The sequence below is a fragment of the Miniopterus schreibersii genome, assembly GCF_964146895.1.
Source record: "Miniopterus schreibersii genome assembly, chromosome: 1".
Lineage (NCBI taxonomy): Eukaryota > Metazoa > Chordata > Mammalia > Chiroptera > Miniopteridae > Miniopterus > Miniopterus schreibersii.
Genome location: NC_138101.1, coordinates 142,128,550 through 142,416,243, shown reverse-complemented (window position 1 = coordinate 142,416,243; position 287,694 = coordinate 142,128,550). Strand labels below are relative to the sequence as shown.

The 287,694-nt window shown below is 41.0% G+C and overlaps 3 protein-coding genes and 1 pseudogene across 6 annotated transcripts; 3 read left to right on the top strand and 1 right to left on the bottom strand.

Annotated features, from left to right (window-relative positions):
* Positions 1 to 6,023: 6,023 nt before the first annotated feature.
* Positions 6,024 to 89,855, top strand: GPR176 (G protein-coupled receptor 176). Of its 2 annotated transcripts, XM_081124168.1 has the most exons (4): positions 6,024 to 6,186; positions 6,562 to 7,072; positions 81,409 to 81,661; positions 86,625 to 89,855. In XM_081124168.1, the coding sequence occupies exons 2-4, from the start codon at positions 6,901 to 6,903 to the stop codon at positions 87,745 to 87,747; spliced, it is 1,548 nt and encodes a 515-aa protein (XP_080980294.1). In that variant the 5' UTR covers positions 6,024 to 6,186; positions 6,562 to 6,900; the 3' UTR covers positions 87,748 to 89,855. The 2 variants fall into 2 exon arrangements, with proteins under 2 accessions (XP_080980294.1, XP_080980293.1); XM_081124167.1 differs by having other exon boundaries at positions 6,024 to 7,072.
* Positions 89,856 to 104,104: 14,249 nt separating this feature from the next.
* Positions 104,105 to 251,910, top strand: FSIP1 (fibrous sheath interacting protein 1). Of its 2 annotated transcripts, XM_081144043.1 has the most exons (13): positions 104,105 to 104,348; positions 107,402 to 107,534; positions 111,248 to 111,428; positions 114,644 to 114,798; positions 116,066 to 116,159; positions 126,937 to 127,035; positions 129,127 to 129,251; positions 130,934 to 131,044; positions 136,446 to 136,604; positions 146,493 to 146,633; positions 240,182 to 240,692; positions 249,807 to 249,884; positions 251,429 to 251,505. In XM_081144043.1, exons 2-12 carry the CDS (start codon positions 107,409 to 107,411, stop codon positions 249,851 to 249,853), a joined length of 1,749 nt encoding a protein of 582 aa, XP_081000169.1. In that variant the 5' UTR covers positions 104,105 to 104,348; positions 107,402 to 107,408; the 3' UTR covers positions 249,854 to 249,884; positions 251,429 to 251,505. The 2 variants fall into 2 exon arrangements, with proteins under 2 accessions (XP_081000169.1, XP_081000168.1); XM_081144042.1 differs by having other exon boundaries at positions 249,807 to 251,910.
* LOC308560256 (U1 small nuclear ribonucleoprotein C pseudogene) lies at positions 133,813 to 134,280 on the top strand (annotated as a pseudogene). The gene has a single exon. The product of its transcript is annotated as a U1 small nuclear ribonucleoprotein C pseudogene (transcript).
* Positions 251,910 to 268,165, bottom strand: THBS1 (thrombospondin 1). Its single transcript, XM_081144028.1, has 22 exons — positions 267,992 to 268,165; positions 267,327 to 267,422; positions 266,506 to 267,065; positions 265,525 to 265,600; positions 265,063 to 265,262; positions 264,824 to 264,946; positions 263,699 to 263,792; positions 262,047 to 262,220; positions 261,582 to 261,758; positions 261,099 to 261,272; positions 260,717 to 260,844; positions 260,454 to 260,606; positions 259,792 to 260,010; positions 259,230 to 259,337; positions 258,503 to 258,662; positions 258,229 to 258,347; positions 256,440 to 256,674; positions 256,020 to 256,247; positions 255,583 to 255,854; positions 255,095 to 255,192; positions 254,850 to 254,989; positions 251,910 to 253,947 (listed from the first exon to the last, which is right to left on the bottom strand). The coding sequence occupies exons 2-22, from the start codon at positions 267,391 to 267,393 to the stop codon at positions 253,940 to 253,942; spliced, it is 3,513 nt and encodes a 1,170-aa protein (XP_081000154.1). The 5' UTR covers positions 267,394 to 267,422; positions 267,992 to 268,165; the 3' UTR covers positions 251,910 to 253,939.
* Between the last annotated feature and the right edge of the window lie 19,529 nt (positions 268,166 to 287,694).

The following is a 287,694-nucleotide window of genomic DNA, read 5'->3' as shown; positions in this document are numbered from 1 at the left end:
TGCTCCATTCGAAGCCATTCTTCCTACTGTAGCCAGAGTAATATTTCTAAATCACATATATGACCATATTAAATCTTTTAAATCCTTCCATTTCTCCACTGGTCTTTTTATTAAAAACTGTAATTATGGAAATCTTCAAACACACATAAAAGTAGAGGAAATATAATAAACCCCTGTATTCATCATCCAGCTTCAACAACTAGGTATCTTTCCAGCCTTATTTCATTTCTTTCCCCTACTTCCACTTTCCTGGGAGTCAATCTCAAAAAAAATCTCAAACATTATATCATTTTTTTTCTATAAATACGTAAGTATGTATTTCTATCAGGTAAAGACTTTTTACAAACATGACATAATACCACCCTTACAGCTTAAAAATGTAACAATATCATTTAATACCCAGTATATGTTTAAAATTCTCTATTTGTCTAAAATTAGAATCTATACTGGATGCTGGACATATAAAGGACATAAAACAATTAGCAAAATTTGAGGGACAGACAGATCTGTGGATTAGATGGCAGTATTGTATCAGTTTTAACATCCTAACTTTAATGGTTCTACTGTGGTCATATAGAAAAATGTCCTTCTTATTAGAAAATTTACACTGCAGCCTTAAGGGGGAATACATACCACACATGTAGTTAGCTCCCAAATGATTCAGAAAATAAGAGATGACAAGTCAAATGTAGAATATCAACCATTGGGGAATTTAGGTGAAGGATATATGAGAATTCTTTGAATGATTCTTGTAACTTTTATGTAAGTTTAATACTATTTCAAAGTCAAAACTGCACAATAAAAGAAACTGATAAGCTGTTTTCCAAAGCAGTTGTACCATTTTATATTCCCACCAGTTTATGAGAGTTCTAGTTACTCTACCTCCTTGCCAGTAATTGGTATTGTCAGTCTTTTAAATTTTAAACATTGTAATAACTATGTAGTAGTATCTCATTGTGTCTTAATTTAGATTTCCCTAATAATGATGTTGAGAATCTTTTCATGTGTTTACTTGCCCTTCATATATCTTCTGTCCAAATCTTTTGCCATTTAAAAAATTAAGTTGTTTTCTTATTGAGTTTTGAGAATTATTTATATATTCTGGAAGTCCTTTATAAGATGTGGGACTTGCAAAGGTTTTCTCCCAGTCTGTCACTTGTCTTCATTCTAACAGTGTTTTACAAAGAGAATAGTTCCTACTTTTGAGGAAGTTCAATTTATCATTTTTTTCCTTTTATGAATAATGTTTTTTGTTACCAAGAAATTTTTGCCTAATCCGAGGTCACAAAGATTTTTCCCCATCTTCTTCTAGAAGTTTTCTAGATTTAGGTTTTTCATGTAGGTCTATCATGCAGTTTTAGTTTAAAAGTTAAACATATATCTAACGTATGACACAGCTATTCCACCCTTAAGTATTATCAAGAGAAATGAAAACATATGTTCACTACAAAGACTTGTATATGAATGTTCATAGCACCTTAATCCCCAAACTGGAAACAATCCAAATGCTCACCAACAGGTAATGGACAAATTGAGGTAAAAATAAATTGAGATATATTAAAACAATGGGATACTATTCAGCAATAAAAAGAAATACACTATCTATGTAAGAATAATAACACAGATGAATCTCAGAATAATTTTGCTGAGTGAAATAAGCCAGGCAGAGAGTATATACTTCATTTATATGAAATTCTAAAAACTATGAATTTAGTAACAGAAGATAAATGATTGCCTGTGGTAGAGAAGACAGAGATGAGCTGGAGGGAGGGATTCCAGAGGGACAAGAAGAAACTCTTGGGGCTGATGGATATGTTCATTATCTTGACTTGGTAATGATTTCACAGATATATGCATACATAAAAATTTATCAAACTGTACAGTATGAATATATGCAATTTATTAATGTCAATTATAACTTAAACTATTAAAAGAAAAAAGGTAGTTGTTTTGTTCTGTTTTACAGTGGTTTATTTGAATCAGGATCCAAACAAGGTCCATAATTCCATTTGGTTGCCCTATGTGAAATAAAAGGTTAAGTCAGCAGGCTCGGGATATACAAACTCTATATTTCAAACAAAAGACTGACCCTTAACCAACTGCTGGGAGATAAACTCTAAGCCCTTGGAGCAACGGCCTGATTATAGTGTCATTGTATAAGTGGGGTTCACAATTTGTCAGTATATCCCAAGATTTCCTTATTTTCCAAGTCTACTCTAAACCCTTAGTTCAGTTCTCCAAGTAAGAGTCTCTACCTCTCCATGCCTTCCCTGCTCTTCCAAAGTGTATCTCCTGGTCTTGCTACTTACCCTCACCTTCCCAAGGGAAAACTCTCACATTGTTCGGTTATTGGACACCAAATTTTAAAACCACAATCCCCTTCTCCTTCATTCCTGAAGGATATTTTCATTGGATATAGAATTCTAGTCCTTTCTTTTCCTTTCATTTTTTATTTTAATTTTTAAAAAGATTTTTAATTGGTTTCTAGAGGGGAGGGGAGAGGGAAAGAGGGAAACATCTTTTTTATGATCAAGTAATATTCCATTCTATATATGTCCCATAGTGTTTTTATCTACTCATCTATTGATGGGCACTTTGGTTGCTTCCTTATGTTTGTTGGAGGCCCACCTGTTTTAAGGAGGGCAATCTTCTTTGCTCAGTCTGCAGATTCAAATGTTAATCTCATCCAGAAATACTCTCATAGATAACCCAGAATAACATTTGGCCAAATATGTGTGCAACCCATAGACCAGTCAAGTTGGCACATAAAATTAACCATTATACATATTTTCCTATGGTTATGAGAAGGAAAATTCCTAAGCAAATCCCAGTAGGTATATGATTAAGGATCAGGTGATTGGAGAAAGCTATGAGAATCTGTTCTAGTCTACACTACTGTATTTCTGCCTTCCCAGCACAAGGGTATTAACATTTTTTTGTTAAATGGGTGAATTACTGGTATGAGAGAGGTAGCTCTTTAAAAGAAAATGTTCTGAATGACTTTTTAGAGAAAGGGAGAGGGAGACAGAAACATGGATTGGCTACCTCCTGCACCCCCCTCCCCCCATCCCACTGGGGATCAAGCCTACAACCCAGGCATATGATCTGGCCAGGAATCAAACTAGTGACCTTGTGGTACATGGGACAATGTTCATCCAACTGAGCCACACTGCCTAGGATGAGAGGTAACTCTTTAAAAAAACTGAAGGAGGAAGACCTTCAGAGAGGGAGGTATAGACTGAATAGGACCTCCCTGGAAGTCCTTAATCCCTAGAGCCTCTCACTCCCTCTTTTTCCCCCTACCCTGCCTGGGAACCCTGTCACCATGTTTATTATTTCTATAGGGAAATAGATCCTGAGTGCTAGACAACTAACTTTAAAACTTTGGGAACACAAAGTGTTTTTTTTGTTTTTTAAATTTGTGTTTATTGTTGAAAGTATTACAGATGTCCTCTTTTTTCCTCCATTGACACCTTCTACTTTACACCTCACTGTTGCCCCAGGCCTTCACCACACTATTGCCTGTGTCCTTGGGTCACGCACACATGCATATAAGTTCTGAACACAGTGTTTTTAAATTGGGAGAATGCCTTCTTTTACTGTTCATTATGGAAGAGGACCATTACTTATTACCTAAGAGGCAAAGATTGCTTATTTTTTTACTCCATTTCCTATTTTTAGTGTAGCTCCAGAAAGTTTGTGTAAGAATTAACTAGCATATAACATGTTGGCTGGTAGGCCCGATCACCTGCCTTCAGCCATGGCTGTGTACCAGATTGCTACCAGGTATTACTATTGGCCAGCTCATGTCCATGTAATACCTATACATAAGTAATTGAAGTGGACTGTAATTCATTTTTGTGGTTTTTTATCTCTTCAGGTTTAATTCCAAAAGAAATATACCGGAAACGGGACCTTCTGACAAAAGGAAAATAAGTATTATGGCAGATTATATTTTCCTTAAATGACTGCAACGTACCTCGCATTCCACATGCTCTTCTCACATTATGACTGACAATCCTCCCTTTAGTGTGGTCTATGTCCTCTTTCCGTAAATGTGGTGGGGTTTTCTTTGACCGTTTTGACAAATAGAAGTCATATAGCATCACTTCCACTGCATTCTGAGATTAAGTCATAAAAGTCAATGCAACTTCTGCCTTGTCCTCTTGTCTCTCTTGGAATACTCACTTTTGGATCATAGCTGCAGGCAGTGAGGAAGATAAGCAGCTACTTGGAGAGGCCACATAGAGGTATTCCAGCTGACGGTCCCAGCCCAGGTCCCAGCAGCCAGCATCAACTGCCAGACATGTGAGTGAACAAGCTTTCAGATTTCAGAACCTGGCCTCAACTTTGAGATGCCCCAGCTGATGTCATGTGATACAAAGATAAACTGTCCCATCAGGCCTTGCCCCAAATGCATATTTGTGAGCTAAATAAAGGATTGCTGTTTCTTTTGGCCACTAAGTTTGTGATGACCTGACAAGTATAACATTACTATAGACACTTAACATACATTTAAATCATGTCCAATCTCTTAGATCAACCTTAAGTTTTCCTGTAGCCAGTGAAAAATTCATATACCACACAGCCACAGAAATTATGTCCTAGGAGTTATGCCCTTGGTCCTATATTTTCACATAGCAATTCTTCCACAAGTCTGAGAATCATGGTAAACTTAGCTGATCGGGTTATTTCTTGATTCAACCAATCCTATACCCTAACACCAATTTAGGAATGGTAGAGAATTTACTGGTATCTTTTCAGGATTAAAAAAAAAAAAGAGGTTTCTTGCTTTCCTAAATACTCTTTCCTACACCTTTATCAGTTTTGAATAGGGGGGTGGCAGGTGAAGGTGGGTAAAAGGTAGTTTTACAACTGTTACTAGTCAGCTCACATTCTTCTCCAACCCTTCCTAAAGGAGTGTTATCCTTTTTGTTTTGTAATGATTATGTTAAGAGGTATTTCATCTTGGAAAATGTTTGGACTCCCAGAACAAATTTTAAACTTTTTTTTGAAACTACAATTAGTAATCTCCCCATCTCTTTTTTGGCCTCCAAAATGTTTAAAATAACTGCTTGCATAGAGGATTATTACGTGCAGGTATTGTGAGAATCCAAAGACGTACAAGACACAGACTTTCGCCCTTTCAAGACGAATAATAACGGGGTTACCAGTGAAAGTGAAGTAGCCATGTTGTAGCACGATCAGCCTTGAAGCAACCAAGACATAACTGTATTTTAATCAGTTCTTAAGAATTACTGTCCTGGGACCTAGTCCTATCAGTCAATACGTCAAAGCCCTCAATTACGTCCTTTCACTATTAAAAAAGAAACCAGTTTCCGTAAGTCAAAACAAGAAAATCTTTAGCAGCCTTTTTCCTGTCTCGTTTCTCCATTTCTTCCCCCCAGATCCTTTCTCGAGATGCCACACACATTCCTTTTCCCATTCAGCTTCCACTTTACCGTTTCTTCCTCCTTCCTTGGTTGTCCCAGCTTCCCATCCTTTCGCATCAGCCCGCAGGATGTTGCTCCCTCCCAACTCTTCATTCCTGGAATCCATCAGCCCTGGGTTATACTGTGTGCCTTTTGGAAATGAGACTCAATAAAAAGGCCTAGTAAACTGTGCACTGTGTTCCTAAATTTCATCTTTCTTAAATGCATCGGCTACACCCAAGGCCTGACTGTGGAGCCGGGAGACTGGGCTGCCAGCCCAGGTCGTCGCGGCGACGTGTAATTATAAGCCTCAGGCAGCCCCTGCCGACAAGATAAGGAGCAGTAACAACAATAATAAAGGAAGCGGAGCCTAAAAGAAACCGCCAACTTCGCCATCGTAGCAAGAGGAGGATCCTCCGCACCTCCCACACTCCAGGCCAGAGGCGTCACGCTCAGGAGGACCAAGATGGCGGCGTCCCCGCGGTCGCCCCGCCGTGGGGGGCGGGGCCAGGCGCGTCACGTGACCGCCCCGCGGGCTGCGCGCCCCCAGCCGCCCGGGGCGCTCTCCTGGAGTCCCGCGGCCGCGCAGACAGTGCCCTACCTCTCTAGGGGCGTCCTCCCGTGTACCCGCTGGGCTGCGAGGTTCTCTCCCAGCAGCAAGGGCCGGAGCGGGGTCGGGAAAGGGCGCTCTAGGCCGTGCGGAGGCAAAGGGGCTGTGGGGACGGCGTCCCCGCAGCCGACGCCGAGGCGGGAGGTCGGAGGAGACCCCGGGCATCCTGGGGGACGCCGGGTGCTTAGGGCGAGGCTGTTGGGAGAGATTCAGGGCATTCCGCCCAGGCCATGGACGCCGTCGGGGACTCGGGGCTCCCCTCGGGGCTTTGACCACTTTGGCTTGGGCTTTTCACAGGTTTCCCATCGCCATCCAGCCTCGAAGCCAGCAGGATTGAGCAACGGCTTCAGCCCAGTGCTCTCTTCCCTCTAAGGAGGGGGGCTGAGCCCATCAGCCGAGGGGACTCGAGAGGGATGCCCGGGTCCTCCGGGAGGTGGGGTGGGGGTGGAAGAAGCCGAGGTTGAAGGGGGAGGCGACAGTGGAGAGCTTCCTCGTTTGATCATCAAATGCCTCTTTTAGTGTTTCCATCTCCGCTGAGTGGGCTTGGCTGCACTGACCACCCGGGAGGAGGGACGGACGACGCGCGGCGGGCTCTGACCGCGCCGCCTTCATGTGGGTTCTGACCGGGATCCACGAGGGAACGGGCATGGGGCGCAGTCTCGCCTTTCGCCCTCCCCACCTCACACGCGCCGGGGCTGGCGATGTGGAGTCGTGAGGGAACCCGAGGCTGCCCCGGGTTCTCCAGGACTCCACCAGGCACCCGCGCGTCCCTCTGCGCCCCGGGCAGGCGGGACTGACACGGGGAACGAGGCCGGCGGACAGGCGGGCGACGAGCAGAGCCGGGGCCCCAGCCTCGCCATGGGGCATAACGGCAGCTGGATCTCGCGCAACGCCAGCGAGCCGCGCAACGCGTCGGGCGCCGAGGCGGCGGGCGCCAACCGCAGCGCGCTCGGGGAGCCCGGCGAGGCGCAGCTGTACCGCCACTTCACCACCACCGTGCAGGTCGTCATCTTCATAGGCTCGCTGCTCGGTAAGCCGTCCGCCTGGGCGCCTTCTTCGGGGTTTGCCCCGAGGGCACAGGCGCCCATCTAGTCCCTATATGGCAAAGTGCAGACAGTTGAGGGAGGTTTAAGAATGCCGGGGTGAGTGCGGGGAAGTTAAGCAGGGACGGTCGACTCTAGCCCAATTGTGGAAGCAGAAGAGTTCTTCTCAGGGCTTTCTCCCGGCCGGAGGACCGTGCCCGCCGAGGCGGAGGTCAGCCTCCCCGGGCCGCCCCTGCGGATCGCTTCGGGATGGGCGCAGGGTGGTGCCCATCACTTACCTTTCGGGTGCCAGGGCGGAGCGCTGGCCCGAGCGCTTGTTTACAGATCACTAGGCACGAGGCTTCTGTTTTGTTGCTGATGATGGATGTGTTTTTCTCTCATCTGTTGCCTATATGTAAAATTACTTTGAAAGAACCGTATTTTGCGAGTGTTTTATGGCTTGCTTCTTCGGAACATCGACCCGCTGGTAAACAACCCTGTGGAGTTAAACTTCGTTGCCTGCAGATATTTTTAAACACCAAAACAAAACATCTCAGTCTGTTTCTCTACCTGTGTTTTGTTTGAAGTTACAGAATAAAGGCAGAATAAAAACACAAAACACCACACACAACAGATTTCAGTATACTTGTCTGGAGAAGACAAGATCACTGAATTGAAATGAGCCCCTAGTAAAAAACGTTTGTCCGCTAGTGTGAGAATTACCGGTACTTCTGGTAGCTACTCTGTAAGTGATAAATGATATAATTAGTATTCATTTCTGTTGAGGTTTGTTGTAATCTGTTGTAAACATGCGGCTTCCCTTCAAATGCAGATTCTCTGATGTGCCATTTATACTGATGTAAAAAGATTGTGATTATGTGTGACTTTATGGCCTAGAGCAGTCTTAAAGTTTCAGTGTAGGAATAGATTACTTTTTTGTAGACTCCTATGAATTTCCATGGAAACCAAGATAACTGACATCAAAAATACAGTGGAAGAATTTTAAGTGTTTGGCATTTCCCATCATAATTTCTCTGTCATCATCCTGTTGCATTCTATCGTATTTATTTTCCACTTTTTGTCATGAGGGCATTTTTAGGAGTAGACATCAATGTGGCTGTATCTAGGTGAGTGCGTGTGTGTTTTAGTGTTAAGATGTGTTTTTGTGAATGGACACTAACAAAGCAAAAGCTTGTGTTCGAAATACTTTCAGTATTCATTTAACAAACAACCGAGGGAATACTGAATACCTACTAGGTACCAGGTGCAATGCACTGTATATTTTGGGGAATTAAATGCTAGTATTGTTACATTTACTTAATGTGTAGAATATTGGGAAGGTGGTAGAAGTGGCTGCATTTTTATTTCTGCAGGTTTTTTTCATGTATATAGTTGGCTTTGTTTTGTTCTTCCCGTTGGTAGCTTTAACCCTGAAGATGGTGTTGAGAGAAATTTTCCTGTCATTTGACTCTAAAAATTTGAGTACTATTGAAATAGATGGCAGAGCGTGTATGTAAAGGGCAGGGCAAATAGTGCACATTTAACAAATGTTCTGTTTCCCGTGTACTTCTGTTTTTGTAACTTGCATTGGAATTCCTAGGTAAATCTGCCCTTATTTCAACTCTTTTCTCCACATAGCACTTTAATTGACATGCAAAAACTGCTTTTATGGACGTCTCCAAATAGGAGCCCAATTTTCCCCTTCATCTTGGTTATGCCTGATGTGGCCTAGGGGGACATATTTCCCCCCCTCCACATTACTTAGGCCCTCCTAAGAGAATTCCATTTACTCCTTTTTGTTTTCAGAAGAAGTATAAATATGGGTAGATGTCTAGAAATCAAAAGTCAGAGAACTTGTTCAAGAGTGAAAGGCATTTCTGGTTTCCTGAAAGCTTAGCTAAGTAACATTGCCCTGTGTACTTGTTACTTACTGGTATTCTTTCTTGATTCGTTCTCTGAGGATGTGGCCCATGCAGACGTATCTGTGTAATTGAGTCTGCCTGCTAATGACAGTTGAGGCTCAGAGCTTAATTGCCAAAGTCATGTGCAGTCAGTTGCAAGGCAGGTAAACTTGGGAAGCATAGTTTTATGAAGCCCAAAATATAGGAAAAAAAGCACAGATTAGGAATAAAAAGATTTATCATGGAGGAATGTGTAAGGATGGAAAGTTAAGTGGAGAGAGTAGTATTTAGAATGTCATATGACTCCAATTTAATCTTCTTGTTTCCCATGTCCCAAAACATAGATGAATGAGTCCTTTTTTTCCCCTTTAAAAAAATTCAAATTTACTTCCTTTATTCTCTAGAATTTTTCATTAGGATTTCCAGAGACCCTCTATTATTTGAAAATAATTCTCTGGGGGAGGAGGATAATTTTCTCTCATTTCCCTCATAGTTCTTCTGGCTGGTCTAATCAAATTGACATGAGACAGATTAACAGGAGTAAATAACCAAATTTATTACGTATGTACATACAGTAGTTCCATAAGAACATGGGACCTGTAGACAGGGCAATTGAGGCTTGAAGGAAAACAGTTCACAGGTATGTGAGAAGGAGCAAACCTTTGGTAAACAAATTCTTGCAGGGCCACCCAGAAACAATGGGATTCTGAGGGGATCCTAACAGACTGCTAGGTTCCTCCCTCTCTGCCACACTGAATTCATATATGCTAGGGTGACCTCCCTTCCTGTAACAGGTTTTTAAAATCTGAATTCCATTAGGCAGATAAGTGGAGGAGTCAAACATTCTTCTGAGTCTTTTGTTTCTTAAAAATGACCAGGTTAAAAGAATTAGTATCCCAAAAAGGCATATTTTGGGCTGGCAAACTGTTTCTCTCCCTTTCTACTAATGATGTTTTACAGCTCTTTTTTTTTTTTAAACATATCTTTATTGATTTCAGGGAGAGGAAAGGAGAGGGAGAGAGAGAGATAGAAACATCAATGATGAGAGAGTCATTGATCGAGCCCGCAACCCGGGCATGTACCATGACAGAGAATCGAACCCCGATTGCCTGGATCCTAGGTCAACGCTCAACCACTGAGCCACACCCGGCTGGGCTTACAGCTCTTTTTGAAAACTGTTTTAGTGCCTGTTATTAGGAAAAATCCCCAACAACTTGGAATAACTCTAATATTCCAATCACAGGGAACATTAATGGCTGCGTATTTTAGAACAGAATAATTATATGTAATATTATTCAAATAATATTTCTCCTTAATACCCTGAGCCTAGACAACCACTTACATACTTTGTGTCTCAATGGATTTGCCTGTTTTGGATATTTAATATGTATCTGTTATCGGTCGAAGTGGGGGGTCCTCTTCCCCAATGAGTACTGCTGGGGGTGGAGTCCTTACGATATCTCGAGAAAAAGAACTTTGTGAGATTCTCTTGGGAGAATGCGTGATTTTTATTTGCATTCAGTTATATCCCTGGGTTTCCAAAGTCCCATTTCTCTTAATTCAGTCATAGAAGTATAGCCGCGGTTTCTTTAAAGCTAGAAGCAAAGCCAGTGTCCAGAGTTTCCTTTCCATGTTGGAGCTGGGTCCAGTTCAGCATCAGGCTAATTACAGTCCATAAGTCCATTGTGTGTATGCGAATGCAGGGAAGCCCAGAGTCACACAAGTCCCGAGAGTCCCAAGAGCAGCAAGAGCACAAGAGAGAGAATTCCTTTGTTTAGGGAATTAAGTATTCCACATTTCTGTGCTTATAGTGGCCACACCCATACTGGCCAACCATCTCTGTCTCCAGGTGTGATTGACAGCAAGCACCTTTCCTATGTCACTCCCGCTTTACTGGGCATGTGTCTATCTCCCCTTTGTTGGACCCCTGGGGAGTGTAAAGCTGTAGCTTCCTGGTGAAGCTGTGCAGATGACATGCCTTTAATGTCTGGCCTTCCCTTTGCTCCTTTCCTATTAATAACTAGGTTAATTACAACAGTATCATATAGAATCATACAATATGCGGTTGTTTGTAATTGGCTTCTTTCACTTAACATAATATTTTCAAGGTTCACCCATGTTATAGCATATACTTCATTTGGGTTATTTCCACTTTTTGGCTATTATAAATAATGCTGCTGTGAACATTTGTGTAGTTTTTGTGTGTGGACATAATGTTTTCAGTTCTCTTGGGTATATAGCAAGAGTGAAATTTCTGGGTCATATTGTAAGTCTAAGTTTATCCTTTTTAGGAACTGACAGATTGCTTTCCAAAGTGGCTGCATCATTTTACTTTCTTACCAGCAGTGTGTAAGGGTTCTAATTTCTCAACATGCTCGTCAACATTTATTAATATTATAATTTTTAATCCTCACCTGAGGATATTTTTTTCCATTGCTTTTCAGAGAGAATGGAAGGGAGAGAGAGGGAGAGAAGAGAGAGAGAAACATCGATGTGAGAGAGAGACATCTACCGGTTGTCTCCCGCATGTGCCCGGACCAGGGCTGGGGATTGAGCCTTCAACCCAGGTATGTGTCCTTGGCCAGAATCATGAATCCGGGACCCTTTATTCCTCAGGCCGATGATCTAACTACTGAGCAAAAGCAGCTAGGGCTTTGTCTTTTTTATTATAGCCATTCTCGTGGGTGTTATGTGGTATCTCTTTTTGGTTTTGATTTGCATTTTCCTAATGACTAATGATGTTGAACATCTTTTCATGCCCCTATTGGCCGTTTGCTTATCCTCTTTGGGGAAATATCTGTTTAGATCCTTTAACCATTTTTACAAAAACCATATTTTTATTGATTTCAGAGAGAGGAAGGGAGAGGGAGAGAGAGAGAGAAACATCAATGATGTGAGAGAGTCATTGACTGGCTGCTTCCTGCACACCCCCTGCTGGAGATTGAGTCCACAACCCGGGCGTGTGCCCTGACCTGGAATTGAACCTTGATCTCCTGGATCATAGGTCAGTGCTCAACTGCTGAGCCACGCTGGCTGGGCTCCTTTAATCATTTTTAAATTGGATTATTTCCCCTTTTGTCACGGAGTTTAAAGTTTCTTATATGTTCTGAATACTAAACCCTAATCAAATATATGATTTGCAAATATTTTCTTTCATTCTGTGGGTTGTCTTTATTCTTATTGGTGTCCTTTAAAGCACAAAAGTTTTAAATTTTGACAAAGTCCAGTTTTTCTAAATATTTTTGTTGTTGCTTCTGCTTTTGATGTCATGTCTAAGAAACCATTGCCTAACTCAAGGTCATGAAGACTTACTCTTACATTTTGTTCTAAGAGATGTATAGTTTTAGCTCTAACATTTATGTCTTTGATCCATTTATGTTAGTTTTTGTATATGTTGTTAATTAGAGGTCCAAATGCATTTTCTTTGTTTTTTTTTTTTTACATCTCCAGGTGTCCCAGCATCAATTGTTGAAAAGACTTCTTTCCCCATTGAATTATCTTGGCACTCTTGTTGATTCTGTGAAAACTCTTGATGCCATAGTCCCATTGAAGGATTTTCATAAACCTTTGACAAGGGATAAATAAGGGGAAAATAAATCTTTCTCTCCCCCTGGCAATTTACTTTATTTGAGTAAAAAAATACTCTAGAACCAGACTCTCCCAGAGGCATGGAGGAGATGAATGACCTCTCCAATGTATTAATAAAGACTTGTTTGTAATATAATCAGGTAATTGCTTTTTTCTGTGTTTCTTGGATTCTTCCACATAGACTAGCAATTAGCACTTTTCATGTGTGTTAATATGCCTTGTCTTTGTTAGGGCTCAGTCATTTGTACCTGCTGGGATGTTAATAAATGAACTGGTTGCATCATAAATCTGCTACATTAAGTTGTTTCTAACAGGAACGGCTGTCATCTAAAATAACTAACTGTAGAAATATTTAAAACAATTTCACCTTTCCAAATGTTGCAATAGCAATCAGCCCATTGGAGCAGGAAGACATATTTAAAGTTTGGTTCATTGTTTTGTTTTTCTTTTACCTGTTTCTATTTTGTTCTGAACTTTAGTCTGTGGTCCTGTGCTACTGAAATACAGAAATCATTTGCTTTTAGGATTAGAAATGTAACCTTTGCAAGGATCCACTCCCCAATCAGAGCAGTGTTTACATGGTGTTAAAATATTTTTTTATATATTGACAGTTAAGGTATAGTAGTAGGACATTTTTGATGCAACTAACTAAATTACTGTTTAGAATTTTCATTTTCAGTTACTTATTTTTGGTGGCAAAGTCTCAGCTCCAAATATCTATGGCTTTGCAAGGAATATAATATACATGTACTTTATTGGGTGGGATTTTGTAGAATGGGAGGAAATTTGTCTCAAAACTGGAACAAACAGACATGGCTCTGTTTTTCTCTGGGGCATCCAAGTCTATGAAAGTATCTCTTCTGTAGAGTTTGCCTAATAGTTTCTCTAAATGTCATTTTCTGAATAAGCCATTTAGATTGAGTAGAGACTGGAAGCTGTTGTAAAACTGTTTTATTGTCAAGAAACTTTCACATTGGCTGGGTGGAAAATTGTTATTAGTCATATAACACAAAAATTTACAAAAGCTTTTTACTAGACTGAGATGTAAATGACAGGTACATGCAAAAAAGTGAAACTAGACCACCAGCTTACACCATACACAAAAGTAAGTCGAGAAACCATAAAAATCCTAGAAGAAAACATAGGCAGTAAGGTCTCAGACATCTCAAATAGCTGAATTTTAGCTGATACATCTCTTAGGGCAAGAGAAACAAAGGAAAAAATAAACAAATGGGACTACATCAAACTAAAAAGCTTCTGCACAGCAAAAGAAACCATTCGCAAAACACAAAGGGAACATATTTGCCAATCATTCATCTGATAAGGGGTTAATTTCCAAAATATACGAAGAACTCATACAACTCAATAAGAAGAAGACAATCCAATTAAAAAATAGGCAAAGGACCTGAATAGACATTTCTCTAAGAGGGCATACAGATGGCCAAGAGATGTGAAAAAATGCTCAATGTTGCTAATCATGAGAGAGATGCAAATTAAAAGCACAATGAGGTATCACTTCACACCTGTCAGAATGGCTGCCATCAGCAAATCAACGAACTACAAGTGCTGGCAAAGATGTGGAGAAAGGGGACCCCTAGTACACTGCTGGTGGGAATGCAGACAGGTGCAGCCACTATGGAAAACAGTATGGAGGTTCCTCAAAAAATTCAATATGGAACTGCTATTTGACCCAGGAATCCCAATTCTAGGAATATATCCTAAGAATCACGAAACACCAATCAGAAAGAATATATGCACCCCTGTGTTCATAGCAGCACTATTTACAATAGCTAAGATCTGGAAACAGCCCAAGTGCCCATCAGATGAGTGGATAAAAAAGCTGTGGTACATTTACACAGTGGAACACTATGCAGCTATAAAAAAGAAGGATCTCTTACCCTTTGAGACAGCATGGAGGGACCTGGAGATTATATGCTAAGCAAAATAAGCCAGTCAGAGAAAGACAAGTATCACATGATCTCACTTATATGTGGAATGTAAGGAACAAAATAAATTGATGAACAAGATAGGACCACAGACAATGAAGCATGAAACAGATTGACAGATTTTAGAGGGAAGGTGGGAAAGAGGGCAGGAAGAGATTAACCAAAGAATTTATAAGCATATATGCATAGCCATGGGCACAAACAATAGGTGAAGGCTGGAGTCTGGTGGGAGATGGATGGAGGGGGGCAAAGGGTGAAAATGGACATCTGTAATACTGTCAACAATAAAATAAATTTAAAACAAAACAGTACCTCTTACAAATCTAACATTATATGTACAGCTACTTTAGGTTGAAAATTACACAGCTCTGATTAAAGAACTCAAAATTAGGTAAAAAAAAAAATCTAAATGGAAAGATATACACTGTTCAAAAAAACAACCACCACATTTTCCAATCATAACATTATGAAATAATGTGGGGACATTTTCTGTTTTTATTATTTTTTTAGCACACCCATTACCCCCTAACAGCACTGCTCTCCCCCAACAAGTGCACAGTCACTGGTGAGCCTCCCTTCCAGTATTCATCAGGGTTCTTAATTGTAAACAACAGAGCCTATTGTAGAAAGAAGACACAGCTACAAAATCGTTTAGTAAAGAAAAACATTAACTTGCTGAGATGGATTACAAAGTTCAGGCTTGAGAAGGATTGGCTTGCCAAATGAAATATAAAACAAACACTTAAAAGAAAGTCACTGCAAGAGTACCAAGTTTACAGTTATTATGTTTATTGGGGTGGGGGGGGAGCATTTATCTCACATTAGTGTTACAGCCTCAAAGATTGTGTCATATCTTCAGATATCAGCATTGCAAAAGTCAAAGTTATAAAACAATAAAGTTGTTATTAGGAGCCAGTTATTTACAGTAAAGGCTCAGGATTTTATTGATTGTTAGGACCAGAACTAGATTGAGTAGTCCTGGGCCTTTTTAATGTGTCTATTTTGGGGGAAGAGAGGAGCTCAGGGACCAAGTATTTGTTTTTTCTCCTGACTGTGGGACATAATGTGCATCTTTTCCCATAGTGCAGCAGGGCAGGGTGCTATTTTTCTACACCAAACTAGCCAGTTTATGAGGAAAGAAATTTATTACAGGGTATTAGGTTGCTTTCAGACTTTATAGGAGAGCCTGGGTGTCACAGGGCTAGGGACACAGTCAAATCTATGCAGTCGTGCTACTGATTCTAGCAGAAATCGTGAAGCTGCTGTTATGTACCACCAGTGAAGTGAGGGAGTAGACTCCAGAACCCTTGGACACTGCTGGCCCAGAAGAAGCAAAGGCATCTGTCATCTCCCTGCACTTATAAGAAAACCTGATGATTGCACCCAGCCACTACCCTGCCTTAATCATATCTGCTCTCCTGGGGAACAGCTGCTGGGCAGAACCTAGATCATGAGCCTGTACCCCAACTGCAAGGCTGTCTGATAAGAAGTATTTTTAGCTTTCCAACCTGTGTAGCAGAGGATAGCAGATGGTTGAAAGATTGTGGAAAGAATAGTGAATCAAACTGTAGTCTACCTCATGTGGTTTCCTATATCACTGTCCCTCAGAGTACTCTGTATAGCCCCAATCCCACCCCCGGAGACAGGGGTAGGCACATGATCCAGACCTTGCTGGTCCCAGGATTCTGTTTCCTGTCCTCAGTGATCAGTCCAGGAATGGTCATAGGATCCAGGCTTGGTCAAAGCCCTTGACATAGAGATACTGGTAGAGAAGCCCTCTTTTTCCTAAGGGGATGCTAAGCGGGGACAAAGGAAGCCAGGAGCTGTCTGCTTAGGAGAGAATAAGGGCAGAGAGAAAGCAGAGGCGAGAGTGAGAGGGCAGGAGGTGTAGGAGGGGGAGAGAGTGAGGGACAGAGACCATCCTGATGATATTGTTGGAAAGGTCCTGAGCCTGTATTTTCTGATTAGGTGAACCAAAAAACCCCAAATCTCCCTTTTTACTTAAACTTGTGTGAGTTGGGTTCTTGTTACGCACAACAGAAATAACCTGACTGATATATATATATTTTTGTCACCATATCCTCCATTTTAGATAAATAAGTTACAGGGGTAATGACTTGCTCATTCGCCTGCTCTCACAGCCAGGTAGGGCCTGATGCCATGGAAGTCTGATGCCCAGCAATGAAGAGCAGCTGAAACCCAGAGCCCAGAGAATTGAGCAGAAGCTAGAGGCAGGCTGGTAGCTGGAGAGGTGCTCACGGACACTCAGGAGGACTGGCTGTGCAAAAGGTCAGGAGTGGAAGGTCAAACTCAGGCCCAGGAATGTAAGGGAGGCTGACCACCATAGGGTTGTCAAAGGCCCATGCCTGTGCAGAGACAGAGTCCAGAGGAGAGTGGGCTGCATCAGGAAACACTGGCAACTCTCCTGAATCAGCACATAGCCTCTGATATTTTCTCTCTCTAAGCAAAACATCCTTTAAAAAATATCAAGAGTTATTTACACAAAAATAGTTGTTCAAGAATAATTAATATGAAACTTAGTAGCAACAACAACAAAAATCAAGCTGTGTTAGAAAAGGGAAATATTGCCATTGTTAGATGTAGCTTCCCAGGGAAGGAGGATCTCAACAGTCTTTGGGTCATAAGCTGACTTCCACTTTCCTGAGTGTTTATAAGAGCTTATGGGGAGGCCACTGGGTAAGGCTGTGGGTGAATCCTGGGAAACACAACCCTCACCACAGTGAGTTCTGTGGTGCGGATCAAGTCCAGACATCTGGCAGGTATATGGCTGGGGAATGAGCTGCTCTTTCTTTTCTGCTTCCAATTTCACCATGGCCAGTGTCCATCTCTTAAGATGGTCTAAGCAGAACACTTCTGGGTGTGTGTGGGGTGGGGGTGGGGGGGTAGGTGCATGTCTTCAGCTGATCCAAACCCAGGGCATAGAGGGGAGAGCAGGAGCCTTGTAAGTACAAGGTCCAGGCATCCAAGTACAGGAAGAACTTGGGCTAGACTCATGTGGACATCGTCAAGTTAAATAGACAGTGCAAAGGTAGAAGGCACACAGCAAATGGTGAAAGGTGGAGAGGAGCAAAGCAGAGAGATCCCCCACAACTTCCAAAGCACCTTCCTGTTTCTTTAAAATGTCAAGTTCAGCACCACTAAAGGCCATTCATTGTTCTTACTGTTCTCTCTGCCCAGGAAATGTTCTTCCCTAGATGCTCCCTGTGGCTGGCTTGTGCTCATCCTTTAAATTGTAGTTTAGATGTCACTGTCCCAAGACAGCTTATCTAAAGTAGTCCCCCTTTCACTTCTATCGCACCTTCCTGGTTATTTCCTCTACAGCATTTGTAATCCCAGCTCTTACCCTGTTTGTTTGGTCTTCTATCCTCCATTAGAATGCAGAGCCATGGGGACAGAGACTTTGTCTCTTGCAGTGCTGTGTTCCCAACATCTAAAACAGTGCCGGACATATAGTTAGTTCTCAGTAAGTATTAATTGATGGAATGAGATACTTGGGGGGAATTAATAAAGAGAACAATGAATTAAATAGCCACTGTCTTGATTTGCATAAGGCTTAACAGCTTTCTGGACGTGAGCATGAATTTTGCCTACTGCCAGAATTCAGAGACTCATAGTCAGAGCCAATGTCCGAGAGCATTGTTAACAAAAGCCAGATATCTGGAGGGACAGCTGGTCTCTTGATAGGAAATCCATAAGGACAGAAGTTACAGCCTGATTTAAGTTAGAGTGACCCTATGAAAAAAGACAGGCAACATTTTGAACCCAGTAGCATAATGTGTATGGGGATGTCACGGTTACTTTTAGAGGCCTTTGGATCCTAGGCAGTCAAAATTATTGCTAGAAGCAGCCTGGGGGCATGATCCTGCATATGGGATAGTAGCTGAGAGGCAGTGTTGTCATTCAGGGAGCTCTAGGTGGCATATAGCTGCCTATTCTGAGACAGATGGATCCTAAATGTGTGAGATTAGAGTGGTGCCCTTGAGTTTCTATCAACTGTTAGGGAACCACTCCTACCTGTCTATCCTGGAAGCTCAGAGGTAGAAATGGGGATGCTGAATGAGATCTGAAAACAACCAACAGAAAATTATGATTCTAGCCAAGTGTTATGGGTTGAATCGTGCCCCCCGCCCCCAAAAAGATATGAAAGAGTCCTACCCCAGTACTTCAGAATATGACCTTATTTGGGAGTAGAGTCATTGCAGATAAAATTACTTAAGATGATGTCATACTGGTGTAGGGTGGATCCTTAATTCATCAAGACTGGTATCCTTATCCACATAAAGATAGAGACACTCAGGGAGAACACTGTGATGAGGGCAGAGGTTGGAGTTAGGCAGCTATAAGCCAAGGCGCACGAAAGATGGCTGACAAATCACCAAATGCTTGGAAGAGGCAAGGAAGGATTCCCCTACAGCTTTCAGAGGAAGCATGGCCTTTCAACACCTTGATTTCAGACTTCTAGCTTTCATAACTCTGAGACAATATATTTCTGTTGTTTTAAGCACCGAGTTTGTGGTACTTTGGTATGGCAGCCCTAGTAAACTAATACACCAGTACAGCCAACAAATATTAGGTTGAAAACCCTGATTTTTGCACAACTGAATGCAGTAGGTTTTACAAAAGATTCAAAGCATCTTCAGCTGATAGAATGTGAATCAATGTAATAAAGGCTGGTCATCACTTGTTCCATCCGCTGGTGTACACACAGCTTTCAGCACCTTTTAAAAAAAATTACACTTTTTATTTTGTGATAATTGTAGATTCACACGCAATTGTAAGAAAGAATACAGAGACATACTGTGTACCCTTTACCCAATTTCTCCAAATAGTACACATGTGGTACCTGGTACGTATGGTGGGTGTAGTGCCATAACCAGAATACTGACATTGATAGTCAAAATACAGAACATTTCCGTCACCGCAAGGAGTCCTCTTGCCCTTATATAACTACATCTACTTTCCTCTCACCCCCACTCTCTTCTTAACTCCTGGTAACCACTAATCTCATCTTTATTTCATTTTGTTCATTTCACAGAGCATTATATAAACGGAATAACATAGTGTGTAACCTTTTGGGATTGTTTTTTTTCCATCTAGTATAGATTCATCCAAATTGTTGCATATGTTTGCTCCTTTTTATTTCAATTTCATTTATATGACCTTCTTGAATGAAAGTATGGATAACTCCACAACTTTTCTGGTTATTCTTCAGTCATAAAACACTCAATTTAATATAGTAGTCACCCCTCATCTGTGGTTTCAGTTTCCAGATTTCATTTACCCTCGGTCAACTGCCATCCAAAAATACAAAATGGAAAATTCCAGAAATAATTCATAATTGAAAAAAAATTTTTACAGTTGGTTTTTAGAGGGAGGAAGGGAGAGGGAGAGAGAGAGAGAGAGAAACATTGATGTGAGAGCGAAACATCAACAGGCTGCCTCCTGCACACCCCCTACGGGGAATCGAACTGGTAACCTTCCAGTGCATGGGACGCTGCTGTGCCACCAACCAAGCCACATTGGCCAGGGCAGCAATTCATAATTTTTAAATTGTATGCTGTTCTGAGTAGCATGATGAAATCTCTTGATGTCCTGCTATGTTCCACCTGGGAATCATCCTTCCTTTGTCCAGCATCTCTGTGCTGTATATGCTTCCCACTTGTTGCTCACGGAGTAGCCCTCTCAGTTATGAGATAGACTCTTGATATTATAGTGCTTGTGTTAAAGTAGCCCTTTTTTACTTAATAATGCCACATTTATATAACTTTTACTACAGCATGTTGTTATAATTGCTCTCTTTTATTATTAGTTATTGTTGTTACTCTGCCTAATTTATAAATTAAATTTTATCATAGGTATGTATGTATAGGAAAAAATATATAGGGTCTGGTACTATCCACGGTTTCAGGCATCCACTGGGAATCTTGGAATGTATCCCCTGTGGTTAAAGGGAGATTACTATACATAATATGTACAGTCTAATGAAAGAGTCAAAGCACCAAACTTGATTGAAAATGAAAATTTCTCCCATCCCCACAATCCCCAGTCCAGGCCTGTTGCCTAGGAGGGGCTTGAAGTTGGGCAAAGAAGCCTGGTTGGCTTCCTTCCCCATCTTGAGCTTCTGGCCAAGGTTTCTTGGCCTTCCAGGATGGAGCTGAGGTGCAACTTGGTGGTGTAGGGGTGGGGGAAGGAGATGCAGGAGGGGTAGGAAAGGATGTACAGACTGATCCTATTGTAAGTGGCTTCATGCTCTCTAGATAGTCACCTGTCTATCCCTTGGTTGGGGTGATGCCCTTCTATATTCTTGGTTAGTAACTTACATTGTCCTCAGCCTGTGAATACTGCTGGACCTCCAGCTTATCTCTGCTGAGGGCTGTTTGCCCCTGCAGGTGACCCTCTTGGACAAGCCCTGACATGACCTCCTGCCATTGGCCCACACCCAATACAAGGGAACACACACATATCCTTGACCCTGGTAAATTCTGACTGCCCTCTCTGGCCTTCTGTGAGCAGCTCGTCAGCCCACCTCTTGCCCTTTAGTTTTTTCAGACTGGAAATTCACTGTGAACTCAATTGTATGGGCTACACATCAAGCTGTCTCCATGGGCTTGTTGGAGCCTCCTCCTAAGCTTGAGGGGGAAGATAGGCACCCCTCCCTTCTCGCCTGGGAGGGTAGGACACAGTGTACATCCACAGCTTCTGTATATTCTTTTATGCCCTCCAGGTGGGTGAGGGTTCAAGTGTTATAACCACTTGATCATAACTTTGAAAAGTTTGCATTTTGATCCGACACCTTACTTTGATGTAATCTATCTGTTGTATCTTGACGCCTGGTAGACTTTTTCAATTCTAGTGACAAAATAGTGTGTTAAGTCAGAACCACTTTTTCTCCACAAACCTCTTCAGGAACTGCTTTTGCTAGAAGCATTTTAGAGCTACCTCATAGTATTTTTCGGGGCCCATTATCACTTCCAAGCTGTGTGAACGAGACACTACATTGTTGTTGTTTTTTTAAACTCATGTATGAATGTGGCCACTGAAATTTCAATCTAAGCCACAAGTGATATTCTGATTAAAAAAAATACTTATTGATTTGAGAGAGAGATAAACAGAAACATCGATTTGTTGTTCCACTTATTTATGCATTCATTGGTTGATTCTTGTATGTGCCCTGACCAGGGATTGAACCTGCAACCTTGGTGTATTGGGAGGACACTAACCATTTAAATTACCCAGCCAGGGTACCATTCTGATTTCTTTAGAGAAGTTTCCCCCCCTATTTATCTCACTGTCATTCACAAACACCATGACATAATCATTTATGATTTTTTTAGTAAGATTTTATAACATTTGCAGTTGTGAGTTTACACACTCAGGAATGATGAATGATACAGTTGCCTCGTTTTTTTACTTATTTCATCAGATGACCTTTATAAGAAGCCCAAATTAATGTTGATTGAGGTAATTTTAGATCATTGTGCCTTCCCCAAACAAAATTCCAAATAAAGTAATTTATCACTTGTTTCAAATAAAGTAATTGAGAGAATGCCTTCTATTAAGAGTGACTTTGTATTTTCTGAGCGAGAACGTTTGAGGACACCTCTGCCTTGTGATAGGGGGTGTGTGATATTTACTCCCTGGTTCCCTGGGCATCCCTGTGTGTGCTCATTTGCACCTTTAATTATAGCTACTTTTTGTTGGGGCCACCTGTGCAGTTTCTTAGGACAAGAAACACTTTGAAAGGCTGCTAAATGGAAAGGAAAGAATGACTTTCTGAAGTCAACCTGAGTGTGAATTTAATTTCCAGGAACACAGAGTTCAAGCGAGACTCAAGCAGAGACAAAGTAATCAAATTTCGGTTTCCAGACCCTTTCATTGATTGATGAGAATAGCACCTTTTTGTATTTGTCCTGCTGCTTCTGTGGCCTTCTCCCAAGGCTGCAAATCTTTAGCAACGAAGATTCTACAAATTATCAGAAGCCCTAAAATGAAGCTTTGCGCCTCTGCCACATGAAAGACAGCAATAGGGACTAGAGGGTTAACTGCCTATTTCTCAGCGGGATGCTGTTATTGTTAAGATTGGCCAGGGCTTTTCGCTGAAGAGTACCAAATCATTTTTCTCGTTAGTATCAAGTCAGTGGGCTCTAGCTGGTAAAGATCACAGCAGGCTCTTGGGAAGGGTGGATTCTAGCCTCGGCCTGCAGTTAAGTAGTGGGTCAGTTGACTGTTGGTCAATCACTTTGCCTCACTTTGTGGTTGCAATTACGAGGCAGAGATTCTTAAACTTAGTGTGCATAAAAATCATTTGTTAAAACTGTACATTCCTGAGTTCCACCAACAGAAATTTTGTTTCAGTGGGTTTGACATGGGATCTTGGAACCTATATTTTTAATGAACACACGGTTTGATTTTGATGCAGATGCTTCACACTTTAGCATTGATCTGAGGGATGCCTGGCTGATTTCTTAGTGGCTGGGGATGACAGGTGGGCATCTTCTGGGGAGTCAAGCAATGAGGGTAGATGTCAGGAGGATGGAAGCGGGAAGACTGGTTATACTTATTCTTGCAATGAGAATGGTTGGGATAGAGAAGTAGGAATTTAATTTTGGGGTTATTGATGCCAGTTCTACCCATCTTTTTTTTTTTTTTTTCCTACCCATCTTTTAATAGCTAATATGCTTAAGGTCTGAAGGTTATATGGAAAAAATAGAGACTAAGTATGCTTAGTCGGGGCCTTCCTCTTCTCAAACATGACTTAGAAACTTACCTCTGCCCCTGTCAACCATCTCTATCTTAACCCCTATCCTGTAAGTAATGGCTAAATTATTTATTCGAAAAGGCGGGGGGGGGGGGGGGGGAGGGTTCTGATTGCCTTTTGAGGTATATCCTTTGATAAAAGGAGTGGTGGGGTTATGTTACTACTCCTCTTATCTTTAGGTGCTCCTTCTCTACCTTTCAATCTAATATCTCATTATGGAGCTTCATCTGGAATACTTGACTGTCAGAAACATGATGGAACTGTCCGAAGCTACAGAAATTGGAAAACACTAAGTCATCTTTCTGCTTGATCTAGGCAGAATTTTAAAAAAAATCACAACGTTTTCATTGAAACTGAAATATAAATTTTGGCATTGTTCACCATCTCATGGGGACTTGTCACATACCACTCCTACTGTTTGGGACTCCTCTCACCTTCAGCCATTAGGGTATTCCACCTTCTTCTGGGACTTCTTTTTTTAAAAAGATTTTAAATTGATTTTTAGAGAGAGAGGAAGGGAGAGGAGAGAGAGACCTTGATGTGAGAGCGAAACATTGATCAGCTGCCTCCTGAATGCTTCCTACCCGGGACCAAGCCTGAAACCTGGGCATGTGCCCTAGCAACCTTTCAGCCCAGCCAACTGAGCCACACTGGCCAGGGCTTCTGGGACTTCTTGATACCTCAATAATTATGGCCTCGAAATTCTACCCAGCTGCGACTAGTCTGGACTTCTCAGTGTCCCTGAGGTATTTGAAGCCTAAATGTGTCCTCCAAATATTCAGTATATATGCAGTGACCCTCCTAAACTAGGAAACTAAGTCTTTATCAAAAGAGCCACAAACAGTGTAGATATGGAAGCACACGTAAGGTGGTCAAGGATCATTTTCAGCTTGACACAAAAGAATAGGGGGCAAGTGGGTGATCAGAAGGACCAATTAAGAGCTATTTGGCTTTGGGGACAGTTGTGCCTGATTAGAGTGCAGATCTCATTAGAATACAAACGGGAGCATGTGGGTCTCTTTAGAAGAACACTTCAATTTGGTCTGCTTATTAGGCCTTCTTATTGTTAATATTGGGCATCCTTAATAGGATCTTTGTGTATTATCTCAAGTTATAGAATGCAAAAGCTGGTTTAAATCTCTGATGCCTCCTTTTAATCTTAACATGAGTCTTGTGCTGCTGGGGAGTTTGGCATGTAGGTTGAACTGAACTCACATATTATCCTATTGACTTCATGTAAATGTCAACAGGTTGAGTCATATTGAATTAAGTATCTACTAAAACTCCTAAGGCTTTATTTCATGTACCGCTGTTATGCTTCTTTTTCATCAACCTTGTCTTTATTCAGTTTAGCAGCCCAGATTAGCACTTTAATGTTGTCATTTTAATTCATCTAAATATAACTAAAATGTTTTAGTTCTTTGTACCCATCTATTAATTTTTTTGGGGGGGGGAGCCTGACTATGCCATTATGTCGCATTGTTGCTCTCAGTGATACTAGTTATGTATCTTTTGTATTGGTATTTAAATAATCAATAAAAAAGTTTTGAATGGTCTGGAGAGAGAAGGTTGGAGGTCCTATCACCAGAGATCTGCAAATCTAGGTTAATTTTAATTCACTACACAAAACCCTTTTGGAATAATTGTTAAGCCAATTATGAATGCATTAAATAGAACTATTACTGAGCCCACATTTCTTGTTTACAAAGATATTTTGAGACATATTATCAGATACTTTACTGAAACCCATATACACTATGTCTACTGCATCTCCTAGGCTTACTGATGTAAGAAAATAAGGAGAGCCCTGGCCAGTGTGGCTCAGTGGGTTGGCCGTCATCCCGAGCACCGAAACGTTGCTGGTTCGATTCCCTGGGCACATGCCCAGGTTGTGGCCCGATCCCCAGCAGGGGGCATGCAGGTGGCAGCCAATGGATGTTTTACTCTCAGATCAATGGTTTGTCTTTTTTTCTCTCTCCTCCTCCTCCTTTCTTTTCTTTCTAAAAATAAATTTAAAAAATCTTTAAAAAAAAGAAAATATGGAGATTCTGACATGATTTATTCTTAATGCATCCTTGCTGGCTCTTAGAGATTATGATTATGTCTGGCCTTTTTGTCAGTAATTTATTCTAGCATTAGGTTGCCAATATGAATTTTGCTGTATTTTTCTATTTTCCCTTTTCCCCGTCTCCAGTGTTCTGGTTTCTTTCCTGTTCACCATAATTCCTTAAAGTTCTCCAGGGTTCTGTGGAATAGTGCTTTTTCAAGCTTCACTGTGTAGGGGAATCTGCTAGGGATCTTATTACAGTGCAGGTTCAGATTCAGGAGGTCTGTGGTGGGGCCTGAGATTCTGTATTTTTAACAAACTTCTAGGTACTGTTTGTCCTCAGACTATATATACTTTGAGTAGCTAGGAATTAGAGTTCGTGTTCTAGATGGAAGCTCTAGATTTGAGAGCTGCTGTAGAGCAGAAAGGTGGTCTCTGGTAGGTAAAGCTCTCAAGTTCTTATTCCTACACTTAGAAGCTCATCAGCAGCCCTTTCCTCCAACAGCTATCTCCCTAATTCCTTTATCTTCAGTGTCTTGCTGCCCCTGTCTCCTTTGCCTCATCATAACACCCCCACGCATGCACCTTTCTTCTGTTTTTAGTTGGGCTCCTTGGGAGAACAGCTGTCAATCCCATGCTTCCATTGTATCATCCCTTGATCATTCCTCATCCAACAGCTCTGGCCGTGTCATTCTTCTCTTCTTTGGAGCCCTCCTCTGGCTCCCCATAGCTTCTGTAGTGACATTCTGCAGTCTGGCTTCTGTACTCCTCTCCAGTTCATCTCCTACACCAGGGCTGGGGAACGTCTGGCCCGCGAAATCATTTGGTCTGGCCCTGCTGAAGCAACTGCAGGACTCGAAATTCAATAAATCTAGGAGCTTTTATCACAGCTGATTTTTAATTTTTCATAGATAATTTTATATGGCCCGAAGATGATGTTATAAATATCTAAATAGCTTTGGCAGAAAAAGGTCCCCTCCCCACCCCTGTCTTATACTGTCAAACGAGGAATTCCAAGCTCCCTGTGGTCTCAGAGCACATTATTCTCTTTCCAGTCTCCTTGCCTTAGCTTTTGCTATTTCTTCACCCATAAAAGCTCTTCCCTGCCTTCTCACTTGGCTAACTTCTCTCACTTTTCAGGTATTCCTTTTACTTTCTCTCCCCTTAGAAATCTAAGTTCCTCTCTCTGCTTATATTTATTTGCATAATTCAAGAATGATTGAAAGGAGGGGTGCCAGTGCTTTCTCCCTCTAGACTGCAGCTGTAAATATAGAATTATTGTAAGGAGGTGTTATTCTGACATGATGGTGGCCATTCTTACTGAAGGAATTTAAAGATATCAAGTCACTTCATAAAGTCACTGTAAATCTTATTTTTAAGAAAGGGAAGACAACAATCACACTATAAATGAACAGGAAAAAGAATATATTTAATTAGTTTATCATTGTGTGACTTCATCTAGCCAGCCTACACAATATTCATTATACCTTCATGGGAATGAAGAAATAAAATAGAAATAGTAAGTTTCACCAAATGAGAATATTTTCACTAATGTGGTCCACAGAGACCACATTATGGTAAGGTTTTCAGATGATAACTCAGAACTTTGACAATGCCTTGCATTGGCCACCCTTGGGAGCAGTGACAGACAGGTTCACTTGATGGCTTACAGAGTGGCTGCATGCAAATCACTGAACTAATTGGGGTTTCTTGACAGTAACAGAGAATAGAGATAGAGAACTACTTGAAAAGATGCACACACTGAGGCCTTGGGATGGATTATTAGCTGATTATTTAAGCTATGGAAGCTCAGGACTTGAAATAAATTAAGTCCAAAAGAAACTAGGGTATGGGTTTTATGAAAAATTTAAATAAAATTTAAAAATATTTCCCAGAGCTATAGTCATGATCTCTCAGGCAACAAAGTAATTTGTTATCAGATGTGTTGTTGTTCAGGCACTTGCAGATAGGAGAAGGGATGGCAAATGGTGGAGGCTGAAGGGCGAAGAGACCTAAAACTTTATTTGCAAAATGTTCTTAATGTGTGTGTTTTGGAGATAAGTCTTAATCCATTTTACACAATGGGTATCCTGTAAATGTGTGGAATGATTATAAAAATATGAAATATTTAAAATTAAATGAAGCAAATACCTTTACTTTTATTAAGGAATTGGTCTTTGTTGTGTGGTTTTGTGCCGGATCTCATTGTGTACTAGATTCCTCTGATTGTAGAGAGTGGCATGCAAAAGAGAACAAAATTGTCAGTATCATTAAGGATCTAGTATGTGTTGATATAATTTCCTTTCCCCCAGGGATATGGAACTGTTGATGAATTACTTTTTAGCTGAAACGCCTGGAGTGGGATCTCTAGTCTCCATTTGCTTCACTGATTCCCTGGCCAGCCTATCTCTGGGTAATGACTCTATTGGTTTATGTTGTCTTTCAGCATAATACGTTCAACTCAAACTGAATTCTGACTCTGAAAGGTTGCACCAGAAAACCAAGAAACCACAACCAGAGCTAGAGGCAATATTTTAAATTGTGGAAGCTCATAGCCATAATATCTATTTTGTGAAATAGTACTTGGCCATGCCATACTTGCTCCTCTTTTGAGGATAATGTTCCTGGGATAAAAATAGGACTTTATATAAGATCATTGTTGGGTAGTGGACCACAGGGTTCTCGAAGCAGATAGTTCTGGCTGTAAGTCCTGGTTCTGCCACTTGCTAGCATTTTGTCTTTGGGCCAGCTTTTATCAGTTTTTGAAAAAACTCTTTTCTCATTGTAAAATAGTAAAGAATTAGAAAACATATAAAGTTATGAAGAAGAGAATATTCATATAACATATGAGCATTTTCTCATATTAAACATGCTTTGAAGCACTGTTTCATACATTTGTATGGTATTTGATTATTTAATCATTCTTATATTTTTGGACATGGAAGGTGTTTCTAGGTTAAACCATGATGAACAGTGCTGTGATGAATATCTTTTAATTTAAAAAAAAAATCTTTGTCCAAGTTTCTTTTTCAATGGCATAGTTTTCTAGGAAGGGTGTTGCAGTTTTGTTTGTACATTTTTATATTTGTTTTTGAAGTTCTTGACAATTGAAAATAGAATAAAGGGTAATCATAATGCTGGGAGGATATGGGCTAATATATGCTAAGCACTTAGCACAATGACTGGCAAATATTGTTAATGTTTTTAATCTTTGCTTTAACATATCCATTGTCTGTACCATATAATTAAGTGCTCAACCACCCTTATTATAGTCCCAAAATGGAAAATAAACTTTTACTGAGTTGTATGTGTTGTGGTATAGAATTTGTATGTGTGACTATTTAGCCTAATCCTCTTTTCCTGAAAACTGCCTTAAAAACTGTATAAGGTGAAAGGAAGTGGGGAAAGACGGTGCCGTGTTTATTAAAGTTTATTTCTTTTGGCCCAGCCGGCGTGCCTTAGTGATTAAGCATCAAACCCATGAACCAAGAGGTCCCTGGTTTGATTCCCGATCAGAGTATATGTGCAGGTTGCAGTCTTGATCCCCAGTAGGGGGCGTGCAGGAGGCAGCTGATTGATGTCTCTCTCTCGTTGATGTTTCTATCTCTCTGGCCTTCTCCCTTCCTCTCTCTCTAAAAGTAAATAAAAACATTTTTTAAAAAGTTTATTTCTTTTGAGTTAAAAAACAAACAAATAGGAAATTATTGCAGTCCAGTGAAAGCTTGGCCCAACTGCCCATTGTTTCTATATTGGTTTTTCTGTAGTGTCAAAGCTTGTAATTCACAACTGGGGGAATTTAACCTGTGTTTCAGTTATATGTGTTGGCTGATAGGAGAAGCAAAAGAAGCAGATATTCTTGATACACCAAATTTTCAGTGTAAATTAATATAATTTGAGAACTGTAAACTACCTCAAGAGAAGGCATAGCCCTGGCCGGTGTGGCTCAGTTGGTTGGGCGTCAGCCTAAGCACCGAGGGGTTGGTGGTTTGATTCCAGGTCAGGGCATATGCCCAGGTTGCTGGCTCGATCCCCAGTAGGGGGCATGCAGAAAGCAGCCAATTGATGTGTTCTCACATCGATGTTTCTCTCTTCTTCCTTCTCTCTCTAAAAAAATCAATAATCAGTAAACTATTATTTTTAAAAAGGCATAAGATGATAATTTTAATAAATAAATTAGGAAACAGTGAAACCTTATATCTGATTTTTTTCAATTTTCACACATTTACTCTGCAGAGCATGGCTACATTAGTTTTTGGGGCTTCTGTAACAGATTACCACAAACCAAGTGGTTTAAACAACAGAAATTTATTCTCGCACAGTTCAGGAGGCCAGAAGTCAAAAATTAAGATGTTGGAAGGGTTGGTTCCTTCTGGAGGCCCTGAGGGGGAATCTGTTCCATGACTCTACTTTCTGATGGCTGCCCATGTTCCTTGGTTTGTAGCTGTATCACTCCAATTCCTGCCTCTATTTATAATGGCCTTCTTCCCTGGGCCTACTCTCTGTATGTCTTCTCCTCTTATAGGGACACTAGTTATTGGATCTAGGGGCCACTGTAATTCAGTGTGAGCTCATTTTATCTTGATTACATCTGTGAAGATCCTATTTCTGTATAAGGTCACATTCACAGCTGGAGGGATTGGGGGTCAGGACCTGAACGTACCTCTCTAGGGAACACAGTTCAACCCACTACAATGGCAAATGCATTAAGTTCAAATAGAAACTCATGATCTCTCCTTCCTCCCCATACCCTGCTAGCTTTCCATACCACATCTTTATCAAGTTGTGTTTCTTAACTTACTGGTTTCCCTTTGCCTACTGTATATTGGTGTAAGTTTTCTGACCCAGTATGATTTCTTATTGTAAGAAACTGCTCTCCTTAACCTTGAGTCTTGTTTTCTTTTTGCGCCGTTACCCTCGCATGGAAGGCCTTTTTCTTTCTTCACCTAAGTAAATCTTCGCGTTCCTAAGGGCAGAGATTGTGCTTTATACTTTCTTTTTTCCCCTGTAGCACCTAGCCCAGTGCTAGCACACTTATTGTGCTCAATAAATATTTTGATTAACTTTCTGATAAAGTAAAGGGTATAGACAATAGATTGGAAAGAAAATTAAGTAATGGTTTTTATGTGCTTGAATTCCAGAATTCAAGTTTTTTGCGAATCCATCCATCTTGATAGCTTAAATTATTCAGGTAGACTATTGTTTTCTCTCTGACTTAAAACTTTTACCTGGATTATCAGCATTATATTTTAATCTTGTTCTGGTGCCATAGCCTATTTTGATACAAAAAAATAGCATAAGGAGATGCTCCTGGCATATCAATTACTCTGTAAGAAGTTTTTGTTATTAATTATTAATACTGAGTTCAGGGTCTGGAAGAAAATTTCTTGGTGGTGGTGTAATATCTGAACACGTAAATAAAACCAACTTTGTAGTTTGTTTTATCTTCTTTATTATCATCATTGTTACATAGCTGGAAAAGATAAAAGAGTTCTGGTAATCTAGCCTCTACCTCTTCAAAAGAGACAAGGCCTATGGCAACACTGACTGCTCTCTCCCCCTCGGCTTCTGTTTTATTCCACTAAATTCTGCAATTGTAAATTTGAAGGGACATACTCTAGGGTACCGAATTTAGTCTGTGGACCTTAAGGAGGTCCAGTCAAGCCCAACTCATTCATGGTCTGGTGGATCTCAGTTCCAACTCAGGTTTCTTACTATTAATACGCCCAGAGCCATTAAGTGGGTGGGAGCGGATTTATGTTTCTGGTTTTTCATGAAGAAAAGGGCAAGAGTCAATAGTTTCTTTTGTCTGGATGATAGTAAACATGTAAGTGTAGCATCTGTAGCTAGAATGAGTAAATTGTTGCTAAGGAAATTGGAGCCTGGCACAGAGTAAATACTCTAAATGTGTTTGAAAATATAAAAAAGTATAATTTGTTGTCAGAATCAGAGTATATGATTCCATACTGCTCAGTTCAAAAGAGCTCTTTGCTCAGCATCTCCACACACTTTCAGTGGGCTGAGTCTGAGGCTCATCTCCTTAGTGTCCTATTCACTCTTGTTGTATTATTGTTGTCTTTGCTCAATTAATTCTCATTAACTGTAGATTTATGTAAATGGAAAATGCCCTCCCAAAGGAGCCCCTTCAATTTTCAGTACAGTTTATTTTATAGAGACCTCCTTGTTGGAGTTGCAGAGATCCTGAACCTTGCAAAGCCAGATTGGCACTGTGCTACCAGGGGTGGGGATTAAAAATCAGAGAAGATAAGGGTCTTGTTTGGAGTTCCAGTTTCCTAACTAATCCAGAGGAAGTGACTGTTGATTACAAGTTATTACTTGCCTTATTAAAAGTTAATGAGTCAGACAGAGAAAGGCAAATACCATATGATTTCACTTATATGTGGAATCTAAAAAGCAGAATATATGAACAAACCAAAAAGAAACCAACTCATAGATACAGAACATTTTGATGGTTGCCAAATGGGAGGATAATGGAGGGAAGGGTGAAAAAGGGGAAGGAGTTAAGATGTACAAATTGCCGTTATAAAAACAGTAACGGGGATGTAAAGTACAGCAAAGGGAACACAGTCAATAATACTGTAATAACTATGTATGGTGTCAGGTGGGTACTAGAATTACTGGGGTGATCACTTTATAAGTTATATAAATGTCTAATCACTATGTTGTTTACCTGAAACATATAATATTGTATGCCAACTAATTAAAAAGTTAAAAAAACATTAAAAATAGTTAATGAGTTAGAAGCTTACAGAGTAGGCAAGCTTCTGGCAAGTGAAATCATGTTACAGAATTGTGGTCTGTATCTTCAAGAAGGGTCGAGGCTCCTGCTGGTAGAGCTCAGAGAGGATGACACACGTGCTCCTTTGGAAGAGGAGTTAGGATTCTTGATGAAGAAACTCAGGTTTTCTACCGAAAATCACTGAGCCAGGCTTACTAATAAAGAGCTGGTGTGATTTGTGGGGGAGAGATTTTCCTCTAGAAAGGTAGGTCTTCAGGAAATTTGAAAACTTTAGATAAGCAAAAACAGAAAGAAAGGAGACAGACTTAAAAAAAAAAAATTAACTGTATGATACTGCATAAATTCTGCTTGGGGTTACAGGGCTCTCCAGGACCCCTGCTGATTTTTACCTATTGAATGAATTATTCATTTGCACACAGTATGTAGTGATGCTGCTTCCTTACTCAGCATCATCATGCCAGCAAAGGTGGATTGAGGACCATTCACCTCTCTGTGTTTGCTTGGAGTATGCATTGCTGCATTCATGCCCAGGTCTTCTCCATCTTCCTGGGAAACAAGGACCTACATATTCATCATACTGTTTTGCATTTTAATTCTTGACTGTAATTTTTAGCCAAATAAAGAAAACCCAAGCCCTTTTCTAATATGAGGACCCCTCCCAACTGCTTTGGAATGACCAGATTCTCTGCAAGTATGGATTTTGGATTACCTATATATCACAGTCACCTTCTGGTACTTCTTTTTTTTTTTATATGTATCTTTATTGATCTCAGAGAGAGGAAAGGAGAGGGAGGGAGAGAGAGAGAGAGAAACATCAATGATGAGAGAGTCATTGATCGGCTGCCTCCTGCACGCCCCTGACTGGGGATTGAGCCCACAACCCGGGCATGTGCTCTGACCGGGAATCGAACCTCGATCACCTGGATCCTAGGTTAACGCTCAACTGCTGAGCCACGCCCGCCCGGGCTGTGGTACTTCTTTAAAATACCCATTCCTATACTTACCTGGCAGGGGAGATACCTTGATCACAAGGTGGTTTTCCCAGAGGCTTATTCATTGCACTCTGGATGTGCTGACCCTTGCTTTTCCCTCAAATGTGGGAAACTCGACTGCATAATTTGTGGTAGTGGGGGACTGCATTCAAGCTCTCCCCTAAATAAAAAATAATAATGAAATGAAATATAAAATAATAAAATAAAATAATAAATACCCATTCCTACGATGCACCCCAAACCTGCCGAACCAGATTCTCTGGAATGGGACTTAGGAATCTGCATTTTTAATATGTTTCTCAGGTGATTCATAAGCACAATAAAATTTGGGAACCACTGATTTAGGCTCATAGGCTTTATTTTTTAAAAATATATCTTTATTGATTTCAGAGAGAGGAAAGGAGAGGGAGAGAGAGAGATAGAAACATCAATGATGAGAGAGTCATTGATCGGCTGCAGCCCACAACCCAGGCATGAGCCCTGACCGGGAATCGAACCCCAACCGCCTGGATCCTAGGTCGACTCTCAACCGCCAAGCCACGCCCGGCCGGGCAGGCTCATAGACTTTAAGGAAATAACCTCAGAGTTCTCTTGGAGTCCAACCTGGGTCCCCTTGGAACAAATGCAGCCTACCTGACCCTGGAGGTTAGCCTGGGAAAGGTTTGGAACCTCATTTTCCCCTTAAAATTAAGGTACCCACACAATCTGGTAGGCCATAAGGACAAAGCCCCTTCACAAGGGTCACCATTATGTGACAGATTGCTGCTAATAGGCCCAAGTCAATTAGCTATTACAGCTGAAGATGAACGTAATTAATTATTTTGTCTTCAGTTACTAAAGTTTAGTTCTGCTAACACTGTGTTGTGAAACCTGGACATTTGCATGATAGTTGACAAAAAGGAGATCAGTCTGCGTAAACAGTTTTGTGCCCTTGGCTCGCGCTTTGTCACTCTGGTATCTGTGTGCCAAGTGTGGCTTCTCTCAACTCCATATTTAAAAAAATCATTCAGCCTCCACATTTAGATCTAAGTTTCTGACCATTTGGCCCATTGTTGGGGGAAAAACAACACAGACATTTTTAATTTAGTCCAATGCTATCAGTTTATAGATGTGAAAGTCAAGATTGGGGGTCAGGATATGAAGTGATTCATTTGGGTATGTCCGGGCTATAACAAGGCCCCAGGTCTTGCCATTTCTTTGTGAGTGTTCTTTTCTCCTTGGGCTGCCTCCCAGTAGGAAGGAAGTGTCCCTGTAAAATTCTTTGCTGAGTCTCACAGTTCTTGGCAGACGAAATGTAATATTCCTATTTCTAAAGACACATATTGTTTAGTGTTTCCCTGTGAAGCAATGAAATTGCTTTGAATTGTCTATTCAACCTGAGATTTGGAGAAATTGTGTCTTATTCGATATCACTGAGTGCTTACCTTTTATTTATTATTATTATTATTTTTAATCTTCATCTGAGGATATTTTTTCCATTGCTTTTCAGAGAGAGTGGAATAGAGAGAGAGAAACACTGATGTGAAAGATGCATGTCGATTGGCTGCCTTCCGTACGTGTCCCGACCAGGGCTGGGAATTGAGCCTGCAACCGAGGTACATGCCCTTGGCCGGAATCTAGCCCAGGACCCTTCAATCCCCAGGATGACGCTCTAACCATTGAGCAAACTGGCCAGGGCTTGAGCGCTTACCTTTTAGAGGAGAGGGACACTCCTTGGCTGAAATGACCTAGGCCAGGGGACTGCCCTCAGTGCCTGTGAGGACAGGTGTGGTGTAATTATCAAGCCCTGTGATAATTGTGTCCCAGTTAATTAATTGGAAGGCGTCTCTAATTTACTTTGGAGACTTACAGGTGATTTAGATATGGGCTGGAGCAGCTGCCAAGGAGCAGGGCAGTGGGGGATGGTTTAATTTTATTTTGAATTCTCACTCCTCCTTCTTACCCCCTCTGTACCCGATGTGCTTGGAGACTGTCCTGGCTTATAAAAGAGCACATACACATTTCTTACTGTGGAATCCACAGGAAGACATTCAACAAAGGGAGCAGTGCTAGAGGGTTTGTTGATTCCCTCGGAGGATGCTGATGAGCCAGAGGCTCTCTATGTATTCTTTTCGAATGCTCTTTGTGATTGTTACTAATGTGATGTTTTCTAGAGTGGTCAGTCCTTTGGGGGAGCAGGGTAACATAGGTCAGTTAAGAAGAGTAGGTTTGATAGTAAAGAATCAGGACCTTAGAGCTGTTTCTTAGTGGGAAGAAAAACCCTATAGTTAGGCAATTTGAGGTTTGAGTCAATAGCTTCTCACTTGTGAAGTTTGAGCAAAAACCTAAAATGTCCTTGATCTTGTGGCTGCCACTGCTTGTTCCCTTCTTAGTGTTCATCCTCTTATTCTCCCTTACTTAAAAGACCCTGATTTTGTTTAGGGCAACATTTTGCCCAGATAAAAATACCTTAGAGACTCCCTTGCAGCTAGGGGTACACATGTTACCCAGGCCTTACCAGTGAGTTTTAAGTGGAAGTTTACTGGGTGGAGCTCTGGGAGTGCCATCTTTTCTGGTGAAAAGGGACAGAAAAAGCTGTGACTTGCCTTTGTTTTTGGCCTTGGCCCTTTTCTGCTAGCAAATGAGTGCCATGCCTAGGGATGGAATGTTCATCTTATGAGTACACAAGCCATGTGCTCAGATTGGCAGAGTAGGAAGCTGGAAGTCTGGGTCCTGGCCTTGTTGACTTATTTGAATAGCTGTCGCAGACCTCTTTTGGACCTCAGGTTACAGGAAAAAAACAACCTTTCTAGTTTAAGCTGTTGTGGTTGGATCGCTGTATTTATATAAAGTCAAATACAACTTTGGGAAACTGCTGGTTAGGTGGTCCCTATACATGCTATTTGTAATTAAAGTGTGAGTCAATGGGCAATTCAACTTATATAGAGTTGGAAATTTTAGATATAGAGAGATTTCAATCTCTGTTAGATTTGTTTTGTTGGAAATTATAGGACACCAAGATATAGAACCTTGCCAAACATTCTTCTGCCTAAGGCAGTGCCTAGCAGCACACTCAGGTATTACCCGCACTGCAGCCCTGTACTGAGTAAGGATTACTTCAAAAGTCAGAGCAGTCAGGAGCCAACCCGTTAGTGTGACTCCCTTGTCTTAAGGGATGGGCCCTGAGGGCATGAATGCTTTTTTCTTTCTCCTTATTTTACTAAAATAGAAAATACTTATTTATAATTAGTCTGTTAGGAGTGGCAGCAAACATGTGATGAGTCTTTCAGTTTGGGAAGTTGGAGAATTTAGATCGATTCTATGTCTAGAAATAATGGTGTCATTTCTCACCTGAAGAGCGGGGTCAGTGTTGCATCAGATGCTAAGTCTACAGTTTTACAAGCACATCTCCCTCAAACATGCTGTTTAGTCATCGCAAAGATTCTCTGTAGCTTATCCCCACTATGCAACATAAACATCTTTTGGTCCTGAATGAGAGGATCAAGAAAATCAGGACAGTTACATTGCTGACATTCGCCACTTGAAACCTTGGAGCTGCTCCTTCCTGACATGTTTTCTGTGTGGAACAGGAATGCTTTAGTCTCATCCCTCATTTCAAAAGTTTGCATGAGCACTCTTGGCAGCCGGAGTACTTCTCGGGGGAACAATCCATCTAAGGCTTTTCTGCCCATTTCTTTGAAGAGCATGCTGAGAAAACTAATACTCAGCTGCTGTGATTTGGTTATATTCACATTTTAGACTATTTTCTGCAACATTGGGTTAAGATTAGGAGGCATATTGTCGTCCATTTTGGTGAATAAAGTGCTGTGTATTTTGGCATAAAGGTAAAACTTCTTTTACTCACTGTGAACATAGCCGGTTATTACATCAGTTCTGATCCTAATGCACCTTTTCCAATTTTCTTAATAGCTTACAAGGAGAAAGTTAATTAAATGAAGAACCCTGTCTTTAGATTGGGTTTTTGGTGAAAGAACCAAGAGCTTTTAAGTACTTCTCCTTATAATATGTTCCACTCCTGGGCTAACTGATAATGCTACTCTGTGCATCATTGATTTCACCTACTATAAAAACAAGATACATGCTATTGCACATATGATTGTAATTATTCTTCCACATTGCATGCCATTGGTGTGTGATGCCCAGCATTTTATTTATTAACCTGGTGGCTGGTTTTATGGGTGTTTTGGAAATAGAGTAATCTTTATTTGTTTTGGAAGATGAATGCAACTTGGAGTAATGCTTCTGTAATTTTGGTCTATTTCTTGCCTTTAGTGACAAAATGAGCCAATTTCATACTGGAAAGCATTATTTTGTACTTGTTTTGGAAGAACTTGGGAAATTTAATAGGGAGGCTACTATGTAATTTTTGAAATTCAGTTTTAAAATTATGTGAAAGCTTTGACTGTTTCAAGCTGCTGTTTGATAAGGGTTTATGACAGAAACACACTTAGAAATGGACTAATTGTCCAATAAAATCAAATTCTTAGATATTCCTTGGCAGTTGATTGGACTTCCTTCACTTGTGTGAAGTCATCCCCCTTATATATTCACATTCTTGTACTAGAATGAGGTTCATTGTTTATATTTAAAATATTATTGTGAGTTCTAGTATTTTTGTTGCTATTTTCTTTGTATATTTATGCCTTAATGAGCACTTTTGTACCATCCATTCATTTGTGTAAAGTGGGGATAAAACATAACATATTAATACCAGTGAAAAGTGCAAATTTTATTAACAAACAGTAGCACACAAAGATGTAAAAATATATTAGCAGGGACCAGCTGTGCACCAAATACTGCCTTTAAGAGTATGGCGAGTGTGGAACACAACACTATTAAGTTACTAAGAGCATAACAGGAATGCCGTGAAAAGTTCTAATCAGTTTTGCATTTCAAATTTGTAAGGCATATAGGAATAAGAAACTATTTTCTCCCAGACTGCCAAATTGCTACTAGACCATTTGACTGATTGATTGCCCAAGAACTCTGTTAGACAATTTAATGGACCTAACCAGGTTGGGTTCTTTAATGACATAGTAGGGTATGTCATACCTTTTAATAGGAAGTCTCTAAGTTTGTCCATTCATTCTTCCACATTAACTGAGTACTACTAACTATGCCAACCATTTTTTAGGTGGTGGAGATAAAATGATAAACAAGATATAGTTCCTTCCCTTAGGGAGCCATCTCATAGTCTTTTAGGGAATAAATATAAACAAGTAGTTATTCATTGTGCTAAGTGTAATGCTGGAGATATGCCAGTGAGAGCACACCATGGTATGTGAAAATCACAAGCAGTTCAAAGTGCCTGGTACACAAATTATAAAGCAGAGGTGGTGAAAAGTGAGGCTGGAGGAGTGGGCAGGAACTGGATCCCACAAGGCTGAACATGGCTGGTTAGAAGCTTGGTATTTGTCCTCTGAGCCTCAGGGAGCCACAGAGTGGTTTTAAACAGGGCAGGGACAAGTGCAGGTTTATATTTTAGTAAGATCTTTCTGTTGGCTGTTTGAAGGATGGACTTAATGGGGACAATCTTAAAAGCAGGAAGACCAATTAGGAGGTTGTTGTAGAATTCTAGGTAAGATATAATGAGGGCATGGTGACAAGCTGGTCACAAATTCAAGAAATATAAGCGACATGATTATTAGGACTTGATTGATTGGAATATGGGGTGAAGGTTGGGTTAAGACAGAGTCAAGGATGATGCGTGGGTCTCTAGATTGGGTATCTGTGGTGGCATCATCAATAAAAAGAGCAGTTGAGTTCAGGGGGAGAAGCCGAAGGGATAAAGTAGGCTGTATGGGAGATAGGCATTAAGTTTGGTACAAGTTGAGGTACCTGTGGAATACTCAGTTAGATATAAGAATCTAAAGCTTGAGGGTATAAATGTAGAAGTCCTCAGAGTAGATAACCAAACCATGAGAGTGTGGATAAGTTCACCTAATGAGAGTATGTTGAGATTGCATTTTAAAAAACAAGTTAAAGAGGATTTCTGTGAAGTAGACAGTGAAGGAATGGTCCCAGACATGGGAGGAGAACTGTGGTAGTGAAGTGGCCCAGAAACAAAGGGAGCAGAGCGTTTTCAGGAGGGAGTGATCGATGACATCAAACCCAGCAGAGAGAGACTACACAGTGTCTATTGGATTGGCAAAGAGAAATGGATGATGACTTGAGAGAGAACAGTTTCAAAAGAGTGGTAGAGGTAGATTACTGTGATCCTAGAAATGTATGGAAGGTGAAAAGGTAAAGCGAGAGCAAGTTTCTTCCCTAAGCCATTGTTATCAGAATTTAAGATTTCCTAGGCAGAGAAGTTTTGAGTGATAAGGTTGAGGGCATTCACTGTGTGACTGAGTTCAAGTTCATTGGAGTTGACAGGGATAAGAATTGTGGGTCTAGTCACCCATAGGGGACTTTGAAATTATCCTAGATAATGGTAAGGGACAGAGACTATGAGTCAGATGCTAACATCTTCAGTGAATGGTACCGTCATGGCACCGTTGCTTTACTCAGTAGCCTCTCACTGTAATCTCAACCACGGTGGACCGCCTTTCGGGCACAGCCACATACATGTACATCTAGCAACGCCTGATCTCATTTTGCCCGATTTGTGACAGGAAGGACTGTGTCCTCAGAGCCAGAACGCATAGGGATTTCTTGAGTGTTCTGCTGGCAGGACTTCAAAGGCTAGCCCTTCAGCCAGCCGGCCAGCCAGCCAGCCAGCCTTCCCTAACTCGTTGTGGTCATTTACTTTTTATCTCATTCTCTTCTTTGGTACAATGGTGAGCTTTATTATCCGAAGAGCTTTAAAGTGGCTTCATAACTAAAGGCAAGGAGTATTTGTAGTGAAGGAAAATGTGCCTGTTTCATTTTTTTTTTTTTTTTTTAAATACCTCTATCAAGAAATACTGCACGTGTATTGGAAAAAGCATGGATTTGGGAACCAGGAGGCCCGGGTTCAGTACACCTGTGACCTAGTTCATAGGTGGATGGTAATTTGGTAAAGGGCAATGATATTTAGAAACATATTTGCTCACATTTAATGGGACATCTGTTGTGTTTGCCTACATTGGATCTGGGTGAATCTGGGTGAATCTGGGTGAACATGATTATAAATGAGCATATGTTCAGGGATATTTACTTGAACGTATCTGTGTGGATGGGGAGAGGGGAGAAGATAAACCTATTCTGTGTTAGCTTTTGTTCTCTACCTTGTTTTCACGTTTCCTGGCAACAGTAACTTTGATAAAAGAGAGCTCTCCAGGCCCAATGAGACAACAAACGAAAAAATAAAAGAAAAAAGAATATAAATAGCACTAAGGACCAACATGGATTTCTGTTAGGTATTCTCAGAACTGCTAGACTCAGTCATTGGATTTTTCTTGTGAGACTTTTGTTTTATTAAGAAAAACAGGATAAAATAAAGTCAAACAGATAAAACAGCCAAGCTCTGGAAGTAGAAAATGTGACTCTATTTGTGAATTTAAGAAATAATTGTTTCCCTGGCCAGATGGCTCATTTAGTTGGAGGGTTGTCCCATATACCGAAAGGTTGTGGGTTCAATTCCTGGTCAGGGCACATTCCTAGGTTGCAGGTTCTATCTCCAGTCGGGGTGTGTTTGGGAGCAACCTATAGATGTTTCTCACACTGGTGTTTCTCTCTCTCTCCCTTTCTCTCTCTCTAAAATCAGTGAAATATATCCTCAGATGAGGATAAAAAAATAAGAAATATCTGCCTTGTTTTATAAAAATAAAAGAAGAAATAATTGTTCCCCTAGTCCCCCATTCTCAGAGTACCTGGAGGAGACAAAAAATACTGTTGTTAGAGCATCTACCTGGCCACTGCAAAGATTTCCCACCAGAATGTAAGCTAGTAAAAATGCTAGTTTTCATGAGATCCTGAATAGACCATTCTGTAATAATAGCAATAGAAATTAAAGTATAAACATAATTAACATGAACACAAATATCATCAACGTTATATCTCAAGCACTGAACAGGTGGTAGAATGCCATTTTGAGTACTGCAGTCCCCACTGATCTAATAGGATTCCAGAAGATGAGAGAGAGGTGTGTGAAATCGAGTTTTATTGGGCTTGAATTTCTTTGCAGAAGAGGGTGCTAGTTATGAGATATTCTAAGTTAAAAGGGAAAAGAGATTCCTGCAATTCTCCCTTAATGGAGTGTGGCATCTGTTATTTATTTTACATGTCTAATATAAATTTTAAATGTATGTTAGTAGGACCATAAAGGGATCATAGGTGTATATGAAAACTGAAGCATTTATTTTTATTCCACTGTCCAGTACTGTTCCTTCTTTTTTAAAAAAACTACTTACTCTCTTAAAAAGTTAAACTTTGGAAGGAATATGGAATAGATTTAAATATCTGCAAAAAATACATACCAGGTAAATCAAGTTGACACTTGATGAAGATTGTATGCGTATGTGTGAGAAACTTTTTTGAGTTAAGCAAGATGATAATGAGACTACATTTTTAAAAATCATACTTCAGTTTTCAGAACATTTTTACATGTTATTTCATTTTTTTTCAACATACAAATTAAGTTTAGAAGGTTGGCATTATAATCTCATTTTTTTATGTGAAGAGATTGAGAGTCAGGATTTGACCAAGCTCATAGAGTGGTGGATTGTGTGAGAATCTTGCTCGATTCAGTGGCCTTCCTAATACTCTATATTACCTATAAATATACCATTAGTCTTTGAACAATGTGGGGGTTAGGAGCACCAACTTTCCATTCAGGTGAAAATCCCCATATAACTTTCGACTCCCCTGAAACTTAAATTCTCCCTCAGTATCTGTGGGAGATTGTTTCCACGACCCCCATGGATACCAAAATCCACAGAAGCGCAAGTCCATTGAGTAAAATAGAGTAGGTCATGCATACAGTCGGTGCTCTGCATCAGCAGATTCCCAACTACAGACTGAAAACAACAGTCTAGGTATTTCTTGAAAAAAATTGGGATATAAGTGAACCTGTGCAATTCAAAACCATGTTCATGGGTCAACTGTATAGCGTTGAAAAGCTCAATATTTATGAATGATGCAGCTTTGCTTATGTGTGGGAACATATGCATTTTTCCAGGAATGCTTTTAAAATGTCAACTCTAAGAGAGACGAAAATATTTATCTAGTGTGCATTCTGCAAAGACATTTCGTACCCTACAAATTATGTTACCTTTGTAGTTAAAGAAACAATAGACATTGAAATCCTTATTGTCATGGTAACCTAAGATGTTTTCAGAAATGGTTGCTTTTACTTTTACCAGGTTCAAAAGGGAGGTAGCACCTCCTATATTTAGGAATTTAAAAATTGACTTTGATAGGTAGAAACAAAAGTGAGTAAACTCTGCCTGCCACCAACAGATGGCAGCATTTGTTGTATACTGACTTACCTTTTCTGTTAGTCTGTGGTAGACTCAGGTTTGCTGGGCTTGTACTTAATTTTTACGGGCTTTATGAACGTCATTAATCTCATATAATGTCTATGAACGTGGTAAGAAGTATTCTATTATTCCAATTTTTATTGGCTCTTCAGGAAGTAAAGATGATAAAAGCAGAAGAGACAATGATGAATTCTGCAAGAGATAATTCATTTGACACCAGGATGTTTCTGAAGGACAAGCTAAGTCGTATAACACATGCCAACTACTGTCCCTATGCAGTTAACAATACACTGCAAGAATGAAAGAAAAGTGATTGAGGAAATAGAAAATCTTTGGAATTTGTTACTCAAGATGGGGGTCAATCAGTATGAAAAATTAGCCTAATATTAATGTAGGAGAAGGTGAGAAGACTTGGTCTGGTGAAAATGGATAGTTTCACAGGCTTTCAGACTGTTCTCCTCTGCAGATCACCCATTTAAGGGGTCATTGTTGAGTGCCTGATGTCACTCCTCAGGGGTTGCCAACTCTGGGGAGTCATTAAGGAAGGGGGTGTTATTATCACTATATTTATGTGCTTTAGAAAAAGATGTCCAATTCTAAGGAAAATCAATGAAAAGAGGAGGAAGATGACTTATGTTAAAGCTTTGAAGCATCACCCACCTATTTGGCTGAAAGACATTTAGAGACTGAAAACTTAAATAAGGCACTTGGGACTTATGACTGTCCTCTTGGAACCTAACCTTTATATAGTAAATTTGAGTTCATGTTTTTAGGGTTTTAGGAAAAGCACGGCTCTTTGATTTCACAGATTTCACTTTCCCCAGAAATGCTAACATCTGGCCTGGAAAATCAGAACAATGAACAGGGGACAAATTTTATCAGTTTAAATGTTACCATGTGGCTTTGCACATTTCTGCTTGGTGATAAAGATGTGGTTAACGAATAGATTGGCCAAAAAGAGGACCATGAAGAAAACAAAATGAAAACTAGTGGCAGTCGTGGGGGGTGGCTGGCTGGTGGTGGTGGTGCAGGTGCAGGGTGCTGATAGAAGTCAGTGCATCCCACTTGGTTGGTCTACTTGGAGGTAGGCCTTCCACTGAATATCCATTAGGGAAAAGAAAATTAGTGCATGGCTGGGTAGTTTGTCAAAGTGAAGCGCTAATGTACAAGGCAAGGTCACTCATGAGACTCACAGATTCAATGGCTCTGCATTTGCTGTAGCCAGTATTGGAGTTTTCAGTCCTATTCTGTCATCTTCTTTTAGTGAGTGATAGTCTCACCTGCAGACATCTGGGCCAGAAATCTTTCAGTCATATTTGATTTCTCTCTTTTCTCCATTCCCAAATCTAATCTGGCACAAAGTTCCATTGATTGTATGCCCAAAATATTTTCCATATTACCTCCCACTTCCCTGGTCTGGTCCTTGTCACCTGAGATAGTAAGAACTTGGCCTCAGGAGTTGAACCTGATTTGGGATCCTGATACTGCTACCCACTAGCTTGATGATCTTGGGCAAGTTACTTCTCTAGAAAATGAGGTTAGTAGCATTGTGATAATGGCCTTGTGAGGTTGTCTTGAAGATTAAATGAGATAATACAAGTACAGGGCTTAGTATTGAATACGTGTTAGCTGTCAGAGTGTGCATCATTATAATGGACTCCTAAATGGTTTTCATTTCTCTGATATTTTGTGTCTACAAACCATTTTCTACTGTTGTCATAGTTATTTTTAAAAATTGAAGCACTGTTTGTATTCTATTATTCATGATTAAACATATACTCATACTCTTACACAATAGTAGCAGTAATAACAACACAATAGAAGTCCTTTCCTGGCATTTTATCCCCTGTATGAAGTGTGTCTATTATGACCTCTTACACTTGGGTCCCATCTGGTCTCGCCAACTTCATGTCCTGTTGCACCCAGCTGTGAGACCGCGCTCCCCCTCTCATGGTCCTCGCCCTGTCTGTATGTGTCACGCACTTACAGTTTCCCTTCTGCCTTTGACTGCATCTTCTTTGAATGTGGAAGGTGCATTCCATCTGTCTCATCTACTCTGCAGGAGGAAGGAGAAGGTATAAAGCCTTCAAGGCCCACCAAGTCAGACTTTATACCTTCTCCTGCAGAGTGGCTTGTATCTCTATTATACAACTCATTTTTTCCTGCCTTCAAAGAGTTTATTGAATTGTGTTCATGCCTCTGCCACCATCATATTCTAACTTTGGGAATCTTTGTTTTCTCCATAGAGCCTAATTCAGTGGATTGCATATTTGCAAGTACTCAGGAAATAAATGCTGAATTGGATAAAATAATTATAGCTTCATTATCCCTTGCCCATTTGACAGCAGTTTCATTTGCAGTGCTAATTTCAGTGTTTATTTCTGAGTGTCGTTCCATTTTCGCTTTGGGTCGCTCAGTAGGGATCAATACTGTAGCAAGGCGTTGACGTTGGATGAATGTAGGTGGTTTGAATACAAAGCACGATAGATTCCCAGGTAGGTGGCCTTTTTTTGGTTTCTAGGAACTCATGTAATGAAAAGATGCCATTCTACCAGACATTGGACATCTGAGGAGATAGAAAAGAGTTTGTGCAGATACTCTTGAGATGAAGGGAAAGGACTTTGTGTTCATCGAGGGAAGCTTGGAGAAAGGTTTTGAAGCATTTATTCAGAGAGCAATGAGGAACCACAGTTAGAACAGGGGCCTAAGGTTAAGGTCACCAGGAAAGTAACTTTAGCATGTGGTGGGCCCTGCCCGTTGCATACCGGTCTGTTAAAGGCAGTGAGACCTGCATTGAGGAAGGAAGGCTGTACTGTATTTTTACAGAAATACTTTGCAATGAAATATATTCCTACATCTCCACTCTCCACCTTACCTTGGTGATAAGAGTTGAAAGGATATTAACAAAGAATTATTAGTCTCCACTTTTTCTTTATAGAATGTCCCTACTCTCTGATATCACACTAGATAAGGGCTACAAAAGAAACATCTCGAAAAATTATATTTTGACTGCTGCATTAGACCCTGATTTAGTGTTTTTCATCTTGTATGGACCACTGGGTTATTGAGAATCTGACGCAAGTTATGATCTCTTTATAATGTTAAAAAGTCCTCAGTAAGAGCAAGCGGTGTTCAAGTTTTGGTTCAGTTTTTTCAGGGATCTTTGCAATTTTAAACAAATGATGGTAGCATTTTCAAAGACTAAAATTTTGGCAGTTGAGACTTTATTCGTGTCCTTTTAAGAGTAGACATAAGTATCAGAAATCTTATTCAAATGTGGCAAAACTTATCATTTCTCATTTGATGATCACAAAAGGATATCAGAGCTTTCATTGGTACTGAATAAGCATAAACAGATGTGAATGATTTTACCACATCAGCTGCTGCATCTGCTTGAAGACCAGAGGGGTTATTTATAGAATTGTTGCAAATGTGTGACTTGCAACTAGTTGTAGTGGTCCATTGACTTTTGGAAAAGATTCTTAGAATCTGTTTGATTCTCACCTGTGGTTTTTTTATGCATATGAACCAGATCACATGCCAAGAAACTCACCAATGAACCTGCTTTTCTTTTCTTTTTTAAAAAATTTATCTTTATTTTTGAAAATATTACAGATGTCCCCTTTTTTTCCCATTCACCCCTTCCACCCTGCACCCACTTCCTGCCCCAGGCCTTCACTACACTATTGTCTATGTCCATGGTTTATGCATATATACATATAAATTCTTTGGTTAATCTCTCCCCACCCACCCATCTTTTTTTTTTTTTTTAATTGTTGAGAGTATTACAGATGTCCCCCGTTTCCCCCCCCCTTTTCCCCCTCTAGCCATCTCCCACCCCACCCCAGGTCCCCACCTGTCCATTGTCTGTATCCATGGGCTGTTCATATATGCTTATAAGTTCTTCGGTTAATCATTTCCTGCCCTCCTTCCTGCCTTCCCTCTGAGATCTGTCGGTCTGTTTCATGTTTCCATGTCTGTGGTCCTATCTTGTTTGTCAATCTATTCTGCTCCTTAGATTCCACATATGAGTGAGGTCATGTGATACTTGTCTTTGTCTGACTGGCTTATTTCACTTAGTATAATACTCTCCAGGTCCAACCAAACCTGCTTTTCTTAACACTAATAGCATCAGGTAGGGTATCATGTTTAAAAGTTCTTACCTTATATTCCTATAGAAAAAACTTTTTACATTTTAGCAAAATGACTGGTAAAATATGAACTTTTGACCAATTCTGGAGTTTTGGGTTTTTTTTGGTTTTTTTTGCTTTGGTTTTAGATTGTGCTATGAATATTTATTTTCAAACAATATGGAACACCCCCCCCCCAAACAAACAAACAAAACAATATGGAAATAATATGGAAAGATGCTGGGTCCAGCCCCAGCGGTCCAGGGGTCCCCAAAGGTGTGGACAGCGTCAGCGAAGAATGAAGGACATGGAGACAGTGTTGCAGTCCAGGGGTCCCCAAAGGTGTGGACAGCGTCAGCTAAGAATGAAGGACACGGAGACAGCGTTCAGAGCATCAGGACAATCAGCTTCGCTCTTTATTGCCTTATTACAACTGTATTTATACTATTTGATTTTATTGCTGGTTAAACAACATGACATCATGCTTTGTTCCGGTTTCTGTTTTGGCCTTACACAGTTAATGATTATACCTTCTTATCTGACCTTTGCTAAAGAATTTATATCTGTTTAGTTATGTTAATTTTAGCCTTATCTATTGTTTATATTTCTATAGGCTATTCTACAGGTTAATCTCTAGTTTGTTATTTATATTCTGAAGTTACTATTTTATTGCTCTACCATATAGCTAAAAGGAGAATAACTAAACCAGCTTTTCTTATGTAAAGGTTATGCAAGTCCTAAGTAAGGGTTATGTAGATTGTTTTTAGCTCTGGTGACTGCCCGCCTGTCTGGCACCAGCCTCAGTCTCCCCGCTGACATTCCCTGCATCAGCCCGTCCTCACTGTAATGTCCTGTGTATGATAAGGGCTCAGGTGTAGATTGAAATACTCTCTTTCCTAGACTGCTCTTTCCTTGGGGGGATTCCCAGAGTTTTCCGTTAATATAAACATCTCCCACTAATACATTCCTTAGTGGGAACTCACTGGTGGACTCCCTGTGGATGGCCCTGTGCCCCGAGTCAGCAGGGGCCCGGACCCAGGCCTTTTCCCTGGTGGGAAGGTCCCCGGGGTAGTGGCCTAACAAGTCCTAACTCTTCTGCTGACAGTCTGAGTCTAAGTTCCTTATAGGCGCCACATGATATCTTTGTAATACTTGGGGCTTTTACTGAATCATTGTCTTTTCCAGTTCTATCTGACTTCGCTGCTAGGGAAAAGTGTCCAGCTAGGGCAAAAACCCTTTTCTGGTGAAGTGACTGGTAAGGACACAAAGTGTCAGGAAGGGGAACAAGCATAGAAAGAGGGATCTGCCGTACGCCAAGTCCTATGGAGCATTGGCTGTGCAGATGTCTCCTCCTTGAAGGACTGTGTCAAGCAGCAAGGATGGAATGGCTTCCGGCAGAAAGAAGCTTAGTTTCAGATTGTGTGTGTGTGTGTGTGTGTGTGTGTGTGTTACCCAAAACTAGGAGCAATAAGCGCTGAACACAGGGGACAAGAACAAGCCAAACACAGAGTCAAATTAGGAGAAGTGAATTCTCATTCCAAGAGCAGAGGCAGGGCCAGAAACAGGGACAAAACCAAGAGGGTCAGCAGTTAGTTAGACAGCCTATCTTAATGTATTTGGGCTGCTATAACAGAATACTATGGACTGGGTGACTTATAAACACCATAAATTAATTTCTCACAGTTCTGGAGGCTGGGAAGTCCAAGATCAAGGCCCCAGCAGATTCACTGTCTGGTGAGGGTCCACTTGCTGGTTCATAGACAGGCATCTTCTCTCTGTCCTCACACGGTGGAAGGGGCCAGGGGCCTCTCAGGGTCTCTTTCATAAGGGCACTAATCTCACTCATGAGGGCTCCATCCTCATGACCTAATCACCCCCAAAAGGCTCCACCTCCAAATACCATAATATTAGGCATTAGATTTCAACATGATTGGAGGGGGCACAAACATTCAGTCTATAGCACAGCCCCTGGAATGGTGAGTTCCTAAAGGGTCCTCCAAGGGAGAAAAGTGTCCTAAACAGTTACCTAGAACAAAGGCAGAATGCCCAACATTGAATCTAAAGATTTGGAAGCCATCTTTTAAGGTTTAACATGCAGTTACTGGGGTTTTGTGTGTGTGTGTGTGTGTGTGTGAAACACATCTTTAATATTTATTATGAGAAATTTCTGAATTGAATTACTAGAACTCTCCCACTGACGGCTAACAGATGTCTCTTTGATGTGAACTGATGTCAGATTTCCTGCTGAGTGCACCATTTTATCTCATTTATTAAGGGTTCGGAATATTAAATGCTGATTTTAAACAATCTTTTTTGTTTTTAAAGAGAGATTTCTTTTGCAAAGCCTTGTTAAAGGTACAGTTACTGTCATGTTGACACTAAAATATAATTTTATAATTAAATTATTTAAGCATTTTTCATATTATAGGTAAAGAAACTATACTATCTAATTCCTGAAAATATTTACTTCCATGGCTACATTGTATCATGGTTAATAAACTTGGCTAGCTGTCAAGATTTGTGTGGTTTTTTTTCTTAGATAAGTGTTTGGAGGATTTCCATCTAGAGTTTATTGACTTCATTCAGTCACACTTTGTTGAAACACTGAGTTCCTGGAACATTTCAGGGATTTATTGGGGCCATGTTGAACAGAATGCTTACAATCAGGACTGTCTCAGAATGTCTCTTAGGAGGGTTTCTCTTCTTCAAGGTAATTAATTGGTACTGATTCCTTCAGTTGGTCCACTTGGTTCCTGCTTTCTAAATGGAACCAATTTCTATATATTCCAAAGTGTCCAACACTGTAATAATTAAGAGAAGAATTTGTTTCATTTTCAGATAGAGCTTTGGCACTGAGAATATTGTAAAAAACAGAATGTAAATATAAAAAGCAGAGTCAGCCAGGCTCCTCAGACACAGGAGCATCATCCTGAAATCCCCTTCAGCTTCTTATCCACGTGAAGGCAAGCCTGTGTTCTGAGCCTTCAGGGCTCTTTCTTAACCAACTACAGGAGGTGTAGTCAATAACCAGAAAATGATGGTAAATTAAATCATTTTCTAACAGGCATTCCAAAATTACAGATCACAGAAGGGATGGAATCTGGAGGAGAATCCACTCGATTGGGAATATTTACAGTTGACCGTGTGTGTGAAGCAAACAAGCCATTTAACTCCCCTTTGTCTCAGTTTTCCGCATAGAGACTGGAAGCCCCCTTGCTTCTGTTCTCCTTTACAGAGACTTGGAGAATGCCTAAGGGAGGAGCACTTGAGGTGCCCAGGGCAGGGGAGGAAAATGTGCTTTCCCCAGTCTTGTCAATGCTGGAGAAGCTGGTTCTTGGCTAAGAAGAGCCTGAAGCTCACCATCCTGAATCCAAACTTTACCAGGACTTGATGCTTTTATTTAAAAATCCTGTCATCCACTATGAAAATCATGTGTTCACCCCAGTGTTCATTCATTCATACTTATCATTGGGTGGATTTTCTTTTTTTTAACTCTAGTGTTGTTTTCAGAGGAGTATCAGTCACTTTGAAGTCGAAGAGCCAAGGAATTGAGAGTGGTCTGTGTGACTAGTTTCAACCATTTCTTTAATTAGCAAAAATACTATTGATATTTTTTTGATTTAAGGCTTTTAAAAATTGTGGTTAAAAATCATGTAACATAAAATTTACCACCTTAATCACTTTTAAATATACAGTACAGTAGTGTTAACTATATGCACTTTGTTGAGCAACAGATCTCTAGAACTTTTTCATCTTGCAAAACTGAAACTATATACCCACTGAAAACCTCTTTTCCCACTCCCCTAAACTCCTAGTAACCACTATTCTACTTTCTGTTTCTAAGAATTTAACCACTTTAGATGTCTCATACAAGTGGAATCATGCAGTACAGTGAAACCTCGGTTCTCAAACTTAATTTGTTTTGGAATGCAGTTCGAGGAGCGATTTGTTTGAAAATGGAATCATTTTTCTCCCCCATTAGAAAGAATATAAATTGAATTAATCTTCCAGACCCATGAATGATTCCCTGTTTTAACCTTTCTTATATGCAATACATGTTTAATGTATCGTAGCATGCTTTTTCATATATCACCTGCTAACTGCTTTTCGTTTATCCAAATCTACAACAGTTTTTCTACCTCTTCAATTGCCTATGATTGTTGTTTTGTGAGCACTTTCATACCTTTAGCAACATTAGCACTCTTTTTTTAAACTTCTTTTCTTTTCTTTTTTGTTAAGAAGAGGGTGGGAGGGAAGGAGGGAGAGAGAGAGAAACATGGACGGTTGGTTGCCTCCTGCAAGTGCTTCAGGCAGAGCCGGGGATCAAACCTGCAACCCAGGTTTGTGCCCTTGACTGGGACTCGAACCCGAGACCCTTGTGTGCTCTGGCTGACGCTCAAACCACTGAGGCCAAACCGGCCAGGGCAACATTAGCACTCTTGATGGCCTCTTTAAGTTTTAAAATTGTTCTAATATTCGATTTAGAAGCCATTACCTTCATGATTCTTTCCCCTATCTCTTGTAATATTATAGTTGAGCAGCTTCGTCGTGAGTTTTCCTTTTCTGGGCTGGCAGGAAACCCTAGGCCAGAAGAATAAGAACAGCATGAAATAAAGGAATAAGTAGGTCCTTTCCTTCAGGCTATGGCAGTAGATCATTGTTGGCTGGTGGGCTGAGCCCGATTACATGGTTTTATGCTACCCCTGGGCCACAATACCAAATGGAGACTGTTCAAGGGCAGATAGCAGCCCAGGGAGCATTTAGGGCAAAGCTGGAAATTCTTTTTTGGTCTTGGTCTTCACTCACTGACATTTTAAAAACAAAACATATTTGAGACAGAAGAGATAACTGGAAATCGCACCAAATTCTTCATGTGCTAAAATATATACAAAAAAGAAAAAAAGGTGCTACTCTAAGTCCGTGTTCTGAGAAAACCAATTTGGTGTGTGAAATGGCGGTTGCTGTGGCAACCGGGGCTGCAGCCCGCTGGCTTGTGCTCCTAAGGAAAGTGAGTTGTTTATGGGTGCTTGGAGAAAGAGCGAGCTGGGATGTGTTCCTGTAAATGCCAGGCCCTCATCTTGAGCCTCAGAGGAAATCTGTTCTCTGATTCTCTGTGGTCACCTGCCTGTTGGGTTGGACCCTCTAGTCCCTTTAACTAGGTGAAGCGTCTGTGTCTGATATCAGGAAGCCCAGTTTGAGTGGAAAAAATATTTTAAGTAGATAGTTAATAGGAAAAATTTTGTTTACAACTTCAAACTAAAGAATGCTATCTTGCCCAGGTATTCGAATTCTTGAAGAAATTTTGGAAACGAGCTTTTCTGACTCAGCAGTGCTTCCCTTCTGGTCTTCGCAGGCATATGTTTTCTTCATTGATTTCATTCAAAGCAACACAGCCTGTGTTGGACTGTGGAAGCTCTTCATGTGTAGGGGTAATTATTTACATCCAAACTGTGAATGTTTTCAAGAAGAGGGTAAACTAATTAAGCAGTAGTCTCAAACCTCGAATATTTCTGGGGAACAGATTCTTCTTCTTCATCTCAGTAAATGACACCATTATCTATACAGTTGTTCAAGTAAGAAACCTGAGAGTCACTTTTGATTAGTTTCCTTTGTGAGTACGTGAAACAGAGTTTATTCTTGTATTATTATTTATTAATTATTGTATTTACAACGTTTAAAAAATTAAACTTTTTTTGGGGGGGGAGAATAACCGTTGACTGATATGCGGTTGTAAATAACAATACAGAGATTCCACACACCCAGTTTCCCCAAATGGTAACATCTTGCATGATTATAGTATAATACTGCAACTAGGGTGTTGACATTGATACAACAAGGTACAATTCCATCACCACAGGATCTTTTATAATCACCCCTGCTTCCCTTCCACCATCACCCTCACCTTAGCCCCTAGAAACACTAATCTGTTCTCTATTTCCATAATTTTGTCTGTTCAAGGATATTTTATAATTGGAATAATACAGTATATATGGCCAGAACTTCTAGCATTATTTTGAAAGAGCGGTGATAGTGGTTATCCTTGAATGGCTCCTGATCTTTGGGAGAAAGCATTCAGTATTTTACCATAGATTTTTGGTAAGTGTCCTTTATCAATCTGAGGAAGTTCAACTCTGTTTTCATTTTTCCAAGAACTGAAAATTGATCTTTTTATCGTAAATAGGTGTTGAAATTTGTCACATGCCTTTTCTGCGTTGATATAATTATGATCTTTCTTTTTTAGTATGTTAATATAGTGGATTACATTGATTGATTGTCAAATGAAGTTGCCTTTGAATGATGTATAATTATTTTTATGTATTGCTAAATTCTATTTGCCAATATTTGTTAAGGATTTTTGTGTATGTATTTATGCGTGATACTGCTCTGGTGTTACCCCCCCTCCCCTTTTTTTGTACTTTCTTTGGTTTTGAGGTATACAAACTTCGTTTCCTTTTACCCTTTCCCATTTATAATATAATTCTTGTAAATATTTCCTCTTTATTACATTTAGAACCACATCAGACAATGTTATAATTTTTATTTAAGCCCTCAAACATAATTTAGAAATCTTAAGAGAAGAAAAATGTATTTTCCCGTACTTTACTGTTTCCATTGCTTTTTCTTTCTTCCTGATACTCTAAGAATTTCTTCTTTTATTATTTCCTTTCCGTTTAAGAGGAATTTCTTTAGTTATTGTTTTAGGGTAGGCCTGCTTGATTTTCATTCTTTTTCTCTAGATAAACAATTCTTGTTTAACAGTTCTTTTCTTTCAGTACTTGAAAAATGTTGTGCTTCTTTCTGACCTCCATGATTTCTGGTGAAAATCATTCTAATTTTTTTTTTTTTGCTATAGGTGCGATGTCATTTCTTTCTTGTTTACTCTCTTCAAGATTTTTGACCTTGTCTTTAGTTTTCAGAGATTTGACTATGATGTGTCTTGGTGTGGGCTTCTTTAAGATGATCTTCTTTTGGATTTATTCTGCTTCTTGAATCTATATATTTATGTCTTTTGCAAAATGTGGGAAATTTTCTGCTATTACTTCTTCAAGTACTTTTTTAGCATCACAATATTTCTCCTGTGCTTCATGAATGTCAGACCTAATAGAATAGTTTCATAGATCCCTGAGCCTTGTTCACTTTTCTCAGTGTTTTTCTCTCATGTTCAGATTGGGTAATTAGTATTATTCTGTATTCCAATTCACTGTTTCTCCCTCTGTTCCTTCCATTATGCTGTTGAATCCATTCACTGAGTTTTTTAGTTTGGTTATTATATTTTTTAGTGCTAAAATTTCCATTGGGCTCTTTATAATTAATTACTGGTTTGTTGTTTTTGTGTGTGTTTTTGCTGAGACTTTCTCTATTATTTATTTCAAGAATGCTCACTATTGCTTATTGGAGCATTTTTATGATGGCTGCTTTAAAATACTTGTCAGATAATTCTAATGTCTGTCATCTTGGTGTTAGCATCTTTTGATTATATTTTTTCATTCAGTTTGAAATTTTCATGGTTCTTGGTACAATGAGTGATTTTCAATTGAAACCTGGATATTTTGGGAATTGTATTATGAGACTCTAGATCTTATTTGTCTCTTCTATTTTAGTTGTTACTTTGTGACACCACTGTGACAGGGAAAGTGAGTGTGCCGCTCTGTTACTGTCAGGTGCGGATAGAGGCCAGGTTCCCCACTCAGCTCCTATTGATGCACAACAGGGGAACTGGGTAGGGTGCTAACTGTGGCTCTCCCCTAGGCCCCTACTGACATGTCCCTGGGTGTGAGGGGTAGAAGTGCCACATAACCACTCGCTTTGTGACCTCGAAGGACCCTGTGGGAAATGCTGTCCTTATTACTGCTGGGTAGTGAGGAAAGTCCTGGGTCTCCACTACACCCTCTCTGACACCATTCTGGTGGGGGAGGTGGGGTGTCCCATTAAAACCTGGTAAGGCTGGAAGTCTGGGGTCCCCACTCGGCCTTTCTCAGCATGGATATGGGTGGGGTCACAGTGCTTTCTGTGCCATTTGGCTGTAGTAATTGTCTAAAAGTTTTCTGTCTTGTTAGACTGCCCTTTCCTATTCCTTTGCTAGAAGGAGCAGGGTTTTTTTGTTTGTTCGCTATGTTTTGTTTTATTTTTGTCTGTGCCCATTGGTATTACCAGTTTGCTGACTTTTTCAGCTCTAAGTTTGGGATACATGAGGTAAAATGAAAACGTAGAGAATTCCCCATTATATTGTTCCCTACTCCCAAGGTTTCCACTTCTATCTTCTCTTGTACCCTGGGAGGGGGGAAGGCACTGCTTATCACTATCTGAAATTATCCTCTTTATTTGTTAACTTACTAGTTTTTCTCTAACTTTTAGATCTTATCTAGTGGGAAAAGTAAGTTTGGAGTCCATGAATGGGAAACTCAGTTTCTTACTTGTAATTGGGTTTCTGCTTCAGATTCTGGAGACTGAGACTTTCATGAGAGCAAGGAACCCATGTTACTTGATCTCTCTTAGCTCTCTGGTTAGACTTAAGAGCTTTGAGTTTTCTACTTTTGAACCAAAACTTGTGTGCCTGGGCCTGGTCTAGAAACGGCTTCTCAGTGAGTGGTGTCCTATCCAAGCCTCCCTCTCTGTCTGAGGTCCCCATGGAGTTGCTTCCCTGGTGCTGGTGACACACATGCTTTGAAGGAGTTGACGTGTGGGGTATGGTTAGAATTGAGGGAGGGCAGAGGGACCAACCTCCTCAGTTACTCAGGACTTTCCTAGTTTCAGCCGTGAAAGTCCTGGGAAAACTAGGATGGTTGGTCACCCTAGGAGAGTCTCAGTACCTTTCCCAGTTGGATTGGGAGGGAAGAGATTGAGAGGACATTGAAGTGGTTTGAGATCATGGCTGGGCTGTCCAACTTTGATTCTTCAAAGCCAGCCTTGTATTGTTGAGGCGATGTCTAGCGTATGTTCTCCTTAAAGCAGCACACCAAGGAAAATGATGGCCACTTCCTGGGTCAGGATCTCTGTGTCCTGTAGGTTCTTGCTCCAAACTCTCACCCGATTTATTTTTCCAGCGGGTGAGGAAGGTTGGAGGGAGGCGGGGGGGGGGGGGCTCCCATTGGGTTACCAGGAACAATTTGAAAGAAAACGCCTTGATCTCTATTCATTGGCTTCCTTGTCTTTCCTGTATCTATGGTGAGAACCATGAGCGCTATCTAGTTGTGGTTTGGATACTGGGGTAGGTGAAAAGCGAAACTGACAGCTGTATAATGTAGGTTGAGATTAAATACATATTTTGTAGCAGTGTTTCCCAAAGTATAGTCTGAAATTACCTTTTTCAAGATCAGCTGGGGCTTATTTAATACAGATTTATAGGCCCAACTCTACAGATTATGAATCAGCAGGTTTGGGGAGAGGATCAGGAAACTACATTTTTATAAGCACCTCATGTATTATTTATGAATCCTGACATTAGAGGACCGTTCTTCTTCTTCTTTTTTTAAATTTTTGTTTAAAATATTAAAGATGTTCCTTTTTCTCCCCAATGACCCATTCCACCCCATCCTATCCCCCCTCCCCAGTCCCTTTCCCTACCATTGTCCGTGTCCTTGGGTTGTGCATATATGCATATAAATTCTTTGGTTAATCTCTCCCCCTCCACCCACTCACCCTCCTCCATCCCTCTAACATTCGTCAGTCTCATCTATGCTTTCATGTCATTGAATCTATTCTGTTCATCAGTTTATTAAGTTCTTTAGATTCCACATATAAGCGAGATCATGTGATGTTTGTCTTTCTCTGCCTGGCTTATTTCACTTAGCATAATATTCTCCAGGTCCATCCATACTGTCCCAAAGGGTACGAGATCCTTCTTCTTTATAGCTGTGTAGTATTCCATGGTGTAAATGTCCCACAGCTTTTTTATTCACTCATCTACTGATGGACACTTGGGCTGTTTCCAGATCTTAGCTATTGTAAATTACACTGCTATGAACATAGAAGTGCATATATTCTTTCTGATTAGTGTTTCAGGATTCTTAGGATACATTCCTAGAAGTGAGATCGCTGGGTCAAAAGGTAGCTCCATTTTTAATTTTTTGAGGAACCTCCATACTGTTTTCCATAGTGGCTGCCCCAGTCTGCATTCCCACCAGCAGTGTATTAGGGTGCCCCTTTCTCCACACCCTCGCCAGCACATGCCGTTTGTTGATTTGTTGGTGGAGCCATTCTGACAGGTGTGAAGTGATACCTCATTGTGGTTTTAATTTGCATCTCTCTGATGATTAGTGATGTTGAGCATTTTCTTGGCCATCTATATGGAGGACCATTCTTCTGTTGCTCTGCGCTATTTAGATGCTGTCTTGAGGGTATCGAGGGAAATCAGCATCTGATTTAACTTCTTGTGGGAACAGCCGTGAAAAAAATATTTGGAACTCTGTGGGGCTTTATTACATACAGTTGACCCTTGAACAACTTGGAGGTTAGGGGCATTGATCCCCACACAGTCGTAAATCTGGGTATAACTTTTGACTTCCCAAAAACTTAACTACTAAGAGACTACTATTGACCTTGCCAATAACATAAACAGTCGATGAACACATTTTTTGTATGTTAAATTTATTATATACTATATCCTTAAAATAAAGTAGCTAGAGAAAATAAAATGGTTTTAAGAAAATCATAAGGAAGAGAACATATTTACAGTATTTATTGAAAAACTCCACATATAAGTGTAGTTCAAACCCATGTTGTTCAAGAGTCAACTGTATTATTTTGCTAATTGTGTAGCGTTAAGGTTTGGGTAAAATTTAGAAGAGCAATAATAGCAATGCTCCCAACACCTTACTGATGCCATTCTTTCTACTTTTAGCAATGGAAAGAAAGAGAACTTTAGTGGAAAGTGACAGAATGTCTTCAGAGCAGTTTAACAACTTATGCTTTCAGTTTTACAAGCCTTTGCTAGGATTAAAGGGAAAATTAAATGAGGGAAATTACTCAAAATCACATAGAAAAGAAGATAGCACTTGCTACCCTGTGTTCTGAAACTGGGCTCAATTCCCAGGAGATCTTTAAGCTATTTTTTGTTGAAATCAACACTTTTTCCCCTTTTAATCACACCTACTGCCATCAGATGTCTGCTATTTTAAAAGTAACATCTACTGTAGAGAGATTTGTTGTATTATAAATCCAGATGACATCTTGACCTGGGAATTTGGCTTTCTTTCCTACCTCAGGCAGAGCTGTGCTTGTGTAATAATTTTTTTGTATTAGCAGAGAGTGCTATTGATCTGTCAATTAACTGGTATGTTCAAACTCCAGATGTGGGCTAACTTGTAAATTGTGATTCTGGGAGTAGCTGTCTGATTCACGGTAACAGGGGCTGATCTGGGGCTCTGTTTCAGTTCATGGCAACTTTCACGGTGACAGTGGTGTATAGGGTGGGAGTGGCTGTACTATAGGCCTCCGAATATTCAGGATTAACTTGAGGCTATAGATTAGTCTAACCATAGCCCAAACTAAGGGTAATAAAAATAATGATTTAGAAGTTTAATTTTTTCTTGATTATAAATACCTTATAAATACATAGAAGTGAGGCTATTTTCTTTCTGGCTTTTGTCCCCTACTTGCAGGGCATAGCCCTCTTCAGATTCAAAAGGCACATTTCATATCTGCTCTCAAAAGTCTGGATGCCCCATGACCACCACATTTATTTTCTCTTCAGTTTCAGCCATCAGGCACTGATTTCACCACACCTGTTGGTGCCCTCTTCATCTGAATTAGATCACCTTTATACTTTCCTCCAGGCTTACACTACCTCCTTCTTCCCCCAACTTCCCAGAAACTTGCCTCTTTTCATCTTCCTGTGTTCAAGGCACTGGCTAAAATTTCTCATAAAGTCTCTGCATTTTTCTTTCTTGAACGAAGGGTCTTGGGCAAAAGATGTGGGACTGGGGTCCTCCTGATACGCGGCAGTCCAAGGTCCTATATTATATGGTGAGTCAGGAAAACCATATCTCAGTCAGATGATAAGAGTGGGAACTTACACATAGCAATGAAAGTGACAATATAAAGAGGTAAGAATTTGTTCTGGAGGCATATGATCTGGTGGGGAGCTGATGGTTCTGACAATCCTTCCAGTACAGATTGGCAGACACTTTATGCGTTGTCATAATTAGCATGTGCAATTAGAATGGTTTCATAGATATTTGCTTCAGTTAACTTTGATAAAAAATAAAATGATAATCTCATATAAAATAATTCCACAGTGATTGTCTAGGTATCATAGTATATCATTGTTTAAAGCAATGTGTACTTTCTAAAATGGTAATCCATATTTGTCTCTGGTATCAAGTTTTATCTCTTTATTGTTATTAATTTTCAATAAGCAAAATCTACATAGTAAATAATACAATCATAAAATTATTGTTTATCTTTATTACTTATACATTTTTATTATTTATTATTATTATATAAAGAAAGCACTTTATACATTATTTATGCCCAAGTCTCTCTCTTCTTCCCTCTGTGTCATTTCTAGATTTTTATCTTCAATATCATTAATCCTTTCCTCCATCTGGTCCACTCTATTTTCTGTGCTCACTAGTTCATTCTTGATCTCTTTTATTAACTTCATATTCAGAAATTCTATTGGGTTCTTTTTTAAAGTTTCAGTCTCTTTGGTAAAGTACTCATTTTGTTCATTGTTTTCTCATTAAACTGCTTATCTGTATTTTCTTGCATCTCACTACGTTTTTTCAGAACACCAATCTTGAATTCTTTGTCATATACTTAAGTCATATACTTCCATGTCTTTAAGTTTGTTTTCTGGAGATTTTTCATTTTCATTCTGAGCTGCCTTACTACCTTGGTTTTTCCTGGTATTTGATGGATTCCTTCTCTGTCTAGGCATCTATGTATGAATGGCATTTCTCTAGTAGATTGATACAAAGAAGTCTTTCTATTATTTTCCAGTAGGTGATGCTGAATTACAAGGTTTTTTGTTTTTTGGGTTTTTTTTCCAGCTTTCTTGCACTTCTCTGGCTTTTCATATCTCCTCAGGGTGGTAGAAAATGGGGGGGGGGTGCCTCCCCTGTGACCTGGTCACTCTAGTCCCAGGGGACGAAGTCCCAGTCCCAGGGAACTAACCCCACAGGGCAATGTGATGGGCGATGGAGCTCCAAATCCGTGAAATTCCAGTGCTGTTCCCTGAAGCCAGACACTGCCATCAGTGTAGCTGTGATGCATGGTGGTGGGGTTGGCTGGGGTAACCCAGTTTCCTTCTAAGTTGCTTTACCGTCCCGGTAATGGCAACCTTGGGCCTCCGAGGAGCCCTTCCTGTGCCCTGATCCCTGGACCAGTCACAGAGTAGACCCTTTGCTCAGGGAAAAGTGATTCTGTAGTATCAGTTCTAGAGTTTGCAGATAATATGTTCTGCAACCTGACACCAAAGGTGAAGGGAGGGAGTTCTGGGAGGTTAAGGGGCAGCCAGGCTCTGTGGCTTTGTTTGTCTGGAATGCGGACTGCCATACAACTGTGGCCGCATCTCTGTGCTGTGCCCCTGCCCAGGTCACGGCTCAGTTGCAGCTCCTACTGCCCACTCCTGCAGGAATGCCCACCAAATCTCTTTGCTCCTCCTGGCTGAAGGGAGTGCCAGCCACAACCTGATTTGTCCCCTCTCTGGGCTGTAGGGTGGCATCCATGGCTTGTCTCAGTTTCTCCTTTGTTGTCTCCCTGGTTTGCTCCCACGTGAGGCTGTCTCACGTGTGTTTATGCGTTCAGCAGGAAATCCTTTGTTGAATTATAGCTGTTCAAATTGTTGAAACTTCAAGGGGAGAGACCAAGGGGATCTTACATTATTTCAAACAGGTTAATTTAAACCAAATCAAACTCATCTGAAACCTATCAAGGTCGTGAACAGTCCAGTTTCTCTACTGTACTTGGAGGTTGCTTGATAGTCTGGACCTACTTGGATTATTGCAGGTGGAAATGATGCTGTTGTAATAGCCTGGTTATTATTTAACAGGAAAGGAGGAAAGGAAGGACCAGATAAACACATGCCCAGTAAGGTCTGAGTGATGTGGGAAGGTGCTTGCCTGTCAGTCACACCTGGAAATCGAGTCAGTGGCCAGAATGGGCGAGGCCACTGCAAGCACACAAAATTTGAATATATAAACTTCTAGACAAAGAAGCGTGCTCTCTTCTCTTGGCTCCAGGGCGCTGGGCCCTCTTGGGACTTCTGTTGCAGGGGACTACCTTCCGCTGCACCCACGTGGCTCATGACCATATGGGACCCTCACAATAGACTAATGGACTTTAACCTGGCCCGAATGATGAACCACATCTGGCTGCAACATGGAACAGAAGCTCTGGACACTGGCCCTCCTTTTAGTTCTGCTAAACTCCCAGTTGCCCCTCCTTCAGCTCTGGCTTGGAAGAAATGGGACTTTGGAGCCTGAGGAATGTAACTTCACGCAAATAAAGCCTTTTTCCACATCCCATCCTCCCATGGGGAGTTCTGAAAATGCTTCTTTCAGCTTTACCCCAAGAACCTCATTCCCACTGGTGTCTGGGAAGTTTGGCCCTTTAATTCCTCCTGCAACAGAAACAAACCCTTTACAAGAGCTGGTTCTGCTCTAAGTGCTCAGCTGGGATCTGCCAGATTCAGCACTGTAGCTCATTTAGGTAGTTGTTTGATGTCACATGTGGCCCACCTCCAGTGTGCCTTAAATGTAGGGACTTGTTGACAGTGAGGATTTTTTGTTTATTCATGTTTTTTCTTATTTACTTATTTTATACTTTTACTTATTAACTACTTATCCTGTACTTAATTGATAACATTCTGGCTGTTGTTTGGCTAGAATAATTGCAGCCTTTGTCAAACATAAACTAGAAGAACAAAGGTAAACATTTACCCCAAAATACAGATATCAGGGAGGATCCTAAACGTCTCTGGGTATACAAAGTGTGAACAATCCCTTTCTCTCTTCTAGTCTCTTTATACATTTTAGAAAAAGAAATGCCTTCTGAATGGTTTGTTCAAAGTAAAAGAGATGAGTGTTGAAGACAGTGGCAGAGAGCATGGGGTTTCTTGCTCTTTCCATAACAATAAAAACCCTGATTTTTAGATGGGCACAGCCGGTTGCCCAGAGTAAAGACAGGCTCCATGGCAACCAGTGTGGTCATGCGACCAATGCAAACCATCACAGGATAGCTTCCTGGCATTTTCCTATACGCAGTTGAGGCATGCTGCCCTTTTCCCACCTTTTTCATCTCTTCTTCTGTCCTGCTGCCTGAAATACAGATGTGTTCATGGAGCTTTAGTTGCCACTTTGGACCATGAGGATGTTGGCCCTATATTTGGGTTGGTGGAACAGTGAACTGGAAACATGTTGAGAATTTTGTGGGGGGAAGAGCCCCTGTAACCAGCCCTGGACTGTCTCAGGATTTTTATATGAGACAGAAAAATATCTTTGTCTTGCTTAAGCTATTATTTTGTTTTTAGTCAAATTTAATCATAAGTGATACAATGATACTACTTTTTAGGAAGGGTGATTTCATAGCTTTTCCTGGAAGCTTATTATAGGGCTTAATCATCCTTAAGGAGAAAATATTCCTTTTTATTTTCTCAAAAAGTATCTTTGGTACAATCTGCTCCTGTTTCTCCTTGTCAAGTCTCTAAAAATGGAGACCACTTAGTTGACTGCTTTCTTACAATAAATATTTGTAAATAAGATTTTTTTTGGCCTTAATTTTATGGCTTTTGTTGATCAGTGGATTTAGAACTTTAATTATTTTATTTTGTGAAAAATATTCATAACTAGGCTCTTTTTTTTTTTAGTAAGAGAATTGGCTGTGCTAGACTTGGAGTTCTAATTGTGCCTGTGATTTGTTGTTAGTAGATTATAACAAGGTTGCTCTTAGCAAAATGAATAAACTGCTGAACTGTGAAAGGAGGAGTATAGGAACAGAAAGATTGTACTTATACTATAACATCTGGGGAGAACTGGTAGAAAATGGGGTGTGTTTGTGAGAGAGAGAGAATATCTTCAAAATAAAATGCTTCATGTTTAATTGCTGCCCTGTTTTATAGCCTCCATGTCAGATCCTCTGGTGCATGAAATTGGGGCATGTGTCTGAGATGCCAGACATACTTCTGTGCCAGCTGCCTTGATTCTGCAACCTTTAAGGGGGAATGTAAATATGTTTTACAACTTCCCTCATTTCTGTCCCCCACACCTTCTGACTCACTTAAAAAACAAACAAACAGCTTTATTGAGATATAATTCACTCACCATAGAAGTCACCACTTTAGAATGTACAATTCAGTGGTTTTTAGCATAGCCTCAGAGTTGTGCAACCGTTGCAACCATCAATTTTGGAACATTTTCGTCACTCCTAAAAGAAACCCTATACTCATTGGCATCCCTGTTTCCCCCCAGTCCCCTACTCCCACCAGCCCTAGGCAACCACTAATCTACTTTCCATCTCTAAAAACTTGGCTATTCTGTACATATACAAATGGAATCATACAATATGTGGTCTTTTGTGACTGACCTCTTCACTTAGCATATGTTTTTGAGGTTTATGCATATTGTAGCATATATCAGAACTTCATTCCTTTGTATGGTTATATAATATTGCATTGTATAGACATACCACATTTTATTTGTCTCTTCATTAGTTGGTGAACCTTTGGGTTGTTTCCGCTTTTTGACTGTTATGAATAGTAGTGCAGTGAACATTTGTGTACAGGTTTCTGTGTGGACATGTTTTCATTTTTCTTGGTTATACACCTAGGAGTAAAATTGCTGGGTGTGGTAGGCAGCAGAGCGGTTCTCTGCTCAGAGAGAAGAGACAGGACTGACTGAGGAATGGGTCAACTTTGTCCTTGAGGAGGATATTTAAAATCTTCATGTTGGAGCTGTAAAGCCAGGTTGCTGAGATTATGGCGAGGTGGGGAAAGTGCTAATAAAGTCAAAGCAGTAAGTGAATATGTTTTATAACAGGGAAAGTACTAAAAATGAATTCTATTGTATAGATCTGGTTTAAGTAACTTCTCATTTTAATTTTTACAAACTTTATTTTTCAATTACAGTTTACATTCAATATTATTTTGTATTAATTTCACATCTACAGCATAGTGGTTAGACAATCATATACTTTACAAAGCATTCCCCTCGATATTTCCAGTATCCACCTGGCACCATTCATTTAAATTTTTGACCAGAGTCTGTCAATCAAATTATGCTCTCATGTCCTTCCTGGGTGTGTCCTAAGGTTATTCTTCCTTTCCATCCTAGGATGAGTAACTTTACCCTGCAAACAGGAGCAACCTCACTTTCCAGGGTGTTCCTAGATTCTACCCCAGAGCATTGGTTATGCTTGTAAACTCCTATTTTACTGCACAGACAGCTCACCTGGAACTCTGGCATTCTTTTTGATCTCATAGCTTCCTTACTCATGCCAAGTTTTTTTATAGCTCCATCCCACCAGAGTTGAATGGTTTCCAGTGACACATCCTAGGTACTTGCTCTCAGCCTCAGGGGTTGCATCGTCAAGTGTGCTCTCTTCCTGCAGAGACAGTGTGGTGCAGTGGTTTACACCCTAGGCTCTGGAGTCTGACTGTCTGGGGCTAAGTTCCAGTTCCATCACTTCTTGTTTCTATAAACTAACCTCTCAGTGCCTTAGTTTCCTTATCTGTGAAATGGGGTTAAATAGTACCCATCTCTTGGGGTTCTTGTAAATCTCACATGATATATAAAGACAGGCAGTTAGTAGGTGTTCACTAAATGCTGGTGAGTAGTATCATTCTTTCCAAAATGTTATCACACTATATCTGCTTACATTCCAGTTACTTCAGCCTGGACAAACAGGTCCACATATGATGTGGGGTGGGGGAGGCAGTTTTGCTTATGGCTCTCATGGTGGTGGATGCCAATGCCATCTTAAAATCCTAATTGGTTCTCCTGGTTCTTTATAGCAAGGGCAGGCATTTTCATTTTATTGGAGCAGAGGAAAATCACACTTTCCTGATTACTTGTCCCGCTCCCCAAGTTACTTGCAAGAAACCTTGTCTGGCACCTTCAAACCCTGCTACTCTCTCTGCTGATGCCAAGTGTTTGACCCCCTCTTGGTCCATGTGGGCTGCCCTTCCAGCTGGCAGAGGGCCAAACCTGGGCTTGGTCCCACACCCCTTCCTGCTGGAGAACCTGGAAGGAAACCTGGGAGCAACATTTTAAGAAAGCAGGAAATGCTTGTACCCCACCCACCTCTCCATTCAGTGTCTTTTCTTCTCTTTATGTTCTCCTTCCCGGACAACGTATCCACATCAGGCCAGGAGCCAAGGGCCTTTCTTCCCACCTTCCCCACCCTGGCTCAGGGTCTCTCATAAAGTTATGGTCAGGATGTTTGCAAGAGCTGCAGTCACCTGAAGGCTTGAGAGGGGCCAGAGGATCTCCTTCCAAGTTGTCAAGAGTCCTCAGTTCCTCATCACTCCAGTCTCTCCATGGGCCTTCTTGAGTTTTCTTAAGATGTGTCATCTAGCTTTCCCCAGAACAGGTGATTCAGAAGAGATTAAGATGGAAGTGGGAATGGCTTTTATGACCTAGCCTTGGAAATCTCACTGCCATTTCTGCTATGTCCTATTGTTTATATAAGTTGGCCCTATTCATTGTGGGAGAGGTTTATACAGGGATATGAATACCAGGAGGCTGGGATCATTGGCTATTTTGGAAGCTGCTTAGGATAAGGGGCCTTTAGATACTGCTTTGTCCAGAAGTCTTAACAATTAGCAAAAATTTCTTTTCTCTATATAAAAGTTACATAGGCATGTCTGGAAACAAGGAAGGTATAGATGATTCTTTTGGTTCCTTCCATGCATATGACTTTATAAAGTCTATTTGGTGTTGTAAATTACCATTTTACTCCTTTTAAAGAATTTCACAGTTCTTTATTAGAAAAGCAACAAGTTTATACGTTATAGCATGTCACTGTTCCTTGATCATTGCGTATATGTTCACTTTTGTTTCTTACCTGGGGTAATATTAAAATTTTTTGGCTAATATTTATTAGCGAGTGTTCTGCCTTTAGCCATGGTATTTGGATGCTTCAACCTTTATAAGAATAATGTCAAGGGAAGACTACTAGAAACTGGGGCTTAATGGAAGGGGACAGATTTTATATTTTATCATATTTATTTCATCCACATTGAATCAGTGACATTGATTACATTGTGAAAGCCAGTAATTTACAGACCTACAAAGTTGAAAAGCAATATTTCACAGGATAGATAATTCTCCCCGTTGCCCTTTGTTTTATAATGGGAAAATAAGAGGTCACATCTTCTCACTGATCTTAGTGCTTTAAATAAGCTAATAGCATTTCATGCTGATTTCATTTTGAACCAGCAAGAAAATTACATGGTAAATAACTCAGTGTTACTCAAATAAACTAATATTAGAGGGAAAAGGCAGGAATTGGAAGCTGATTACTCATGAAATGCTAAAATGTTAGGAGAATTCTCCTCTGTTATCTGTGTCACTGTAGTCACCATAATCACAAATCCTGGAGTCTTAGAACATGATACAAAGCAAAGGAACCTTTTGTCCAGTTTTCACCAGTGTGATTAGTCACCATAATCACAAATCCTGGAGTCTTAGAACATGATACAAAGCAAAGGAACCTTTTGTCCAGTTTTCACCAGTGTGATGATGCAGGCACGGAAGGCCTGGGTTTCCTTAAATGTCACTGGAAAATGCACATACAAAATGAGGCTTAGCATGGGAGATAAGTGGAATTTAAATTATTCTCCATGTCATTTTGCTCTTGATATTTGCCCTTTTTCTCTCCATCCTCTGGTACTACTTGAGGGAGACAGAAGAGGAAAAAGAGAAAAAGAGAAGTGTTAGAATTTGCTTTCTGAAAAGTGTTGTTTCTGCCCACCCACATGTACTTCATTACAGGTGCTTCCAAAATCACGGTTACACCTGCAAGGCCCTTAGATACAGCTTGTCCATTTAGTTCTTGCCTCACAAGGAACCATTTTCCAAGTTTAGGATCTAGACTGAGGTTGTCTCAGTTATCAAGCTCCTTCCTTGTTACCCATGTGCCAGTCTCTTATTTTGCTTGCTTTACTCCACTCCCTCCTCCCTACAGAGCTCTTGCCTCCTCGTATTTTGTCTGGGCATTTTTTCCATTATGTTGTCAGTTGGCCCTGAGGGGCTGTGTGCAAACCTCATCTCTTTTAACACCTCTGTGTTCTGTTCTCAACTTTACTGTGACTTTTCAGATCCAACACTTCCTTCCAGAGCCTTCCCTGCCTTGGCCATCTGTCTTTGGCCCTGTCCTGGATCTGGCTGCCTCCAGCTCTTATCCCATCTGCTGCTCTAGTTCTCCTAGTCCCAGCTCCTCACTCTACAAACACCCCCTGTTGCTGGCCTTCTTACTTGCAGAGATGGGAGAAAGTGGTGAAGGAAGCAAGGAAGTCTACTCTAGAGCAAATTTAACCTCACTGCAGTGGGAGAGTGGTCTGAAATCTGGTAGAAGAATTAGAATACTGTTCCTTGCTCCCCACCCTCTGGCCTCTCCCCTTTCTCCTGCCTCTCTGCCCAAACTCAACTAAAGAAGTAGGATTGGAATGTTAAACTGTTAATTATTGTCATAGTCAGATTGTGCCAGATCATAAGGAGTAAGGGACTCGCATTTCCAAAATCTTATTCCTGTACCTCACATCAGCCGTGCTGGGTCTGGGTCCCCACAGACTGAAGCAGGATTGGGCTCACTTTCCTTTCTTAGACCTCCAATTATCTTACCCATGTGTTCTTTGGAAATATTTCCACCATAATTTTCCCTTTCAGACTGCATAATTACAGTTACGGGAACAGGGAGCAGGATAATAGAGTGTGTGAGTGTTGTGTGTCCATTCACTAGACTAATTATAGTATAGCGTGATGGATCATTGCTGAGTACATGTCCAAGCTGCTCTGATACTGTGTGTTGGCAATGGGCAGATAGTAAACATTCAGCTTGTTGATCAAAGGCAGTTGCCCTCAGTAGATGTACCTGCAAAACTGAGTATACAAAAAACCCAATTCTGATAATTCTTATGAAGTAATATTAAACTTCAGGCTCTTATTTATTCATGTATTGAGGTATATGAAGCAACTTCTAGATATAAAACTGTGGTGCTCATGACAGTTAACAGATCTTTTCAGATAAGGTTCTTTTCTGGCTTCATAATTTACAGTATTTTAGGGGCAAAATAATCCCTCTAGGCTAAATGCAATATGAATGATGCAGGAGATATGGACCCTGCCTTCAAAGATTACATGAGTAATTTAATATAGGAAGGACCTCTTCGTGAGATGGCCTGCATAGTAGATATTTACGACAGTGAACTGCTTGACCTCCACTCAATCAAGAATGGCTTGTTTGGATGAAGATCCAAGGGGAGCATGCCTAATGATGAAGAGAGTTAGAGAACTCATTTCCTCCCTTTCTCTGGAAGCTTTCTCCATACGCCTAATGAGGAGGAAATGGAACCTGTGGTTATTAAAGCATTTCAACACTGTCACAGTTAGTTGAGCCTAGTATCCTGAAACTCTTTCCATAGCTTTTCAAAGAATAATATACCTTTCAGGGAGGTTACTAGACTTAATGTGAGAGATCAAAGAAAGAGAGCAAGGTATATTGGTTTTTATGGAAAAAAAATTGAGTAGTCAAAGAAAGGAGAGTCAGCAACTTCAGACCTTATGCATCTGTGTGTATCTGGCTGTGTGTGTTAAGAGATGTTAGGGATTGAGCTAATTTCAGGGGCTTTATGACTTCCATGAGAGAAGCCCAGTGGCTAAGGTTACTGGGTTCTTTTTGTCTTGATTGTGCTATTCAGGTTGCCTTTGGGGATACCACCATTGCTAAAACATACGTGCTTTTGTTGTAGAGTCACCAAAAACCTCTTGTGTGGCCTCCCAGGAGCTGACTGGAAGAGGCTATTGTTGGAGTCTCTTTATATATTCTTATGCATTGCAAAAGTGAATACTGTTAATAATTTATCTAAATTATTCATTGGGAGCAAGTATTCTAAGGAGAAACCATCCAAGGTTAGATTGGGGATATATATTTCATAAGCTGCTTTTCATTCAAGTAATTATGTAAAATTCACCATGAATTTTAATAGTCTTACTACATAGCTTCTTCCTGCTAATTCAATTCCTGCTTAATTTGAATATCCTGTATCATTTCAGAAAAACCTCTGGAATCAAATTAATTGTAACTAAAATAACATAATTTTCTCATGCTAATAGTGATCAGCCTAAACAGAGTTGGGCAGGTATTGGATAGTTTAATCACAAGTTACAGCAAATTGACACTTCATTAGTGAGGAAGAGGCTCGAATTTTTAGACTGAGAGGAAGAGCACATTGTATTGAAAACCACCAGGCACAGCGCTGGCTACAAGCCGGTCCCACCCCCCACCATTCTTGTTGATGGACATAATTATAATTCTTCTGATACCGGTGACAAAAAAGCTCTACTTACCAGCTAACCAGTGCTTGATTCTTTGGGTAGCTGGGAGATTTACCTGCATATATTTAAAAATATTTTTTAAAAAATCAGAATAAGGTAGAATCTTTTTTAGAACTATCTAAACTTTCCTTTGGAAATATGAACTTTGAAACTCAATTTTTAATGTTGGTGTCCCCTACTCCCAGGTTCACAGAGCTTAATTAACAGTGTCTTTTTTTTTTTTTTTTTAAATCCTCACCCAAGGTTATTTTTTCCATTGCTTTTCAGAGAGAGTGGAAGGGGTGGGGGAGAGAGAGAGAGAGAAACATTGATGTGAGAGAGACACATCGATTGGTTGCCTCCCTCACACACCCGACCAGAGCTGATCCTGCAACCAAGGTACATGCCCTTGGCTAGAATCAAAGCCAGGACCCTTCAGTCATGGGCTGGCACTCTAACCACTGAGCCAAACAGGCTAGGGCAACAGTGTCATTTTTTAACCCTCCAGGCTCCACTTGCCTTCTCTACACTGAGTTCTTCATTCCCCTCTTGTCTTTCCTTCCCTCTCTCTTTTCCTTGCTCTCTCTCTCTCATGAAATGGAGTTCTTTTTGAGGGTTTTGCTTAAGTGGCAGATTTAAGGGTTCAGAGGAAGACATGGATTTGACCCTTAGATGTACAGATTCATTCCATTCCATCAGGATGCTGAAACTTTGGGTGTTAAGTGTGAGGGCAGCCAGAGGTCATATCTTAAAGGGTATTGTTTGATGTGGAGAAGTTTGGATTTGCTGTTTTTTATTGGCAGCAGGGAACTATTGAATGCTTTTGCTAAACTGAGTAAGTCACTTTTGTACCTCTGCACTTCTTTAAAGTGGATTTAATTAATCAATCTCATACTTTTTTCTCTGGCAATTTTTTTTAACCAACTATTTTAAAAAATCAGTATCATAATGAACTACATCTGAATCATACCTGAATAAAATGAACCAGTGCCCTCAGATTTCTAGTAATGGTGGGAAGAAATCAAATATTTTTTTTCCTAATTTGGTTAAAACTCTTAATTGCTCATCTTGTGAACCTACATGCAAAGAGGTGTTTAGTGGCTATTTGTTGGGAAGATGGTGGGTAATGGTTAATGTTTTTTAAGTGTTTTTTTTTAAACAAAGCATAGCTATAGTAATTGTTTTATTATTTGTGACAATTATTTCAAGCTGTTTAGATAGTAGAATTTAAAGTATTATCAGGCAATCATCATTACTTTGAGAATTTTCATTTTTTAAAAATGAAACCATGTCAAGATTATTAATTCCTTTTTTCCCAAATTGAATATTTTATTAACATGGTGATTTGTTGTTGTTTTTTTGTATCATTGATTCCTTTTTTATTTTCTTGACCCTTTGTGATTTTTGATTCACTCTGGTGTTCTAGTAAGAGGTATCATGTTTGCATGCTGCTGTAAGATTTCTGTGGAGTGTTTGCAATGTTTTTTCTAATAGGCTTGATGGAATCTCAGAGCAGGAACCCCATTTGGACAAGAAGAGATATCTTGATTTGAGACCTCTCGTGTGATTCAAGTGAAGGCTGAGCATCCTAGAAAGAAGCAGATCTTGCAGTGGCTCCTGCCTCCCTAGGGAGACAAGGCTTTAGTGAAGTCACTGAATACACATGGCAAGGAGGAGGGGGACAAGTAGTATGACCCACAGGCCAGAGGAGAGAGCTCCAAGTTTGCCACAACCACTGAGATGCCATGGTCCCATCCTGACCCCATGAGACAATCTGCTATGATTCTTCCCAGAGCAGCACCACCCAAGACGCCACTATAGGGTAAAGCTGGGTGATTCCACTTGGCAGACCCCACTGTTCCATTTGGAACTTGAAGGCCAGTCAGTCCTCCCTTGTCTCTCATTTGTGATTGCTTCCAAGTCCCTGGGGTGAGCTGCCCTCTTCTGTATACATGGATGCAGGTTTCTTTTCCTCTCGCTCAACCTCTCACTCTATCTCTGTTAGAACTTTCTTTGGTGCCCTCTGGAACCTTTGTGTAAGAAGTTCCTCTCAGCACTGTTCACATATTACTTGTACTGGCTCATTTAATCCTTACTATGCCCCTAGCACATAGGTTATTATATCCACTTTACAGATGATGAAACAGAGGCATAAAGAAGTTAATTCACGTGTGATCACATAGCTAGTAAGTTATAGAGCTGGGACTTGAATCTAGAGTAAGACTTCAAGGTCTGTGTTCTTAGTCATTAAAATATTCTGCCTCTCCATAGGATGAAAATTTCTCTATACATACAATTTTTCTCAGAAAGGTCCTTCAATCATATTGTCTTTTATTTGCACACAAAAGTGCAACAGAATGCTAATGTGTGCTTGACTAGCTACTTGGAAGACTTCCAAAATCAGGGAATATAGTTTACCACAGAAAAACAACCCCCGCAGACTATGAGCTCATAATTGATTAAAAATCATATAAGGAAAACCATAGGGGAGAACCAGCAGACTGACAAAATTAACATCTAGAACTAGATACAACAGAATAATCTGAAAGAAACCATAAGCATTAAAAATATGATTACGGATTAAAGAAGGAATGGAAGCCATAGTAAAATAACTGGACACTAGGAATAAAGAATAGGTATTTTGAAGTAGACCCAGATACAAATCTCAAAATATGATTACAGTACAGCCGGCGTGGCTCAATGGCTGAGCGTCGACCTAGGATCCAGGAGATCAAGGTTGGATTCCCGGTCAGGGCGCATGCCCGGGTTGGGGGCTCGATCCCCAGTCGGGGGCGTGCAGGAGGCAGCCGGTCAGTGACTGTCATCATTGATGTTTCTCTCTCTCTTCCTCTCCCTTCCTCTCTCTGAAATCAATGAAGACTTTTTTTTAAAGTATGATTTCATTATTTCCAGATGAATTGAGAATAAAATGGAAGGTAGACCGGAGAAATGTCACCCAGTTTGCAGAAGAAGCTAAACTGATGGAAAATATGAATGAGAGGTCAAAAGATGTAACCAACAGAATGAGGTCTAATGAGTGCCAAACGAAGATAATAAAGAGAAAAAGGGGAGCTCAAAATTCCAAGAGACAATGAATAAACACTTCCTAGAAATATAAAAAACAATATCCTAGAATTGAGGAAGCATGTAAAATTCAAAACATTTTAGTGAAATTGCAGAACCTTTTAGCAAGCATATGGGGAGACCATCTCTCTCATGCCTTTGGTGGAGGACCATTTAGCAATATATATAAAAAATGTCCAAGCTGTTTGACCCAGAAATTCTGTTTCTAGGAATTTATTCTCAGTGAATAATCAGTTCAGTTCTCAAAGATTTATATATATAAGGATGTTGATCTCAGCATTGTGTAATCGAGCTGTATTGGAAATAGCTTTAAAAACTCATCAAATGCAATAGATGAAATAAATTAGGACAAGACCATAAAAGCACTGTTGCTTTTGTGTAGCTGTTAAAATGATGATATACATCTATTTTTATTTATTGTCATAGAAAGATGTTTGATATGGTGACAAGATGTAGTTAAAAATTAGTGTGCAGAGTTTTGTCTCACTGGCATAAACAGAAGTCTGTATATGTAAAAATAAGTTTCAAAGGGCAAATAAACCCGTAAACATTATAGATGGTTATTACTGGGTGGTTATTTTTACTTTCTTCTTTATACTTTTATGCATTGTCTGAATTTTAAAACCTTAATAATTGTAAGAAACCATGAGGTGTTTCACTTGAAAAACACACAAACATAAACCCAAAACAAAAATGGTGCCCTGAAGTTCCAGACCTTCAAGTAATTAGAGCAGTCCTGATTGCCCAGGGATAAACTCTGATACACAGTAACTAAAGCTGTAGCCTGGAGAGCAAGACTTGGGGGTCGTATTCTCTTTTGTTCCATCCTGCTTTCTCAGCCTTCTCTGTGCAGCTTTCAGCATGCAACCATACTTTTTAGTTATTTCCTCTTTTTTGTGAAACAAAATATATAGTCCCAATGTACTCTATGGCTACTGCATGAATAAGCTTATTTTTAAAATGGATTAAAGTTAAAATCCTTCTGTTCCTTCTTTTTGGCCAGTGAGAGTGAGCAGCTGGAAGAGATGCGATGAGTCAGTGAGCACTGATAATAAAAAATTGGTCAAAGGATGTCATTCTTTCTTGTGTTTTTCCTCTGGTAGGTAAAGCTATTTCTGTAGCTGTAGCCGACCTTGTGTCTTCAGGTCATGTTGAGAAGCTGAACAGCAGCTCAACACTGATCCTTAACCAGAGAAGGATTTCCTTGGGGCTTTATGGAGACTATCATTACAGCGCAGGGCAACTTGTGTGTTTTTGCCTTCAATTTTGGAAGTTCTCTCTTTATATTTGAAAAAAACAGTGAATACATTGAGGTGCTCAATATAGTAAAGACTGACAGTGAGTGGCTCTGGTGGTGTAGACTGGTTGGACATCAGAATTTACTACTGAGCCCATAACAATAAAGGTTCTCAGACCCTGCAGCGTTCTGATTCAATTGGGCTGAGGCAGAGGGATCTCTGTTTTAAATGCCTCCCAGGGGATCCCGGTAATCATGCAGGTTTAGGAACCAAAGGGTCTGTAGCATGGTGTAGACATAGGAGGTATCTACTACCCCCCCACCCCCATTTTTATATTTCTTGGTGCTCTGTCATCCTTTTTTTCCTTTATCTTTCCCCGTTTTCCACTTTAAATTATTAAACATGTTCTCTTTTGTTTCTTGCTTTTGCAAAGTACTGTGAGTATTTATGAGACTACTAAATGAAGTTGCTGATTTGTGGCCTGGGATCTGGAATCTGACCTAAATAGTGCTTCTGTGTAATTTTATGAGTGTTTTTGTGTCTATGTCTGCCCAAATGTCCTGTAAATACTATTTAATAGTATCTACTGTCCCAAAGATGTTGTCTGGCTTTTGACCTAAATTTATGAGACACATTAAAATGCAAGAAAAACAACCCAATGTCAAGAGACAAAGCAATCAAAGATCCCGACTCAGATATGAGTCAGATATAGAAGTGATCAGATAGAGAATTAAAAAAAAACTATGATAATCCAGGATAATCTCCCTACTTTAAAGTCAGCTGACTGGCAGCCTTAATTCCTCTTTGCCATATAACCTAACGTATTCCCAGTTTCCAGGAATTAGGATATGGACATCTTTGGTGGTGGGGCATTATTTTGTTTACCACACATAACTACATTTAATTCGAATAACAGAAGGAGAAGAGAGAGAGAGAATGGGGCAGAGAAATATTTGAAGAGATATTGGCCAGGAATTATCCAAAAATAATAAAAGACCTCAAACCATAGATCCAAGAAGATCAGAGTCTCCCTAGTCAGGTACACACACACACACACACACACACACACACACACACACACACACACACACTCCTAGACACATGTTCAAACTGCTATAAGCCAAAGTGAAAGAGAAAATCTTGAAGGTAGAGAAAAAAGACACATTACACACAAAGGTAAGATTTATAGCAAACATATTATCAGAAACTTTGAAATCCAGGAGACAATAAAGTGACATCAATCAAGTACTGAGGGAAAAAACCCTCTCAACTAAAAAAATTATACCCAGCAAGCATCTCCTTCAAAAATAAAGGGAAAAGGAGACATTTTCAGACACACTCTGAGAGAATTAATTACTAGCAGACCTACACTACAGGAAATGTTAAGGGAAATTCTTCAGGCAGAAGAACTACCAGGCAGAAACTTGGATATACGCAAAGAAATAAAGCTCTCTAGACACGGTTAAAATGAAAGATAAATGTAAAAGACCTTTCCCCCTTATTTTACTTTAAAAGTTAATTGACTGCAAAAAATTAAAATTTCAGCAATGTATTTTGGTTTATAGTTTATATGAAAGTAAAATGTATGATAGTAGAAGTGCAAAGGTTAAGAGGGAGATCATTATACTACATGTGAAGTAGTATAATAGTATTTGAAAGGAGACTGAGTAATTAAAGATGCATGTAGTAATCAGGGAAGCCACTAAAATGAAGTAGAAATAATAAGCCCACAGTGGAAATAGGACAGAATTCTAAAAAATACTCAATCCAAAATCATGAAGCTGAAGGGGAAAAAGGAACAAAAAATATACGGGACAACTAAGAAACAACTAGCAAGGTGGTGGATATTATTCCAACCATAGCACTAATTACGTGAAATATAAATGATCTTAAATATACCAATTAAAAGAGATTATCAGATCAGTGAAAAAACAAAAGCCAACTATATGCTGTTTATAAGAAAGCCACTTTAAATATAAAGGCATAGGCTAAAAGTCACTCCTATTGTTATCTGGCAGATTGATTAAAAGCATTTCCTAATGTTCATTTTACATAATTCTTTTAACCCAAGAGACCCTTTTCTTGGTTACTTTTTTGGTTGTAAACTGAAGCTAAGAAGAAATTTCGAATTCCATTCTACACAAAGTAGTTTTCTGTTTTTTACCTTCTGTTTTGAATTGGTATTGCCTCACTTGCTTAGACTTTCCTCTTGCATCACATGTGTTTGCTGAATGTAGAAATCCTCTGTAGTCTTTTTAATTCTTGTTAATTCACTTTGGCCTCTCTCTTGGCATAGTCTGAGTTCTTAGGGTTTTCCTTATTATGCAATATATTGCCTCCAGTTTGCTTTTTTCAAGTTTCACTTTTCAGAATGTTTTTTGGAGGTATATTATCTTTCTGTAAAAGCATGGTTATGAATATTTTTTAAAACTGCTGTAAGTCTCTGAGGAAGCTGGTAGTTGTGTTTTGTTTTGTTTGGATTCTCATCTCAGGATATTTTTTGAATTGCTTTTCGGGGAGAGTGGAAGGGAGAAAGGGTGGAGTGGGGATCGAGCCCGTAACCGAGGTACGGCCGGAATCGAACCCAAGACGCTTCAGTCTGCAGGCCGACGCCCTAACCACTAAGACAAAACGGCTAGGGCAAAGCTGGTAGTTTTTAAAGGCTAGTGTATCTGTTTTCTCAGGAGGCTTCTCAGAGGCACACTATTTTCCAAGGCACTTTTGGAATATTTCGTTTTGGTTATTAGTCTCTTTTACACACCAAGATTGTTGCAAAGCCTATGAACCAGTTAAAAAAACAAAAACAACCACAGTCAAAATTTCTTAGAGGCAAATTTAGTTGGAAAAAGCTTGCCTGGTTAGTTCCTCAAGGTTTGTCAAACACTATGTGTGATTTGTTGTTAATTGAAATGACTCTTTCTTCAACATTAGTCATCTTTGAATATCAAGCATACTGTGTGAAGAGAAATCTTTGTCTTTTACATTAGAAAGAATGATAGAGGAACAGCAGTCCCAGGGAGAGCAGATCTGTACCGATGCCCTCACCCTCTCCCTCTTACTTCCCTTGTGGTTTTGTGTGCTGTGTGTACTAACTGGGTTGCTGTGCCCACAGCTCTGGCACAGAATATTGGCACAGAGCCCAGCATTAGAAAGTATAATGGAAATATAAAGGGAGGAAGAATGGGAAGAACTTGAATCTTTTTTTTAAAGGGTTAGAGAGTCTTTTGTGTCACCTCAAGAGGTAAATTATCTTTGAGGAAATGAAGAGGTTTTCTTTTCTTTTCCTTTAAATTTATATTTATTGATCTTAGAGAAAGAAAGGAAGTGTGGCAGGGTATAGTGGTAGTGGAGAGAAACATCAGTTTGTCGTTCCATTCACTTACTCATTCATTGGTTGATTCTTCTATGTGCCCTGACCCTGGATTGAACCCCAAACCTTAGTGTATCAGGATGACCCTCTAACCAACTGAGCTACCCAGCGAGGGCTTTGAATCGTTTCTAAGGGGGATTAGGTGATTTAGAACATGATCTAAAAAATAAAAAGTATCTTACATCTCCTAGGGCAAGGAAAAAATAAATGGGACTACATCAAATTAAAAAGCTTCTGCACAGCAAAAGAAACCATCAACAAAATGCAAATGGAACCCTCTGTATGGGAGAACATATTCTCCAATGATACATCTGATAATGGTTTAATTTCCAAAATGTATAAGGAACTTATACAACTCAATACCAGGAAGACAAACAATGCAATTAAAAAATGGGCAAAGGACCTGAATGGACACTTCTCTAAAGAGAACATACAGATGGCCAATAGACATGAAAAAATGTTCAATTAATCATCAGAGAGATGCAAATTAAAACTACAATGAGGTATCACCTCACATCTGCCAGAATGGCTCCATCAACAAATCAACAAACAACAAGTACTGGTGAGGGTGTGGAGAAAGGGGAGCCCTAGTACACTGCTGGTGGGAATGCTGACTGGTGCAGCCACCGTGGAAAAGAGTATGAAGTTTCGTCAAAAAATTTAAAATGGAACTGCTCTTTGACCCAGCGATCCCAATTCTGGAAATATATCCTAAGAATCCTGAAACACCAATCTGAAAGAATATATGCACCCCTATGTTCATAGCAGCATTATTATAATAGCTAAGATCGGGAAACAGTCCAAGTGCCCGTTCCATTTACACAATGGAATACTATGTGGCTGTAAAAAAGGAGGAGCTCCTATCTTTGCAACACCATGAATGGATCTGGAAATTGTTATACTAAGCAAAATAAGCCAGTCAGAGAAAGACAAGTATCACATGATCTCACGCATATGTGGAATCTAATGAACAAAATAAATTGATGAACGAAATAGGTCCAGAAACATGGATGCATAGAACATACTGACAGATCTCGGGGGGGAGTAGATGGGTAGAGATTAACCAAAGAACATATGTGCATATGTGATAGCGCATGGACACAGACAATAGTGTGGTGAAGGCCTGGGGTGGGGCAGGGGCTGGGTGGAGGGTGGCAAAAGGGGGGACATCTGTAATACTGTCAACAATAAAAATAAATTTATAAAATAACCTTAAAAGAAGTATCTTGAGGTTGATTACTGTGTTACTTAAAATATATACTGAGTTATCCTCAGTGCCTTGTAAAACTGAGGAGACTAGAAAGTACTAATGAGATTAAATGATCAAATATATAACCATCTTGTTTTGTTGTTATGAATATATTTGTGTGTATGCATGTGTGTGTATGCTCATCTGCTTATTTATACATGTGTGTGTACAGACATATACCTTTTTTTATGTGTGACCAATCAGATATTGAGTGTGGGTGCTCCTCTCCTGATATTTGGGTCTAATTCAGGTTCTTAGAGTCAAATGAGTCAGTTTTTAAGTGAGGAGAGAGAGTAGTGGTTTAGAGAATGGAAAGAACATAGCCTTCTATAGCTTCAGGTTCTTAATAGCAAGAGGGATTAGGCTCCAGATGCCACCTAGAGTTTTACAAATAAGTGGAGGTAAAATGTGATTATAAGATTCTCAGGTGTTTCAATAATTACCATTGAAAACAAGTTTCCTTATTCACAAAGTGTGGATGTACTAATAAAATGTACGTTTTTTTTTAAGCAGTGAAAAAGTATGCCTGATGTCTAGAGGGGGGAGAGAAAGCTAGGAGAGCAGAGTACGAAGGTAATGATGGAAATCAGTTTAAGCTTCAACGGCTTCTACTATGTGCCTGAGAGACCCTGGTCCACTGCTGTCCCCTCATTTGTAATGAATTTTCCTGTTTGTTTGGATACTCAAAATGTTTTGTTAAGCATAACCTACCAAACCTTAAAGATTGACAGTAATGAAAGATTGCATTGATTCATAGCAAAGAAAGATTGCCTTTATGGGAAGTCCCCCAGTGGACTGGAGGCCCCCCAATTCTGACAGCTAAAGATACTGTGACACGTGCACTCTCTCCATGGCAAATTTCTTTGAGTAAGCTATTTCATTTTTAGATGGTTACCAGAATTTAAGTCTTGTATGTAAAAATGAAGCGAGGAAAGATGCTTCAGCCAGATTCTAATCTGTGCTTCAGTGGAAAAAGGCTAGAAAAAAGAATTCCCCAAGTCAGTGGGGCTTCAAACACATTATTACTGCTCTGTCACCTTGGTGACAGGAAAGCTTGAGGGGCTGGAGGTGGTAATATTAGTAAAACAGCTCTTCCGCTGAGTAAATGTGTGAATGTGTATATTCATACAGCTGGGTTTATCTCAGTGAGGCAGCTACTGATGTGAGGAAAGTTTGGTAGAGAATTTCTTGGAAGCAGCTGGCCTACTTACCTAAACACAGTGGTTATTTTTTCTACTTTGCCAGGAAGATAAGAGGTAGCTACAGAATATTTTGTTTTAAGAGAGACCCTTGACAGTAAGTTATGTCAGCATCTAAGGTGCAAAGGAAGCTCCTTGCAGTGACTGGCTGTAGCCTTGAACCCTGCTGTCCTCCCGGTACCATCACTCTCCTTCCGAGTGAGGCCAAGCTCTTGGCTCAGTTCACTGGAGTATGTGCACAGGAGGTGGCAGTGTCCTTGGGCCAGGACTGATTGGCCGAGTGGACCTGGCTCTCTCGCCAGGTAAAAGCTCCACCTGTAGAGTAGGCTGCTCTGCAGACCTGAAGACTTGGTCCCTGTGAGCTGTGGGAGCGGTGGGTGGTGGTAATATAAACTCTGTGTAGAGGAGGTGTTTCTAAAACTTTAGTCTGGGGGCCAACTGGATCTGGGGCGCTTGTTACAAATGCAGGTTCCCAGTTTCATACATATTAGCTGTGATTCAGAATGTCTGGTAAAGCGATTCTGGTGCACAGTAAGGTTTGGGAACTACTGACTTAGAATATCCTCACATGTTGTACCTACTACAAACGGTCATCTTACCACAGGGACTTTCGGTTATTGCTTGTCCTTTATCTTACACATTCATTTACTCAACAAATATTTGTTGAATGCCTCTTGTGTGTCAGATACTGAGCAAGACAGTGGAGTTATAACGGTGAACAAAATTGACATGGTTTTTATCCTCATGAAATGGAGGGGAAACAAGTAAACAAATTAATAATTGTGATTACAGCTATGACGGCCACAACAGGATATTATAATAGACTATAATGGAGGGAGGAACAGTAAGTATTTAAAATAAAAAGACTGAATTACATTAAGACTTAGATGAAAAGGAACCAGACATATGAGGAGGATGCTACTCAGTATGAAAAACTTGTGCAAAGGCATTGAGATAGGATCAACTTTGATTCTGTTTAAAGAAGAAAAAAGACCAGAGTGGCTGGTGCCCGGTGAGCCAGGGGAAGGGAGAAGTGAGACCTAGATCACCTAGGCTTTTGAGGACCGAGGGGAGGCGGAACAGATCGAGAGGGGTGGGGAATCTGACGTTTAGTTGGAAATAGTTTGGAGTTGAGAGGAGAGGCCTAGTTTGGGATGTGAATGTGGGAGTCATTAACATTCCAATAGAGAGCCACCCCAATGGGTAGTTAATCTAGGGAGAGGCTGCAGAGAGAGGATAGATAAGGGCCTGGTAAAGAAGGCTAGGATTAGCCAGGACACCAGAGAGGTGGGAAGGTAGGAGGAAAACCAGGAGACTATAGATCGGTAGAAGCCATGCGAGAAGAATGCTCAAAGAGAGCTAGTCAAATTGTCATTTGTGTTAAAGGCCTAGAACAGTGCAGTCCTGAATAGTAGCCACCAGCTGCATGTGGCTATTGAGCACTTGAAATGTGACTCATGCAAATTGAAATGTGCTATACATGTGAAACAAAATACACACCATGTACACCTAAAACTAATACAATGGCAGCTGTCGGTTCAATTTCAATTGAAGAAATGGGCACAAAATTTCAGAGACTGAGTACAAAAACAAGAATGAAAAATAATTCATTACTACTTTTTAAAGTAGTGATTACATGTTGAAATGATTATATTTGGGATATATTAGGTTAAATAAAATACACTATTAAAATTTCACCTGCTTTTCATTTTTTTAAAATGTGGCTTCTAGAAAATTTAAAATTTTATGTGTGGCTTGCGTCCTATTTCTGTTGCAGAGTTTGGTGGTGTGGAAGTCATTCCCAACTTGGTGAGAGTAGACTGAGATTAAGTAATACCTAGCAAATTGTTTATACTCAGAGGAGACTGAATCAGCATCGTATGCTATCAAACAAATGAATAATTATAAGAGCTGTGAAGGGCCACATGACAGAATATGCCTAAATTAAATAACAGAACTCCCTACTAAAAATCGTTCTAGACTTTTTGAGATACACATAAGTGATTTAATAATTCCCCATAAATTGACAATATAATATGTAAGTATTTACATTGAATCCTTTAAAATCAACTCTAAAATGTGATTTTCAGTCTTTTTTAACCTGTATTTTCTTTCCTTTTTTGTCTTCTTTCTTTTTATTTAAAATTTATTTTTATTTTTATTTATTTATTTATTTTGCATATCTGGCCAGGAAACTTCATGGTGTTATGGTCAACTTGCCGCACAACCGTGTTCAAATCTGTCACCAACAGGTTCATTAAAAACCTGGCCTGCTCGGGGATTTGTGCCAGCCTGGTCTGCGTGCCCTTCGACATCGTCCTCAGCACCAGTCCTCACTGCTGCTGGTGGATCTACACCATGCTCTTCTGCAAGGTCGTCAAATTTTTGCACAAAGTCTTCTGCTCTGTGACTATCCTCAGCTTCCCTGCCATTGCCTTGGACAGGTAAGGTCAGGTAGCCAGAGGCTCAATTTTTTTTTAAGCATATTGAAATATTAGTATCACCAAGCAAATGGGAAATAGTCATTATTCCACTTCTTAGTCAGCTTGTGGTCGACAGAAAGAGAATGAATAGCCAGAGCAGATGCGTCACACAAGACAGGTGGATTAACAGCAGCTACGGAAAATAGGGCCATCTGAAAAAGATGCAACATTGGGGGTCATATCATGAGGATACTAGGGCAGAGCTACTGGGTCATGGGGTAGCTTCAGCTTGGTTGGAATTGGTGGTATTTGGGTTGCAGTTTGCAGTAGATTGGCACATTTGATTGACAACTCTGCAATTAGGGCTTTTTGATGTAGGATGAACACATTGCTGGAAGAATAAGAGAATAATTCAGTGGTTATTTAACAAAAGGTCAGATAGTCCAGTTGGACCTGGCCAGATGATACCAGAATTCCTTTGGAGGATTTACTTCCAAGGCCTTATATTGTGATGGTTTTTTTCTCTTCCCATCCTCTTTGGGAGGATGTTCATTTGGAAATGAATCTTGTATCTTAGCTACTACCATCATACCTAATTTAATAAAATGTATCAAAGTGTAAAGATCTCAGTAATCAACAGCTTCCTGCCTTTTTCCTTTGTTGCTAGCATGTCACAAATATAGTTGGGATAATAATACATTTTAGAGAATAGAATTAAATAAGCAAGCAAGAGTTGAAAAGTATTTTGTGCCCATGAGTACTTTTGATTTCAACATTTGCAGAGAGGAAAAGTTGCTGAAGGGATAACGTGAGCTCTTCTGACTTTATACCTTATGATAAATTTAACGACATTTTAGGTGAATTTGGAATTTTTAAACTTTTTTCCATTCAAAACATACTTAATACCTTAATGACCTGTGAGGGTATGGATTGTTGAACTGATTTTTGGAGTCATGTCTGCCTCTCAGGCCTGGAACCCTGATTTCATTGGCTGCCTAGTGTCATCCGCGTAGAGGGACACAGTCACACAAAGCCCCTGCATACTAGGAGAAGTAGTTGGCTTACGAGAGGGGACTCTGGAGCCAGAACTCTACCTACATGCTTTCTTGGTGGGAGGCTTTGGGCAAAGTGGCTTAACCTTTCTGAGCCTCAGTTTCCTCAGCAGTAGGAAGAATTAAATGAATTATTTGTGGCCTATGCTTGGATAGATTGCATGAATATTTACCTCTCTTTCTCTAGGCTTTGCTTCTTATTGGCACATTGTTCCTTAGATATACCTTCTGCAGTCACTTACCACCAGATCTTGCTGGGAGCCACTCTAGCTCTTTGGAATTTCCTCACTAGAAACTCACCATCCACAGGGGCAGACTAGTCAGGTGGCAAATCCAAGTGACATGGGCCAGGCTAGAGTTGTGTGTCTGCAGTCATGTTCATTGGGGTCATTTACTTAGCAGATGCAGCTAATAGTTGCTTTGTGGCTATCTAAATTTAGTGGGCAGGACTCTATTTTCTTAAAAGAGAAATTAGAAATGTAGAATTCTATCATTTTTAAATGTTTGCAGTTAATTTGCATTCAAAAAATATTATGTGGACTCTTCAAATTCCTTCAGCAAACTAAATGTGCAGCATGCAATGCCAGTTTGTCATGATTGCTCTACAGTAACTTTGCATGTCTCTTCCATACTCAACAAGAGGGCTTTGACTATCTGGAAAGAGCCATGGCACAGTACTGGAATATAACAGTGAAAAGTCAAAGTGAAAAGTCAAGTTACAAATTATATCCTGGTGGTGTAATTGCAGCCCTAATGAATCTTGTGTTGAACTCATTCTGTGTTTATAGCAGGTGTCCTTCAAGCTGCCCCTTGTTCTACCAGCTTAGTGAGGTATTATGTCTTTAGACCGCATTGTGGACTTTTCTGAAAGTTCTTTTAAAAACTTTTATTTTGAAGAATAGTTTATTGATTTTTTTCCTTAGAGAGAGGGGAAGGGAGAGGGAGAGAGAAAGAGAAACACCGATGTGAGAGCACATCGATCCATTGGCTGTCTCCGGCACCCCCCACCCGGGATCAAGCCCGCAACCCTGGCATGTGCCCTTCACCAGGAACTGAACTGGCAACCTCCCGGTGCACGAGATGACGTCTAACCAACTGAGCTGCACCAGCCAGAGCTAAAAGCATTTTTACTGAGATATAATTATGTATCACAAAATTCATCCATTTTCAGTGTACAAGTCAATGAATTTTAGTATCTTTATAGAATTGTGCAGCCCTCGCCGTAATTGAACTTTAGAACAGATTCATCATCCTCAAAAGAAGCCTCATGCTCATTACACACCACTCCCACCCCCAGACCTAGGCAGCCACTAATCTACTTTCTGTCTCTGTGTGTTTGCTATTTAGGGCATTTCATGTAAGTGGAATCATACAATATGTATATTTTATGTCTGGCTTCTTTTACACAGCATGATGTTTTCAAGGTTCCGTGTTGTAGCATGTATTAGTACTTCATTCCCTTTTTCTTCTAGTTTTATTGAGATATAATTGGCATATAGCCCTTATGAGTTTAAGGTGTACAGTGTAAAGGATCACATATGTTGTGAACTGATTGCCACAGTAAGTTTGGTTAACATCCATCATCTCATATAGATTTAAAAAAAGAACAGTTTTTTCCTTTGTAATGAGAACTCTTAGGAGTAGGAGACATCTACTCTCCTAACAACTTTCTTCATTCTTTTTTATTGCTGAGTAATAGTCTATTGTATGGCTCTACCACATTTTGTTTATCCATTTATTAGTTGATTGTCAGGTTGTTTATATTTTTTGGCTATTGTGAATAAAGCTGCTATGAATCCTGAAAGTGTTTTAAAAATAGGATTCAGCAAGAGTGGGAACACATTATTTTGAACACTTTTCTGTTACACCTGGAATTAATACTGTGGGTTATTTCAGGGCCCTTGGTCTTAGAGAGGAAAACATGCTAACAATAAGAAATCCTTATTTTCTTTCCATCAGAAAAGCTACTGTATGTTTGCCATTATTTTTTTTAAAAGGTAAACAGGTCCTTTTATAGAAAAATAAGGCTGGTAGGTTCCTTTTTTGTTATTCAGAGATACACATTACCCATAAGCTTAGGTATGGTGTGCTGAAGGTAAAGGAAAGACAGTTCTTTCTCTCACTTCTTTCTCAGATACTTGTTTCATCGCACTGAGTCAGCAAGTTAACTGGGAGCCACCTATACTTCCTGCGTTGTTTTCTAGAGGCGTACACTAACAAAATTATTTATAATGAGCCTGTGTGCTTGCATTGCAATCTTTTCCCCAGTACATAATGGAAGCAAAAATGACTGGAAGCCTGGGTTTGTTATCTGCCAATTAGCAAATAGGAACCAGAGACGGTGGACTCCTGGGCATGTGTTCATGTGTGGGTGCAGGCCATCACATTGGATTTATAGAGCTGTGGTTAGAAACCTTTATCTGTATTCAGAGAAATAAAATTGAGAGCATGCATAACTTACGTATTTTTTTTCCTTTTTTCCCCTCCCAGAAAGAGGTCTAGAACACATTCCATCGTCTCCATGCATCTCTGGTCATCCGTGGTCATGTTGTGTTTGCATCGTATCTCCCTCAGCTGGAGCACTCTCCCTCAGCTTGTCCCCTGCCAGACTCCACCACAGTGCCACCTTCTCTTGACATTTCCCCAGGTGCTCCCTTTCCCTACCTCCTTCGTGCATACCTCTAATAGAGCCGTCATCTCCTCACCTATAATTGTTTGTTTGCATGCCTTTCACCCCATTAATGTCAAAAACATTCCTCTATGGCTTTTCTCCTTTGTAACTCAGTGCCTGGCACATAGGTGGTGCTCAGAAATCCTTGTGACAGGAAAGCATGCATGCTCACCTGGCCCCATGAGTGAATGAATGTTAATAGGGTTGTAAGGTCGACTCCAGCATTAGCTGACGGCAGTGATGAGGGCAGAGCTAATCTCCGATAATCACCACATCTCCTGTGGCTAGTGGCAGCCCTTTCAAGATAGATGTAGCTCTAGGGTCTGAAGAACGACTCAGTTCTGCCAAACCACTGCTGATGTGGGAACAAGTTACAGTGGTACCTTGGTTTTCGAGTGTAATCCGTTCCGGACAACTGTTCGAGTTCTGAAACGTTTGAAAACTGAGGGATCCACAGCCGACAGCTGGGCCTCAGGATCTTGCCCTCAGCAGAAACCATGTGGCATGTTTGACTTCCGAGGCGTGTTGGAAAACTGAAGCATTTGCTTCCAGGTTTATGGCATTCATAAACCAAAATGTTCATCAACGGAGACGTTCGAAAACCGAGGTACCGCTGTACTTTTGGAATTCTGATTAGGTGATTATGGAATAATCAAGTTAAACTTGAAGGAAAAAGGTTTTATTGTGCAGGCATTTTAGACCCATTAATTGCTCATAGGGTTACTAAGTGATTATCGTGGGAACAATAGCTATTGAGCAGGCATAATTTTTGTCAGTTGGTTTTATGGAGGGACTTTGTCCATCCTTCATATTGGGTTCTGCCCTGAGCAGCTTATAAGGTTAATATATCCATCCATATACTGTGGCATGAGTCTGCTTTGGAAATGTGTGCAGACATTTCTTTCTGTTAGTGGCTTTGAAAATTGCTTTAAATCTTTTTTGGCTTATGTAAAATTTTTTATAAATTACCCTTACATTGAAAAATAGATGTCTTTACGGCAGGTGGACACATCCTTTATATTGAGAGCACTCTTTGGGATTTAATCTTGGTGGCAATAATTATAAAGCTAGTTATGAATTGTACAGCAAAGTCCTCAAAACTTAATGTCTCTTCCCAGTGGTTCCCCAGTGGTTCCCTTTCTTAGGCAGAATAAAAAAACTTGATCCTTTCTCCCATCTCTCCTACTTTTAGTTATATAGATTCCCCTAATTTAAAGCTTATCTTCTGCTGTGAAATATATTTTGTGTGTGCATTTTGCAGGTACTACTCAGTTCTCTATCCGCTGGAGAGAAAAATTTCTGATGCCAAGTCCCGTGAACTGGTGATGTACATCTGGGCCCATGCAGTGGTGGCCAGCATTCCAGTGTTTGCAGTGACCAATGTGGCTGACATCTACGCCATGTCCACCTGCACTGAAGTTTGGAGCAACTCCTTGGGCCACCTGGTGTACGTTCTGGTCTATAACATCACCACGGTCATTGTGCCTGTGGCTGTGGTCTTCCTCTTCTTGATACTGATCCGTCGGGCCCTGAGTGCCAGCCAGAAGAAGAAGGTCATCATCGCGGCGCTCCGGACCCCACAGAACACCATCTCCATCCCCTATGCCTCCCAGCGGGAGGCCGAGCTGCACGCCACCCTGCTCTCAATGGTGATGGTCTTCATCTTATGCAGCGTGCCCTACGCTACGCTGGTCGTCTACCAGACTGTGCTCAATGTCCCTGACACTTCCATCTTCTTGCTGCTCACTGCCATTTGGCTGCCTAAAGTCTCTCTGCTGGCGAACCCTGTGCTCTTTCTTACTGTGAACAAATCTGTCCGCAAGTGCTTGGTAGGGACCTTGGTACAGCTGCACCACCGGTACAGTCGCCGTAACGTGGTGAGTGCGGGGAGTGGGCTGGCTGATGCCAGCCTGGAGCCCAGCGTGCGCTCAGGAAGCCAGCTCCTGGAGATGTTCCACATCGGGCAGCAGCAGATCTTTAAGCCCACAGAGGATGAAGAAGAGAGTGAAGCCAAGTACACTGGCTCTGCTGACCTCCAGGCCAAGGAGATCCTTAGCACCTGCCTGGAGGGAGAGCAGGGGCCACAGTTTGCACACCCTGTGTCACCCCCAGGCACAGTGGACTCTATATCCCAGGTGGCACCAGCAGCCCCTATGGAACCTGAGACATTCCCTGGCAAGTACTCCCTGCAATTTGGTTTTGGTCCTTTTGAGTTGCCTCCCCAGTGGCTCTCAGAGACCCGAAATAGCAAAAAGAGGCTGCTTCCTCCCTTGGGTAACACCCCAGAAGAGCTGATCCAGACAAAGATAACCAAGGTAGGCAGGGTAGAGCGGAAAATGAGCAGAAACAATAAAGTGAGCATTTTCCCAAAGGTGGATTCCTAGCAAGGATTGAAAATCCTTGGAAGCAGCAGGGAGCTCCCCTACTCTGGCCCGCCCTTCACTGTGGCCCTGTGATTTGTGTGATCTTATTGCAACCCAGGATCGGTTGGCTTCCTATCTGGGCCAAATGCTTTAGAATGAGAGGGAAATCTATATAAAATCAATGTCTTCTTTATTGAGGGACTTTATATATTTATCTCACAGACCCACATCCTTAGTAAAATTTGTGTTCCTCTCTGTGGAGACAAAAGCTGGGCACTGTGGATCGGGTCTTGGGGTGGGTATCCCATGTGTATTTCTTGGGGATCCTCAGTTCTCTGAGTCCAGCAGAGAATACACGGAGGGAAGAGCGTTCATGAGCTCACAGGGAGAGGCCACTCCAAGGGAAGCCCAGGATATGGGTGGAGCAGTGTGCCTATTTATCGACTGAAATATGACAAATATATTTAAAATGTTTAATACCCCTCTGTTTCTTCAGGGAAGATAGGGACTTGGCATTTGATGCCCTTTCTTTGGAAGGCCTGATCATGTCTCTCAGCTTCTTCCATTGCCTGTTGTCCCTTTCACTGGGACATGGATAGGGAATGGCTCTTCTGCCCCATTGGACAGACAGGCAGTAGATGTGCCTGGCTGTAAGGGAGATATTCTGCCCTTGATTGTCCTGACCTTCTCTGGCACCACTAAGGCCTCAGAAAGACATGTCTGTAGTTTTGGTTGGAAAACACTGCAAGCTCTTTACTATGTCTTTGCCCCTTGAATTATGTTTTTTGTGTGTGTTTTTTTCAACAAATGAGAGAGAAGCTTAGAGGTAGAGAAGAGAGACCGTGTCCACACGCTGTAATCTTTTCTCTTCCCACTTGATCTCACCTGAAATGTGCTGCATAGCAGTCATTTGGAGTAAAGTATATTGAAAAAAATTATCTCATGCAAACTTTTGGAATTTAGAGGTAATTTTAAAATGCAAAGTTAATGTAAACTGGGTCCCCTGGAAACATCAAGCTAAAACTACTTGATTGGGAAAGGTGATTCTGTCCAAAAGAGTGGGAAAAGGCTGAAAAAAATGGCTCTGTTCTGAGGAAGACTCCAGTCACAGGCTGGCCAGTCTCAGTTTCAATCTGTGTGCAACTGTGGTTTCTCCCTTTATTTTGGACACAAACGAGGAACAGAACAGGAAGAAATAATTAATCATAAAATGCCAAGGCAACATGGAGCCCAGGTGAGCTCTACTGCCTCTTTCCCAGTGAAGTTTTAGCAGGAGCCAGAGTGGATAGAAGAGGGAGGACAGTGTCCTCATTAGACCTGGGGGGCTCTCACAGGCAATTCAAGTCCACTCGAGCATTTCACCAGGCTGAATTCAAACCACAGATGACACTTTGCTCTTACTGAGTGCAAATCAAGTGCCAGCCCTTCTCTCTAGGGCGTTTTGTTTTTGTTAGTAGTGCGTAAGGGAGCCCATCCAGTGCCTTGAGCAAGCTTGAGGGGAAGTGGGCCTTCTCACCGCGTCCTGAAGGCAGTGATTCTTGTGTATCCCTTCCTCAAACCATACTGGTCCTTGTCCCTCAGAAGAAACTTAGTCTGTGTGTAAGGAGTCTCCTTTTCTTGTCCTCTCCTGAGTGTGATGTCTTATAATTCCTGAATGTGAACCCAAAGACCCTTCCCCTGCAGAAGGAGTGCCTTCCTCTGTGTGTTTTGTCTCCTGGAAGCGCGTGCTCACAGCAGAAACCGGGACTGCCACTCCCTTCCCTGGTGCCTCTTGTCCCCTGGACCCTGTGTGCATGCCATCCGTAGCTCCTTGCCCTCATAGTTAATATGTGGCCCTTCAAGCTTATCTTTCAAATTCTTCACCACTGTTACGACTTTCATCAAGGGGAAACATAATCTGTCAGAATATTGTGTCTACTTTAGAAGAATCTTCAAATGTGGCCACTTTGGTTTGTTCTGATAATATGTATGTACAACTGAATAAATTCTGATGAGGCAGAATTTGGTAGGTATTTCTTCTGTATGTTTGAAGCAGATGTCTGGCTTCTAACAGGTCACTGCCAGGTGTATTTCTATACTCTTTGAAGAATTACATTTTAATAAAAAATTGAAAAGCAGTTTCTGAACTCAAAAAAGATTGTATGAGCTGTGTGTTTTTTGTTTTTTCTGTTCCCTCAAGTGACAGTTACTATCTGAACTTCTGTCTTCCTATATGATCTCAAATGAAAAGTATTCATTTTCCCCCATAAATGCAGATGCACCTACATGCAGAAAATGTAGCATTTTCTTGTATTGCAAATTTAAAAATGAATTCCAGAAGGAGAAAATGCAGCGTTTAAATGAATGTCACAAACATGTGTTCCAGATTGAATTGGTGGAAAGACTGCTCCCTCTCCAGGGAGAGGAGCACAGCCATCATCCTCCCGCAGGTGCTGGGGTCGATAGCACAGGGTTAGGACCGTGGGTTCTGAGGCCAGATGGCCCATCTTTGAGACCTTGGTTTTCTCTCTATAAATGTGAGATAATCAGTGTCAGAAGTCTTTTGCCCCAGTTCACATACTTTACCTCTGATTTGAGCCATATCTTCAGTGGGCCATTACTGGCTGCATCCACTCACTTCCCTGAGAGCAGTCAAGGCCTAGCTGCTTTGCTTTCTGCCCTGTGAGAACTCCCTCGCTCCTGGGTAACCCCTGACTAGTGGGGCATGGGAACCAGTGGGTAAATGGCCCTGCTTCCTGTCCTGCTAGGCAATTGTGAGAGGCATTTGTCCATATCTCAGCGGCAAAATTAAGTCCCTGTTGCCCACAATGGTATTTCAATATTATCCTTTTTTTTAAAAAAAAAAAAAAATGTTTTTATTGATTTTAGAGAGAGAGGAAAGGAGAGGGAGAGATAGAAACATGGATGAGAGAAAAACATCTGTTGGCTGCCTCCTGCATGCCCCTTACTGGGGATTGAGCTCGAAACCAAAACTCTACCACATAAAGCCTTTGTCTCAAGTTCTGTTTTCAGGGGAATCCAAGTGAGACAATAATATACCTCCTGGGGCAATTGTGAGGATTAAATGGGATGATCTGTTTTAACATGATGTCTGGTACAAAGTAAAGATCTATCAGTATTAGTGCGTATACACTGTTTTTTTAAAAAGTGGTTAGAGGGCTTAATTGGAATATTTTTCAGAAAATTATATTAAACTGGTGTTTTCACCAGTCACCCTAATATTAATTAATATTCAGAATGATGATATTATGAGGCAGTACACAATGCCAAAGGACTGTTTGAATCCGTGAAGAGAAAATAACTGTATAAGCTAGAATGTTTTTTAAATAAACGATTCTCACTTTTTAAAAAAAGTGGGGAATGTAAAAAGAATGTTCGACTTTGTTGTAAACCTATAAGGCAGATTGTGAATAGGACTGAGCATAATTTACTATATTGGTGAAGTAAGAGGCAAGTGGAGTAATTAAAGACAGATATACAAGTCAAAGTGGCCCTATCCATGGAAAAGGAACTGTAAGTTAATCACTTGGTGTGCTAAATTACATCAGGAGCTCAGGCACAAGTTTGATTCAACTGGAGAGGGGAACGGCTGCTCCATCTCATCTCTGGGAGTTCGGAGCTTTTGGCAGCCCTGCACCACGGTGAGGCGGCTCAGTGTGCACATGGCTGGTGCTGGGTGCTGGAAACAGTGATGTACAGAGAGAAACGATGCTTGTTCTTCTCATGGTCAGTTCCTTGAGCTACAAGTCAAGCCTGGGTTGGGAGAAAGGAAGAACATTATTAGGAATCATAGCAAAGCATTGAACTATACCAGACTTTTTCATATCTAAAAGTGACCAGAGAATGATAGGATATGCCTGGGCTATAGTTAAGGAACAAGAAAGGACATTTCTATGGATTAAGTACCCCCACTAAGTTCAGAGCCTACAGTGTATCACAACATTCATGAAGGGGACCAGCCTTGGAATGGAGGTGGCAAGAGGAGAGCAGAGTAGAGAGAGAAGGTGACATGTTCTTGATGACATCACTGAGCTGCTACATCATATGCCCGGCCTGTGAACTTCTTGTGATGTGAGGTAAATGTCCATATTAGTGCTTTTCTGCTGAAAGTACCCTCACCGACAGAAGAGCTAATGTATTATATGCAAAGAAGAGCACATAGGAAAGTGCTCCTGTTTAGGACAGAGAGAGAAAAAAAGACAAAAGAAAATTAGAGAATGAGTCTAGGAGGCCTCATATCCAAATAATAAAAATTCCACAAAGAGGGAGAAGAGAAAATGGAGAGGAGGAAACCATTGATGAAATAATTAAAGCGAATGTCCTAGAATGACAGAAGAATGAAAGCTTTCATATTGAAAGGGAACGTTGAGTATCAACAAAATAGATGAAAATAGTTCCATATCATCATAAATTTCAAAACATCAGGGATAAAGAGAAGATTCTACAATCTTTCAGAGATTAAAAACAGGTCACACACTAAGAATGAGGAATCAGAAAGGCCTTAACTTCTCAACAACACTAGAAGCTATTAGGTAATAGAACAATGCTTTCAACTTTCAGAAGGAAAATTATTTCCAATCTAGAATTCTATACCCAGCCAAACTATTAGTCAAATGTGAAGGTAGAATAAACATATTTTCAAACATACAAGTCTCAAAAAATTTACCTCTCATATATTCTTTCTAAAAGCTACCATTGAATATTCTCTAAACCAAAAATTTAGAGGAATTCAAGGAGTGGATACAGGGCATGTAACACAGGAGAGTGGCAAAGGGAATCTCAGTGTCATGGTGAAGGGAGATTTTAGAAGGACATCTTTACCAGGTGTGGAGGTCAACAGACCATTCTGGAGCAGTGTGACTTGAGACATATGTAAGTATGAAGGCTGGTGTTTCTTTGACATTATATTGTCTTTTTATTTTTATTATTTTAAAATTTATCTTTATTGTTGAAAGTATTGAAACCAAACAACAATGGGTCTGGGCTGCCTGTCACCACTTGAGCCAATTAAGCAGAGACAGGGTTGAATCGTACATGAGCATTTATTCCAATATCACCGCAATATGGGAGAGCAGTAATGGTCATCCACAAAAATCTGCTCTGCCGCCCCCTCCTCCCCCATATTCCAGCTGCTTATATTGGGTAGAAGGACAAAGATTGCATGGGAAAGAAGGAATTACAGGCATAGGGAAGTAGGCAAGGTATAATGCTAACAGGTTACAAGCAATGTGGGCTGGGGGAATGGGGAGTTGCAAAAAGTGGGTGCCTCTAGGACCAGATTACAGGCAACTCTGGCTGGGGGTAGGAAAGGGCAGGCGCCTCAGGGATTCCATTGTTTCAGGAACAGGCCATTCATCTTCCCATGTTGATGAGCAGTTCTTGGAAAAGGAGAATGGACTGCATTCCAAGGGTAATTCCCATGTCCCCGTGGCGTACAACTCCCAGCCAAGTTAGAAAGTGTTTTTTCTAATTAGAACAGAATAATCACAGTTAACAGAACATGATTAATATTTCTTATAACTATAGCTAACAATCACTGTCAACATAGCACAATCAACATCTCTGTCCTTAACAGTGTTACAGGTGTCCCCTTTTTTCCCCATTGTCCCCACCCCCACCCCGCCTCTACCCCCTACCCCCCAGGCCTTCACCACACTATTGTCTGTGTCCTGGGTTATGCAGATGTGCATATAAATTCTTTGGTTAATCTCTCCCCACCCACCATATTGTCTTTTTATATTGTCTTTTTAATCTGACGAAGCTACTGGATATTGTGCTTCAACAAAATGAGGTTGTAAACCATAAAAGAAGATGATATGAAAGCCCAAAGAACAGGGAACCCATTTAGGATATAGGCCAAGGAAACTCCTAAGATAAGAGTGGAAGGGACTCTCATGATGATATGCAGGCCTGAAAAGCAAGCGGTTCAGAGAAAAGGGAATAGGAATTCCTTTAGGAGGGATGTCTCCTTGAAAAGAATGTAACTGATAAATTACTTGACCTGGTACAGAAAAGTCTTTGGGCGATGTGGGAAGAGCTGGCAGTGGGTACAAGGAGAACTAAATGAAGGAAGCAATAAGGCTATTATTAACTTCAGGAGAAGTGAAAGGTAAGAAAGAAAAGATAATTGATAACAGATTATAATTTTGGGCGGGGTGATAATATTTGCATGGGTATATTAATCTAAGCATGGAATGTTGATTTAATCAAAATTGTAATGAAATTGTAGGGGAGGAAGAAAGTAGAGGAGGAGAAGTTGAGGGAATGATTGTGCACAAGAGCAATATGCTCATCTACCATGACAGGTCGCAATCAAATTATATCCCAAATGGGTAATACTCAAAAGAGTAGAATACACATATTAATTAGAATGTGGAGATGTGTGAATGCCAAAAGAGACAGCTAAAATTGTTGCAGGTCCTTGTCTCTGGGACTGTTTTTGTTTAGATATTTTAAGCCTCTTTGGTCTATTTTAAGACAATCTACATGTATAGAAAAAAATATAAATTATCTTTAAAAAGCTTCTGAATTTTGCAATGCACTATTAGACTAAACAAGAGGAAAAACAAGAAACACATGCCTAACTACAGGGAATTTAGAAAGCAAGGCAATTTAGGCTTTCAGGGTCAGAGTAACCAGTGGCTTTTTGCTGATATGCTCAAATGATGTCAACTAATCAGATAATTCCTTTGGTTTGGCTGTATGAGCTAGGCAATTATAGGTTGTTTTGAATTCTGTTTTTTCCTTCATAATCTCTCAATAACTAAGAAGAAAGATTTCTTCTTCCCTTTTTTGTATATTAAAGCATTTTTAAGAATTATTGCTACTTTTTATGAGTTTAAATAATGCTAGTTTGCTTCAGAAAGTCGTTTAGAATTCATATAACATTTTAGATAAATATGTATAAAACATTGAGTTTAATGAATTAAAATATTCTGGAATTCATTTATTTATTATTTAAGTTTCCATCTACTTAAAACATATCTAAAGTGAATGCAAAAAAAAAGCAAAGAACGCGAATGCAATATAAGTACATTTGCATTAACTACTTCAAGTCATCAGAATATTATTTAGAAGATCATAATTTTAATTTATAATACTCCAACTTAAAGTTTATTCCCTTGGTAGCATTTGGCTTCTCATTGTCTGCTTTGTATTTATATACGATGTTTCGCTGGAGGATATTAAAACACAGCCCACGGATTTTCTGTAGGAAATGATAAGATCTCTGTTTTGCAGCTGGGGAAACTGGAAGCACAGATGGCCACATCATTAGCACTGAGATGAAACAAGTTAGAGGCAGGGCTAAAAACAGTACAGAAGGCGTTAAAGCCCAATTCTCCCACCGCATCCTCCAAAGCACTGATGATCATTATCATCTATCGTCATTATGACTATTTTTGAATGCCCACTTGGCACATATTATTAAACTGTACTGGCGAATGAATTAAAATCCTTAATGCCTGGCAGCTGTTTTTCTCGATGCTATTTCCCAAATTTCCTTCTGCTTCATAATGTCCCGTTTTGCTGTAAAGGCGGTCAGTTCAGAGCAAATGTTAAAAAACGCTTAAGGGAATGCCAAGATTGAGATCCCCGCGCCGAGTACTCACCGGCACCACCTTCTGCCTCATGTGCTGCTTCTTAATTCTGCACCGAGTTTACCCTTAGTTTCATGTAAGCGCCTTGGCCATCCAATCAATCACTTTCATCAGTTGCCCGTGCTCCCTCGGGTCCCTTGATACTCTCCCCTGCAAATGTCTGAGCTATTAACAAGGTTTATTCATTCATAACAGTAAATATTGTTGCATTTAATACACCCAATTATAATGGAGTATAAGGTGTCCAAGGTGTGGTCCCTGCCCTCTGGACAGCTGAGGGGAGAAAAAACCTCACAAGACACAGGGAGCAGAATGACCGAGTGCTGACGGGAAGGGCTGACGGGAAGCGGAAACTGTTTGAGAGTGTGCGTCTCCCTCAGTGATAATGTTTGATGGATAGCATGGTTTTTCTTTAAATCCAGGAAATTCTTTCTCCATAAAATGCCTATTTACTTCATATAGTTACAGCCCTGGGAATTTGGAGGGCTTTAGCCTAGTTGTAACACCACCTCTGTAATTTAAGAGGAAGAAATCGAGACCCAGGAGAGAGTAAGTGATCCCCCCCACCAAGACCTTGGACCAGAATTCACGGTTTTAAAAAATGCTTAATCCATAAACAAGATGTGAGGAGCAGAAACCAGTGCTTTTAAATGTCCTTTTTCGTGATGAAATTGAAATAATTCAGTAGATCGTAGATTGTGAAGATAAAAAAATTATTTCCCTAACTAAGGCCTTCAGTTTTCTTCCTGCTAGTTACTGTGAATAGATAGGCAACTATGACATAGTTAGCACTCAGAAACTCCCCTTACACCTGACACTTTCTGTCTAAAATAAGTGGAGGTAAGAAGCTGAGGGGATTCGTGTGAACATCTAGCTTCAGCCCCTGGCAGGATCTCTGGGCAACTAGGCACGAAAATAGAAGGAAAAGCTCACTTGTCCAGAAATAGCTTACTAGGGGATTTGACTCAGAGCACACGTCCAATACAAGGTAGACAAATCAATGCACGAATGCAAGTTTGCCAACTGGGTAGTAAATTCCCCTAAATTTGGGCCAAGGTAGTGTTCTTTAGATTCATAACAAAAAATAGTTGGCAATTTTCACAAAAACACCAAGTCATCTGTAGCAAAACGTACAAGGTAAATGAGCATTTAATGGATGACAGATGTGACTTGAACCTGATAATTCACTTTTTCCCCATTTTCCAGCATAGATTGGAAGCCTGTTTTATTTGAAACAAAAGTCCTCATTTTATTAACCATTGCAGAGAAACATTCAATCTGGAATCTCAAGAACATTTTAATTTCTCTACAAAGTAAGAAGAGTGCTTTGGAGTTATCTTCCCATTATTTAATAGATGGGCTGGTAAATGGAGAGGTTTGTCCTAGAACCGACAATAGAGGGGGCTACAAACCCAAATCTCACAACACCTAAACCAACTTTCAATTCATTCTATTGCTTCATGCTATAAAAGTAGGGCACACCTATTGTGGTTTTGCTTTGTTTAATTTTTTGTTCGTAGATTGCAGAGGACAAGGCAGATGGCTGTTACCATTACCCTGATGTTTCTAAACAGGCAATTCTTGCTGCCCAGCCCATTGAGCAGGTGCTTTCACGCTGGTATGAATATTGCTGTAGTTTAAGGTGGGACACATGAGCAGGTTGTTTCCTAAGAGAGCCCTGCCTGCTTAAATCAGATTATCACAGAGTCTCAGCTGAAAGTAAGCATAGAAACCTTTAGCCAGTCCCTTATTTTACTAGATAAAGAGACAGACTGAGAAAGGTGAAGACACCAGGCCCAGGCCAGCTCTTAGCAGAGACCAGATGAGAAGCCAGGAATGCATTTAAATTTAATAAATTAATTAAAATGATTTTGTGTGTGGGTGTCAATGTATGAGTTACATAACAAATTTTGAGCCAAATTAGAATATTAATTTTAGTTTGTCTGTTAGGATAAAATGAAGAGGAAATAAATCAGCCTCTGTTAAATAAGGAGTTTGGATAATCAAATGAGAAAAAGATTTAGATAAAGCCAGTAGCCATCAAAATGATGATTAGTTCCTAGTCTAATAAACATGTATGTTCAGATGGGAACATTACTTTGAATTTGAAATAAGAAAAAAGATAAGTAAGAAGCAAGATGCTAAGCTTGCCAGGATGGCAGCCTGACCACTGACCGAACAACCCCCTGTGGCTGTTGACCCAGTTCTTCTTTATCTCTGTCATGTTAACTCTGGAAAAAATAATTTTTCTACATTGCTGCTTAAGACCCTTAATTTGGCTTGAATCTCTTCCTTCCTTCCTTCCTTCCTTCCTTCCTTCCTTCCTTCCTTCCTTCCTTCCTTCCTTCCTTCCTTCCTTCCTTCCTCCCTCCCTCCCTCCCTCCCTCCCTCCCTCCCTCTCTCTCTCTCTCTCTTTCTTTCTTTCTTTCAAATGTGTTTATTGATTTCAGAGAGAGGAAGGGAGAGAGAGAAACATCAGTGTTGAGAAACATTGGTTGGCTGCTTTCTGCACACCCCCTACTGGGCATCGAGCCCACAACCCAGCAAGTGCCCTGACTAGGAATAGAACCAGTGGCCGCTTGGTGCATGGGATGACTCTCAACCAACTGAGCCACACCATCTGGGCTGAACCCATTTCTAATATGCTATGCGAATTGCTTTTAACATCTTTTACTCTGTGTTAAAATATAAAGGTTCACCTAATAATCAAGGTTTATGTAATTTATATACTAAAAAATGCATTTTAGTGCATAGATCTGGAGACCAATTTAAAGCAACAAACAAACAAAAAACCCCCTATAGGATCAGAGACCTAGGCTTGATACAGAAGTTATGGTTTGGAATCAAAGACAAGCTCACCAGTAGATTGAAGCATGAAGCATGACACTCAATGCATGGACAGTGTTCAGAAACTGCGGCTTTCAGCCCTAAGATCAATTGTTGCAGTGAAATTACTAAATTTCTCTTCAGCCATTATCCACAGCAGTGTCTGGTCCATCTCTTTGGCAGGGGCAAAATACCAAAACAGAACACCATAATCTCGACTGGCATCAGCAATGGAAACTGCAGCTAGCCTCGGGAAGCTTCTGGAAACTCTTTAATTCTTTACAGGTGCAGAATTGCTGCAGGCAACTGAACTATGGAGCCAGCAATATAACGAGAGAGTTGACCAATCTGTTACTGTGAGGGAATTATCTGAGAAAAGAGGAGAAAGATTTCTCCCTTTCTGGTAAAAAAAATGACTCACTTGGCAGAGCTGATCTCTTGAGGACTGAGCTGAAATGACAAACAAAACAAAATAACACACCCACCACCAATAACAAAAACCTCTGGATTTTAGAAGGTATATTTATTTTATTTACTTCAACTATCTTTTAAAAAACAAGCCTTTGACAACTTTCTGGGCCATAAACATATAGCTGCCCTGCGTGCGTCTGTGTATGTGTGTGCATGTGTGTGCATGTGTGTGTATATGTGTGTGTGTTGATTTTTATGTAGTGTGCGTGTGTGTTGATTTTTATGTATCTCCACAGTCACCTGGCACAGTTCTGTTTTTTCCACACTGATATTCATATCAAGTGAACAAGTTAAACAAGGTCACATGACAATGCATGGACTAAATTTCACTGACAAAATTCAAAAGGTATCATGTGTTTGGACTAATGAATATTGAGAAGTAGCGAGCTTCCCCCCCCGATTTTTAAAACGGGGACACCCTCCGACTAGCACTTGATGCTTTGCAGCTCTCCACAACAGACAGGAAGAAGAAGGGGTTCAGGATCAAACAAATGGGAAGGAGACCGTCTTTCAGTTTCTAGCTTACTGTTTACAAAGGAAGCACTGGCTGTCTCTGCCCAGGGGCCCTGTGTTGCCCCAGACCTACTAAATCAGGGAACAGAGACTAATATCAACATTTCAAATAGCACCGGAAATGATCCTTATGAACAACAAAATCTGACAGCCGATTTTTAGCAGATTTATTTCATAGTTTTTTAAGTACTAAGCACGTACTAAACTTAAAGTGCATTTTTAAATAAAGATAGGATTGCCTGTTCCAGAACTTGACTTTTATTTGTTTTTTTGTTGTTAATCTTCATCTGAGGCTATTTTTTCCATTGATTTTTAGAGAGAATTCGAGCGAAGGACGAAGAGAGAGAGAGAGAGAAAGAGAGAGACATCGATGTGAGAGAGACACATCAATTGGTTGCCTCCTGTACACACCCTACCAGGGCTGGGGATCGAACCTGCAACTCTGGTACGTGCCCTTGACCAGGAATCAAACCTGAGACCCTTTGGTCTGAGGGCCGACGCTCTAACCACCGAATCACGCCAGCCAGGGCGAGAACCTAAGTTTTGCTCTTTAAGGCTTTCTTTACTTCCCTGTTCATGAGTCTTGGCTACATGGATGGTATTGTGGCCCAGCTGGATTGGCAGGTGCGGGAGGGAGTGCAATAGGGATAAAAGGGTAAATGAAATAAGACATGGACTTCTTTTTAAGTCTGTGTGAGGGCTTCATTCTCTCAAAGTCACCAATTAGATATTTATATGTACCAAGATATTTTAAAAATCCATTGTTTTTTTGAGATCTAATTTTCACTTTCCCTATTTGGATAGCTATTTAAAGATGTACCCAAGCAGAGTTCAAACATACAGCAGATTTCAGTTCAGCGGTTTCTTGAATCACACCTAAAATCCAAGCAAAGTGAGTTTCTGAAAGAGCTGCTGTAGTTTGTCTTTAACAGAGGACAGTCAGCACCATCTAGTGGAGGCAAAGAACCTCTTTTCTTGAATTCAGTCCAGTGAGGAGGTGAAGAGAGGAATCTTCAGAATTTGGGTTGGAATCCCAGAGTTCGTTTCTGAGTGACTTCGAAAAAATTACTTACCCCCTCCGTGCTCTGCTTCTCAACTATAAATCTGGATAATAATAGTGCCGACTCATAGGATGTTATGAAGTGAAATAACGCATCTAAAGCGTGTCCTAAACACTTAGTAAATGTTGTTTTTTAAAAACCCTGAGCCATAGACTCACAGGAGGTAGAAACTGCCCAGTGGCTCACACTTTTAACTGCCCCTCAGAAGAAATGACTAATCCAGTTTCTAGATTATATGAGGCTTAATGAGGTTCCTCTTCTAGTGTGTTGCTGTGTTTGGCTGAAGCTTATGGTGAGAAAAAAGAAATTGGGGCAACAAGACTGGAATGAGAGTTGCAGCCCAGATGGAATACAATGTGGGCTCTCTCTCAGTCATTCAAAATCTGACTCCACTCAGAAGGAGAATGTCAAGAATAGAATGAGATTGAAAACAAAAACGAAAACCAGCTCTGAAACCAGCACTGCCATATGTCCCCAACCTGGAATGAGACCAGGGGAATTTTAGCTTAAAATATCTTGACTCTAGAAGAAATCTTTATGAATTTTCTTGGAAGACACAATACCTCCTAGAATATGTTTGGGGTTTTTGAACACAATATTTCAGAGAATAGCGTAGAAACATATGGTGCTCTCTGACTTATATCTGAATGTGATTTGTTTTGAGGGTGTCACTTGCAGTAGCTGACACAGAAGTATTTCACTAAATTAAAAACAAAGACACAATTTATTATGCACTAAAACACAACAAATGCAGTTTATTAAAGTTTGCCCTCAAGGCACATACGGCTTCTCAGCAGTTTGCGAAATGGAAGCAGCAGGAGGTAAATAAACAAAGTGAGAATGACAGAAAACAATCCAGGAGGAGATGAGTTTTATGCAAAATGTAATCAGTGGGGACTTAGTCTGGAAAGATTACAGTGAAGAGACAAAGTTTTTATTGAACCTGAATTTTCTTCTCACTTGCTTTATCTTATGTTGCAAATATTTTAAAAGCAACAATTTAAAAAATAAAGACACGAATTAATCATGGGCATTGATCATAGCCCTGATTTTAGTTAGCTGTTTCTTTCCTTCCACATCCCCTCTAAATCTGAAATGCGTTATTTTCTTAATGAGTATCACTAGATGTCAAAAATAACAATGGAAAGAACGGCCTTTATTCATAGAATATTGGAACTGTGCGGGCATTTGGAGATTATCTGGTCCGTGGACCAGAAACATTGGCATGACCTGGGAGCCTGTTTGAGGCCTGGGCCACCCAGCTATTTAGTATCAGAATCCAAACAATGGTATCTCTCCTCCTTATAAAAAAAATAAAGCAGAGTCAAGGGCACAGAGGGTAGGGAGTGTGGAGATAGGGAGGGATTATTTTTTATAGGGTGGTCAGGAAAGGCCTGCCTGAAAAAGCCATCTGAGCGAAGAGAAAAAGTGAGCCACGTGGTTAGCTGGGGAGCTGTATTCCAAGCAGAGTAGTAGCAGGCCTGTGTGTGTGTGTGTGTGTGTGTGTGTGTGTGTGTGTGTGTGTGTGTGTGTTGGGGGTGGTTAGTTGTACTGTAGGAACAGCAAGGAGTAGTGTTTCCAAATTCCCAACAGATATTAAAGAATCAAAACTGCCAGGAGTTCTCAAAATCTTATTCTAAAATACTTCTAACCACCTTTGTATTCTTTACCTGTTATGACTATCTGAAGCATTTGTTTAAAAAGTGAGAACTCTTAAATTAGAAGTGTTTACAAGAATTGTCACTTATAGCAAATATTCAAACACTGGAGAACACAGGGAACATCATTGGGTGCCACTGGAATAATGGAACATACAAATCTCCAAGCAAGGTTAACAGCACTTCACGGAATTATGAGTTGGAAATTGCCATTTAAGGACTTATTTTGAATCAAAACGTATTTCTTGAAACACCACTCACAGAATTTGTATAAAGTACACAAGTAGTATTAACTTATTAACATTTAAATTATTTGTAAGAATGACTCCCTGTTAGCAACAGACAGGGCCAGGAGCACATACTTATAACATGACACCAGCTCCAAGCAAGATCAGATTGCGACCACATCCTCTCCCAGGTGCTCCTGTCCCCCAGAATCTGGAACGTTCACCTCAACTTCTGACTCAGAGCATCAGCGTTTCCTGCTCTTGCTTTCAACTTGACATCAGTGAGAGGATTCCTTCAGCAACATCTCTATAGTGATTGCTAAGGTTTCATTCTCATAGGAGAATTAGAATACTTTCTCCAGTTTTCCTGATTTCTCAGCTGATTTTTTTTTTTTTTTTTTAAATTTGGAAAACCATAAATTTCCTGAGAAACGCTGGGAAGAAATTCCTGTGTAGAAACACTAACAAGGAGGACAGTGAGGCTAAACCAAAGTGCACGAGGAAAGGATGGTAGGGCTGGAGGTCTGAGAGAAAATGGAGGGCCTGGTCATTTAGGACTTGTGGGCATTGTCAGGACTGTGAGAAACGGGGAGCCATGGAGAGTCCTGAGCAGAGAGTGACATGGTTTGACCTAGGTCTTAAAAGCATCATTCAGGCTGCTGTTAGAAAACAGTAGGGGCAAGGGAGGCCACAGTGAAACGGTTACTGCAAACATCCAGATGAGAGAGCGACAGGATGCACCTCAATGGAAGCACTGAAGGCAGTGAGAAGTGGTTGGATTTTGGATATTTATTGAGTGTAGAGCTGACAGGATTGAGAAACTGATCGTAGAATGTGAGAGGAAGAGGAACCGAGGAGGATTTCAAGGTTTTTGGTCTGAGCCTGGCAGGATGGAGTTACTTTACTGAGATGGATTAAGAGGGTCGTGGTGGTGGAGGAGACTGTGGAGAAGGTGTTTTTGTTTTTTTAATCCTCACGGGAGGATATTTTTTCCATTGCTTTTCAGAGAGAGTGGAAGGGGGAGAGAAAGAAACATCAATGTGAGAGACACACATCGATTGGTCCCCCCCACGGGGGGCTGGGATCAAGCCTGCAACCGAGGTACATGCCCTTGGCTGGAATTGAACCCGGGACCCTTCATTCTCGGGGCCGGATGCTCTAACCACTGAGCGAACCAGCCAGGGTGAGAAGGTTGCTTTTTGACATGTGCAGTCTGAGATGCTTCTTACACCTCAGTGGAGCTGTCTAGGCGGACACGGCCCAGTCAGATACAAGACTGTGGAGTTCAAGGGAGAAGTCTGGGCTGGGGGTAGAAATGCAGGATTTAGCTGCATATGGACGGCACTGCCCTAGATTTTAGTTGTTTTTTTTTTTTGAGTAACTCACTTAACCTTTGTCTATCTGCTCTGCTGAAAAACCCGTAAAGAACCCACCTCCTACCTACCTTAACCAACGACGATAAAGGGGCCAAGTATGTGAAAATGCCCTGTGAACTGTAAAGTGCTGTTTAGACTGGAAAAAAAGCAGATATTTCATGGTACCGGGGATGCAGGAAATCAGTTTGTGGACTTAGCCAGAGCCTTCATGCTCCGAGAATGACAGGAACCACGAAGAGCTATTATTACCCTTTTGGGGCTGTAGCGCAATTTGTGCAATTACTATTTTTAATTTACATGACATCCAAAGTTTACCAAGAACGTCACATACATGATCTTTTTGAGCTGCACAACCGTCTTGTGGGGAAGGAATTATCATCCCCATTTTACAGAGGAGCACGCTGAGCCTCAGGAGGGTAGTGGACCTGCGGGGCGGGCACCATATGACAGTGAGGGCCAGAGCCCCACAAGCATCCAGACATCCTGGATCCGAGGTCACCCCAAACACGAACAAACTCCTCCCCACCCACACCGTCCTCGGGGAGCCCGGAGGAGCCCGCCGGCCCGCCCCGGCTCCGGGCTCCCCCCGCTCCCCGCTGCCCCGCCCGCGCCGCAGTTCTGGGCGGGGCAGCGCTTTTTTCTTATCGCGAGACTGGAGGCGTCGCGACTCTGGTTGCCAGGGGAACAGCGTTCTCAGGAGCCGGGGAGCTTTGGCCCCGCTGCTCCTTTCCCCTGCAGAGTAGGTAGCTCTCGTGGCAGGAAAGACCCCCTCCTCTTTGGGGGACAGTGGGTGACGGTGCGAGCGTCAGCGGTGCGCTTCTGAGCCCTCAAAGCTCTGACGACTGGCGGCTAGTTCCTGGAGGTTCCTCCCGGCAGGTGAGGAGCCGCACTGGTAAGAGCCGGCTCGGTACCCGCGACTAGCCAATGAGTGAGCGACAAGCCAATGAGTGAGCGACGACAAGCCAATGAGAGAGCGACAAGCCAATGAGGGGGCGGAGCGGCGTGCTGCAGGCTGCCTCGCCCAGAGGCGGGCTGTTAGGCGCGGAGCGGAGCAGGGCAGGGCCAGTGGGGGGCGGGACGGTCCCGGTGCGGGTGGAGGGGCCTGGAGTCTCACCAACATCCTCGAGTTTATATTGAAAATCAATCACTGGCTTTTTAAAATAGACCGTAAGTGGCAAAAGATGCAAATAGGCATTTCAACGACAAAAATGAAAATACAAGGTGGCCAGCAAACATTTAACTAGAGGCTCCACGTCTCTCGTAATGAAAGCGATGTAAGTGCATCTCCAGGTGCTTTTTCACACCGGGCTGACAAAGATGAACAAAGCTTTGCTGTTAACCAGATCGACCCAGTTCAGTGTGGGGAACCAGACTTCCATCTCATCGCACCTTGTCGGTAGTAGTGTGATTTGGAAAGGTGTTTTTGGAGAACACTTTCGCAGACTACCAGAATTTGAAATGCAAATGTTCTTTAAGCAATTCTCATTTATCTTCTGGATGTATAAATATAACAAGACAAAGACTTGTAAAAGAGGTTAACTTAAAATTGAGGTATGCTTTCTACATGGTAAAATCCACCCTTTTAATGTGCAGTGCAGTTCAGTGAGCTTTGACAAACATAATTGCCACAACAACCAAGACACAGAACAATTTCCCCCAAATCCCCTACTACCCTTTTGTAGTTAACCCCTCCCTGCCCTCAGCCCTGGCAACCATTTCTCCTATAGTTTTGTGTATTTCAGAATGTCCTACAATTGGGCAAACACTGTGGAGTCTTTTGAACCTGGTTTCTTTCAATTTAGTATAGTGCAGCTGAGATTCTTCCGTGTTTTGTATCAGTTGTTTGTCCCCTTGTACTGCTGAGTAGTATTCCTTTGTATGGATGTACCACAGTTTGCTTATTCCGTAGTTGAGGGACATTCGGTTTGTTTCCAGTTTTTTGGCAATTGTTGATGAAGCTGCTATAAACATTTCATGTGCAGGTTTTTGTGTGAATATATGTTTTTATTTCTTGGGTAAATATCTAGGAATGAGATTGTGGAATCATATGGTAAGTGTATGCTTAGCTTTTTAAGAAAATGCCAAGCAGCTCTGTAACACGGCTGCCCCGTTTTGCATTCTCACAACCAATATATGACAGTTCCAGTTACTCCCCAATTTTGTCATTTGATTGCTTTCTTTTTTGTACAGTGCTTCATTTTTCTTGTGGCATTTTTATGCGGCTATTGAGGTTTCTTCTTAAACACACAAATACGTCAATAAGACACTAATTCAATGCCCTTTGTCCATACTTTTTTCTGTATGGCCAAATTAAAAGATTGTCATTTACACCCCTACTCACCCTCGGAACTGTATTTTGTTTAATTTATTATTTTCAGGAGCAAAAATAATAGAATAGACCTATTTCTAAAGCAAATTGAAAGATTTCTGGAGCCTTTTAGCTGATCTCTGTCACTGACGATTCCCTGGGCCTGTTTACTGCCATGTATTCTACTGGCTCTGCACATGCTTCCAACTCACTGCTCCTTCTGTGAGCTGCAATAAGTCTCCCTGACAAGCTGCGTAGGCCATTTATGAGACATCTGGCCTTTTGGTGCCTTATGCTTTTTGATTGTGACATGATGGGCCAGGGCGATCCGTCATCCACAATAATAATGTCAGTGCCTTCCTGAGTGAGTCAGGACCCTTTTGCAGAGTTGAATAAAGTTGAGATCAATGCCTTTTTCATTTGCTGAGATGGAAACTGTTGACCTGCTGGTCCCTTAAGCATCAGCTTTGGCACACTGAATAGTTGGAGGCCCAATCATGTTATCCCTCTGTGAGCCTTGGAGAAGCATCAGGTGGTTTATGTTTGTGCTTCCTCCTGTGTCCAAAAACTTCCCTGAACTCTGCCTGTGCTGTTTAAAAAAACAGAGAAAGATGAGTCATTTTGTAGGGTAAGAAAAGGACATTGTTACATGTGCTGAGACAGATGCAATTGCCTTTTCTTCATTCTGTTATGAGAGGAGTGGTTTAGTTCATAATTTATAGGAATTTAGGATAGGATTTGTTGGAAGATATCCATTCACATATAAAGCTAAGTATCGAGAAAGCAAAATCTGGAATTCTCCCTATTTCTTCCATTTTATTCAGCATGTATGATATCTGCACATTCCCGAACAAATCTGGACCATTCCTGATCAGCGGCATAGTTTGGAAGGATAAATGTGCTCATGATACCCAAGTTCTCCCACTAGTTTAAACCACCCTGCCTAATATTTCCTGCTTCAGAAAGCAGCACTGGGACTAGAACAGCCAGAGTGGTAAGAAGCCTGGGGATGGTGTCACACAAAAAATAAAGAGATTGGCAATGTATAGCTAGATAATGAAAGTTTGTCCCCTAGCAGAGAGAGTAGGTGTTGTTCTCTGTTGATCAGAGGGCAGAAGTAGCATCATGGGTCTTAGAAGGGGAGGGTTGATAGAAAAAGAGCAGTGACTTGGAGGTAGGTGCTCCATGAAAATGTGGCACCAAAGAGGAGAGGAGAAATCAGAGCTGAGAGGGAAGACTGGGCAGAAGGCTGGAGTAGGGAAGGCAAAACCAGGAGGCAGAGGCTTTAGCCAGTCATTCTGACAAAGCATGAAGTCTTGGTTGAGAGGTGTGGTGCTCCACGAGTGTATTCTCAACTCAAGGACACAGAACATGTTTCTTGGAGGCACAGGAAGCCATCAAGATTGCATTCACCTCTGCATTCTTTTTTAGCACTTTCAGAAGCTAACATCCTTTACAGAATGTTTTCCATCTACGGTGACATAAGATTTAATGATCCACAGACATCTTGTCATGAAATTAGGGTAGTGTGACTTTGGTAGCAATATAATCCTTATAACAAAGGCCCTGAATTGCATATTAACACCAATGAAACACTTTAATACACGTCATAACTTGCTTTAAAATTTTTGTTTCAGGATATCAATGGATATTATAAAGGGGAACTTGGATGGAATTTCAAAACCAGCCTCAAATTCAAGAGCACGTTCTGGGAGCAGATGTTCAACAGCTTCTTTGGAGGTGCTCTCTCCAGAGCCGGTGTTCTTCAAGGTACTCTACTGTTTATAAATGGTTTAAACTCTTTCTCCTGACCTCTAGCCACTGATAAACCAAAATTGTTGTTGGCATCCCATTTTAAGGTTCCTTTTTAGAGGGTGTGCTGGGAGCACTCATAGCTTTCTTGGGTTTTACTTTAGATCATCTTACATAAAACACTTTTTCCTTTATCTCCCTTTCCTCCTCCTTTTTTTTTTTTTTTTTTTAAATCTGGGGTCATAGGTTCAAATTGGGTTCTGCTGACCACATTTTATGTGATTTTGGGAAAATTACTTTGACTCTCTGTGCTAGTTTTCTCATCTGTTCAAACCTCATAAGGGTAAAATGAGATAAAATATTTAAAGTTCTTACAACAGTGACTAGCACCTAGTAAGTATTCAATACTGTACTCTTGGGCTATTGGTTTTAATTCTTTTTTTAAATCCTCACCTGAGGACATGTTTTTATTGATGTCAGAGAGAGAGAGAGGAGGAGGAGAGAAAGAGGGAGGGAGAGAAAAGGAGAGAGAAAGAAGCATCGACGTGAGAGAGAAGCATTGCTCGGCTGCCTCCCATACTTGCCCCGACCAGGAATCAAACGCATTACCTTGTGGTGTACGGATGACGCTCCAGCCAACTGAGCCACCCGTCCAGGGCTGCTTTAAATTCTTTAACTCAGTTGGTCAGTCCTTTCTATGTCATTCCTAGCATTCAGCATAAAATGTGGCTCATAGTAAGTATTCACGAAATTAGTGTTCAATAAATTTAGAATGAAGATTTCCCCTCTTGAGGTAGGTAGGATAATATACAAAGACCTGACAAAATTTAGAGTAGCCTAGAATTAGTATTTCTGCTTATATAGTCCCGAGTCATGATTTTTTTTTATAAAGTAGCAACTTCATAATATTGACACACAGATTTTAATGCATAGATTTCTATTACTTTGTTCAAGACTTATTTAAAAGAAAAACATCAGCGATCACTTCAAGTTAAGATTTTATTTGAACCCACTAAGCTATAGTTCGAACTCTAGCATATTTATTAGTCAACAAGGACTTTGATAATTATAGCAAAAGGAAAGCCTCCTAAAAATTGTGATTTGTGTTAATCAAGTTCATGAAAAATAAGTAAAGTTTGTCTTAGGCTGGGGAAGAAAGCCACAGATGTGCTGCATGCTGGCTGCTGATTGCAAATGATTCAGTGTCTGTGAAACCTTATATATTGTCTGAATAGTAAATCCTGGAATTTTGATTAGTTTTATTGTTCAAATTTGGCTTTTATTGATATCTTACCCACATTTTCTGTATGGCAGAAAATAAGTTTAAAGTGCTAGATTTTTAATGAAGTTGTTTTAGTAATAATAGATTTCTCATTCTAAAATGTTTGATTTACTGTTGCTTACAAATATTTTTTTTAAAAGAATCTGTAGTTGTGATTCATTTAAAAATCCTACATCTTTCAGGTAGGGAATAATTGTTAGGAAGGTTTTTACAGGGTATTTACCTTTCCTGGGACTAACATGCAGGTACGGAGTGGGGGTCATGGAGCAATGAAACATGGAGGTGGACGGCGGCTTTGAGAATGAAGAAGAAAAGAAAATCATACATACAGGAGGCAGGATAGACGAGCAGGAGGGTTAGGGACAGAGAGGCGAGCGGCAGGGAACAGGCTGGGAGAGGTGGGTGGGGAACTACGGGTAACATTGAGAAATGGGAAAGTTTGCCTTTTGTTCTTCAGTTTCATCTTTTTACCTTATTACTTCCTGCCCAGTCTAAGAGTTAGGACCATATGGGGTGATACATGTGAAAGAGTCTTTGTGTATCCGAGTATATTGCTAATACCTAGTTATCTTTTGTATATTCTATATTCCTCTATATAAAAGCCCACCTCAGGGTATGGTTGGCTCACTTCATTTATGCCGTGATATAAATGACTGACAAGTGACCTCTCCTAGCATTTTCAGCATTTTCACAGAACTATATAGCTTGAAGGATTTACTGGATATTATGGAATTTCAGGTTTTACCTGGCCTTTGACAGAAGTATTTTTTTTTTCTAAATATATCTTTATTGATTTCAGAGAGAGGAAGGGAGAGGGAGAGAGAGAGAAACATCAACGATGAGAGAGTCATTGATCGGCTGCAGCCCGCAACTCGGGCATGCGCCCTGACAGGGAATCGAACCCCGATCCCCTGGATCCTAGGTCAATGCTCAACCACTGAGCCACACCCGGCTGGGCCAGAAGTATGTTTTTGAACAGGGAACCCTCTTTAACACGTCTGAGACTACATAAAGTAGGGATTATTTTGTTTGCTTCTAAGTTGGACCTCCACTAGTTTCATTCTGTGCTGGATCTGTTACATTGGGTAGCAGTGCCTTTACCACAGGGTCATTGTGTGGAGTGAAGGAGCCAGTATGTATAAAGTACTTGGCACAGGACAAGGCTAATAGTAATTCATCAATAAATGGTGGCTGTAATTATTATACCACTGACTCAGCTCAGTTCCTCTGGGATTTATGTACCAGTTCAGGCGAACAGAGATGCTTCTGCAGCCCTGTATCCCTGGCACTTTAGTTCTCAGGCCCACGAATCCTCTGCCTTGGAGATTCACAAGGGGCACAGATTACAATAGGGGAGATTGGTCATGTGGGTGCAGCGAGAACATAAAACCCTCCAAGGACCGAGCCCTGAAGGGCTGGAGCAGACAATTCTTCTGCTGGGAGAGAAAAGGTACTCCTCTCAGAAGTGACTGCCTCTCTCGCCCCGGCTGCTAGAGTGGCTCCGTTGGTTGAGTGTCGTCCGCACAGTCCCTGCATCGTGCATCAAGGGTTGCTGGTTTGATTCCCGGTCAGGGCACATACCTGGGTTGTGGGTTTGATGGCCCTCAGGGAGGGAGCATATAGAAGGCAGGTGATCGATGTTTCTCTCTCTCTCTCTCTCTCTCCCTCTCTCTCTCTCCCTCCCTCCCTCCCCCCCTTCCTCTCTCTAGGCATGTCTTCAGGTAAGGATTAAAAAGAAAAAGTGGCTGGCTCTCTTCCCCCGAGGTTGTGACTGTCCCTTGGGCCGTGTTCATTTCCACTGTGACTCTCACTGCCATGTGCCCTGTGGTCCCTGTTTTCTCCTGACTCAGCCATGGATGTCTTTTCTTGTTCTCTCTCAGGAAAACACAGCTGCACCACTCAGAATGAACTTGTCTAAAATGGAAAGAAAAAACATAATGAAATAGAAAAACTGTGACTAGCATAAAAATAATCACCAAAGTACATGGTTCTGACTTGAAGAATCACAGTAGAAGCACATCTCAGTTCAGACTGTTCACTTTTCAACTGTTCAGTGGCCGCGTGCGGCGATCGCGGTGGGCTGGGCGGCACAGCGCTAGGCCTTGACTCTCCGCCGAGTGTAAGCTCCGGGAGCAGGGAGCAGGGCCTGTCGTGGCTCATCACCGGAGCCTGGCAGCGAGCCCTTCTCTTCAGGAGCGATTCCTGACTTTTCTCCAGTATTGCTAGAAATTGCTAGAGAATGGCACATAGTTCTTTGGTGCAGATTGTTATTACATTTAATTGTGTAGTTAAATTACATTTTATTAAAAGGTGTTACATTCCTAGAATACTTTAATGCTAGTATATGTGTGTCCCCACATATATTTCCATCATCTAAAACAGTCCAGAAACTTAAAGGTTAAAACAATACATTATTTTTGAAAAATGTTTCATTGGAAATCATTTTTAGATTGACACTGCAATCAAGTTGAACTCTGATAAAGAGCGCCACTCAGAAAGTAGTAATACAGAGGAAAGTAGAGACAGTAATGATGATAAAGGGGAAAACTCTGAGAATATAGGACTGGCTGAAGAGGGGTCACATGAAGATTTGAACTTGGTTCAACATCAGATCGTCTCTAAATGTTCAGGTGGGTGATTGGCTAATGATAATTACAGATGTAAATATTAGAATTAGATATGTTTTTTATCAGCTAACTAGAAATAATTAAAAAATGAGTTATTTTTTGTGAATAAACAATCATAAGTTATTATTTAGGAGAATATTGAGTCCTTAAGTATACTTAGAAAATAATAAGATACGTCATTAAATAAAATTGTTATTGTCATTTTACATGAATCAAGTGGGAAGTATTTCTACATTTTATTACACAAGTTGTTGATCTTTTTGATGACTAAAATTGCACAATAAAATGTATCCTGTAATTTATAAATACTTTTTTAGGGATGATCCCATTTGATCTTAGTAATGTTTGGATTTTAAAAGACTCCCATTTTCATGGTTATTAAATTAATACTGGTCACAGTGAATTAGAACAGCACTTCTCAAAATGTGGTCTGCAGAGCTCTGGGGGTCTCTGCAAAGTAAAAACCACTTTCATCATAATATCTACATAATATATTAGTAATATAGTTTATCATAATACTGAGATAATCTCTTTGCTTTCTTGTCCACAATTTACACTGCTGGTGCAAAAGTAATTGCTGGTGCTTTAGCATGAACCAAGGCAATGGCATCAGACTGTACTATTAGTCACTGTATTCCTCATGACCAGGCACAGGCGGAAAAAAGAAATAGCCAGTGTCACGCAAGAATGTCTTTGGAGCAATAAAAATTAATAATTTTATTAAATCTTGATCTTTGGATACACATCTTTTTAATATCCTGTGTGGTAGAATGGGAGGCACGTGTAAAATAATTCTGCAATATACCAAACCATAAAGGTCATGTTGAGGAAAAGTATTTGTGTGGTAGTTTAAGTCAAGAGCTGAAGTGGCCACTTTTTAAATGCAACACCATTTTTTCTTGAAAGAATGACCAACAGAAAAACTGTTATCTTCAGACTGGGTATTTGGCATTCACTTTTTAAAAAATGAAATGAGCCTGTTGCCTCAAGGAAGACAACTGACAGTATTTTTGGTCAATGACAAAATTTGAACTTTCAAGTGAAAATTAGAATTTTGGAAAACTTAATGTATGTCCATGGGAGCTTGACAGTTTCCCAATACTTAGACTTTTCTGATAAAAATTGATGGCCATATTAACAAGGTGATTTCTTTGCTATTGTGTACTGAAATGTGTCAGCATTTGAAGATCTACATAATTTAGTGAACCACTGTTTTCCGAATGACCAATGCATTGGACATGAAAGATAGATCCATGGATTTTAATGGAACAAGTACAGAAAGCTCACTAATATAGTTACAGATTTTGCATTACAACTAACCTTTTAGAGACCACCCTTTGTTGAATTTTGATATAATGCCAAAGAAGAATATTCACCATTATCTGAAAAGGCTATTAAACTTCTCTTCTTCTTTCCTACTATATGTCTGTGTGAGGCCAACTTTTCTTCATATACTTTAACTAAAATAACAGATTGCTAGAGATTGATGTTAGAAGCAAATATGAGAACTCAGCTGTCTTCTATTAATCCAGATATTCAAAAATTAAAACAATGCTATTCTCAGTATTTTTCGGGGAAAATATAGTTTAGTTTTTGTCAAAAAATGTTATATTTCTGTTAACATATAATTAGTAATAACATGTTTATCATTTTAAAATAAATATTTACAATATTTTTCAGTTTTGATATCTAATATTGTAATTATCAACAATAGAACTCAAATAAACAAAAGCTACTTTGGGTTCTGAGTAATTTTTAAGGCTGTAAAGGGAAGCTGAGATTCATAAACTGTGAAAATTGCTGATTTAGAACATGTTTGGAATGAGATTAACTCTAAAAGGAAGGCCAGGTGATTCAGGTTTACAGCTCTCAGGAAACAGGGTATTGTAGTTGAGATTAGCTATCACCCAGTTTACATTGTATTTGTTGATATTGTTTCAGTCCTGCATGAGTTACTTCAAAATGCCTGTCCTATATGGAGCCTGCAAATGCTAGGATTTGCAGTTGGGAATTAGAACTAGAGGCTGTTGCATTTGAAGTATGTAAGCATTAAGATTTGCAGAGCCTCCTTAATATGATCAGTATTCTTTTTGAATAAGCTTATTCCCTTTAAAAATATTTTATTTTCCTTAAAAAGGACATCATTGGACTCTTTGGATTTTCAAAAGTCACAAATTTGGCCTTTCTTAGTATAATATGCCATGTCTAATTATCTAAACTAGGGTAGCTGAGACTTTAGTATTTGAGCACTTACGCTTACTGCCAGATTATCATCTTTCATCAGAGTTTACAGAGGACGTATCGCCTGCTGGTGAAGAGCTTTGGCTCTGGAGTCAGACAGATCTGGGTGGAAGCTGACTCCGCTATGTGTAGTTAAGTCATCTTGGATATGTATGTAACTCAGTTACAAAGTAGCCTCAGGTCACAAATTCGTAAAACGGGGACAATAATGATACCACCTGACGGGGTTATGGCGAAGATTAAATGAGATAATGCATGTAAATAAAGCACTTGACACTGTGCCTGTCAGGTAAGTCTGCAAATGTTAGCTGCTATTATTAACATCATTAAATGTAAGTTAAAACCTGAACGATGGAAGTTCTATAGAGTCCCTAATTTCAAATAAGTTACTACCAATTATCCACAACTCAAGAACATTTTTAGGTACTTCAAGAAAACAGAACAAGCAGGAGTGGCATGGATAAAAGGTGTCTGGGTTACGTGGAATACTTTTCTGGATTTGTTTCCATACGTGGGAGCCGTTTTGTGTCGCTCATGACGTGCTCCATTTTACTGTAGCGACTGTGTGCATGCCTTCCCTTTCAGTTAGTCTGAAGCAGCTTTAGCCTTACGCCGTATTTGTTAGTCATGGGTACAGAACATACAGCAGAACAAAGGAGAAAGAATATGGGATTTTAAATCATGCAAGACCCACTTCTGGGTTCAATGCTATCATTTATTAGCTATTTAAAGGGACCCAATTATCTCAACTGTAAAATAGAGATGTATGTCTATTTCACAGGGTTGTTAGATAATGATATAAAATAATATATATGTGAAAGCACCTTGTAAATCAAGATACTTGACCCCAATGTTACTTACTACCGTCAACTATAAACATTTGTTGAACGAAAGAAGAAAGAGTAAAAACGAAACAAAACAAAGCTTTGCAGTTGGCTAAACTTCCAGCTTATTCCCACTTTATTCCTACAATATAGATGAACCCAAATTAAAAGAATTAGATTCTCAACTTCAAGATGCTATTCAGAAGATGAACAGGCTTGATAAAGTGCTGGTGAAGAGACAAAACAGAGAAAAAGAAGTTAAGAAGCAAGGCCTAGAAATGAGAATCAAGCTGTGGGAAGACCTCAAGGTAAGACCCGGTGCCCACGTGCTGACAGGTAAGAAGCGATCCCCCTGTGCCGAGCCGCGCACCGTGGCGGTGGTGAACGTGGCCCGCCTTTACTGACCCATTTTGTGGGGGTGGGCGCCGCACTGGCACCGCACTGGCACCGCACTGGCAGTGTCCTCATTCCCCACCCGCAGCCCAGCGGGCCTCTCACCAGCGTCGGGCTGGGGCGCCTCTGCTTCTGGAATAGAAAGGGCTGTGATGCCCACTTTCATTAAGGGTGCATGTCTGCTTTTTCTTCAGCAAGCTTACATTTTGGAGATAAATATACAAATATACAAAAATCTAACCTCCCATTTCTCATTATTATTTGAGTAAACGCCTGTGACCATGAAGTGGGGGAGCTCATTGTCTCATGAGCTGGTCAAGATCTCCCGGGGAAGCTGTGACATGCTTGAGGTCTGGGACCGGGCTCTACTTGCTTGTGTCTCAGTATTTCTTGCGCAGTGAACTTGCCTTGGCCTTCTTGGGCCTCTTATTCTCTGTAGTGTTGAGGGGTGGATGTTGACCAGAGACTGGCACTGACTTGATGTATAGCTATTGGCTCACACTTGAACTTTGCCCCTCAAAGGAGAGCACTGTAAGGTAAGGAACATTGAAATAACTGGTTGTTTTTGATAAATTCCTCCTTGATCAATTGCCTGACTTTGGAGGAAATTTCCAAGACGATAATATGAATTAATATAATAAGGTAATTTGGCTATATTTTTACAAGGTTCCCAGGAACACCACTGGGATGGAAAGAAAGCAACATACGAAATGCAGTGCTTTAAACTAGAGGAATAATTTGTGTAAATTTTAACAGAAAAAAAAATTAGCCTATAACTTACTCCTGTTGAGTCTCAAAGCAAAGTTTACTTGCTTGGAAACAAGAATTATAACTGGAAACATAATAAAATACCATAGTGATCTTGAAATGTCTGAAATTGTAATTTGACAGTGTACTTTTAGGTTACTCATTAGTTAAAGAAATATTAAACAGAAACTTAAGAAACTTTAAGCAAGGTAATTATGATATAATGGCAGACATATGCTCGGGCTCTATTTGGGAATACTTGTGGACAGAATTTTGTGGGGACAGGAAACATTAATAGATTTCCTAATTAAAGGAATAAAAATGACCCGAGTCGTCTTGTTTGTATGTACATGATTGGAAACCATGTTGAAATTTAACAAAATATCAATGTTGCTTTTTTTCCTCATATTTAAACTTTCATTTCTCTTTCATTAGTCTGCAAAAAATAGTGAGGCTTTGCCAAGTAAGGAGGAAATGGAAAATACAAAGAAGTTTCTAGCTTTGACTGCTGTATCAGAACAAACTGTTGGTGAGTAAAAAGTGATTCACCTTTATCTTTATCACAGTCATTTAACTCTTCTTTAGAGGAAGTGGCCACATTAGGTGGATTATATGAAACTACCTTGGGCTGAGGTATGTTGCAGAGTTTTTAAGGGCTTATATCTGCTCAAAGGTGGGGGGCCAAGGCAGTGAAAAATTGGGAATTAGACAAAGCCTGTCTTTGCCTTTACTCTCTGTATGTCACAGATACCTCTGGACACCCAGTGCATGGGTGTTTGTGATTTCTCTCCTCTGCAGCTTTCTTTTCCTTTTCCTTCTTAGTTTCCTTCTTACGCAGAACTGTTGTGGGATCACGTAACCTAGTTAGCCTAGTTAGATACTGGGGGCAGTTTTAGGGATTGGGAAGCAGTTGGTATTTTTTGGCAGGACTTTCGAAATCCTTTAACCTACATCACATAAGTGGTCATCTAGTGTTGCTTGGGCATTAGACTGGCTCCAAGCAGGGGCCTCTGATTTCCCAGAGAACCCTGGAATCCATTGATCTTTTACAAAATGGGTGTCTAACGTTTTAGAGTCCCAAGAACCTGATCCAGGCGACTGCAACTCTTTAGCCTGAGCTTTGACGTGGATGAAATTCCTTCAGGCTTGTTCCTTTCCAGGCCCAGCACTGGGAGCTCAGAAGCTGCCTGGGTCTGTCTCCATGCAGAGAGAGAATGATGCTGGCCAGTTGCCGCCTCTAGGGAGCTCAGTAGTGTCCCTCCAAAATTCATGTCCACTTGAAACCTCAGGATGTGACCTTATTTGGAAATAGGATCTCTGCATATGTAATTAGTTAAGATGAGGTCATACTAAATGAGAGTGGGCTCTAAATCCAATAATTAGTGCCCTTGTAAGAAGAGAAGACTGAGAGAGACACAGAGAAACAACGACACAGGGAGGAAGGCCTTGTGAACATAGAGGTAGAGACTGGAATAGTGTAGCTACCGCCGAGGAGCACCACGGATTCTGAAGCCAGCAGAGCTAGGGGGAGGCAAGGAAGGATCCTTTTCCAGAGACTTCAGAGGGAGCATGGCCCCGTTTATTCAGTTTAATTAGAATATATGTATATATTTTTTGATGACTGGTCTTTTATAGAAGTCAAATTCCTTAATGAAATTTCCTGCTGGCTCTTTATATTATAGGTATGTATTTAGCAGTAATATATCTAATTAAAAAAATCTTTAAAACCAAAAGAGAGAGTATTTACTTTAGACTACATTATTAGCCTAATTGCATAATTGAAAATATTTTACATAACATAATTATTACCTTATTCCAGAAGACAAAGCTTTGCAATCTTTGGTTTAAGAGTATTATTAGCAGAGTATGAAGGAAATGAATAGAAATGCAGGAGCCAAGTTTGACCACATAGCACAGCTTTTTTAAAGTCTTGTATCCCTACTGTTAGAACATAGCAGCATATTATAAAGTGATGTGAAACTTCTTATGTCTGTTTCATTCAGAGATTAGTTTCTTTCCCATGTTTTTCACTGAACTTCGGTTACCTTTTTTAATTAAACATATAAAATATCAAAAATTAATAAAAAATTATTTTGGTCAAGCATATATACAGCCATAAGTTTTAAAGTAAAATGTCCCTATAAGGCTTATTATGAAAACAGAAATCTTTTCCCCTTTTTTCCTCCATGAACGTGCTTTCTTTGTTACCAGGAAAGCACAAAGCCCTTACAAATTGTCCAATAGATGGCAGCATCTAGTTAAAATACGTACTACTTTATTTAAAAATCTCTTGAAGATGTTAGAGCCAGATGTATTTGGACTTGAACTTTAGGCACACTGTACAAACATACCGAAACCTACTTTCTACTTTTATTCTTATTTTTTCCCTTTAAAAACAGGGTAAATTCTTAGGATGAGTATTATTCTTTCTTTCTCCCAGTCATTTCCTTAACCTTTTATTTAGGAGTAACTTGACAGACTTCCGACTGGTGTCAGAATGGCAACTTCCAACCTGTTTTCCAGCCCCTTAGAGCACAAAATACATCCCAGTCCCCTTCTCACATCACAAATAACCAATAGAAAAAAAAAAAAAGAGATAATTGTTGTTGAGTTGTTATTTAGCTTTATTTATAGGTTCTGAACACAAGTGAGGCCTTCACTCCAAGAGAAAGATGAAAGCCACGATAAACTGATTTTTACCACATTTTGATTTTATAGCCCAGAGTTAATAGCCTCAAGTTTACTGAGATTTTGAAGTAGACAATATTATACTTGCTAGAGATTTTGGTAACCTTTAAAAAGTCTATCCCACCCCATTTTTGAGAGATCACTTTTAAGTTTTTCTAGAGAATGTTGTAAAAATCAAAACTCTTTTTTTAAAAGGTCATTGATTTTACAAGATACTTAAAAAATATATATATATATTTAATTTTTAGAGAGAGAGGAAGGGAGAGGGAAAAAGAGATAGAAACATTGTTTGGCTGCCTCCTGCATGCTCCCTACTGGGGATCGAGCCTGCAACCCAAGCAGGTGTCCTGACCAGGATGCAGGGGGGTTGCTCAACCACATTTATAAGTGACATAAGCTGTGTGTGTGTGTGTGTGTGTGTGTGAGAGAGAGAGAGAGAGAGAGAGAGAGAGCGAGGGAGCGAGAGAGCGATGGTGTCCCCCACCTGCATGTATATTGTGGTGTTGGGGGTGGGGTGGGATTGGGGCGAACATATGTGTGTATGATTTGTTAGGCTATGTTAACTTATAAAATGAACGGGGCATGGCTGTTCATTTTCTCTGCTTTAAAATAGTTTATATGACATGGGATTATCTGTTCCCTAAAAATCTGAAAGATTTCACTGGAAAAACCATCTGGTTCAAATAATTCTTTGGAGACAATTCTCTGACTTTTTTCAGATTCTTTCATATTTACTATTGTATTTCAGTTTACTAGTCTTCTGGAGTCAATTTTGGCAATAGAACCATGTCACTGGGGTTTTAAAGTATCTATTTCACTGAGGTTTTAATTTTTACTAACATAAAATTTCTTATACCATAGTATTTTTAACTAATAATTTTTTTTATTGTTTATATGTCCCATTTCTTATTTCTAACTTTGTTAATGTTTTCCTTCTACTTAATCTAGATGGTTTTTAAGTTAACCTTTTTAGCATAATTTTAGATTTACAGAAAAATTTTGAAGATAGTACAGAGATTTTCCATATACCTGCAACTAATTTTCCCTATTATTAACTTTAGTATGGTACGTTAGTCACAAATAATGAACCAGTATGGACACATTATTAACTAAAGTCTATACTTTATTCAGACATTTAGCTTTTACCTAACGCCCTTTTTCTGTTCCAGGACCCCACCCAGGATGCCACATTTCCTTTAGTCCCCATGTCGCCTCAGGCTCCCTGTAGCACTTTCTCAGACTTTCCTTGTTTTTGATGACCGTGGCAGCTTTGAGGAGCGCCCGTCAGGTATTTTGTAGAATTTTCAGCAATTGGGATTGAAGTCATGGTTTTCTCACGATGTGACTAGGGTCGTGTGTTCTTGGGAGACCAGAGTGAAAGTGCCTTTCCGTGACATCACATCATCCTATCGACATAACAGAGTCGACCTTAACTTTGATCAGCTGGCTGAGGATATGTTTGTCAGAATTCTCCGTGTGAAGTTCCTCTGTTCTTACCCCCTTTCCATAGTATCCTCTTCGGAAGGCAGCAACTACGCGCAGACCATACTTAAGGAGTAGGGAGTTGAGCTTCACCTCCTTGAAGGCAGAATATTTACATACATTATTTTAATTTATTCTGCAGGGGAGACTTGTCTGTTCTCCCTGCTTATTTATTTATATCAGCATAGACTCGCGGATATTTGTTGTATACTTTGTATTAAGATCCGATAGCACTTTATTTATTTTGTTGCTCAATTTTTTCCAGCTTTGGCCATTGGGGAGCTCTTTCAGTGACCCTTGTGTCCCTTTGACATAGCTCCATCACGGTGAGCTTTGTTTTGTTGTGATCTCTGAGCACTTTCTTACTTTCTGGCATTACAAGATGCCCAGACTCATCTGCTCTATATCCTACCTGAGTCCTGGATTTGGCCACTTTCCCCAAGGAACCCTGGCTTGTCTGATTAGAGACTCCTAGAAGCCAAGATTTGGATGTTAGGTGTGCTTGGTGCTGCTGGGGAGTTGTCGATTCTGGGCCCTCTGAGAAAGGAAACATTTATGTGTATATTAACCTGTTATACACATATCTATAAATATTTCTATGTGTAATCATCTGTATCTATATTAAGATAAAAATGAGTTTATACCGATGTCTCCGGCTTTATTACCACATGGATTGTTCTAGCCTTTCCCCGTGCTCTTTTGTAACCTTCACTCCAACAGTGAGAAATCTGGCTCTCACCACTGGCCATCTATTTACTTAATTGTTCAATTCCACCGCACATGCGTAGTGATATCAGAGTTGTTGACCTGTACCTCATAGCGCCCAACTTAATCAACTGGAGCGCAATGCTCAAGCGCAGCTTCTGCTGCCTTTAGTCTTTCTCCACTCTTTCCGAAGTTACTCAAGGCGAGCATGGTTTTCCTCCGCTCAGTGAAATTGTTTCCTGTGTCTGTAATACAGTTAGGTTGTTTTGAACATTCTGTATTCCATCTGGGATTCTATGACATCCTAAATAATTTTTTGAAAATTTGCACACGTTAAGGTTCACTCTTAGTGCTGTGAGGTTACAGGTTTTTGAAAATGTGGTGTCATATAACCACCATTACAGTATCATACAGAACAGCTTTGCCACCCTAAAGACCCCCCGTGTGAATTTCTACCTAACCCCCCTTCTTCCCAAAGCCCATAGCCAACACTGGTCTTTTTACTGTCTTTAGTTTTGCCTTTTCCAAATATTATGTAATTGGAATCATGCGGTATGCGGCCTTTACAGACAGTTTTTTTTTCACTTAGCAATATACACTTAAAATTCATCCATGTGTTTTTGTGGCTTGATCACTAGTGTTCTTTTTGCTGCAGGATGACATTTCATTCTATGCCATGGTTTATCTCTTCACCTGTTGAAAGAGACCTTGATTGCTGCCAAGTTCTTGTGATTATAAGTAAAAGCTCTTTAAACATTTGTGTGCAGGTTTTTGTGTAGGCACAAATTTTCAGTTTATTTAGGTTAAATATCTAGGAACGGGATTGCTGCATCATGTGATAAGACTGTTTAACTTTGTAAGAAACCACCTGTGTTCAAAGTTGGCTATATTATTTTCCATTCCTGCCAGCGAAGAATTAGAATTCCTGTTGTTCTGCATTCTTTCCAGCGATTGGTATTGTCAGTTTTTTGGGATTTTAGTCATTTTAATTGGGTATATAGTGGTATCTCATTTTGTTTTAATTTGTATTTCCCTAATGATATGATGTCAAATATTTTTTCAGATGCTTATTTGTCATCCGTATATTTTCTTTAGTGAGTTGTCTGTTCCTATCTTTTGCCTATTTTTAAAATTTGATTTCTTTTTCTTATTGTTGAGTTTTAAGAGGTCTTTGTGTATTTTGGATACAAGTGTTTTATCAGATATGTGTTTTGTAAATATTTTGTCCCAGCCTGTGGCTTGTAGTTTGGTTCTCTGTGTCTTTGCAGAGTAGAAGTTTTAAATTTTTAATAAAGTTCAACTTATCAATTTTTAATTTCATGGATCATGCTTTTGGTATTGGATATAAAAACTCATTACCACACCCAAGGTCACATAGATTTTTCTCCTATATTTTATTTTAGATGTTTCATAGCTTTGCATTTTACATTTAAGTTTATAATCCAGTTTGAGCTGATTTTTGTGAGAAGTGGAAAGTCTGTGTCTAGATTCTTTTTTTTGCCTATGGACATCCAATTGCTCCAGCACCATTTGTTGAAGAGGTTTTCTTTGCTCTGTTGTTAAACATTGGTTGACTACAATTTTGAGGGTCTATTTCTGAACCCTCTATTCTATTTCAGTGACCTGTCTATCTGTACTTTCACCAGCACCATGCTATCTTGATTACAATGAGTGTTTTCTCTTTTTAAAATTATACTTGCAGATTTTTTTTTGTACCTTTAAGAACTAGTTTTGAATTTCTTTGCTAAATGTGGCTCTATTATTTCTTTTCTTGAACTTGTTTTTAAATTGGTTTATCTAGCTTTTTCCATTAACTTAGGTAAGCTCGTTATATTTTCTCTCCAAATATGTATCTTAGTCTGCTAGGGCTGCCATAAAAAAATACTGCAACCTGGGTTGCTTACAGAAATTTATTTTCTCACAGTCTGGAGGCTAGACGACCAAGGTTAAGGTGCTGGAAAGTTTGTGTTTTGGTGATGTCTTCCTTCTTGGCTTGCAGATAGCCACTTTCTCACTGTGTCTTTATATTGCCTTTTTTTTTTTTTGCAGAAGGGGTGGGGGAGGGGTGAAGGTATCTCTGGTGTGTTTTCCTCTTCTTATGATAACTATACCGGTTCTATCAGATTAGGTCCCCCCTAATGCCTTCCTTAAAGGCCCCGTCTTGAAGTACAGCCACACTGGGGTTAGGGCTACGACACATCAACTTTGGGAGGGTACAGCTCAGCCCAAAATAATAAAAGCATCACTGCTGTGAATTTGTTCCTGAATATAGCTTTATCTCTATACTTTATTCTTTGGTATGTTGCCCTTATTCTTTATAAGTTGTTACTGCACCCTTATTTCCTCATTGATCTAAGAGTTAATTAGGAAATGATGGTGCTTTTCTTTGTTCTCAGAATTTTTTATAAACCCTATAGTTTAAAAGCTAATGTAGAAATTTATAATATTGTGGTCATTGTTTTGATATTTTGAATTCATTTAAATTTTCTTTATAGTCTAATAGAGTGGTTCTCAGTGGTAGGGTCATTTGGACGCGTGCATTTTGGTTGGCATAATGGTGGTGGTGGGGGAGGGCTTCTTCTAGTTCACAGGGTCCACTGAGAAGTTCTGAATCTCCCCCATGCCACAGGCCAGCCATGGGGAATTGTGGGGTGTGTGTGTGTGTTGTGTAAATGAGAGAGTGACTATTTCAGGCCCTGTCTTCCTTTAAACATGGCACACTGCTGTTGCTGCTTTGCAGCTGCCGAGGGCAGGTTGAGCACTGTGTGGGGAGTCTGCTCCCGGAGCTCCAGGTGTGCAGTGAGGCAGCGCCCACGCTGCTCGGGGTTTCCGCATTGTCTTTGGGAATCCCTGTCCAGCTCCAGGGTTTCACCTCTGCGGGGCTGTGTGCCAGGCAGCAAGCAGCCTCACACTTGTGTCACTTGTCACTTTCGTCTACTCTAAATTTGTCCCCTCTTTTAGGTCCTTCCCTGTTGCCTGGGGTGGGCTTTCATTTCTTCCCTGGGTGGCAGCAAACAAATTATATCCTCAGTCTTTCTCTTTTAAGACTTGTTAAAAATGGTGCACGGTCCTTCAAGCTCTGGCTCTTGATCTCTGAAAAGATTCTTTTTTCCAGATAAATGTTTGTAGTGAGGAGAGGAATGTAAAAAATTTTCCTATTAACTTTTTATTTTGATGTAATTTGAGACCTAAAGTCTCCAAACAAGTACAAAAAATTCTCAAATACCCTTAACCCCGATTCTTTCTCTAAGTGTTAACATTTTACCACATCCTTTCTCTCTCTGTACACACACACACACACACACACACACACACACACACACATCAGGAAATTAACATTGATATAATACTCTTATCCTATCTATAGGTTTTATTCATATTTTGCCAGTTGTCCCACTAATATCCTTCATAGAAAAGGTCATGTATTGCATTTAGCTGTCACCCTCTCTAGGTATCCTTCGTGTTTCCTGGCGCTGACGCTTTTGAGGCCTGCAGGCCCCTGTGTCGCAGGCTGCTCCTCAGGCCGGGCTGTGTTTGTCGCCACCCTGTTCGGTTCGGGTTATGCACGTTTCCACAGGAATCCCATAGACTGGATACTGTGTCCTTCTCAAAGGGTCGTATCAGGAAGCACACGGTGTGGTGCTGACTGTCCCATTACTGGTGACATTCACTTCGATCACTGCAGACTTCTCCACTGTAAAGTTACTGTTTTTCCTTTTGTGCTGCGTGGGTTGTCATGTGAGGAGAACTCCGAGACTATTATCCTGCTGTTCTTCAAACCTCCACCCGCTGGTTTTATCATGCATCGGTGCTTTTTACCTGAATTGGTTATTATTATGATGGTTTCCAGATTATTTTCTAAATCCATCAATCTTCTACATTAATTAAGATCCCCCCTTCCCTTCCCTTCCCTTCCCTTCCCTTCCCTTCCCTTCCCTTCCCTTCCCTTCCCTTCCCTTCCCTTCCCTTCCCTTCCCTTCCCTTCCCTTCCCTCTTCCCTCTTCCCTCTTCCCTCTTCCCTCTTCCCTCTTCCCTCTTCCCTCTTCCCTCTTCCCTCTTCCCTCTTCCCTCTTCCCTCTTCCCTCTTCCCTCTTCCCTCTTCCCTCCTCTTCCCTCTTCCCTCTTCCCTCCTCTTCCCTCTTCCCTCTTCCCTCTTCCCTCTTCCCTCTTCCCTCTTCCCTTTCTTCTTTCTTCTTTCTTTCTTCCTCTGACTGGAAGAACTTTCTAAAGGGGGACTTTTGGAATTCAGAAAATGCTTTTTTTGTCTTCTCAAGGAGTTAAACTCCTGCACTGAATGCTTGACTTTCAAAACTGTTGACTTTTAAATCCAAAGCTGAGCTCTGAGCCTTGTTGGCTGCCCTACCACCTTCCGTCGGAGGCAGGGATATCACCGAGACTGTGGGTTAAGAGTCACAGGCACAAGAATAATAATTTCAGCCTACAAGAAGCCCCAAGGTTTAAAGTGTTTAGTGTTGCAAGGTTTTATATTTTTGTGTTTTTATAGGTGCTTTATTGTATAATTGAGCAAAACTGCTATTAAAAAGTAATTATGGGATCAAGAATAAATATATTGACACTTTAAGTATAGGAAGTAACTTAAGCCTATAATATAATGTTGCCAAATTGCTGACTTGCTGAGCATGCTTTAATGAATATTTAAGACTCTTAATAATAGTGGTTGCCAAAAATTAAAGTTTGACAAAATTGAAACAGACTTATAGATACAGAAAACAAACTGATGGAGGTGAAAGGGGAGGGATATTGGGGGGTGGGGTGAAATAGGTGATGAGATCAAGAAGTGCTAATTGGTGGTTACAGAATAGGCCTGGGGCTGTAAGGTACAGCATAGGGAATATAGTTGACAATATTGTAATAACTACGTATGGGGCCAGGTTGACACTTGAATTATTGGAGGGATTATTTTGTCACCTATATGAATATCTATCTGCTGTGCTGAAGCTAATACAAAATAGTGTTGAATGCAAACTGTAATAGAAAAATGAACTAATTAAGAGGTATATCCAAAAAAATTAAAGTTTGAAAATAATTTGAAACTTTTTTGTCTTTTGAATGGCTTACCCCTTTCCCCCCAAGGCCTATACCACCGATTTGCTAGAATAACTCATCAAAGATTGTACAAGGATTAAAGTTGTAATGCAATCCCAGTGATACAATATTATCATGATTGCAAATTAGGGAATTCAAACTGGTGAATTTGTTTTTATTATCCAAAATTGTACGTGTGGAATTTGGTGCTGTTTGTGTGTTGGGGTGAATGTGCCTTCTGCCTGCTCCTTTTGCCTGCGTCATCTCAGGGGCGCTTGAGCCAGAGGTTTGCTTCAGAAGTAAGTGGTGGATCCTATAATATCCTCAAGATTTGTGTTTTATGAAGCAAAAACATTTCTGTGCCACAACCTGGCAGATTCTATCATGTTAAGGCATAGAGAGAGAGACTTAAAAAAGGGGCTACTGACTTATGTTAGCAGTTTCTTGCAAATATAGTGTCTAAATTAGGTAAGAGGAGAACATAAATTACATTAAAACAAAAAGAGCTGAAAAACACAATGTCCTAATTTCTTTACAGGTATTAGCCCAAGAGACTAAATCACACAGTCTTTGAATATATTAAAACCCACTGAATTTCATATTTTAAATGAGTGAATTATATGGTATATGAATATCTCAGTAAAGCTGTTATATAAAAAACATCACAAAAGGATAAAGCTAAGAGTCTCTTAGGTTTTTTCTTTCAAACACACTCTTCTATCTTTTTATTTTTATTTTTAAAATATGTTTTTATTGATTTCAGAGTGAAGAAGGGGGAGGGAGAGAGTGATAGAAACATCAGTGATGAGAGAGTCATTGATTGGCTGCCACCTGCACCCCCCTGCTGGGGATTGAGCCCAAAATGCAACCCGGGCGTGTGCCCTGCCTGGGAGTCGAACCCCAGTCTCCTGGATCATAGGTTGATGCTCAACTGCTGAGCCACGCCAGCTGGGCACACACTCTTCTACCTTAATGACTGACCATATATTTGAGGCCTTCACCTTGGTGATCTAAAATAAGAAATAAAAACACAAAGTTACTCAGTGTGGGTGACCTCTGTATTATGAATGTTGGAGTTTGGCTGCATTATCTCTGGGAGTTACTGTGATATTTTAGCACGCCCTTGTACATTTTCTGTGCACAGAAGTTTTAGGGAAATGCTGTTTGACTACCTTGATTTCTATTGTTTGTTTCAGTGGCTCATGTGTACAAAAGTGATTATCGTTTCCACCTGGAAGTGGCATTATCTTAAAAAATGTGCGTGTAGAGGGGATTGAGGACTATTGTAGAGAATGTTAGATCTTATATTTTTCTTTAAACTGTTCATGTACACAATTCCTTATTTATTTGTGTGTATTAAACAAGTGATTTTTAAAAATCAATAGATCCTTCTCACTATGAGCATGAAGACACCTGTATCTCAGTGTTTCATACTCAGGTCCCTCCAGAAGACTATGAAAACCATATACAGTGTGTCAATCAAGGTATGTTTGAATTTGTATGATTTTTTGCATATTGTCACAAAAAAATACTAGCTGTGTACAGAAATCTTTACAGATGAAATGATTTGATGTGATTTAATCAGGAGGTGGGTGGAAGTAGGTGAGGTTCTAGATGAAACAAGATTGGTCTTTGTTAATCGTTGTTGCAGTTAGTTGTTGGGAATTCAATATACCATTCTTTCTACTTTGGGGTGTTTGAACTTTTATATAAAAAGAGTTAAAGGAAAGCTGGCTGAAAGTAATGAAAACCTAGCTTAAGCAAAAAAGAATATTTATGGAAAGAATCCTGGTGGTAGCCTCTTCGATTCCCAAGAGCATATTTTGTGGGTAGTCATTGAGAGTGACTCTATTCCAAAATCTTAGAGATCAACTGATCCATCTTGGATTAGGTGCCCACCTCTGGTTAAACCAACTCCTCCAACCCAGCATGGGCTGGGTCTCTGTAGGAACATGGCAGCTTCTACCATGGATCACCACCAGATGGGGAGGAGAGGAGGATATTTCTAGTGAGACACTTCAGACCAGACAATCCAGTGTTTCCTCCTACAGTTTATTAAAAGTATATTTTAAAGAAGCTCTTATAGACATGGATGTGTTTAATTTGAGTTATTTTAATATATTGTTTAAGAGTATATGAAACTTCAACTGAAAGAATAAACCTCATACTTCAAATTAAAAGACTATTTACAACTTGGATTATAGAAAAAATTATACATTTTATATCTAAGGGAGCCACTCACCAAAAAAGTAACTCCTACTTTAACTATTGGTAGTTGATTTAAAAAAACTATGCTATTGATTAGAAAATAAAAAAGCACAGATTTATTTGTCTAGAAACTCGTAACTTAAATTTGACTACAACTTTTTTTTTTACTCGAATTTATTTCTGCTTGAAAAGAATTTAAATCCAGAGACCTTACTCTTTTCCTGGTTCTTTTCAGCTATTGTTATCAAAATTTATTGTTTAATTATTAAATTTGTATTGAATCTTGGTTAATTAGCTACAAATACCCTAATCCTTTTTATTGAGGTAAACTCTCTTATAAAACAAGGATAGCTTTTAAATAAACCTTGTCTGGAGTTTTTCCCTTTTGGACTTTAATGTGGCAGTTTATCCTGTTTTGTAGGGTGGACTCTGTTTGTCATTTAAGAAGACTCTCCTTTATGCAAAGTTTTAAAGATTAGTGAGGGGTTCACGTGATGTTTTAAATGCTTTAAACATGACTTTAGTGAAAACAAGATATTTAATAAAGGGAATAAGAGTGCACAGGTATTTTTTTTTTTAATATATCTTTATTGATTTCAGAGAGAGGAAAGGAGAGGGAGAGAGAGAGACAGAAACATCAATGATGAGAGAGTCATTGATGGAGCCCCCAACCCGGGCATGTGCCCTGACCGGGGATCAAACCCTGATCTCCTGGATCCTAGGTTGATGCTCAACCGCTGAACCACGCCCGGCTGGGCAACACAGGTATTTTTATTGCCCTTGTTTTGAGCACTCAGGGTCTGAACAACTCAGAGGTTGACTTAAGCCTCCATTCAAAGGTTGAGAAAACTGACAAACTAGGATGGGCTCTAGGGGTTTGTGCAGATGGGCTGTAGACCATCCAGGACACTTATGCAGACCTTGCTTAAAAGACAGGTTTGAACAAAAAGTTTATTGTTCAGAGAGGGTGATGGCAAAATTAATAAAGAATCTAATCTTTAAGGAAAGTTCTATTTCATATAAAGACTAAAGTAAAATATATTTAAAAATTCCCATAACATCAGAGATTTCTCCTTCACATGTATTACTTGCAGTTCTTTTCATATTCCCCATGATTCCAAAGGAATCAACAGCAAGCAGTTTGCCACATGATAATGAATGACAGAAGTTTTATAAGAACTTGCAAGTTATGGAGCACATTTATCTTTTTAAGAATAAAACTCTCTATATTAGGATTTTTAATCTGGGGTTTAATAGTTCTTTTATATGTGTTTTACTTCTTATATATTTTATATATGATTAAGGTAAAATTTTAGCATAATGGACAATTATAATTATGAAAAAATTTTGAACTTTTAAAATATTAGATTTTACCTGTGATGTGGAAAGAAATGAGTCACTGATCAAAGCAGAAAAGAGACCTTTCTCAAATACAGAAAAGATTGAGCTCAGGGGTAAACACAGCCAGGATTTTATTAAGCGAAATATTGAGGTATGTATTTAGAAATTTAGAAGCCAGAATGTGAACTAAATGACTTGTGATAATAGTTATGTTTAGTGTCCTTAAATATTTTTTGACCGTGATCCATGTATATGTAATTTAAACAGCGTATATGACTGAAAGAAAAGTTTTATGAACCAGTACTTCACTATTTTCTATTCAATTTTATCTTATTCTATCCTACCCCCTTTAAAAATGCTACTGCAACTCAATACACTTATTTCATTGCTCAGAGATGAATTTTGTTCCTGCAATTTGAAAAACACTTATTTAGATGAGAGCTTTGGAACATGTTTCCCAGATTTTAAATTGCATATTAGTAACATTGGTTTTTTTAAAGTAATGAGACTGATTTTATAGCTGGTACAATTAGAAATTTGAATGGAAAATGCTCCCAGCACAGCTGGAGAGGCCCACTGGTTGCTCCTCCCATCCCTACCTGGCCCCACCCAGCTGAGCCTCCTGACAGCCCGTCCCTTGTCACTTGCTTTGATTAGCTCCCTGCTTCTAAGGCCTGACCTTGGTCTTACAGGTCTGCAGCCTGACTTGGTTTGTTCTCAAAGCAGACTCAGACTAACCAAGGGCACAGAGGCTCTTGTAATAGGCTAGAATGCTAATTCATTAATTTACAGCAAGAAATGTACGTGTAGTGGACAGAAGGCTCATGACAAACCACGGAGGCAGTTAGGTCACTAGAAAACTGCATTGGTGAGTGTGAAGTAGTAACGAGAGCAGAGAGTTAAGTGATTTTTCACAGTGGAAGCCTGATCTTTTCCCCACAGTGGTTATGTCATTTCCATGCAGCTGTCTGACCCAGTGCTCATGGGTCACCCTGCCCCTGCCAGACTGGACTCTGGAACTCTCAGGTTTTCTTCGCTCCACGTTCCTGTGACCTGAAGGAAACCTTTTCCAACTTGACCTGTGAATTTGTGCTGGCCCGTTGTATGTTGATTTATTGTTTAATTTTCCAAGAACAATAGTGTTTTTCCCGTATCTAAGTTCTTGCTGACACAGCAGCTCCACCATAGATTTCCCTTTTAACAACAGTAACTGAATCTTTACTTAAACTCCTGATAGGATTTTCTTGACATTTAAAAGCAGTTTCACTTAGTGGATATATGTCACATAGGAAATAGCAAGAAGATTCTTTGCATTGATATAATATAAAGAGAGGCTTGAAAATGGCTTATGTTTTATATTATTATTATTATTTATTTATTTTTATTTTTAAAATATATCTTTATTGATTTCAGAGAGAGGAAGGGAGAGGGAGAGAGAGAGATAGAAACATCAATGATGAGAGAGTCATTGATCGGCTGCAGCCCACAACCCGGGCATGTGCCCTGACCGGGAATCGAACCCTGATCGCCTGGATCCTAGGTCAATGCTTAACCACTGAGCCACGCCCGGCCGGGCTATATTATTTTTTAAATAAAATGTTTGTTAAAATGGTTAACAGGAGGGCCTGTTTATAGTGTAAATGTCTTTGCTTGGAGAATGACCTGTACCAAAAACTTGACATAAAATAAAATTACCTAGCAAATGAAAAATGGCTAATCTTACCAATTTTACCTTTGTATATCTGTACTGTAGTAACCTCACGTTTCATTTTTATTTTCCTGAACTATGAATTGCTTTGAGTTTTTAATATTTTTTATTAATACATTCTGTAGTTGGCCAAGAATTCAGGAAAACTAGAGGTTCTGGTTGACAGAGAGAAGAAGAGGCTGATGGAACTTTTGAAGGACTTAGATGACAGAGATTCTGGGTTGTCCAGTTCCGAGGTATGTAAACTCTGATAGTCAGTGACCTCTACGCTTCTTTTTGTGTGTGTGTGTGTTTTAAAATTTATTTATTGATTTTAGAGAGACAGAGAGAGAGAAACATTGCTTTGTTATTCCACTTATTAATGCATTCATTGGTTGTTTCTTGTATGTGCCCTGACCAGAGATCGAACCTGCAACCTTGGTATATCAGGATGACACTCTAACCAACTGAGCTACCCAGCCAGGGCCACTCTACACTTCTTAATATTTATTTTTATCATGTTATTGACCTATTTGTATAAATTCACAATAGTTTTTTAAATTATGAAATAATGTTCTCTCACTTTAGAAAATCCTGTTTCACACATTTCTTTTTGTTGAACTTTTCAAATTTATTCTTAGTCAATTCATTATTGACTTCCAAAGGATTATTTTGTGTCATTACAAGAGTCACTGCACACTGGCTATCCCAGTAAAACCGCTGCCTGACATGTCATGGGCTTAGTGCTGCTGACATATAGTAGTTTCCCTGTATCCCTTTCCTGTGGGCATTTCTTATAACTCCTGAACTGGCTCCGTGATATTTCCGTGTAGTCTCCCGTAATCCTAAGGGACCCTGTCCTGTGCCTGCCCAGCATTCAGTTCCCTGACGAGTCTGGCGGGAGCACAGGCAGACAGTCTAAGAACAGCACGTAATCCAGGGTGCAAATGCCAGTATTTATACCACCCTGGCAGGTCAGAAGGGGGGTGCAGTGGCTCAGCATTTACACTTGTTTGCATACTAAACTTAGAGCAATATTCTTTACTTCTACAAAGAAATATCTTCTTCTGTGTTCCCCAATGCTCTTAGCCCTATTATCTAGTTTTTATTCCCCTACGTTTAATGGAGACATGATGTAGTGGATGCTGCTGGACACCCTGCTCAGATTCCTTTTACCTGGCACCTGTCTGTGCACCCACCCCCTGCTCTGCTCCAAGGGTGCATAGCTGCCCCCTTCCCTGGGGGATTGTCCTGGGCTAAATGGGAGAAAAGCACCCCTCCCTAACCCGGCCCTCCCACTCAAGGTGAGATTAGATGTGTGGTGCTGTTTGTCTTCCAGAGCTTCCCCAGGGGTCAGCTGATCTTCAGCTGAGACCACATCCTTGCTTGGTGGTGTTTCCTTGGCCTTGGCCTAGGCCTAGCCTGCTTCTCTAGCTCTGCGCCCCCTCCCACCCTCACCATAAGTCACTTGAACAAGAGTCCCTGTCACAGGTTCTGAATCTAGGGAACCCAGCTGAAGACATGTGGGTTCAGAGGGTAATTTTGTTCTAGGTACTAACGCAGTGCATGTGCAAGCAGTGCCTGTGGCCCATGGGGGAGGGCTTGCCAGTCCCTGGGAGCCCGCACTCAGCTTCAACTGGCCGCTGCTGTGTAGAAATTCCAGCCAGGGCTGCCTGGGTCCTCCAATTTGTCAAAAGAAGCTAGAAAATCAGATTTTTTAAAATGGGAAACATTCCTTTTTTAAATGATGACAACTAATTTCAATTAAAAAAATTTCACGTGGGCAAACACAATCTCTGCTCCAAACCAAAAGCAAATCTACAGAACAACACAGACTCTAAGCTCTAAATAATCTTTTCCAAAATGGTGAAGGCTCAGCAGGGGCTGTGCCTAGGAATGGAGTAAGGTGTTGCTACATTTGGGGCTGGCGAGATTGCCCAGGGAGTTCCCCTGACAACCCAGAGGACAGCCACCCCTCCTAGCATCCAGTGTGTTCTGTGAAGCAGGGGCCTGGAGTGGGTAAGACAGATTGATGAATGCCCACATAATCCCGAGATATTTTAGCTTTAGGATCCATGGGGTGATTTGTTTATCTTATAAACGAAAGCTAAAGTAACAGTAAGAATTATCTACACACCATCATTTCTTAAGGGGAATTTTCAAAAAAACAATAAACCATAATAATTCAAGAGAAATTATTTGTAATGAACAAAATGAACTAACAAGCAAAATACAGTAGAGACAGACTCATAGATAGAGAGATCAGATCTTGAATGACATCTAAATCAGTACCGAGTGGGTGAGTCTGGTTGTGGACCCTTGGTGACTACCTGGGCCCTGGCTGTAAGGGAGGGTGGTGAAAAGCATTTTCTGGGCTCTGTCTTAGGGAGGCAAGCTCCTAAAAGCTACAGATTTCCCCTACACAGCAAGGGTGTCTAGAAGGTGCTAGACAGACAGAAAAACATGATAACATCTACTACACGTTACATATAACTTCCTTCTGTAACTGCATAGTGAATGATGCATTTAAATTTCTATTGAATTTAACCTGACATGTTCTTTTACCTCCAGTGTCATTAAAAAAGAATTCCATTCAGACAAGAATTTAAAATTTATTAACCAATATTTAGTCATTGTGGTTTCATAATTTTACATTTTGTGTGATTCTTTATTATTTCTCATTTAAGTCATTTATATCACTTTTATTTAGGAAAAATTAACCAGAGTTTCTTATTTGTGAGTAACTAGGTGATATTATTTTAAAAATAACTATGTGTGACTTTCATATGCCAAATTACAAGTGTATTTAAAGTATTTATTACTATGTCATATCCTTGTATGGATAATGCTACAATCTACTCACTCTTTGATTACTTTTAGACACTTAGGCTTTTTGCCTATATTCTTTATTATAAATAATTTGGCAAAAAAATATATTAGTCAGTGTTCTGGGTTGCAAGAAACAGAGGTGGACTTTGGTTAAAAAAACAGAAACTGGGGAGTGATCAATGGCCTACAGAGCAACATGCCTAAGTTTTATTGCGACTACTACAATACATACCTCACCCATGACTCTCCATCTGTGAGAAAGACACACTGCAATGGTAGGAAACACAAAGACAATGTGAAAGACTACTATCAGAAAAGCAAGGAGGAGCACACTCAGGGCCTGATTGACAAAACAATGGCAGCCTTTCAGCAAGGACAGATACCTCCTACTCCATTCTCTGCTCCTCCGCCTGCAGGGGCAATGATCCCACCTCCCCCCAGTCTTCCAGGTCCATCTCGCCCTGGTATGATGCCAGCACCCCATATGGGGGGCCCTCCCATGATGCCAAGGATGAGCCCTCCTCCTCCTGGGATGATGCCAGTGAGACCTGCTCCTGGAATGAGGCCGCCTATGGGAGGGCACCTGCCCATGATGCCTGGGTCCCCGATGATGAGACCTCCCGCCCGTCCCATGATGGTGCCCACTTGGCCAGGAATGACTTGACCAGACAGATAAGGAGAGAGGGGAGCCTCTTCCTGTCAGTTTTATATTATTGTTTTACTTCTCTAGGAGCTCATGGTGCTGTGACTCTGGGTGTTTTCTAACAGCACAAGGAAAACTCACTCCCTCTTTCTAAGAGAGAATAGTTTTGGAGGGGAGTAGTGGGACAAAAAAAAAGAAGCAATTTTCATTTGTATTGTGAAATGTGAAAATAAAATTTTCAAGTCTTTTAGTTAAAAAAACAAAAACAGAAAATGAATTTATTGGGAGACTTGGGTACTTCACAGACTTAATGGGAAGTTTGGAGAACCAGGTTTGTAAACCATGCCGATATCAAAGTGGCCAGAAACAAGGCCACAGAGACTCCTCAGAAGCAGGCTGCTTAGGAGCTGCACCGTAGGCGCTGGGTACTCCCGCTGGGCATCACTGCTGCAACCTTCATGGCTGCCAACACTGGACTCACTGCCCTGCTGTCACCTTTAACCACCTCCTGCTTTCCCTGCATCTCTGCATCTCTCTTTTTCCCTCAGAAGTCAAGGTCCATGGTGTTCGCTTGTGATTGGCTGAATCCAGGCCATTTGCTTGTCTTCTTGGTGCCAGTGGGTAGGGAGAGGGAGTGTCTGCTGGGGACCTGTCTCCTACCAAGACTCATGCAGTGTTTGGTTTCACTGAGCAGGAAGGCAGATTGGATGCCGGGGCCAGGGACACACATATAAGTCCTTCTGTATAGTTTTTCACACGTATTTCTTCTTGTTACCACCTAGGGATTGATTCCTGGTATAAAAGTCACAAAACCAAAGTGTTTGAAATTCTAAGCTTCCTTGCCCTCCACCTACTCCTTTATTCTAAAAGTGTTCTTCATGATTCTTCCGTCCCCATACTACACGCTTCCCTGTGTGACCTCACCCATTCCCACGGTCCGGGGCCTCAAGCCACTATAGACATATGGGTGAGTCTAAAATGCTCATTTCCAGCCCAGGTCTCTCTCTCTTGAACTTCAGACATATATTTAACTACCTAACATAACCTGTGTTAGGGATACCTGGTGCAGATGTCAGTAGGTCCCAAACAGAATAATTTTCCTTCTCAAACCTACTGCGTCTGTATTCCCTAGTTTGGTCAATATGACCCCCACCCCACTAGTTGATAAAACCAGGAATTTAGTTTTCATTCTTGACCCTTCCTCCCCCCTTTACTCTTCCATCAGATTATCTCCAGATTCTATAAATTGTGTTTCCTGCGTTTCTCTGGAACCGCCCTCATGTTCTGCACTCCCAGGACACTCCTTAGCTCAGGTGCTCATCACTTCAGTTCTAGATTATGGCCTCTGCTTCCTGACTGAGTTTTCTGCCTCTAGTCTTGCCTTCGCCCGCGCCAGTTTTAAAGTGCATGTTGTTTCTTTTATTAAGATGTGGTTAAGCTTGATTATTCCTGCCAGGAATCCTTCTCCACCCACTTTGTCCCTTCCTGTCCAACTAACAGAGGGTCGTTAACCCCACCCCTCCGTTCTCATGGAGCCCTGGGCTTACCAGCTTGTTAAAATCTTTGCTGCCAAGAGACTGAGAACTCCTTGAGGGCAGAAACCTGTGAGATTCATATTGAATCACCAGTGTAAGGCCACACAGAGTAGGCCCTCAGTATGAGATTTCGGAGTGAATATTATGAATGGGTCTTAACCTATTTACGAAACTATAATGTTAGTTAAATGAGTTAGATGACCAATTAAGCTCATAAAATCCAAACAACTGAGTTTATAGATCCTATGTTACTTTTCAAGGACAAATTTTGAAAATACCATGCCATTTTAGGGTAAAAATGATTCCTCCCTGTTCAACATATCACAACCACTTTTTCAAAGTGGAGACATGAGAATGCAATGAGAACCAGACTGTGAGGCTGAGATTTATTCCACAGGGCAAAAACCCTCAAAGTGCAATTTATGAAGATACTTTGCAAAGAGTTGGCAGATAATGAAACCATAAACTATTTAATTTTTTTCTTTCACTGTGCCAATGCTCATTCTGTGCTTTTGTTTTATTTTGTTTTTGTTTTCTGTTTGAAATTTGTTTTTTTTGTGAACTCCTGAGGATCGAAGTCAACAGTCTGAAAGTTATATTTTGGAAAAAATGTGGCATGGGAATGATTTGGTGACTATTGTTTCCTCCCAGGGCGATCAGTCTGGCTGGCTGGTTCCAGGGGAAGGCTACACACTTGCAGTCACTCAGCATCAGCAGCTTGCCGAAATTGACACAAAACTCCAAGAACTCTCTGCAGCCTCCCCAACAATGTCCAGCTTTTCTCCAAGTCTTGAACATCAGACTTATCAGGTACATTAAACTCGAGTGCATGGACGGTTCAGGTTTATGTGTGCCTCAGCGAGTTCACATTTGGCAGTCTGCTTGTTAGCTAAAGAGATTTCTTCGCAATTGCTTTTCATTCCATGACTACAACCGCAGCGACAGTAATTTCTACAACTGTGTGTATTTTCCTTTGGTGACTTCTCGCTATTCAGTTTTATTTCAGTTGATAATTTGCTGGGATAGAGTCACTGAGGAAATTTTATTTTAATATTATTATTTCTTTATGATTTAAGCTAATTTTTAAAAAATAAATCTTTATTTTTTTAAATATATCTTTTAAAAAAAAACTTTATTGATTTCAGAGAGAGGAAAGGAGAGGGCGAGACAGACAAACAGAAACATCAATGATGAGAGAGTCATTGGGGATCGAGCCCGCAGCCCCGGCATGTGCCCTGACCAGGAATCGAACCTTGATCTCCTCGATCCTAAGTTGATGCTCAACCGCTGAGCCACGCCCGGCCGGGCTAAGCTAATTCTTGATCATGATCACGAGAGAGGAGAGGGAAGAAAATCGCTCTAGCACTCAGTCCTCTGAGAGCCGTGTTTCTGTACGTTCCTCTAGCTGTGGGTCTGAGCGCCGGCAGCCACCTGTCCCTTACTCGGACACATTCTTTTAACACCAAGCAGCGAAGCTCGCCAGGTTGATGACTGCTCTCCTATGAGGGTTTTGAAATGAGTGTTTCCTCTCTCTAGAGCTCCCTAAAATATTCTTTTACAAAGCTCATAGAAGATGTAGAAAAACAGAAGAGCAGCAACTTTGGAAAAGTAAAATTCTTTTTCTTCCCGCTGTATTCCAGCACTTCATGGCATCTAGTTCGGGGTTGGGTAGTAGTTTCACCTGAAGAGAAAATGGCTGGTCTCTTGTTATTTTTACTGACCCTCTACCAGTTTTGTGGACACCTCACCAAATCATTTTGTGTACGATCTTAGATGCATGTGATTTTCTTGTTTTTTAAAAAGATTTAAGTATCAGTAGCCTGTAGGTAATAATTCTGCTTTATGGTGAACCTTTTCTCCAAGCTATCAATTGAAGGTTAGGGATTTGGCTTTGGGCAAGTTGAAACTACCTCAGGGGAAAGAGCAGTGTTAAAATGTTCCAAAAAAGTTTGGTCACTGGCAAACCTTCATGGAGCCAGCTCAGCTTCCTTAGGTTATGTGTGTAAGGCCAGACATGCTGCTTCTGAGCCCTTTACACAGCAATAGTGGTGGCGGTGGAAACCACCGATTTCTGGATTGCGATCAGAGTTCTTGGAAAACAGAGAATTGGAATCCCTGTCCCCACCCAAATGCACCCCTGGACATTGACACTAATTGCGTTGCTAGTTTATTTATGTTACTGGGTGCCATTTCTCCAAAGGAGGAGGCCAAGAGAAAGAGAAGGGAATAAAATTGTTCAGGGATATTCTTTGTTCTTTTTGTGTTACAGCTGATTTTTTAAAAATTTGTTACTGTTTTTAGAGTTCAGGGGTAGCTGAAATCTCAAAGCTGAATAATGGTCCTAAGGATAGAAAATGTCCTTTTCATGGCGTCAGATGTTATTCTTGAAAGAGAAACTGAGAATTTAGAGATTTGTTTAGCCATTAGGACTTTACATAAAGCATGACTATGGTCAGACTCTGTCATCATCATCTAAATCACATTTTCAGAATTCACATTTATGGTTCTGATAAAATATTTAAAAATAATAAAAGGGAAACCAATATATTACTTAGTTGTTCCATACTGAGATTATATATTTTTATGTGAAACATTAATTAGAGGGAAAAGAGAAAACTGCATTTTGGGACTCCTGTTGGATGGAGAAACAAATATAACATCCTAGTTGTTGAAAAGAAATGATGAATGCTTCTTGCATGCAAAATAAAGAGTGTTTTTTGAGCTTTTGTTCAATTTCCTCTTGGCATTTCCTCATTTCTAACTAAAACCAGCATTGCACATTGAATTTTCAAGCCAGAGCTGCTAACTTGGCACATTATTTTACGGATATTATTTTTGGATTGGAATTCTTTTTGAATAAATACTCTGAAAATATCTTGGATAAACCCGGAGTATCTATTCAGTTGATGAATGGGCTCCAATCTGTTGCTGAACCACAAATATTCATAGTGAATGTTCACGATATTTTTATTTTTCAACCCTTCTGCAAACCATTAACTGATTAGTAATTTTGCTCCATGCTTCTTAAGAAAGAATGTCTTTTAAGTGAAATATAAACTTCTGTTTTCAGCAATTGATTCAACAAATATTAATCAAATACTTGCTGTGTGCAAGGAATTATAGGGCACTTAAAGATAAGTCAGGCAAATATAGAACTGTGGAGTTAAAAGCCTCACTTCAGTTTCTGGCTCTTTCACTTACTAGTTCTGAGGACTTGGGAATTAATTAGAAACACTTCTAATTCCAGTTATCTCATCTATAAAATAGTAATAATACTACTATTTTTTAAAAGGGTAGATGAGTTAATATATGTAAAGTGGCTCAGTGGTTGAGCATCGACCATGATCCAGGAGCTAGAGGTTCAATTCCAGGTCAGGGCACATGCCTGGGTTTTGGGCTCAGTCCCCAGCAAGGGGCGTGCAGGAGGCAGCCGATCAATGAATGACTCATTGATGTTTCTACCTCTCCCTCTCCCTTCCTCTTTCTGAAATCAATAAAGATATATTAAAAGAAAAAAATGTATGTGAAGTGCTTAGCAGTGTCTGACACAGAATTCAACCAATGATATTATTTTAGTCATAATAAGCAACTTAAGGAATTTATTTCCTTATGGGAAGCACAGATTATACAGATCACTGAGGTATAAGACAACCTAGGTTAGCACAATAGAAGCTATAAGCAAAGTACTGTGGTGGTTCAGAGGGGAGAGAGAAAGCACATCTAGAAGGAATATTAAGAAAGTCTGTTTCTGTGAGAGAGAGGAAGAGTAAGGGGAACTTATGAATGAGGGAGAAGGGGTCAGAGGCCCAGGAGAAGGCTGCCATTATACAGTAGGGGGTTGAGAACTGGTCGCCTGTAGGGCAAATCTGGCTCACAGATGGGTTTCCTTCAGCCCACATAGGGTTTGCAATCTTTTTTCCCAGCCAACATTTAAAAATTGGGTGACCTCATATAAAAATACAACTTTTTAGTTTCTCTTAGAAAACCTGGCAACAGTAGGCCTGAATCCTCGCTCCGCCCACTACAGGACTGAGCGCTGCAGCAACTGCTGCTTTATATGGAGCACAACTCTCTAGTTGTTCCAGCACCCACCGCTCCGTATTGTATTGCAGGCCCAGAGGCCTACTGCACGCATTTATTGTTGCTTGTCCAGCCCCTGCATAGGCCATCAACACATCTTTGAATGCCGGCTTATTTCATAGGAGATGCTGTGGTGGTTGATGGTACGCATTCAGATTAGTATGTGGCTTCATCTCTGACCTTAAAGCAGATTTGTTACTGGAGGATTGGATGTAAACACAGAACAGATTGTGGAGTGATCATATAATGAAACAAAAAGCATAATACGGGAACTGAGAAAGAAAAGGTTTTTTGATGAAGGCATGATATTTAAAAGATTCCTTTGGAAAGTTTAAAAATTTTGTTTTAAAAAATGGTTTCCCAAACAAGTTGAAACATGCAGACTTTCTGATTAACCTGACTACGTAGCTATAAGGTGCCAAGTTGGTAGGCACCTAAACCTAGGATGACAAAGTACCTGAGTCATAATAATTTGAGAGATGCCAGGAGTGTGACTCACAGATTAAGAAAGTGTTTGTTGTTGTGAAAGGGGCAGAGAGGAAACCTTTTTCTTATGAGCTTGCTGATTACAATGTTCTCATCTAGATGCCCTGGCCTGGCTCTTAACTTTATGGCAATATTTTAAAAGCAGCATTTGGCTTTTACGTATCTGATTTCCTTAGTGTAGAACAAAGCATGTGGTCACATTCAGGAGGACGACTGGCATATTACTGCTCTTGCTGTGATGTGAATGATATCATGTGGCTGCAGTTTTTACATCTGCTTTTTATTTTCATTTCATCATAGCAAAAGAGAACTAATTGAAGGAGCTTTTTTAAGATCTGTGGTTTAACTGTGCATGCCTTTCTGTATTCATCTCCTAACTCTCCAACAAATCAGTTAGTTCTTCCCGCTATTGTAAATCCCACCATAAAATTGAGTGAGGTTCCATAATTTTCTACTGCATTTCTTATTTGTAGCTGTATTAGATTCTAGTTTTCTCTAGAAATATCTAAGATATAGGAATTATGTAAGCATTCAGTTTCTTAAATCCTCAGCAACTGGATTCAATAATAGATTTATTCAGTTTGGCTTGTGTAAAGAAGTGTAATTTATTTATCTTTCATGCAATCAGTCCCCTAAATCTAGAATTCCAGTTCATGGTAAGATTTTTTTCCCTGGTTGGAAGAGGGTCTTCAGAAATGGATCTCATTGACAAGAGGTATTTCTTTGTTTTTAAACCAAGTAGATTAATTGAATATAAAGATCCTGCTTAATTTGATTTATTTTCTTGTTCTTAAAATATTGACTCAGTTGTACACAATTTGGTAAGACCAACAAAATATCAACAAACATTTGATTGAGGAAAGTTATAGTTGTGTTTATCTCTTCTTGCCAAGAGCATACTATTGCTGATAGCAACAACTAACTGTTTTTTGCCTCTTCCTGTTTCAACAGTAGCTAAAACTAAGGAAGCATAAACCATCATTTGACATGTAATCCTGAAAGGTGTTTTATTGTTGAATCCAGGGATTTTCAGAGTTCCAACAATGGCCATGTAGTCCAGTGGACTTCAAATTACTTAATGCACTGGTTGAGGGCAGGAATCTGGGAATTTTTTATGTATGCTAGTCACAAGCACAGAAATCTTATTGACCATCTGTTCATTTTCAAAAATTATAGAAGTGTGCCACTCTTAAGAGCATGGAAATTTGGACTGATGAATCAGCAAGTTACTTCAGAGGTTCTTGCCTCTAATGTTAACCTGTCAAACATTCCCAATTAAATCTGGGGGATTCTTGCCACCTATGTTTTATAGATTACTTTGAAGTTTATATACATATATATATATTTGTTGTTGTTGTTAAGCCTCCTGTGTAGTGAACGTTTCTTTCATTTTGTGGCAATATTCCAAGATGATAAAAACAATCTGGCTGAAAGATTTTCCCCCTACTTTTTGCACTGCCAGGCAAATGATCCATCTGATGACAGGAAATTGCGGTAGCCTGTGGCAAAGCATAGCATTAGTTTAAAAACACTGGGAAGCTGGCTTTATTTAGGAAGGTTTGTGTTTTTCTGGCCCATAACTCATGCCTTATTTGCATGTCAGATAACTTATGGAGATGTGAAGATGTGAGTCATTTCCTCTGTATTTGGCTTTTGGTAATAAGTTTACTGAGCTTCAAAGACCCCCGTTGGCTCAGTCAACACCATAGATATTTTTCTAAGGATGAACTTAGAATCCCTTGGCAATCAATTAGTCAAATCATCAAGTATCTATTGACCTCAGGGATAGTTCTCTTCTTGTGGCTTCTTAGATATTCTGTGCATATCACGAGAGCTTTTACCAAACTGAACGTTGCTGAATAAAAGCATTCCTATATGACTCAGAAACACAGAACAGATATGGATGGTCAGAGTCTGCTCAAATATTTCTACCATAGGAAGTCAACGTATTTCCTGATGATCATGAAAACAGACAGTACTAGTTGGCACGCTGATGTGTCAATAGCACCTCCCCTGGCATCACAGAGCTTCTTTAATATACCCCTGGGCAGTTCTTGCCCGAATTGGTGGCTGCCTTTTGTTTCTTCCTCTTAGCCTCTGCTTGCAGCACACGCTGTCTTTGAAATATAGGAACTATGTGGTTACGCTACAGAGAACATGACTGAGGAAATATGTTACATGTTCTTAGGTCTAACTATGGAGGATTACAGACATATAAGCTAAATGAATTTGAAGAAACTTTATCAGAAGAAATTGATACCCAGAAAGAGAAAGTAAGTTGCTCAAAAGCACACAGCTGGTCATACCAGTATAACTGGGGCTAAAACCTAACCTTCAGGCCGATACCTTTTGGATACAGAGAGTCACACTGTTAGAGAAAAACAAAAATAGCCTTATTTGTTTTCTTAAAAATAAAAAATGACTTTTTCTGCTTATGAAATGAATATATGCTTATTGTAAGGAACTCAGGAAATACAAAAACATCTAAGAAAAAAAGATAAAATAATCATGATTTTTAGTATAAAGTTACATTTTCTTCTAGTCTTTTTCTCTGCAAGTACACACACATACACACACACACACACATACATACATACATGCATACATACGTATAAGCAAACATAGTACTCCAGTTATAGTTCTTTGTAAGAAACATAAAAAATACTCAGCTTGAATTTTGAAGATAATTAAATGAAGGAACTATTTAGAGATTTAACGGAGCCAGTAAGGGGTGTTGGGACACCCACGGACTAGCAATAGTGGGTGGGGGAAGGAAAAGTATGTCGGAGCTTAGGGAGGTCTAGAGCCACCGTCGAAGAATCGGCCATCCAAAATTGTAATCATAGAAGGTGTGGGCAAAGGATTAACCAACCCTTCCCCTTCAGCATGAGAATATGAGCTGCTGTTAATTTCCTAATTATTTCCCTGGCAATTGATGAAAGTTGGAATGTCAACAGTGTTAGGAGGCAACTTCACTTATGCTAAAAATGACCCCTGGACTGGGAGAATTATAAAGACCTGATGGGGAAGCCATACTTTGAGCTTCCCTAAGTGTACTGATTCCTGTGGCTGAGCATGCCCTTGCTGGCACCTTGGATGCTGTACCTATAGAGTTATTTCAAGAGATAATGCTCCTGTGAGATACAAAGCTTTTAAACCAGAGTAGCTTCTTTGCCCCTTGTGCCTGTACTGCGGTGACATGAATTGCAGCAAAAACTCCCATCCAAGTGGGGTACCTGACACTGCCTTGCTGTGTTCCTGTCCTAAATCCTTCTGAATAGACTGACTCCAAGTGTGGCCTCTGTCTTTGAGCTTGAATATGCAGTTGAACCTAAGAAAACCTTCCTGATGGGCACCTCAGGGATACATCACTGCCCAAACCATAATGCCAGAGCAGCGAGGGAAAGGGGAAGATACCCCAAGCTTTCTCTCATTCTGCCCTCCAATCTCTTAATACTCCTCTCCCACATTGACTAAACCTAACCACAAGACAGAGGTCAAGCAGAAAGAGTGTGACCATCCCAGCTTGCATCAGGCACTCACCAGTTTATCATCCTCATGTTGATGGGCACTTGGGATGTGCGTAAAGTTGCTACAAACATTCATGTACAAACCGAGCAATGCATTTGCCTTTCTCTTGGGTAGATTCACAGGAGTGGAATCGCTGGGTCATAGAATAGACAAATGTTTAACTTTTTAAGAAACTGTCAGTTTTCTGAAGTGGTAGTACTGTTTATTCTTCCCGCTAGCATATGAGAGTTCCACTTGTTCCACTACTGTCCAGCATTTGGTGTTAAACTTTTTCATCTGGGCCATGCTAGTGGCTGTGTAGTGATACCCTGCTGTGATTTTAATTTGCATTTCCCCGATGCCTTATGATGTTGAAGACTTTTTCATGTATGCATTTATTTGTCATTCACATATCTTCTTTTACGAAGTATCTGTTCAAGTTGTTTTAGAACTGGACTGTCTTTTTATTATTTATCTTGTTTACTATTAAATTGCGTGAATTCCTTATATATATTAGATTCAAGTCCTTTGTCAGACTTGTGCATTATGATATTTTTCTCTCAGTCTGTGGCTTGTCTATTAATAGTGGCTTTGCAAAATTAAAAAAATATTGATGAAGTCTGATTTAAAAGTTTTTTTTGGTCTTTTCTTTGCCTACCCAAAGATTTAAAAAAAAATCATAGCTATAGATGGTTAAAGTAATGTCCTTTTAAAAAAATTGATTTTATTTAAAAATGAAATCCAATTTGGATATTTTTTTAGATCACTATGTTGTGAGACCTAATGTGTCCCCTCCAAATTCATATGTTGGAATATAATACCCAGTGTGATAGTATTTGGAGGTGAGGCCTTTGAAAAGTGTTCAGCCACGAAGGTGGAGCCCTCTTGAATGGGATTTGTTGTGCTTTATAAAGAAGGCCTGCAGAGCTCCCCTGCCCCTTTGTCCCTGAGGACAAAGCCAGAAGATGCCATGTAGGAACCAGGAAGCAGGCCATCACCAGACACTAGTGCTTACAGAGTTTCAGGACTAGAGTTTGTGTTGGGATTCGGAGTGGGAGCAGTCAAGGTCTCTGGCTGGGCAGTGACAGTGTGGTAAGTACAATGATGCGGAATGCTGGAGAGGATGGTTGCCCTTCCTGGGTATGTCAGGGAGTATTTTATAGTAGATATATGTTTGTATTGAGCTCAAAAAGAGTAGGAATCTCTGTGAGGAGTTGGAGGGAGGAGGTATGGAGTGGAGAACTAGCAGTAGTGAATATTGCTGAGGTTTTGGGTCTAAGATGCAAGTAATGGGAGATGAGACTGAAGAGATAGGCAGGACTCAGTCATGGAGTGGCGATGACTTTGCACCTTGCTCTGTGGCTTCTTTGCCAAAGGTTTCCACCTTTGTGTCCACCTTGTGAAGGGGGAGATGGGTGGCACTGAGCCCCATTAAGAGGCTCAAGAAGTAGCTCGAGTTGATAGTTCTCAAATTCTCAAGTGATTGTGCTTCAAGTTGTCACTCCCCAGGCCTTACCTATTGAATCAGAATCTCTGGGGTGGAGGCTGGCCCTCTGAATATTTTTGAAGGCTCTGTGGGTAAGTCTGCAGCACAGTGGAGTTTGAAAACTACTGGTTCAAGTGAGTGAGGAGTAGACAGTGAGAAAGAGAGAAGGGCCTGATTAAAGAGGTGTTGGAAAGTAAACAGTGACCATTCTTGATGACCAAATGTATGTAAGGATTGAGAGTGTGAGGAGATTCTGGCTTGAGTAACTTTAAAAACGACACCTATGCCGGTCACCTACATAGCAGCACAGAGTAAGAGATCTGTGGGAGGGAGGATAGGAACTTTAGTTATAAATATAGGACTGACTTACTGTCAAGAAATACCCTTTAATATAACTAGAAATAATACTAACTTTGGGAGAGTATGGTTCTCTGAGTTCAAATATTGCTGATAATAAAATACTTTCATCATATGACGCTTACTCTTTTCAGAGGACACATTCAGCTCATATTTGTCAGGTACTAGGGTTTGGTGCATTTCTACCATGGACTTTCAGGCTAGATCATCATCATCTCTTCTTCTTCTCCATTATTATTATTATTATTATTATTACTATTATTTTGCAGATGGTGAAACTGAGGCTCGGAGAGGTTACTGATTTCCCTAAGTCCACCTTGGGAACCAGGGAGAGCCAGGATTCAAAATTCTTGACTTTGCCAAGTCTAGATCTCTTTTCACTACTACACAGCTGCCTCTCATAACATGGACGGGCAGGGTTTTTCCTTATGATTTATATGTGATGAGCTCGAAGTCTATGGAAATTGTCATTTGCCCAAGATCCCAAGCTGATAAGTGCAGAGCAGGGACCAGAGCCCAGGTCACTGCTTCCTGGCCACTGCTTTTTTCCATTCTGACTTCCTGCTTTCCATATGCTTGAGTTTATTTCCATCTTTGCTTTATGCACAGTTGGGCCTTTCCTTTCTGAAATAGGAAGAGTTTAGGGAATTATAAATATCATTTTTTAGTGAAGGAATATTGTTTGAGAAGCAAAGCCAACTTTAAGGCTCAATTGCTTTAAAGTGTTGTATGTTGATACATTTTCAACCTGTGCATGTTTGTTTTTTTTTAAAAATTAGGAACATGACCTTAATGATGATGATAGAAATATGGAAATAACTCCAGGGGAAAAGGCACTTCGGAACACCAAAGAGCAACGGGATCAGCAAAATCGGCTGAGAGAGATAGATGAAAAGCTGAGAAAGCTGAAGGAAAATGTGGTAAGTCTTTTTGTTATTTAAAGTTTAATTGTGACCAATGATTGTATTTAAGAAGGTTCCAGTTTCCTTTGATTGTTTTATGGCTATTTTTGTGTTAAATCTGTCTATTGAACTGACATGGGAATTTGTCAGTAAGAATTGGAATGAAAGCTAATAACATGGTTTATAGAACTTAAAGGCGTATTATACTTAATTTATGTGACAAATAAATCTGTGAAATACTACCTGAAGTCAGAATAATGATCCATATGCCTAATATTCTGTCTTCCAGTGACATAATGTCCTTTCTATTTTTTTGTGTGGAAAATTTGGTTGTAAATTTATCTTTACATACTGAACTTATCACTTAAATATTCCCCACTTTTTGTTCATAATTCATAAAATATTGTTACTCATTATTTTTCTTTTTTTAAAATATGTTTTTATTGATTTTAGAGAGAGAGGAAGGGAGAGGGAGAGAGAAGTATTGATCTGCTGCCTCCTGCGAACCCCCTACTGAGGATCGAACCTGGAGCCCGTGCACATGCCCTGACCGGGGCTCGAACCCAGGACCTCTGAGTGCATGGGACGACTCAGCCGAGCGCATCGGCCAGGGCATTACTCATTATTTTTAATCCATTCCAAATCCTTCTTCAGTCTATTTCATGTTTTAAATACTTGCCATTTAAAGACATATTGCTGATGAGAGAAAGCTCTTAACTAAATTGTGAGCTCCTATTAAAAAATGCTCTATGATATTATGATTTTTCCAGCTACTCATAGGATGTTAACATGACAAAGCTGAACTTGTGATTCTACCACATCCTCTCTCCCAGGGCTGGTCTTGGCGTAATCGCCAGCAGTACCTACTTTCTGTCTCCTACGAAATCCTATTATCTTGGGTGATCTTCGAGCCTCGTTAAGCTTTAATCAGTCTGTCTAATTTGTTGCCATATCTTACCATAGTTCCTTATGGCTCTTTGAAAATGTTTTTTGTCCTGACTATGTCCCCCTTCTCTTGGCGTTGCCACCTCCTGTCTTGCCACTTACAACCTCGTCACTTTCTTCTCTCATTATTCTGTTTTATGTGCTGCTCCGTGGGAGTGACACCAGGTAAGTGATTTGGGTTAAACTCTGATCTCCTCAGAGCTGTCCACGCGTGTGCGCCGGTCCTGCCCGAGATTCTGCACCCCGCACGGCCACGTCCCCTGAGCTGCTCTTCCCGCTTCCAGCCACCGACAGCAGCCCCGGCCTGGAGCCGCAGGGTAGCCGGTGGCCTGAGAGCCAGGCAGCGGATCTGAAGGGAATAAACGCGTTGCGCTTCTCTTTATAACTCACTATTTACATTATGGGAAATTGAATGCGGATTATATTTCAGGGAGACCTCTTTTATTTTCTGAGGGATTTTTTTTTCTCCTTGCGTCTGTAGCTGTGGGGACGGGGCAGAAGTAGGAATGGCTGGCAGAGCAAGGGGCGTTTGGCCAGCAGTGTGCTGGTGGTGGAGCTTTGCAGACTTGCTGTGGCAAATAAAACGTTTGTGGTTTGGCTGGTTTTGAAAATTGTTGTTACTTCTTACCCCACACCTGCCGACCAAGGCAGGCAAAGCCTGGTGTTCTCTATAACTGAGCTTTCCTGATTTCTGCTCATTTATCATGTGCCCTGAACATGTATCTGTTCTTTTCTACCACATCTCTATCATTATTTAATTTTCAACTCAAAACCTGGGTCCTGTAGGAATCTTATATTTTATTCCAGTGTCGTCTGAAGGTTGGCTAGACTTAAAGAGACATGATAAATATCAAGAGCTGGTTGTTGACTAAGTGGAAATAACATATAAGTAGAGAAGAGCAATTATTGTGCACCTACTATATGCCAGGCACTGTTCCAAGTACAATTCATTAACTAATCTTCACAGCCTCTCTTAGAGGTAAACACCACTGTCTTCATTTTACCGGTGAGGGAATGGAGGCCGGGAGATAGGCCGAGTAGCTTCCTCCAGGTTATATAGCTAGTAAGTGGAAGAGAGGATCCAAATGACTAGCTTTCAGCATCTGTGCTCCAGTGCCTTTCTGGTACCTATTTACTTTTCTTTTAATGATTAACATTTCTTTTGATAATTAAAGTATAAGTTTTTAATAACCAGTAATATTCATGGGAAAAATGTTTGGAATCTCTCCTATAAGTGATAATTTCACAGTGTTGTGTTTTATAGTCAACACTTTCAGAAATTGGTATCTGGTTGATAAAGGCACATGAGTGTTGATCTATATTGTCTTTATGTTTTAATTGCTTAGTGTTTCACAGTATCATATTGTGTACTGTGTGTGTACTTTTGAGGGAAGAGACTGTGTCTCCTTCAATCTCTGCAAAGCCCATCATGCCTCACAAGCTTCTAGATACTTTGTGGGTTGGGAATCTGGAGACCCGAGTCCTTGTTTCAAAATTGTCAGTACCCTGCTCTGTTTCCTTGGATAACTCAGTCCTGGTTTGTTACTTTGAAATCAGGGCAGGGCTACATCACCTTATCCTTTGCCTGTGATTCTTGGAATACTTATTTTTGGTGAGAGATTATGTTATTTATAGTACTTAAAACTCAGTTTGTGTGTTTCCTGAATACTTAGTATTAATTGGCTTAAATATTCTATTGAAAGTTGCTTTTGGAAGTTTAGTAACACTTTTTACAAGAATGTGAGATTCTCGTGTGTGTGTGTGTGTGTGTGTGTGTATATATGTATGTATGCGTGTGTGTATATATATATCCTTATATCCTGCTATCTATAGACCAGAGAATGTTTTCTGCATGATAGCTTCTGGAAATGGCTAATTTTACAGTTTTGTTTTATTCTCTCTATTGCAACAGGACATTGTTTTAAATCACTGATTTGGGTAAAGAAGTAATCTGTGGCCATTGAACTGATGATTTAAGGATCAAATCCATATTCAGTCTTAGGGGTGGAAGAGGGGAAGAGTGAGCTGAGGGGCAATGCAGGAGTCCTGGGGCGGGTACTCCTGGAGCCACATGGATCCCAAGCTTGATTTGTCAGTAAAGGCTAGAAAAGTGACTTAATTCAATGTTTCAGAGGGTGGGCTGAGGTTGTGGATGCACATCGCCTTGGTTAAGATTGGCTGAGGAAGTGGGATTTGATTTAGTTTGAAGATGGTGGCGGTGGTGTTGCTGGTATCAGGGGATCTAGCTGGTAGGAGCTGGGGGAAGTAGGCGTGACAAAGTGAGGTGGGGGCTCACAAGTGTAGTGTGAGATTCAGCGGGCGTGCAGGGGCCCCGAACACCAGCTGCCTAAGTAGAGGAAGGACGAGCCATGCAGCTAGAAGCAGCATATTGAAACAAATGGTTAGGATTCACTCCGTATGAGTCAGCAATGTAGTGTAGCCACTGTGCTACACATTCAGGGAGAGGTAAGCGCAGTGGGTCATATTTGGATAGTAGAGTGACAAGGATCTGGATGAGATTTAACACCAGGCCGTATGAAGGATTGTTGATGGGACTGAGTGTATTTAGCTTGGCCAAGAAAAGTGTGTGTGTGTGTGTGTGTGTGTGTGTGTGTTGTCGGGAAGAAGGGGTGGGATGGTTTGGTAGAAAAAAAATCACACGTGATCACTTCCCAAAGAGATTTAAAGGACTATTATTTGAAGTATTACTTTTATTTTTATAGTGTAGGGAAAAAACATGGCGATTGGCAGGCCATAAAGAGACAGATTTCAGACAAATATTAAGAAAGAAAGTTAGAATTATCTCAGTGGAGATGGTCTGTCTCAGAGAGTCTCTCTCTATTGCTTTAGGTGCTCTAAAAGCTCCTGTGTCTACTCAGTCTTCTAACCTCATTCTGCTTTATATTACCTCCTGGGCTGCCCTGCATATAAGCTCTATAGATGGGATGTCATGCTTAAGCGCGAGATAATGGAGCCAGACTGCTTGGGTTTGAACCTCAGCTCTGTACTTACCAGCTGTGTGACCTTGGTCAGGTCTCTTGATCTCTCTGTACTTCAGTTCCTTTATCTGTAGAATGAGGATAGTTATTACCACTTACCTCATAGGCTGTTTGAAGATTAAATTAGTTAACATATGTAAAGTGGTTTAAACAGGTCTGGCACACTTTAAGTGCTATATAAATACTTACTATTAGTACTGCTATTGTAATTATTAATACCCATTGATCCGTCATGAGTATACACGTGTTTCCGTGCCTGAACGTTGCTGACCGTTCATGAGATAACTTGTGTCTGCACTTACATTAACTTGAGTAATTTCAAACACCTTGCTGACCAAAGTAGCCAGCCACACGGGTGAGTTGTGTCTCGAAGGAGCCCGTCAGCAAGGCTCAACATCCTTAGTGTGGCATTTACACAAGCTTGTTTCTGTGGTACGGATGGGGAGGAGGCAGGAATCAGGATGAAGCTGGAGTGTGTCTTGGAGGGGAACCGCGATGCCCTTTTTGTGACTCTGGAGGCAAGAAGGGCAGGATGGGCCTAGAAAGGCAGGCGTAGAGGCGAAGAGAAGGTGACAGAGGTCACGTCTGCATGTTCTCTGCTTGCTCTGTAAATTAGCATCAAGCCGTGAGGCTAGAATGGGAGGGCAGAGCGGGGGTGGGATCTTGAAGCGGGGTAGGAAGGGGCGGGACTGGGCTCTGTGGGGTGAGGAGAGAGCACCAGTAGACAGCGGCGACAACCTGCTCAGGCTGCAGGGCACAGCGATGCGGGGAGCCGGGGGCGAGGCGTTGAGTCGCCTCCGACAGCCCCCAGCCCTCAGCGGAGATGGGGGGGGGGCAGAGGCTGAGGCAGAGCAGAGGCAGAGCTGAGGGTGGGCTCGGTGACCGCAGTGGAAGATCCAGGGGGCAAGGCAGTTGGTACCTGTGAGGCCATAACGAAAATACAAAAAGAAACAAAAGTAATGCACATACCTCACACATCAGCTGGGACGGTTTGGCCCTTCTTCGACCTATTTTCATAGCTTCTTGTGTGCCCTTTCCAGAACAGCCTGCTGCTGCAAACAGATGAGGTCGTGCTAGATTATGATTCTTTACATATATTAAGATAATGCAGACGATATTGTTATAAAAGGTGTAGGTGTTGTGCTGTTTCTGAATGAAGTGATACATCAAGAAAGTGATCTTAAAAATGAAAATTTTGATGGCAACTTTGTTATACCTGTTTTTTTCTTTACAACTTTATTGTTGAGCAGAGGCTCTAGAAATAGATAATAAAGCTAGCTGGGTCCTGTCCAGCCGGTGTGGCTCAGAGGTTGAACATTGACCTATGATCCAGGAGATCCAAGTTCAATTCCCTGTCAGGGCACATGCCCAGGTTGCAGGCTCGATCCCCAGCAGGGGGCGTGTAGGAGGCAGCCCATCAATGAATCATCATTGATGTGTCTCTTTCTCCCCCCCTCTCTGAAATCAATAAAAATATATATATATATTTTAGAAAGCTAGTTGGGTCCTAACATAACTCGCCCTTTGCTTTCTGAATCAGCTTTCAGAGTTCATTGGTTGAGCCACGTGCCATGGATGTGGTTATATGGAACAAGTGCATGTGCATGCTTCAGGAAATAAGCAAATAATATCTCACTGAAGGATATAATTAAATGTAACTATATAAGGTAAAATAAATATTGTAAAAATTATAATATGCTATATATACACATATAAAACACATGTAACCAGTATAGCATTTATTGACATAAAATTAGAGTACATAAATAAAAATTATGACAGTTTTAGAGGTTGAACTCAAGCCTATTATTTGGATGTTAACATCCCATTTAATTTCTTTTCTAACACCTAAGGTCATTTTTAGTGTCATTCTTTTAGTATATTAACCCTTTGCGGTAGTTTGTCTACTCTCAGCCACCAAAGCTTTTTTACCATTCTGGTCGTATGTCTGCTCTTAGCCACCACAGCAAGGAACCGTACGAATCTTAACTCTATTCATTCATGTATCAGTTCATAAATCTTATTTATCCTTCATAATCTTGCATGTTATGTATCACTGCTCTTTCAATGGAAATTAATTCCAACCGGTACGACACCCATGTCCAAATTTAATACGACCGCAAAGGGCTAAATTCTTGAATTATGTTTTCAATGGAAGTGTTATTAGTATTCATGTGTCATCTTTACCCTTCATTAGTTTTTAACCAGCTACAGCCAGTTTTTTTTTTACAAACCTTCAGATCCTAGATCTACCTCTAATTACCTTCTAAGGCTACTTCCTGCCAAAGTAAGATTATCTAAAGCAGTGATCTTAATGGAGAGGGTCAGAGAACTGTATTTTACTGTGGGGGTAAGGAACTTTCACCAGAATTTAAATCTATACATTCTTTACTTCATCAAGAAAAGCTTGCTCTGTGACTTAAATGGTTGATTTAAATCCTGGCATAGCTCCTTATCTCATAGCAGACGGGTAACAAACACTTAGTTGGAGGACCAGCACTGGCTTTGAGGAGCACTGAATGCAGGCCCATCCCTGATCTCTGATGTGGAGGCGATAGTTCTGAGCAGCCAACCTCCTGGATCTCAGTCATGTGGACGTAGCTGCCCTCCCCCTTCTTTACCTTCATCTGTGTCTCCTAAACTATGTTCCTTCTACACAGTGATGTTTTGATATCACTGGATTCTGCCCTGGTCTTTGATTTCCAGCTCTTTGGCTCATGTATATTATATGGAACTCTAGAGGCCTCCATCTCTGGTTTATTGGGCTCAGAGGTTCATCAATTTAAAAAAAAAAAAAATCTTTATTAATTTCAGCGAGAGGAAGGGAGAGGGAGAGAGAAAGAAACATCAATGATGAGAGAGTCATTGATCGGCTGCCTCCTGCACGCCCCCTGCTGGGGACCAAGCCTGCAACCTGGGCATATGCCCTGACCGGGAGTCGAACCACGATCTCCTGGATCCTAGGTCGATGCTCAACCGCTGAGCCATGCCCTGCAGGGCCTTTATCAAATTCTTGTTCTCAACATCCTGTATGAGTCACATGATACCATCAGTCACTGACACTCTAGCTTTTATACTAGTGTTTTAGGAGAAATGAAAAAAAATTGCTCGTGAAATTCTACCTGAAAATTCTATAAAAAATAGTTTAATCTTGATTTCTGGTCAAGGTCATGTATTGACCTAAATCTACACTTACCGTGGCTCCAACCATGTAGAAAATGTAAGACATAGCATAACAGTACAGCAAGACGTATTACTCTATGGAGCAGAAATGCAATAGGAACATAAAACTCAGCAGGCCTGAAGCTGGGAGTTGGCTGCCATGAGATGAAAGTGATGCACGTGAGGCTGGGGCCAGGACCAGATTCATCGCGTGCAACTGGGGCCAGCGTGGGGTTTCCATGAGCTTGGAAGGAGGCTGGAAGAAGCTGAAACAAAATGAAAAATACTGCCTTGGACTCTGAATCATAAAAAGTTTCATACTTAGAAGAAAAGGTGCCGGTGCAGTCAGCCCCTGTGCCAGGTCTCTGCGGAGGAGAATTCTGCTAGTTGTATGGCAGACTAGATGTTCGGAGAAACTCCCTTAGTAGAGCAAAACGAAATATGGTGGATAAAATGTATTTTTTTTTTTTTTAAGTAATTTTTAAAGCATGGCTGAACTGCAGAAAAGTGAGGGAATTCCTTGGAGGACAGAGATGACAGGCTAGTATGAATCAGCAAGGGCAAGCGGCCACTGGAGGCAGCGTTTGCCCCGAGGGTTCTGTTGATGTCCAATTGCCTAAGCCTGGGTTTAACAGACCGTGCAGGAGCTCAGGACACGGAGCCCGAGGCTGGGGAACCGAATGGGAGCTCCCACCCGGAGTCACACCCAATGGCTAAAGTCTCAGGGGATGAACTAGGAAAAACCTGCCCTGGAGAGGGAGGGGTGGAAATTTATCTACATAGCCGTATCTTTATCTGTGTCTGTATCTGTCTGTCTATCTCTGCTTTGGTTGTGGGTGGACTGGGAAACAGTCTCCCACGAGAATTCCTAGCTACAGGCCTGCATGAAGGTAGGTTTTGGGTTTGAGTTCATACTTCTTGTAGGGCCTGAAAACCCCAAGCTGCATGTTTAGTTGAAAGTGGTATTAGGTTCGCAGTACTCTTGGCTCCTGGTAGAAAGAAAGGGAAATCTCTCTGGAAGAACACAATTTAAAGCTAGACCTTAAAGAATTCCCACAAATAAAGTTTGAGGACCATGAATTCACAATAAAGACCCCCCATCCCCAGGACCACATAAGGAAATAAGCAATAGTTAATAGAAAAAACACACTATAATCAGTTCTACATAGACTGCAATTTGGAATAGTCTATTTCAGAATGTAAAGTAAGTCTGTTTAATATATTTAAAGAAATAAAAGGGGCTTTTGAGAGTTTGGCAAAGGAAGATTTGAAATGAAACCAAGTAGAACTCACAGAAATGAAAATATAATGAAAGTGGGAATTCTTGGAGCTAGGCCTCCTTGATCTCTGTGCAGAACCCTGGCACTCACACTTATTTTCCCCTAATTTTCCTGTAGATTCTCTAAAGCTTTATACCATCTCTCTAGTAAGAACGACACCAATATTTTTTAAATAAGCCATAGAAAAATTGTTATGCAGCATTTCTGGAACAGCACATCAACCTCTGAACTTAGGGCAGAAGAAAGAAAAAGAAATATAATCACATACACCCTACATTTGCAAGAATACATCACTATTATTTTTTCACCAGTAAGATGGATTTTTTCCAACTGTTTACCTGCTTTTCTTACTGCCTCTCCTAACTTTAGCTTTTTAAAGTGTTAGCTCTTATTACTTGAACTTTTTACACTTTACAGTTTTTTAATTGGGACACACACTAGATTTAATAAAGAAATGTATTCCCTGACAAATTAAAATTTTTAATAGACTTTATTTTTTAGAACAGTTTTAGGTTTATAGAAAAACTATACAGAAAGTATAGAGTTCCTGTATACCCACTCTCAGTTTCCCGTTAACATTAATTGGTACAACTGATTAATGCATTAATGTGGTACAACTGCTGAACAAATATTGACACATTATTATGAATTAATGTCCATATTACATTAGGGTGTATTCTTTGTGTTGTACAGTTATGTAGATTTTAACAAATGCATAGTCATGTTTCTACCATTATTGTATCACAGAATAATTTCATTCCCTAAATATTTTGTGTTCTACCTATTCATTCATTACTCTTCCTATCCCCTCAACCCCTAGCAACCACTGATCCACAACTTCCCCTCTTATTAACATCTTGCTTTAATGTGGCACATTTCTTGTAATTGATGAGTCAATATTGATGCATTATTATTAACTGAAGTCCATAGTTTACATTCGGGTTTACTGTTTGTATTGTATATTCTGTTGGTTTAGACAAATATATAACGTGTACCCATTATAGTATCATACAGAGTAATAGTTTCATTGCCCTAAAAATCACCTGTGCTCCACCTGTTCATCCCTCTCACACTGTGCATGAATCCCTGACAACCACTGACCTTTTTACTGTGTTTATAATTTTTCAGAATGTTTTATTTTTACTGTCTTCATGGTTTCCAGAGTATCATATTATTCTAGTTGGAATAACACAGTATACAGAATTTTAGATTGGCTTCTTTCACTTAGCAATATGTATTTAAGATTTTTTCATGTCTTTATGTATGTTAATGGCTCATTTCCTTTTATCAATGAAAAATATTCCATTGTATGGATGTACCACATTGTCTACTAAAGCACATCTTGGTTCCTTCCAAGTTCTGGCACTTATGAACAAAGCTGCTACAAACATTTGGGTGCAGGTTTTTGTGTGGACATAAATTTTCAGCTTACTTGGGTAAATACCTAGGAATGTGATTCCTGGATCCTATGGTAACCTATGTGTAACGTTGTGAGAAATTGGCAGACTGCCTTCCAAGGTGGCTGCACAGTTACATTTCCCCCACGAAGGAGAGAGAGTTACTGTTTCCCTATAGCCTTGCCAGCATTTGGTGCCAGTGTTTTGGATTTTGGCCATTCTAATAGGTGTGTAGTGGTATCTCGTTCTAATTGGTAGTTGCCTAATGACAAATGATGTCGAACATCTTTTCATGTGCTTATTTGCATTCTGTATATTTTATTTAGTGAGGTGTCTGTTCAGATCTTTGCCCATTTTAAGAGTGGATTGTTTGTTTTCTTCTTGTTGAATATTAAGAGTTCTGTGAATATTTTGGATGGAAATCCACTTATCAGATAGGTGTTTTGCAAATATTTTGTCCCAGTCTGTGGCTTGTGTATTCATTCTTCTAATGCCTGATACATTTTTCACTGCTTTAAGGATATATTATAAATCAGAAAGTTCTAGAATATAATTTAAAAACAATATGAAATACTGGAGTTTAAAAAATATTAGTTTGAACCAGAGGACTTCTGGGCAAGATGGCGGGGTAGGTAAATGCAGAACTCACCGCCTCCCACAACCACATCAAAATTACAACTAGATCACAGAACAACTATCATTCAGAACCTGAAATCTGACTGCATGGAAGTCCTACGACAAGGAATTATGGAAGCAGTCACACTGAGACTGGTAGGAGGGTCAGAGACATGGAAGGGGCTGGTCCCACACCCACATGTGGTGGATAAAAACCCGGAGGTTCTGGGCTGCAGAAGTTCCCCCATGAGGAGTGAGGGGTCCCAGCCTCACACCAGGCCCCCAGCCCAGGGTCCCAGTGCCAGGAAGAGAAGTCCCATGACTTCTGGTTGTAAAAACCAGGGAGGATTGAGGCTGAGTGAGACGGAGGGCTGCTGGAGCCCCAGGCAGTTCCTCTTAAGTGATCCACCTATGGGCTTACTCCGGCTCACTCCCTCTGAGTTCCAGCACTGGGGAAGCAGCTTGAAAGGCATCAGAGACATCCGGGGAGGAACTGAATTGTCTAGTATCAGGGCAAGAGCCTAGGGGAACAGCTTTCTCCCAAACAGAAGTGCTGGCAGAGGCCATTGTTCCTTTTCTGAGCCCTCCCCCCACAGAGCCAGCAGGCAGGCACCATATCTGAGACTCCATCAACCTGGCTCACACTGTTTGATCCACCCTGGTGACTCCCTGAGGCCCTGCCTCACCCAACTTTTAGGCACCCCCCCAAGCTGTTTCCAGTGTTTTTTCCATACAAATGGGCTATCGTGGCTCATGCTTAAGATTTTTCTAAACTCTCTCAAACAAGCAGTATCTGGCCTCAGCAAACCCCATACCTCTCGATAAGTGGCCCCATGCCTGGCACTAGCAGCAGCCAGCCTTGGTTCACAGCTTGGCCTTGCCTGGGCACCTCCAAGCCCAGCACAAGTAGCAGCCATATGCAGATTGCTTTGTTGCTCATGCCAGGTGGTCCCAGGCGGAACACAGGCAGCAGCTGATCTTGGCCTGCACCTCCTGGGAAGCCCCAGATCCATGCACTTGGTGGACAGCTTCAGACCACATTGAAGAACCACCCAACTACCTCTACAAGTGACATACTCAAGGGATAGACTCAGCACGCACCAGAACTCTGCTGAAATAAGTCCCACTCTGTGGAGTGGGCCCTGCACAGCTGATCCTGCACTGTGGTTGGAGGTTGGTGGTTGGTGGTCACAGCCAGTCCTTGCAGCTGGTTGGCTTGGAGATAAATATCTCTCACCGACATGCCAACAGCAATCAAGGCTCAACTACAAGAGGAGGTTTACACAGCCCACATTAGGGGGGTGTGCACTTCAAGTGCCCAGCTTGGATGATTGGGGAGGCTGTGCCACTGGACCCTACAGAACACCTACTACATTAGGCCACTTTACCAAGTCTGGGAGACATAGCAGCTCTACTTAATACATAGAAACAAACATAGGGTGGCAGCCAAAATGAGGAGACAAGGAAACATGTCCCAAATGAAAAAACAGAACAAAACTCCAGAAAAAGAACTAAACAGAATGGAGACAAGCAATCTACTGGTTGCAGAGTTCAAAACACTGGTTATAAGGATGCTCAATGAACTTAGAACCTCAACAGCATAAAAAGGGACACTAACTCAGAAATGAAGGATACACTAACTGAAATAAAGAATAATTTATAATAGAGTAGTTAAAGCTGAGAATCAAATCAGTGATTTGGAATATAAGGGAACAAAAACTACCCAATCAGAACAGCAAAAAGATTTAAAAAAAAGGATAGTGTAGGAAGCCTCTGGGACAACTTCAAGTGTACCAACATTTGCATCATGAGGGTACTGGAAGGAGAAGAAAAAAGCAAGAAATTGAAAACTTATTTGAAAAAATAATGACAGAAAACTTCCCCAACCTGGTGAAGGAAATAGACATACACGTCAGGAAGCACAGAGAGTCCCAAACAAGTCCCAAAGAGGCCCACACCAAGATAACATCATCATTAAAATGCAAAATGTTAAAGACAAAGAGAGAATCTTAAAAGCAGCAAGAGAAAAGCAGTTAGTTATCTACAAAGAAGCTCCCATAAGACTGTCAGCTGATTTCTCAACAGAAACTTTGCAGGCCAGAGGGATTGGCAAGAAATATTGAAAGTGATGAAAAACAAAGACCTATAACCAAGGTTACTCTATCCAGCAAAGATATCATTTAGAATCGAAGGACAGATAAAGAGCCTCCCAGAAAAGAAAAAATTAAAGGTGTTCATCACCACCAAAATAGTGTTACATGAAATGTTAAAGGGTCTTCTTGAAGAAGATAAAAAATATGAACAAGAAGATTAAAAATATGAACAATAAAATGACAATAAATACATATCTATCAACAATTGAATCTAAAAATCAACATAAAGGAACAAGCAGAACAGAAACAGACTCTAGATACAGGGAACATTTTTACAGTTGCCACATGAAAGGAGGGTTGGAGGATGGGTGAGGAAGGTGAGGGGATTAAGAAGTACAACTCAGTTGTTACAGAACAGTTATGGCGATGTAAAGTACAGCATAGGGAATATAGTCAATATTCTAATAACTATGTATGGTGTCAGATGGGTGTGAGATTTATTGGAATGAGGGAAATCGAGGGTTGCTGGAGTCCAAGGCAGTTCCTCTTAAAGGGCCCCTGCATGGGCCTACTTGGACTCACTCCCTCTGAGCTCCAGCACTGGGACAGCAGCTTGAAAAGCACCAGAGACATATGAGGAGGAACTGAATTGTCCAGCTATGTAATGTCTAATCCCTGGGGTATACACCTGAAACTAATATAATAATGTATGTCAACTGTAACTGAAAAATAAAAATGATTTAAAAATTAAAAAAAATTAAAAGGCTGGCCATTAAAAAATATTAGTTTGAACCAAGTGTAATTGCTCTTTTCATAGGTCAAAAAATGATAGAGTATTTGCAGTTTTGTGTACTTCAATCTAATAGAAGCCAAAAATCTTTCCCCACAATTTTGTGTGTGTATATCCATCAGCAAGAAACCATTATCTTGTCTTTGAGGCGATTCAAGGAAAAAATTAAGCTCATATTGGAATCAAAAGCAGATGTACATGTTATAACACACAGCTTTAGTTTGCAAAGACCGCTCTGGTTTCAAAGTGCTCTGGTGGACACTGGGAGTGTCCCAGTTATTCTAAGACTTTTTGCCACTTAAAGCTACATATTAAATGGGAGCTCACTTGGAACTGGCACAAAAATCCTGCGCCCTAATTTTTAGTTTAGGAAATCTGCTCATGCTCTGCAGAAGCTCAAGAAATGTTGTGTTATTTGGTTCTGCTGCTAAATTTTTTTGGTGGGGGGTGGGGCAATAGGCCGCACAGTGAAATAGTGAGTGCCTTGTGTGGACACCCATAGGCAATCTTTCTTCCCTGCTCAGAAAGCCATGGGACATCCCTTAAGATGTTTAATAGTTTCCTCTGGACCTCCAAATGAAAAGCGATGGGTTAATTATTATTTTGAGGGTCATAATTCATGACCAGATTTTAAAAACCATGGCAGTCAATAATGTTGCAAGATTAAATAGTTCTGTCAAGTAGAAAAAAAGAAATCCAGACTTAATTAAATGCAAACAAACTTTTGTGTGTTTAGTATGTATAAAACTCTCTTCGAAATGTGGAGTATAGAGTCAAGCGTTCGATCAAGTGGTAGAAGATAGACTGAGTAAACAAATATGATAATATAAGGCAAAATAAAGCAAGTGATGTGAGAGAGATGCAAAGAAAGTGCTGTATTTGTTCAAATCAGAGAACGATCAGAGTGGAGGGATCCAGAAAGGCTTGTGGAAAATGTGGAATCTGAGTTGAATCTTGGGGAGCGAGGAGGGCTGCACATGGCTTAGATGCAGGTGGGCATTACAGAAAGGAGATACTTTGTGGAAAAGGGCCGGATATGGGAACACTTGGGCATGTTAGGGAACAGTAAGCAAGATAAGTAGCAATTATGGACTAAACATATAAAGTTTTGACTTTATGCTAATGACAAAGAGATACATGACACTTTAGAAATTTGAATTTTGCTGCAGCAGGAATTTGAACCAGGCTTTCTTCAGGGCTCTTGTTTGGGAGCGAGTCACTTATGAGTGCCCCTGGCTGCCGCCCAGCAGCCTCAGCTGGGCCAGCAGAGCCCCCCTACCCTCAACTTGGCAGCACATGGACCATCACATTAGTAAAGTATCAAAAGCTATGCGTACATGTGTGTGTTTTTTTAATTAAAAGCATTCCTAGTAGTGGTGACTGAGATTGCAAAGAGAGCAAATACAGTAGTAAAGTGGGTAAAGCTTAGTAACAACAGCAGTGCTTCAGATAAAGGTTAGCGTGGGATGTTGAATTGTTACTAGGTCAGATTGTTGGAGTTTGGAGTTTTGCAAATGACTCAGGACAAATTTCTTTGTGTGATGAAGGGTCTACTTTTATCCAGGTTGATGGGAAGGGAACAGAGGAAAATAAAACCATAAAGGTACAATGGGGTCATATTTAATAGCAGCCTGTGGCAGGCTGGTCACAGTTTTCTGAGCAGCTGTTCGATATGACCTGAACTGTGCTTTCAGAAAACTTTTTATTAGTGTGTCATTAAACTGTTACTATCAACAGAGATGCTGCTGAAAGTTAATACAAGGACTATTCGAACAAGTAGAAGTTCAGTAAAATGAATAGATTCACGTTATAGGTGTTAGATTCTCAAGGCTTTTAGTCTCCCAATTTGTACCCTACCTTAAGATGGTAGATTGTGTTGGACTTTTCCTGTAATCTTTCTCTCTGTAGGAATTTTTCTCTCTAAAAGAATTGCAGTCATTTGTTGTAAAAAATATTGCTATGGTAGACATTACCAATTGCCTACCCCAAGTTCATTTACCCTTCTTCTTACTGATAGTGCCCAGTTGAAAATACTCACTGTCCCAGATTCCTTTATATTTAGGGATGGTCATGTGAACCAATTCTGGCCAATGAGATAGAAACAGACATGTGATAAAAAGAGAAAGAGAAAGGCTCAGCTGGCATGCACCTTTCCCCCTTCACCCCTTCTCTTCTTGCTTGGAGCATAGTAATATTGCCGGAACCTTCAGGTGACTTTTGAGACCCCAAGGGCTGAGCAGAAAGGCAGAGGCAGTGATGGCATCGTGAAGCCGCTGCGTCACCTGTTGTCTGCTCATCTCTGACCTATTCTTAAGGAAGAAAAGCAAACTGACCTTGGCCACCTCAAGCAGGTTGTCTGGTTTCTTTTATGGAAGCAATCCTGGTACAGCAGCCCGCTTCCAGGCAGATATAAAATGGTTAACATTTCATGCTAGTGTCCTGGGGGAATGAGAGGAATTAATGAGTTTTGCTGGGGAATTGCTAGGGCGCTCCCAATGTGTCTGCCTCGTGGGACGTGAGTTTCAGCCCCCAACCGAGAGCTACATCTTCGGCCGGTGGGAGCAGGCTGCAGCCTCCCCGCTCCTAAGGCCCGCAGGCACAGAGCAAGGGGACGGCCGGCTAGAGTAGCATGGGGCTTCCGGGAAACACAGAGTTATTTTTTTGGGAAGGCGAGTAATTAGCGTTGGGCATTTTGCAGACTGTGGTGGAAGGAGCAGACCTCCCGCAAAAGGCCCCTGGTGCAGACTCACTATTTGCAGAGTTACAGAAATGGTAACGGGAAGGCCGGCGCGGTGTGCTGACACTCCAGACCCGCACTGTCCAAAGAAACGCACAGTGAACTACTATGTAACTTTGTCTTTTCATAGTCACTTTAAAAAAGTAAAGAGAAACAGATGAAATTATATTTAACTCAGTATACCCAAAATATTTAGTATGTAATCAATATAAATTATTAATGAGATACTATATGTATATTCATATAAAGTTTTGAAAACCAGTGTGATCGGACCAGTCATATTTTAGTTGCTCAGTAGCCATATGTGGTTACTGACTACTGTATCGGACAGGGCAGTTTTAGAGGAACAAAATGATTTCTGTGTTATAGAGATACACTTATTCTTTAAAAAAGTGAACATTTTCACCAAAATTCTCATTTACTAGGGTTTTAGAAGAAATGGGCATTAGTAAATGTCTAGGAGAATCTAACAATGGTGAAGGAAAAGGTCCTATGGAAAGTGTCCGGCTGTCTTTTTAAAGTGAGCCTGACTTGGGTTGTTAGGTATAATCTAAAAAAAAAATGATGACCAAGAAACGAAAACTGAAATAAAAGATTTATTGTAACCATATGTGTAATCTTGGAAACAGAATACTCTCAATTTCACCTCTTGGGTATATTAAGAAGTAGGAAGCTATTTGTTTCTTTTTAGAATAATTCACAATGTCTTTCTAAAATGGTGGGACTTCATTGAACTTCTTTTACCATCCGCTCCTATGGCCTGTTCCCTTCTTAAATTGGGAGAGATGAGAGAAGACAACTTTGGAGAACACAGAGAAGGGTTTATTACTGCATCTTTCTGGCTGGTGAGCTTGATATCAACTCAGTTTGTATTCAATTCCTGAAGTTAGAATATCTCAGTAATCTTTCTTTGGGCGTAATATTTGCTAATGTGACTGTTATTTATCCCAGTGTATTTAATGATTGAAGAATACTTCATTTTTCTTTATTTCCTTTTTGGTCAACAGTATCAGATACTCTACCAGTGGCAACAGTCTGATGTTTCAGGTCCCACCTCCACTGGAATGCCTCTCCCATTGGAAGTACTAGAGAACATTTTTAAAGTGTCTCTGCAGACATACAGGAAGTTTTAGTGGGTTTAAAAAAAAAATAATATAACTAGAAACACGCTTTGTGAAGACAAAGGATTCTCCTGGGTCCGAGTATAAATAATAGATGACTAGTTTCTAAAGATGAAGGAGAATGTGTTGAAAGATTAAACATTTTTAAAAATGAAATTTATTGAAAGAAATATTTAATTATAAAGTAATTATGCAAACCTGGTTACAACTTAAATTTATTTTCATAGTGATAATGGCTTTTTATAGAATTCAGGCAACCAAGAAAATATAAAGAAGAAAGGAAAAAATCACCCATAATGTTACTTCTTAGAAAGGTAACCTGTAATACAACCATAGTTAACCTTTGCCATGCTCCCCACATGCTCACAACTCCCACCATAACACACAGACACCCTCTTCCCCCTTCTCTCCTCCCATCTTCTCTCTTCCCTTCCTTTCCTGCTTTCTTTGTCTTTTCACAACATGGGGATCATATGCTAAAGGCATTTTGTAGCCTGCTTTTTCATTTAACGATACATTATGGACAAATTCCTATGTTAAAGTATATACCAACTTCATAATTTCAAATAGTATGTCACTATTTGAGTGTGTCTATGGAATCAGCCCTCTAATTGTTCATTTGTAGTCATGTTTAGTATTTTTGTTATTATAAATCATGACACAGTGAGCATCCTTGTCTATGTATTTGTTGAATTATTTTCTTAAATATGTGTAAAGAGTTTGCCTCTGTGTTGCCAAATTAGCCTCCAAAGATGATATTTAGTTTATACTTTTACTAACTGTGTTCCCCAGTGCTATATCTATGCCAACAGTGCTATCATTAAAAAAAATTGCCAGTCTGATAGTTTAAAATGGTATTGTTGCTTTAATTTGCATTTTTTGGTTACTAGTGAATTTGGACATGTTTCCAGATGTTTATTGGCAGTTTGCATTTCCTCTTTGGTGAATTGCCTATTTGTATCTTTGTTTATTTTTTAATTAAGGTTTTTTTTTCTATTTCATATATAGCTATCATTATATATTTAAAATATATACTCTTTGTTACATATGTTACAGATTTAACTATTTCCAAAACATTTATTCTACTTACAGTTTTGTAGTGTTACAAATTTTTGAAAGGTCCTTTTTTTCTAGCTTATTCTCATATAGAGCCATTTCTGAGAACTATATGTTGGCTGTTGCAACTTGCTTTGTGTTTCTTGAAATGATCCATCAAAATTATTTATATCCTTTCATGTCTAAACCCTACGTCATCTCTAGAGTATGTTTTGAGTAAGTAATGTCAAGGAAATCACCGTCTAATTATGGCCTTGCTAAAGTGCCTGTTACTAGCTTTGAAGTTTGTAGCTAATCTCTCCTACACTTCTTTGGATCTTAGGTTTAGATAAACAGTGACATGTAAAAACATAGAAGAACATAATTTCTTTTCTTGAGTGAGCCTGCTTTTAATATCTTACTTTAATGTTAACAACTGAGAATTAGCAAACTCACTGTTGTTATTTTTATTTACTTTATCTCTACATTATGTGAAAACACATGATCAACATCTGTGGTCTAAGAATATCCTTCAGAAAATTTCTGATCCAGTTACTCAAGCAATATGCTGCCGTCGGCAAACTCTTTGATAACGTATTAAGATTTCAAATCCGTGGTAACTGATACTGTATTATATACTGGAATGTTGAATGTTCTCTTCACAAAAAAGGAATGGTCACTATGTGACGGGCGGGAGGAAGTAGCTAATGCTGTGGAGCTAATCATGTTGCAGCATAGGAATAGATCAGATCAACACTTTGTACACCATAATCTTTATAAAAAAATTTTTGTTGTTGTTAATCCTCACCTGGGGATATTTTTTCCATTGATTTTTAGAGACAATGGAAGTGAGGGAGGGAGGGGGAGAGAGATAGATAGAAACATCTGGTGAGAGAGACACATCGATTGGTTGCCTCTGTATGTGCCCCCGTGCAACTCAGGTATGTGCCCTTGACCAGGGATTGAACCCGTGACCTTTTGGTGCGTGGGCTGATGCTCTAACCACTGAGAACACTGGTCAGGGCTATACACCATAATCTTTTTTTTTTTTTTTTTTGATATGTTTTTAATGATTTCAGAGAGAGGAAGGGAGAGGGAGGGAGAGGGAGAGATAGAAACATCAATGATGAGAGAGTCATTGATCGGCTGCCTCCTGCACGCCCCTGACTGAGGATCGAGCCCACAACCCAAGCATGTGTCCTGACGAACTGAACCAAGATCTCCTGGATCCTAGGTCAATGCTCAACCTCTGAGCCACGCCAGCCGGGCCTATACACCGTAATCTTATACAGTGTTATGTGTCACATCTCAATAAAGCTGGGGGGTGGGGAAGGGTTGAAATACCTGTTTGAAAAAAAATAGGGCTTTTCATGGTGTGGAAAGTCCACATACGGAGTGGTGTTTTTACCCACTGTCATAATTTTGGGTATGAAAGAACATGGTAATATTAAATTTGACTATGAAAGATAGTAACTTAATGCATTTGTGCCTCTAAGAATTTAAAATTAATTAGGAGACAAAACAAGCAAATATATAACTAGTGGGAGATCATAAACAGTAATTCAGAGATTTCTATAAGTCTATAGGCTTATAGACTTATAGAGTTTTTAGAGGTAAGTCTGTAAGGTGGTATTTGATACTTGGGCAAATAGGGAAGAAAACTTCACAGGTGGAACTCGAAGTATTCAGAGGGAAGGAGCGGGGTGAAGTAAGCAGGGGAGAGCAACTGGGACTGGGCGCCAAAGGATACAGGTGGCACCTGGCAGCCACGAGGGCGGCTGGCGGAGAACGCCAAGGGCAGTGGCCGGCCATCGATCCTGATGTAGACGGAGCCAAGGACCGGAGAACGCCAAGGGCAGTGGCCGGCCATCGATCCTGATGTAGACGGAGCCAAGGACCCACTCAGGTAGGCAGCTGGAACCGTGTCAGACGGGGCCCGGCAGGGCTGTTGCGGGCAGTCTCGGAAAACCGGTGTGATGCCCACATATGCAAACATTGGAAAAGCACAACCTGCTTATACAAGCGAGACAGAGCTGAAACCCTATGGTTCTGCGATTGTGGATGCCGGGAAAATGTAAACCCCACTGACAGCACATCTCTATTATAAATTTATGGGGGGAGTAAGTGCGCTAATAAGGAGACATTATGTAATTCATTATGATTTTCCTATGGTGCCCAACTTACAATGGGTAGATTTTTGAAAAATGAGTCATAGTGTACTACAAACTTTGCACATAAACATGTATAAAGATATATATATATAATTTGTGTATATATAATTTGGATCTTTTAAAAGTTGACTTTGTTTTATAGTGCTTGCTGTTTTTTTTTGTCATCCATTTTAAGCTATATTTCATTTAGACAAATTTCATAATTCTTAAAATGTTGATATTCTGACTGCTATACTTTTTACTTAAAATTTTTTAAAATTTTTAAGTAAAATTGAAATTAAAAAATTTTTCCCAGTGGTTAGAGCGTCAGCCCACAGACTAGAGGGTCTTGGGTTCCATTCTGGTTAAGGGTACAGTTGCAGGCTAGGTTGGGGTGCGTGCAGGAGGCAACCAATTGATGTGTCTCTCTCACATCGATGTTTCTCTCTCTGTCTCTCTCTTCCACTTTCTCTGAAGAGCAATGGAGAAAATATCCTCAGGTGAGGATTAAAATATTTTTTTCAATTACATTTTATATTTAATATTATTTTGTAGCAATTTTGGGTGTATAGCATAGTGGTTAGACAATTGTATATGTTACAAAGTGTTCCCCCTGATATTTCTAGTGCCCACCTGGCACCACCTATAGTCATTACAATATTATTGACTATATTCCCTGTGTTGTACTTTCCATCCCCATGACTATTTTGTAAATACCACTTTGTACTTCTCAATCCCTTTACCTTTTCACCCAGTCCCCCAAACTCCCTTCCCTCTGGCAGCCATCAGTCTGTTCTCAGTATCTATGAGTCTGTTTCTATTTTGTTTGTTAGTTTATACTGTTCTTTAGATTCCACATATAAGTGAAATCATACGGTATTTGTCTTTCTCTGACTGACTTACTTCACTGAGCATAATACCCTCTCGGTCCACCCATGCTGTTGCAAAGGGTAAGATTTCATTCTTTTTTATGGCTGAGTAATATTCCATTGTTTATATGTACCACAGCTTTTTTTATCCACTCTCCTATTGATGGGTACTTGGGTTGTTATAAGGTGAGGACACCAAGACACTGGGCTTTAGCGGCCTGTCCGTAACCCTTATCTCCTGAATTCCAGGGGAGTTCTTTAAATATATATAGTCTCTACCATCCTTATTTGATCATAGCTCCTCAGTTAGGTGATACTGTGAGGCAGTACTTTGTATGTGTTGTACTTTTTCTAGGCTTAGCAGAGTTGGCATTCAAATATTTGAATGCATTCTTTTTCTTGAGAAAGGTAACAATATAACTCTATTAAATCTTACTCTGACAGATATTTTGAAAAATGAGAGGTAGGGATAGGTCAACGGCCAATCAGCGTGATTCCTTGGCAGAGATTTATTGCAGCAGCTAAGCGTGGAGAGTGAATGGGCAGACAGATCTCTTAATGAGCCTACGATCATGGAGCTTGCTTCATTTGCTTAAAAATCCGCAAGGGCACAAAAGAAAGGTTGTTTCAAATAATTTTCATACTGTTTTTTGTGGCTTGTAGACTTGACCATTCAGGAGCTACTAGACCATAAAATCCAGCCAGTGAGAACATTGGAAGTCACAGAGCTCAGAGGTTTATTAAGTGGTGTGAAACTCTGTTGTTTTGTGCATGTGTTAAATAATTGCTGTCAGTGCAAGACTGTTAAAAATTCCCAGCTAGTAATAACACAAATAGTACTTTGTGGCCTTAAAGGGAGATTAAAGAAATTTCTTAGTCAGCACTTTGGCGCTATCACAGCATATGTCAGTTTTGTTATTGTGAGGACTTCACTTTTGGCAGATGTTCTCGGGCCTGGCGGCAGCGCTCTCATTACCATATAAATGAAACTGGGAAATGAGTGGGGGGCACAAAGCCCGGGCCTCCTGCTCCTACCCTCCTCGAGAGGGCACGCAGGCGTAATGTGTGCCGACGGGGTGGCGAGGGCGCCACTCCTCTTTCTTTCCATTCAGGATGATTGGGAGGCACATTAGGCTGCTTAGCTGCTGGGCAAACACAAGGGTCATTCTTTCTTTTTTTTTTTCCTTCTAATTCTTTTTTTTTTTTTTTAACTCAGGGTCTTCTCTCCTAAAGCATTCCACAAATTAGCTTAATCCATCCTCCTTTAATTCATAGGCACTAATTATATTTCAGCATACATTTTTACGCACTAAATTATAAGTGTCCTTACTTTAATTGGCTGTAACTAGTCCTTAAATTGAGGGTTTAGTGCTTTCCTTTCATAGGATAACAGGCTTTGCTGTGTTATGTGATGGGATTAAACCCTTTAGGACGGGAGTTGAAGATGTGGACGATGCCATTATCCCCCCCTCCCCAAAGAGCTCTGTGTTTTTTTCTGGCCAGAATGTAATTCAAAACTTTCTAATGTCCCTTAAAAATGTGTAAAGTAGTTGTTAACGCTTAGGTAGATTTGGGATGTGAACTAATAACCGCAATTTGTAGGGACATAATTATAATACAGATGAATAATGGTTTATAGTTGCAAAGCTTTCCTCACGTAATCTATTTTGTCTGGTGTTTAAATAGCCCTCAACATGGGTAATTTAGGGATTAACGCGAGGTAGTTGCTGAAGGCCACTCAGGTAGTTGGTTGCACAGCTGGTGTTAGAATGAGTTTCATCTCCCTTGAGGTGAGGCTCTTTCCTCCCACCGCACGCTGCTTGTTGATGGGAGGTTTCCTTACTGTTCAACTTATATTCTTATAAAGTTCTGTATGAAATATCTTTTCCTATCAGCATTCTTTATTTATATTGGTATTGGACTTTGTGGAAAATTATCATAATTTAAAGAGAACCCACCTGTGAGCATTGTGCAAAAATTTACATTTATTGATAGCATAAAATAAGAAACTATCCCCCCCCCCCCCGACACTATTTGGCAAGTAATTGATATTCTAGCTGTGAAATGAAGAATAAATGTGGAGGTGAGTGCTTGGCTGGAATGGAACTTCCCCAGCTACCGCTGACATGCTGCGTAGGTGTCTCCTCCAGGCTGAGGCCAGGCCTCTTCCCTGCTCCATCTTATGACCCAGGACAAGGCTCCCGAGGACGAATGTTGCTCTTCTTTGGAACCTTGACTGGGCCACATTTCCCTAGGGATGAAGCTCTTGTGTGAGTGTGTGCTGTTTTCTTTCTTTTTCCACTGGCTGGAGTTGTGTGGGAGTGGCTTCTTCGACATGGGAAGAGGCCTGGCTTGTCCCCCCTCCTTTCTCTCTCTCTCCCATTCTCCTTTCTTGTCCACGGGCAGGTAGGTTCTGGGGCCGTGCCCGGCTAGGTGTGGCCTGGGGTAGGTGGCAGTAGGCTTTGCCTGTGGTCTGGCTCTGTGGTCCGGCTCTGTGGTCCCTTTTCCTTCCCTGCTGGTGTGCATGCCTGTTTGTCCCTGTGCCGTGGGGGTTGCCCTGAAGCTTGGATTTGGGCATGGCAGAAAATATGGTGGCCTTGTGCCCTGTTCTGGTTGGAAAAACACCTTTTTCATGGGTGCATTGAAATCTCAGCTAACATTAAATTTTGCCCTTTGCACACAGCAACTTCCTCAAGGATCTCTTAGACTGGACCAAGGCAGGATTTTTTAATTCTTCAGAAAAACTCCACTTCAAACTGTCTGAATCCAACCCCGAAAGTCTTTTACATAGGTGCTGGCCTCCTATCTATAAGGCTAGTCTTGATTGATGGTTTAGATGTTGGTTAAAGGGAGAGTGGAAGAGTAGATTTTCATTGTGAGAAATGAATGACTTAAAACCCACACTGGAAAACAAAAGGTGGAAATAAAATAATAATGCACCCAAATGATTCTCCGTTTACTTCCAATATTTTCTCTTAGAGGACTTTGGTGATTGACACCATTTTTTCCCCCCCAGGTAACTGGTTTATTATTATTATTATTATTATTATAAATATAATAATTTGACCTAAGTTGGCTTTATCTTTCTGATGAGAGGGTTTGCTGTATATATATTCCTATTATCTTCTGCCTGTAGTTGTGGTTTCATTAAAGTACTTATTTTGTGAATACATGTGGTTGCAACAACCTTGGAACAAACTGGCCTGTTTTTCTTCATAGAGACTAGCCTGTCTACTTTGTGTTTAGGAGATGCTACTTATAAGCAGAGTAGGTAGCTTCCTACTGAAATGGTTCTGGGGTTGCTTGGAAGGCCCCTTCGACCAATAATATACCTCTTTTCTGATTCCTCACATGTGAAGTTGTTAGCATGTTTTGGTTCTACATTTTTGGGGTTAGAGACCCCTTTTAGAATCTAATGAAAGCTTTGAACCTCTTTCCTAGAAAAAAAAAAAAGCTTATATACATGTACATAAAAGCTTGTTCTTGAACTCCAAAATTAAGAACTGCATTAAATGGAGGGAAAACCTTTCTTACCACAAGTAGAGAAGAGGCTTAAAGTGTGGGTAGGGCAAGTCAAGGGGAAACAGTCATTAAAAAAGCAGTTCTCGAGGACTTATTTGCAAACACCGAGGACAGTGACAGAGGGAGGTAGTAAGGGCTTAACAAGGCAGGTAACAGCGTCAGGGCCCACGTGGGAGGGAGGGAGGAACCAGCTCTGCCAAGTGACTGGCACGTATTTACCTTAAAAGGAAATGGCTGATTCCATTTCCGGAGAAAAGGCATCGAGTGTCAAGAGCAGTAGATGTTATTGAACAAGAGGCTGAAAAGCAGGGAAGGAAACAGGTTGTGGAGGCAAAGGAGACATTGAGGTTGCCTAGGAGAAACTGCACGTATTTTCACATTTTTCTTGGGAACCAGCCCATTGGTAGTCGTCTGAAACGGAGGTGATATTTTGCAAATAAATAGGCAGAACTGCCTGCTCCATGGCCCTGGCCCTGCCAGTGAAAAACAACAGAAATTTAAAAATTACAAATAAACAAAATACCCATTACTTAGACTTTCCTTTTCAATCTAACGATGCTACCCAAGTCTTGGGAAATTTATTGATTGCTTGTGAATGGTGTAAGGTCATAGTCTAGACCTGTTATATATATTTAAAAAATCTTAAGAACCTCAACCCTGTTTATTTAAAATGGATGAAGAATTTATATACATTCTACCTGTCTGCAGGGTTATTTGACATTTATTACCATTGACTGGGATTTGAAAAGTATTAGAGGTTACTGTTTATTATTTCTTTCAGTTAGCCTAATTTGTCAACCACCTTATATAGGGAGGGGCAGAAAGGATTCCTGTTATGTGAATTTAGAATATATTTATGACAAAAAAAGAATGAAAATAAATTCATCTCAATTCTATATAATAACACTGGAATGGTACATTGCCAAAGGGAGTGGGAGACAGAATATCAATTTATAATTACAGTATGGTGATTATATCACAAACCATTTTATGTAGAAAGTTACAGGAAACATTTTTTTATTAAAAATAAGTTTTCTAAATTTGTTTTTATTATTTTCTTTGTTAAAGTGAGACACTGCTTTGAATTTTGCACTGCTGATATTTTGGGAAAGCTAGAGTAAAGGAGGAAATATTTCCAGAGGAAAGAAATGGTGTGAAGGTGCCACCTAGTGGTCACATTGTTGTGTTTATGGTCTCTTTCTTGCCAGTGGTGATTGGGTACCAGTGGTGGGTTGCCCCCTAGTGTTGGGGTTTCCGGGAGAATCCCTTTAAGATATAAGTGGTAAATTCGATTAGCTTATTGCTGTCTTTGATAAGATAATGTTTTTCCTCTGTTTTATGGTCACTAAAATTATCCTACTCCAAATTCATTATTTGAAATTAGTTTTATTAGCTGGGTGGTTTTGTTATCCTTTTTGCTAATGCTTTTATCTAATCATGTCAGCAAAGATTTGACTTAAACTCAAAAATCATAGCCCGGTAATGGTTTACCATTTCATTTTAATGATATCACATGTAAACTGATAGAAGACATATAGATTGTCTGGAGTGTATCATGGGACCTCACCAAAGGTCTGAATGACAGCCAGGTGCAGTGCAATTTTATTATAAGTTTTTCTTGTTTAAAACATCACCCGAGGATGTTTTTTCCATTGTTTTTCAGAGAGAGTGGGGGGGGGGGGAGAGAGAAACATCAGTATGAGAGAGACACGTCGATTGGCTGCCTCCCGCACACGTGCCAAGCAGGGCTGGGGTTCGAGCCTGCAACCGAGGTACGTGCCCTTGGCCAGAATCAGACCCAGGACCCTTCAGTCTGCGGGCCAAAGCTCAAGTCCCTGAGCCAAACCGGCGAGAGCTGTTTGTTTCTTTAGGATTAATTTCTCTTTAGTAGAATGTTATAGAAGAAAAATATCAAGGGGAAGACTCATCTTTTGGAAGTTTTGTTGTTGTTCAGATGAGCTATGTTTAGCAGGCACACACTTCATTGGAGAGACAGCCACCTACAGGTGGCTACAACCATTTCTTTACCTTTAAACAACACACAGTCCAGAACTGTGTCAAATATTGAGATTTTCCAAAACAAACTGTTAGGACAGAGACCTTAAGAATGATCAAAATTCTCAGAGGCCATGTGTACTTTGTCTCCTCAGTGACAGGAATTCTTTGAAGGTTCCTCTGTGTGTGGGGGTTGGGGGGAGGCTTTTAGTAAAGGATGTTCACTGGAATATACAATAAATTTTCTCAGGAGGATTTTTACTTTATTAGTATTGTTTTGGTACATTTTGGGCAATGTTTACATAAAAATAGTAACATATGACTAAGTACTAATATTTTGTCTTTATTACACATGAGTAATTTTTTTTTTTTTGGTCAAGAAAATTCTCATGGTGGAATGAAATAAAACATTAAAGAAACTATAGGCGAACTCTTCAGAACAATACAGATTTTAGCATCTTCCCCCTAAAGATGCTCTCTGAATTTGCAAAGACAGCCCAGGCAACATGCCAGTCATTTAGACTGTAAAGTGGCTGTTGGATGCCCAACACTGTGTTAGGTAATATTTGCTGAGATGTGTGATGGAGTCTGGGTTCTTAAGGTCCTAGTAAGAGGGAGTATTGAGACAGGTAGTACAGAGCCAAATTGCCTGTGTTTGAGTCCCTGCTCTGCTCCTTACTAGTAATGTGACCTTGAAGAAGTTACTTGACTTCTATGCCTCAGGTTCTTCATCTGAGTGGAGATATTAATAACTGACCTTATAGAGTTGAATGGGAAGTGCTGAGGACAGTGTCTGGATATATGGTGGGGTCTCAATCCTCATTAGATATTTTCATTCTCTCTTTTTTTAAAAAAATATATCTTTATTGATTTCAGAGAGAGGAAAGAAGAGGGAGAGATAGAAACATCAATGATGAGAGAGTCATTGATCGAGCCCGCAGCCCGGGCATGTGCCCTGACCGGGAATCGAACCCTGATCGCCTGGATCCTAGGTTGATGCTCAACCGCTGAGCGACTCCCGGCCGGGCGATATTTTCATTCTCGTCATCTGGTTAGGAAGCCAGTGGAATACAATGGATAGTGTTCCATTGTATGGATGTACCATAGTTCATCCATTCACCCACTGAAGGACATTTGGCCTATTTCCATTTTTTGGTAATTATAAATAGAATTGTTATAAACTTCATACACAGGTTTTTGTGTGAACATAAATTTTCGTTTCTCTGAGGTAAATGCTCAAAAGTGAATAGCTGAGTCATGTTGTAAGCATACGTTTACCTTTAAAAGAAACTGTATAAACTCTGTTTTTCACAGTGGCCGTACCATTTTGCATTTCCCTCTGGCAATGTATGAGGGTTTCAATTGTTCCATATTCTTGCCAGCACTTGGCATTGTTAGAATTAAAAATTTTAGCCATTCTAATAGGTGTGTAGTGGTCTCTCATTGTTGTTTTAATTTGCATTTCCCTGTGGCTAATGATGTTGAATGTATTTTCATGAGCCTATTTGCCATGTATATATTCTTTTTGGTGAAGTGTCTGTTTTTGGCCCATCTTTTAAATGGGCTGTTTATTTTCTTACTGTTTAGTTCTTTATATAGTCTCTTTACATGTCCTTTATGAGATGATGTGATTTACAAAATATTTTCTTCCAGTCTGTGGCTTGTCTTTTCATTCTCTTAACAGTGTAATTTGCAGAACAGAATTTTAAAATTTTGATAGAGTTCAATTTATCATTTTTTTCTTCTGATGGCATGTTTAAGAAGTCTTTGCCTAATCCCAGATCATGAAGATTTTCTTTTAAAAGTTTTATAGTTTAAAATTTTATATATATAAGCCTGGCCAGCGTGGCTCAGTGGTTGAGCATCAACCTATGAACCAGGAGGTCACAGTTCGATTCCTCGTCAGGGCACATGCCCTGGTTGCGGGCTCGATCCCCAGTAGGTGGTGTGCAGGAGGCAGCCGATCAATGACTCTCTCATCATGGATGTTTCTATCTCTCTCTGCCTCTCCCTTCCTCTCTCTGAAATCAATTAAAACACACACGCGCGCGCGCGCGCACACACACACACACACATTTTGAATTAATTTTTGTGGCATGTATAAGGCTTAGGACAAGGTCCTTTTGTTTTTGCATATGGATGTCCATTTGTTCCAACATCATTTGTTGATGAGCATTCTTTCTTTCTTTAAATTGATTTTTAGAGGGGGAGAGAGAGAGAGAGAAACATTGATCAGTTGCCTCCCGAACACCCCCCAAATGGGGATCGAACCCACAACATGGGTATGTGCCCTCACCAGGAATCAAACCCTCCACCTTTAGGTGTATGAGATGATGCTCCAGCCAACTGAGCCACACGGGCCAGGGCGAAGACTATTCTTTCTCCATCGTTTTTACACCTTTTTTCAAAACCACTTGGCCATATTTGTGTTGCTCTATTACTGGACTCTTTATCCTGTCTTTTGGTCTTTTGCCAATACTGAACTGTCTTAATTACTGTAGTTTTATAGTAAGTTTTTATCTTAAAATCAGGTCATGTGATCTCTCCAACTTTGTTTTTCTTTTATCAAAATTATTTTAGCTATCCTCGTTCATGTGTCTTTTCATATAAATTTTAGAATTAGCTTGTTTGTATCTACAGACAGTCATGCTGAGATTTTGATTGTGGTTGCACAAATCTATAGATAAATTTGGTGAAAACTGACATCTTTATTATGTTGAATCTTCCAGCCCAACAATATGGTATGTCTTTCTATTTAAAAAGGTCTTCTTTGATTTCTTTCAGCAGCAGTTTGTAGTTATCAGTGTATAGATCTTATACATTTTCAGATTTAACAAACTTAAGTATTTCATCCCTTTTGAAGTATTGTAAATGGTATTTTTTTTAGTTTCTAGTTGTGCATTGCTACTATATATAGAAATATGATTAATTTTTGTGTTGACTTTTATCCTGTAGACTTGCTAAAATGACTTATTATTTCAAGTAGGTTCCTCCTCCCCACCCCCCTGTACCTTAGGACTTGCTCCATAGCCAGTCATCTTGTCTGTGAGTAGGAATAGTTTTATTTACTTCCAATCTGTACGCCTTTCATTTCTTTTCCTTGCCTTTTTTCTTAGGACTGTTGGAACTTCCAGTACAATGTTGAATAAAAGTAGTGAGAGTGGACATTGTTGCTTTGTTTCCAGTCTTAGTGGGGAAACGTTCAATCTTTCTCCATTAAGTATCTATGGCGTTAGCTATAGATCTTAGCAGGTTGAAGAAGTTTCCTTTCCTTCCGACTCTGTTGAGTTTTTATGTGAATTGTCAAATGCTTTTCTGCATCAATTGATGTGATTATGTTGCTGTTTTTTTCCTGTAGACTGCTGATCTGATAGCTTACATTGGTTGGCTTTAGCATATTGGACTAGTCTTGCATTCCTGTGATAAACCCCATTTGCTCATGCTCCATGTCAAGTTTTGAAGTTCCAACTGGAAATGTCCAATAAGGGATCAACTAGCAGAGAACATATAGCTTGTATTTGGGCCGATATACTGGAAGTCAGTTGGCTATTTGGGCTGTTAACCACCCTGTTAGCTTCCGCTGACCTGTTCCCCTCCCACTCGTGTACCAGCCATGCCTCTGATGCCAATATACTTTGCCTCCACCCCTTCTATCTACTTAAATTTAGTTTCATTGTCTTTCCTTGCCTGTACTGGACCAGGAACTTCTATGGGCTGGTCACTCCTGGGCATCTCTTTCCTCCATCTGTGTTTGGCGTATTTAATTTATAGTGGGAGAGTTTGGGGATAAATTGTATTTTTAAGAAACAAACACTTGCTCTAATATAAACACATCTGTGATTAGTGTACTAAAATTTAAATGATATTAAATAATTGTTTTCACAAATTCTTTTCATGAGGCAAGAAAAGAAATAATATGGATGTCTTGTCATATGTAGTCTTCTAAGATCTGATTTTAAAATGCCATTTTTTTGGAAAGGCATGGAAACAAACCAGAGAGTAATATAAATGTTTGCATGTGGTTAACATAATTTGCTTGCCTTCCCAGAGGCTAAATTCCAAAGAATTTGTGTCCATATTTTTGAGTCTGGAGACGGTACAAGAAGACAGAAAGATCCCTGTGAAAGCAAGCCCTCATCCGGGGACCTCGGCATGCACGGCCACCCACTCGCCCCTCCTGGGGAGCAGTGAGATGCGTGGGTTGTGGCATGAGCTCAGTGCTGCTTTCTGTTAAAACATAGTCTCAGTTTCTTTGAGCAAACCATTAATAGATGTCAATTTCACATTATAGGTTTTAGTTCTCAAGCAGTGTTAAAAGCGAATGTGTGGGGTTTTATATTTCCAGCTGCCTTTTTTTTTTCCAAAGTAAAATATGTAGGTTTTGGTTTTCAGCAGGCCACATTTCTTCTAATATAAACAGTTGGAACAAAATGTGTTTTATAAGCATATAAAAATGTCAGACTATAATGATTTTAGTGCTGCCTATTTAAAAATGGGTCACTAATGGTTAAGATATTAGTATCTGCAAAGAAAGTAAATTATGGAAAGTAAACTGCAATATACCATTTATATAAAGGAGTAGTTGGTTGGAAACTAGGCCACTATATTGAGACCATTTTATTTCAGCTTCCATATAATATGCATCTCTTTCAGCTTTAAGTTATTCAAATTTTAGGCTAAAAATTATTAAACTTTTGTATTTGTAACTGGGCCCCAAAGTTTCAAAAATCCTTTTTGTGTTTGGAGACACAATACATTTTGTGAAAAAGTACCTTCTTTCTGTGGCCTCACCAGAGAAAGCATCTCAGCAGGTTCCAGCTTCAAAACTAGTTGTTCTTCCTTCTAATGGCTCACTTCCTGTCATCTGATTGACACTCTGAGCTTCTTTGTGTTCTGTCTGCCAGGAAGCTCAGGAAAAAAAAGATTCAGCCTATCTATACCAAGGCTACAGGACTTGAACCCGTGAATTCTGCACACTGAAGACATCTGGAATAATTTTCCTCTGCATTCTTTCATATTTATTTTTCTTTTGCCTAAATTAACTCTCCTCCCATGTTATATTATAGTTAGTGTTATAAGCTGCTGTATATCTCTATTGGAATAATATAGTTGGAAACATGTTTTTAAAAGTCTGATTTTTTTTCATCACTTTATCCACATCGTTACATTTCTCTAGTGCTTTGGCATTTCATCTTCATAAGTTACAATTACACATTCTTAAATGATAAAATTCCAAACAGGAAAATTCCTAGGACATGTTTTAAGAAACCTTTATTGCCTTTTCAGGTAATAAAAGTAATTCCAGCTAGTTATAAAACTTCAAACAGCATAGAAATACATCATGTAGAAAATAAAGGTCTTCTATAATCTCCTTTCATACCCCCCAAGACCAACAAAAAAACAACCCCAAAAGCCAAAACTGTTAGTTATTTGGTATGTAGCTTTATAGCATGACTTTAAGTTGCATTATATTGGAGTGGCAGGGGGAATGATAGTTGTCCTCTGTGAATCTTGACTATTTAACACTCTCATTTCTGTGCTGTGATGTGGAATGATATATATATCACAAATATATATATTTGTCTTCTGCACAGTCTTTAAGATATGCTAGTAAATCGGAGGGACATACAGCATGTTCTTGGAGTGCTTTGTAGGAGGGGATCATGGTTGCTCTCCATACCAGGCAGATGGAATTGAGGGTGTAGAGGGTGGTTCACAGCCTGGTCATGGCATTGGCATCAGATAGGTCTGTCTTCAAGCCCTGGTAGCTGAGTGGATCCAGAATTGGTTGCCTCTCCCCCACAGGCCTGGTTTTAGAGTGTTGTTACGAGCAAATGAGAGATTACATGCAAAGCACTTAGCACAGTGTCTGGTACTATAGCAAGTGCTAAATAAATGTTAGCTGCTGTATTATTTTGACTAATCATTGCTTGCTATTTATAGAGGAACTCTAAATAATCATGGTGCAAACAAGATAGAAATTTGTTTCTCTCCCATATGTATGTCTAGATAGAAGGTCCAGGGCTGACTGTGGTTCCACAGTTACCAGGAACTGGATTCTTTGTACCAAGATGCTCGTATATTGCCTGTCTTGCAGTCTAAGACGGCTGCTAGAGCCCTGACCATCTCCACCATATCCCAGCCAGGAAAGATCACGACTGAGGAGGTGCACGTAGCATAAATACTCACATCCTATTAGCCCAAACTTAAGTATGTGGAGATACCCAGCAGCAAGGGAGACTGGGAAATGAGTGTTTAGCTAAGTGGCAATATATCCAGCTAAAAATACCAGCTATAGCACTGTCTCTGAGGCAGGGCAGGTGCTCTGAACATGTTCTCTTTAAGAGCTGGCTCCTGCTCTATCATCTATGCATTTATCAAATACTTTTGTAAACTTGTTTATATTTCTATCTTTTACTAATTCCTTGGAATAGTGATTGCTAGATCACTAATTAATAGCTTTTGAATAAAGAACTAGTCAGCTTTATTCTAAAATTACTTTTTTTTATGCTTCAACACCTCCCCAATATCTAGGATTCTGAGCCTTAGTCTTAACATTTCCCCAGTTCTGTGTTTTAAGACGTACAATTCGTTTATTGAAATTAGTCGAGTACCATGAGAACTTGCTCAAGAGTTTTACTTTTTCAGACTAATGTGGTATAGACTTCAATTTATGATTATAAACATTCAGATGAATGCTGAACTGTTTAGAGTTGGAAAAGCTGAATGTTTATTATCATAAGTAATAGCTTTGGTGCCTGTGGCTATTTCAAATATTAATGTTAAAATTTGTGCCTATGACAAGTGAAAATTATATAGCCAGGGATACACCTGTGGTAACATTGCCGGTGATGACATTGTTGGGTCTCCCCCCATTAATAGATGAGTATTTCTTAGCACTGATGAATCATTAAAGTGCTTTAACATAAATATCCTTGTTGGTATCTATGATATTTTTGCATGTGGTGGTAAAGTCTCCGGTTTGATTAGGATATCTGTATACCAAATTCTGTGTCATCTCAAATATAGCAGAACTCTTTATTTTTAAATTAGACTTCATGGTTGTTTCAGCTGAATAGTAGCTGAGACTATGACCAAAATTTGGGTGTTACTTGGGGCAGACATTCTTTTCCCCATGCCAGTTTGCTAGGGCAACAGTTCAGAAAAATATACATGGACTTGCAATATTTGTCCAAATCTGTTTGGTTTCTAAAGCTCAATTTAAGATACTCAGGGCTCTTGGTTGCTTAGCTTTTAGCCTACTTGGACTCCTAGGCCACGTCAATAATTATACTGAACTCCCCATCTTTCTTAAAACCCTACTGTTGGTTGTCCGCATACAGAACTTCCTAAAACTTCATGAAAATCTATTTAGCTTGTTTTAATTAATGGAGAAAAACGGATTCAAAGACACTAAACGGTGTAGTAAAAATAAACTCAGCTGAAGAATGAATATGTGCATTTGAATAGCCTAACACCCAGACGAGACCCACCATGGCTTTTTGAATTCTGTTTTGAGGCCTTTATAGTGGGGACTTTTCCTAGATTAAAAAAAAAAAAAAGACAACAACAATAAAATAACACCTAAAGAATTAAAAATCCTAACAGCCTTTTGATTGCCTATCAGTGAATCTGGTTTCCACTGTTTAATTTTAGCAGTTTTTGTGACTTGGTGCAGACAGGTTACAAGGGAGGCAGACTTGGGCATGTGGTTTCAGATTGCCTTCCTGTAGGGATGTGTCATTTCCATCAGATGAGCCCAGAATTCTGATACAGTCATTGAATTTATGCAGCAATAGCATAAACCAGTATTAAAGAAGGAAAATCTGACATCCTTGATAAGAATTGGTAGCAGAATTTTATTTTTAGAAAGCAAAATTTGGAAACAAATGTATGTGTTATTTTAAAAGACTTTAAAGTATTTTTATAAAGTATTTTTCACTGTTATCATTACTCTAAATATGAATGCTTCTATATTTCAAATAAAATGTTCACTAATATTTACCTTTCCAATGAGATATTTTATTTGCATGACTATTTTTAAAGCATGTGCTCATTTTGGTGGAGTTGCTCTTGTGTTTAAACTGTATTTACATATTTTCCTCTCCCTTGTGAATGTCTCATTTCTGTCTTATAAGACTAAATGCTAAATGCTTTTTTTTTTTTTTTTTGTGGTTGTTGGATAGCTTACAGATAGAACACACAAAAAAGTATGTTTATTAGTAACTAAATTTATTTATATTTCATTTATTAAGGGTAATTTTATTTTTGTAAGTTTTTAAATATACTGACTGCTCAGTTATATTTATTAGCAAAATGCAACCACTTTTTTTTTAACCCTCGCCTGAGGATATGTTTTTATTGATTTTTAGAGAGAGAGGAATAGGGGAGAGGGAGAGAAAGAGAGAGAGAGAAACATCAATCGGTTGCCTCCCATATATGCCCCTACCAGAGACTGAACCTGCAACCTAGGTATGTGCCCTCACCAGAAATTGAACCCCCAACCTTTTTGTGCATGGGATGGTGCTCCAACAAACTGACCCACCCAGCCAGGGCCAAAATGTAACTACTTTTAACATTTTGGTCTATTTTTTCCCCCTATTAAGTTCTTTTTCTATGGATACAACTATACACATGCATACCTATATAATAAATTAGAATTTAGTGTATATGTTATATATATACTATGTATATGCATTATATAGATTGTATATATAATGTTATATTGGGAAAATTCCCCTTGTCAATAATTATACTTTGTAAATACATTTTTAAATAACTGCAGGTACTACATTACGTTGTGTGATGTACTACATTTTACTAATTCCCTTGTTGTTGATCATTTAGATTTTGGGTTATCAGAAATAATGCTGCAACAAACATCCTTGTTTATTTATCTTTGTGTCTCTGATAATTTCCTTAGGGCAAACTCCTAGGAGTAGTGCTGCTGTTTTAAAGGGGTGTGAAAAATGCTAAAGGCTCTTGATATATAATGCCAAGTTCATTCATTCGGTCAAAAAAATATTTTCTAGGCAGGAGTATGGTGTCATGCCCTGGGGATATGGTCATGAACAGGACGCCCCCGCCCTCCGCCCACGGCCTGGCGGGGGTCCTGCCGCAGCCCCGTCGCGCCCCGGGAGGGCTGTATAGTTGGCGTGTCACTAACATTCTCAATACATGCAAGTGGGCTGGGAATGTGCATATGTGTTCTTTTGAAAGTATGGCATTCTGGAATACTTTATAGGGAAAATATTTGTGTTTTGGTTATTGTGTATCATGAACTGCATCCCTAATAACTGGAAAATGATTGATTTAGAAAACCAAATCCATTTCGATGTCCTCATTTGTGTAGCAAGGTGTCTATCTCCGTTTGTATGGTGGTGTCATTTCCGTAGCTTTGTGGGCACCTTTCTAGCGTGTTCTCCCAGCATCTGACACTTTCTGCCACTGAAAATAGGACGCTACTCTGACACTTGGGATGGTTGATAAAGATCACGAAATTCACGTTGCTTAAAACCCTTACCACTATTTTGTTTTCCATTTCAAAGGAGAAAGACCCTTATTTTAGATATGTTCTTTCTAAGTGTGGATAAGGCATGGAATCTAAATAGTGAAAACTCATAGTAATGCGATTATATTTAATTTGCAGATTCTCCAGTACCCACTAAACTCTGCCTTAATATTCAGGACAGAAATTTCAGATTCTCTAGTTTTCAGGACAATAGGTCGATTGGTTGTGTCCATATAGTTAGTATATTAAATGTCTGGCAGTCAAAGGCAATTATTTGTCATTAGAATAGACTAATGACATTAAGGAGGGACCCCCCTCCCATATTTAGTGCTTGGGAATTGCGAGGGCAAATGTGGCTTTCAAGGAGCTCTGAGCTGCATCCCCATGTCCAGAATACACAGTCCTTGGGAATAATTATCCATTCACTACTCAATAGGTTTCCCACATGTGAAGGCTGCTAGGCTCCTCGCTAATTTAGGAGCTCAGAGATTTCCTTACTGGGCTCAAAAATGATCTTTGAGCAAATGTATGGCCTTCCCCATTCAGTCAAAAATGGCTACAGATGGACGCTGTACCGAGTGGCAAGATAAATTATGTGACTAAGCTGTTTTCCAGAATGTGCCTTTTCACAATAATATAACTAATGTTTTTCTGGTTCACTAGCGTTCTTCAAGATTGTCTTTGTGACTGAGTGGGTGATCTCCATCCTTAAATGAGCAAGCAAACTCTTCCTAATAAATAACTAGAGGTGGTAGAACATTTATCACTCTGCACTTTTAGTTTTATCCATTTGTAATTTCATTTGCTCTTGGTGAAATACTTAATTTTATATATCAAATGAAATAAGTGGAGTAGATTGCATATAACACCATGGAATTCTGGAGACTTATACTTTTAGGATGAGTTTTTAGAGAGGTAGGGGTTGATTCTTATTTTGATTCCTGGTTTAACATACCCTTAAACTTTATATTTGATAAAATGGTATCTTGGTATTGGTAATCTTTTGGGACTTGATTTTTCAGGCAGCATTATGTTGCCAATATTTGTCTATATTTTTGTGTGCACCAGTACTATCCTCTTTTTGAGGGCAGCATAACATTTTCTGGTGGGAATATACCTGAATTTATTTTCTATTTTCCTATAAATAGACATCTGGGTTACTTCCAGACTTTTGTTATTATGACTGCTGTTGCTGTGAAGAGTCTTGTATGTGTTGTCTGCTATATATAAATGAGAGTTCCGCCTAGTTTCTACCTAGGAGTGGAGTTGCTGGGTCATCGAGTATTTATCTGAATGTTCAGCTTTACAAGATAGTGCAATACTGCCTTCCAGAGTAGTTGCACCAATTTTCATTCTTAACAGCAATACGTAAGAAACCTGTCATTCATATTCTCTCTAAACACTTGGAAATACCAGACTTTTACATTTTTGTTAATTATGTGGGTTTATAATGGTCTTTATTTGCATTTTTCTGATCACTAATGAGGTTAAATATTTATTAGAATACTATTGCCATATGTATTTCTTCTTTTAAAAAACGCCTATTTATGTCTTTTGCCTAGCTTTTAAAAATTGGATTAATTGAGTTTTTATTATTATAGGAGTTTTAAATATGTTCTTGATACTATAGTAATCCTTTGGTGATTATATGGGTAGGAGATATCCTTTCCCAGCTTATAACTTATTTTTTCACCTTCTCTGAGGTGACATTTAATAACCAGATGTCCTTGCTTTTAATAGAGTCAAATTTATTAATTTTTTTTAGAACGAATACTTTTGTGTGTTTTTTAAAGAAAGCCTTCCTTGTCAAAGTGAGAAAGAAAAAAATATTTCCCACTAAAATATAAACTTTTTCTTTTGATAATTTAAGTTCTGATCCATTTGCAATTAGTTTTTGTATGATGTGAAATAGAGATTCAGCTTTCAATTTTATCATATAATTCACCACCTTTATCATATATTAAAGTTATACGTGTGCATGGGATTTTTTTCTGAGCTGTCTTATATGCCATAGATATGTCTATCCCTCCTCAAAGTCATACTCTTTTAATTAGTGAGCTTCATGAGAAGGCCTAGTACCTGATGGAGTGCGGCTCCCCTCTTGCCCTTCTTTTTCAGAATGTCTTGGCTGTTCTTGGCTCTTTGCTTTTCCATGTGAATTTTAAAATCAGCTTCTAAAGTTCCACATACAACCCCTCATAGAATTTTGATTAGCATTATATTGAATTTTAAGGTCAATTTGGAGAGAATATCATCTTACTGATATTAGGTCTTTCTAATTATAAACCTGGTATAGTTCTCAATTTATTTACATATTACTTAATGTCTCCTAATAAAATTTTAAAAGTTCTTCTGTTTGAAGCTTGCATCTATTTAAAAAAATGTTTATTCTTAGTTATCCTTGATGTTTTAAATGCTATTTTAAGTTGTCTTTTTAAATTATGTATTTGCTGGATACTGGTGCATAGATAAGTGATTAGTTTTAGTATATTGATCTTACATCCAGTCATCTTGCTAAATAAACTCTTTTAAAAAAAATAATAACTTACTTTAGATTCTTTTAGTCATAGTTGACATTTTCATTTCCTTTTTTCCATTTATTTTGCCTTTTTTTCTTGTATGGTTTAGGAACTCCATGACAATATTGAATAGATGTGGTGATAATATTTATATCAAATTTTTATCAAATGCATTTCTGAATTTATTGACGTATATCTTCCTCCTTTAAACTTCTAATGTCTTAGAATACAACATAGCTAAACTAAACAATATGCTTTTAAGATATGCAATATCTATGATAAACTATATTAAAAAACAATTCAGTGATAGACATGATTCAGGACAATAGTTAACAGAGGTGGGCTAGGGAGAAGCACTTGGTAGATGTAAGTTGTTGTTAATGTTCTAGTTGTGTAAGGTGGTGGGTCCATGAGAGTCTATATATTACCTCAAACATACAAATATATGCATAAAACACAAATTATTAAATACAAAAGCAGATCACGCTGGGACCATTAAGGAAAGATAAGTGTATGTATGTGAACTAAGAAGTATAATCAATCAAATTTTGTGTTTAAAAAATTCATTATTTGTTTTCATGAAATTGTTGCATTTATTCCTGAGTTAGTGAAAAGAGTCTTTAAAATGCCCATATTCATCGTTATTGCTTAGGCTCCTCTTCTGTAGAGACCCTTTGGGCAATTTTTGGTTGTAGACTTAATGCCATGACTCACTTGTGCTTTAGGGTCTACACACCCTAGAGCGAGAAGTTCCGAGACTCTCCTGTGCTCTCTCTTTTTAGCCCTGGAATCACTCGATGATTAAGTGGCCCTCATTTTAGGCTGACGCTTCCTGCAGAGTGGCCTGTAGCGCACAGAGGGCTTGACCCTCTCTTTCGGGTACTTAGACTCACCCTGAGTTTCCAGCCGGCCCGTTCACGCACTTCGCCCCGTCGCTTGGCGCCGCTGTGAGGTTTGTAGCCTGCGAGGGGCCTTTGGCGTATGTTAGGAGCAGCTGGAGGAAACGGACTTGGGTTTGAACCTCGGCTCTGCTCTTGACCGGCTGAGTGGTCTTTAGAAACTTTAATAACCACTCTCAGCACCTTATCTGAAAAACTGGAATGACATTTTTCCCAAGGCGGTTGTGTTAAATTGTATCTGCTGTTACTATGATTATTTTCATATCATCATCATGTATAATTAATTTTTGTACCTCGAAGTATACTGGATACAGTTTCAAGCTGCTGATCTAGATTTTTCCGTGGGTGTGCTAAAGGTACCTGTTGTTTTATTCTTCAAGTGCTGGAAAAAACCATATGCCAAAATGTCCTTACTTTTACTTTTTAACCAGTGATTTTTCTACTTTGTGCCATTTCTGGAGACAGGGGAAGACAGGCAGTCAGTCATGCTGCTCCCGGCCAGGCCCCTGCTCGGCGCGGCTGGCGGACGGAGGCGCTCGGGCTGATCTCGATGTGAGAACAACCCCGTGCCCGCGGCGACTGCCCCGCACCCAGCTCCTCTGTGGCAGCCACTGCGCCGAATGCCTTACCCGCAGCATCTCACCGAGATTCTCACCCAGCTCCCCAAAGCAGGTCTTTCACCTTCATCTTGACATGAGGAAGTTGGAGCTTGGAGAGGTTCAACAGCTGGCTGGCCCATTGTCACACAGTTAGTAATTGGGGATACCGGGAGGCACCCCTGGCCTCCTTGACTCCCAAACCCACACTCATCACCTCCGCCTGTACAGAGCCTATTCCCTGGCGCCTTTACATCCCCGTCTTCTGGATGCTGACTTGGAAGTATGTGGAGCTGGGAACTCAGTGGGACCTGCGAGGAGGGTGCCTAGTTGGATTTTTGGTGGTATTTGGGGGAAGCCAGCTCCCTGCTGAGGCCAGAGAGGCTCTGGAAACTTTGGAGACCATCTGGCCGTTTCCTACTGAAAATTAAATCTAGAGTGATTTCATTCTGGGATGGGTAGGTTTGAGAGAATTTTGCATTAATCACTTTGGATAAGGAATATTTAGATGTGTGGCATTCATGGTATATTTTGGACTTTTCAAGTCAGAAAACTAGAGGGTTTATAAAAACCTTTGGAAAATATCTGTAGCGTGCTGAAATAAAGTGAGAGCTTAATAAAAATATGCATTAATGCAGGAATCCACTGCCCTCACACTAAGCACAAGAGATCTCTGTTGAACCTTGGGAAAAATAAACTTACTTCCTTGGCTTTTATGGGGGTAGCACTAAAATTTGGTGGTTGTGCCCAGGAGCGGGGTAGTGGCATAGAATGAAAACAGTCTGCAGGAGCCTTCAGGTTCTTTAAAACACAACCAACTTAAACATTAACTTAGTCTTTGCCGAATGAATCCCTCATTCCCTCATCCCACACAGACAGTTGAGTTTTTTTAAAAAAGAAATTCAACTTAAAAAGTTAGTTTGATTTTCTCCTTTTACCATGTATTTAATTAACCATAATTAACTGAAAGGTAAAAGAATACAATTTGAAGTTTAAAATTCTTTCCTTCTCCAGCACCCCCAAAAAGTGACTTATTAGATTTTTGTTTTTTGCTTTTTTTTGCTAGTTCCCTACCTTGATCCAGTTAATATTAAAATGCTCAAAAAGCAATTAAAATTCATCTTTCAACTTGATGAACAAGTATTTTCATTGCAAATGAAATATGTCCTGTAAATGATTAAACACTAATAAAAGCAGGAATCAACCTGATTTGTTTCAACACCTCTGCTTCTCTGCAGGAGGTGACATTTTTCTGTCAGTGTGTCAAAGTGTTATTTTCACAGCCTCCCTTTCACTCAAATACTGTATATTTGGCTTGGTTTTAAATTCAGTAAAGAATATGACTGAATTCTAAAATGAAAAATAATATCATACTTCTCAGATTCTGTTTATAAAAATGTTGCATAAGCGCTTACAATACATTTAGAACTTGGTGACTCCCAGGAATTTCTATCCCATCCTTCCATATCCGGTATTCGCAGTGTATTTAATTATTGGCAACACTGCCCAGCCTGCGGTGTAACGTGGCAGCCCAGCAGCGGGCTCCCGACAGGCAGCCTTCGTGAGATGGTAGTTGATCGAAAGCTCACAGCTCTTTCTGCCTGTGAAAGGAGCTGGGGTCAACATTCTAGCTGGACCAATGGGCCAACTGACCTGTCTCCCGCATTCTTTGTGCACCATTAAGAGAGTAATAACCACTACTCTTTAGTTTACACCTAATGTATGGTCTTTAATTTACTCCTAACGTGTAGGAGCACATTTTTTTGCCATTTTCACGTGTGGGTTTTTGGTCCAAATTTGTTTTCTGAGTTCTTGCTTCTGTTTACCAAACAAAGCAATTACTACTGGAGTAGATGTACCCACCCAAACATTGACTGACACATAATAGGTGCTCAATAATGTTTGAATGAATAAATTCCAGACAGCCGATGCAGGGACTTTCGGCCCCTCTACCTATCTAATTCAATGGTCACCATGGGTGTAGAGTGAACATTTCCTTTCGTATGTAGGTAATGTTTTAGAAATTAATCTTACCCGGATGGCTTACATTCCAGTGTTTGACCATTACCTCCAGATTTAGATAAAAGTGAAATTGTAGCATTAGCTGTAAGCAAGCAGGGAAATATATCAACTTCCAGTTTCTTAGGAGGGTTGGAAGAGAGGCTTTCCTGGAAGAAGCATGGTGATTTCACTCTAATAGGACTCAAATGAAGTGGCTCTAGTTGCATGAAGCCTCAGCAATGACTCATGAGTGGACCTTCTTCCCTTTGCTGGTTTTATATATGTGCTTTGCTGGCAAAAATGCTGATAATTTATTGAAACTGAGCAGTTACAGAACCTGCTTTGTGTAATACATTGAAAACCAGAATAAAGGCTGTCACATAGGTCATGGTTATTGTGCTTGGCTTTCTACTCTTTTGCATCATGGAGCTGCATGTGCACATTTAAAAACAACCCTATTGATGTTATTATCTTTTTATTTATATTTCAGAATTTATTTTTTAAAATATACTTAAAAGTTTGTGCTCCGGAAGAGTAGAGCGAGAAGCCCTTTGAAAGATAACCTGAAATAATCTATTATGAGAATACATGTGTTATTGCTAATTTTGAAGTTGACACTTTTGTTTTGATATGATATTGATATGAAGGGAAATGCTCACTCTAAACCCTTAAGTATACGAATTACATATGCAGAAAGGCCGAATGTCCCCTTTTGTATTGGCTCCAGAGGAGTGTTGCTATTTTAACATAGATCTCTTCCCTATAGTGTGTGGTAGAAGTGCCACTGTCACCCTATTAGATGTGCTGTGTTAGTGTTATCCTCTTATTTTCAGCTTAATAACTTTTCCCCAAGTTATTTGGGATTAAAAAGTCAAATGTTCAAACTTGGCATATAATTAAATTAATTTGAGATTTTTTTCCCCCCTAAAGCATCAGCTAGGACTTAACTTGCTTAAAATATGAAATAAAAATATATTTCTATTATACTAGAACAATTTCAAATCAAGTTACTCAGCAGGTCTGTTCTTGGCATTTCAGATATGTAGTTAAGTTTTATGTTGACCTCGTTAATATCTCCAAAGTAAGTAAGAAGAGTGTGTGGCAGTTCGGGTTCTCCAGGAGATGGGGTTTGGGGTGGAAGATGTTTATTAGGAACCATCCCCTGTAAAAGCAGGGGGAGGAAGCTCACCCGGGCAGAGGGAGAAGCTGAGCCTCCGTGCGGACCTGGCAAGCCTCCGCGGACCCAGCAGGGAACTGTGGAGCGAGCAGTGCCCTGTGTTGGCTGAAGTGGCCGAGATATTTCTACCCCCCTTGCTCAGTCGCTGAATGTAGGCCCTCCGGGAAAACGTGTGACTTCATGCAAGCGGCTTTAGGCAGCTGAGGTGGTCCAAAGAGCTGCTTGCTAGAGACTGTCTGCTGACCACACTCCCTCAGCTGGGCAGAGGTCCCTGAGGAGGGACCAAGCTCTGTTGTTAATAATTATTATTAACAATGTACATCATTATCTTCATTTGACCAATAAAAGATGGAGGCAAACAGTTTGCTTAAGATCTTGTGATTAATTCTAGGCAATGCCAGAAAGAATAACCCGTATGTCCTAACTTATTAGCCTTCAGCAAACTGACATGTTGCAATGGACATGTTTATTATTTTTGACTTGGTGGTCAATGTATGTGAGGAAAAAGTGAGGGAAAGGAGTTGTAGCTACTCAAGGACTAGTGTGGTAAACAAGAAAGGGCAGAGGTTTAGGCTCCAACTGACTTGGCCTCCCCGTTTGTGTTTTCTCTGGCTCTGTGACAGGCAAGTCCCTTGGTCACTGTGACCTTCAGGGTTCTGATCTATCAATAAAAGGAATGAAGCTATGTGTTGACTAAAGAGTGTAGATTAAAGTACATAGTATCGGTGTTCATAGTAGGAAACGCAGTGCATGCTTATTTTCTTAAATACCTGAAACAAGGCAAGCAGGAAAATGTTGGTGGGAAAATGAAGATTTGAACTTGAAGGCAGAGAGAACTTTCCTCCCTAATATTTTTCTTTTGTATCTCTCTTTATCTTTAGTGTTGTTGGGCCATTGTAGACATGGGGAGGGCACTTTTTAAAAAAAGGAGAGGAAGAAGCATGGAATGAAAAATACTGACTGACTCAACCAATATTCATGAAATACTTATGGGCCAGGCCTTTTATTTTTAAATTTTTAAATAATTTAATGATATCGTTCATTAGAAGATCAATGTAAGTACCAGGTCTGAGATCATTAAAGACTGCTGGCTTCTTTCTTTTCCACCGCCATCCTCTTGGTTTAGTCTCCTGTTATCACCCTTGGTTCAGTGCAATAGGCTGGCAACTATTTTCCGGCGACTTACTGCAGGCCCACCTTCAACCCATTCTCTATAGACACCCTGATCCTGTTATACCCTACTTCACATTATTTTCATAAAGACCAAAATACTGTACTTGGCATTGATTGTTGCATGGAACCCGCCAACCTCATCTCTCACTGTTTACACTGCCAGACCCCAACCCCCAACCCCAGCCCCACGCCCTTCTGCCTCGATAGCTCCTCCAACAGGATTTGTCTCTCTTGCTTCAGGCCTTTGCCCTGGCAGGTTCCTAGTCTTGGAACGCTCTTTCCCTTTCTTTCTACGCCTGGTTAGCTTCCACTTAGTGTACATATCACTTCCTTTGGCAAAACTTTCGCTGATCCCTAGACTTGACTGGGTCTCCCTCTTACTGTCCTCGAATACTCTCTCCTAGAACCGGTCACAGGAGGTGATTACATGTGACTGTCTGGTTCCCTCATCAGACTGCAGCTCCGTGAGAACAGTGACGAGTCTGTTTTGGCTCAGTTGCCAAGCACAGTCCCAGCACAGAGGAGGGACCCAATGAATCTTTGAATGAAGGACTTAGAAGGCTCACATAATCCTTTCCTGACCAGCCTGTGGGTTCTACCTCACTGCTGGGGTCATCTCAGGATGCACATAGACCAGTGTAAATCTCACCTACATTAAGCTATCATTTGCTAGCGCAGAGACTAAGAATCAAGACTTAACCCTGATGTCTACATGTAAAAAAAATTCTTATCTTTGTTTAAGCATAGTATTCTTTATGTTTTAGCGTATATTGTCAGGTTAAAAAAAATCACTGTACTGTTGATTTATTTAAAAAATTATTTTCCTAAACTAAGTCATTGAATTATGAGAAATGACGACTTTTAAATATTATTCAAATCTTTCTTTTAAGGACCCATTTTTTTGGGGAAGAGAGAATTAAGCACTTCATTCACTTCTAAAAACTCTCCAGATCTAATATTTTCCCTTGGACTGAAAGCTCATCTCTTTACAGTGCCCAGCGTCTTGTAGGGAAGGGCTGAGAGGAAGAGTAAGGACGGGACTGAAGAGTGGAAATCTCTGGCTTGTTTAAAGAGCAAACCTATTCGTAATAAGGGCACGTCTTGTCTATTTTGTGCTAGCGTGAATTCAGGCTGGCCTGCTTTAGCGTGGCCATCTTCTATTTTTATAGGAAGCGCATGGAATGTCTGGAATTCTGCTTAGAAAAAAGGACCTGCATCCCGCTGAGAGGCAGAGAGCTCTGGCTTTTTGTTGGCTGTGGTCTTAGCTTCAGTTCTAAAGGCGTCCGAACAATTGGCCATGACTGACTCAAGGCCGTGTCGCGTCGTAAGAAAACACGAGAGTAGTTCGACGTGGAGCAATAAAAAGTGAGAGGGGCTCTAAATATTTAGCTTGGAAAATCTGAAAATTTGTGCCTCATTTGCTTTGATAGTATGACTTAACTGGCCAATCTGTAATAATTTATTTTATGAAGCTTTTTACATGAATGCTTATTTTCACTTTGAATAAATGAAAACAATGGGTAGTTGAATTTAATTGTTGCCTCTTTGCCATTCCTGTGGTTGCTGTATATGAATGCCAGCACCACTGGGCTGAAAAATAGTGTGAAATCATTTGTGCAATAACAGTACTTAAATCACAATAACTTTATTTGGAACGTGCTCTTTTTAAAATCATTATTAAAACAACTTAGGAGTTGTAGGCTTAGGGTTTACGGGTGATGTTAGTCTCTCTAAGTCTTGGCCGTGCCCCTCTGCCATGTATGTTAACTGGGGCTGGCTGAGTTTTTTAGCCACATAAACATGGTTTTATCTTATTATTTTCAGGACAGTCTGCCATTTCAGTTTGAGGAAACGACATGACAGATGGACAGGGTGGGTTAACTCGGAGTTTCTTGCTTCACTGTTTATTTCCTTCATGATTAACCACAGACTCCAAACTGCTGATATTTCATTTAGTTTTTATGTTTACTAGGGTTAATAAGTATGTGAGATTGTTCTAAGAGCATCGGTCTCCACATTAGGAATGTGGCTTCTCTTGGGAAACGCAAGAATTCAAGAAAAAAGGAAATTAGGTGTTTTTCTTGCATGGTCATTATCTTGTAGGAATCCACGCGGAGAAGCAGCTATTGTGCTCTGAGGGAGTTTTTAAAAAGTGGCTTTTGTTTAGCTCTGTGTGGCGTGGCCCAGAAAAAAATCTTGTTTGTTCATATTAATAGCTTTCCCACACTGCATTGTACTTAGTACGATTAATTAATTAACTAAAAATTTTACCTTGATTTTGTTAATAGACAAAATAAAATTATCAACTACATAATAACAAAAATCTTGAAATCTAAGGATGTGGATGGATGGAAAATGAAAGCTTTTCTTCGGTGTCAGTGAGATAAAGAGTAGTTAACTGACTTTGCCATGGCCTTGGTCTAAGACGTTGGGGAAGAAACATTTTCAGTTTTCTCTTTACAGACTTAGACTATCTTTCCATCAAATTAAGTGGTACTCTGTTTGTGAACTTTATGTCTAAATGCGTTTTGCAAATAAAGAAAAGTAATTTTTTGTTATTCATTAAATAAGTATTTTTTCTTACACCTTTTTTTTGTGTGTGTGTGTGTGAAAAATATGAGATGAGTTAGGAATTAATTTATAAAGCATTTTTGGAATTTCCCCCCCAATTCATTTAAAGAAACTTAGTGAGTTCATTCAGGCGTGATTTAGAATCCAAGAAACAGAAAATAACGAGACGCAGTCTTTCCCCATACGTACCTTATTTTATAGTGGGGGGCGAGAGTCAAAATCAGGGCGCCCTGGCGGGGAGCCGAGGTGGCGGGCGCCGTGCCCCGGCCAGAAGGCTGCGGCCTGATTCCCAGCCAGGCCCGACTGGGCGGCAGCCAGCAGATGTTTCTCTCTCCCATCCATGTTCCTCTCTCTTGCTCTCTCTCTAAAATCAATAAACATATCCTTGGGCGAAGATAAAAACATAAAAAATAATAAGGGAGAATATAGTTTTTAAAAGTCCGCCCTATGCTGTAAGAGGAATACAGATGTTATGGGAGCGCTTGATTTTTTTCGGGTGTAGTCGGGATTGTACCGATGGATAGTGCTGGTGATGGGAGTGGCGGGAGGAGAGAATGTAATTTTCAACAAGTGTTCAAGGGAATGCTTAGTGCACACCTGCCACACACGAGCACTCTTTCACGTGCCGGGGAGCCAGTGTGAACAGGACAGCAGAGCTGCCGCACGGAGCTCCGTTCCAGTGGGAGGAGGAGAGACTTCTGACAAACAGGTAGTATTTAAAGGCAGAGAGGAGGGAAGTTATTTCTGGTTCTCCACACACTTTCTCCCCTTGGATGGGTCAGGAATGCTTTGTGGAAGGCCAAGAGCACATGTGGGGGCTTAGCTTTGACTGGAGGAGGGGCCCTTCTCCCTAGAAACAGGAGAAAGAAAGGGAAAATGGGAATCGATGCGGGGGTTTGTGACTTGATGGGGGGGCTTTCGAGAGCTCTTATCTAAAGGCTTTTGTTTCCCAGCAACATGGAGCAAGGTCTTCTGCTGAGGTTTGGAGCCAGGAGTGGTTGAGGGAGAGGAGCGGGTGTGAAGCAGTTGTCTGAGATGAGAGACACACTCACAAAGGCTAGAGCAGGATTGCTGGGCAGCGCTGAGGTGAGCAACCAGGAATCCAAAATAAAATACAGCTGCTTGGTTTGATTTTTCTTTACTAGTCAGCTCCTTGGCTACAGGTTGATGCCTGGGTTCATTTAGGACTGAGGTTTTTGGTTGCCAATAAATTTGATGAATGGATGGATTCTTGACCAATTTTATATGGGTCTGATGAAACCCAAGTATTCATTTAAAAAATCCTCTAAAATGTACTTCATTTAGTCAAAATTATAACATTTCTTAATTCTGATACTTTTTGATCATAAAGACTTTTGCAAATTGACATTAAAAAATATGCCATACTCTTTTTCAATTGACACGCCAATTCATTAGCCTGCTTTATAAAATGGAACAAATTGAATCGGGTGAAACTTACTGCTGAACATTTTTTAAAGAATAATATAATTTTAGAAATATGAAAAAACCTGCTTTCTGCCAGTGCTGTCTAAATGTGAAGGGTCCACCCCCAGCCCTTGCATGTTATTTCATGGCTGTACTGCTTTCTGGATTTGTTTCTTTTAACGTTTCAATTCAAAAAGCTTTTAGTTACCATTAAGAGTAGATCCAAAATCAGTGACAGAAATTAAGAGACAATACAGTGCTTTGTTACGTTCCACTGCACAGTGTCTATCTCATAAAATTCTTTCCTTGCCAGTGAAGCAGAGTTTGAGTAAAGCATAAGCTCACTGAATATGCTTTAAGAAATACTTTTAAAAACCTAGTTATCTCTTTAAGACTTTTGTCTATTTTCATCTCCCCTTGGATGGTGTTTTATCCTGGATATTAATTCTGCAACCCCCCTTTTTTCATACCTTATTTTTCTCAGTACATTTCACATTGTTACTTCTGCTCAGGTTACCTTCAATGAAAATGATTTAGTTCGTTTTCATTCCTAACCCTATAAGGATGTATTGTAAGTATACGAAATATGCCTGTTGTTTTGAGTTGAACGTAACTGCCGCTCCCATAGAGACCGGAGTGTGAATTTTCATTACCTTCCCTTTACTCTCTATCAGGATTTAGTTTGTACTGGGTATTGAGTTGGATATATTTATCTTAGATATGGATGCAAATAGATAAACAAATAGGGTGGAGATTATTTGTATCTATTTAGATACAAATTTAAATTTATATATATTATATTCCCTGGGTAATAAATTTATTCTGTTGTGACATCGATTATTTTTGGTGTTTTAGAAATTCAATGTGTTAGTGGCCCTATAGGTTTTGTGGAAAAACTGCTCAAGTGTAGGAAGGTATAGTAATGTGATCGCCTCATTTTCAAGTGGAAAGCGTTGGATTAAACTTAGTCGCTATTCTGTAGCTTTAGGGGTTTGAAAGCCACAGTGTAAGCCTGTAAGGGATCTTTATTTTACACATCATGAATCTTCCGAATTTTTGGCAGAGCTAATTTATCAAAACAAATTTATAACAAGTGAGCTTGCTTGAGTTTGGCAAGGATGTTTTCTATGATTATGTTTTAAATATACCATTTTGTATTTTTGCTAAATAAGTTTTTGGTGGTGAAAAACATACAGAATTCATGAGGCAGTAATCCCTGGGCTGTGTTTTGATTTATGGTGTCTTATTTTATGACACTAACCAGATTTGTTTATATTTCCAATTAGCAGGGAATTGTTTTGCTTTTATATGTGCTATTTAGTAGCACTTACATTTTATTTTCATTAATGGGCTTTTTAAGAAAGTCAGTTAATACAGAGTATTAATTGTATCATATTTCCCTTAACCTGACAGCCTAGTGCTGGATGCTAAGGCGATTCCCCGTCTAGCTGAGGCCGCTGATTTAATTCCCCGTCCTGCTCCGTGTGGAAGCTGGAGAAGACCTCGCTGCCTGTTCCTGTGCCCACTTCATTCTTCTCCTCTGAGTGACATTGTGCAAATTAACTGAGAAAATAGCTACAGACTATGAGACTGCGTATCCTTCATTTCCAGAACATCTGTTATTTCAAAACATCTTACCTGCTAAATCTTTCCTTCTCCTTTTTGGGAAGATAATGAGATAATTCGTGATAATTCATCTTCTAAAGAACCTTTTAGGTGCTGGGTTTTCAACTTTTCTAAATTCTATATTCATAGCTGATATTTTTTAGGTTAGATTTATTCTACACATTTGACTCCTGCTAACCAGTATAATTTTATTAAAATTTAAACAATGCCATTGGCTTAAATTTTTTGCTTGAGTGCTTTTGAGTAATGACCTTCACCACCACCCCAACCCTTTCCATCACCCCTACTCCAGCCAGAGAGGTAAGCAGTAGAACATTAAATAAAAAGTATCTTGAAGCTCTAGTTTACTGTATTTCTGAAAATTGGATACTACCCTTCTTCCAGTTAGTCCTATGACTCATTCATTTGGGGTATAGTATTCTTTGGGAGGGGGGAACCTAATAATTTTTCAAAGACATCCTGGCCTGTCCAAGAATATAACCTTTTCAGTGCTTGTGCTGTGTTAGAAGGTGTTAATGGAATGCAGGAGAGCAGGCCCCTGAATGGCTAATTAAATAATATTTTTATATCCTGAAGTAATGTTAAAACCAGGCATCTTAGTGGGAAAAAAGAGTGATTTCCAGCTGGGCAGAACTCTACTAAACATGACCTAAAATTAAAATTTGTGGTTGGGAAGCTGTATCTCTTACAGAGTCAAATTTTCTCTGGTGTGTGACTTGAGGGAAAGACTAAGGTAATAAGCTAATTAGTTCTGGCATCTGTAACCAAACCCGTGATGCTTCGACTCTAGATTGTCACATTTCCAGAGATTTTGACAAAATGAATTTTTACCAACATTGCCCAGAAAAAAATGTATGGCCATCTTGGACCTTAAGGTGAATGAATGAAATCCTTTTTGGAATTATAATCTAATTTTCATTTCATTCAGATTTTCCTCAGAGTAATTAGGTCCTAGTATGAAAAATATCCAAGTAATAAGATTATATGAAAGCATCTGGGATTAATTTAAGCGTGTGTTTTTTTTTTTTTTTTTTTTTTTTACATTAGCTAAACTTGGCTCAGAAAGGTCAAAATCTGTAGCAGAAGTTCAGTTTTCCAATTATTTATCTAGATCTGTTGTATAAAGAAAGCCACCTCATCACTTAGATGCAGTTTAACTGGAAGTTTGCCTCTGTTCTATATGCTGGAAGTTTGTTAAGAAAATAGAAGGGAAGAAAAATTCCAAAGGGAATGTTTAGCTCCTTATATTTTGAAGTTCTTAGTTTACATACCAACAATCTAGTATGTTGTTCACTAGAGAAGCCAAGGGGTCTCCACATACTTCATTTTCTTAATTATTGTATCTGGGTCACATGCAACTCTATGAGGAATCCATTGACTTTAAATACAACTTCTGGATAGAAAGCAGTCAAATATAAGCAAGATTTTGGAATTAGATTACTTTGGGATAAGCTAAGTATTGCTATAACTAATTTAAACATATTATTTTAATGCAACATTCTTATTTTATAATTATAGATAATTTAGGGAGACTTGTTTGGTTGTATAAGTTAAATTGCTTGAAGGGATAGATTATTATGTCTGCTGAGGCTGAAAGAAGATTTCCTGGTAGAATACTGGTTCATTTGCATTAATTCTTCATATCTCATTTCCTAATATGGTCACCTGATAACTAATGTTAACAGATTCCACATATTTTAAAGGACAGAATAAAAGAATATAGCATAAATATTTAAATAGTGGAAATGTGTCCACATGTTTTGTTTTAGGTCAGAGTATATAGTCAATGATTCTTTTGCTAAATTGCCAATTGAGCCCTTCGTCAATATCCCAGTGTTCCTGTGCTGCCCATCACTTGGTTCTACTAAGTACACTGTTTTTCGAATGAATGGCCAAAACACTAATTAAGCATTTTCAGAATTCTTTTGTTGCTAATGTCTTTCCTATGAATTTATACAGTCATCCATTTCTATGATATCTTTCTTTTTACCCATGGTTCATGATTTTGGGCACCTTTTTTGTACTCTTGGATGAAATCACTCCAGTTCCTGTCTGCTGGCTCTGATTTTGTATTAATATTATTTTATGATCAGAGTGTAGAGACTTTGGTTGTCTTCATTTTTCTGTCCCTTAGGATTCATATAGTGTTGGCCCATTGTGGGTGCTCCCAACGTGCTTGAGTAAAGGAGAGAATGAATGGGATTTGATGCTGTACTATTTTATTTTCAAGAAGGAGGAACGGCGGAGGAAGAGTTTATTTGCTATTTTTATAAACATTGTTTAAGCCTCCCAAAACACAGGAAATTCACTATTGAATTAAAGGTGTGCCAGTTTTTCCCAAGAACAGAATATGTTTGCCACTATTTTCTCTTTGTCATGATACCAATTTAACCTGGTGACCGTGCGGATCAGTTGGGATGTGTGAAGCCTCCTCTGTAACTTGTGCCTGCTTTTTTGCTCGAACCCTCCTGCGAGTTGAGGACGTGAGATCCTTGTTACGAAGCTGACCCACATTGAAGACCTTTTGGTTGATGCCCTTACTGTTGGTCTCGATTCAGGTTACTGCTCCCCTGCTCGCCACGCAAGACAATGTCTCTCAGATGATAAACATTTCATGGACTTCTGGACTGAGTCTGGATTTGAAAATCCAAATTTCTTACTTCTTGATTTTATTACCAAAGTTGTCTTTGCTGCTTTTCATCATAGAAAGACCTAGAATTATAGTTTCCCTTTCCAGTTATTTCTAGCAAAGTTTAATTTATTTTACTTAATCTTAATGCAAGAATTCTTTAAATATATAAGGAGGGCTACCAGAAGTTGGTAGAATTATGTTCATACATGACACTCATCCTTTCTAATGGGTATGACTTTTCTGTTATTTGCTGTTGGCATTTGAAAGCCTTGGCATGATTCTTTTTCCTGTGGCGGGGAGAGTCAAGCAAATGCACTCTGTGCTAAGCTCCTTCAGATTCCTGCTGGTGTAGTTCCAGCAGCCACAGAAACGGCTTCTGCGTGTCTCCTTTAGTGGATGCTCCGGGCCCTTCATCGGGCCAGACGGCAGAGCACCCACTCTCAGACGGAGCAGCCTGGCCCGTCAGAGCGCAGACACTGGGGAACAGGGGGAGCTTAACTGACCCTAACTGTTACCATCTAAAACTTGGCCATCCCGGCCAAATGTGTCTGGATCTCGCATCTAGATCCAGGGTGAGTGTTGTGATGCCTGTTTTCAGGCACCGGTGGCACAGGGCCAGGGTCCTAATATCAGTGCTGATTGCTTTGTACAGGGTGTGCCAGACACATTTGTCCCACATCTGTGTGAGGTCTGTGGGAGGGGGCGGCCAAGCACAAAGCCCAAACCTCAGAAAGCAGATTTGGCTCTGGCGTCTTCTCTTAGAAACTGTTTTAATTTAAAAAGAAAAAGCAATATTTTTGTCTAGATTTTTATTTAACAATTCTCCAAAGTTGACTTTTAAGTGCAAGATGTATTAAAAAACCCAATATTTGGAAAAAGAAATAAAACATACACAGTGTAATAGTTCATAAGATTCTGGAAAGTACACGATTTCATTGATGCTAATAACTCCACTCTTAAAATAATTCCTTTTGAAAGGGGGGGGGGAGAAAACCAATGTTTAGGGAGTTATAAATATGATAAACTCCGCCTGAGAAATTGTTCTGGAAAAGCGAGTTACAGGAACTAGGGGCAAGTGTGGTATCAGGCTGTCAGGCCAGAGCATGAGACATGGGTTGATGTTTCGGCCTAGTTAGGGTACTGCCCCTCTTTTGCATGATGTGTTGGGGTGAAGAATCGCCTTTGAGCCAGAGCACTAGTGAGGGTCCCAGGGTGCTGAGACCCTCCGTCTCCCCTGGAACTGCTGTGTCTGCTCTGAGACCCACTCTAGCCCACTGCGGAGTCTGTGCAGGTTCCAGGTGACACTTTCCACATAAGGCAGTGCTTTTCCTTTCTCTTAGCATTATCATCAAGCCTTTGGGCTTGTAATTGGTGAACAGATCTGGGATCCAGGAAGCCTGGGCTCAGTTTGCCTTTGTTAGTAACACACGTGGGACCTCAATCTGTCTGCTTTGCCTCTGTGAACGAGGGCATGAGATAGGGGAGCACACGATCCCCTGAGGATAAGTAGTTAAAAATAATTACCTCTCACCCAGGAAAATGTAAACTGTGATTATTTTCTCTTAATAGGTGAGAACACTTCCAAAAATGTAACTTAATTCATCAACTTTTGGTTGTCTTTTGCGTGTTAATGTAAGTTGATAAGATGGTGAGAGTGGGCACTGCTTAGGAAATGCTTCATAGGTCGCGGATGCTTTCCACATTACCTCTTGATCTTCACAAAAACTCGGTGAGGTAGGTTATTTGCTTCCTTTATAGATGAAGAAATGGAGAACTCACCGTGATTAAGCAACGTGCCCAATTTTCCAGCTGTTAAGCAGCAAAATCAGAAATTGAACCCAGGACCTCTGCTTTTAAGCGCCAGCCCTCAGACAGTTGTTAGTTCACAGGAAGGCTGTGGGAGCCCGTGAGAAGTGTCCAGTAGAATGAGAGGCCAGGCTTTAGGATAAGACTGTCTACCTTTGCCCGGCTGCCATGGCTCAGCAATTGTGCATCGACCTAGGATCCAGGAGATGGCGGTTCGATTCCCGGTCAGGGCACATGCCTGGGCTGCGGGCTCGATCCCCGGTAGGGCCTGCAGGAGGCGGCCGATCAATGACTCTCTCATCATTGATGTTTCTTTCTCTCTCTCCCTCTTCCTTCCTCTCTGAAATCAATAAAGACATATTTTAAAAAAAAAGACTCTACCTTCATAACTTTGGTTTTTAGCTTCATAAATGTTGTACATATTTAAGTAACATTATGAGAATAATAATTTAATTTTAAAATTATTTGCGAGTGGCCTGTGCAATACTCAAAGCTGAGAAGCATTGTGGCGAAGCGTTAGCCACGGAAGACTTTTCCTTCCTTCTACTCTCACCTGAACTGTTACAACTCTTCACTGGCTTCCCAGCCCGACGCACTCCCTGCTCCCATCTACTCGATGCTAACAAAGGCATCTTTTTAGGCTTCAAACCTACTTATGTTCTTGTTTCCTCTGTGTATAGTTCTTGCCTGCCATTCAAAGCCCTTTGAAATATGTACAGCTGCTCTTCCAGCTGCATCTAATCTATAATTCCTTTCAAAAATTTTATTTTTCAGTTACAGTTTACATTCAATATTATTTTGTATTCGTTTCAGATTTACAGCATAGTGGTTAGACAATCATATTCTTTACAAAGTGATGCCCCTGATATTTCAAGTGCCCACCTGGCACCTTACATAGTTATTCTTTTTTTTTTTTTAAATATATCTTTATTGATTTCAGAGAGGAAAGGAGAGGGAGAGAGAGAGAGAGAGAGAAATATCAATGATGAGAGAGTCATTGATTGAGCCCACAACCCCGGGCATGTGCCCTGACCAGGAATCGAACCCTGATCTCCTGGATCCCAGGTCAACGCTCAACCTCTGAGCCTCCCCCTGCCGGGCAAGTTATTCTTGGCTATATTCCCTGTGCTGTGCTTTACATCCCTGTGTCTGTTTTGTAACTGCCAGTTTGGACTTCTTAATCCCTTCACCTTTTTCACCCAGGCCCCCAACCCTCCTGCCCTCCGGCAGCCACCAGTCTGTTACTTTAGTCATGTAGGTCTCTACTGGATTCTCTGCAGACACCCTCACATGAGTCAGCCAGCGCCTCCCTGCCTCCCCATTCCCAACTTCCGTGTGCAGAGCTCTGCAACCTTCATAGCCAGGTCCAGATCCTTCTTCTAGATCAAACCTTCCCGTAAGACCCCAGGCAGAAACAACTTCTCTCTCATCTCGGGTTGTTTTTGTTTTTTTAATGTTGGTAAAATATACATAACATAAAAATTATATATTGTAATCATTTTTTCAGCTTATTGAGGTATAATTGACAAAATTATAAGATATATGAGGTAAAGGATGTGTTAATTAACTAGATGATGGGAATTCTTTTACAATGCAATTGAATGTCAGATCACCCCCATGTGCACTTCAAACATCTTTGATGTTAGCTGTTTAAAATGCATAGTTCAGTGGTAGCATCACCTTCCCGTTGTTATGCAAATAGCACCACCACCCTTTTCCAGAGCTTTCACCTTTCCGATCTGGGACTGAGTACCCCTTAAATAACAACGCCCCTCCCCCCCAGCCCTGGGAACTGCCTTTCCGCTTTCCGGCTGAGTTCGTCCCCTTCGGGCGCCTCATGTAAGTGGGAACATGCAATGCTAGTTCCTTTGTGCCCAGCTTATTCCGCTTAGAGAATGTGCTCAGGGTTCCCTCATGTGTCATGGAGCATGTGTCAGAATTTCCTTCCTTTTTAAGGCTGAATAATATCCCATTGAATGTACGTGACGGATTTTATTTAACTCATTTGTCGACGGACACTTCGGTGGTTTCCGTCTTCTGGCTCTCGCGAGTAACGCTGCTGTCACGTGGGCATGTACGAGTGTCTGTCTGAGACCCTGCTTTCAGTTCTTTTGGGTGTACACCAGAGGTGGCGTTGGCATGTCACATGGTAACTCTTTGTTTAATTTGTCAAGGAACTGCTGTTTTCCGCAGCGGCTGCACCATTTTATATTCCCAGCAGCATTACACGAGGATTCTGATTTCTCTGTATCCTTACCAGTACTTATTTCCTCTGTGTGTGTGTATGTGTGTATGTGTGCATGTGTGCATGCGTGTATGAGTGCATGTATATGTGTGCATGCGCGTATGTATGTATATGTGTGCATGTGTGCATATATGTGTGTGTGTGCATGCGTAGGTGTGTGTATGTGTGTGTGTGTATGTATGTGTGTGTGTGTGTGTGTGTGTGTGTGATAATTGCCATCCTAATGGGTGTGAAATGGCATCTCATTGTGGTTGATTTTCCTTTCCTTAGTGATCAGGGATGTTGAGCATCTTTTATATATATATCTTCAGAGAAATGTCTATTCAGGTCCTTTGCCTATTTTGTAATTGTTGAGTTGTCCCCTGTTGTTTTTAAGCACTTAGTCTTGTTTGTCTTGTAATCCCCTCCATGGTCTGGCTCGCATGGGCATCACTTATGCGTGTCTCTGCCTCCCTCCTAGACTAGATGAGCCCCTAAAAGACGACCATATTTACCTCTTTTGAGTAAGCCTTAAATATAAAGTTGTTAGATGGGTAGTAGAAGATAGCATGGTCATTTATTTAACAAATGAGTGTCAACTGTGGTTAAGGTTCTTCTCCAGGCGCTGAATCCGAGCGTGGGGTGGGGGTGCATGGCAGTGGTGGGGATGGCTGACTGGGGAGCAGTCGTTTGGACAGTGTGGTGGGAAGTCTCCATAAGATCGTTCCCATTAAAAAATGCTCTTAGGCCACACGTAGAACCATGACTTGTGTTTTAAATTGCACAACTGATTTCTTATTTTCCTACCCTTCTGCTTTGTTTCTGACAGTTACTTTTCTCCAGCCCCCTTCCCTCTTAGGGGCTGCTAACTGGGGCATTAACTGAAAGGCTGAAATGTTACCTGGGGGCATCGGGGGCCATCATGGAGGTATGAGCCCCTTTCACCCTCTTCCCTTTTGTAGGAAGCTTAGGTTTCCAAAATCCTGTGGGTATTCTCTTTGTCCAAAATCTCTGATACTGATAACTCAAGCTATGAAGAGTGACAGTCTTTTTAGCAAGACATTGCCAACCTACTACTCAGGGGTGCGCCAAAAAGCATATGGTAATTCATGACCTTGCTGTGACATCTGATAATCCAGATTTAATTGTGACCTGTGAACTCTGACCTCCTGGGTAAGGTGGTGGTGTTAGCTCCTGTAGAGCCACTTATGTCCCTAATATTCCAAAGTCAGAGCTAATCACTTTAATGACCTAAATTTCTGAAGTTTTAGTAGAGAAGTTATAAATTGTGCTTTTGAAATATTTTTGAACCTATTCACTTATTTCCATGGCAACTACCTTTTAAATATTAGAAATGATAGGCATTTATAAGTGTTCTCAAGTGCTATCAAATTACTCTAATTTAACCAAATACAACTGCATTGTTCTCAATAATACTGGCATCTCTGAATCAAATTTATAGAGTTTGGGCTTTATATAAACGAAAAATTCTTTAAGAGTAAGAGTTGGCTGAACACACCTTTTAAGCATTTTTATATATTATTAATTTTCTCTGGAATCAGTTTTGATTGTATGTTTTTCTAATACACGAGTCCCCATGAAAATGGTGTTGAACTTGTTTTTCTAATATGTGCAACATTTGCGTGAGGGAGAATATTTAAGAACTAAAGAGAAGAGGAGTTTGTGTATTTTTTTGGTTAGTATCAAATGCCTGCAGATCATCTGTGACAAGTTATAAAATTTGGATCTAGTGTCTACTCATGTCTGGCACACTTTCTTGGTTTCCATCCTGTCACTATTTGGTCAGTATATTTAGGTGTTTTAAAGAATTTAATTTTAAACAAAATGATTGTAAGAAAAATTTGTTGGGGGAGATAATTCAATAACTTTTCATTCTAAGATGAATACTAATGTTTTCTCATTTCTGTGTTTTAGGTGTTTGTTATTTTTATGGCCAAATATTGGCCACACACACGCGCGCACACACACACACACAAAACCTAAAACACTTGAAAATGCTGTAGAAATGGAAGCATATAAATAATAAGACCACAGTAATCATGTGTCATTTGTAATTGTTGAAGAAACTTAAGTCACTCAAAATCTTTAGATGTCAAGACATTTCAGTTTGGAGCATTTCTAAGTCAGGGTTCCTATAGGAAAGAGATGGGCTCTCAAATGCGGTAACTGAGGCGAAGTTAATAAAGGCGCTCGTTACAAAGGTGTGAGCAAAGTCAAGTGAAACCAGCCAAGGATGGCACCGCACCCTGGGAGAGCAGCTGCTGGAGGCTGTTACCTTCCTGTTCCCACCCTTGCCAGAAAGGGTAAGGGAGGGAGAGTTTCCTAGATAACAGAGGGCAGGGGCTTCCTGACAGGAGCTGTGACCTTTGTTGAGGGATGGTGCTGGCCCCTGGTGACCTGGAAGGGAGGAGATGGGGGATAAACTCTTGGCCTCGCTCTCACTCTCTACCTTCCCTTTAATCTCCTGCCGATGCCTCCTGTTGGCTGAATCCATCAGGAAGCTAGAGCACAAGGGAGCCCATCCGTGTCTGACTGCCAGGGGCACACAGCAGATAGAGCAGGGCACAGAGCAGATCTCTAGGGGAAAATGAAAAATATTATCTTGAATGTGTTCCTTTTTTTTTCTCTCCCTATCACCCCATCGTGATATCATGAATTAGGTCTCAAAAGAAGAGATTTAGCTTCTAGCTGTCTGGGCAATGTGAACTGTTTAATAATGGAAGTTCTAAATGTTGCTTCCCCAGAAATCCTGTTCAGCCCAGATAAAAAAGAGTGAATTGAGCCTTGCTTGTGCACTGCCTGTTTCTCCTACTGGAGGAATGCCAGGGGCTGCCTTTAAATATGGCTCAAGCATTGCTTGCCCTGCATTCCTTGATTTCACACTGGGGATTCTTCATCAGGACAGTCTATGCATTTTACAAAATTGAGCACATCCAACGTGCCAGGTATGGACTAAGTTTTGGAGTCAGAAAGACAAGACATGCCCAGCCGGGCGTGGCTCAGCGGTTGAGAATCAACCTAGGATCCAGGCGATTGGGGTTCGATTCCGGGTCAGGGCACATGCCTGGGTTGCAGGCTGCAGCCGATCAATGACTCTCTCATCATTGATGTTTCTATCTCTCTCTCTCCCTCTCCTTTCCTCTCTCTGAAATCAGTAAAGATATATTAAAAAAAAAAAAGACAAGACATAGTTCTTTGAGGAGCTTATAGTCTAACAAAGATGCCTGACCTTTAAAAATTACATGCTATAAAATGTTACAGGCAAGGAAGTCTTCATAGAGGAAATTAATCTTGAAAAATGAGTAGATTCCTCCAGGTGAAAGGTCATTAGAGCAGCATGAACAGAGGTTTGAAGTGACCTGACATACCCCAAGACCTTATCGGGACAGTTTTGAGCCAGCCATCTCCTCCAAGCCAATCAAGGCAATTCTGTCTTTAAAGCCACAGAAGGAAGATCCCTAGCACCTGGCCTTTCCATTTGGAAGTATGCTGGTGGCAGCAGGCCAAGAGTGACAGAACCCCACCTTCCACTCCCACAACCAGCTAGGGTTCAGAGGTTCCTGGGATTTTTAGGCACTACTGTCATATTCTGTTCAATTTCTACAGTCTTATTGCTGTCTTGACCAACTTCCAAAAATGGAGTGAGGGTCCACCTGGACACCGGCTGTGGCTGAAACCTTCAGAGTTCTTCATCTCAGCCGCTCTCTAGGCCTACATCTACCTCCATGGTTGCTTTCAGTGTCTCAATGAGTGATCCTGTTCTGGGACCAGTGGAAGAGTCCAGAGCAATCTGCCTGAGATTCTGAGTTCTATCCTAAAAACATTTCAAGATATACCATAGTCTTCCTCTGGGGTGACCCGTGTGCCTCCTTTCGTCTGAGCGAGGAGAGTGATGTTCCTCACACTTGTCTCTTACAAGGCAGCTGCATACCAGCAGCCAGTACTCTAGAGGCATGGACGCTGACACTTGAGGTTTAAGAAACTGACTCAGGGTTACACAGGTTTTGAGGTTTGGAGCCAGGATTTCCAGGCCTTATAAAATGATCACAACATTGAGCTTGGTAGTAGGCATTCGATAAATGTTTGTTGAATAAATGAGTGAATGAATAGATTACCAATCTTGTTGGAATGTTACATTAGCAGAAGAATTGGTTGGATGATTGCAACTGAACAGAAGAGTTACATTTTGAGGTATGTTGTTATCTGAAAATATTGCTAGGATGTAAATGTCCTTTTGATATGTCTCTAAGTTCAATATTTTCGAGCTTAAAAGGCTCCTGGAAGAAGGGATGGTGAATATCCATTAAGACTCTTAAAAAAGATTCCCTAGATGTTTAAATTTCTTTTCCAGAAGGACAAGTTCTCATATAACATAGTCTGTGATATGTCTTAAATCCTTTTTTATAAAATACTCCTTCTCACGTTGCTAACAAGGAGAGAACAGGTGTTGGGAAAACTTTAGTTTGAGGAACACAGATAAAGTGGAATTTCCTTGGGATTTTTCTGAATTTAAGTTTTATAAACTCCCTTACCCTGATATAATTTTATTGATGAAACTGATGAGAAGTAGAGAATGTCAGCTTGAGCAATAGCACATGATTATAAATGTTTTGGTGTTTTTCACTTATTACTGGAGAAACTGTCATTTTATCAGCTAGTGTGTGTGTTTCCATAACATGAGCAATTTCCTGATTCACTTTTAAGCCTATGGACCAAAGACTTTCGTTAAAGGAAAGGAATTATGTGGTCAGAATAGGCCAGCTTTTTCCCCCTTGTCATTCATCATTTACCATAGTTGGGGGCCATGGAATTTTGTTCCCTGTTTAGTCCATTAGTCATAAGAGCCACTGGTCACAAATCTTCCTGACTGATGTGGTGTCCCTGTGAACTAGCCTCAGTGAGCCTATTATAGTCCCTGAGACAGGAGGAAAATGAATACACTTGTTATGTCTAAGATAACACATGTTCTGCCTCCTCTTAAAACTTCTGAAGGGGCTGTATTTTCTCTGATTGGGTAGACTAACTTGGACTTATTTTGTCTCAAAGGACTCTGGCCGTTTTTCTCTGTAGATGATCTATGTAAAGTGTTTCTTCAGTTGTAGTGTTTCAGGCATTCAGTATTCTCATTAATGTTTTTGTGAAATTTTCTACCTTTGTGGGTAGAAATAAATACAAGAGAAAGGTTATAATTTTCTAATCTAATGAATGATAAGGCCAATCCTTCTTGTTTAATCATAAGAAAAACATGTCTTTCATACAATTTATGTGGCTTTGAGAATGCTTACTGGGCTCATGGGCACGTGAGAGGACAGCTTCTCTTCCATTCTTAGGCAACCTAGGAAGTTTGGCTTAAACAGCTAAGGTAGAGCAGATTATCTTGCTATCTATTGCACTAATTAATTTAGCAATTTTCATAATCTTTCTTCTGGTGATAGAAAGCTTGCATTGGCAAGACTTAATGTCTTACGGATGTGAACGAGAGGGAAATGTAAGAGGAAACACACCTTAAATTGTTTATTGGTCATTAAGTATATTCATTCTTGACTTCCCCAAGTATATACTTGGACCTCTAAAATGTCTTTCAAGAAGCTTGGTGCTTTACACATTAGACTTTATTTATTTATATATTCAAATTTAATTTGGAACAAGAGTAGGAAAATTGGAAAAATGGAAATTGCTACACACTATACACAGAGAAATAAAAGTATATTATTGAAAAAGTGCAGGTCTTCATATATAGAATTTAGAATTTATAACCCTCTACTAGGTGAGCCTCTGGAGGCCAGAAACTGTGCTTCCATTTCTGTAGCATCCTTAGTAACCTCTAGGATGCTGCTTTTCTTACCAAGTTAAAGAGAGTAGAATTTTCTGAGGCCCGTTCACTTCTAGACTACATCATCCAGGGTTCTCACATTGTTGGAACTCACCCAGGGTGGGGACTCTAAGGAGTCTTGCTCCCTGCAAACATCTAGCACAACATACAGTTAATGCTTAATAGATTCCTGTTGTTAATAAGTTAGTTATGTTTGACCCAATCCAAAGGGGACAGTGTCTGCTCGAGGAGCTTCCCTTACTTAATAATTACTAAGAGTCATAACAGATGAGATGGGCCGAAGACTTAGAAAAGGGTGTTTGAGCAATTTCATAGATAAGCTTAGTTTTCCTTTGTTTCTGAAGTTATTTAAATTTAATCCAGTAGAAAGGAAGCCTATTTAGATACATAGGATCCAAGGTTAAGAAAAAAAAAATGGAGGGAAAGTTTAAGTAAATGTTTGTTAAAAATTCACAACAAATTTTTATTTCACCATCCCTTAGTCCTGTATAAGTAGAATTTGCTTCTGTAAACACACATGCGAGTTCAAAATATCTAACTAACAAAGTACTAACTGTGAATGTTAGCAAATGTTTAGAATGAACTTTTAATCAAAACATCACTTCATATTATCTTAATCTGTGTTGGAAGCTTTATCTATGTAAATGAGTTGAGATTGTACTCCTCCAGGCTGAGTTATGCTTCATTCTTGAATAGCACTGGGCTTCTTTTTCAAATAATATTTAGACCGATCCTCGCTTTCAGACTTGGCTTTACAGAAGGCAACATTGGGCTTTTGAGGCCGGCGCTGAGTGGGAAGGGAACTATGGAGGTCACCTAGTGTAGCAGTTTCTCGACCCGCGCACAGTCACACAGCTGGTTATTGACGTTTATGGGAGTACAATTCGTGCCTCCTGCCTGGGGAGGAAAAACATCTTATTCTTTCACTTCTTAATTCGCCCTCCAATCTGTGTGTCAGCATTAAGCTGTTTCCATCTGGCTTCATCCAATTTCATTTTACTTCTTTCTCCAGTTAATTGTACTAAGCTTCTTGGATGATGTGAATTGGGGGAGACAGATGCTTACTGGTTGAGCTGGGGTAACTGTAAAAGGTAAAAGAGACCATATGAGAATGATTTTCTGGGCTTTTCCAATTTAGATATAACTATTTTTATAGGTTGATTTAGAATAGTGCAGTAAGATTTTGGCTCTCAAATCAAAGTGCTGTAATCTCCTTAAGAGGCTTCATAGAATCCTTTTAACTGTCCTTTTTTAGAATAATAATAATGCCAATTAAACAATAGCAACAGCCACCGTAATAAAAACAACAGTAACAATAGCAGCAATGTTTTGAACAGTCAGTGTTTTGAATATATTCTTTTCTTGAACACTTGTGACAACCCCCTATGAGGTAGGTATTGTCAGAATCCCCACTTTACAGATGAGAAAACTGAGGTATAACTTGCTCAAAGGCACACACTTAAAGCTTCTCAAGAGAAAGAACACATCTTCCATTTATTAGAGCTTGAGCTGAGTATAACACTTCTCCCTTTTTAATAGATGCTTGAATGAAAAATATGAAAATGTGGATTGCTTATCTTTTGCATTAAACATTGTGAGAAAACCATATTAATGTTGCAAAATTCATTAGAATAACGGCACAGAGAGTTTCAACAGTTATCATGTCAAGATTCATAAGATTTTTTTTCAAATAGGCTCTTGAAGCCTAAGAAATTTAATATTGGGTAAATTAGAAATCCCTAAATTCTGAAATGAACTGTTTGCTTGGTTGTAAAACCACTAGAACCTGAACTATAACTAGACATGCAGACTTACGCCGGCTGTTCTTCACAGGTTCATGTCTACCCTCTCCCCTAAGCGAGGTCCCCTCTCCATGGCCAGTGCCCTCAGACTCCACCCGACCAGCTACCGGAGCTGCATATTGCAAACCAAGGAGCGCGAGGAGCGTTGCCCTGACTATTGCAGCTGAGGCGTTCCACTGTCTGTCTAGTAAAACATTTGTAAACTCAAACTCAAACCTTGAGAAACCCAGATTAACAGGGGTGGTTTTCATTCAGAGGAGGCAAATAATAAGAAAATAAGTTAGTCTTAGAACGATAAAGCAAAGCACAAGCACAAAGACTTCTTAAGAATGTTCTGGGCATAGTGAATCTGGTCTAATAGCTGATCACTTTGCTCTTACCTTATAGGATTGTGCCGTGAATACTCTAATTTAAGGAATCATAGCCCCGAGATGCTGGAAGATAGCCCATTGGGACTGGGGGTTCCCCTTACTGTTCAGTTGAGGACCTGAGGCCCAGGGAGTGGTCCGCGTGAGGTCATTTTTAAGAGCGGTACCATTGCCCGGCCGGGCGAGGCTCAGCAGTTGAGCATTGACCTGGGATCCAGGCGATCGGGGTTCGATTCCCGGTCAGGGCACATGCCCGGGTTGCGGGCTCGATCAGTGACTCTCTCATCATTGATGTTTCTATCTCTCTCTCCCCCTCTCCTTTCCTCTCTCTGAAATCAATAAAGATATATTAAAAAAAAAAGAGTGGTGCCATTGTCTTTTCGTGATTCCGCCCTGCCTCAGGCAACAACGCTTCATTCCTTGTACTTCTTACTGTGGCAGGGAGGTAAACTGATGCTTCTTAGAAAACCTTCACCAAAGGTTGAGAGATTGCTTTGCTCTAACCCTTTGCTTTTATACATAAGGGAGTTAGGACTTGATATTTTGGATCTTTGAAAAGGATTGAGATACACGGAAAGGCCAGAGGCGTGGCAGGATAATACCGGAGAGCCAGCATGAAATGAAGTGGTAAACCCCCTGGGACCAATTTTCAGTGCCAATGAGCAGCTTTTCCCAGACAAACCTTCCCTGGCTGCGGGCAGAGGGGCACAGCGAGGGAGCGTTTGGCAGGAACACCCTGAGCATGGTGTGCAGCCAGGTAGGGATGGAAAAGACCAAACCTACGGTGAGGAGCAAGGAGCCTTGCGAACCTCTGTGGGTGGAAAGTGGTCACACACTGGTTTTCATACACGTCTAAATAAAAGAGAAAACAGGAGAGCTTTTTAAATATAAGAAATAAGCTAGACTCTTCAATCATAATCAAATTCGATAGTTGGAGAACAAAGAGATAGTGAAGTATGACCATAATGGGTGGAAAAATAGGCCTTGGAAACAGGAAACCTGCGCTGTCTTTATAGTAAGATGTATTTGTCCTTTGTTAGGCTTGCAGGGTGTGAAATTCAGGCTAAATGACTGTCAGGGAACAGCCACCAGCTAGAGCTCCTGGAGTGGGCTAGACGCTGGCTTTCTAAGTGGCTTTGGTGTCCTCTTATTGCAAGACTGTTTATGTGAATAGGCATGTCGTTTCTCTTTATGCGTCTTATTGCTGCGGAAAGCTGTTAGAACTCAACATAATTTTATTTCTTAGAGAAAGAAACTAAAATAGTGTTCAGTCAAATGCTTATGTGCTTGCCTTCATTTTTGCAAATGAATTATTGGTTATTGTCCGTTTGCTCTACTGAGTTCTCTTTCACTCATTCTTACGTTTGACAAAGAGTTCACTTCTCTTTGGGGTGAAATGTTTTCCAGAAGAGTTATAAAAATTAACCCAAATAGAAAAGCTCCCACAAATATATCCTCAGTCTTAAAAAGTAGCATTCCTTTTTAAACATGATACAAAGATAAGACACTTTATAATTATAGCCATTACTGCTTGGTGGCTTGAATGCTCAGATTATTTTAAGGGGTTGTCTTGAAATGCCTGCCCATTTGTTCTGTGACTCATTGGCCCCCTTAACCTTATAGTTCAATTTAGAAGGTCTTTCCTAGAAGTCTTCCCTGAGAGGCCCCAAACCACCTAGGCCATCACGCATTCCACACTTTCCAATCTTTTCATATATGTGTGCGCAGATATTAGTATTTTATTTACATGATTAGTATTTTCTATTTGTGGACTTTCTTCTGGGTTTTTAATTGTTGCATGCCTTTAAAATTTTTTAAATTTTTATTTATTAAATTTTTTTTTTTTAAGAAGGTACTATCTTGGAGATTATCGGTCTGTGTCAGTGGTTCTTAGTCACTGAAGATGAGAATCACCTGGAGAGCTTTTTAAAAATTCTGATGCTTGGGTCTCACCCTCTAAGATGATAATTTAATTTGTAGAACCACTGATCTACATCAAACAAAAATTATGAAAACAAGTGAGTAATATAAAGCCTTGGACTCTATGAACATAAGGCAAATGCTTTAGATTAAATTAGGGCTAAAATGAAAATTATCAGGAAATTTCAAGCTGCTAATGCAATGCCAAATTCCTTTCTTTTTTGTAACAATTTTATACAGATTCTTGTGTGCATTTAATGCTAGGTGCTAACATAGTTACTAGAGCATAGTGATAATAAAGTCACTGTGGGATTCCAGACTTCATATGTCATTCAGGTTTTCTTTTTTAAACCAGCATATACTTCAGTATCTATGATGTTCTATGTAGCATATATTTTTACAACATTTGAATATGCATTTTTTAAAAATTAAAAATTAAAAAGAAATATATTTTTTAATATGCTCCCCTCCATTCTTGCTGTGTTTTCAGCCTTTAAGTGATCATTTTTTTTTGAATGACTGCTTTGAAATTTTAACTATAAATTATTGTCCCAAGGCCTGAGACTGTTGGAAAACACCCAGACCAGAGTAACACCCCATTGGAGTCATGGGTGAGTGAAAAAGTGTGGAAAGGGCAAAGGTGTGGTGTGCCCAAGGCAGAAAGGGGTGGGACAGACACCTGAGCCCCATTACCAGGATCGAAGCCACATATTCAGTGTTGAATAAACCCCCCAATTATGTGTCCATAGGGTTTTTGTTCTCATGCCTCCTAATAGCAAGTTTGTTCTGAAAAGCTTCTTTTGGATGTAACTGCTTGTTAATTGCCCAGCTCACTGATGCCCGTATGAAGAATGGAATTATGATATTTTACATGAGCTATTTGAAAACCTGAATGAAATAATTTTATTTTCTCAACTTTTGAGGGCAGTAGACCTTGAAAAGGATTTTCCTGAACAAATAGAAGCAACTGTAAAATAGTTTTACCTTTAGTTACATATGAAAAAAAATCTCTGCTAAATTCATTTTTTCAGTACTTGCTTATAAATCAGTGCCTTTTGTGGGGCTTCTGAACATTGTTCATCTAGATATTGCTTTTCGGTCCTAGTGGAAATACTTCTTTTCAACTTCTGATTTTGAAACGACTCTGTAAAAGTTCTCTTGAATTCTTGGAGGCCATAAAGCAAGTTATGGACAATTCAAACAAAGGTCTCTCTCCTTGTTTGTGTCTCAGATGCACACCTGAAAAGAATCATTTTGGCAGATTGGACTGATAAATGAGCACTTGTTAGAAAGGGGACGCATGGTGTGTTGGTTCAGCAGGACATTTTGACTGGTGGCAATAACAGAGGGTCTGGGGTGACCTGTCCCTGGGGAAACAAAAGGGCTGTGCATTTCCAGACATTAATCACCCCACGAGCAGCTGTTTGAAACCCTCAAGTCTAACCGGCAGGGACACAGAGCGCTCAGCCAGGTGGCCGGAGGTTAATGCACTTTCCTGCAGCGAGGGGCAGCGTTTTGGATGCTCACACGAATTCAGTTGTGATGAGCATGAAATTCCAGGAGGAGGTGCATTTGGAGGGGTCAAGTGTATTGGGAACATTTCAGAAATTGAGTTTTTAAAGTCCTAAAGGCCTGATGAGAAATCTAAAGATGTAATAGGATGTCTCACGGACTATTTTTGCTGTTAGAGATTTTCAGCTGAGGAAAATTACGGTCACCAAGGTTTGTCGCTCAGACTTCATGACATTAGGTCTTTCGTGGACCTGTAAACTATATCATTACATTCTACCCCTCAGACTTTAATTGATGCCTACCCACCCTTCCTTCGCTTTGCAGAATTTTCCAGTCACACCAAAGATGAACTAGAAGGTTGAAAAATGTGATTTTTGAAGATTAGATCCAATTTAAATAACTTGTTTATGAAAGAATGTTTATGTTGAAGAGTAAAGTACCAGAACACTTCTATAAAGTATGTAGCAGGCTGCAGGCAAATCCAGAAACAAGGGCCAGACTTGATGTTCCTACTTGTTTTCGGTAACATCCACTGTTTCTTACAAAAGTTAAGGTGCACATCATCTGGATATTTCCAGATATGTCCAGAATTCCCAGAATAAATTCAGGCAAACTTGAGACTGACAAGCATTACCTGCTCTCTCATGGGTGCTGGGCACACATGTTTCTGATCAGAAAACAGGCTTGTTCTTCTGGTTCTCCATTCTTTTTTTTTTTTTTTTGCATCTACCTTTCTTTTAGGGAACCTCGGAATTTGGTAATGCTCAAATTAACATAGGTGGGCAGCACCACATAGAAACATCATCCGGAACAGACCCAGGAAGGATTTGTGTGGACAAATATTTCCCAGAATTACTTTTGGCACTTGGAAACTCAGTTTTAATTTTCTCTAATGACTTCAGGTTTGAAATCCATAGGAAGAAAACAAAATTCTTGTGATTTCATTGTTGTCTAACTTGTCTTTTAAGTATTTTCTTATACATATAATCAGTTATACTAAAATAGCAGTTACTTTATAGATATAGGACCTTTCTCTTTTTTTGCTTTTCCCTTCCCACGTTATAACCGAACTTAGCTCTGCTCTGCTGTGCCTAACACGGTGCCATATTCCACCACATTTCTGAGCTCAGGTGCAAAGGGTTAATTATGCTGCCACTGGACTTTCTCCAAAGACAAAATCTGAATGTGAATTTATTGGTTTAACATGACTACCACAAAAAAATGAATGTTTTCAATGACTAAATCAATTGTGGAAAGAAACTGTTTTTGTTGAGGAATTTTATTTTCTCTCTAAAGCTCCTGGGGAAAAAATTATAGTACAAAGTTATTTTAGAAACATCCTCAGTGAAGGTCGACAAGTACAATGACAATAAACAGACAATTTATGCACTTTACCAAAGGAAGAAACATATATATTTTATTTTAGAGCCACTTAGTGGATCTCAATGGTTGTCATTTCATGATCCTTACCACTACTTAGAAAAATCTAAATCATTTTGAAATTTTATTCTACATATCCCTTATTTAAGAAAAGGCTTTGGATTTTTTGTTTCCTTATTTTCGCAGAGACGTTTTACCCCATGAAATGAAAAATGACTTTATAACTTTGAACTTGCAAGCTGAGTCACAGCAGGCCTGAATACAAAATAGCTGAAAACGTGTGTGTGCATTCCTAGCCCAAGCAGCATTCTTTATTCCATAGATCACTGTCACTAAAGAATTCCCTTAAATACAAAGACCCTCAGGTAGAAATGGGTGGTTAAGAGCCACCCCCGGGCCTGTGAGTCTGCCAGTGAGCTGGAGAGAGCCACTCATATGTGCCAGCCCTGCTGGAAAGGTCATTAGCAAATGCCTATCACTCCATGCTCAGAAATGGTTTCTTGGACCACAAGCAGGTTAAAAATAATAAAATAAATAAGAAATAGGGGAAGGGGGAGGAAAGCTTGCATCAAGACTTTTCTGTCTTATTAAAATTAGCCAGAATGCTCAATACTTTCTTCATTATAATGAAGGATCAGCAGCTAAGGTTTTGGGTCCTATGGCATTCTGCTTCTGCACCATGAATACTTATAATGTTATATAATGATATGGTAACAATGGAGTCATAGATAGTAACTAGGACTCATTTTAGCTTCGTTAACTCTGACAAGTATAACATTAAAATTGAGGCTTTATAGCAAAATATCAAATGTGAGGTCAAAAAAATGAAGGTTGATTTCAAGGGTCCCAACCCACTCCTATTATGGTGACAGCAATTTGCATTTTTATAGCATCCCTTCATTAAGGACTTGCTCAGTGATTTTGTGAATATTATCAAGGCTCACAGGCTGCTATAAATTTATGCTAGCAGCTGAGTGATCTATTCAGAGTTCTGGATTTTTTCTGTTTTACATTTGCTGGTTGCTGCAAATGCCCTAGAACACAGGTGGTGGGGCTTGTGTTTTAATCCTGTGTAATTTTGCTATAATACAGGAAACGGAGCAGATTTTCATCCTAAATCATGTAAATGGTAAAGCGGCAAACAGAGCCTGGGAGCCATGACTCATAGCTCTCCCACTGTACCTCCGCCACCACATTGCATCAGGTAACCCGGAGCACAACTTGCATCGGAAAGTGGAATAGAACTGGTTCTATGTCATTTTTATGCATCCTATGGTATGGTATTAGTCATAGTGCTTATTTGATTTCAAATACCATAAACCCCGTTAATTACAGTCAGTAAACAGTTTTGAGGATTTTTTTTGGCCTACTTCTACAACTGGTTACTGTATGATGTGATGGGAGGCAAATGACAGGCACCTGTGGAAGTTGTGTACATTTACCCCTGGTGCAGCTGACAGTCGCCAGCCACCCATGTTGATTCTGAAACGAGGGCCTGGACTTTGCCTCTGTGCTCTGGTGGTGGGGATTATGTTGACACCACAGCTCAGACTACAGGGAGAAACTCCTGCTTTCTTCTCTATGGAGAATAGGAATTAAAATTTTGTTTTCTGTTTTCAGGTTGAAATAGAAAAAAATCTGTATATGTAACTCGTGTTATCTTCCTTACACCTGTCTTTTTATGGCTATTTGAGGCATTTTTGTCTAAACTTTTCCACGTGCCTATTAGGCCTTCATATGTAGTAATGCATCGTTTTTGTCTGTGAGAATTGGGATTAAGAAACTTGAATAAAGTAGTGTACACTTTTGTGTACCCTGCAGTACCCTGGTGGATGACTTCGGAATAGTTCTCTGTAATTCCAGGGAGAAGAGTTTGGAGGATAATGTGTTTTTTAAATATATCTTTATTGATTTCAGAGAGAGGAAGGGAGAGGGAGAGAGAGAGAGAAACATCAATGATGAGAGAGTCATTGATGGAGCCTGCAACCCAGGCATGTGCCCTGACCGGGAATCGAACCCTGATCTCCTGGATCCTAGGTCGATGCTCAACCGCTGAGCCACGCCGGCTGGGTGCAGGTAATGTTTTAACGTAACCTCTCTCAGCCTTGTTTCCTCTGATGCAGCTTTCATTTGTATCATCATTTTAGACTCCTCTGAGTATGCACCTTGGGGAATTGAGCACCTGTCCTCTTCTAAGCATTTGGTTCCTGCTCTACCAGCTGGATTTAGGGGGGCCTGGTATCATCATTTAGACAGTTTAATAAGTTAGCTTATTAAATTTTACCTAACTGTAGGATTAAAAGTATGCCCGGGGTTAGGGGAGAGGCTTAACTCATGAGTGGGAAATGGGAGACTAGAAATCTAAATGTTCGCTATAGAGCTATTTCCACCGATTGCATACACATTCTGACACCACAGTGGGACTCAGCCGATCCATGTTTTTTAGAATGACTGTAACATTGCTATGAAAATGGAAGTAGAGGCAGTTTAAACCAAGAAGTGGTTTGAAAAGTCTTGAATTCCTAATGAATGGTTGAAACCGTGGTCAGTGCAAGCAAACAGGTATCTTGACTGCATAAGACATCAGGATTCTGCAGAACCAGAGGCTCAAGTTTTCACTCTGCTGCCAGGGCACTGGGGCGAGGCTCTCAAACCTTTTGAGAAATTACTCTTCTGTGAATTAATGAGGTTGAATTAGGTGGCCCATATGTTTCCTTCCAGCTCTGAAATTCTCTGATTGTATGACAATACTGCCTGGAAATAATTGCACAGCCTGACGAGACCTCATTTGATGTTATTAGGCAAAATGGGGCAGAAGAGGGACCATTAATTATGCCCAAAACAATATTATCTCCCTGGAGGTCCCTGTAGCTGTTCCTTTTGAAGAAGAGCCTCTAGCAGTTTAAGAGAGTTTTCAAGGCACCGCGATCAAAGGATAAACTGCAAATAACATCTTCCAAAGACGAGAGCTGTTTTCTTCTCCCTCTCCGTCTTTTTGTTTTAGTCTCTCAGCCTTATATTTTCTCGCCTGTCCCAGCTCTGCTTATTTCTTAATCGACATTATTTGAGGCCTAAGTATATTTTAGTATACATTATGTGTGTGTGTGTATATATATATATATATATATATATATATATATATATATGTAAAGATAACACTTAAATATTCATTGAATTATTGTTTTATATATTGAATATTCATTTATTCAATCAACATATATTTATTGAGCGGCTTCTCTGTGTCAGGCACCCTACAGGCGCTGATATTAAAATGAGACTACAAACTTGGCTCTTGCCCAAATGGTACTTGTGGTGCAGTGGGAATAAAATATTACTCCTTGTTTAAATTTTGAGAAGAATTTGGAACGAGTGTTTTATAAGTAAATTAGCTTGCTCTTATTTGTGAATATTCATTTTTTCCCCTTTTATGGATTAGTGAGAATTTATATGAAAACATACTCCCTATATATCCCTGTAGTATACTCTTGGGTGTCCAGAGTATGGTATTGAGTTTACAGCCCTTCACAATATGTTCTTATTTGCCTTGTGGTTTCAAACAGGAAAGGTGCTCTCCATATATCTCTGTATACTTTAGGGTAGAGTCAAAAGGATTATTTGGAGGAAAAAAGCATCTGAAAATCATAGGATTCATGAGAAACCCTAGCATATTCCCTTGTGTTGCAAAGTTCCGATACAAAATACTGTTTATCCAGTTCTTGACTACAACCTTTACAAAAGCATAATTGTAGAGTTTTGTATATCAACTTCTAATTCATCTTTGTTGTTACTGCTTTCATTGCCTTTTACTGAAATTGTTTGTTTAATTACAGACCAAGCTTGTGGTTTCCTAGCTTTCTTTTCACTTGCTGGCAAGGGTTTTTAAGGCAGACCTAGGAGGGCTATGTTAAAAACATTAAAAAAAAAATGTTGTTCAAGAAATAAGGCAAATACTTTCTCCGCTTCATCACCTCCAGTGCTCAGTCATTCTTCTTACATTCCTCTGGGCCCCCCGCAGGTCTTCTAGCTTTGTCAGTGACCCCTATAGCTTCAGCTTCAGCAAAAGGAAAGTGGTGAACTTCGGCCTTAGGTGTTGGTTGGGACCAAGAGAATTTGGTCAATTTTTAACCTGATATTTTGAAGGTTATGCTCTTTTTTTCTCTCTCCTGTATTACTTTTGATTTTATAATATCCCTCTGACTTCATAGACTACACCTTTATATTTTTGTCAACAGAGCATTTGGTCTTAACCTGGCGTTAGCTATTTTCCCATCCAGTTTTACTGAGATGTGATTAACGTATAACACTGTGTAAGTGTAAGGTGTACAGTGTGATGATTTGATACGTGTATAGATTGTTAACATCTCTGTCACCTTACATAATTACCGTTGTTTGTGGTGAGAACATTTAAGATCTTCTCTCTTAACAACTTTCAAATATGTAACACAGTGTTGTTAACTATAGTCACCATGCTGTACATTACATCCCCAGAACTTATTCACCTTATACTGGAGGTTTGCGCCCTTTGACTGACAGCTCCTCCCATCCCCTCCCTCCCCGCAGCCCTTGACAATGGCCATTCTACCCCCTGTTTGTTGGTTCTCAGGTGTCATCTGAAACTGGCCCCAGGAAAGACTGAAGAAAGACGCAGACCGCTCCAGATCGGTAGGTGGCAGGTTTGGAAAGCAAGGGCATTTACGTCAGAGGCTTGTCTTGGGGAGCTGCAAGATGAGTGGACTTTACATTCGCCTGCCAGAATCTTAAAGTGTATATAGAGGCCTTCACTGGGCTCAGTCACATGTATCAGCCGGATAGTCTCAACACCACCTTCCTCTCTCAGGACTGTGTCCTCGGAACAGCTCCCGCTATGGGAAAGGGCAGTCATTCCAAGGACAGTAAGGGGAGGCAGAGCCTCTGATTGCCCTGGTCCAGCTCAAGGGGCAACCTGCAGTCACATCCTCTTGATTAGCTCTTCCAACAACGAGTTTGGCTTCTTTAGATTTCATATATAAATGATATCACACAGTGTTTGCCTCTCTGTCTCATTTAACTTAGCAAAATGCCCTCAAGGTCCACTCATGTTGTTGGGAATGGAAGGATTTTGTTGTTTTCATTGCTGGATAATATTCACGCGCGTGTATTTTCTTTCTCTGTCCATCTGTAGACACTGAGGTTGTTTCCATGTCTTGGCTGTTGTGTGAATAACTGGCATTAGTTTTTATACTGTCAACCAATAGCTGCTGGCGCCAAATCAATGCCAACAGGAATCCCCAGCCTGGGGTGTGGGGAAGGGAACTTTTTTTGGTACAAACAGCTCAACTGTGGTTCAGCGGGGCTGGGAGCACAGCACGACTGTGGGGAGGCTCAGGCGTGTTACAGCTGCGGTGCCCTGCGAGGCACGCTGTGAGGCGGCCCGGGGCCAGGCGTCTGTCAGGCTCGACAGGTTTGCTCTCCTCTGGTCCAGACCTTGCACGGTCTGCTCTGCTCCCTGGAGACATCTTTGGTGGTTCATCTTTGGTACTTCAGCTCCCGCTTTGGAAATGCACGCTTCAGTCTTTGGTAGAAAGGGAAAGGGCCCCCTCTCAGCCAGAGGAGGCCTCTGTGTAGAAATGGCTCCTCTCCTTTGTTTTTTAAAAACATTAGCCCGGTTAGCCACCAGGAGCCCCTCTTAGTAGGTATCTTCTTTCTCAGGGGTCCATAATGCTTAGAAAAAAATTTAAAGATTTGTGAAGTTTAAGGTTTCTATTGAAATGGGACAAATTTGCTAGTCAAAACCACACACAATCACACACACACACACACACACACACACACACACACGGAACAGTAAAATAGTACAGTCACTTCCCTTCCCTCTTCTCACTACACCCTTTCCCTCTTCCTCTCTCTCTCCTCCTTATGGCCCATCTAGCCACATTTTTAAGTGTTTTGTCTTTCAGATGTCTATAACCAAACACACACAGTGAAATAAATGCAGCTATTCAAATATTTACAGACAAGTTAAAGAACTTACATAGTGCTCAGGTGATTTATAGCCAGAGGGAGGAAAACATCCCTGCTTGAGTGGAGAGATCACCGTGTATTTCTGTACTTGTCTATCTTTTATTTTCTTAATATGGAGAAAAAAATGCCCTGCTTCTCACCAATGAAAAAATTATCTAAAACCACCTGTAGACAGATTACCACAACATACTCTGCTGTAATGTGCTCTAAACACATTAAAGGGAAATATGAGATAAAATTATAAGAGCTTTTCTTTTCTCTGGTGTTTATATCCATTCACATTGGTAGCAAATGTAGGTCCTCCTGGAATATTAAAACATTCTTGAGAAATATTAGCAGATATTTTAAATACTTTTTATGAATCAGCCTTAGTGAGAACTGAGGAAAGGGTGAGAGAACAAGAATATTATTTCCAGATTCTCTAATTTGTGTGGTTAAACTCAAGGGAACTTTTACACATTAGATTTTCTTCTTCTTCTTTGACATTCCTCTTCCTCATAAGATGCCAAACACCCACAAATGAAATAAAACTTTTGCAACACTATTTTTCCTATAAAATGGAAAATGTCCAACTTTGGCTCCCATAAAAACCTGTCTTCTTCTGTTGTAATGATGCTTCCCAGCAATATAAGAAGGGATCAGTAGGGGATATTTATTTGTCTTTTTTTTTTGCTGGTTGCCTAGCATATAATTCCTCTTCCTGTGTTCCTGTGTTTGGGAAATTCCCCACCTTGTGAATCTTAGCAGAATTCAGATCTTGCCTCTCACCATAGAATCTGGGAAGTCCCACTATTCAGTTTCCTAGTGGCCTTTGCCATAGGACGTATGCTAGACCTCGCCCATCAGGCGTTCCCACCCTGAACTAATGGATGGAGCAGGAAGACGAGAACCCCTCAGTGTCGGCAGGGGCGATAGAAGCCAGTTTACTGAGGCAGCGGTGGCAGCGGTTCTAACAGTGGTATCCTGTCTTTGGGGGTGTGATGCTGGTCACTTAGCTTGGAGCTGGCTGAGTGCTCGGCCCAGTGGGAGCAGCAGCCTTGAACCAGGTGGCATGGTTTTGGTTGTGGTTGGTAGCCTCCTATTGTTCCTGATTGTTTTCCAAAACGCTTCCCTAGCTTTCTCAGTGATTATGTGGGAAATATCCCACAATGTTTTAATTCCACTTCGACTTAAAATAGCCAGTCTCAGTTTTGTTATTTCTTATTATTTGCAACTAAGAACCCGGATTGGTATGAAATTTGACACCAGGAGTGGTTGCAGGAAGTGGAACCACAGAGAAATGGGGCAGGGGAGGCTGGGGTTGGTTGTCTGGCTTAGCTGGAGTTGAAAGTATGAAAAATCCAGCTGCGTAAGGGATAGACCCTGGCACACCATAGCATTCAGTGGCGAATCAGCAAATAAGTCACCTGTGAACTTCTAGAAGTAAGTGCTCACGGAAGGAAGGGTTTTTTGGGAACCAAGTGGGAACTTCCATAAAATAATGTGAAGGGATGGGAATTTGAAGGACAGGGGTGGGGTAGCTGCTCCTGATAGTGCTGGGCAGCCTAGAGAGAGCATGTGGGCTCAAATTCCTGACTCTTTGTGTTTCTCAGCATGGATTAAAATCTCATGGTTTGTAATTCAGGGTTGAAAAGGCCAAAAGCTAAATGTGGGCTGCCAAATTAGAATGCCACTTGAATTCACAGTCAGGTCACTATGTTAAAGTTTGGGCATTTAGAGAGAAAGGGTGGTGTCCTGAGAACTAGAACAGGGGTATGTAGGGTGTGGTGAACCCAGGGCACCTGGAATCCCCAGAGTCATCAAGCCGCCCTTGCCAGCCCAAGCAGCATCTGTGCACCTCTCTGATGAAGCTATTCCTGTCTTGATTGAGTTTCATGTCACCTGAAGGTGTTGCATTACAAAGTTAGTTATCCTTATGCCCCTTAAGCCTTATTTCCAGATTTATAACTAAACTTAGATGCCAACACACTTCAAAATGCCAATGAGAAAGTCAAACCTAGGAGGAGATGGCTTATGGTGCTAAAAAATCGCAAGACTTTGCCAATTAATATTGTAGAAAAATCTAGGAAATATGTATGAGTGGATTTTTTTGAAGGTTCTCTGTCCAAGAAAGAAAAATACAAATTTAGATGGGTTGAACTTATTGCTATGGGAGCACTTAGAGGTTCTGGATTCAATATATGAGCGTGAATAGGTGGCATTGATTTCAATTGTTTCCTTGATTGGCTGACCAAAACTTGAACTTGAGCCCACTGAGATGCTAGAAATGTCTTTATAGACTGTGGGAGCTAGGAATTTGAATGCTTAGATAAGATTGTTGGAGGGGATGTATCATGGGTATTGAACACCATATTTTAACTATGTCCCTTGAGAGGGTCCTGATGAGACTCTCTTCACCAAGAGCTTGAGAGAGACAGTGATGAGAGACCCACTAGAATTTTGGGGGAAAAATGAGTGGACATTCTCTGCAGGCTAGTGGTGCTGATAGAAAATGCTCAGGTTGAAATGGGACTCTCTGATCCTGGGATAATGGAGCTTAATTAAGTAGCAGCACCTTCCATCAGACGGCAAGGTGGGCAACATGGCTACCCTAACAGGCAGAAGGACGGGCATTTTAATGGAAATGATGGAAGGGAGCTTTGGAAATGGCACAGATAATGGGATCTTTGTGAATGAAACAGGCACTTAGCTGTGCTACTTGATTTTTATAACCAAAAAAACTCTGGGTCTTCTGGCCAACAGAGGCTTGATTTTAGCCGTTACAATAGGAAATCATAGTCTTCACCAAATTCTCAGACAGAGATCAGCTTGTGAGCTCAACATCCTTTAAATGGAAGCAAGGTCAAGAACTGCTAGATAGGGCCTACTAAAGTGCAAAGATTTAAAGCTTTCACTGCCTTTTTGGTATTTTTCAGCCAAGATATTTTAACATATTCAATTAGGTGATGGTCCATCACCATCACATTGGACGTCGACTGTACCTCCCAGTCTTGGTACCATTCATTTTCCACTCTAAATAGGTGACCCAGCTCCCGCAGCTGGTGCAGCGGCTGGAGCTCCTCGTAGCTCTTCGCTGGAAGTCAAAGGAGAGAGTGTTAATATGACATGATTAGAAAATATGTCCCATGAAAGGTGGGGATCCTATTTTGGCTTGTTGTTTATTTGAAGTATTTATATTTATTAATAAAGGACCTTTGAGAAGGCTTTTTCCCTGTAAACACTTATGAAAGGAAATGGTTTTTGCCATGCTTGGGAAGCTTTCTGTGTAAGCACATGAGTAGATTTTCATAATTAAACCCGACCACAGTCAAAGACTGTGATTATTATTTAGTTCTATTTTCATGGCAGACCAAACTAAACCTCTCTTCAGACTGGTGGTGAATATTACAGTGATAGGCCCAGAATGTAGGCTTTTATTGCACTTGGGAATTTTTGTGAATCTGAAGTAACTTTTCTTGGTCAGGGGGCATGAAGTTGGTGGATGCGGGAGACAACCCTTGTTAGCATCACCTGTACCCTCAGGTGAGGTGACTTGTTGCCTGTGGAGGGTGGTATGGTGAGTACAGAAATCCCCTCCCTTCAGCCAATTTGTCTGTCTGTCTACCCTGGCCAGGATTTGAAATTTTGGGAACTATTCGGGAGTTAAAGCATTGTTGTCTGGTCTGCTCAAATCATAAGTGAAGGTTTATTAATTGATTAAGCCATTACCTTCCAAAGTCACGTGGGGAGAGCAGGGTCCAGAGGGAACAGGATGCGTGGGAGAGACGGGCCGAGCCATATCCTGGGACCACTGGCTAGTAAGGGGACAGACTAGGACCACTGAGTTTAGTTTCTAGGAGTGTGGTGCCACTGCAGGAGTGGATGGGCACCCCAAGGAGGTTTTGTGTAGCCAGCAAACCTTTGCCTTGTGTCCATCTTGTGCGGTAGGCCTGGGGACTAGGAGGACGGGTGAGGAGGACCCGGGCCCAGCCCTGGGAAACTTAACATCGGTCAGGAATGCTGGGTGCTATGTTAGTTTACCTGGAACTCCAGGTTTAGGGGTGCAGAGGGCAGCTTTCACCCACCAGGAAGGAAGGGGCCTCTTGTTCATACTTTTTGGGTTTATGGCGTGAAGGGGGCTCTGACTGTGTAACACTTTCAGCTGTAGAATAGACTGTGGAGGGGGCTTGCGATGGCGCCACACTGCTGCACTTTCCCTGGAATGGAGCTTAATCCACTCTTTTAAGCATCTGTGAAGACAGGACTGTGAAAAGCCCTGACTTTATATTCTGGCTTCATTTTTTATTAGTTCTGGGTCTTGGACCGAGGTATTTAATTTCTCTGAGCCTTAGCTTCTTTATCTGTTTGATGTGGATGGAGCATGATCCCCCAGCCCCCCACAGCAGTAGTGGAGAGAGTGAACCGGGATAATGTACGTCAGCATTCCTGGTGCGTGGTGGATGGCCGGGGCCCACACACCCTGTCCACTCTGTGCCCTGGCCTTGGGGCAGCTGACTAGGGATCAGGGCTGGTCTGCACACTTGCCTCATTTGGGACCTGATGACCAGGGAGGGAGGTGGAAAGAGCTGTCCCTCTCGTGTAGCCTCTTGCTATGTGGAAGGGAAAATTTACCTTTAAAATTTCACTTTAAGCATCATTTAAGAGAGAGAATGCATTAATCTGTTTAGATCCTTCTGAATTTGGATTTAATTCACTAAATGGCTCTTTTGTTTGATTTCTAGAGAGTTTAACTCCCACAATTTGGCTCATAGCAGAATTCGGAAGCTGTTGTTCACAGTGTGTTACCCTTATTGTCAGTGGCAGCATGACTCCACTTTCAGGTTGGCAAACGTAAAAGGACAGTTCACTGAGCAGCAATATTCATAGGGAGCTTCATGCTTGTGCAATGACGTCAGGCTTTGTGTGCTGTGCACAATGTACAGGGGTGATTAGATGTTTCAGTTACGTGTGTAGATGGGGAAAGCTTCAGGAGCACTTGCTCAACCCTGGGAAAAGCTCAGGTCACCCTCTTGTGACTACAACAAGCTCTCCTTGATCAACATGTTAAATGTGGAGTTAACTCTCTGGTGCTGGAATTACACCCAAGAGGAAAATCAGACCTGATGAGATTTGACAGGGCCCATCGTTTGTAGAACTAGACTGGGACTGACTGTGTGGCCTGAACTGAGGATGTTACAAATGGTATCTCCCAATTATCTTTCTACCATCCAGCTGTGGGGCCCAGATTCCCATTTTTAGAATAATTTCTATGTATTAAGTCATTCTGATTTGAAGAGGCTCCTGGAAAATGCGAGCTAGTTCCTTGGGTGGGTTATACATTGACCTAGATTGCTTAGTCCTAGGTACAGTAATGAGGAAACACATCTTAGTACAGGTAAGTTGTGATGTGAAGGCAATAGGACATTTTTAAACGTTAGAATTGAGTATACATTTTGAAGGGTGTGTGCTAAGCTAAGGTGAAGAGGGCTGAAGAGACAGCATGAGGTCTTCAAATGTCTTAAGGAAGGGAGCAGAAAAAGGAGAGGAAATTAGTGAAAGGGGAAAGTGTCCTGTGTGTGCCTTTGTTGTGTGTGTGTGCACATGTGTGTGCATGTGCACAACAAACAAGGGATAAATCCATTTCCCCTACATCCCTCTGCTTCAGAAGTTTCATCTTGAGCCCTAACATTGAGTATTTCAAGCAAAGATAAAAATATCTCAAAACCAGCCCCTTTATGAGTCCTTTCTGATGCTGAGGGCTTAGCAGTGTCTGCCTGGAAGTGTAAACCATTCTGCAGGAGTGAGAGAGATTCACATCCCACCTTTTCCCATTGTGTGCCCTTGCCCAGCATCTAGTGGCCTCTGTAGCCCCAATGAATCCACTAGAATAAACACTGCAGTTTATCATTCATTGCAAATTGTTGTGCAATGATCTGTAAAGCTCTACTCCTGGTACCCTCGAGAGACCCTCAAGGGTGGGGGCCAGTTGAACTTGGGATGTGCAGACTTCAGTCTATAACTTCCTAAGAGTGGTCATCTAGTCATTACTGCTATCAGCTTCTCAAACTGAAGCTTGAGTGTCACCACTGGCGTCTGGCATTGATCGAGATCCTTCCTACTCTGCATGAGGTGCAGTGCTAAGCAGCTTCACACGCGTCTCATGCTCACTGCAAATTGTTAGTTAGTATTTCTCACAACTAGTTGTTAGGAGTCAGCTAGTTGTTAGTGTTTCTATTTTACAGTTTAGAAATTTGAGGCTTTGAAAGTTGAGTAATTTGCCCAAATGGAACAGCTGGGGAGGAGCAGGCTGGGATTTCAACTTAGAAACGCCAGCCTCCCTCTCCTGCTCTATGCTGTTGTTAAGGGTATTTTCTCTCCATTTAGGAGTTTCTGTGCATTCCAAAAGATAGCACACAGCCTAAGGGACACTTAACTTGGGGAACTTTGCCAAATGGAATATAAATGGCTGTGGGAAAACAACATGGAGAAAGGGTGCTGGACACACATCTAAGATGGGAGGAGTGTTGCAGATTTGCATGGCTCGCCTAGCCCCTCATTTTGGCCCCTTGGTGGCTGCTCACTAGTAGGGCCTGCTCTGGCTGAACTCCCTTCAGACCTCAGGCCTGGTCTTGTACCCTGCCCGCCAAGAGTGACGGCAGCCTCCCAGTCTCTGAAGTGGATGTGCCTTAGCGCTGAACACCATCCCATGGCATCTTTTACACCTTGTGTTTGTCAGTTTCTTTCTGTTTATCTTGACACTCAAACTGAAGCTGACCTTGGCTTTCTCCCCTGAGCTCCAATTCACAGTCTCCCTCCAGCTATGCTCCCTCTGGCTGCCCTGGGCAAATGTCCTCCCAGGACTCCAAGGGATTTTCTCTTTTGACTGCACTCCTTCGTCTGTGCCTTGAGAATCCTGAATCATCACTTTCCCTCCTATGGCCTTACGTGCTGGCTAGAGCTCTGTAGTCCCGGCACCCCGCCAGCACCCTCCTGCCAGCCCTTGACCAGCTTGCTGGGGCTGGGTGGAGCTGTTGGCTCTGTGCTCCCAGGCCCACTCTGGGCAGCCCAAGCTGCCACTTCCAGAGCCTGGCCAGGACTTGGAAGCTATTCCTTGTTGTGACCATCTTAGTCTGGAACAGCAGAGCCTGAGGCAAAAGCTTATAAGCTACCACTTAATTGGCGAGAGCAACACCAGAGAAGCAGAAGTGAGGGGAAAGGGAGACAAAGAAGGAGGGAGATTGTGAGAGATGTATAGCTGCATGTTTGATCTTGTGGGACATCTTCAGAGAGAATCCATATGGGTGACTGTTTCAGGGCAGTATTCCCAGGGGAGGAAGGAAACGGGTTTTGTTCATTGGCTCCTCTCCCTCTTGGTCAAAGTTTACTCCAAGGGCAGACTTGCACTTCTAGTTTGCACAAGCCTAGAAATGGCCAGCTGACCATCTCACACCTCATTAGCACTCACACCTCAGCAGCAGTAGAGAAGTCCTGGGTCTGAGGCAAGAGAGGCATGATGTGCCACGGGGGATGTGACGGGCCATGAAGTAGCATCAGGAGTGATACCTGCATCCACAGCTGTGGGGGCACCGTGAGCCATAGGAGATCTGCTCAGCCCAGCAGCAGGCAGGCGCACAGATCTGGGTGATGGGTAAACGGAACTTGGTCACCCTGGAGCCTTTTCATGCCAGTGCAGCTTGGCACCTGGGCTTGTTTGTGATGGTAGGAAATTTCTTGTTCATTAAAGGAAATATTCAGTTTCCTTTTCCAGTTCAGAAGGTTGAGCATCATTGTGAGGGGTTCCCTTGTGTGGGTGGGGTTCAGCTGAGTGTTCTTTCTAATTGGGGGGGGGGGTATCCGGATAATGTTACAATAGTGAGATACTTTTCACATCAAGAGGCAGAAAAGCTGTCCTTGGAGCAGATGAATGTGGCATTGATCACAAATCGAGGGCTCATGTCTCTGGAAAGCTGTAGTACTTGTGGTCAGAGCCTGGAGGCCTTCTCCAATCCATTGACAGGCCCGTGGGGCTCAGGTACTACCTTCTAGGCTGTGATAGCTCCACCTCGTTTTCGCAGCAGTAGATGGTCTCCATTGGGCTCTCCTGACTGGGAGTGAGTGGTGATTTTTTTTTTTTTTTTTTAATATATCTTTATTGATTTCAGAGAGAGGAAAGGAGAGGGAGAGAGAGAGACAGAAATATCAATGATGAGAGAGTCATTGATCAAGCCCACGACCTGGGCATGTGCCCTGACCAGGAATCGAACCCCGATCGCCTGGATCCTAGGTCGACGCTCAACTGCTGAGCCATGCCCGGCCGGGCAAGTGGTGATTGTTTATCTTCCTTAACACCTGCTGGATGTACTCCCCTGACCTGGCCTTGAATGAGCCCTTGATGGGGGTGCTCCTGTAGGGACCACAGTACCACCACCAGCTAGCCCAGAAAGTGCATGTTGAAGATCCCAGAGACAGAGTTCTGAGGTCACCTTCTCTTCAGTTGGGAAGTTCACATGATGTCAAGAGAAGTATTTAGAGTTCTAGCGTGGCAAACCTGTAGACATAGAGATGTTCTTTAGGTTTTAACTATACTGAATTTTTCTGACTTGACTTATCTTCCAGCTGACTTCCTACCAAAGGGTGAGGCTTGAGCTGGACTCTGGCCCAGGGTAAGGCATTTAAATAGTTAATGGCCTTCTTGACTTCTGACCTCATCATGGCCCAACTTATCTATCTCTACATAGTGAAAATAGACCTTTTAAACCAAGAGCAGGGAAGACTATGCAAATGACTTTCATGACTGTTATTGTCCAGCAAACCAGCAATCTGCAGAGCATTGGGAGTTAGTTGTTCTAAAAGTGACACACTGGATATATTTCCCCAAGAAATGGGGGCTAGGTGTGTGGTCCAGTCCCCTGTGACCAGATAAAGTGCTCTCTCCCAGTTTGCTCACCTCATTTCCAACAACCTCCAGGTGAAGATTTGTTTTGCTGGGAGTATGTGGGGCAGAGGTGCCAGCCTCCTTCCAGCTACAGAGCTGGAACCCAAGCCTTGTTTCTGGAAAGGAAGATAGATGTGCAACAAAAAGGCCATTCAACCAACTTGCTCAGATCAAGGGGAATCTGATGGAAGTGGACTTGTTGTCTCTGTTGCTAGAAAACAGCAACTGGTGGCAATCCTCAAATGATAATTTTCCTACGAAATGGAAAAATTAGAGTCCCTTTCACCAGTCATCCTGTTAGAATCAAAGTAGTGAACTTGGTCTAGGTCAACTCCCAGCACATCTGTACTCTTCTGACTGTTGCCAATTAAAGCTGAGTTCTTGGACCCTTTTCAAGTTGGAGGAATTGAGAACCCTTCCTACTTCTGGTTCCTTCCATTTATGCTATTCTTCCCTTGTACACTGGGATCCTCCTGGCATCCCACCTCTCATCCTTGTAGATAGAAACAGAAAGCCTGGATTCCTGATGCCATGGAGACCAGCGAAGGCACCTAAGCTGAGAAGAACCATCACAGAATGCTCAGGGACACAGCAGACTTTCACTAGGCAAACCCATCAGACAAACCCTTCCAAGCCCTGCCTCACCCAGCTGTTCAGGGAAGATTGGTGACCTGGGCACGGGTGGTGTTGTTCTACATGGTTACGTTGACACCCAGACCCCACATAAAAGCGGCTTTCAACACCACTCTGACATTCTCCAACTCACTTCCGAGCCTCTTGCCTTGACCTACTTCACACTCCGTATTATTCTATCCACAGATCCTCCCTGCTTCTGACCTGGGGGCTGACTCACTTTCCTGTTTACAGCCTTGCCTCAACTCTAATGTTTTACATATTTTCTCTGGCAATGACCTTCACTTCCCTTTTGACTAGAGTTCAGACTCTCCTTTGGCAAGAGAACCCTGAGTATTCTGGATAAAAATATGCCTGATCTTTCCTAGCCCCTAGGACCATTGGTCCCTGATATGGCCTCTTAAGAGCACTGTACCTGCCCGATTTTCCCTTTTATGATTGGGGTAGCCTTACTGTAAGAACAGAATAGGGCTAGAAGGAACTAGGCAGGGAAGGGTTAATAAGGCCATTCATTCTTTTTATCATTAGCACAGTTCATGGAGACTTTCACATGAACACCAATCATTTTACCCCATGATTTTTAGACTTATTTAATTTCAAAGAGCCACAGCAAGTGATATGAACCCATTGAGCCGATATGAGCCTATTGAGAACATATTGACTTGATAGTGCTGCTCTGTAGTCCAATTTATTATTCTGTCCACAAGTGCATACTTTCTGACAAGTAATTCGGTGTTTATATCTCAATTAACTATTCAGTGAGTACTCAGGTTGAATGAAATTGGTGAGATTTGGAAACACCTTGATTGTTAATCCTTTAGTTGGCTATAGAACTTCATTAAGTATTAGGTTCCTTCTGATGGTATGCACTTCATAGCAATTATAGTTTAACAAAATGATAGATTTATTTTTGGGTCCCTGCTCTGCTTATGCCTTCTTCTCTGGGAAATCCCCGTTACCCACAGCCCTGCCAATAGCACCATGTGACCACAGGTGATTGGACTAGTGGTGAACACTTGAAACTGACATCATCATTTCATAATCTGGTCAGTGACCAACCAAGTCATCTTGCTTTAAAATTTGAGTTAATGGACATAGAGACCATTGTCACTCATTAGTGGGTGCCAGACTCTTAAGGTCATGTTGAATGAAGACCAAAGTCAATTCATGCTACATAGGGAAGCTGAGGTCGCGAGAGAGCAGAAACCATCAATAAATAAATCAGAAAGCTGGTTTGCAGAGAGGAAGATGCATTGGATGAACAGGGGGTTAAGAGACCATAGGGACTCAGTAAGAGAATGATGAAGCACATGACTTTGGTTCCTGCTGGCTTCTCAGCTCCAAACCCCAAAGGCCTTTTCAAACTTCATTTCCTGCTTGTTGGTATCCATGAGATGACTTCTTAGATCCTACAACACCCACCTCTACCACCTGAGATAGTTTTTCAGCCAAGCAAAACAAAAGATAAAGGAGTTTATTGCCCTCCCTCCTCCCTCCCTCCCTCCCTCCCTCCCTCCCTCCCTCCCTCCCTCCCTCCCTCCCTCCCTCCCTCCCTCCCTCCCTTCTTCTTTCTCTCTCTCTCTCTCTCTTTCTTTCTTTCTTTCTTTCTTTCTTTCTTTCTTTCTTTCTTTCTTTCTTTCTTTCTTTCTTTCTTTCTCTCTCTCTCTCTTTCTCTCTCTCTCTCTCTCTCTTCCTCCCTCCCTCCCCCCCCTCTCTCTCTTTCTCTCTCTCTCTCTCTTTCTATAAGGATTTTTGTTCCTTATGACTGAAAAACCTTGACTTAAACTAATTGCAACTTAGGTGTTGTCAGCAGTGGCTGCAACAGAGAGTTGTAAACTTATATCTTGGTAATTAAACAAAGGGTGGAACGTTTTCTAGTTGCTTATTTTGAAGTAGAACTTGATGTCATTGAAAGCTATCTACATCTATACTCTTGTTGTTAATCATTTAGAACATTCTGGCTTTCCACCCTTTTCTCACTTGTGATAATCATATTGGCTTTATAGGGTGGGTCTTTAGGAACTCAGCATTTGTAGGGAAAAAACAACCCACCCAACATTGGACATAAGCTTACATCAAAGGACAAAACTGCCTCTGCTAGTTTATAGTGGTGGACTTTCTGATTATCTGCACCAGAGACATAATCTTAATTGCCTTGTCAACAAATCCAGTGTCCAAATAACTGGAGGTTTTTATGGCCGGGGAAACTCTGGATATATAGCATAGGAGGAGGGGCAGAGATGAGGGTTAGGTAATCTACAGTCTGTGATCCATCTCCAGCAATTACAAGTTGCACTCCTCATCAGATTTAGCTCCTATACCAAACTGGTTATTTATCTGGGTGGAGAAGTGTAAACAGCAGGCATCCTGGGAATGGAGGAATGGAGCTGGGGTTGTCTTTTTTGTTTTTCTGAAGTGAGCCAAAAGAGAGGGCACTCTAAGTTTTTGTAAGGACACTAAGCAACTCTGGGTACTAAAAACCAAAGTTAAGTGAAATGCTCTATAGGAAGTTTTTATATCTGAGGGAGTGGACAGGAAAATGAATGTCAGAGGGAGAGCCCATTTATAGTGAGAGGCTGTGCAGCCTAATAGTTAAGCCCATACACTCTGCACCCAGACCTAGATTCAAATCCCAGGTCCTCCACTCAGCAGCCATAAGACCATGGACAGGTTACTTAATTTCTCGGGTTCTTCATCTATAAAATGGAAATAACAATAGTACCTACCTCGGAGGTTTCTGTGAAGGTTAAAGGGATTGATACACTTACATGCACCACAGTGGGTGGTTCATAAATGCTAGTTACCACTATTTTGTAGGACATCACCCGGTGTGCAAAATGTCAGCAAAATGCAGGAGAAATAATGCCACAGTGTTCTATATTTTCATCCTGATGAGAAAATCCAATACATTTACTCTGGCTGTGGAATGTGTGTGTTTTGGCTAAAACAAGAAAGAAGGCTACTAAATGAAGATGGGAAGAGAGGGGCTTTCATATAAGGAGAGAAAATAGATTGGGCTCTGGTCTGGGAAAATGAAGACTGAGATGCACTATGATGAATTTTATGAAGGGCAGGAACAGCATGAATAATAACTTGTTTATGAAATACAGGAAAATTAGAACTGGCGTGAAGGACGAATACTTTGAGGTGAGTACTTGAACAGATGGTTACTTGACGGGGCTTGCACAGTGAGTCGTTCAGTTATGGAGCTCGCTAGCTCAGGAGCTTCAAAGCAGTCTGGATGCAGGGCATGTGCTATGATCCCTTAATTATCAAGGGTAGTCAGGGATGTTTGTGATAGAGCCCTAGTTTAGTCCAGTTCAGCATATGTAACTAACTTATATTAGTGTAGTACTTAGCCATTTCTAAACACTCAGCAATCTTAATTCATTGGATTCCCATGGCAGTGACTGGTTGAGTCTATACCATGGGTAAGGTCCTGCAGGGAAACAAAGGGCGAGAAAGATGACTCGTGTGGAGGGTCCTGTCCATATGGGCACCCAGAAACACTGTAATTAAATTAATTTAATTTGGGGGCTTAATATATTTGGTTCACTTTTACTTATAATATTTTGAGACCAGAGAATTTTTAGTTGTTTTTTGAGTTCAGGTTTGGTATTGTGAATAAATTACAGAAACAAAGTTTACTTTTTGTTATGGTTTTTATAAATCCTACTCAGGTGCCATTCTAATGTCAATAGAACAGCTTATTCTTATATTTATTTTTAGAGCAGTTATTCATAAAAAGTCATTTGATAGCTAGAAGTTAATTTAGAGATCACTTTCTTCAATCCCTCATTTCACAGCTGAAGGAGACGGGTTCCTTAGGCGACATGCTTGGGGTGGCAAAACTTGGACCAAAACCCAAGTTCTCATCTGTGTTTTTTTCTCATCAGGCTTCTTCCCCAGAGAATCAGGGTGATTGGAGTTGAGCTTATTTCTGTGCACACACAGACTCAAATGTGGTATGCTTGGTCTTGGAGCACCCAGAAGCAGACTTACTATGAAGCCAGTGAAGGCGCCTCACTTTCGTGTGCCAACGTTAAATAATTTTATCTAAGACAGTGTACTTTCCACTTTACAATACAGTGCTTATACAGTGCGCATTTCCTTTTCCTGTGCACAAAGTCCATATTCAAGTATCAAGAACACAAAGTTATTTACTATACAGCTGCTTAGCTGTATGGAATTTGGTACAAATTTGGGTCCTTCAATATTTTGTGTGGAACAACGCTAAATCTATGCTCAAAGTTGGCTTAATCAACCTTTTTGATGGTGGGCCCAGAGGGGGCAGCACCAGATGGCAGCCCCAGGCCTTCCTCCTGGCATGCCTCCTGCGCTCTGGGACAGCTTGGGAATGATGAGGTTGCAGACTTCTTCCAGCTCTCTTCGCTGATGTTCAGAATGATCAAGCTAGCTGATGATTTCATTGCGCCTGTCAGGAATCTTCTGTGTGTCCTCATCTTTGATTTTGCCTTGAAGTTTTTCATCTTCAACAGTTGCTTTCATGTTGAATACTTAGGATCCAAGTGAATTCTTGGAAGGCCCCTTGTCCCGCTGCTTCTTGTCTTCAGCTCTGTGCTTCTCAGCTTCCTGGACCATGCGCTGCATCTTGTCCTTGTACAGGTGGCCCTTGTCCTTAGTGATGGTGATCTTGTTCTCTTTTCCTGTACTCTTATCCACAGCAGAGACACTGAGGATGCCATTGGCATCAATATCAAAAGTGAGTTCAATCTGAGGAACCCCATGAGGTGCAGGAGTTATGCCTGTGAGTTCAAACTTGCCAGGCAGGTTGTTATCCTTGGTCATGGCGCGCTCACCTCGTACATCTCAATGAGCACACGAAGCTGGTTGTCAGAGTAGGTAGTAAAGGTCTGTCTGCGCGGCAGGAGTGGTAGTACTGCGCTTGGTGAGCACAGTAATGACTCCACCAGCAGTTTCAACACCAAGGGAAAGAGGAGTGACATCCAACAGTAACAAATCTTGAACATTTTTGCATTTGTCTCCAGATAGTATGGCTGCCTGGACAGCTGCAATATAAGCAACAGTATCATCCGGGTTGATGCTCTTTTTCAACTCTTTTCCATTGAAGAAGTCCTGTAAGGGGTTTCTGAATCTTGAGGACCTGGGTAGAACCACCCACCCAAACAATATCATGGATCTGGGACTTGTCAAGCCTGGCATCCCGAGGAAGGCCCCTCACTGAACCTTGAGTGGGGAGGGGGAGCCGGGTTGCAATCAGGAAACATTACTGTATAAGCATTTCTGGTAAATGACCTAAAGAGATGGCCTAAGAAATGGACTTGACTTTCCAAGGTTCTAGTAATTTGTTGTGATTTTTCACATTCTAAAAAACAAAACAAAACAACCTCACTTTGTACCTATTTTCTATTTGTAATTTTATATTATTTTTCTTAAAGAAGCACCCTTCCCCTGCTCCAAAATTATATAAATTTCAGGCTCCATGAAACCTGGATCTGTTTCTGATGTCCGAGGTATAATCAGTTGGGAATTTCATTTCAGATTTTTATTTTTAAATTAATTTTTAAAAATTTGAATACATTTAATTTTTATATTTTAAGTTAATTTTATTATAGTAATAAAATAATTATTTTTCTATTAAAAATTATAAATCTATGTTTTAACACAAAGGTGGCTCCTTGCCCCTCCTTCCCCACCTCTTAGTTTGTTCTTCAGATTTAGCCACTTTTGATTCCTTTAGAGTCCTCCCTACTTTTTACCTCTATATTGTTTCATAATAACTTGTTTTCTTTAATTGATCAGTTTTATATCAATTTACAATGATAGGAAATTGTTTATTAATAATGGTGTTATATTATTATATCAATTATATATTGACGTTCTGTGATGGTAGCTAAGAATCTAATTTTGTTACTCCAAATATCCTTTCTCTCTCCTCCCATTTTCCCAAAATAATTGTCACAATTTTTGGTTACCTCAATTATCACTATTCACTGTGTAAATATTATTTATAGCAAAAGCAAGTAGTATCCTATGGCATCCTTCCTTGTACAACTTTTTGTTTGTCCTAGAGTTAATAATGATTTTATTATCTTTTGCTTAATTTTCTGTTATTTATCTGAAACACTACCTTTCCTTTCTTTTCATATAGCTTTCTGTTCACAGAGTTCACAATTACTTTGTTTTTGCTTTTACTTAATTTTCTGTGTGTCTAGCCAAATACATAATCAGAACTGTCAACCAGCTATCTTATCAATATTATTTGTGGAAGTGGTCCAACATTTCAGGTAACCTACCAGTCGCCCCCCTGCCAAGACCTCCTTCCACAATTCATCCTCTTGCTCCAGTATGGACTGATTTTTTTCTAGTACCTGGAAATTTCATGTGATAAGCCTTTAGTGAAGATGTTTGGTGAGGATAACACTCAGTGGACCCTTTCTAATTCCTAGGGAATTTGTATATTCAGTATAAACTCTTTTATATAAGCAGATTTGAAAAGGTATTTTACCATACAAGGATGACTTTCATTTTTTAGTTGAGTAGGCTTACATAGTAGGGTGAAGAGAGTACTCCTAATAATAGATAAAGTACCACATCTGGATGCCTGAAATGTCCAGTGAATGAAGTAGGATTTGCAAATATATAATTTAATTCCTATTTTTTGACAGGTATGTAGACTGTAGGGTGAATTACATGAATTTTGAATACCACATAATTATAAAGAATATATTCCCAATTTCTTGTTATTCTCAAACTCATAATGACACTTGCCACTATGAAAACTAGTTTTTAATTTATAGAAGTTAAATATAATTTAAAAACACATGATATATTTTAAATGCATGATATAAAATTCGTTTTTTAATTTTTTTATATGTTTTTATTGATTTCAGAGAGAGGAAGGGAGACGGAGAGAGAGAAAGGAACATCAATGATGAGAGAGTCATTGATCGGCTCCCTACTGGGGATCCAGCCGGCAACCCGGGCATGTGCCCTGACCAGGAATCAAACCATGACCTCCTGGTTCATAGGTCGTTGCTCAACCACTAAGCAACACCAGCCGGACCAAAACTTGTTTTACATACTATTTTTTGTTAGCTGCATTAGAAGCATTTCACAACAATGAGGAGTTGACTGTACTAATTCCAATAACCGCGTCCCTGCCCCCCAGTACTTTACATATGCAGAATATTTGGTTAATTCTTACTCTGTACCATGAAGTAGGCCAATAGCATTGTTTTACTTTGCTGAAGTAGAAATTGAGGCCATTGCAATTAATGTTCAGGTTCTCTTACGGGGGCTTCCTGTTCTTTGATAATTCATTGTAAAGGAGGACTACGGTTTTTCTAGGTAACCCACGATATAAATCAGGGATGGTGCTGATTCTTCAGAGAAGGATTTTTTTTTTTTCCCCAGTGTGATTCAATATGTTTTAATCCCATCCATTTTGAGATTGTGCAACCCAAGTGGAATGCTGTTTAGTTGAATCCTTGTAGGACATGGCCCTGCAGTTTCATTTGATACTTGATTTCCTGAGAACCTCTCTGGAAAAAAAAAAGTTTTTAAATCCTTAAGATCTTGGTTGAAACACTCAGCCCTGATAACCTTCACAGGCAGAAATTAAATATGTTTGATCACATCTTCCTCCCGGAAGGCACTGCTATTGGAATGCCCCTGGCCCCTGTCTATACCTATAGCTTTGAAGCAACTACACATCTCAGGATGCAGCACCCAGTCACCCTTCCTCTTCTGTCTTCAGTGCTATTGTCCGCTGAAGGTTGTGGACAGACATATGAGTGGTGACTCCCTAGGGGGAGGTGTAGTCTGCCCTGTTTGCCTGAGACTTTTTTCCAGTTAAGGAATTGGGTGACGGTGGGGTTCATACTGGGTGTGGGGGGAACAGAGGAACACTTACAGGAGATTATGGCAGGATCCCTGGCTCTTTATCAAAGAGGTGGTTGCTCACTTACCTATTTGATGTTCCAAGATTTATAAAATTGAAGGTGCTTTTCTAACATCTCCATTTCAGCTCAAGTTCCTGATATGTCTAGAGAGAGTGTTAGTGGATAATTTGGTGAAGTAATTAATTTCCCTCAGTGTTGTGGGACTTTTCCCTGTATTTTTTAGGATGTAATTGAGTCTAAACTTGTTCTCGGATGCTGTACATTTCTCCTGCAATTTTGGAGACCTTAAAATGAATGATTTTGCGATTTGGGTGTTTTGTGTAAGGGTTTCTGGGCACTTGAATTTATATTGTGTTACTGGAAGCTTACCAGAAATAAATGTTTACTCAGTCAGCTGACTATGAAAACTTTTGGTTTGTTTCATCAGTTAGATTCAACATCACTTCTCTCTGAGGACCAGTTAAGGAGTCTTCTGGATGAGTGCACATCCAAACGAAAAACCACAACTGGACTTTCTTCAGAAAGAGAAAAGAAAGATGTTGAGGATGTAACACCTGAGTCCCCCCAGCTTTCCGGATCTGTCCTCTCTGAGTTAATAATTGAGTCAGAAACAAAGGCCGAATGCACAGAGGTGGGAGGTGCAACTGTGCCCGAGAATGCAGAATGCGACACATCCAGGGGCTACTATCTCAGCAAAGCCCTGACTGGACATTATGTGTCACAGGCTCTTGTCATTGAAGCGGAGAATATGAAATGCCTCCAGTTTCCCAAGGACGAGGTTATTAGTGACATAGAGGACTATTTTATGTCGAAGACCCTTGGCATTGGAAGACTGAGAAGGCCTTCTTTTTTGGATGATCCACTGTACGGCATCGATGTGAGCCTTTTATCTGAAGACCAACATCTGAAACTCAGCCCTTCAGAGAAACCAAAAACTGGTAAGGCTTGGAGACTGTGTGCTTTGGTGAATAATTCTTACTGAGTATCTCAGTATAAAGGTATTACAGGTTAACACAGAGTAAGACATGGAGGGGTGTTTGTGAGTCACAGGTAGTGTCCATTAAGAGCATACAAACATAACAGTTATCAGTGTTCACATGAGATCAAGGTTGTGGCTAGTACTCTTATGAAAGACATTATTCTTAATGGCAATTAATACATGTCCTTTTTAAAAAAATGTGTTTTTATTGATTTCAGAGAGAGGAAGGGAGAGGGAGAGAGAGAAACATCAATGGTGAGAGAGTCATTGATCAGCTGCCTTCTGCACGCCCCCCACTGGGGATTGAGCCCGAAACCCGGGCATGTGCCCTGACCGGGAATCAAACCTCGATCTCCTGAATCATAGGTCGATGCTCAACCACTGAGCCACACCGGCTGTGCAATACATGTTCTTTTTAAAAATTGAGGTAAAATTGGTATGTAAAATTATGTAAGTTTCAGGTATATAATATTTTAATTCAGTATTTGTATACACTACAAAGTGATCACCACCAAAAGTCTAGTTACTGTTCTTTAGCACATGACTGACCCCTCACTCATTTCGCCGACCCCAACCCCCTTCCCCTTTGGCAACCACCAGTCTGTTCTCTGTATATATGAGTTTGTTTTTGTTTTGTTTTATTTGTTCACTTGTTTGTTTGTTTTAGATTCCACATATGGGTGAAATCATATAGTATTTTTCTTTCTCCATCTGACTTACTTCACTTTGCTTAATAACCTCAAGGTACATCCATGTTGTTGCAAATAGCATATATATACATATATATATGTAGTATATATATACTCCATCATATATATGATGGAGTAGTATTCCATCATATATATATAAAATGTTGATTTCAACAGAAAAGAGAAATTGGTTTAAATAGGTATAAGTAATTTTAATAGACTTGCTTAGTGTTTCAATTTCTAGACTTCAGTGATGAAAATTTGTTCCAAGGAATGAATTTGTAAAGTGCCATATATCATTGCAGTTTTATTAGTTTCTGTATGCAGACTTCCCATCTCAGCTACTCGTATATTCTCAGGTATTTTGTCTTGATCGAATGTCGCATCTTACAGTGGTACAATGATACAGGATACAAATACTGTGAGCAGCTTTTGACATAAACAAATATTGAATTATTTATCTGTCAGAAGCCTAACATATTATGTGTTGTATTTGGCGAATCTCTTTAAATAGCTTCAACTTTTCTTCTAATTTAGATTACTCCAAAATATATTGTCTGTTAAATCTCTATCTATTACTTATTAAACCTATCACCAATTAATTCTGAATAATTCCTCAGTCCTGTATTTCTCCCTGCCTGCTAGCGCTCGCCTGGATATGGCCCTAACCTGATTTCCTCAGCTTTCTCTCTCAGCTCAGATTTCCTCTTGACCTCTGTTTCCTCAGTCACCCAGGCTCCAAAATCTGAGTCATTGCTGCACCTTTCCTCTCCCTTGCTTCCCACTTTCAACCTCAAATATCATTTTTCTACTCTTGCAGTGTCTCCCATACCCATCCCTCCTCCCTGTTACCTCGCTGGACCAATACGATAACCCTCCAGTTAGGCCTTCCCGCCTCTGGCCTCTCCCCTTCTCTGGCCATTGTCAACCGCCACCAAACGAATTCCCCCAAAGGACAGCTTTGATAACCACACCTCCGGCTCAGAAAGCTTCCACGGCTCTCCACGGCCTACTGCGTGGAACCCGAGTTCTTTCACTTGCCCTTCAAGGCCCCCGAATTCTGACGTGAAGTTCTCCTCCTAATCAATTTCTGACGAGTCCCCTAAATGTCATTCAGGTTATAGCTGATCTGGCCGCAGGGTTTCCCGTGTTTTCCTGGGCCTCTCCTGCTGACCGGCCCTTTTCTTCTCAGAAATGTTCAGGTCCCACCCCTTCAATGGTAGTTGAATTCCAATCCCGTCTACTCGGAATGTAACCTTCCTGGGCCCGTCTTTTAAACGTTTTATTTGTCCTCTGAATGTCCCACAGCACTGGGCTCCTCTCAGATCATTTTACACACAATGTCTAGGCCTTGTTATGCCCGCACACGTCTCTTCCGTAGAATTGTTTAACTTATTAATGGTTACGTCTTCTGTAATGTCCAAACTCAGTGCCTGTTTAATAAAGGAAAGAATTTAAATTACCCAGTTTTAGAATAATATACTGAAAACATGGCTCACATTTATTCTCACATTATGAATGAAAGCAGGAGCATCACTGAAGATTTATGTAAGTCTCATGTTCTGTATTCAGATTTGGAACTCTTTTCTCCTTTAAATGAAATTTCACAATCTGTTTTATTCAGCAGCACAATGTACTGGCAACATGCAATTCAATGAGATGGGTGTTGTCTGCCTCCCCCACCAAAGATCTTCATTTAACAAATAAATGAAAGAACAAAATAGGCAAACTTTGTTCTGCTCTAAAATTGCAGTGTGTTCTCTCTTTTTGAACATAGGGTTTTTATTAGAGAGAATGTATCTGCATCTCCTCTTTGCCCCAATCAAACTTACTAAATTGGACTCAATTTGTCATATGTGGGGTCTCATTCCCATGGGATCAGTGTGTGGGGGGTGGGAGGAAGGGTTAGAATGGAGCTTTGCTAAGATATGACTTTACTTCCCTGTGACCGTGAGTCACACTGATGTATTTCTGTTGCTGAGAACATGGAATGAACTAGATGTTAAAGTGATTTAATGGAAAGAAGCTACAGTGGCTTAGCTCTGACTCCACAGGACATGCTCTGATGGCCCCAGATAATCCTACTGTATGATTATGATAACCCTTGTGAGCATGGAGGGTTAAGATGGCATAGATGTGAACATGTGGACCATATTTTATTTTTTGTTTATTACACGATAAACCTTAAGGAATATCTTTGACATTATCATTTTAGTACATGTTAACATATCTGAAGTTGGAGGTTTTTAAAAAGTTTTTACTAACCTCAGCATTTACAATGATTAAAATAATCAATAATACAATGAATTGCTAATCAATTCTATTCTAAAATACTAAATTGTACATTATATGTTTTCTACAAAAGTGAGCGCCAGAACCCCATGTGAATGCAGTTTTCTTTCAAATGCCCTTTGAAGATGTAACTGCACTGAGGAGCTGCAGTGTCTTCAGCTGTGACCTTATATTCCGCCCTTTCTCAGGAAACAGACGTGAATGTGGTTTGGAAGAGGCTTCTGTAAGCGGACAGGACGGAGGTCAGAAAAATCCTGTATCGTCGTCTCTTCCAAGAGCAAATATTATTGATATGTAGTTTTCTTTTTCTGTGAAAAGTATTAAAATTCTGCTTCTAAAAGGCAGAGTCAGATAACACTTCAAAAAGAGAGCCAAACCTAATAGCACCGAGGGCCGGTTTAAACTGTGGTATTGAAAATAAGGATTGGCTTCACAGCTAGACGAATTTTTCAATGTGAAACACATGATTTTTCATGTTTGTGCTTTAGACTTAGTGGTAACTACTGCCTCTGGAATTTCTGCGATTGAGGTCCAGTAATTTAATTTTACTCACTCACTGTTGGGGTTCTAGGTGATCCCTAACCAGCATCTTCTCTTCCCCACCCAGGTCAGAACCCACTAAGGGATAATAGAGTCCAATGAACCGGGTCAAGGAGGTCAGCTTTATTGCTGGTGAAATGTAGGGGACTGTTGTGACTGAGACAGGCGGTGGTACGCCTTCCCAAATAAACTTACACATGCAGTCGGCGGCGGTGAAAAAGCTCGAGCCTCCCCTGCGGAGGCCTGTCCGCGGGGAGCCAGGAGTGTGGAGAGGCAAAGAAGCACCTCTGGGGGCGGTGCTGATTTCCTGGGAGGAAGGGGCTGAGCTGAGCATGCCATTTCTTCCCCCAACTCACCAACCAGATAGCTGGCTCCTCTTTCCATGGGGAGCGCGGAGGGGTGGAGTGAGGCCCAAGGCGGCCCCCCCATGAGCTCCTCTACGTGGAAGTGTGAGGAGAGAGGGGAGTAGGTGTTCCTTGGCATCAGCCCTGGAGACACCTCTGAGTACACCGGCGCTTCAGAGAGACAACGCTCAGGCCTGTAGTTAGTCTGTTATTTAATCACATGCTGAATTGCTTTCTAGATAACAAAAAAGGGATCTATGCACGTACAGTATTCTCTTTTTGTCACTAACCATTTGAGCTAGTTATCAACAGAAATTTATATCATAAAGAGGAACATGTGAATAAGAAATAGAAATAGAACAGGGCGCAAAGGGACCCAAAGGCAGCCACATAGTAAAGAAGGGGCACAGAACTGCACTAATTCTTCAAGGAAAACAGTGGAACTTCCCAGAGGACCCAGCTAGTAAATAATGGTCTTAAAAATTTCTGTAACAAAAGCAAAAAATGAGTCAGATAAGGTTGTTTTAAAAATAACACCCCTAAATGAAAACTGGGTGACCACCTATCTTGGTTTGCTTTGCTATGTCCTGGTTTTAACAATGTTCCTTGTCCCAGAAAACCCTCAGTCCCTGGCAAACTTGATTGCTCTAGATTGAAACTGAGAACATAAAACCATAGATTAATTAATTACCCAAAGGGCAAAGCTAACAGAGTCCAGGCTAGAGCCTCGGCGAGCAGAGGGGTGCCTGGCTTGCCCATCCACTGGCACGGTCTGGCCTGGTGGCTGAGAGCGTGGGCTCTGCGTGAGGCACACCTGGGTTTGAATCCTTGCTCTGCTAGAAGCAGGTGATCTTAGGCAAGTTACTTAATCTCTCCTCCGCACCTTGGTTTCCTTATCTGTAAGATAAGATGGCTTTAATATTTACCCTATAGGGTTGTAATAAAGATAAAAAAAGAAGATCCATATAAATGATTAATTAGGCCAGCGACTGGACTTGGTTGGCTTACATGGATTCAGCATTTAATCAGGAGATTTCCCATGAAAGCCTGGATTTCTGACGTTTCTGACAAATCATCAGGTCCTTCCATCAGTGAGGGAAGCTGAGCAGCAGGTTTTCCCTCAGAAGGCGCGTATACTCTCCAGGAAGACGAGGGCCACCCTTTGGATGCCTGTGATTTCCATCCCATGTTATAAGCCTGTGCTGCTTAGAGTGTGGTCCAATCCCGGGGGCTCATCAGGCCCCACTCCAAACGTACTGAATCAGAATTTGCACTTTAATAGGTTCTGCCGGTGATACTTATAGTGAAGTTTGAGAAGTGCTGTTACGAAGCACAGAGCATATTCCTAACCAGGGTGAGCATCGGGATTGTCTGGGGAGCTTTTGCTCCTTTTATACCTACGTCCAGGACCCCAGCCAGACTTACTGACATCAGTGTCCCCGGTATGGAGCGTTCAGCCTGTCAAATTCAGGCAAGCCACAAGATTTTGCTGTGCATATTTGACAAATATGGGTTTCAGTTTAGATGTAAGGAAGCTAATTGTTATCCTATTGTGGTCCTCAGACAAAACAAGTTTTACCCAAAATGGCAACTAGCCAGCCTGAATATACTTCATGTTGAAATTCTGCCCATCCAAAGGTCTGTTGGCTTGTAACTTGTTTGATGAAGCCAGGCTACAGGTGGATTGACTTTTGGAAAGGATGTAGCATGGGTTTGAAGGGGGTGTGTGCTAGTATGTTATTGCTCATGCTGCCTGAATAGTTAAAAGAAACTAGATTGCGCTGAGAAAGTTTCCTTTGTTTTAATATTGTTTTACTAATTTGCAGCAGAGCAGTGAGATTCTAAAAATAGTAACACTATTAGCTGACTTTTTTTTCTTTAAAGCTATTTTGGCTTGCTCTTAGGAAAATACTTAACTTGTTGCTTTGATGGAGTTCTGGAACTCTCAACCAGTGTGTGCCTTCAGGCCTCCTAGTTATTATTTGTTAAATTACTTTTCAAGGTTGCTAATTGCTTCTCTGATGCTCTTAGTAACATAACCCTCCTCCAAAGTTTATTTGATCAGATTATCAGAGCTGCCCTATTAGAAATTTCCAGTGTTAATTCCCTTTTATAGAAAACTGGTATATATAGTAAGCTTATATTTGATGAACTTATCTTTTCAAGTGATTTTAAACTAATTTTCTTTAATCCAGTTCTTCTTGATATAGACTTTTCATGTCAATATTTGCCACTTATTTCCTCTACCTATTTATAAAATATCACTTTCTCTGTCATTCTGTTAGTAGTATCGAGTGACTAATGGCAAAATGGAGAGTTTTAATATTTAATTGTAGTACTTAGCACTTTATCAGTTATTGGGAACTTCTGATTCCACCGCTTCATTCAGATTGGGTAAAATGAAAAGTAGCTGATGATCATGACTGTAGACTAGACCCATGGACCAGCAGTATTATTACCTGGGATTTTGTTAGAAATGCTGAATCCCAGGCCTTCACACCTACTGCAGCGGAGTCTGCATTTTAACAAGATGCCCCCAGCAGGTGATTTGTGAGAAGCTCTGGACTAGATGGTTTACTGGTCACTCTACTTTAGGATGGTAAAAAGTACTAGCAGATATGGTGGTGATGAAAATAATGTCTGAAGGTATCTTTTCCCCCATCTGCTCAATCCTGCTTTTCTTCTTAAATTTCATTTTGATGAAGATACTACTTGTCCCAGATCGTCTTCTTATCTCTTCAGCCAACTCTATTGTCCTTCCTTGGTTAACCTTCCCCGTAGCCATAGAGCAAGCAGGCTGTAGCTTGAATTCTCTACTCTTTCATGGTGAATGTTTTATTTGGAGACACATATAGCGAGCATGGGATCGTCTGTGCTTTGTATGCTTTTGAGTTTTAGATCTTTCTACTTGGTATCTGCCTCAAATCTCTCTGGCATTTAAGCTATTCTGAGTCCATCCCTTAGGCAGCACTTTTAAAAATTCTGGTTGCACAGTAGAATCACATGGTGAGAGTTAAAACGTGAATGACTTGGTTCCATCCCTGATGAGTGAATAAATAAATTTCTAAGGGTTGGCTGTGGGCATCAGTATATTTAAAGTCAGTTTCTGGGGATGGGGTCTGGGTGATCCTGTTGTGTAGCCATGCTTTCACACCACTGCTCCAGGCTCCGTCGTATTTGTCACTAAGGACATTGGACTAGGGTATCAGGTAAGTAGGCCACAATCACTGCTCTGAATTATGTCATAGTCTTTGAAGAAGGCAGGCACGTAAGCCGATAATCACAGCAGGGCGGACATAATCACAGTGGGGTGGGACAAGTGTAATAGGAGTTTCAGGACAAAGTACTTGGCAGCACTGCAGAGGTTTGATAAAAACTGTGGATGTGGGGAGTTGGCATTTGAGTTGAGCCTCCAAGGATGTGTCGTCATTTACTGGGTGGGCAAGGAGAACACTCCAGGGAGGAGGAATCGCACTTATGAGGGCGCAGGGTCGTGGTCTTATCCCTCATCTTAGGTGTGGGATACTGAGGCCCGCTTCTTATCTATCCCGGGTTCCTCTACACGCTGTTTAACATTTCTTCTCCATGGGCTGACCATGCTACATTTTCCACTTTTCTCCGTAACTACAAATCATTTGCCCTTAATTATTAGGTTGATTTTTTCAAAAATAACAGCTTCGTTGACATACTTTATAAACCTGTATTAGAGTCCTATGGTTGCCGCAACAAATTACCACAGCAAATTGTCACAACAGAAACTTATTGTAGTCCTGGAGGCCTGAAGTCTGAAATCAGGTGTCAGCAAGGCCACACTCTGCCTGGAGGCTCTGGTGGAGGATGCCTCCGTCTGCGGTGACTCGGCTGCTGACATTCTTAGGCTCTCTTGCTTTGGGGTCACATCACTCCATAGGTCTCCACATTGCCCCCCCCCCGTGTGTGTGTCAAATGCCCTTCTCTTATAAGGGCATTTGTTATTGAATATAGGGCCCTCCTGGGTAATCCAGGATGATCAACAGTCTCATCTCAAGATCCTTAGCTTAGTTACATCTGCAAAGGCCCTTTTCCTCAGTAAGGTAACTTTCACAGGTTCCGGGGATCAGGATATGAATGTAACTTTTTTGGGGCCACTGTTCAAAAATACTGTACAACTCAATGATTTTTAATATAGTCACAGAATTGTGCATTCCTTACCACTATCAATTTTACAACATTTTCTTCACCCCCAAACGAACACTGTTTGCTACCCATTAGCAGTCACTCCCCATTTCCCCCCTCTTAAGCAATCACTAATCTACTTTCTGTTTCTATGAATTTGCCTGGTCTGGACATTTCATGTAAGTAGAGGCATACAATATGTGGCCTTTTGTGTCTGGCGGCTTACACTTGACATAATGTTTTCAAGGTTCAGCCATGCTGTAGCATGCATCAAATGCCCTGTTATTTTTATCTGTTGCTTAGATGTGCCACAATTGATTTATCTATTCATTAGTTGATGGACATTTGGGTTGTTTCTACTTCTGGGCTGTTATATGTAATGCTGCTGTGAATATTGGTATACAGAGTTTTGGGTGATGTATGTTTCTCTCTTGGGCATATACCTAGGGATAGAATTGCTGGGTTTATGGGAACCTTTTCAGGACCTGCCAGACAGTTTTCCGAGGTGGCTGCGCCGTCTTAGAGTCTCACCAGCAGTGATGTGGGCTCCTGTTTCTCCTGATTCGGTTTTATTGTCTTCTTTTCTTTGGTTCTGTGGTCAGTTCTGCCTTTTCTGATAACCTCCTCACTAAGGTTGGCAGAAGAGTATTTCCATTCCACTTCTGTTAGTGTCATAATTTTGAAGAAATGAAAGGTGATCAGTTCTTATCTACTCTTAAATATATTTATTTTTGGTTTTACCCTACTTCCCAGAAACTTAGTTTAAAGCAAAAATTTTTTTCGATGCCTCTCTCCAAATAAACCATTTTAGCTCCCGAAACCCCAGAAGTCCTAGGTCAGCTGTAACCTTGATGAAGGCGGGCACCTTATCTTTGGCTTTTTCTTGTAAACTTTGTATGCAGCCTCTGAGGACTGTCCGATAAGTCTTAAATGAGAATGTGATTGTTGTCTCATGTGTAAAAGGGTTTACTGTTTTACAGGCTGAGTGATTTTTCTGAATTATGTACACATTTCTGGTGGCCTAACAACTTTGTTATTGTTTTTAATGTGCAGATGAACAGGAGACCGAAGATGTGGCGGAAGAATGTAAAGAATCTTAAGCAAAGACCTGCTGGGATATGCTTTAAGAAAGTTGGTAAACTAAGTTAAATTATACCTTTTCTGATTCTTTGAATTCAACAGACCATTCCTCAAATAATGATTTTAATATTTGGACACTCTCTCTCTGGAATGCATTTCTTTGATAGTTTTGAGACTTGCGGTATTATGGTTTTCTTTATTGAAATTCCTGGGAAAATTGTTTTTTATTGCTAATCTCTCAACATCGGGGATACATTATAGAAACCAACATTTTTTTGTATATGTGCTGTTTTAAAACTAGTCGACGTACTGATTGTTCTGTATTTGATTTTATGTGTTACAACCTTAACTGTGATTCAGGCAGATTTAATCACTATGAATGTTTGTTTTTGGCCCGGACTTTCCTTCTTTCCTCCAATCTAATGCCTGTTAAGTACAACTTGCCATAGGAATAAATGAATTTGCTCAACAGAGCAATGCTAAGGTAGGCTTGACTATCTTATTAGCAATGATACTTTTCTCTAGCAGGAGTTTGAATTATTTGATATATTACTTTAAGTTTGTTATCTTTTAGAGTTTATCTTTTAGAATGCAGCAAATAAAGATCAGCTACTTTAAAAATACCTCATGGTTCTATTATAAGAGAGAGAGTGTGTCTAGTTACAAGTCAGTAACCTGGATTCATGAGAAAATTTCATGCCAACACTCCATAGGATGAATTGGTGTTAGAACCAGAAGTCCAATTTATTTTTTATTAAAAAAAATGAGCTGGCTGTTGTGCTGCCTTTGAAAAAATTTGGGGTAATGTATATGTAGCATTATTATTTTTTGCTTGCATTATTTTTTTTTTTTAAATCTGAAAAACAGATATCCATAGTTATTCAATAATTTTCCAGAACTCCAGTGAGTGGAGGGATTATGAAAGTTAGTAAAATGACATATGTGAATTTTAAAGCATTTAGCCTCATGTAATAGACACAAATTCACCTCGAGAGAGGCCATATAAATATGTTGTAGAGAGCCTGGGTTCTGGAGCCAGAGATATCCGTTTTCAGATCCCAAATTGCATTTAGTTGATATGTACCCTTGGCGGCGGTTTCCTAATATCTCTGAGTCTTAGTCTTCTCATGTGTGAAATGGTTAAATCAGATAACGCATATAAAGCTCTTAGGATAATGCTTGGCATATGGCATACATTTCACAAATGTCAGTTATGACACTGCCCATGATGGCAAAATTGTTCAGTGCTGGAATCCAAATTTCACAAACATTGTTATTCTTTTATGTAATATTCTCTTAAACCGACAGCCACATGGACACAGCGGGGGTGGTAGATACTGTGTGCACTGTATGGATTCTCTGTTAGTTTGGAAATACAGGCTTTCTTCCTCCGCCACTGACTCAGTCCTTTAAGCCTCCTCCCCTACCGGAGCCTTCTTCATCAGGTCGAGCCTACCTCAGATACGAGTTGTCTTCCACTTGCAAATGACACAAACCCAGTTCAGACAGATGTGAGCAAAGGGTTATGTAATTGGGATGTCAGCAGTTGGGATAATGGTAGTGATTGCTTACACCAAATTTTCTTGATTTTTTAGAGTGAAGAATTCTGTAGCTACTGTTTTCAGAGCACTCGCCACACACTTTTAAAGCATCTCCACAACATGCAATTGCGTTGCTCACCCAGTGCCGTCATTCACGGGTTAGAAAAGTAGGTGGGAGAATTTATATGCTTCAATCCTGTTTGCCTTTGTTTTTTGTTTTTTTTTGAGTTAGATTTTGAAAAGCATTCAATGAATGACATTAATAAAATGCAACATTGTGTCCTTTATGGGAGCTCCTTCTCTTCTGTATTTTTAATGTGGCAGACTAATTTGTTCTTTTATTCCACAAATCCAGCAAGTGTGTATTTTGAGCTGAGAACTCAGTCTTAAATTGTATGGAAACCGTGAATGTTAACCATATGTACTGGGATCTCTTTCTGGGTATGCCATACTGATTAGAGAATGGAATTTATCCATACCTCACAACAGAAAGCCAGTCGAGAACAAATAAACGTGGATACGGTAAGTATAAATATAAATTTCCATATGATTTATTGTTGTTCCTTGTACATAAGAAACAGTAATATACAACTTACACTGCTTTAGAATGTAAAATGGATAAAATGTACAAAAAAAAGCACATTCCTAGAAAAAGGTATTGGCAAATAGTAAAAACTGGGGGTGGGGCAAGCAAAAAACAAATCAAAAACAAAACAAAACCCAACAATTCTTCAATTCAGTGTGCAAACATTTTATAAAAATAGAAATACTAACTCTACAGGCAGTATTTCCTGATAAATTATTTAAATAGCGTATCTACACAATCTGAGATATCTATTCCAATGGCAATGAGAAAATAATTTATAAAAATAAAGCAATGGTATACAAGATGATAGAAAAAAACATAACTTTCAGAAAATGTATTTAACATTTCCATGCTGTTTCCTTACCGGGAATACTTTTCTGCAAAGGATTTTTATACTATGTACAACTGACTTTTTTAGGTACTACAGTAGCTTTAAGTTTGTTAGACACTTAAACTCTTTCTGCTTGAGCCAAAATTCTTTACTCAGTCACACAACAATGAGGTAATATTTGTATATAAGTTTCACCTTTGTCATTTTTTTTTTTTCTTTTGGAAAAATGAAAAAATAGTAAGCGTAGATGCTTTTCTTCTCCCTGGAAATAGGCACAAGGGGTGGGGTAAGACAGTATCAAAGGCCTCATGGCTTTCTTTGCTATCTAAAAACACTTGCAAATGGACAACCAGCTAATTCCACTGGAAAAGACAAAGAAAAAAAAATCCCAAATCATTGAAGCACAAAGTGAAGAGCAGCTGCTTTGCCAATTTCCCTTGTGCCCCTTTCTTGCCAGAGATTTGCTGATAAAGCTCAACTGCTTGCTCTCGCTTTCCACACGAAACCTAGGTTCCAGGTAGAACAGAGTTAATAAATAATCTGTATTTACAATCTTACAGTCACGAAGACTCAACAAAGATGACATGGGTAGTCCTTACGCATCTTCCTGTTCCATGAAGTCTTTCAGACAGGTTCTCGAGTAGGTAAAAAATAAATATTTTACATTGTAAAGTGTAAAAAAACCAAAACTACAGTCTAGAAAACTCCATGATATTCAGGAAAAAAGAGAGAAAAGGAATGTTTTAGTTAAGTTGATACATTTGTGCCTTTCTAACCATAGAAATACAAGCATGGCTGCCCCTCCCTTGGGAGGCAGCCTGGTGCTCACTGAGATGGTAGGTTTTACTCTCCTGCTACGTCTACACAAGCTACATCTGGAATAAAGCCAATTCCAGCGTAACCAGGCAGTGGCAGCCAGCACTGCCTCACACGCTAGTTAAATTCTGCCTCCCCATTCTGGTCACTACATGTGACGGGGAAGGGGTGGGGATCCATGAGGAAGTCCAGCCGTCAGTCTGTCCCTCCCTCCCTCCCCTGCTTCTGTTTAAGTGCCACTCAGCTAACACCGGTCAGCATCATGAAATCCAGCAAGTCTTTCAATCCCCTGAAAATGGTTCAGTACCGAACGTGTAACAGTTCCTCCGTATTTTCCTCACACAATCACCCCTTGGGTACGTGCCCTCCCCTCAGGGCTTTGGCCCCTGCTCCCCCCATTCCCGAGGGAGTAGTCAGGAGTGGTTTGGTTGCCAATTCTAGTGAGTCCTCCCCTCTCTCACGTGCCCAAAAGCACTCCTGAGTCCACTGCTCAGATGGCTTCGCAACAGCGGCCTGCTCTGGCAAAAGCTGGGTGGAGTGGGCACCTTCCAACCGAAGCAGGCGGACGCTTCTGCTTTTCCCAAGAGCGAACCAAAGTAACTGTTTATATTCTTGGAAGATTCACTTCTCATTCAGAGGCTGAATGCTGAGTCTGATTTGGATAATTGCATTTTCTTGAGTCAAGTCACATGTTTTAGGAGTTCACACTGACGCAAGCAGAGAAAAAGGCAGGCAGGGAGGAGTGATCCTGGGGGTTTTCTTAAGCCCATAGTTCCAGAAGGTGCAATGCCAGCATTGGTTATGATCAGTCCTTTGATCAATAGTTTGAAGATTAGGAATCTGTTAAATAAACAAACACAAATATATAAATAAAAACTCATAAAAGCACTGTCATCTTAATATCGGCTAATGAATTGACAATCTAAGTAGAGCTCTACTTTTATAATGACAAAAGCATAATTTAAGATGATCAGTTTATAAAATTAAATGTTAATGTGTTTGAACACTGTTGCTAGGAGACGGACACAGCATGACCTTGCAGAACTTAGGCTATGCTCTCTAAGGCCTTCGATGTTTAAAGTTTAGAGTGCTTTATATTAAACACTCAGACTCAAAGACTGTATCAATTTAAATATTTTTTGAGTAAAATTAACCATTTTTTTCACACTCTAATTGACCTTGTTGGCATGAGGCTTTGTCCCAGTAAACATTTATGAAGCATTCAGTTATTTTAGTAGGCCCAATGCTGGACCCATGAGATTAAGTAACCACTGAGTGAATGAGAAAGAAGAAAACACAGCTAAGGTTAGCGGTGAACATTAACATGCCAGTATGAAGGCGATACTCTTTCCCTTCCTGCAGAACAGGGCAAGTGGTGAAAGACAACTTGTGCCGCAGCGGCACAGATACAACTACGAGGAGTGAGGCAGGGACACATGTCAGGTGTTAAGTACTATTCGTGTGGCCTGAGCTGTGTAGGAGCTTGTCTGCAGTTTACCTTCACACCGTGTAGGAAGAGCACAGAGATTACTAAGCAAATTAACACCGTTAACAAGGCTCAGGGCTTCACAAGCCACAGTTCACAGGCCTTATTTCCTTTTTATCACTGTGTCTTCAACAGCAAACTACAGATAACCCTGTCTGTACAACAGTCTTTAAATCAGACTCTCCCATAACTGGCATCTCGATGTTAGTCTGAACCGGAGACATCAACCGTCCATTCGCTGTCATGTTGCTCCTACCTCTGCATTCGTATTTCAGGTCGGAGAAGAACACCATTTCCTGAGAGAAGACAAACAGCCCTAGCCGCCCGCCAGCGTAGGTTTTGTCGTAGATGGGTCCCGAGTCAGCCATGATCTTCTTCCCCTCATACATCACCACTCTGCAGGGAGACAGGAAATCTCGTTAGCGACACCCCTATGCTCTGGTCTCTTCCTCGCTGCCCACCATTGTGGCTGTCGGTGGAATTTAATCAGGGCCATCTTACCGGATGAAACCAGTCTTGGGCCTGTGGCTGAGACGCCATCTGTAGGCGGTGAAATCTTTCCAGCCTATGTGACGAGGGTCGTGCCACAGGGTGCGCACCTGTAGGACAAGGGAAAGGGAAGGTTGAAACACAGCTCCGTGACAAAAAGACTTATATTTCATTCCATAAGAAACAGTGCTCGAAGGGTAAGGCTGGCCCAAGTTAGAGGGGTGACGTAGGATTTTCCTAAGGCCTTTCATTTGCTGTGTGCCCTTGAGCACATGTAAAGCAGAGACGGGAAGGGAAGGGAAGGGGCCTTCTTGTGGGAAGAGGCTGGAACTGCCTGCGGATCTGAAGGGTAGCCAGTTAGGGTGCCTCTCAGACACAGTTGTGGTTTTACAGAGCAGATATTAATGCTGCACTGCCGCGGGGACCGTGGTGTCTGAGGCCCCCCGAGCCCTGGTCACAGCACAGCACCCCAGCGCTAGCCCAGCAGCCGTGGTCCCTACCTGGCCGGGGGTGTTTCCCGTGTGCCACAGGGCGTTCCGCAGGTGCTCGCCAGGCCCTGTGGTGGAGTTCACGACTTTCACGGAAAGGCCCGAGTACCCCTGAGCCCGTGTGGGGTTGGTGTCCCAGTAGGTCTGGGTGATCTGCTTCCACATCACAACATAGAAGCGGCTGCTGGACTGGTAGCCAAACACGAAGCCGGCGTAGTCGTCGTCCCTTTCGGTGTTGATGAAGAAGGTGCCACTGAAGTCCACGGCATTGAACTCGTCATAGCCTGGGAGGGGAGGCCAGACCCAGGTTAACACGGCAGCTGCCAGAAGCTTCTCCATTCCGCTCCCGGACACCCTTAGTACCCACAGGGCCACACGCACTACCCGCTTTTATATTTGCTTCTTTCCCAGTATGCAGTAGCCTTCGGTTCAAAGGACCCCCTACTCACCTATAGCGAGTCCAGGGTCACAGTTGACAGTCTGGACGAGTTCTTTACCCTGATGGCGTACCACCCAGTTAGGGTCGTTCTGCGACGTCCCTTTGGGATCTAGAGGAATCATCTGGAATCGGCGGAAATCAGTCTCACTGATATCAACGTTCTCAGGACAGATGTCATCGATGTCTGGCACGCTGTCATGGTCAAAATCATCTTTGCAAGCGTCACCTCGACCGTCACCTAAGGTCAAAAAGGCAAGGAGAGTTCAGTGAAATTCTGAAATACTATTATTACTGGTGTCAGAAACTCGCTATCTTTTCAAAGTTGGCATTTAGTCCCTTCACCCTCTTGAACGCATTCATCTTTGTTTTTATGTCCTCAATCTAGAGAGCATGGTTTCAGGTACTCTGGAAAGTGGCTCTGCCAACTCACCATCAGAGTCCTTCTGGTCAGGATTGGGCACGAGTCTGCAGTTGTCCCTGTCATCAGGAATGCCGTCATTGTCATCATCGTGGTCACAGGCATCTCCCTTGCCGTCTTTGTCGTGGTCAGCCTGGTTGGCGTTGGGCACATAGGGACAGTTGTCCAGGTTGTTCTGGTGGCCATCTTCATCAATATCCTGATTGTTGTCACAGGTATCCCCAATGCGGTCCGAGTCAGAGTCAAGCTGAAGGGGAGAAACGGAGGGTAAACGGAAGTATAAGTTATTAATGTTACTGATAACATGGAAGAGTCTCCAATGTTTGATGTGGCCAGTGGAGTTTCAAGTCTAAATGCTACTGCCAAAAGACAGTAATATTAACAAATTTTAAGTTTTTCTTCCTTGAACCTTGTTTTTTATATGAAAATTTTAAAAGGGATATTGAAGAGTTTTTAAAAAATATAAAACATTCTAAATAAAATTAAATAGAAGGCATTATTTAGTCACTAAGGATGAAATGCAATGTTAACTGCTTCTACCTTAATGTTAAATGAAACTCTTTGGGTATATTTTGGTTATTTTTCCATTGAAGGGTTTCAAGTGTAAGTTTGTTGACATGTCAACTTCTACTGTAGGCCATTAAGTCATGGAAACATGGCACTTTTTTGTGTACAGTGGGTAATTCATATGGCAGGGATCAATTAGTTTCTTTTATTTTTAGGTATTTGGTTTTATACATCTAGTCCATAAGGACTGTCATCTGTTGGCTCAGGTAAAGTCAAAACTATATTTCTCAGAGTCCTTTTACATTATCCAGCATGCATGGGATGCTTGAAGATTATTTATACACAAACTGGAATTTTTCTTGCCAGTACTGATGCCTGAATTTTGTTATAAAATTTAACCACAGTCTGAGGAACCAAAAACTCATCCAGGGAAGTTAAATGACTTTGAAGAGGTTTAATTTACGGTAAGACCCAATCTCAAAATATGACTCTCAATGCCATTTGGTGAGCAAACCTCTCTCAGGTCATTCACACTTTCCCATTATGGCCCCAAAGTGCCTTATCCTATTGCCTTTGTTTTACAGGACCTCATAAGAAGGAACTAGGAGGAAAAACCTAGGTTTCTCATATCTTGAGTCTTATAAAAATATTCCCATTTTTTAAAAGCTGGTTTCTCAATTTCCAGAACAATGCATTTTAGAAAAAAAGTTCCTTAACTTTTGTCCCTAGGAAATAATGATGGGCATTTGCACAAGAAAAGAAATCCTTTCAGACATGGAAACTGTCTGTCTGATGTCAATCTGTAGACTTCCTGGTCCGGGCAGACAGTGATATTTGTGTGCAATGCCAAGTGCTTTTGATGAATGATAAGGAAACAGTGATTTCTCCAGTTTGGGGGAGGTAGTTTTAGTTTGATGATTTTCTTCCAGTTGGATTATATCATTAGCCATGGAAATGGTTATTTTGCTTAAGGATATTTCTTTCATCTCTTAGTCTTAAATATGAGTAATATACAAGAGTTGTCAGTTACAGATTCCTACTTTGTATAATCTATCTTAATGGTACATCATGCTGAACAAGTCATGTAGACCTTTTGTACAAGACAAGATTGAAGCTACAAGACTGTCATGCTAAAGATCTGTGGGACTCAGGCAAACTGTTTACATAAAAATATTATGCCTGGCTGCCAGACCACTGAGAGCCACGGTAATGAAAGTGTCTGCAGTATTTTTTGGAGGCCTAGAAAAGGATATTCCAATACTTTACTGAAAGATTTTGAAAGGAGTCCACCTACCTGATCCGGATTATGTTCCAGAGGGCAGTTGTCACACTGATCTCCAACCCCATCCATGTCGGTGTCCTTCTGGTCCACGTTGTAGACATACTGGCAGTTGTCTCGTTCATTGAGGATACCTGCAGAGAACAGGGGACAAACAAAAGCTGAAATCTCTGCCTCGGCTGTTTCAACCAAACTGCATGCTTAACAGCCAGGGTTGGAGAACCATCATTCGGAAGTTGAGCACGGTCACCATCCTCTACGGGCCTGCTGGAGTCGGGGCGCGCCTTACCGTCCCCATCAATGTCTGCAGCACAGGCATCTCCTTCCCCGTTGTTGTCTGTGTCAGCCTGATCTGGGTTGTGGTTGTAGGGGCAGTTATCACAGCGGTCTCCCACATCATCTCTGTCATAGTCATACTGGGCTGGGTTATAATGGAATGGACAGTTGTCCTGTAAAGAGAAGAAATGGAACATTTTACAACATTGTCTGTGTAACCAGCTGAAAGCTCAAACCATATGCGTAGTACATATAAAACTGCAAAAATCTGCAACAGTTATCTTTTACCAAGTGGATATACTGATCAAGCATTCAGTATAAAATGATCACTGCAAAAGTTAAAAACCAGGGCATAATGAATGAGAAATGGATTCCTGCTGGTTGTAAGTCAGCGAGATGTAAATACAACCTCATCTCAGTTCTCAATAGGCCCAAAGTAAATTTTACTCTAATTTAGGTAAAACATTTGAAATAAATCTGGGGAGCAAAGTGTCACTTGTGTATATATGGACTATCTTGCTCAAATGGGGTGAGGGAAGGTTGGGATGAAAACCAAAACCCTCATTTAAAAATTCTCTTGGCAACACGTATGTCCTCAAACTACTGAAACATAATGAAAATTTTCCAATTATCCTGTGTGTGTTGGTATATTTTTCCTTATAACTCCAAGTTCTTAAAAGCATTTCAGGCTATCACTGAATAGAAAAGATAAAAGAGGAATGGAAAACATTTGTTTTTACCCTATCATCTGGAATCTTGTCATTGTCATCGTCGTCATCGCAGGCATCGCCGATTCCATCCTTGTCATAGTCTTCCTGCCCTGAGTTGGGAAGGTTGGGGCAGTTATCCTGCAAAGAGAAGGCGCATGTTACAGCTGCGGTCCGCGTGTCCTTCGCTCAGCTTGTGCACGAGACAACCGAAGCTACTCTGTAACAACCTGTATTTTTTACAGGAAGGCAAAAAATTTAAACCTTTTCTTGGAGTATATATATAGACTTCATAAGCGCTGCAGGCTTCGTACAGGCTGGGAACACAAGCCATAGTCTGGCATCTGGTAGAGAAGCGCACATCTCTTTGAACAAACTACTGGACTATGGGACACAAGTGCCAAAGGGCCACCACACGGACGGTCTTGGCACCAGGTGCTTTACTATTATTGAGAATTAACACTGCTCTGCCTTCGGGTGACCTAATCTCTCATTTGCATTTTCAAACTTCAAGCATTTAAAATGCCCTCTCCTGTTCTTTGGACAAGGGTGACGCGCCCTCTTTCTGGAGGCACGTGAGGGGAGCTGGTCGTACCTTTTTGCAGTGGTAGGTTGCGTTGGCCACGCACACCAGGTCCTCGTTGGGCCAGCCGTCCAGGTCCGTGTCCTCCCCGCAGATGATGCCGTTGCCTGCGTAGCCGGGCTTGCACTCACAGCGGTACATGGGGTCGCTGTAATGGCCCAGGTAGTTGCACTTGGCGTTCTTGTTGCAGTCGTGCGTTCCATCTGTGCATGGGTTGCGAGGCTTGCACACCTGAGGGGACAACATCCTGATGTGAACACAGAGCCTTCAAGGGTCCCCAGGTACTGCAGAGGCAAGAACCCAGATCCTCGTCATCTCATCTCCGAACAGATGGGCTCCCTGGGGAAGGGCGTGGGTTACTTCTGCCATTCCCCACCCTCCCCGCAGATGTCCGGGTTATAGGGTAACATCGCTCTCTGCGTGTTTTTCCTGAAATCGCTCAGCTCCATGGGCTCACAACTTGCTCCAGAGCAGCATTTCAAATATCATGGATGGACTGTCCCTCCGCTGCTGGATTTACAGTGGAGTTTCCAACCATGATTCTAAAAGCCGAATTGTGCATTCACCCTCTCCCTGGTTTTTGTGAAGGGGCTGAAATTAAATTCCCCCCTCTTCTAGTTGTTTCTGTCAAGGACACCCTCCTCCGTGCTGGTGTGCCACTCTGGCTACTGTACCTGCTTGTTGGCAGTGGCCTGCTCCACGCCCCGGCCGAAGGGCTGCGGGCCCGTGAAGCGCGGCGGGCAGGGCAGGCAGTTGTAGCCGGGGTCTGTGTTCTCGCACCTGTGCTCTCCGTTGTGGTTGAAGCAGGCGTCGGGCACTAGTTTGCACTATGGAAGAAACAACGGTTGCTTAATGTTTAGAAAACTGCTGCAGGAAATGAGTAGGACAGGTTCACTGCTCTCCTAGATACAGTAGCTCTCAGCCATCAGTTTCTCACCTCATCAACATCTGTGCAGTGGATGCCATTCCCACCGTAGCCAGGGGGACAAGCACCGCATTTCCAGCTGCCGTCGGGGTAGCTAGTACACTTGGTCCCAGCGAAGCAGGGATTGGACAGGCATCCATCTGAGACAAGAGAGACAGGGAAACGGTTGGTCTCAGCTGCTGCTAACTGCCACACCAGTCACTTAAAGTACCATACAGTGTAAAATACCGTAGGGTCTATGTAACTGATAACTTGAGGTTATGCTGTCCATCTGGCATTGAGAACAATTAAACCACTCAGGACCACTCAAAGCCAAAACTCCCTTGAATGCTGACCATGGCAGTCAATTAAAAGAAACCCCAAGGGCGGTTTTGTCCCAGGCTATGTGACTCACCAATGGGACAGTCTTGCTTGTTGCAGATCTGGTTTTCTGTCACATCACCAACGCAGTCCTTGCCGCCAAACTGGGGTGTGGGGTTGTTGCAGAGTCGGCTGCGTGTCTGCACCCCTCCTCCACAGGTGACAGAGCAGATGTCCCACGGTGACCAGGGACCCCAGCCTCCATTGACTGTAAAAAAGCAAACCACATGCAGAAGTTAAGGTCCATTTCAAACACCTTACTTGCCACAGAAGACTTTCCTAAGTTTGTTCAAGAAACCGCTGCTACCCCGACACATGGAGAATGTTTTGAAATGGTTTTCTTTCTGTTTTTCATTAAAAGAAGCTGCTGAGTATGTAGGAATTTGTTTGTTTCTCTAGAAAGTAACCTTTTCCCCTCCACAATCCACTGAACAGATAGGTCAGATGCCAGGCAACCAGCTGGGCAGAGCCGGCGCTCGGGGCTCAGGCCTCAGCCGGGCAGTGTGCTCACACTCACCAGGGCAGGCATCTCTCTGGCAGGCTTTGGTCTCCCGAGCTTCGCCTTCACAAGGTTTCCCATTCATCTGGGGGCTGGGAGAGTTGCAGAGCCGGATCCTTGTGATCACACCATCGCCACACGTGACAGAACAGGACGACCATGGGGACCAGTGGCTCCAGCCACCATCCTGTTTAACTAAAGTACAAAGCTGATGGTTACAGGGTGCGTACCATGAGCCAACCTCTGTGCTAACTGCTTTAAATGCATTATCTAAATAAATTCCTCAAAATAACCCTATGGAGAACTATTATCCCCATTTGCAGATGAAGAGTCTCAGGGAGAGTAAACAGTGCTCAAGAGTATTCAGGTAGATGATCTAGAGAGTCTAGAACCTGTGCTCTTAACCTCTAGGCTCTGGAGTTGCTCTTGGTGATGACAAGGACAGGTCAGTTCTCCGCATTCCCAAGCGGCCAAGATACTTACATCTCTTATCACACTCCTGAATGTGGCAGGTCCGCGTCTGCACGGAGGAGCCCTCGCATCGGTTGTTGAGGCTGTCACAGGAGCGGCCACGCTGCTGAATCCCGTTGCCACATGTTGCAGAGCAGGAGGTCCACTCAGACCACGGGGACCAGCCATCATCCGCAGAGTCACTGGCTGCAGAGGAAACAGGTTCACTTACTGTGTGATCAGTAAAACTGTTCTTTAGACTGCTCTGTTCAGGACTTGCTTCCCTTGCCAGAGAGGAAAGCAATATATTTCTTAGGCCAACAGCAAAGTAGTTTATCCCAGGTCACGACGGGTTCTGCATAGGGCTAAGAATGCTCTGCTTGGCCCAGCACAGCTCCGCCCCTCGCAGTGTGCTCTCCTACTCATCTGTGCCTTCTTTCCCCCCTCTCTGCATTTGAAATGAGTTGCCCCTTCCTGACTTAAGGTCTCTGGCAGGCATTTCCAGTCTCAGGCTTCCAGGAACACCAGAGTTTTAGGCAGCTTACAGGAGTCACTTCTGATTTTTAAGGGAGCCACAGACCATGTGTTTGACAGGTGAGCTGAAGGCAGCTCAGCTGCTGCTGGCTCTGGGCACCAACTCGACCATGTGGCTCATCGGTGTCGCTCCTCTCACCTTAGCATTCGGGGCCTTCTCTGCACATATTTTTACAAGAGGAGAATGTATTTGTTTACTTTGCGCCCAGGCACCCTGACTACAGTCACACCTAGCTGTATCAGACATAAGATAGAGAACTTGTTTTCTCTTGCCATCAGTTGGAAGTTTTCCTAGCAACCCCTGATTCAAGTTCAAAACTCCGCCAGTCTCCAGCTAGCTTTGTTCTCTTTAACCCGCACCCGAAGTGAACACTGAACAGAAACAGACATGCAAATGGTGAGCACAGTGCCAGGATCGCGAACACGATCCTCGGATGGGACCGGTTAGCCTGAGCTGGGACCAGTGTGTGTAGGTGTTGGGGTGTGTGCAGGGCAAGCGCTACTTCCCTGTTTTAATTCTTATCTTAGTTGTGATGAATCACTTTTATGACTTGTACCTACTACATTCAATATTGTCTCAGCACAGTGATTAATTTATACTAGCAACAAAAACCAGGGATACGGTGCCATGAACAATGTTAGTTTCTTACTTCTTTTAGTGCCCTAACTTAACTCAAACTGCTGTTACTTTCTTAGGCCTCTTATTCTTGCAGATAAATTAGGTAGAACTTTTAGGCCCAATTAAGTCCAATGATTGCACTATAGCTCAACTATAGCTCATCAGTTTTTCTGATGAATGGATTTTTCTTAACTCCAGGCCATAAGGCCAAATTCTAGAAGCAGTCAACTTGGAGTTATTGGTGCTACAAATTTGTCTCTCTTTTCCTCAGAATATACAATCGGGATCAATAAGCTATACCAAGATTATGATTGCCCATAGCATAATCCAGGGGGTAATTAAGATTCAGTCATAATGAAGTTTTGGGCTCTGTACAGCAAACAAGCCACCAGTTAACCAGATGCTGCAGCAAAAAGCTGAATGAAAACAGGTGATGGAAGTGCTGGGGTTCCAGTGTTGTGCTCGGCTGTCCAGGGTTTGTGTAGAATTGACCTCGTCACTGAGGAATGGCCATGTAGTTTTAGGAACTTACGCCAACACCGTGGGCAGCATTCTCCATCAGGAACCGTGGCATTGGAGCAGGGCATAATGGGGCAGGACACTTTTTTGCAGATAGTAACAGAGTTCTGCAGGGCAAGAGGGAGGAAGAAATGGGTTACTAAACATATTGCAAGCAGACCTTTACATCCTATAACATTTCACTTCCAAGGTGAATGGTCAGGGCTATACTCTACTGGGATGATTTTAATAGGTCTGTCTAATTTGCAGCCACCAGTATTGTAGACACGGTTCTAGTGCTAGTTACTTGTCACTCCATTCCTTGGAGAATTCTTTCTTAATCGCTACTTAGTCAATGGTGGATGTTACCACATGAAGAATTTATCCAAAGGGAATCACCAATTATCATAACCAAATCTATTAATCTGCATCTGAAATTGAACTCATAAAACTCGGTACTTTTAAATTTAAAAATTATCTCTCTGGGAAAAAGAAGATTAATGAACATATTTTTTCCCCTCATGGACAGATCTGGCTTTATATTATATTGCAGAAGAATGGGAATTTAATACAGATGGCTCCAAAATCGAGCAATTCATGATTTGTATTTAAGCTTGCCTTTGCTCAATGAGCCAGATAAACCCCCATACTCACCTGCCACTGGGGAGAGCTAGAGTGACACACACACTGCAGGCAGGGCCATCTGAGCTAAGGGGACAGTTACATCCTAACAATGCCAGGCTGAGTTATTTGAACAGCCAGTACTGTATTAAAAGAATTTCCTTGTCATAGCTGAATACAAATCAGGGTTGGGGGAAAAAAGGACATTCCAACCAGGTGTTATTTACCTGACATTCAACACTAGGTCTTTGAAATAAAGCAGGTAAATTATTCAGATGTCTTAGATTTGTTCTTTTAGATACTAAGCCTGGGGTATAATTAAGACTTTGAAAAACTTTCTGAGAGTTAAAGAAGATTTTATAGATGTCATAATTGCATCTTACACACACACACACACACACACACACACACACACACACTCTGGTATCAGGCCATGGAACATAAAAAGAGCTTGTGTGGCCAACTGGGTATTTCCCCAGAGACTGTGGCTTCAAACACATGCTATTGATTTGTATTTCGGTGTGTAAAGAGCCCTTACCTGACAGCGACACTCAGTGCAGCTGTCAACAGTCCATTCCTCATTATTTCTGTACTGAACTCCATTGTGGTAGCAGAGGGGAGGCTTCCTCAGCTCAATGGCCAACTCTTTGTTCTCTTCAGTCTAAAAGAGGGAGAAAGGTCATTAGTGTCCAATCTCATTTTCAGTCATTTGGGATCATACTAAAGGCTAAACCTTCAGGGGCTCATGCTAAAGGGCTGAGGGTGGAGGCCACTGACCACTTTGCGGATGCTGTCCTGAAGCGTGGTCACGATGGTGCGCAGGCCCCTGAGCTCCAGGACCATGCTGGACAGCTCATCACAAGAGATGCCGCAGATGGCTTGCAGATCCTTTGTCTTATGGCCAATATAGTTAGTGCGGATGGCAGGGCTGGAACCGTTCACCACGTTGTTGTCAAGGGTGAGAAGGACATTGGTAGCTGCCAAGGAACAAACAAACATAATGAGAAAAATAACAGAAGATGCTCTCACCAGAGTTCCTAGTTGTAAAAGACAGTTCATTTGGGGCAAGGGATGCAGGTAGAGGGGATCTGTGTGTGGAATAGCTTCTAAGGTCACTTTTATATACCTCTTACCTGGGTTACCCAGGGTAATTTACACACAACCAACATTGCTTAAGTTTCTCGGCTTGTTTTGGGTGGAATTCCCCCAGGTACCTTAAAAAAATAAAAGGGTACTCACAGCTGGAGCAGCCTTTGTTCCTGAGGATGTCTTCTGGTGTGGTTCCAAAGACAAACCTCACATTCTGCAGCACCCCCTGTGGGCAAAGGACACATGTTACTTGTAGAGCGCTGGGGAGAGGGACGTGGGAGGCAGAGACTGCTTACGCTAGGAAAAGCGCACAATAGATGCTCTAGAAGTTTGAGAGAGCTCCCTTTTAAGATCACCATGTCAAAATAACACACCAACATAAACTGCCAAACAACTTCAAAATCTTAACTGTGTCTTCTGCCAAGTCTTCAGTATTTTACAAAGAATTCAGTTATCAGCCTACTTGGGTACACAGGAAATGGAATCTGATACTACAGCTGAAGATATAATGACACTTTTCAGTGTCAAAGAGTTAAATGTGGGCGTTTCAAAGCGACAGTTGCAAAAACCTAGAAGTTTAAGCAAAGAAGAGGCTGCAGCAGCAAATCACTACTTTAACCTTTTATCTGAGACCAGCTATATCCCCATGAGAGATCAAATAGCAAAGTGGTATTTATTCTGTTTGAACCAAGCATCCAATTTCACGCAATATTACAGTTGGTTGAATGCATCTGAAATAAGTTACTTTCTTGAGAAGAGTATAAGGAGTACCTAAAGCTTGAACAGGCTTGTTATAGGAAAACCATTTATTTCCTTTGGTGGCTTTCAAAGTGTAGTCCCCAGAACACCCCCACCAGCATCAACCTCACCTGGAACTTGTTAGAAATGCAAATTATCAGGCCCCAGCCCAGATCTACTGAATCTGAAACCCTGGGGGTGGGGTGCAGCAATATGCGTTTTGACAAGCCTTCCAGGACATTCTGAAGCTCTCTAAAGTTTAAGAACCACTGCTTTAGTCCACAGGCAGTATTTTCTGTACTGGGACTCCTGCCTCTCCTGCTAGAGCCCTCCTGACAGATCAGCTGGCCAGTAGACAACCCCACAGGCCAGGAATTGGAGAAGAGACCTCACCTGGAAATTGTCGTTGACACTCCCTTTTGCGATGCGCAGTCTGGCAATGCTGGCCAGGTCCCTGGTGAAGATGCTTTGAATGGGGACGTCTAGCTCAGCATTCTCCATCTTCTCACAGTCGATGTACAGCTGGGCCCTGTCCTCCTGCACAAACAGGGTGATGCTCTTCCACTGGCCCGTGGCCAGGAGTGCTTCTTCCACTGACACCACATGCTGCTTGCCCTGTACGGTCAGGCTCAGGTCCAGGGTGCTCGCTTTGCCATTGGAGACCACGCTGAAGACGTGGCCAGAGTGGTCTTTCCGCTCCACCGCCAGCAGTGTGCCTCTGGTCTTCTTCATCTGCCTCAGAGAGGCCAGGAGGAGAAAGCCTTTCTCTGCCCGCACAGCATCCACTAGGTCTTGGAATTTGTCATCAGGCACAGGGGGGATCAGGTTGGCATCCTCGATGCGGAAGGCTGGGCTGGAAGGGTCAGGACCCTTCACCAATCGGCGTCCAGAGCCCTTGCGGGCAGCCCCGGTGAGTTCAAAGAGGTCGAACACGCTGTTGTCTCCCCCAGACTCTGTTAGGAGCGGGACACACTGTGAGCTTTCTAGACAGGGGCCAGGGCTTGGGGGCTCAGCTCTGAGGGCTGGGGCCAGAGGGACTGTGAAAATCACTGGAAGAGCTGGGAAACACCCTGGGCAGAGGGAACCTGCATCCTGACGGTCAGTCAGGGCTCAGGGAGAGACAGCTGGGAGAGGAGAGCTGGGAGGGAGGCACACCTGGGGTAACCAGCACCTCCTCATCTTCCCTCCCCCTCAAAGGCATTATATAGACTCACCTGGAATGCGGCTGGAGCCACAGGCATGCAACAGGAACAGGACACTGAGTCCCCAGGTGAGCCCCATGATGGAGCTGTTTGTGTCCAGCAGGGAGCCTGCAGCAGAAGCAGAGCCAGGGTTAGAGATGGCAAAGCAGGTAGACTGGGCAAAAAGTGGGGGCTGGGCATGGGGCCAGGTCCCTGGGGATCCCCTCTTGGCCCCACGTTTGCTGGAATGAAGGGGAACAGAATTTACTTTGGAGAGGGCATCAGGAAGAAAGTGAGAGTTGAAGGCAAGAGTTTGTGGTTTTAAAGTTTGTGTGTGGGAGCAAAACCCAACGATGTGGGGGGTTTCCTTGGGAAGTCGAGGGTAAACAGCAGGAACAGGAGATGTATTTGGGGGGTTGTGGGGAGGGCATGGGGAAGTGGACTCTTCTCTAGAGAACTGATAGAAAGATTTAGGGGGGACTTAGAGAATAGAAGAAAATATTGGGGTGCCCCGAGGAGTGGTTTGTGAACCCCAAGGCTGGAGAAGATGGCTCTGGATCTCTTCCACGAGAAGAGACACTCCCAGCGGCTGGGAGGGACAGAATGGGGTCCGAAGTCTCTGAGGGGCTGGAGCCTCGGAGCCCGAGGCTGGATGGCCCGGGCAGCGTGGGTCCTGCGGCCGCCCGGAGACCCCCTACCTGTGTGCACACGGGCCGGGCGCGGCGGCGCGGCGCGGGGGCAGCGACGGGCGCCGAGTCCTGCAGAGCGCGGGGCGCCCGGGGAGGCGGCGGAGGCCGGAGTCGGAGGCCGGCAGTCGGAGGCTGCGCTGGGAGGTTCGCGGGAGCCCGGACTCGCCGGCTGGCTGCGCTGGAGCGATTGGCGAGGCGGCCGAGCCGCGCGCTTTTAAAGCGGCGCTCGCATTCCTGGGCCTGCAGGTGGCCAATGGGAGGCGGCGGGGCAGGAAGCGGGAGGGGGGCCAGTCTGGGTTCCTCTCTCCGCCCCCCGCCGCTCGCCTCACAACTTTCCAGCTAGAAAGTGAAGGGAGAGGCGGGGGTTGGGGTTGAAGAGCCCTGGAACTTCTCAGAAAACGAGGTGCCCGCCCACGCGTCCTTGGCGCGCGCAGGCTCGGCGCTCTGGCTCTTGCGCCACGCCAGCCGATGCGCTCAGGGCGAGCATCCCGACCAGCGACGGTCACCCGTCCAAGGCCAGTAGGGGGCTTCCAGACAAACCCGGCTCCCCGGCCCGCTGGTAAAAAACAAAAAAAGCCCGAGGGGGTAAATGGGAACCAAGAGAGAACCATTGATTAAAGAAGCTCCCTCGTATGTGCTTGGTACTTGTTGGTGGGTACTTGCTGGATGGGTACTTGTTGGTGGGTACTTGTTGGGTGGGTACTTCCCACCCATCCCGGTGGGAAGGGGTACACCGCGCGCCTGCCCCCGCCTGCCCCCCGCCTGGCCCTCTAGGGGAGGCGAGCGCGGCGTGGCGCCGGCTGGCACGGGGGGCACGGCGCTCGCGCCCTCGCGGACCGTCGGGGCGCACTTTCTGCGGAGCCAGACTCCCGCATCCTCGCGAAAAGTCGCTTCCCCCAATTGCTACGGCGCGTACGCGGCTTGCCGCTGGGGGGCGGTGTGCGTATTCTGATCAAGGGGACCTGTGAGGGCAACTTCTTTCTAGTCAGGAATGCTAAGGAAGCTTACTCTATCCAGTTCCCTCAAGCCAGAATTGAAATTGTGTCTTGAAAAACAGTTTTTGTGCCCACTCGTGCTTCTTAACGTGACTCCTGGTTGGAGGATTTGCAGAACCATCTGGCCCCAGAGTCTTAAACTATTTAGAGGACAGACTCATAGAGTCATAAATTGCCCCCTGCCTATTATTTTATTTCCTTTTTTTCCTCCCTAAACGTTCTTTTCATTTTTCGGCCTCTGAAACCGAGGTGTGGGTTACATTTCTGTGGGTTCACCAATTGCCGTGAGCGCTGCCACTTAAAGCTCCTGTCATTGGAAGTCTGGTCTCCAAGCCACTGTCCCAAGCCAGCATGACTCCAGCTGCCTGGAATTCCATTCATCTCTTTGGGCTGGGATGTCCAGCAGCCACACTTCCCCTGCTGTGGTCCCCTGGCCTTGAGACACAGGGCATAGGTAGGAACTTTATCAAATAAGGATCCCAGCCACAGGCTGGGAAAGCCCTGGGGTTCACCTCCCTTCTCGGCACTCACACCTGGCAGGACTCCTAATTGCTGGAAACACCCACGAGTTTACATTCATCAAACAGCAATTTCACTTTTTGTGTGTGGGAGTGTTGTGTGACAAGGTGCATGTGTGTGTGTGGATTTTGGAGTGAGTGTTTCCCAGTTGCTCAATATACATTAAGTACTTCTAGAAGATGACCAGTATGTTCCTAAGACACATGTTTATTGGTTGCTTAAGTAATCACTAAAGCTGACAGTCAGAGAGATTTCACATGTTGAGGGACAGAAATAAAAGGCTCTATCAGATGATTAGTCAAATCAGATTCCTGTCGTGGAAGTCATAGGTGATGACTCATCCAAACAGATCTGAAGATTCCAGAGTCAGCAGACGTACATGCCCCTCCTCTTCTTTCTCCTTCCTGAGCATCCTGTTCACTCCTTGAAAGGTAATTATTTTTGTTACATGCTACTAATTTATCATGATACTAGGTACTTAGGAACAGTTTTTGGCCCCCTGCTCCTTTGGCACACTTGCTTATTTTATGCAGGTCAGCTGAGGGCTTGAGGTCCACAAGAGGTCCACAAAAACAGAGCACATCTCTCCTTTTGTAAAAGGATCATCTCCTTTGCCTGATCCCCGTGGATGGTGTAGAAGCTCACTGGACAACGCCTTCAACCTAGCCACTTTCCTGACTAAGTGATGGTAGGAATTCCTCTGGAGTTTTTTTGGAACTTAACTTTCAACAAAACAAGGAGAAAAACTTTAACTTTCTACATGCTTTACAAATAGGAAGGTGACCCATATGGCAGCAGGAAAGAGCTTTCTTATTAGAGAAAGCTAATAGTTACAGGAGCTATTTCATGAAGGCCTTCCCCAAGCCAGGACACCCCAGTTGTTCTGGTGGAAAAAGACCACAGTGGAGGGGTCTCTGGGCAGCTGCTAGGAGCTCGCCTACATTGCTGGTTGATGTGTGCTGAAAATATGCCCCAGAAACCTCGATACCTCTGAACACTTTGCGTGAAGCAGGAATGGGAAAAGGGGAAGGAAAACTGATACCTTTGATGCTGGGGATATTGTCCCTCATGTGTGTGTGTGTGTGTGTGTGTGTGTTTCCTTAACCTACAAATGCTGGGATTTCAGGCCAACAATCTGACATGGACGCAAGTGCTGGGCCTTCCAGGGAGAGGGTCCGGTGCTCTCCTTGCCAAGTTGCCATTTTTGAGGATTACTTATTTAAAATAAAATTGTAAGGCAGGTGGCATTTTGCTGTAGGGTTTCCTTTTTCCAAGTTCCTCTAATTGGACATGGGCTTGACCTAAGAACATTGCCAGTAAATAGGAGGAAAGGACTGTCAGTAACAGCTAGTTTAAAAATTGTGTATGATTAAGGAGAGCAAGATAATTGAGGAAAAAATTTTGTTTATCTAGCAAAGAACAGCAAGGTGGGTTGTGGTTGTATGTAGGGATTTAAAAACGTGTTGGACATGTTCAGCATTGGAAAATTTCTTAGAAATGAGCAGCAATGAAAATTTGTCGTATTTTAGAATAGGCCCAAATCACAGCATCTTTAAAATGAAGACAACATAAATTCATTCCCCCTGACTAGTTTCCCTAGATCATGGTTGCAAGTCGTTCAGCTGCTTTCATGGTCAGAGCCAGAGGGAAGTTACCAACAGATTTTTGGGGTGGATGAGGTGATTGACTCCCAAACATTGCCCCTTCCTACAGAACTAAAGCAGTACACTCAGGGAATTGATCTCAGTGGGAAAGGGGTAGGACTATTGGTTTAAGGGTAACTGCCTTTTCTACTACCATCTCTTGCTCTCCAACTAGTGATTGATTTTCAATTAGCATGTGACCCAATTCTGGCCAATGAAAGGTTTGCTGAAAGTTTCTGGGAAAACTCCTTTCTTATTATTTTTTTTTTTTTAAAAAAGAGCCATGTGAAATGAGCCTTTCTCTCGCTCCCTTTGCACAGAACAAGAATGCTGGTAACTGCTGTTTGGTGCGGTTGGCCACTAGGGGAGCCCAGCCCAGCGCGTGAGCATTGTTGGAGAAAGAAGAGCAGAGTGATGGAAAGAACCTCTATGCTACACCACATTTTTGAGCTGTTAAATCTACCAACCCCAAAGGCCATTGCACCTCGAGATTTTTTGCGTATATGCTTATTATTTAATCCAATTTGTTTCCTGTTACTAAGAGCCACAAACATCAGAATTCATGCGGCTCCCCTTTTCCTCTGCCTAGATAGCCTTCCACCCATCCTTTGTTTGAATCTCTTCTGATTTCTGTAGGAAAAGAAAACCAAGAATGGGTCATAACATTAAAATGTTTTAAAGAGTCTTCATTTAGATCATTGAAGTGCTTCCCAGAAAAGTTGCACCATTCTCTTTCCTCCCTGTCCCTTTGCCAGCAGACTCCAGTCCCAAACACTCTTCACTGCTGCCTGGTGAGCGAGCCTTTCTTCAGGCTTCACCCTGTCTTTGTGTCCCTCTCCTGGGTGCACAAAGAAAACACAATCTGGCATGAGCTGATCCAGCATGCAGGCGCTGGGAAATCCACTTGCTGGGAAGGGGAGGGTCTGGGGGCAAGAAGATGGAAACAGGAGATGGCGGGAACTCAGCCTGGGCCCAGAAGTGGAAGTGGGGAGATGAGCACGGAAGGGAAGGGAGGGCAGGGACAACAGCCTCTTAATGTGTGCTGACGATAAACCCCAGCTGTCTTTGATAAGAGACCGTTAGTGCTCCGGATTGGGAGGAAGAGTTACTTGCTGTTGATGATGGAAAACCTTGTGCTTGAGGGCAACCTCTCTGATTATTCAAGTTTTTTTTTTTTAAGCTTTAATGAGGTATAATTGACAAATAAAATCATAAGATACTGAAAGTGTATAACGTGATGAGTTGATGTATGCGAATGTTGTGAAAAAATTCCTTCCATTGGGTGAATTAGCACATCCAGCACCTCACACATTTACTTTCTATTTTCTGGTGAGAACACTTTAGTTCTATCGGAACAAGTTTTGGTTGTACATTATGGGGCTACCAACTGAAGTCACCGTGTTAGGCATTTGATCCTCAAACCTTGTTCCCTAACTTTTATGCTTTGCCAGCTTGTGTCCCTCTGGGGCACCATTAGTGTGGGCCGGTTTGGGTTTCGGTGCATAAACTTTTTCTTTTCAAGTGTTTGTCACCTCACAAGATGGTCACACATTGAAAAGGAGCCTTATAAAAAGGGGAGGGGCTGGGAAATTATCAGTGTGACTTAACTTGATGAGTCCCAATCACACTTTCTATTTCCCAGTTTCTTCTTTCTCCACCAGGGCTTCAAATTTCTCCAAAAAAAAAAAAAGAAAACTTAACCTAGGAAAGCCATCTAGTCCAACCACTCAGTGAATAGTTGAAGCAGTTGGTTCAAAGAGGTGAAGTGACTTGAAAAAGGTCACAGAGCCTGTGGAAGTCCAGAAAACAATTCCGGTGCCCTGATCTCCAGCTTGAAGGCCTTCCCTTTTTGGTTATTCCCTTCTCTTTGAGGTTCATTTCATTTGGTTTCAAAGATGTTTCAGCATTAAAATGAGCGGAAATGCTTTCAGTTTGCCAGTTAACAACCAGGTATGGGCCCAAGATAAGGAGACAGGGAGAGGGGGGAGATTCAGGAGGCGAAGGAAAGAGGGAAGGCCCGGTCGGGCCTGGCTTAGTGGCTAAGCGTTGACCTAGGATCCAGGCGATCGGGGTTCGATTCCCGATCAGGGCACATGCCCGGGTTGCGGGCTTGATCAATGACTCTCTCATCATTGATGTTTCTATCTCTCTTTTTCCCTCTCCCTCAAATCAATAAAGATATATTTAAAAAAAAAAAGAGGGAAGGAGGAAAGAGCAGAGGAAACTGAAAGTAGCCTGTTGCCCAAAGGCCGATCTGCGTTATCTCATCCTATCTGTGGCCCCTCAGGGTCCCCGACTTCCCTGGTGCCCTGACTCCCGGAGGAGTAACATGAGTAACGAGTCACGCGTTGCTCCGTGACAGCTGCTCCTGGGACGGGTGCTGCATTTCACCTTCGGGCTGCGGTGGAAGCCGCGCACTTGCAGTTTCCCTGGCCCGGGATGCGGCAGAGAATCACTTCGGTTCTGAAGCAGGTTCTGTGGACCTAGAGGCAGCCTGGCCTCCCAGGTTTCTAGGAACCATGAAATAACCTCCTGGCCCAGCACCGACCATTTCCCTTGCAGACAGGCGTTTGCTTGCTCTGCCCACAACTGAAGGGCCTGGGAGCATCTCAGTGATGTTCAGGAGCCACACGGACGATTTAGGGGCTAAAAAAAAGTCCAAGTTAGCTTGAGGAAGAAAAGAACGTATGTTAATGCTGTACCATTTTTTTCTTATTGGGGTTGTAAAGGTGTTGATCTTGTCATTTTCACAAGGGATGAGGTCTTTGGAAATAGAAATTTCCTAAAAGTGAGGCTTGTAACACATTGGAAAGTTACTGAGCTAGGTTGTGACACATTTTCTGGAGTCAGTCTGGGGTCAAGTGGCTCCTGGAGGTTCCTGTCACCCACAAAATCTCTGAGTCCACACATTCACGCAACCATGGAGCCTCCAGGGCCTGCATGGGGGACTTGGCTTCTGAAGCCAATAAAACACATTCCTCCCAAAGAATTTCACTTCCCTGAGCTTCAACATGCTGCTTCGAACCACCCATTTCTAAATTATAAGTTTTCAACATTTCTGGACAGTCTTCCCATGTGCAGTCCAGATTAAGTGTGATTTCCAAGTTTTCTGTTCTTACTTTTTTCCCTGGAAGAAAATTATGAGCGTCAGTTAAAAGAATAAGACAAGCAAACACGAAGAAAAGCCCAACTGTTGTGTGAAGAATTTGAAGATTGAATGTGACATGGAGATTGGCGTCCAATTTCAGTCTGGACAAAAGACTCACATGCCACGGGGAAACGTGGACAGCAACCACATGGCTAGGTTTCTGGGCATTTGTTTTAAGTGATATCAATCTCTTGGGAGGTTACTTTTCCATTTACCCTTTTTTAATAGTGAGGTCATGACGACTTGCATTTTGTAGAACTGAGCCAAAAGAACTGTCACTCTTTCTAATTTAAGAGGATGAGTGTATAGTCTGAAGAAAGCTTTTGATTTTATTATAACACCAAAGATAAACACTGCTGCTTCCCAGGGAAGAGGTGTGACGTGGAGGAAACTACTTTCTTCTTCCTTCCCCCTTTCTTTATTCATTTCCTCCCCCCGCTTTTCCTCCCCCTCCCCTGCTCCATTAGACTAGTGAGGATGAACTGCAGTAACACATGTAGAGCATTATCCGAAGACCTGGAGTCCACTTGCTTGAGTCCAAAATCCCTGCTTCCCTCAGAACTCTTACCCCTCCCTCCCTCCCTCCCTCCCTCCCTCCCTCCCTCCCTCCCTCCCTCCCTCCCTCCCTCCCTCCCTCCCTCCCTCCCTCCCTCCCTCTTGTCTCAATACTCGAAGGCAGAGGGCCCCTGAACGACTTCACTCTCCCTGTTTCCTTTGTCAGTCTGTCTGTCTTTCCCTCAGGCATGATGCTCGGCCCTTTGAGCCTCACGGCTGTGCTGAAGCTTGTACTTTGGGGGTTTCATTCTGTGGGAGGGGGTGTGGGAGGAGAACAGGGGTGGGTTCACCAACAAGCTGATGGAACTTAAGTTTCAGGGCCCCTCATGTATCTGGGCTCCTTCCCAGGCCCTAGAGGGGCCCTACGATGTGGTTATATGCTTGGTAACATTCACAAAAGTAAGATGTTTTAACTGCAACTAGTTAAGCCCGTTGGCTTTTCCATTCTAACTTGCCTTGTCGGTCACACTTCTCACGTTGGAGAGTTAGAGTGACTACAGGCATAGTTGGTATCTGACTAAGGGGACATGGTAGAAAGGGATGTTCATATGGTGTGCAGTCACGTCTACACACAGTGAAGTAATCGCTAGCCATCCTTGCATTGGAATGGCTTCATGAGTAATTCTATTGCCGACCTGGTACCCTAACATGAAGGTGCAGGTTAGAGATGCCATCATAACGCGCGGCTCTGACACCCGGTGCCTGAGGAACAAGACTGAAGTGTGTTAACCAGAGGGTAGTCTGCGGAGAGGTTTCACAGAAGTATATAATACAAATATCTTGGGTTTTTTGGGGGGGATTTTATGATGTTTGTGGTATTTGTTACTTAAAGTATTTTTTAGTTTGTTGTGACTTACCTCATTTTAAAGAAACATTCATTTTTGCTTAATTTTGAATTTGAAATTTTATATTACATTTCTAAAATGAGACCCCCTAAGCTATATACGATTCAGGCCCACCTGACTTGAATTCTCTGCAGGAGGAGGGGTGTCAGAGTGAGATGTAGAGAGAGACTGTGGGACCACTGCCCGAGTGATGCCAGAGGGGCCCAGAGGCAGGGTGCGCAGGACTCTGTCTTTTGGCGCCCGTGCTTGTGTGTGTGCGGAAGCCCCGCCAAATGCATCAGATCAGACACACTGGAGACGCTGACGGGTCTACAGGGAGCGGAGAACACACGGAGCCAGAGCAGGGAAAGGAAAGTGTAACTTAGCTGTACTAATTATTATAATAATCTTCATGAATTGCTTACCACTTACACCTAATTACTATACAGCAGAGTAATAATTACGTACACCAATTAATGTTTCAGATGGACTTGTCTAAATTTTATTTGACTGTAACGTCACACGTTCTCTAAGTGCAATAATCTTGCGAAGTTTGGAGAGTGAGCGCCAACAACTAAAGCTTTAATTGCTCCAAGATTTCGGTAGCTCGCATCATGGCGCCTTCCCTGTGTATGTGCGTCAGCATCCTGTTCCGAAATGCTCCCCACTATTAAAAATAAATGGACCCCACACCTTTAGTGGTTAGAGTTGAGCGTTACCTTTTGGCTAATTACCTCTCTTTTAGCAATTTGGAGGACGTGGTGGGTTCCATATACCCTGTGAGACAGGCCGTTGTTTATCTTCTACCACATGCCAGATTTTTTTCTGTTTATAAATGTAAATTGCCCTTACTATAGTCTTTATTATTTAAATGTACACAATAACTATTTCCTTTTTGTGTGTTTCCTTAAATGCTCTGAAAATTTTATAACCTCTGTATTATGCGTCATTTATTATGTGCCAAAGACCTGACCTGTGTCCACCTGGCCCCTGAGGGAGGGAACCACAAGCTCACGATGCTGGTGCTGAGGGCTGGGCTCTGAGGGCTGAGCGTGGGCTGGGGGAGAGCCGAGGGGGCCCAGCCTGGCCTGGCTGTGTGTGCGGGGCTGGGGTGGAGAGGTCACAGGAGGTTTTCTTGAAGAGATGTTGTCTGAGCTGAATCTTTAAAGACGGTTCAGAAAGCCTTGGACCTTTGAGTACAGAAGAAGACTAAGTAATGTGTTAATATTCACAGCTACCGTTTTTCTTCCACTAAGCTCTTTTAGGGTCTGACCAGGCACAAGAGCCCAAGTGGATTTTGGAAGGATTGTTCTTTCAACCTTTGTATGCCTTCTCTTGCCTTCTGTGTAAAGATAACCCTGCAGAGCCAGGAAAGCAATTAACCAAAGCCAGTAATTAACTTTCTCCTTGGATGGGCATAATGAATTGAGGTTTCTTGGCTGATGAAAACTACTGTGGATTTTTCTGCGTGATATCTCCTTTGTTGGCAGTTTTGCCAGAAACATAGATGCCACTTTTCCTGATCTTTCATTCGTCCAAAATCTTAGAAGCTCAAATCGTAGTACCTTCAATTTATATGTGTATCAATATCCTGCTTTGAAGTGCTCCAGGCACCTTCCTGTATATTTCTCTTAGCACAATGCCTTGAACCTGATAGGTACACAGTCAACTTTTGTGAATGAAAGAGTAGATGAATGAATGAATGAATGAATGAATGAATGAATGGATGACCAGAATAAACTTTATTATCAACACCAGTAAGTCTTAAAGTATGGGGTAGTATGGAAAATGGTCAAGTTATTTTCATTTTTTATCTGCTTAATTATACTAAACTTCCTTCCTTCCTTCACAAAAACAATACCCACTCATAAAAACACTTTAAATTCCAAAGAGATGGGGCTTAGGAAATAGTTGTTAGTCTATTTTTAAGCTCACAGGGGTTTTAAGATGAATTCTCTGTGAAAATACATCTAATTCAGAAAATGTGCTTTGTGGAGGTCCAAGGACAACATGTATTTTCTTTGAATAGTTCAGGTCTTAGGTCTTAAACACACACACACACACACACACACACACACACACACACCCCTCTACCCATAGTTATGTCTAAATGGTAAGCACAGAAGAGTGAATTACCCCAGATGACATTCATAAAAAATAGCAGTTCCCCTGGCTAGCCTGGCCTGGCTAGGCAAGATATGTGGGCCAGGTTCAGGCATGAAGATCTTGTTCCCCTCAGTCCCCCAGCCAAGGAAGCTTCTGCTGCCACCTCAGAGGATGCTGATCCAAAGCCTAGCTGAGTTGTTTTCTAAAACAGAAATGGAACAGAGCAAGACATGCCCACATGACCCTGTAGTGAGTCACTGCTGAGGCTGGGGGACCCCTGCCAGGGTGAAAGGTTGCGCGGGTAGTGCACCTTGGCTCTCCAGTCTCCAGTAAAGGCCCCCCTGTGCTTCCTTCTCTTGTACCTCTCTCCACCACCTTGGGTTATAGATCTAAACAGAAATAGATATTTTTTCTTTCCCAAGTTATAGTCCCAACAACTAAGAAAACCCATTGTATTCATCTTCCAGACAGACTTAAATAGGTTTAGAGATTAAATGTAAATAAAAATAATCCTTAAGAATGAGTTATAGGAGTTACTTTAAAACATCCTCTTGGCAGTAGAGATGAAAACAGTTGTGACCTTGAGCAATCTTCTCTCTAGGACCCTGTTTCTTCATTTGCAATAGATGATTGTTACAGTCCCTTCTACTTCGGACATGATATGATTCTTTCATTCCTTCCCTTTCTACTTTAGGCCTAATCCAGCCAAATGTAGGCAGGTCAACTGGTCAACCTGTGATTTACTTGCGTGAAAGAGGAGACCACTATAATATGTATGTTTTCTAAAAATAAAGTATGATATATACACTGTACTATATTTGCTTTCTGGAAATCCAACGATTGATAATTATCAGTCAGATGACTTGACTGCAAAGAAACTAATTGTGGCTAATTAGGACAGAAAGAGGATTTTTCACAAGAACTGTGTGTGAGGTAACTCGGTCTTTCTGGGAAGCGGAAAACCACTTGAAATAATGAAATGCGGCCAAACCCCACACAAGGTTGCTCCAGTAAGGACACTGACCAGTTTATGGACAGCTGAGGCATTTGTTTGTAGCCTCCTGAGTGTTGCTCCCTAACTAATCCTCGGGTAGGTTCTCTATTGAGGTAATTGGCTGCCCCTAGAGTTGAAGCTGGTGTACACATAATGTCACACTGTGTTGGCTAAAATGTGAAGAGAAATACAATGACTGTGAAAGAGAGCCCAAGAGTCCTCACCTCCTAGTATAAAAGTCAGAAACTCACTTCACCAACCTCCCTTGCTACTAGGCTCTGTCTGTTGGGTGCCTTGGTACCCGTTTGACTGTGAAGCTAGTGATATAAAGAAGCAGCTGAGACTTTATTGATTTGCATAGTAAAAATCAGAAATGTGTTTTCACTATGAAAATTTGTGACTTATGAATTAACAAGATGAACATTAGATATGCGATACCATTTTGATAAAATCAATATTTAGGATATTATTATTATTATTTTTTTAAGTTGTTTTTTTTTTAATATATCTTTATTGATCTCAGAGAGAGGAAAGGAGAGGGAGAGAGAGAGAGAGAAACATCAATGATGAGAGAGTCATTGATCGGCTGCCCCCTGCACGCCCCCGACTGGGGATCGAGCCCGAAACCGGGCATGTGCCCTGACCGGGAATCGAACCCTGATCGCCTGGATCCTAGGCCGACGCTCAACCGCTGAGCCACGCCCGGCCAGGCTATTTAGGATATTATTATGGGTTAATCTGTGTCCTCCCAAAATTCATATGTTGACTCAATATCTCAGTATGTGGCTGTATTTGGAGATAGAAGCTTTAAAGAGATGATTAAGTTAAAATGAGGTCATTAGGGCGGCCCTAATCCAACATGACTGGTGTCCTTATAAGAAGAGGAAATTTGAATATACAGGGAGACACCAGGCACATGCACACACAGAGAAAAGTTCTTGTGGGGACACAGCAAGAAGGAGCCTGTCTGCTCGCCAAGCACAGAGGCTTCAGGAAAAACCAACCCTGGTGACACCTTGATCTTGGACTTCCAGCTTCCAGAACTGTGTGAGAAAACAAATTTCTGTTGTTTAAGCCTCCAAATCTGTGGTATATATTTTTTAATGGCAGTCCTAGCAAACTAATACAGATAGGTAGATTGGCTAAAATATTAGAGCCATTCCATGACCTTTAATGACGGGGGCATAAGAGTCTGGTGAAGCCCGCAGCCTTTACGCAGGGATAGTGCCTGACTCGATCCCCAAGTAGTCCTGTGCCCAGCCACTTAGCTGAAGGGTTCCTAGTTGTCTGATGTGGAATATGAGGCTCCCAGAGCCTACCTCTGGGATGTGTCATGTTTGCTCTGAGGAGATGCTTCACTCAAGGTGGTGGTGAGAGCACCTAAAAAGACAGAAAATTGGGACTTCTCTGAGCTTGCCAAGCCTGTTACATGAGCTATTAATAAATATTTATCTAATCAATGTCTGCATGGGGAACAGAATTTGGTGCAAGACTTGCTTTTATTATGATTGGTAGTAAGATGATGGGAAATAGCCACACCTCACTCCCCTCAGGCATGACCACACTGGCTCGGGTTGGTTCTCTGCTGGTGTTCACAGGCGCTGAGCATTCCTTCCAATGACAAATTTCCTCTTAGTGACCAGAGGGGGAAATGGGGTCCATGACAGGAGTGAGGCCTTGGTTTCCTGTGGCCCAAACCTTAACCTTCCCCTCACCTGCTAATTCAAATAAGGTTGTCTTTTCAACTAAGCACTTAATTATGCTTTTCTTTCCTTTACAGTAGATTTCCAAAATATGTGCCACAAAACATTTTGGAAAAATGGGGTTCTGTGATTAAGTGAATTTGGGCAACAATTAAATGCATAGTTAAGATTGCACTGGAGATTCAGAATGCATGTCAGCGTCATGTTAAAGACATCGGGGCATCTATAGTAAAGAAACTTGTTTAAATGTATTTAATCCAGCATTACCCATGTGGCCACAGGTCCTTTTTCCCTTTCAGAACACCTGTTAACATCCCAAGGAACTGTTGTTCCATGGAACACACTAACGTGTGGCCTCGACAGAGTGATGAGATTCACATAATAGAGAAAGTTCTCTTTCACTATTCACACTTGTGAGCAAATAGAGCCAGGGCATAGTTTTAAATCTATGGTGAACCAAATAATCGATGGACTTAATTACATACCATTTCCACAGGTTCAGTGCTTATGTTTCGAGAGGCCGAGACTGCGCTTGGGAGGAATGAAATGTTCGATGCATTGGAGCCTGGACAGAACCCCCAGAGCAGGCTGGAAAGGCTTTCCTGGGCCCTGCTGGTCATGACGTTTAAATGGCAATCCCAATCCTATGCTTTATTTCCTCAATTCCACCCTTTGCATGTTGGAATTTAAATGCTTATTCTTTCCAATACCCATCACTTCCTAAAATTCAAATAAAATAAAAAGGTATAAGATTAAAATGGTACAAACCAGACATTTCTGGATACAGGTCAAAACCACCACAATAAAGGAAACCCTCTGGCCGTTAGTGTCATCCGAGATGGGGCACGTGCTGAGCATCAGTAAGAGTCTGGGCTGGTGAAAGGTGGTAGGTTTGAAGCGAGGACTGTGCTCCAAGTGAGGACAGACAAAGACTAGCCATTTCTGGGCAACGTCGTTGCAAAGGCTAATATAAACCACGGAGCCGGGCCTGCGTTATATTGGTGTGGTAGCTTGCTAATGCTGTCCACACATATTTTCAAGTTATCTTCCTTTTGGGAAAATGGTAGGACTGAATTTCTGTGTCCTTTTGAAGCCAGGCAGGGCTATGTAACTTGATTTGGGCACTAAAATGTCATAGAAAATGATGCGTGTCACTTCGAGACAGAGGACTGTGAGAGCCAGTGCATAACTCCCTACCCTTCCTTCCCCTGGCCTCAGCCATAGCATTCGATTGTAATAAAATACAAACTAAAATAAGTGTATACTATTTGGAAGCAGAGGCAAAATTATCAGTATAAGTTATAAGAATGACATGATTGTATATCTAAAAACTCAAGACAATCACCTGAAAAATGATTAGAAATTGAACAAGATAAATGTATTTAAAAAAATGTTCAGAAATCAAGTTTTCTTTGATACCAATCATAACCAATTAGAAAAATTATTGGAAAGAGACTATCTTTTTAAAAATGCAATACCCTGTACAAATTCTAGAAGGATCAAGTCAATTGTTTTAAAGTTTGCAAAAAGAAGCACTGGGGCCCAGCCGGGCGTGGCTCAGTGGTTGAGTGTCGACCTAAGATCCAGGCGGTTGGGGTTCGATTCCCGGTCAGGGCACATGCCCGGGTTGCGGGCTTGATCCCCAGTTGGGGGTGTGCGGGAGGCAGCTGATCAATGACTCTCTCATCATTGATGTTTCTATCTCTCTCTCTCCCCCTCCTTTCCTCTCTCTGAAATCAATAAAGATATATTAAAAAAAAAAAAAAAAGCAGCACTGGGAAGATAAATAAGACATTAACGAAAATGGTTACGTACAGGGAATGAGCGTGACGGGTAAGGAAGGTAGGGGTAGAGGCAAGACCTCTGTATCTGCCTGTCTCTAGAGATTTGCCCATTTAATCAAGTAAATGCTTGATCTTTTAAAAAGACAAAAATTAAATTATATACCAACCTGAAGTAAACAAATATGGATGTTGGATCATGTGGGGAAATAGTCTTTATACTTAAAAACATGGGAAAAAGCTGAAAAGAAAACGTGGATGGATTTGACAGAATTTAAAATTCTGTCTGTCAAATCACACTGTGAATCAAGTAAAAAAAAAAAAGACAAACCATGAAAATATTTGTAATATATATTTGACCAAGGAAGTATTTTATATTCACAATTTTTTCAACAACAACAACAAAACTAAGAGTAGTCCAGCAGAAAAATAGGTAAAATACACAAAAGATAATTTATATAGAAAAAAATACAAGTGGCTATTAATCTAAGGAAAGGCAAGACAAATCTCAATAGTGATCAAATAAGTGAAAATTAGGATGAGACATAAATTTTGGTTGATAAATATGGTAAGGATTAAGAAGAAAGTTAATATACAACATTGATGGCACAGTGATACAATGAATAATTTTATAGCAAAAAAGTAAAAAAGTAAATTATAAAGATGTTTATATTTTACAATTAAAGTCACATATGTTTAGAAGAAAAAAGTTGAACAGAAATATAATGGAATGTTAACAGAGTTACATGATGTTGGCTGTGCATAATTTATACTTTTAATTTTGAATGTATTTTTCAATATTTCCATAATATACTATTTTTATAAAGAGAAAAAAATGTCATTTTCAAAGAATGTGAGATAAGAATCTCAAGCCCTCCTGAGTCCAGATTTCCTCATACTTTCTACAAAAATCTCCTTTTCATCAAATTCTAATTAAACATTACTTCCTTAGGCTGTCATTAAAGATAACTCTCCTAAATACTTTTCTTTAAAGTATTTTAAAGTTATAACAATGCAGAAGAAATGTCTTCATCGCACATGTATGACTGTAGCTGCATTACGAATTCATTAGGTTTGAACTACATACATCACACAGTCCCTTTGGGAAAACATGTTCTGACCTTTAAACAATGAATTTAAAAAGAAACTTTTGGGATACAACCTGTTTGTAAGTAACCTGTGCTTTCCAGGTCTTGTAATTTAAATTTCCGATCATGTATAGTTCTTTAAAATTCCACAGGGGACCTTAAAGTTGTCTTCTCATCTCAGCTGCGAGCCTGGGCACTGCTCTGGCCTGGGATACATGCTGGGCAGAGGATCATTGACCGCCCTTCCGAGAGTATCCACCAGGCCCGCACCAGCGCTTGAAGAACAGACTAGGAAGCCTTGGTTTAAGAAGGCATCAGGTTGCTGCAGTGAGGAAAGCCCATTGCTGACAGGCTGCATTCCAGTAGTTTCCAGGTGAGTGCTTGGCATTGTCTTTCTGGTCCCTTCACCTGGATACAGTGTGCAGATTGCTTTTCACTTCAGTGGCTTAAAGTTGGGAACCAAACTCCCCAGTTCCTCCTTCGTCCTGTTTTTCATTTCTCTCACTCACACACCTGGTGAGACACTGAACTCCTGGTCCCGGGAGGGGCTGCTTCCTGAACTCTGAGTTTTGTGTGTCTCAGACTTGAACCTTCAAAGACACACACTCCCAAGACCAGTCAGCTTTTCCATAGAACATCCTTCAAGTCTAAGGCCCTTTTTTTCTCTCCGTCAGAGTAGGCAGAGGAATGCCCCTTATTATTCTGATCCTCCTAAAAATCCATTAGAATTAAACCAGTAATAACATAAAATTAAATTTCTATGATGCTTTGCAGGATGCTAAGTTTCAATGTACTTATATTTTATAATAATGGAGGGATTGACCCTGTCTTTCTAAAATGAAGCAATTAAAACCTCTGTTTTCCAGGAATTTTCTCTTCAAGGGATACATGCTTTTACATCATGTGATGAGAATTTTAGTGGGGCAGGGCTGCAATTCAGATAATATTTCTCTCCTTTTCTTACCACTCACCCCCACCGGAATCTCCTCTTCTGGTTGACCTGGCGCTCGTTTGCTGAAGAGTGGGTTTACATGCCATCACCCCCAGAACATTTTGGTCTGCATTTAGATCTTGAAGGCTGTGGAGTCCACTAACTTTTGAGAGACTAAAGAGATCCTCTGGGGGAAAAAGGTGGCCAGCACTCTGATCATCTTGGAAGCTAATGGTAAGGCTACCAACCAGTTAAATGAGACCTAGAGCAACTGTTCCTCAGACTCTGAACCACAGACCACCTGGATTAGTCACCTGTGGAACTTAAGAAAAGCAAATTCCTGTATTGCAAAGTTGAATATATTTTGTAAGTTTGTCAATGTTTCAATACTCATTATACGTAGAATCATGACTGTATAAGGACTGTAAAGAAAGAAACTGCATGATTAAAAAAAGGAATGCTCTTATTTCTTTTAAAGATACACACTTGAATAACAAAGTAACTCTAGAATGTTCATAGTTGCTTTTAGTAGACAGAATTCCACGATGGCCCCAGGATTCCCATCCCCTGGTGTGAATGCCCTGAGTGTGAACATGATGGGATACAACTCCTGCTATAAGGCAAAGGTGCAGGGATTTTGCAGGTGTCCCTAATCAGCTGACTTCAAATTAATCAAAAGGGAGATGGTCCTGGGTGAGCCCTTTAAAAGGGGCCTGGAGGTCAGAGAGATTTGAAACAGTAGCTGATGTACTCTCACCGGCCTTGAAGAAGCAAACTGCCGTGTTGTGGAGACAGCCACGTGGCAGGGAACAAAATGTTACCTCCAGGAGCTGAGGACTACGGTCCTACAACCATAAGAAACTAAACTTCACCAACAATTCTATAAACTTAGTAGAGGACCTGGAGGTTCAGATGAAACCCCAGCCATGACAAACACCTTGATTTCAGCCTGGTGATGCCCTGAGGAGTGGACCCCTTAACCTGTGCCTGCACACCTAACCCATAGAAACTGGGAAATAATACATTTATGTCATTTGAAGCCACTAAATTTATGGAAATTTGTGACACAGCCATTGAAAACTAATATACTTCTTTATTCATGATAGCCAAAAGTCAGAAACAACCCAAGTATCCAACCCTGCAGCCAGAGAAAGGATAAATGAACTGTGGTAACTTCACACAATGGAATAATACTCAGCAATACGGAGGAATGAATGACTGATACATGTAGCAACTTGGATAAACCTCAGAAACATGTTGAGCAAAATAAGCCAGACCCAAAAGGCTGTGAGTCTATGTTTATATTCTATAGTTTCATTTACATGGTATTTAAGAGCAGGCACAAGCTATCTATGCCAATAGAAAGCAGAACCATGGTTGCCTGTGTGGACTGGGAGTGGGGGAAGGGGGTGGGAAGGATTCACTGAAAAGGAGCATAAAGAACTTTCTGGGGTGATGAAAATGTTTTAAATCTTTATTGGGGTATGGGTTATATGAATTTTAGTCATTTATGAAAACTCATCAAACTGTATGCTTAAGACCTATACATTTCACTGTATGTAGATTATCCCCAGGTTTAAAATAATATTTCTACTCTAGGTATTTGGGAAAAAAAGAAAAAAAAGAAAAGCAAGTTCCTGGGCCCCACCCCAGAATCTTAGTTCTTGAGGAGTGGAGCTCTTGGATCTGTATTTTTAACCAGAGCCTTGGGAAATTCTTTTACACACTAGTCTAGAGGCTCGATGCCAAGTCTGGTTCTCTTTCTACCATGCTGGCGCGTCTCTCATCATCGCAGGCCTTGCCTACCTAAATAAATGCCTTTTCCCTGTCTTCCCTGGGAGTGGGGTACAGTGACCCAGCCACCCTCTCCCTTTCTCTCCTCCCCCCGCCCCATGCATGCTTTCATTTTTTTTTTTTTTTTCACTCTGTAGATGTGTTTTGAGAACCTTCTATGTTCTAGATGTTGGAAAATCTCAAGGAACCCAAGAATGGCCTCCAGTAGCTGTAGCGAAACAGTGTATATTATCATTTGAGTCCCTTGCCCTTTCCTGTTGCAGGCTGCGTGCTAGGAAACCCTTGCATGTGGACCCCACCCACTGAGTAAGCAGGGCCCTCATCCAGTCCTCTCTGCTCTGTGGCAGAAGCAGCTGTGGGTCACACCCACTTTGCGTCTTGGTGGCGGGCGGCAGCAGCAGTGACAGCTGTCACCGCAGAGGGTGTTTGATAGATGGTGAGATGTGGTGGGAAGAGGAACCGCAGGCTGGTTTGGACTCGCTCATCTTGGATTCCGGCACCCTGTGTTCAGATTTAATTTTTCAACATCTCAACAGCTTCTCAGTTTGCCCAGGAGGTCCAACACATAAAAGACTTATCAGTTAGGAGAAGCATCTGTTGTTGCCGGAAATGTTGGCTGAACCTTTTGGAATCCAATTTAATGATCATTTCTCCTTCATCCCCACCCACAACTTCTTTCTTTTTTGCCCAAAGAGGCCCATTGCTGGCTGCTACCCAACTTCAGTGCACACTTTGCTTGTTTGTTATTCCCATCTTACTTAGGATAAGTAGTTGCCAGAACAACTTCAGAGGGGTATTGTCTACACAAGACAGGAGAAAGGAGGGATCGTCCCTGGAGAGGTAAACGAGGTAAGGCCGCAAATGAGAAATCTTCAGCTAGGACATTGAGAATGCGTTTTGAGGCTTCTGGAATCTGTCTCTACCACATTATTTGTTATTTAGCATTCATCCAACATTTCAAAGTGCTGTACCCTCATTTTACTTATGAGGAAACTGAGTCAGAGAGAGTTGCTCAAACTCACATAGAAAGTGCTGGAGCCAAGGTTTACGCCCAAACACTCTAGCTTCAGCATCTGCCCTCTTAACTGCCCCGCTACCAGTCCTTCTCTAGGGACGCTGCATCTCCCCCAAGCCCTTTGAAATGCCTGACGACCGTGCGGCACCTTCTCAGCCCCTGAATCTGCCTGATTCTTGACCCACTGGGCCACAGGTTGAGTCCTTAGAAGTCAGAACCACAGCATTCTGCGTGAAGCGTTTCCCGGGCGTGTGGGCGTGCCCAGAAGAACGGGATCTTCGCCCACCCCTGGCCAGAGGCCTGATGAGATTGGCGGAAACCGTCTATGTATGCGATGGCTTGCTGATTGCCTGGGCCACAGGGAAAAGGCCTGCGTGCTAGCACCGTCCAAGGAGGCTTTCAGGGCTCCAGAGGCAGAGCTGAGGCCAGGAAGAAAGTGTGGGAAGAGCCCTCTTACAAAAAACAGTGGGTGACTGTGCAACACAGAGATGGAAAGATCATGGGTTGTGGGGCTGGAGTGACACAAATTCAAATACAGATGACTGCATGCTTAACTTCTCTAGGCCCTAGGTAAAACCACGGCCTCACAACTCTGCCGTGGCGGTTAAACGGAACA

Bases quoted from the DNA above. Each gene is read 5' to 3' on its own strand.
- FSIP1 (XM_081144042.1), top strand. From the start codon at position 107,409: ATGGATATTATAAAGGGGAACTTGGATGGAATTTCAAAACCAGCCTCA. The intron at 116,160-126,936 runs GTGAGTAAAAAG...AAAAATCAATAG, and splicing joins TGTATCAGAACAAACTGTTG to ATCCTTCTCACTATGAGCAT. The intron at 136,605-146,492 runs GTACATTAAACT...TTTAAAAATTAG, and splicing joins TTGAACATCAGACTTATCAG to GAACATGACCTTAATGATGA.
- THBS1 (XM_081144028.1), bottom strand. From the start codon at position 267,393: ATGGGGCTCACCTGGGGACTCAGTGTCCTGTTCCTGTTGCATGCCTGT. The intron at 264,947-265,062 runs GTCAGTGGCCTC...TCCCTCTTTTAG, and splicing joins AGGACAGCATCCGCAAAGTG to ACTGAAGAGAACAAAGAGTT. The intron at 261,273-261,581 runs GTGAGTGTGAGC...GCTTTTTTACAG, and splicing joins CCAGAGAGATGCCTGCCCTG to TCAATGGAGGCTGGGGTCCC.
- GPR176 (XM_081124168.1), top strand. From the start codon at position 6,901: ATGGGGCATAACGGCAGCTGGATCTCGCGCAACGCCAGCGAGCCGCGC. The intron at 7,073-81,408 runs GTAAGCCGTCCG...ATATCTGGCCAG, and splicing joins CTTCATAGGCTCGCTGCTCG to GAAACTTCATGGTGTTATGG. The intron at 81,662-86,624 runs GTAAGGTCAGGT...TGCATTTTGCAG, and splicing joins CCTGCCATTGCCTTGGACAG to GTACTACTCAGTTCTCTATC.